This window comes from Ursus arctos, unplaced genomic scaffold (assembly GCF_023065955.2).
Source record: "Ursus arctos isolate Adak ecotype North America unplaced genomic scaffold, UrsArc2.0 scaffold_16, whole genome shotgun sequence".
Classification (NCBI taxonomy): Eukaryota; Metazoa; Chordata; class Mammalia; order Carnivora; family Ursidae; genus Ursus; species Ursus arctos.
In genome coordinates, this window is record NW_026622830.1 from 27,330,056 (window position 1) to 27,613,612 (window position 283,557).

Below are 283,557 nucleotides of genomic sequence, written 5' to 3' on the forward strand. Positions count from 1 at the left end.
CTAAAGATGTAATACATATGAATAGCATTAGAAGTAAGACTAGAGTTAGGTTAATAAATAATTACTACTGTTTGCCGAATGCTCTCTGTACGCTGGCTTCCTGCTAGGCATTTAGCGGCCTTCTCGCTAACCACCGGCAACAAGTGGAAGTAGGCCCATTTTACAGATAAAGACTAAGGCTCAGAGAAGTCAAGTCCTGCTGTCATAGAGATAGTGGGTGGTGGAGTTTGGGATCCAAATCCAGCTGTATTTGAGGCCAAAACCATGGTTCCTTTCTTTTAGATTAAGCCTCCTAACCTCATTCAGAGGATTTTCGAAATAGCACAGATGTTGGCAGAATCTACCTTTTAAAGCATTTTTAAATGCTCATTTTCCATAAATGAAGGGGTGGGGCAGCTCCTGCAGAGAGGGAAGACTTCTTGAGAGAAGTGTTTATAATTACCCACCCTCCCATAGCAAGTGTGAGCCGTAGCGGGCCCTGCCAGAGCCCCCAGACCTTAGTGAAGGTGAAAGAATTGGGCCTGACGTGGGAAATGCCCGCTGGAGGTCAGCCAGACAGGGACCAGCTGCTGAGGATGTCAGGGAAGCCGGCAGCTGGGAAGGAAAGGGAACCTGGGAGGAGGGATGAAGCATGCTGACATGGGCGGGGGGCACGGCTCCTGGGCTCAAGCAGGAACGGTTGGGCGAGCGGGACTAGTATCCCCCCCACAGCCCCCAGGAGCTTCAAGGAGATGGGTGAGACTTAGCTCCCAGCAGGAGGGGCGTGCACAGGATGGCTGGTGGGATGGGAACCAGCTGGCCTACCTTCACTCTCACGTCCCCGCTCCCACAGCTCACACTGTGGCCTTTGGCAAGTCTGTGGTTTTCTGCTTAGGAAAGTGTGGCAGTCAGACTAGACTGTCAAGCAATGCTGAGAGAGAGTGAGAGAGGGAGGGAGGAGAGCCAGAGGCAGCAGGAGTTGATGTGGTTCCCAGGAAGATGGAAGCCGTCTGATCTTAGATCGGGAGGGGGCCGTCTCCATGGAGAGGGGCTGAGGTCCCAGGCAGAGGGGATGACAGGCCCACATCCCTTTGGTCCTTGTGTCCCACGTGTCCATGTGTCTTGCAGCCTCCCATCAGTGGAGCACTGGCACACACAGGGCGCCCTGGGTAGACTCAGAGGGCACTGTGTCTCCTTGAACTTGGAGGTTCCCGGTGGGCAGTCCTCCTTCCCTACCACAAACCCCATGCAGAAGTGTCTTTTGTAGCATTCATTTCAAGATCCTTATGTCTCCTGAAGAACTGGTCTGCTTCTGCTTTCCTGTAACCATGAGAACGAGAAGACTGGGCATAATTGCTTGTTTTGCATTGGTGGCTAGGAAGCTCAGAGCTGCATCTGAGCCCTGTCCGCAGTGTGTCGTCATCAGGCTGTGCCACTCCCTTCTGCCCTGGCCCCGGTTTCCATGTATGTTTTACCACGTGCCATCGTGAGCTGCCCTAAAGTGGGTGGGACATACGCTGTCTTAACTCTAGGCCTCCCTTCCATGACTATTTTACCCAAAAAGCTACCCTTTGTTTTTATTTTCTAGAACTTCTGCCTAGACTCAAATAACGGCGAGGGGTGAGGGCTCATCACTGGTGTCAGGAGTGGGGCTCCCAGCCTGGGGTGGGCAAACCTCAGACAGATCACAGGTTCTCTCCGGGTTTCATTTTCTCGCTGTATGATGATAGGTCATGACAAAGTCTACCAGGATCCCTTCCATTCTGCAGTTCTGAGAGTGTGTTCACTGTGTTGGTACTTGGGGGTAAATGTGGGAGCAGGGAAGGCGGCCAGGCGGAGACGTGGACCAACGGGAGAGTTCCTAGATGTGGAGGCCCTGCCATCTTCCCCTTCCTCTGATGCTTTAGAGCTGGAAGTTTGGGAGGAGGGGGTAGGGAGAGGAGCCAGGCTCAGGCTTGACAGCTCTATCAGCCAGGAAGCCCAGGAGAGCATATGCTGTGGCCAAGGTCGCTGAGGGCCTCCATCTGCCAGAGTCACTTGCCAGGCGGCCACCAAGCTGGGGCCAGCACCAGAGCCCCTTGGTTCACCTGCCTCCCTATGGGTGTCTGCAGACAGGCAGCCCTGGAGCAACTGGGGGAGGGGACAGAAACCAGTGTTCCCCTGCCGTCCCCTCCCCACACAGGAGACCACCCCAGGGCAGCTGGGCTGGGAGAGGGTGCCAGGAATTTCACAGTTGCTCCTGGGCCTGCTCTGACGCGCCCAAGGTGGTGATAGAGCAAAGACCGTCTCTGAGGAAGGGAAAAGAGAGAACCCCCTTCAGGAGGCCGTGGTAGGAATAGCCGGAAACGCTCAGCCCTCTGATGGTCCAGGATTTCCCCAGCCCTCCATCTGTCTGTCTGTCTACTCCCTTGGCTGGGTCCTGAAGAGATGGGTGGAGTCAGAAGGGTGACTCCCACCAAATGCTCGGTGGCTGAGACTCAGGGTCACCAAGAGGGCCCAGGTGAGGTGACCGGGGGGAGCTGAGGGTCCCTCGGTGGAGGAGGGCTCACTCGGCACCCGGGACAAGGGGCAGGATGCCACTGTTGCTTGAGAGCCGAGAACGGTGGTCTTCACAGAGGGGGCTTCTCCTTTGCCCTCAGCCTGGATTCTGGGGGGTGCAGGGAGAGACGCTGGTCAAGGGAAGAGGCACATGAGAAATTTCTTTTTCAGTGCTGGTCCTCGCTCTGCTTACCTCCTGTTCTGGTGCCGGGCTACCTCGTAGAAGCACCCTGTCACCCCCACTCCTCCACCACGGGCTTAGAGTCTTCTGGAAAACCTGAGTTCTCCTCTCTTGTGCAGCATAACAATATGTCTCCCAGTTCCATTGTATTACGGACCTTCTGATGCGGCAGAAATGCGGGCTCCCACGACCTGGAAGTCCAAGGTGCGACCTTGAGCAGTCTCGCCCCCTGTGTGGCTTCAGGTTTCCCGCACGTCAGACAAAACAGTGTCTACCCGGCCTCCCTGCACAGGGGACAGGCGAGGATCAGAAGGGCTGGTGGAGACACAAAGCTTCGAAAGGGGCAGCCCCCGTCTCCTGTCTCCTCCGGGCTGACCCAGAGTCAGGAGCCCCAGGGAAGCAGCCCAGGGCCCAGCTGCCTGGAGTCGGACAGAGGGCGGAGGGGCTGCTTCTCATTTCCACCCCATGGCACCTGGTGGAGCCGTCCTGGGTGATTCCCTTCCCCTTTTTGGACCAGGCCTGCCCTTGTACAACTGTTCATTTAAAATATATATCATGTAGATTTTAAAATTACCTTACGTAAATTTGTTTTTTATTGTGATAAAAATTCACACACCATAAAATCTCTCCCTCTAAAATGTACAATTCAGACAATGGAATATTACCGAGCCACCAAAAAAATGAAATCTTGCCATTTGCAGCTATGTGGATGGAACTAGAGGGTATTATGCTAAATGAAATAAAGCAATCAGAGAAGGACAGTGATCATATGATCTCACTCATATGTAGAATTTAAGAAACAAAACAAGGATCATAGGGGAAAGGAAGGAAAAGTAAAACAAGATGAAATCAGAGGAGGAGACAAACCATAAGAGACTCTTGACTATAGGGAACAAACTGAGGGTTGCTGGAGGGGCAGGGGGCAGGGGGCTAGGATAACTGGGTGACGGGCATTAAGGAGCCCACGTGATGTAATGAGCACTGGGTGTTTTATGCAACTGATGAATCACTAAACTCAACCTCTGAAACTAATAATACTCTATATGTTAATTAACTGAATTTAAATTAATTAAAAAAGGAATGCCTCCAAAAAAAAATGTACGATTCGGGGGGGTTTAGTATATTCACAGAGCTGTGATCCATCATCACTATCTAATTCCAGAACATTTTCGTCTTCCCCAAAGAGAGTCCCGCTAGCCGTCATGCCCTCTGCCTCCTCCTCCCACCTCTTGGCAACAACTGATCTGCTTTGGGTCTCCACAGATTTGCGTGTGACGGACATGTCATATAAATGGGATCAGACAGTGTGTGGCCTTTTGTGTCTGGCTTCTTTCATTTGGCATATTTCACGGGTCACCCATGTTGTGGCAGATGTCCGTCCGTCGTGCGTTGTTATGACAGATAATGCCATTCTCCATACGTACCATGTCCGGTTCCTCCATTCACTGGACGCAGGCAGACTCCCGGGTGGGTTTCCTCCTTCCGGCTACTGTGAATAGCGCTGTTATTCCTAAACAAGTTTTTGTGCGAGCTCCTGTCTTCCATCCTTCGGCGTATCTACCTCCCCGGGAAGTTGCTAGGTCGTGCGGTAACCCTACAGTTCATGTTTTGGGGAACCGCCACACTGTTTTCCTGCGGCTGCCCCGCATTCCCACCAGTAGGGAACAAGGACTCCAGCTTCACCCCTCCCGCCCCCACATTTGTCATTGTCCCTTTTTTGATAATAGCCATCCTTCTGGATGTGCAGTGGCTTACTGGAAAATACACAGGACGTCAGTTTTAAGCTGCAAAACCGTTGTAGCTAGAACAGTCTGACTGTAGACCTTCACGCGTGGAACAGGTGAAGAGGGGAAGGAGGCCTGAGCCTGTCCCCCGCAGCCCTAGAGGCAGATTCTCCAGGTGGTTTGCAGACTGAGGGGCTCGAGGCTCACCAAGGTCTGGAATCTGGGTCTAATCCTTGGAGGCCACCTGTGGAGTGGCCGTCGCGGCCCTCAGCCCTGTCCCGCTGGCCTCGGGCAGCCCCCATGGCATCTGTCCAGGTCGTGGGTCCGTCTGTCCGGCTGCCTTGCTGGGGTGGCCACGGTGAGAAGGAGCCCAGCGGCTCCAGTCTCTGGGTCCAGTGCCAAGGGCAGCTTGTGCGGGGCACAGGCAGCGAGCCGGGGAAATGCCACCGCTGCCGCTTCCCAAGTTCAGGAAGAAAGGTCCTCAGTTTCTCGGAGAGTGTGGACAACTGCAGGGACCGGAGAGGTTACGAAGCCGGTGGAAGGTTTACTGAGCTCCTCGGCCATGGCGAGCCCGGTGGCACTAATCCTCTGAGATGCAGAGCACGGCTGCTGGCACGAACCCAGGCCAGCCTTCCACCTCCTGCTTCTCCCGGCTTTGGCATTCGAGGAGCACCAGGCGCTTTGCTGCTTGACAGGAGGAATGTTCTGCCTTCTCGTGTTGCCTTGGCAGAGAGAGGACCCCTCCCAGGTTCTGTTCTGTTGATCGCGAGGTGCTGCTTTCCACAGCTGTCAGAGGCTTGAGTCATGAGACATAGACTGTTCCGTTCCCTTGGGTTTCAGGATAGCTTTCTTCTTTTATCGATGGCTGAGCCTTTGCAAAAAAAAAAAAAAAATCGTTTCTAGTACATGGGGGGACTTTCACTTAGCTAGAATATTAGATTAATGCGAGTGCCTGGTTTCTCCCCCATGACATGCTGATGGAGTAAAATGCCACAGTGTCTCTCTGAAGAATGCAGCTTTCTCATGTTGCAGAGGGGAAGCTGAAACCCAGGAGCCCTAGTAATGGAAGGAGAAGAATGCATTCACTGGAAGTCCATCATTTCATGAACAGCCCAGAATCAGAGAAGTTTGGATCCGGAAGTGTCCTAGAGACCATCTAATCCAACTCCTGGCCTGCCAGACGTGCCTGCTTGATCCATGGTGTCACTAACAGTTGTGTGTTGATTGTGTTTATTTTTATGAACTCCCCCAGAGGGAGGTGTTCCCTGAGATTCGACCTAAGGCATGGCATGCTGAGCGGTCACGACCGTGAGTGATGGGAGAAGTCCAGGGGAAAAGACACGGGGCAGAGCCTCACAGAAGGCGCGTGCATGAGGGCAGGGCAGGAAGTGGGCTGCACGCTGGACCGACAGCCCGTGCAGAGCTGCAAGACTGACTGACAGGGCCTTCCTGGGGGTCGGCAGGCTGCTGAGAGCACGGGGGCAGGGGTATAGAGGAGCGGGTCTTGAACGCCAGAATCAAGAGTGTGCCCGATTTTTACGTAACTGGGGGCCCCCGATGCATCTGGAGGTTCCATGGCCTCTCCTCCGTTGCTTCCGCTGCCACCCTGACCCAGGCTCTTCTCGTGTCTCACCTGGGGGGTCTCGATAACCTACCTGGTCTCTCTGCCCGTATTCTGCCCAACCACATTCCACAAAGACCCCCTACCCAGGGGCTTTTTAAACTGCAAGTCTGATCGTGTCCCTCCCCCTTCCAAGGCCCTTCCTTGGCTTCCTATTGCCCAAAGGACAAGATCCTAGCTTAGGTGGCTCTGTGCGGCCTGGCGCTGCCTTGCCCTGCAGCCTCACCCCACTGTGCCTCTGACCTCACCAGGCGCCCTGGTTTCCTCGGCTGCCATGCTGTTGAACTACTCCCTGCCTTTGCCCAGCCTTCTCCTTCCTTCCCACTTCCTTTCTCTGCCTGACGAACTCCTATTCATCCTTCAAGACCCAGTGTAAATTTCTTTTTGGAGAAGCTTTCTCTGACCCTCGAGAGGCCACCTGATACCTTGAACGTGTTTCCGTTTTGAAGCTCACCTCGTATTGCAATGGTCTACTTCCAGGACACTGGCAATTCCCACTCTGAGTATGTGTGGTGTTGTGTCATGGGTCCCAGCTGAGCGCTGGGCCCGCCTTACCCAACTACGGTAGCCCACGAGGTGCCTCTGTCACAGATGAGGAAGCTGAGACGCAGAGAAGCAGCACGGCTTGCCCGAGGCACGCAGCTGGAGGGTGACAGAGCTGGGATTTGAGCCCAGATCCGTTTGACTCTATTTCTGCATCCTTCTGTCTCCTGTTCCCTGGAGCCCGCTGTGTCCCCTGGACCCCCTCTGTAGACCTTCGGGAACCTGCTGGGTGTGTGAGGGATCAAAGGGGGCGTGCAGCAACATTGTCGTGGTGCCGCTGGCAGGGTGGGGAAGTGGAGGGAGGCTAAGGGGAGGGGCTGGCTTTACGCTGGTGTTGAGGTGATAAGAGACTCTCAGCCCAGCTCCCCACGGTAAAGGGTTGGTTCCCTTGCACCTTCCCTTCCGAGCAGCAGGCTCTGGCGGCCTGGGCTCAGGGCCGCAGGACTCCAAGGGAGCAGGCAGGTGGCATGGCGGCATGGTGACATATGCCATGGCAACCTGCCTCCTCTCTGGGGCCCGGAGGGGGAGGGAGGACGGGAGAGAGCAGCCCAGACTTCTGAGTAGGATCCTGGAGAGGTGGCTCCCTTGGGGCCTGGGTGGCTTTTGCCCTCCCATGAGGGACCACCGCCTGCAAGGTCCCGTCCCAGAAGGGGAAATGCCACTTCCCCCTCTGTTCCAGAGGCATGGCCGGCTCTGGCCTCCCAGGAGACCATTGGGTCCATCCAGGTACAAACAGTCCCCTTCCCACCCCCTGGGCCAGGGAGGAAGGAAGAGGGAGCGCAAGAGGAGGGAGGTGTGGGGTTGCCAAGCGAGGTGGGAGCAGGGACAGCTGAGACAAAGGCCTCATTGTACTGAGGCCACACTCGGCTCCAAGGCAAACCGGGCATGTTGCCTGCCTCCCCGGACAGAGGCCTGGGACTCCACCTGGAGTCTCCGAGCTCCGTAGCAACTCTGGCCCAAGCTGGTCCTCTGACCTGAGCCCTGCCTCTGCCAGGAAGTCTTCCTGGAGGCACCACCCCCTCAGTGCATTCTCCCAAAAGCAAGAAGGGAAGGGGTGAGGCTGCCAGGGAAGCTGGGCTGCCTGGGACTAGAAGCCCGAGTCTGTCTGGCCCTGCAGCTCAGCCACCTCGGGCCCAAAATGATAACAAATCGCGCCCCTCCCCGGGCCCCCAAGCCATGCCAGGAGGCACAGAGCCCTTGGTGGCCTTCCTGACAAGTGGGGATCACTGTGGTCCCATGGTTCCTCCTCCAGGGGCTGGCCCTACTGTGCCAGGAGGCCTTGCCTGAGTGACCGGGGCATGACGTGTGGGACACCTCCCCGCACTGGGGCGAGGAGCTCCGGTCACAGGCCTGGTGTCGGCAGCTCCTGCACTGGGCACCCGACACCTCCAGGCGGACAATGCCGGCTGTGTGCGGGCCTCCAGGGGAACAGGCTCCATTCTGTGTCACAGCCAGGAAACAGGCCACCTGAGCGGTGCCTTTGTCCCCTCAGGAGGCAGCCCCGCCACTGGACAGGACGGGCAGGCTCCCCGGAGGCCCCGACGTGGGAGGGGTGGTGCCCGCCAGGGGACTCCGGAGTTCGAGCACCAGCGCCTGGGCGTCTGGTGTTGGCCTGGTTCCCCTGTTGGCCCTGCCACACACTGGGGTGTGACTGGGGCGCGTCCCTCCCTCTCGGAGGCTCAGATTCCTCATCTGTAAGGGGACTAATCACAGCACTTCCTCATAGGGTTTTTGGGAGGAGCCAATGGCGCACTGTACGTAATGTGCTTGGCCCGGGGTCTGCGCGCAGTGGGGCTCGGTGAATGCTTCTCTGCATCATGGGGGGAGGTCAGGGCACGGTGTCCTTGGCCACGTCTCCAGGAACCCAGGCTTCTGTCCTCAGTCCCTGCTCCGAGCATGGAAAGAGGGAACAGGGGTCTCTGGAGCTGGCACAGGACTCGTGGCTGCCAAGAGCCCAGGCCCTTCCGTCTCTGGGATGATGCCCAGGGCAGGACTCCTTCCTACAACGGCCAAACACCTAGCCCAACAGGGGGCTTCTCCCTTCCTTAAACCCCCGTAGGGCTGCCCTTGGAGCCGAGCCTCTACCCGCTTGTCAAGAGTGCCAAGGATGGGTCTTTACAGGCCTGGTCACTTCCTACTCATTCCAGCCCACCAAGACCCCCCACCCCCAGAGGAGGGCTTCTGTACCCATGTGCCCCCTTCCTCATCTGCTTTGCGCCTGTGCTCTGGGGTCCTGCATGCCGGAGCTAGCGTGCATGTGTGCATGATGGGTGCGGGCATGCCTGTGGGCCACACGCACGTGGGAGGGCGCGGCTGCATGTCCCGCGTCATGGGCAGGCCCCAAGCATGCTCCCTGGGACGTGCACGGCCTGTCTTGGAATGGCCGGGACGTCATACCTTTTCACATTCGTGTGTATCCATATGTCTTTCTACACGTGTGCTGGTATGTTGGTCTGTCTTGTCTCCCCTATAGACAGGAAGCCCCAAGCCACACGCCGATGGGCGCCCTGGGAAGGTGACGTCGAGACTAGCCCAGCCTAATTTGGGGTTCCTGGTGCTGCTCCAGGAGTCCTCCAGCCTGCAGCCCCCGCCGAGGAGGGAGGATCGTCCAGCGCGGGGTGGGGTCCGAGTCAGGGATCGGGGGGCCTGGCTTGTAGCGTAGAGGACTCAGTGCTGCGCTGGGGGTCAGGAAGCCCTGCCCCGATGCCCGTGTGACCTTGGGCAAGGCCTTCGAGCTCTCTCTCCACATTCAATCATCTGGAGAACACAGGGTTGGAGCTATGATTTCTGGCTGCCCTTGAGGCCCTGACGATCGAGATTTTAAGTCAGGGGCCAGGAGTGTGCTAACTTCATTGGCGGAGGCAGCTGTGGCTAGCACCTGGCCTAGCAGCCCTCGCTCAGTCCTGGGGTGTCCGGCTGAAGGGTAAGAGAAGGAGCCATGCCAGGCAGCGGCCCCAACGAGAGGATGACGTGGCCTGGTCCGGCCCTCCCCGCAGCACCCCCAACGCGCCCTCTCTCCTCAGCCCCGGGGACAGCACCCATCCTGCCCCTCACCCGGACCCGCAGCCTCATGGCCATGTCCCTGCCGGGCAGTAGACGGGCCTCTGCTGGATCCCGCAGGTGAGTGTCCCCTTGGCCTCGGAGGATGGGAGGAGGGAGGGTCTCTGTCCCCACCCTCACCCCTGCCACCAACATACAGTGTATCCTTGAGCAAGTCATTTCCCCAGCTTTCCCAGCTTTAGAATGGGTTTGCTAACTAACACTCACATTCTCCGGGAACTGGTGAAGGGACACAGTGGATAGAACGTTCTCGGAAGCATGGACCCACTGGATCCCTGCTATCCTCGGGATTGTTGCTGAGCTTCACAGTGACCAGAGGGGACTCGTGCCGTCCTCTTCTCTGGCTCACTTGGCCCCCCTTTGACCTGTGTGTGCCTCTCCCCCTGTCCCTTCCCCTGCCTGCCCCTTCTACCCTGCCCCTTGTGCCAGTCCCTGCAGGGCCCTCCTCTGGGCTTGGGGGACCCTGGAAGTTGGGGACCCCTGGCAAGGGCAGATGAGACCCCACCCTTGGGCCTGCCCAGCCTCCATTCCCGTCCTGGGGAGCCAGGAAGACCGGCCTCCTCCTGGTTTTCCATCTTGACTTGCGCTGTCTGTTCTGTCACCCCTGTCTGTGCGTCCCCTTCTCCCCTCTGCTTCTCTCCCCGGCCCGTGACCCTGCAGCGGGGGCCCTTTGGGCCGCAGCGGCCTGGCGGTGTTCGCCCAGTGTCCGCAGCTGCCCGCCAGCCAGAACGAGCACCTGCCTCTTCTTCCTGCCTCCAGGCGCACCTCTCCCCCTGTGAGCGTGCGGGACGCCTACGCCTACGGCACCTCCTCTCTCAGCAGCAGCAGCAACTCGGGCTCCTGCAAGGGCAGCGACAGCAGCCCCACACCCAGGTAACCCCCTCCCCTGTGCCCGGCCAGCCTCGTCGGCTATGCACCTGTACCCCGTGCCCTGGGGGGTCAGGTGGGGCCCGGCTGACTCTGGCGTTCACTGGCTGTGTGACCTCCAGCAGCTCATGTCCCAGAGCCTCAGTTCCTATCTGAGAGAGGGAAGGGTAATGCCTGGCTTCCACGACCAAAGACAGGGGCTCACACGAGCCAGGGGTGATGCTTTCAGAGCCAGGGCCCAGTGGCCGGCAGCTCCCTGAAGTGTCGGGGACCTGTCCCATCTTCCTGCTCCACCATCCTTCGGGTAAAACTTTTGTCCTCGCCCTTACCAGGGTTCCTACACCTCGAGGCATCAGGTCAGCATCGGGGCCAGGAAGGAGGAAGGTAGAAAGGCCACCCTCCCGACATGAAGCTCATGTTCTCTGAGAAGGGACTCCTTGCCCAGGAATTCTGTCTACACCTTGGCGGCGGGCGGGATGATGGCACTGGGTGATGGGACTGGCTGCAGCTGCAGGCCAGGTGGTGCAGGGAGCGCCAACGTTGTCCCCGGTACCCTGCCACCACACACAGAATTGGGGGAAAGGCAAGAATGGAGAGGGGCAGGCCACTCGGGTGTCTGCCATCGGGCTCTCCTCAGGGGCGGCCTGTGCGGGGGCAGAGGGCACCTGGTCGGGAAGCAGCGTGTGTTACGACGTGAAACATGCTGTGTTGTACGCTCAGGAAAGCCGGAATGGAACCGGAAAGGGGAGGCAGGTGAAGGGAAGCTGAGCGTTCTCTAAAACCAGGGAGTGGCAGCCCATCCTGATTCCCCAGCGGAGCCTGGGGAGCACGGGCTGGGCATTCGTACTTCCCGTCCCCGAGCCTCCGTTCCCTTATCTGTCGAGTGGGGCTGACATCACACAGGCTTCAGTAAGTTGCTGTCTGCAGGTGGCCCGAACTGGTAGCTGCCGTCATGATGACTTGGGTCCCATATGAGCAACCCCGGGCCACCAAGGCTGGCCTGTGGCTCCCGCGGCCAGAACCCCTCGTGGGAAGTCTGGTCTTGCCTTTCTAGCGGAGAGGACATCATTGGTGGGAAGTGAAGTTCAGATCACGCTAAGGCAGCCGTTCTGTTTCCCCCAACACACAGGACGGGTGACGCACGCGTGCAGGGCCCACGCCCCAGCCTCGTGGCCGGGACCCCACCCCGAGCGCAGGCGGTGTGAGTGGCATGATGTGCTCACAGTTTGGAAACTATACGATGGGCAACTTGAATGCTTTCTCATTAGGAGCAGATTTTGCAGTGCACGTTATGACTGCAGTGCATGGGGACGGTCCCCGCCCTGAGACTGAGCCCTGCCCCCTGGGAGGGTCTTCTTGCCCACGTGGACAGGGGCGGCTCTGGGCGAGCTGTGGGGCCTCGGCTGTGGCCTCAGTGCACACAGGTGTTCCAAGGCGGGAACAGCAGAGAGCCACGGATTATAGTATATTCTTCTTCTCAGTTATTTATATATATTTTCCACAAAAATAGAGCTAATGACTAAAAACGTATGAGTGTGAAATATTCTATTAGAAAAAAACCACTCACGAAAGCAAATGGGAAGCGTGAGAACAGCTTCTTCTCTAATTCTCAACTGTACTAGTTCAACGAGTTGGCCCGGGGCCCGGGAAGGAGCCCTCACCGCAGCTCCGCGCCCCTCTAGCCCGAGTCCTGGCACGGCGGCCCACAGACAGGGCGTCCCCAGCTCCGACCCACGCCACCCCTCTGCCCCTTGTCACGCGGAAAACAGGCCGGCATGTGGTATGACCAGAGTTAAACCCAGGGAGCACGAGGTGAGTCAGTAGGAGAGAATCATCCCCTTTCTCTCCGCCCTCCAGCCGCACGTTCTCGCCAGGGCCTGGACTTTACGAACCTTCTTCCTCAGTACACATTAGAAAGCTGCCGCGGAACCTTCCCAACGGCCTCCAACGCGGCCGCTTCAGCAAACCCGGGCCTGTCTTCTTCAGACCTGTGGATGTCCTTGCCCCTCCCTGAACCCCGGGGTCCCCGTCCCCTGAAGGGGCGGCGTTGGACAGGCACGGGGCCTCTGCCAGGCTGCGTGAGAACCTGCCTGGGCTGTTAGGCCGAGGTCCTAGCCGGTTTCCCAGAACAAGCAGCAGGCAGCGAGCTGTGGCGGGAGGTGGCTGGGCTGGAGGATGGTGGGACTGGGTGGGACTGGGCGCTGCTGTCCTTCTCTAGGTGTGAGGCCTGGCCCTCCCTCCTCCTGCGCTGGGTGGGAATTCCTCCACCTTGCAGTGCTGAGGCCAGGGTGTGCTCACGTGTGCACGTGCGTGCACACACACACATGCACACACACCCGTCTGGGCCACCCCAGGCTGGGCAGCACGTGGAGCCAGCTTGCTGCCACTTCGGGGCACAGCTGTGAACAAGTGGGTGCCCAGAGCCAGTGGGTGTTCACACGTGGAAAGCGTCTGCGTTTGTGTGACCCCGTGTGCGGGCTGCCGTGCTAGTCTGTGCGAGGGCCCCTGCCGCGGCTGCGGGCCGGTGGGGAAGCACGGGCACGGCGTGTGCGCCCGGAGGTGGGCGTGCAGGCACACGTGGACCAGGGTCGTCGTATTCAGCCGTGCATGCCAAGGATATGTGTGTGCGTGGCCATGCAAGCCCGCGTGTGTGTGAGGACGGGGAGGAGGCACCAGAGTGTTTGGAGACAGCCATGCCCGTGCGCGTCTGCACTCCGGTCCCCCCCGGGGTCCTGCAGGCCGGGTGGTAAACGCTGTCAGCTCTGGGGGTGTGTCCTCCTACACGGGGGTACCCCCCCACAAGCCCTGCGAGAATTACACAGGGGAGGCGCACCCGCCCCAGCCTCCGGCCCCCACCTCGTTCTCCGGGTTCGGAGACCGGACACCGGCGTTCTGGGATCCCCCGGGACTGAGATGGCAGCATCCGTAGGGTGCCCCCCACAGTGCCTGGCCGTGTGCCTGCTCTGTCGTGTGTCCCACCCCTAACTAGGGGAGCCCCGGGCCCCCCACTGTGGTCTTCACTCAGAAGAGCTTTACTAAAACCTGCCTTCCAGAAGGCCTGGGTGTTCTCAGGCCCACACAAGCCACTGGGGAGGCCTAGCCTGGAGCCATCTGGTGGCGGTGGGACCAGGACAGTGAGGCATGCCTTCCCACTCCCCGCTGACACGTGTCCCCTTGCAGGCGCTCCATGAAATACACGCTCTGCAGCGACAACCATGGCGTCAAGCCCCCCACCCCCGAGCAGTACCTGACCCCCCTGCAGCAGAAGGAGGTGTGCATCCGGCACCTGAAGGCCCGACTGAAGGACACCCAGGATCGGCTGCAGGACCGGTGAGCCGCTGGCCAGGGGCGGCCCTGCAGCCACGCTGCCCTCCCCACACTCAGAGGACCCAGGGCCCCAGGCACTTCTGCGAGGAGGCTGAGGCCTTCCCGGCACCTTTCCCTTCCAGCAAAGCCCCGTAGGAGCCCCTTTCTAGAGCCCCCAGCCATCTCCATCCTCCCCTCAGCTGCTCTCCCGCCGGCCCGCTGGTCCTCCCCACCCCTGTGGCGGTGCTCTCTCCGTTTGAGCCTAGCGGCCTCTTTGGGCCATTTCTTATTCCCCGGCTCCTTTCCACCTGGGGAGCAGGAGCACAGGGCATTCTTCCTGGAGTAACTTCCCTGGGTGGGGGACAACCCCCCGGCCCCCCTTTGCTTCCGCCCAGGGAGTCGCCAGGGGGCTCTTGGCCCACCAGTTCAGGCCCAGAGGCCTTTCTGCTCCTCTGCTTGCAGATGATGGGAGAATCACGAGCAACCTTTCTCAAGCTCCCCTCCAGCCCAGGGGTCCCCCAGGAGTCCCCACGGTCCCCTCTGTTCTCAGTCTCCAGACCGGAGGGCCAATCCTGACCCTCTCGGCTGCGGCCTTTCTGGGCCACCGGCTTCATCTTTACCCTGAAAGTTTCAGTGTCGCCCTCTGACTCTCCGTCACCTTCATCTTCTTCTCTGAAAGGTGTCCGTTCAAACACGAAGCCGCCTTGGAGCTGCCCCGGGCACTGGGGGCCAGGGCAGGCCTCCACGACCATGGCTTCTTTCCTTTCAGTATCCCATTCAGCTCCCCTCTCTCACGTATACCGCTCAGCCATGTTTAGTATAGGCACAGAGTCGTGCAACGCTCGCCGCTCTCCAGCCCCAGAACCGTCTCATCACCCCCGAAGGAAAGGCCGTTCCCAGGAGCAGTCATGGCCCAGGCCCCTGGTAACCACTCGTCTTTCTGTCTTTATGGATCCATCTGTCCTGGACATCACATAGCAACAGAAGCATATAATATGCATGAGGGCGTCTTCTGCGGCCCAAGCTCTGCCAAGCAGCCGAGGCGGTTTGGATCTGTTGTGGTTTTGAACTACGGGAGGTTACAGGTGGCATTCTGTGGCCTCCTTCTCCGTCGAGTTGGGATTTCTATTTTTATTTCCCTTCGTCTTCTCAGTGACGCCGTGGGTCTGCCTGGCCACTTGCACTCCCGTGTTCAGGAAGCAGACAGCCCGTCTCCCCGCGTCCTTTCTGGGGCTGGCCCAGCGGCTCGGGCAGACTGTCTGCCCTGTGTGGTTTGGGCACGACGCCCTGGCGTGGACGCGCCTCCCCCTCAGATCTCTGACCACTCTCTGCCTGTTAGTCTTGCAGGGACCTGTGGCAGTTCGGCCGCACGCGCTCTGTGTGTTCACTGTGACACCCGTCTCCTCCCGCGACCTCCCTTCTCCGTAAAGAAGCTTTTACACCCTGTGCTTTTGTTTGCTGTGTCCCCACTTCCTGAGATGGCCTTGCCCCCATCTTGCTTCCTGGGCAAACTCATCCTTCAAGGCTCAGTTCAAATGTAATGTCCTAGACTGGGTGGGGAAGCCAGCGCTCCTGGGCCTGGAGTCCCCCCAGCTGCAAGGAGAGAGGGCCTGGGTCCAGTCCCACTGAGCATGCCCAATCCCTTCCTCCAAGCTCACTGTCCCTTCCAGGGCTTGGTGTCAGTGTGGCGGGTTTCCCTAGAATGAACCCCAATAAGGGCCCCCCATGGCCGGTGGTCCATCTGTCATGGCCACTCTGAGCAGCCCCGGTTCCCCGGCTGCCATCACCGGGCTGTGTGCTGGTGGGCGGTCAAGTCCGCCCCTTTCCAGATAATGCTTTTGCTGACCTTGCCAGCCACCATGGCCCCTCAGCCCAGACCCCTCAACATATCGCAGAGCACGCCTCCGGGCCTCATTTCCTGAACTGACCATCCCATCCGACTCTGCAAAGTGCACGGTGCCTGATCGGGGAGGGTCACTCTGCTGGGCTCCTCGCCCTCAGAGTGACGGTCATGCCCCGCGTGGATCGCGTTTCCGTGAACGTGGGGCGCGTGGGCCGCGTGGCTGGGGGGCTGATGTTGCTGGGGTGGGTGTGCCACCCCCAGGAACTGCCGGCTCAGGAGTAGCTTTCCTGCACCCTCGCGGCCTCCACCGCATCCTGCCCCGCTTTGCGCTGCTTTTTCTGCCAGACTTGATAGGGGGCTCTTCTAACTTGCCTGCCTCCCCTGCACCCCGGATTCGTCTGTGACTCGGGATGCCAGTGTCCAGTTTGCCTGGCACTGGCATCTTCTCTCGGGGGCGACCTGTGCCTTCTTGTCCATCCTTTTGGCCCATCCCCTTCACAGTAGATACAAAGCAGAGATGACCAGTGTGGATAAAAGAGAGCCACCTGCGGTCACCGTGGTCCTCTGTCGCACCCACCACGTTTCATCCCCCGCACTGAGGGGAGGTGTGAGGCCAGCACCCCGCACACACATGGTGGCAATAAGTTCCCCAAGCAAAGCAGGGCACCCGCTGCCTCTCTCCCCAGGGGCTCTGGCCAGGGACCCCCGTGGACAGTCTTCAGCACCGGCTTTCCTGGGAGGCCACATCCCTTCCCACAGAGCAGAGGTTTTACGTTTAGTTCTTTTTGTCTTAGGTTAAGATTTTTAAGTGGATGTGTTTGGTTTTTAGAGCAGTGGGCATTTATTTATACGCTGAGTGTCTCTTGTCTCATGTCTCCTATAGGTAATGGGTGTAAGCGGGACAGTCGTCTGCGTTTCGGCCTCCAGGGCTGGGGATGCAGAGGGGCCTGCACGTTTCTCCCCACTCCCCGCCCCCGGGGGTGGAGGAGGCCCCTGGGCCGCCCCCTCGCCCCCTCTGGAGTGAGAAGGAGGCACTGAGTCGGGCCTTTTCTGTCTAGCTCTGGGCAGGAGGCACAGGCCCTCTGTCCTTGGTGACAGCCCTTGCCTGCTCGTCCTTGGTGGTGGTGACAGGCCAGGCAGCGAGCACGTGTGTCTCCTCTGCTCCCAGGGACACCGAGATCGATGACCTGAAGATGCAGCTGTCGCGCATGCAGGAGGACTGGATCGAGGAGGAGTGCCACCGCGTGGAGGCCCAGCTGGCCCTGAAGGAGGCACGCAAGGAGATCAAGCAGCTCAAGCAGGTCATTGACACGGTCAAGAACAACCTGATCGATAAGGACAAGGGGCTGCAGAAGTACTTCGTGGACATCAACATCCAGAACAAGAAGCTGGAGACGCTGCTGCACAACATGGAGGTGGCCCAGAACGGCGCGGCCAAGGACGACGGCGCCGGCGAATCGGCTGGCGGGTCCCCGGCGCGCTCCCTCACCCGCAGCTCCACCTACACCAAGCTGAGCGACCCCGCCGTGTGCGGCGACCGGCCCCCCGGCGACCCCCCCGGGGCCTCGGCCGACGACGGGGCGGACAGCGGCTTCGCGGTGACCGAGGACACGCTGAGCCGGACGGACGCGCTGGAGGCCAGCAGCCTGCTGTCATCAGGGGTGGACTGCGGCCCCGAGGAGGGCTCGCTGCACAACAGCTTCGGCCTGGGCCCCCGCTTCCCCGCCAGCAACACCTACGAGAAGCTGCTGTGCGGCCTGGAGGCCGGCGTGCAGGCCAGCTGCCTGCAGGAGCGCGCCATCCAGACGGACTTCGCGCAGTACCAGCCAGACCTGGACGCCATCCTGGAGAAAGTGACCCAGGCCCAGGTCTGCGGGGCGCTCCCCGAGTCGGGGGACAGGGGCCCGGAGCTGGATCCCCAGCCCCCGGGGCCCAAAGACCCCGACTCTGCCGTGGTGGTGACGGTGGGTGACGAGCCGGAGGCCCCGGAGCCCATCACCCGAGGGCCGAGCCCACAGCGGCCCGGCGCCAACCCCAGCCCCGGGCCGTCGGTGAGCGTGGTGTGCCCCCTGGAAGAGGAGGAGGAGGCGGCCGCCGCCGAGAAGGAGCCCAAGAGCTACTGGAGCCGCCACTACATCGTGGATCTGCTGGCCGTGGTGGTGCCGGCCGTGCCCACGGTGGCCTGGCTCTGCCGCTCGCAGCGCCGCCAGGGCCAGCCCATTTACAACATCAGCTCCCTGCTGCGGGGCTGCTGCACGGTGGCCTTGCACTCCATCCGCCGCATCAGCTGCCGCTCGCTGAGCCCCGGCCAGGCAGCCGGCAGCTCCCAGCTGTGAGCGGCGCGCCAGCCCGCGGCGCCCGCAGCCCGACCACTGATTGTAGGGTGCCGCTCTCCCTCCCGCTCCTTCCCCGGGGGCCTCATCCTATTTTAGTTTCGGGCGTGGGAGTGGCTTTTTCCAGACGAGAACAGTGTCAGGGGGCTGGGAGCCGGGGTTGGGGGAAGGCACCCCGAAACTGTGACAGGAGACAAGGGAAGAGAGACCAGAGGCAGGGGGGCACACCGAAAGGACACACTGCAGAGAGAGGAGGTGGGGAGGTCCCCCAACCTGGCCCTGCCCATCTGGACCTTCGCACGGGGCCGCCGCTGCCCAGAAAGCCTCGGGCGTGTTAATGTGGGGAGGTCGGGCCTGAGGCGCCCAGGCGAGCCTCCCTCCCCGCACGCCCGTGTCCCGTCCCGTTGCCTGCCCACCCACGCCTCCTCTCCAGCCGCCCTCCTGCCCTCAGTCCAGCCTTCTGGGCCAGTATTATCTCCTCGTGTGGAGGCAGCTGCCGCCCAGAGTACAGGCCACCGGCCCGGGACTCTGAGCAGGGTCTGCAACCCCCGGGGCCCGGCTGAAGTTCCAGCATCTTCCAGCTGCTCCTTGCTTTGGGATTCGGAAGTGTAGTCAGGCCGTAGGCTCGGGCCGGAGGCGAGACAGAGATGGGCAAGAGCGCAGCGGGGCTTCTGTGTCTGTTCGTCCTCGACCTTCCCCAGACTCCGTTTCCCTCTCGGCGCTTCAGGCTGTGTCAGACCCTTCTTCCTGTGAGAGCTGAGCCAGACGGGCTAGTGCTGGGGCTGGAACGCTTGCCCGAGCCCCAGCTCCCAGCTCCCAGCTGGAGCCTCCGGCAGCACAGCACGAGAGGAGGAGGCAGGGGCTGGCAGCTCAGGGGGGGCTCCTCCAGCTTTCTGAGACGAGGGCGTGCTGTCTGGAAGGCATGGGGCTAGGCTCGGCCATCCTCCGCGGGTTGAGAGGCCAGAGGTCACGACGCCCCTGGAGCTCACCCCAACTTTCTCTGGGGGGCCTCGGGCCTGACTTCTGCTTTGCACTATGTTCACTTTGGGGCTTGGCTCTCATGCACCCCAACATTCCACTGAGGGGCTGCTTGCATTGTAGGGTGAGGGCTCCGAAACTTAGACCTATCTGCCTCTGGAGAGAATGGATGGCAAGATGGGATATTGAAGCCATGATGTTCGTCCAGGCCAAAGCAGGGGGCCCAGGGTCGTCTCCCAGGCAGGGGAGCTTCACTGTCCCCCCTCCTTCCCCGGGACCACATCTGGTCCCCCAGCAAAGCTGCTGACCTTTAACCACCACTATTATTTGACAAAGTAAACCCACTCCTTCTCCCTTGTGGGGCTTACACCCGTCTGGTGGCCCCTCCCACTCTTCAGAGGTTAGGCCCCACCTCTGGGCGGGTTGGTGGGACCCTGTGTCTTACTCATCCCCCTGGCCCCAGGGCCACTCTTGTTCTCTGCCAAGGTTGCTCGCCCACCCCCCGCTGCTCCAACAGACAGCCGCTGCCTGACTTAGGGGCTCCGCCTTTCCCCTCCGCGCCCTCCACTCAAGGGGGAGGCACCTGCATGCACTGGGAGTGGGCAGCCAGCTCAGCCATGGGGGCGACGGCCCCCTCTGCCACACGCTTTGTGCCTCCAAAGCTCCCCCCACCGGTTGGGGCCTCAGACCAGCCATCCTTTGTGGAGCACCCCCACCCCAGCCGAACCACACCCGAACTCCTGGGGCCTGCCCGGGGCTGCCCCACGGACGCTGGGGTCGTGACATGGAGGGGCAGTGGACACACCCAATCCAAAGCCAAGCCGGGCCTGGAGCCAGCCTCCTGCACCGTGCTCACCAAGCTGCGTTGCGTCTCCTTAGAAATAGTCCAAGCTTTGCCGAGAAAATAAACGTATGACTATATTTGACAACACGAAATCTATATATTTTTCACACTGGAATTCAGTCGAGCCATGTAGCCCCTCTGCTCCTGTCTGTGTTTCGCTGTCTGTGGCCTTCCTGTCGTGTCTTGTGTCTTGGTGGACGAGGTTGGGGCCGTAGCCGGCGGAGGCCCTGGTGAAGGGCCGCGCCCAAGGTGAGTGGGGCCGCTGCTCTGGGTTGCCAGGCCCTCGCCCACAGTGTTGAGAGCCTTCTCTCTTGGGGCCTTCGACAGGCTTTTCTTCCTCGTGTCAGTGGAGGCGGCGGCTCTGCGCCCGGCCCTGGGATGGACCCTGGGAGCACGCTGGCCGGCAGCCCTGGCCCGGCCCTTCGTGTGCGCGCGTGTGCGCCCAGTGTCCGCATCTATGCAAAGGGCAGCGCCGAGAGGGCAGCTCCGAGCAGTGGGGGCACAGCGGCCTGCTGGCTCGGGCTTCCCAGGCCGGCGCTGCGGGGCACAGAGCATGGGGGGAGGGCAAGGCCAGGGCCCGGGCGCCGCCTACCCAGTGCTCCTCCTCCAAAGCTCCGCTTTTTCCCTCTTGTTTAATACCTCCTCCTGCTGGGCTATGGCCTTGCCCTCCTGCCCTCGGCTGTCTGGAGCAGAAATCGATCTTGGGCCTCCCCTCCCCCCAGCCTCTGGCTGGAGCGGATTCAATCCTAAAGGACATTTCCCCAGGAACCACCTACTGAACTGCTGGTCCCTTGGAGCCCAGCGGCCAGAAGTGGCTTCTGCTTAGTTGGAGGGCCTGGGTCTGGGTCTCCCTGCGGCTCCTCTGGTCCAGGCGCAGGCAGGAGTCAGAGCCGGGGCTGGGACTCTGCACAGAGAGCTGGCCTCCAGCGGAGTTTATTCCGAGCATCTCCCAAGGGGATAACTTAGCTTTTCACTGAACAGCCTTCCCAGGCGTCGCTAGCACCGGGGTGTCCGGACAGCGCACAGGGAGGGGCGGGCACCGACGAAGTTCCGTGGCTAGGGTCTACCGAGGGCCTCAGCCCGGGGATCTCATGACCCCCTTCTCTGACCTAGGGGGACAGTACCAACAAGTCACAGCATACTCTCCCGTTCAGCCATCCCCTTGATGGAGAATTCAGGGGATACGGGAAGAGGGGAGGTGGGGAGGGTCTTCATTTTGTCTCCTTTGTCCTGTTCAGACAGAGTTGTGCCCACAGCAGACAGCTCTGAATTAAAGCATGAAAACACAGCAAGACCCTCGGCCTGTTTTCTTTTTATCGTGTCCCCCCCCCCCCCCCCCCCGCCCAGGAGGGATGCAGAGGGGCTCAAACCATCCCTGCCAAGCTGGGAGGCACAGTGGACACACAGGGAAGGGCTGAGGGGAACGAGATCCTTTCTGAGGTCGAGGGAACCAGAGAGCTGCATGCTGGGTCAGCACTGCCACGCGCCTGTCCCAGCAGCTGAGGGTCACTCCCCTCCTGGGTCACACAAAGGCTCTAGGATCCAGAAAGGGCCTCCCCCAGCCCCCTGCCAAGGGTCAGCCCTGCTGGGGCCTGTAAGTGCACCGCGTCCCCTCCGGCACCCCTGAAGCGGACCTCACATCTGCTCTCCAGATGCAGAAGCAGGCTGAGCAGGGGTGCTCCGAAGTCAGTGTCCCTCCACCAGAGTCCCACATGCACCCCCCGCCCCCGTCACCCCTGCCTCAGACTGGCAGGCAGTACATGATGGTGGCAGAGTCAAATCCCTGCTCTCAGAGCCCCTGTGTCACCACTGCTTAGGAGAAAACAGGCCCAGCCTGCCATGGGACCAAGGATTCCAGAATTTTCAATTACTTTTGAAGAAAGGTTTTTCTTTAAAATCAAATCTTTATTCAAAAGAAGTGAGGGACTGTAACTACGTATGGTTTGTGACACACAGCCGGCCAAGGGGAAAGAAAAAATTCTCACGAAGAACGTAGTTGTGTTCTCTCAAAGCGTGAAACTGTTTTTCTGGCAGAGGCAGCAAAAATCTTACAAGGGACCCAGCTGCAACTTTAAGAAGTGTGTGGCCGGCCTGCCTACGTGCCCCGCATTTCAACGGGCACAGAGTCCCTGCCTGTGGAGTCTGAGGCTCCCAGGAGGCCGGTGTGTCTCGGTGGCAGTGGCCGCCCCACCCGGAAGGCGCCCCCTCAGGACAGCCCCGCCCCAGGCAGCAGGCCTCCCACACTGTCCTGGGAGGACTCCGCCCTTTCCTGCAGGAGGGGGGAGGGTGGGACGGCTGGGCGGCCCTCCCCGGCTTCAGATGTCTGGGATCGAGCGGTCCATGGTGTGGTGGAGCAGGGTCGGGGACAACCTAGATGCAGCAAGGAGGATGAGGATGGTCGCCCAAACTGGCAGCGGGTTCCCCTCCCCACTGGCCGGCGCCTCCCCCAGGGGGGCCTTCATTTGCATGTCTAAGACTTTCAAATCATGGGGAGCCACCAGCCACAGGGCAGGGAGGGCAGGGAGGGCTGTGCCCTGTGCGAGCCCAGAGGAGGCTGGAGGGGAGGGAGGCAGGGAGGTGAGGGCAAAGGTGGGAGGGGAGCAGCCTTACTTTCTGACCATGTGCTCGTAGATCACGGTGGGGATGATGGTCAAGGTGACAACGTTCCCAGCCATGGCCAGAATCTCTGTGACCTCTTTGTCCTGGGGAGGAGGTCAGTGAGCAGTCACCCTGGGGCCAGGGGCGACTCTGCAGGCACCTCTGGGGGGGGGTCAGCGTGGCCCCTGCTAGAGGACCCTGCTGCCAGCAGGAGAGGGTCCCAGGCAGACACCCAGGTGAAGCCTTGCTTGAGCAAAAACGTGAGGCCCTTGACCCGAGCATCTCTGCGGTAAAACTGAGCACACCCCTCCCCACCGGCCTTCGTGGGAGTCAGTCAAACTCAGGCTCTGGCCCCAAAGCACAAGGAAAATGACCAGGCAGTGGGGGCCATCAGGTGCACCCCCCACCCACTGGGCTCCTGGTGGCCGGCCAGCCGAGCAGAGCCCTCACGGGCCCTCTTCGTCTCACCTTGTTGCCCAGTAAAGAGAGGAAGGTCTGCAGATGCCATTCAGACCGCTGGGAGAACAAGAAAGGACAAGGCTCTACAAGAAGGGGGCCAAAGAGACCAAACTCTGAAGCATGGCCGCAGAAGGGCTTCCGGCCCTGACTCAGAGCCGAGTGGCTGTTCACATACATCTAACTCGGTTACGCGCTCAGCTGTTGGGGGACAAGTGGCGGAGACATGCTAGAGGGGACTAGTGACAGCCACAGGGCAGAAACAGATGGGCTTTCAGGAGACAAACCATCTCACAAAGCATCGCTCCGTGGGGCCATTCAGGAAAAGGGGGCGCCCCGGGCCTCCGAGCACCAGGGTTTGCCAGGATCATGGACACATTGGTCCTAATGCCTCGAGCCCTCGGGGAGGGAGAGAGAACCTGCAGCACATTGTCCTGCTCTCAGGGAGGGTGACAATCAGAGAGCCGGGCTGCCCTGAAAGGAGTGGATTTGCTGGTATCCGAGAGAGACAGCGACTCAGCATCGGTGTCCGCGGAGTCAACGTTTTAGGGAGACAGTCTTCCCTTTGGGTGGTGTGCCTGAGCCCTGAGGGAGGAGACCCGCAGCGGGAGGGATCTTAGACACACATCAGGAAGGACTTCCTGGACACCATGCTCAGGAGCCAGCGGAACAAGCCTCCGAAGAAGGCGGGGAGGCTGTCGGGCGCGGGGAGCAGATACGGACAGGAACGGCCTGGCGCTGGCCCTTGAGAGGCTGGGGAACTGGCTTAGGTCTGTGCCAGCGTGGAGTAAGAGGCCACGGCCTGGGCCGTTTCTGCCGGGGGCGCCCTGCAGCCCGGTGGCCCGAGGGGACCGAAGCCTCACTCTCACTCACGCTCCCGGAGGAGGACCCTCTCTCGGGGGGCAGCGAGTCAGGGTCAAATGTCACTTTCACTTGTTCGGGACCAGCAGCCACATGACTCCTCATCCTCCACGGCCTGGTCCCTGAAGGCGCCCACCCCTCGGTCAGCGTCCACTAGACCCTGGACCCCTTGCTCCTTCTTGCTTTTTAAAGATAAAACTCAGCACACACCCCCTCAAAAGACGAACAGAGGTCAGAAGTGTGTTTCTGAACAGCAATTTTCTAACCTACTCCTCTTACGGACTGTGAGCCAGTATACAGACGCCGGGGAGGGAGGCGTCCACGCAGCCGGCAGCCCCCTCCCCGGCGCCCTGGCCTGACGCACGCCCTCCGGCCTCCGTGCGGTGGTGACAAGAGCTCATATTTACTGAGCACTTACCACGGGCTTGGCACGTGCTCAGAGCTCGACCCCCCTCACCGCAGGGAACCCTCACAGCAACTGGAGGATGAGGGACCTGAGGCTCGGAGGGGGCAGCAGCCCGCCGCAGACATGAACCTTCCCTCCGCGCAGCAAGCTCTCAGCCCCTGAAGCCCCAGGGCCAGAGCACAGCCGCCGGCCTACCTTCAGCCCGATGACGTTCTGCCCGTTCACCTCGCACACGGCGTGCTTGGTGAGGAGCCCGTTGCGGGCCGCAGAGCTCCCTCTGACCACAGAGATGACCTTCCCCTTCTTGATGACAAAGCCGACGTGGCCCGTGCTGTCCTTGTGCATGGTGACGGTCCGCTGGAAGGGCCTGGCAGGGAGAGACAGTGAGCCGGGCCTGGGACCCGGGCCTGGGCAGACAGGGAGGCTCTGGGGGCCTGGCTACCCACCTGTCCCGAACAACCATGACGATCTTCTCGGCCGATGCCCTCTTCAGCACCCGGTGGGCTCTGTCCGTGTTCCATCCGGCACAGTCACGGCCGTCGATCTGCAGGATCTGATCCCCGAAGCGCAGCCCCACGAGAGACGCAGGGCTGTTGGCCTTCACCAGCTGCACGAAGAGCCCCTGGAGCAGGCAGGGCCCTGCTGTCAGCTCCGAAGCCCACTCTGAGCCCACGTCCCTCCTGCTGCTGTTCTCCCAATCATCTAGGAGCTACAGCTCTGTGTGGGCAGGACAGAGGTTACCCCATTTTCCTGGGGAGGAAGCACTCCAGGCCACATAGCCGGGGAGCAGTTGGGTCAGGCTCCTGGCTGGAGGCTGCACCCGCAACCCCTGGACTGCCTAGCTTTTAACGATGGCATCAGCACCCCTGGCTTCCACTGTCTCCAGACAGCTGCCTGCAAGCCAGACCCCTCTGATGGAGGGGGGAGGAAGCGAGGTCTGAGTGGTAGGAGCCCAGGAGGGGTAGGTGGAGGGTCCCGGTTGTTGGAACCCAGCACCAGCCCTGAGGCCTTGGTGGGGGGAGATTGAGAGGAAGAGCCTGGGCTTGAGGTTGGGTAGGCCTCGGCTCCCCTGCCTGCTCTGCACCTTCCTTACTGCGGACAAGGCCCGCACTGCCCCCTCCCAGGTGGTGGGCGATGCGTGTGGGGGATGCCCCCTACTCTCCTGCACAGCCCCCAGCCCTACCTGGTCAATGGCCTTTAGCCGCAGCCCCGTCTTGCCATACTCATCCTTGCACAGGTGGATCTCATGCACCCCGGGCTTAATCTCCGCACGCCGCGCGCCAAGGCTGTTCCCAGACAGTGGTGCCACCAACTGGCGCGGCAAGGAGCCAGAGCCCGCCACCTGCAGACACCAGGGTGGGGTCAGCTGGTCTCTGGGGCCTCATAAGGATGAGAAAAGAAAGATGCAGTGGTCCCTGGGCCCTATCCCATCCCCAGACCACGCTCTTCTCTGCGGGGGCTGCTAGGGGACGTGGCTCCATGAAGCCACTAGGGGGCATCAAAGTCTACGCCCCTGAAAAACAGCCAGGAAAATGAGGTGAGACAGAGGATGGGTATACAGAAAAGGGACCCTCATTTTGCAAGGCACGCTGGTATCAGGAGAAGACCCCTTTGAAGTCCAACTAAAAATAAAAAGAATTCACAGCAATAAGGGAGCAACTAGGGGAAAAAAGGACTCACTTTGATTTTTGTCTTGAAAAAAATGTAAGCAAAAAGTATAAAAGTGAATGCTTTCCCCCTAAAGCCCAGAACAAGTCAGGATGCCACTCTCACCAGTACTATTAAATATGATACTGGAAAAACTAGCCAGAGCGATAAGGCAAGAAAAGGAAATAAAAGGCATACAGATTAGAAAAGAAATATTTGCAAATGATATGACGATCTACTAGGAAATTCCCAGGAATCTACAAATAAACTCCTAAAACTAATAAGTGAGTTCAGCAAGGTCACAGGATACAAGATCAACACACAAAAATCAACTGTATTTTTTATACACTAACAGAATGCACATGGAACATGAAATTAAAAGTATACTACCAACTATAATCAGTCAAAAAAAGCAGGAGATCTAACGAACCATATGTAGAAATTATATACTGAAAACAAAACAAAAAAATGACTGATAAAATATATCACAGAAGATCTAAATAAATGGAAAGGTATTTTCCATTCATGGATTAGAAGAACGTAGTAAAGCTGTCAATTGTCCCCAAATTGATGTGAAGATTTAATGCAGTTTCTATCGAAACCTTTACAAGGCGTTCTGTAGACGCAGGCAAGGTTAATCTAAACTTTACGTGAAAAGACAAAGGAAGTGAATAGCTAAAGCTATTTTGACAAAAAGAGTAAAGCAGGAGGAATCACTCCACCAAATTCCCAGACTTATTATTCAGCTACAGTTTGATAACTGTGGAGAGACAGACACATGGATCAACGACACAGGACAAAGACTCCAAAAATAGCCTCACACAAGTAGGGCCAAGTGCTTTTTAACAGAGGTGCCAGAGCAGTTCGAGGGACCAGAAATAGTCTTTTCAGCAAAGGGCCTGGGAGCAGTTGAGCATCCACAGACAAAGATATGAACCTTGACCTAAGCTTCATACCTTATACAAAAATTAACTCAAATTTCCTCATAAATTTAAATGTAAAACATGGGGAGCCTGCGTGGCTCCGTAAGTTAGGCATTTGACTCTTGGTTTTGGCTCAGGTCATGATGTCAGGGTCCTGGGATCGAGCCCCATGATGGGCTCTGTGCTCACGGCTGGAAATTATCTCCCTCCCCTCTGATCCATCCCCTGTTTGTTTTCTCTCTCTCTCTCTCAAATAAATAATTAAAATCTTTTTTAAATATGTAAAACATAGAACTATAATGTATTTATAGATGAAACTAAGGGAGAAAATCTTCAGGATCTAGGGCTTGGTGTAAATGTCTTCAGACAGGCCAGCAAAGCCTGATCCGCAAAAGAAAAAGATCCATAAATTGAACCTCATCAAAATTAAAAACTTGTACTCTACCAAAGGTCCTTTTAGAAAGGTGAAAAGAGAAGCCACACTTGGAAGAAAGTTTTTACAACCTATCTGACAAAAGACTCTAGAATAAAGAACTCTCAAAACTTGGCTTAAAAAAACAAACTATCCACTGAGAAAATGAACAAAACATCTGAAGAGCATTTTACTGAAAAGAATTTACAGCTGGTAAACAGCACGTGACAAGACGTTGGACAGCACTAGCCATGGCAATAGGGAAATGCAAACGGAGACCGTGAAGAGACATCACTACACACCTAACAGAACGGCTAACGTTAGTGAGGGTGGAGAAACTGGAGCGGCACATGTTACCGCGAGGAGAGTAAAATGGTAGAGCCACTCTTAAAATAGTTTGGCAGTTTCTTTTAAAAATTTGAACATGCATTTATCATACAACCTAGCAACTGCACTCCTGGACATTTATTCCAGAGAAATGAAAACTTACGTTGGTATAAAAAAAAACTGTACACAAATAGCCATAATAACTTAGTTTGTAATAGCCCCAAACTGGAAACGACGAAAACGACCCCCAATGGGTTAAACAAACCTCGGTACTGTACGTTCATAGCATGGAATACTACTCAGCAACACAACGGGATGAACCAGGGGATGGGGTGTGAGGTGGGGGTAACCGGTGATGGGGATTAAACATACACCTGTTGCAATGAGCACCAGGTGATGTATGGAAGTGCCGAGTCACTATGTTGTACACCTGCAACTAACAGAACACCGTAGGTAACTATACTGGAATTAAAGTAAACTGAAATAAAAATTAACAAATAAATAAATAAAATGGATGAGCAATTAATACAGTGAACAACCTGGAAAAATTTCAAGGGCATTATGCTGAGTGGAAAAAGCCAATCCGTAAACACTATATGATTCCATCTAGGTACCATTCTGAAACAAAATCATCGAGGCAGAAAACAGACTAGTGGTGGCCAGGGGGTTGGGGAAGGGCAGGGGGAGAAGTCGGGCATGATCACGAAGGGCCAGCCCGAGGGAGACCTTTGTGGTGACGAAACCGTCTGTGCCTTGGTTGCACTGGTACCTCCGTGGGTCTATCTATGCAGGTGACAAAGTGACCCAGAACTAGACACTCACTGGACCGACGTAAAATGCCTGCTTTCCTTACCCTACGGTTATGCAGCCCCTTCCCACAAAACAACTGCGAAAACCGGGTGGAGGGTACAATCTTCCGTACGCTTCTCTGTACTATCTTAGTGACCCATGAATCTGTGATTATTTAAAAATAAAACGTTAAACATTAAATTTTTTTACTTATAAAAATGAATTCATCTGTCATATTTTTATCAATATTTAGGTGAAATGCACTCATGTCCTCATTACTGGAACAAAGAGGAAGTCAGTCAAAGGCTCACAAGCGAGGTATATACCACACGAGTTTCTCGGCTTCCCGTCTGTATTTCACGGCATGACTATGGGGGGGGGTCACCGTGGAGCAACACCCCAGGGCCCCACGCGCCCCCATCCTGGCCGACTTTCTCCTGTCAGACTCACCCCCCTGCAGCCTCGGCAAGACCAGCAGCTGGGCTCTGCCACCAGTTTTCACCCACGCGGGGACAGGATAGCAGACCAGCCCACTGACCAGTGGCCTGCGGGGATGCTGGAACCCACTGGCAGGGGGTCTGAGTGGGGACTGGGTCTCTAAATGAACGTATTTTCAGGAGGGAACATTTCTATGTCACAATTTCTCTTGCTCCCCCAAACCTTGGAGAGCAGGAATCAAGCAAGCATTGTCCCTTCATCTGGGGACCAGAGCTGGGTGACAAGCTGCTCCCTGTCTCGGCTCTGCTGTCCAAGCAACAGCTCTCAAGGCACAGGCAGCTCCTTCATTAGAAGCCTCCAGGCTCAGACTGGGTTTACTGCCTTCCCTTCTCATCCAGCAGCCTGAAGCCAAAGGTCAAAGGGCAGGCAGTGGCCCTCCAACCCCCAAGTCTGCAGGAAACCCCACAGCACTTTTAACGATGGCTCAAAATGAAAAGTGCCTTCAAGAAACAGAGCCCAGGCATGCTGGGCATGAGGAGCTTCCAGTCTGTTCGAATGGCAAGACCAAGAGGGAGGGAGAGTTGGCACATGCTGTGCCCATAGCACGCAAGAGACAAATACCTACACTAGCACCTTCTGGAATCTGAAGCAGGTTCTGCTGGACTTCTTGGCTGGAGAGGGAAAGACCCATATAATTTTCCAGTTCTGCCAGACTTGGGTACAAAACTGACGGGAAGGGAACGGAAGGAAGAGGAGAGGTGTTACTCAGGGGGGTGAGGTTGGCCACACCTGCCTGGCTCCTATGTGGTCACTCATTTGTATTAGGAAACAGGGCCTGGGGATGTTACTCCCGAGAACGCAAGGGAACACTCGCTGGTGATGTGGGTTCTCCCCTCAGAAGGGCTGAGGGGCAGGGTCTCCCCAGGAGCAGGCTGGGACACAGAGTCCCTCATGGACTGCTTGGGTGTTCAACTCAACCGACTTCGTTTGGCACCAGCCAGCCAGACACCTGACACCAAACAGGCCTGCTGCTGGTCACGAGGCCCTGGTTCCTGGGAAATGCACAGGCTGGGGGGCTGCAGGGGCTGCAGGAGGCAAGCGTCTGACCCCAGGGCAGTTCCCAGGAAACTGCCCAGCAAGGAGGGAAAGAACGGCCCTGAGGTCCAGTTAGCTGTCACAGGACCCGAATCCAGACTGCCACCAACAACTCGAAGGGCCAACACAGACACCTTGGTCTCCTCACTCAGCCACAGAAGGTAGCCCCAAATCAGGGGAGTTAGTGCTCTCACTAAGCCAGAGTTTTCTCGGGGTTCAAAAGGTTCTGGTGGGGATAAAATGTTCTGGAAGCCCACAGCACAGGGGCAGGCAAGAGGCAGTGCCTGGAAGTGGCCACAAGAGGTCACTGTCAGTCAGGAGCACCCCCACCCTGGCCGGCTCACTCACCTGGACGCTGGGAGACTGGCAGGGAGGGCATCCGGGGTGCAGCTCTGGCTTGGGCCTGGGGAGAGGTGGGGAGCACTGGTCAGCTGTGGCCAGGACCCCCAGAACCCTTGGAGCCTGGGGCTCCCTGAGGCTGAGGGTCAGGGCATTAGTTATGCTGGCGGGCCTAAGGTGGGGCGTCCATGAACCTTGGGGGTGTGCAAATGTGTTCTCTTCAGATGTCCATGTTTCTGGGGAAGGCTCTCCCCGTAGCCTGCAACCCACCAAACGCCATGAACTGCTTACCACCCGAGCCAGCCAGAATGAGCCAGAACTGAGGCCCTCCTCCTAATGAACTTCTCAGTCGAGAAGTCCGGAATTCTCAAAACCCACTTCAACCACAGGTGGATGGAAGGAAGACGGGGCTTCTGGGGATGAGCAGCCCAAAGGCCGTGCCCATGGCGTGACTCTGGAAGCCTGTCTACAGCGGAGGCTACCTGAACTGGGATGGAGGAAGCACCTGGACGCACAGAAGAGGCCTGTCTGCAGCTGTTTGGTCTTTTCCATTGCTGCTGTAACTCCGCAGCCTTAGCCTCTGGACACCTGTCCACCAGCAGGCCCTGCAGTGGTGGCCTGCATGCCCAGGGACCCAAGAGCCAGCACCTTCCAAGACAAGCTTCCCTCATCTACCCGGGGCAATCCCAAAGGCCCCGTGAGGGGGCCTAGGCCAACACATGCCTAGCGGCTTACCTGAATGGCTTGGTCCATCTTCAGGTCCTCCAGAGACGGGTACAGGGTGGACATGGCTGCTCCGTGGAACGCCCTACAGGGCACAGAGGATGAGGAGGGGTGAGGGGTGAGAGGAAGCATGGATGTCTACCTCCAGCCCATGTGTGCCACTCAGGACTTTCAGGATGAGAAAGAGAGCAGGAAGGTATCACCCCCACGTCTCCATGCTTACAAAATCCCATCCCACCTGTTCAACTGACTCTGGGCTTTAAGCCCTGGACCCAGGGGACCACCCAGGACACGCTGGCCAGGAAGAGCAGGACTAGGGATCAAGTCCCTCCCTGCCATGTTTCAAAGGTCAGACAGGCTTATAAGATCTGGTCACTCAAGACCCCAGCTCAATCCAGCAGGTTCATAGTGAGTACCTGCTGCATACCTGGCCTTTGTTGGGGGGGGGGGTGGCTACAGTGTCCTCCCCCAACTACACAGAACTCAGTCCAGTGTTAAGTAGGTGGGGTCTTAATTATAAGAGAAAGGCCTTGGGGCATTTAGAATCCCTCCCACACCCTTCACCTCTGGGTATTTGAGCTCCTACTGTATACCACCCATTTCCAGCCTTGATCTTAGCCTAGGCTTCCACTCTTCTCCTTGTAAAGGAAAGCTCTGATCTTATTGAATGCAGTGTCTTGGGTTTCGCATTTAGGCCACAAATTTGAATATATGAAGTACTCTGCAAGGTCAACTAAAATCTGTTGGCATCTGGCCTGTGAGCCATGAGTTCCAGTCTCTGGAGGAATGAGAAGTTTGTGTGGGCCACTGTAGTGAGTGTGGGTAGATACTGAGACCAGCGGGAGCCAGCAGGGGGCTTTAAGCAGGGGTAAGACATCCCAAGCTAAAGGGCCTATTGGCTGCCATCTGGAGAACAAGAGAGGAGGCAAGACCCATTGGAGAATGTTGTAGTGCGTGGGGAGGGGCGGGAAGATGATGGAGGTCTGCACACAGCATGGGGACTAGGGGTGGGATGTGAGAGAGAAGGAATTTGATGGCAGGTTAGAAGGAATGGGGGGGGGGGGTGAAGGCAGCAGATGCAGAGGAAGGAGAAGGAACAATGCTGGATGAGGATGACCTTAGCCCCTGTGGGTCACTCAGGGGAGATGCCCAGAGGATCTGGACCCAGGCAGGGCTGGAGTCCCATCACCCCTGGCATACCCCGCTCAGTTCCCTGTGACCACCCCAGGCACCCCTTTATTATGTATACCTGTGCTGATGTCCTTCCACCTTTCTAGGACGGAAACGAGGACCAGAGGTCCCGAATGTATTTCATTCACCTCTCAGGCTTGTGGTTTTTTTTTTTTGTTTTGTTTTTTCAAATTTGAATTAGTGCCAACATTTTAAAGTGTGGGAAAACAAAAATTCCTCACTTCTAATTTGTATTGAAAAAAAGTCAAACTATTGAGCAATGCAAGAGCAGGAATCATGTGCAGCAACACCCAGACCAGGCTGAGTTGCAGCCAGCCTCTCAGATGGGCTGCCTGTGCTTTCTCGGTTCCCAAAGTACCCGGCCAGCAATTTACATCCCCTGCTTGGCTCCTGGAAGCAGGCAGCTCCAGATCTTTGCCCTAGTCTGGTCTTGGTGGCAGAAATGATCACCTCAAGAGGACAGAGATTGTGCCAGGGGGAGAGGGAGACCGGCTCTGACCTCCTTTAGACCAGCTGGGGGAAGAGACCCTTTGCCTGCGGCCTCCCCCAGTGTGCACACACTCCGGGAGACTGTTCTCTTGGGACAGTCCTCAAGCAGGTACCATCCACCAAGAACAGGCCTGTTACCAGGATCATGCATGAAGCGCATATGTGAAGGTGAGAGGGCACCCCTGCCCTGCTTTTTCTAACAACGAAGCATCACAGCACTTCTATTTTTAGTGGCTGCCCTCTGGGAGAGTAGCACCAGAGATCCCTTCCAAGAAATCACTCCCAGGCCAGGACCCCACAACACTTTCTCTGTATCTGGGACCTTCAGCACCTCCACCTTCTGTGAGTCCCCACTCAGTTTCAGGCTCTGCGAAGAATTAGGAAGCTGGTATTCCCCTGCCGTTTAACATTTCTGATCTAGTGGGGAATGGCTCCCAGCCAGCAAATATGCTGTGCCTCGTTCAATCATCCGTCTATCCACTCACAGCATGTGAGTATCCACTGTGCACCAGGGACCCTGGGCCTGTTTTAGTCATCCTGGGCCGTCTGCTTCTGGCACACCACCCTTCCCTGTGTGGTGCTCTTTGAAGGTTTTGCTCAAATGCTATTTTTTTTTTAAAGATTTTATTTATTTATGTGACAGAGAGAGCCAGCGAGAGAGGGAACACAGCAGGGGGAGTGGGAGAGGAAGAAGCAGGCTCCCAGCGGAGGAGCCCGATGTGGGACTTGATCCCATAACGCCGGGATCACGCCCTGAGCCGAAGGCAGACGCTTAACGACTGCGCTACCCAGGCGCCCCTCAAATGCTATTTCTTGCGTTGCCTTTTTCAGGCCGTGGGACCCCCTGCTAGTTAGTTGGGTCTTCTTGTGTTCCTAACCCTGACTTGTGCTCTCTACTGTCAAGCTCTTTATCGTATTTCATGATTGACATCTGGGTATTTATTCGTACTGGACCCCACCTCACAAGGGCAGGGGCTGTGTCCCGTTCACCACACGCTACGCCTCCCTACCACAACAAGGGCAAACACGCACAGTGACAAATTGTCATTTGAATAGAACAGTAGTTTACAAGCAGACTGGAAATTTCTGTGGGCATTTTTGGGTGTCACAAGACTGAGGGGACATTACTAACATTTACGAAGCAGCCAACAGAGATCTGGACCTCTTGGAACGCGTAGAACGTTCACCAAACTGTCCTCCCAAACCTTCACGTGGGCATAAAGCCTGCTTGTAACCTGCTTTATATACAAATACAGTACTTCCTGGTTTTACTATGCAATATGTTATCCAGACATGCATATACCAGGTTAATCAAGGTTGGTTATACTTTGTTTTGTTCACCATTTTGGAAAATCAGGGCCAATCCTTCTCATCACAGGTGAGTCACCAGAACACGCCCATGTGTCTGACAGCACTGCGACTGTCATACTAATCCCACACCTGTACACAAATACCCAGCCTTTGATTCGAGACGTCAAATACAAACTGCGGCAAAATTCAGTTGAGAACTGTCTTCTCCTAAATCCAAACTTACTCATTTCGAGTTAGGGACAGACACGATCTGCTGCAATCCAGTTTCAGCTTTTGCAAAGTGAAGGGCATATTCTTCTACTATAAATTACTTTCATTGCCCGTGTTTCGCCTTTACGATAACGACAGGGCATCATGCTGGTTCACCCGCCGGGAACCACCGTTCGGGACGAGCCCGCCTCCTCCATCACTCTCAATTTTCTCGCTTTGCGCAACCAGGCACAAAGTCCACGCATGGGGGGCGGGAGAAAGCCCCACGGGTCGTTAAGGGCCTGTTCTTCATCCCAGGTCTCAGTTTCCCCATTCGTCGCACCGCTCAAAGGTCTCTAAACTACTCCCACTCTGACGCACCCTCCGCTGCGAACCCGGCCGGAAGCGACGTCTCCCGGTTGCTCTGGGCTACCGCACCTGCGCAGAGTCCCCGCCAGGCCGCTAGGGCGCGCTGTGGCGTTTAGAACGCAGGCGTCCCACCCACCCAGGCCTGCGCGCAGCTAAGGATGGCTCCCAGGTTGCCCCGCGGTAGTAGGGTGAAAAATGGCGGCCTCCTCGCCGGGCGGGTAGGTAGCTGGCTGGGTCACTAGAATCCACCCGGCGTCTCGCTTTCTCCAGGTGCCCATGGCTGGCGCCGGCACCCACACACACACACACAAAAAAAATCAGGTAAAGCAGCAGCGTAAGGGACGGGAAGACTCGATCGGGCCCCTTGTCCCTTCTTTACCGGACTGGAGGCCGCGCGGAGCAAATCGAGCTTTAAAGGGGCGAATGTCTCCCCCCCCCCCCCCCCCCACGCCGCTGATCCCAGAGAACCATTTACGGATTCCAGAGGAGGGTAGGTGCCGGTCATCCGCTCCCTGCTGGCTAAGATTTTGTTTCTAAGGCAGCTGTGGGAGGGAAGGAGCGTATAGACGCGCCTGCGCTCCTCGCTGCTTTTGCTGGAATAGAAGCCCCCTCGCCCGCTAAGGCTTCCGAAGCGCTTTCAGTTCCCGAGTATTTCCTACCCGTTGTGACATCACTGACCTCCCACCAGGTTTTTTTGTCTGGCCTGGACTTCTGACCCGGTGCTTAGCTGCAAGTGCCCCGCCCCCACTCTACCCAGATTCACCCTGGGATCCCACCGGAGAGAGCTGAGTGATTGAGGCCCACTACTCAGAGTAGGGGTTTTGTGCTTGGCCGCGCATTCACTTCCCACAGCAGAATCGGACCCACTGCTCCTTGTAATAAGGATTCAGGCAGTTTGGCTTACGGGGTACAGGACAAAAGGCTAGGGCAACCAGGAAAGCCTTCTGTAGAAAGGAAGGAGGGTTCAAGAGAGCGGGTGTGGAGTGTGCTGCTCCAGGGATAGGGAGGCCCAGACCCAAGAGTCCAGCTGCCTTCCAGATCTTTACTACCTCCTGCAGGTTATTCAAACTGAACCCCTTTTTTCCTAACATTGCTGCCCCTCTATCGCTACCCTACCAAGTCCACCCCCTGGTCTGAGCCAGAAATTGGGAGTCAACCTCAGCTCCTTCTCTTGAAGCCCTGGGCAGCACTTGCCCTCAGGATAAATCTCTAAACTTCAACTTGGCATTCAGATCTCCATGACCTGACTCCTGGTACCATCTGCAATCCCACCTCCTCACTGTTCCACACTCACCCTGCATTTCATTCATTTCAGACTGCCTCCTGACACTAGAACTCACACTCCTAGTTCATGCCTCCCTGCCTTTTCAGGTGCCTGTCCTTCTGTCTTGAATGCCATTCAGGCCTTCTCCCTCCCCCTTGTCCATCTGGTGAGCTCCTGTTTTTTCAGTTCTAAGCTTTCCCCCAAATCCCACACCCACACACACTCACAGAATTAGGCAGCCCTCCCTTCTCTAGACCCAGAACCTCATATTCACCCATTCATCATTCATTCCGCTAATGTTTATTAAGCACCTCTTGTGAGCAAGGTCGTCTACATTCCCTAGGATTGGATTTCCTCTGTGTGGTTTTTGTTTGCCCGTCTCCCTCCCCAGTGCTGAGCCCAGTGCCCGGCGCAAGGCAGGCGTCCAGTTACTCTTTCTTAAAGGAATGGGAAATCAAGACACAGGGAAGAGAAAGCCCTAAAAAAGTCCTTTGAGGAGAACCTCTGGGCCTAGAAAGGGGAAAAACCACAACAACAAAAAACCATTGCCCTAACGAAGTAGATTAAAAGGCTGCTTCCTACAGTCTGACAATGGAAGAGTTGCCTCAGCTCAGTGCTGGCTTCCTGCAATTAATTGGCTCCTGTGAAAGGAAAATAACCCATCTCTCAAAGGAATTTTCCTTTCCCCTGCACTTTACAGAATTTCCATCCCTGAACTTCTGTACTTTCTGATATAAGCAGTAATACCACCCACAACAATCCAGCAATCAGGTCCTTGGAGATCAGGGCTGAAAGGGGTCGTCAGCTCCCATCTTTGGCTTTTGGAATGAGAACACTCCTTTGGAACACCTTGTTCCAAAGAGCTGCAACTATGGGACTCCTACTTGTTCCTGTGGACAGCTCATCTGCATCCTGCAGAAGACAGTGTGTGCGGGAGGGAAGCGTGGGTTAGAGTGTCAGAGGAATAGCTCCTGGAAGGCCAGATTAGCCCAGGAATGTGGTGAGTTAGAAAGGAAGAGGCTGTTGCTAGGCCACCGGCATGTACCCCCTCCTCCTATCAGGGCCGTCCTGCCCGCTGGAGAAAAGCTCTGAACGTCTTCGGGGAGTGCAGGTGCTCCCAAGTGCAGGCCCCTGAGAGGCAAAGCAGGAGCGAGACCTGGGAGGGAGGCAGGACTGGGTTCAGACTGTTGCCTCTGATCTGTGAGAGCAAGCATGACAAGTGCCTTTTGAGTGCCATTTCTTCCTTTGTGATAGGGGTGACTACTTGCATCACAGAATTATGGGGAAGACTTAAAGATCCTTAAAAAGAGAAGATATGTATGGAACACGCTCAGCACAGTACCTAGCACATACAGGGCATGCAGTCGTTGCTAGCTGTTCACTCAGGACGTTTACTGAGCCCCTAAGTCCCTGTGCTGTTCTAGGTACTGAGGCAGTGAGCAAGAGGAATATCTGTCCTTGAGTGTTTCTAGCTGGATAGAGAAGTGTGTTAGGTGGTAGGCAGTCATGGGGAGAGAGATAAAGCAGGATGGAGGGTAGAGTGTCGAGAGGTCCATAAGGGCCTCACTGTGGGACGGGAGTGACGGGTGACTTGTGTAAAAGCCTACAGGGGTAGGGAAGAGCATCAAGGCTGAGGGCATGGCCACTGCAGCGGCCCCGAGGTGGGGGTGCCTCTTGTTTAGAGACCATCTGGCCGGTGAGACTGGGGGAGCAGTGGTGAGGAGCTAGGAGGGGATGTGAGCGGGCAGGTCCCCAGGGGCCGTGGCCAGGATCTGGCATTTACTCTGCGGAGGTGGGAGCCACTGGAGAACGTGGAGCAGCAGAGTGGACATGGTCCAACTCACATTTTCACGTGCCCCCCTTTGGCTGACTTTGGGAGAACAGACCAGAGGGGCAAGGGTGGATACAGGGAGCCCTGGGGAGCAGTGATGGTGGTGTGAGAATTGTTATTAGTTTGGAATTCGAAAATGCAAAACAACAAAAAACTATTTAAAAACAAAAACGATTGTTCTGGTTAGTTTGGGCCGCCCTATGTAACGAGCCAGTGCGGTGTCTTCCCAGCGCACAGCAGCCTCGTCCGAAGCTCTATTTTCCAAGGCTCTGCTGTGTGAGGGGCACAGACTGTCCCCCTTAGTCCCATTAGCTTGTTCAGTGCTCCCGACTGTGTGGGGATGTTTCCAGTGTCCACATGAGGAAACCAGTTATGGGAGAGGTCGAGCCATTGGCCCTGTTCTCCAGCAGATTTTTCCTCGCCTGCTTCGGGTAGTTGGTAGAAACAGCTTCAGGCGGAGACATAAGTAACAGAAACTGAGGCATATACTCTCTGTTCCCTGTGGAAATCCACTCTGCCCGGCCTTCCAAAGGCCCTCTTCCAGGAGCAGGGTGGGGGCCGCATCTCCTGAGCCCCGTCACAGGAGGTCACAAGGAGCCTGCAGCCCTCACGTCGTCTGGGTCAAGATCACTCAGCCCTCAAACCTGACCCAGGGCAGGGGTCCGAGAAGGAGACCCCCGTTCACACTATGCCCCCAGAGGGAGGCACCTTGAAAGAAAACTGCCTGGTAGGTTCCAGAAGGTCAGGACCCAACAGACAGGGTGAGAGCAAGCCTCACTGACCTCAGTCCCGATCCACACGGGCCCCAGCTCTTACCTGCAGGCCAGGTGCTGCCGAGCGCGCTTTGCCAGCCACTGCCGAGAGTCTGTTCCCCTCCCTGGAAGCGGGTGGCCCTTGTCCCAGCCAGGTTCCTGCTCTGGGAAGGGTGGTGCCCGCCCCCCAGTCAGCTGACTCACCCCAATGGACGTAGGTAAATGCCCTGTGAGTATAAACAAAGCAAGTCACCGGGTCCAGAAGAGGTTTCGGGCCTTAGTCAAGAGGTGGAAGTGGGGTTAGGGGTACACAGCGGCAGCTGGCGAGAGAAGTAGGAACCAAGACTTCTTGACTTTGAGGAAATCAAATTTGGATTGGCCATCCAGTCCTGCTGAATGTGAAGACAGTTTGAGGGCCATCCAGGCCCTTAAAAAATGGCCAGAACTTGTGAACCCAGCATTTCCCTTCTAGTAATTTATTACAGTACACAAGTAGTCATTGAGGTCCCAGAGCCCATCACCACGTTGCCCATAATAGGGAAATCTAGAAATCCCAAATGCCCATCGCTGGGGTCTGGTTAAACAAATCCATGTTCGTGGACGATCACAAAGCTATTGATGTCATTTAAGGAAAAACCACAAGGAAAGGTTCCCGAGACATTGGCAAGATATTGAAAAATCAGTATTGTGATTCTGATCTGTTTGGTTTTCATTTTTCGAAAAGTGGATGTGTGTTGCAAACGGCCTGGGAGGACACAGATTAAAGTGCTGGAAGTCTGGGGGCGCCTGGGTGGCTCAGTCGGCTAAGTGTCCGACTTGATTTCGGCTCAGGTTGTCATCTCAGGGTCATGAGATCAAGCCCCGCGTTGGGCTCCGCACTGGGTGTGGAGCCTCCTTAAGATTCTCTCTCCCTCGGCCGCTCCCCCTCTCAAAAAATAAATAAATAAAATGTTGAAAGTCTGGATGTGTGTTCCAAGGTGGTGGGGGTTGGGTTGGGTTTGAAGTTTTTGCTTTGAGTGCTTACAGTTTTTCTAAGGGGGGGAGCAAATTTTTAAAAAGGAGTTTAGATGGGTTGTCTCCAGGAAGAGGAACGAAGGGGCTGCGTACCAGGCCGGGAGGGGATTTGGTTATAGTACACTTTTTGGTACCTCTTCAATTTTGGAGAATTTGAATGTATTACCTATCCCCCAAAATAATCAAATAAAAGTAAACAGAAAAAGGGGGGATTTAGTTTAGGTCCTGGTGGGTTTGGTTGGACAGAGGTGCCTGTCACACTCCATGCCTGGGGAGGGACTGGGGACCTGTGTGCCGGGCAGCCCCATGAGCAGTGACGCGGGGCCCCCACCCAGGGCGGGGTGAGTATCGGGACTGCTCACCGGCCGGGCAGGTCCACGTCACAGTCCCCATGACGAGCCCGGACAGAGTTGCGCTAGCCTTGGGCATCCCGTCCTGCCCCGGGGCCCGGCCGGTGTGCAGCCCCCCAGAGGAGACACTGCCAGCCTCCGAGGAGCTCACAGCCGGGAGTCCTACCCACGGACCCTGACAGGAACAGCAGCAAGGAAGGCTGTGGCCACTGATTGGGCTTTAAGGGCCTCATCTCAATGGCCCCTTCAAGGCCTAAGACAAGTAGAAAATAGTGATGCTAACAGAACCACGTGATCCCCCCCCCCACACACATACACAATCACACACACCTTAGTTCACTCACTCATGGTCTGAAAGGGCCTTTGAGGGGAGGTGGAGAAGGAAACGGGCCAGAAGGGTGAGGGACTTGCCTGTGGTCACAGGGCACGTCAGCAGACACCCACGTGCAGGGGCGTCTTTCCATTCCGTGGTGTCTAGCACCTCCCCTCTCTCACTTTTCCTCCCACATCCCCGCCACCCAGGAGGGTCTTTTGTGGGTGTGCCCCCACTCAAGAGTGTTCAGTGGCTTCCTATGGAAGGGTCAGGACTAAGCTCCCAGGCCTGACACGGGGCTTCCGGGGCCTCCCCCATTACTGCCCTTCCAGGCGGAGTCTCTACCCTCACCTCCCACCCACGTCACACTTCCATCTCCGTGCCTGCCTGCTATTTCAGGAATGCCTCCCTTACCCCACCAGACCCCTGAGTTCCTCTTCCAGGAAGGCCCCTGGTCATCCCCACCCATCTGGCTTCCCCAGCCTCTGACCTCCGGATCGGACTGTCCTGTGTAGGTCAGGCTGCCAGTTAGACCCAGAGCTCCGTGAGGACAGGGCCCAGTTATTAGAACAACAGCGGCTGTTTTCAAAATAGAAATTGGAACTTGTGCTATGACCGGGTTATATTTCTGCTGCGTTCCATGTTCCTTTGAACAATCTCCAGAAGTCTAAGACAGGTATCCACTAGGCAGTGTACGTACGCTGAGAAACTCCCTAGGAGCGCCCCGGTGGCCCTGAGTCACCAGCCACTACCACCTTCGTGCTGAGCCCACAGATGGCTCGGGATCCTCTCACAATAATGTTGCCGACAGCTGCTGCCACCTGGATTTGGCCCGTGGGGGGGACATCTCTGTGCCATCTGGGATGGGCAGTCCCTGAGGGCAGAGAATTGGCTGCGGGGTCCTTGTCCCTAGGGCCTAGCACCGTGCTTGGCCCAGAGTAGGCTCTCGTAAGTGTTTGCTAAATGAATGAATGAATGAATGAATGAATGAATGCCCCCTCTGGCAAAGTGGTCCAGTTACAAACACAGTGGCTTACTCTTACTTAAAAGATGGGCTGCTCGATTGTTCACAATAGCTAAATCGTGGAAGGAACCGAGATGCCCTTCAACAGATGACTGGATTAAGAAGATGTGGTCCATATATACAATGGAATATTACTCAGCTATCAGAAAGAACGAATTCTCAACATTTGCTGCAACATGGACGGCACTGGAGGAGATAATGCTAAGTGAAATAAGTCAAGCAGAGAAAGACAATTATCATATGATTTCTCTCATCTATGGAACATAAGAACTAGAATGATCAGTAGGGGAAGAAAGGGATAAAGAAGGGGGGTAATCAGAAGGGGGAATGAAACACGAGAGACTATGGACTATGAGAAACAAACTGAGGGCCTCAGAGGGGAGGGGGTGGGGGAATGGGATAGGCCGGTGATGGGTAGTAAGGAGGGCACGTACTGCATGGTGCACTGGGTGTTATACGCAACTAATGAGTCATCGAACTTTAATCGGAAACCGGGGATGTACTGTATGGTGACTAACATAATATAATAAAAAATCAATTAAAAAAAAAAAAAGATGGGCTGCCCGGGGCGCCTGGGCTCAGGCAGTTAAGCATCTGCCTTCGGCCAGGGTCATGATCCCAAGGTCCTAGGTTCAAGCCCTGTGTGGGGCTCCCTGCTAGCGGGGAACCTGCTTCTGCCTCCCCCCTCCTCTTGTTTCCGTGTGCTCTGTCAAATAAATAAAATCTTTAAAAAAGAAGTAAAAGATGGGCTGTTCTGGGGCATCAGGTCCAAGGCCCAGGGCTGTGACGTAGCACGCGTTGTACTCCTCTCTGAGCTTCGGTCTGCCCGTCTCCAGATGGGAGTAGCGGTACCTGCTTCGATGCGAGTGAGGGCGAATGGAGCATGGGCAGAGCCGCGGGCACAGCTCACACGCAGCAAATGCCAGTGTCTGACGTCCTCATGGAGTCAGTCTGGCCGCAAGTTGCAGAAACACAAGTCATCTGGTTCCAGTGAAAACACAAGTGCTCTTTCTGGGAGTGGGTGCCAGGCAGAGAGAAGCACCAGCTGTGTGCTCGTACTCGGCATGGACTCGGGGGCTGCAGCGCCCGCCGGGAGAGGTGCCGCGGCTGCATCCGTACCACTCACTGTATGAGGACTGCTGGGCGCAGGGCATGACCCGATTTCATATTCTTCCCAGCGGCCCCCAGGTTTAGAGAGCAAAGAACCTTGCCCAAGGCCACCCAGCCTGAGTGGTAAGGCCAGGCCTTGGCCGTGAGCTGAACAAAGCTGCCTGGGCTCAGAGTCATTCCCATCCCTGAGCAGCTGAGTCAGAGATATTCCAGGTGGTACAGCGGCCCTTGTGAGTCAGAGGTCCAGGGGCCTGACATCCCCCACTCCCCACTTAGTCCCGCCCAACACTTCAGCCCTGTTCCTGGAAGCCGAACACCTGCCTGAGGCCCCACCCCCTAACCCCCTCATGATACCCCAACGTGAGATGTTGAAGGGGCACAGCTTTTCGTATGGGCTGTGGAATCCCAGCCTGCCTGCCTTCAAATCCCTCCTTGGGCCATGTGGCCTCGTGCAAGTGACTTTACCTCCCTGGGCCTCAGTGTCCCACCTGAGAGATGGGGAGAATAATTTCCCGTTGTATTAATTAGCACAGACAAAAGTACTTGCATAATGCCTGGCTCATGGGAAGTGCTAACGAAATTTGGACTTACAATATCCACGTTATTGGATTACTGCTTTATCCAAGTGAGAAAAAATGTATCCATTATCTTTGTAAATGTGATCAAAGACCAAACTTACAGAAATTAGCTGCATCCTTTCCGGAACATAAATCCATGTTGGACTGTTACTGTAGAAGCTTCTAGTAAGCGTGAAGCTAATGTCAGGGACCCCATACCCCACTACTGTGTCGGCCCAGCCATCTGGGCCCTCACCATCTCTACTCTGCCCCCCATTGGATCCTACATTGTTCCAAGAGCAGTGGCCCCAGCCATCGCAGCACAGACCTCTAGTGGGGATGCGTGTTAAAAATACAGATCAGAGGGTCACTCAGCTGGCTCAGTTGGTGAGGGGGCAATTCTTAATCTTGGGGTCGTGAGTTTGAGCCCCACGTTGGGCATAAAGATTACTTTAAAAATAAAATATTAAAAAAATACAGATCCCAGGGGCCCCCTCATCCAACTCTGGGAGTGGGGCCTGGGGTCTGCATTTCACGTACGTTTCAGGCGATTTCTGACAAACTACGTGAGCACTGCTGCTTTGTTCCTTTTTCCTGACCCAGTTTCTTCTCAATCTCATGCCAAAAATATGCTGGGTATGGGATACACGGCATGGGGCTTCCCATCCCTGATCTCCTTTAAACCCCCAAATAGATCAAAAAAGAACTGCTGGAGTGTTGTAATAGAAAAGGAAACTGAGGCCCAGAGGGATGCTGTGGGCCCGAGGTCGCACATGCGGTAAGTCCTAGGACAGGGATTTGAACCCAGAACCTGCTTGCTTTCCCCTCGCAAGTGTGTACTCCCATAAATGCACCACCCTGCATCTGGGCCTGGGTCTAATTCTATAATTTCCTGGCAAAAGCTGGTCACTGCAGCCAGGCTTCTCAGCCAAAGGCACAGAAAAAGCAACTAAATACACAAGCAACTTGGGGTAGGGGAAGGTCAGCAGTTCAGAGGACAGCCTTAAAGGGAGAGTCAGCATTCCCGCTGGGGAGGGGAGTCATCTGGGGTTTGTGGTTGCAGTCAACACAAACCGGCTGTGGGTTACGTAAGCAGGAAAGGAACTTACTGAACACCCCTGGGGAGCCAACGGGCTTTACGAGTCAGAGAACCCAGCTGGGAGTTCTCCTGGCTTCAGCCCCTGCGTGGGACACTGACATGGCAGCCTGTCCCGCTGACACCCAGACTTGGTCAGTCCCTGTAGACCTCTGTCCCGGATGACTCCTGAAACTGGATGTAGGCACCACCAGAATGGGTCTGGGGGGGCCCCGCCTCCTTGGGTGATGGATTCCTTCAAAGGTCTGTGCAGGGGGCTGTGACTGGGAGAGCCTCACTGCACTGCAAAGCATGCTAGTACACTGGGGCTCCTCTATTGGAAGCATCATTAGGTGGGGGTGTTCACCTGATGTGGGAAAGGGGTTTGAACACAGGGAAGCCAAAGAAAATGGCAGAGGTCCACACAGACCAGGGGGCAGGGAAGACCCAGTGGTTCTTGAGGGCACAGCATTAAGTGGTTCACATCCTTCAGCTTCAGTCCCTATCTACAGTTTACAGATGAGAAATCTCAGGCTCATGTGAGTGGGGGGCTGCACTATTGAGTCCAGGTCCACCAGACACGTGAGCCAGGGCTCCTGATCGCCACGACCTACATTATTGCTTTGTGCTTCCGGGGACGGAGACTAGCCCACAAAGCCGACTGCAAGCTCACCTCTTCCCTGCCTCCTGCATGCCTCCTAGCTCAGACGAGGATAGTCCCTCTGCACCCCAAGAGGGGAGTAGGGCCAGTATTATTGCCCCATTTTATAGATGGGAAAACTGAGTGTGGTTGGGGTGCCTGTCTGGCTCACAGTGCAGTCAGGGGTCTCTCCCCACTGGGCTTCTCTCACTCTCTGCCCCGCATCCTGGCTGCATGGAAAGCCAGGTGAGAAAACCCCTCCCTCGAATTACATTTGCCTGGCAGAGAGGTAGCCCTGGGGAAGGCTGTAGGGTGGGGGTATATGCGTTCCGGTGGGACTGGGGCAGAATGAAGGTGAAGAAAGCTCTAGAATGTATGTTCAGAGCCCCGTTTCCCCACTTGTCTAGTTGCTCTCCTTCGTGGCTGGAGAAAACATCCCGGTCCCCTCAACCTACCCAGAGACACCCTCTTTCAGGGTCCCTGCAACTTAGCTGATACTGCAGGGCTTCTCTGGCTGGGCACAAAACCACATGAGACCCATGGCGCATCCTCGTGGAGAGTCCACTTATTACAGGATAGTTTATGAGGCATTCATTGTATGTGACATCTTCCCACTCTTCACAGTTTTCACACTCACTGTGTACTCCCTATGCCCCCCCCCCCCGCCGAGATGGCTGTCAGCGGACATGACAGCTACAGTCCAGACAGCAGGAAGGAGGGAGGGGAACAAAAACCATACCTCCAGCTGAGTCGGCCTCCTACAGGAAGCCCACCTACTTAGGTGGTGAGGATTTAATTGCATAGCCACACAGCTGCATGGGGATCTGGGAAATGCAGTCTGTTGGCTGGACACACTGCCAGGTAATATTGGGGTTCTGTTAGGATGGAACCAGGGGAACGTGGATATGGGGTGGGCAACCAGCAGTCTCGGCCACTCAGGTCAAATGTGCTAAGATCCAACAAAGGGCCAACCCAGCATCCCCCGGGGCCCTGCTGGTCCCGAGGCTCCACATATAGTTGGTTTGGGCATTTGGTATTCTAGATCCGGGGCCAGACTTCCTCTATCAGGCCCGTGAGCCCCAGGAAGCAATAGTCCTCTCCTTAATCATCCCAGGGCCAGCTATCAGGCAACTAGAGACCACCCGCAGAGCCCAGAGCCCACTGAAGTCATTCAAACTAGCCAATCCTGAACTGCTCACCTTGCCCTGTCTCGCCTTTCCCACGGAAACCCCAATGAAGGCCATGGGGCCCAATCACCCACCCCCCATCTTCTATCTCCCGACTACCCCAGTGTTTTTCCACGAGGAGAGGGTCTCTAAGACCCTTGAGTATAAGAAACTCTCCTCTGGGCACCTGGCCGGCTCAATCAGTAGACCATGCGACTCTTTGATCTCGGGGTGGTGACTTCGAGCCCCACCCTGGGTGTAGAGATTCCTTAAACCAAAGCTCTTCTGTGGCTGCACTGGACTGACCGTCTCATGAAAGAACACGAAACGGGTCCTCAGAGACAGAACGTCCACGCCATCTCTCACTTGCACCCCGGCTTTGCTAGTCAAGGGAGGGTGGGTCATGCTGCGATAACAAGCGACCCCCAATGCTGGTGGCTCTGACATAACTTCGTTATTTCTCATGCAGGTGGCGTGTCCATGCAGGGCTGGGGGGCTCCCCACCGCTTCTCGCTCCAGGACCCAGGGCCACGGAGCAGCCACCACCTCACAGCAGGGGGAGAGGGTCTCCACCTGGTAATAGTGCTCCAGCATGAGGTGACTGATGTCACTTTGCACACATCCATGGCCGTGGCTGGTCACATGACCCCACCCAATCTCAAAGGGATAGAGAAGTGTCATCCCGCCACACGCATGTCTGGAGGGCAGAGGGTGGGACAGAATACAGAGACTGACACAAACAAGGACCCCAGGCCTATGTTCGGGGAGGCTGCCAGGCAGCTGTGATCCCCTGAGCATGGGCGGGGGGGAGCAGCGGCACCCTGGGGTGCTGCCCTCAGCCCAGCCCTACCTAGGGCGAGAGGAGCTGGAGAGAAGGCAAGACGGGACATCCCAGAGCCGGGGGCTGTGAGGCCAGACACTCATACCTTCCAATCCCAGCCAGGAGGCTTGCATTCCACTTCTGTGAAATGGGAAGAGCATTTCCCAGCCAGCAGAATTTTGGTGACGATTATGCAGGGAAACATGCCTTTATACTCCCGGCAGCTTTCCCTGGAAGGCAGTACTTTTTGGTGGAAGACCGCTTGACGTACTAAGCCCCTCGATGAATTTGAGTGGGCAAATTTGAGTGCAGGAGCTTGCCTGAGAGAGGCTTGGGGGAGGCAGCTGTGTGTGGGGGGGTGCTTACAAAAGCACAATATATTGCTAAGATTTCTTTGGGACTGACTTTATTTGAGATGGCTTGGAAGCAGTTGATGGAGATTATGGGGGTATCCAAGTCCCCCCAGCCCCACCAAAACTGGGAACAGATCAATTATTCTGTGCAACAGAGAAGATTTGGGGTTTCCTGTGGCAGTCCACAAGACCGGCGACAAAAAGAGAGGGGCACAGGGCAAGGAAGGCAGTGGGACAGAGGTTACCAGGTGGAGTACCACCAGAGGAAGCCCTGGGAACGGGAAGGCCGCAAGAAGGTACTGTAAGAATAGGGCTAGGTTTTGTAAGCCCCAATTCCTTTCCACTCCTTAAATCTTGAGTAAACTCCCTCTGTTGACAGGAGTCTCACTCCTGCACCAGGGGCACTCAAAGTGTAGCTGCGGCCTCAGAGGCCCCTCTCCTTCCCAGGGTGGAGGTGGGAATAACCCATATCAAAAGCCGGTCCTGCCCAGCGCAGAGGGACAACGCTGAGGCTGAATTTCCTCCTTGGAAGACTCAAATAGCCAGCCCCGGTGGCATGCTTCCCCTTCTGAGCAGAGAAATGGGGCAGAGGGTGGCAGAAAGACAAGAAAGAGGCCTCCTGAGACCAGGTGTTATCTGCTGAATCTATGTGGGCATAACAGTTTTGCAGACAAGATAAACTGAGCCCAGGGGATCGAACACCTTCCATGGTACCCCAGCCAGTCAGCGGCGCAGCCAGGGCGAGGGGCTGCACCTGCCTTCCCGGCCATTAGAGGAGGGAGGCTGGGGCTTGGAGGAGGAAGGCCTGGCTCGAGGTCACACGGCAATTCAGCAGCAGAGCCAGGAGGCAAGCACTCTAGATCCTGGCTCTGGCTGCTGCCAGCCTGGGAAAGCTGCCCAGCCCTTTCACCCACTTTTTGCCTTGTACTGGGGAAAGGTTGAGCCGGGTAGCAGAGGCGGCATGATCTGAGACATTCACCCAGGCCCAGACGCTAGCGGATGCATCGGTCCCCCTTGGACCCCGGCGGCGGCGAGCAGCATTCTGAAAGCCCACCGGCGCAAGACAGGAACTGAGGACAGACGTGCTCAAGGTGGGGAGCTCGGCCTGATGCGCCCGTGATCTCACTTAACCCGTACGCGGCCCCAGGGGGTGGGCTTCTCCGCGGGCTCTCCTGTTGCCAGAGAGGACACTGCGCCGAGTAAGACCGAGGTCCCAGGACTCGCAGTCCAGTGCTCGCGTCCCCTGGCGGGCCCTCGCGGCGGGAGGGGCCTGGCGGGGCTCCCAGAACGGTGGGGGAGGGCGCCTGCGGCCCGGATGCCCTCCCCGCCCGGGCCGGCGCTGCCCCGGCGGATTCCCAGGCGGGCCAGAGCAGGAAGGCGCAACAATGGGCAGCCGACAGCGGCGGGGAGCCCGGTTCCGGAGGCAGGTCGCAGCCCGCCCCTCCACCGCCACCGTGGGAAGGAGGCCCCTGCGCGGGGGACCAACGAGATTAACGGCTGCCACCGTTTGGACCCTTACTGTCTGCCGGGGCCTGCCTCACCGCCTTCCGTGGCTTATCTCCTGGGATCTTCGCCTCACCCTATTATTTAGTCCTATTTTACAGATGAAGCAATGGAGGCCTAGAGTTTAATACGCACAAGGTAAGGAAGACGTGAAAGCGAGATTTGATCCTAGGCAGTCTGGCTCCAGATCCTAAGCTCTTAACGACCGTAGTTAGCCCCCCACACACACACACTCGTGCTGTATATACTTTCTCATATTTTTTCCTTTTCACTTATATCATTGGCAGCTTTCTAAGTCATGAATACATCCCACGGTTGTCAAGTCCTGCCATGCTGGGAAGACCTTGTCCGTGCCCCCCGCCCCACCCCGTCTTCCCCACCAGCTAAGGGGCCTGCATTCCCACCACGGGCGCCCTGTCATTGAGTTAAGGTAGGCTTCCTCTAATTTAAATTGATGATGACAGTGGGGTGGACGACGGGTGCTTAAACCCCTCCTCATCTTGATCAGAGGCCCTTCTCCCCACCAAATCGCACCTTGTAGATAAAATGTGATTATGCCCTCAAAGCTGAAAGACAGGCCCCCTCCTGCATCCAATCAGATTGCGGCACCCAAGCCCCTCCCACAGAGAAGATCTGGGACAGCCTGGCTGCCAGGTTCCTGCTCTGCAGATTTCCTGCTTTGAACACGAGATGCTGAGATGCGGAGACACTTCTTAGAATCGGGTCCAATGAAGATCTGGAGCCCAGGGCCACGGAAAACCCGGAAAGGCCCAGCATGGCTGGGCGGTTGGTGGCTCCAAAATCTTCAGAAAGGATGGGGGGCAGCAGGAGCTGGTAGAGGGACAAACCTGGGGGTGCGCTTACTGCGTTTTATGTAAGATCAAGGCCTTAGATGGAGGCCATAGATGACTGGAAATGCCCGTGGGACTCGAGGGCACTTCTCACCTGTCTCCCTTCCACCTGAGAGACTGGGAGACCGCAGGGCCGTGGGGGCGAGAGAGCGGTTGTGGGGAGACTTGTCCAAGCCACTACACTAAGGCTGCTGGGAGAAAGTCCAGGAGAAGCGGAGAGACTTCTCATTTGAGAGTAACAAACCAGCTAGAGGCCCCCTTCCAGGGCCCGCTTTGGCCCTCACAGGCCGGCTGGGAGCTCTGGATGGAGAACCCAGGTTTGGGAGATTGGTGTTCTGGTTTCATTCCCACCTGCGGGCTGTTTTATAGCCTTGACCCAGTCACTCCCCCTCTCTGGGCCTCTAGCTTCCCAGTCCTGCCACACCAGGGCCCTCCAAGGACTCTTCTGCCTGACAGGTGGTCCATCAGAGGTGCTTTTCCTTCTGAGATCCCCTGAGCTGTCAGGGGGGTGACCCGGTGGAAGTCAGCTCTCTGAAGCTTCCTATTGCCAGCAATTAGAGTCTTCCAAGTACAGCTGCTACTTGGGGGTCACCCGGCATCCACTTCCCCTGTTTCCTTGGGGGAAGCCTCCCTGCTCCACCTCAGCCAGGGCGGTGAGCGGAACGGACTCCATCCCTGAGGCCATGGGGAGGAGGGTGACCAGACAGGGAAATGCCTGCGTTCTGGTCCCTGAGCTGTCCGGCGTAGTCATGCGACCCGATTCCAGTCGACGGCAGTCAGGCTCAGGATCTGTCCCAAATGCTGAGAAGTCTGGAAGCGTAGAACTTGGGCTGGTGGCTGGAATTGCCGGCAGCCATCCTGCCTCCGCTGGGAGTGGAGCTGTGGCAGAGAAGGGGGGGTGGAGGTGGAGAGGTCCGGCTCAGTCCATCCAGTCCAGCTGTGCCTGAAGCCAGCCGCCCTGGGATTTTCAGGTCCCGGAGCCAACACACGCCTTTGTCCCTTACAGCCAGTTTGAAGCGGGCTCCCCGTTGCTTACAACCAGAAGAATCGGGACTGGTTTGTTGGATTTACTTGATTCTACGGCACCATCAACAGTAAGATAATCTTTTAAAGGAAAATATTATATCCATTTAAATAACAGCTTTTTTGATGAAAAAAGCAGCATATCAGGTATGCCGTTAAAAGACTGAGAATAGTATGTTTTTATTTCTAAAATTGTCCCCTTCGGTTATTTGATCAAAATTCTTCACATTTAGAGTCTAAATTTTCTTTGGATGGATTTGGCAATTTTTACTTCTAATTGCATTGCCTGGCTGGCGACAGCCTTCTGGACACTTACGTTTCCATGTGGCGTCATTTTAGAAGTCTTGCGAAGTGATAATTAGGGATCTGGTCAGGTAGAATTCCACCAGGCTCGACTGCAGCCACCTGAGCAACCAGAGGGCAGACATGAAGACACGTAATCACCCTCCGCCTGCTGACTGGCATGTTTCTTGGACGTCGACCGTGGGGCACACCCTCATTCCAGAAACGTTAAGATGCCAGCGTGGGGCCCGTGCGTCAGAACTAGTTCTGATGGTGTTACCATTTCCTGCGGGACAGGCACCAACCCACGCAGAACGGGGTTACGACCTTGGGCAAGGAACATCACCACTCTGTTTCTGTGTTGCCCCGCCTGTAAATGAAAATAAGAGCTTCACAGGGGTGTTGGGAAGATTTCATGAAAAAATCAGTGTGTAATACTCTTAGAACAGCGTTGGCATATAAGGATTGCCCAGTACGTATCCGTTATTGCTGTTTTAATTCTCACAACCCCCCTTGGAGGTCAATGGGATGATCCTACTTTGTGGTTTAGGATCCTGAGATCAGAGACAAGAAGGGACGTGTTCCAGGTCACTCATCGGGGAAGGAGATGGTGGATCTGGGACTCAAAGCCAGGCGTGTCCAGTACCCAGGTCTTATGTTCTTAACCATAATGCCACGTGGACCTCCAAGGGTGCAGGCTGGAGCAGTCCAGTTCTTAGACACGGAGCAGGGAAAAGTCAGACTCACTCACCAGCCGAGCTCACTGTCTTCATCTGATATGTGGAACCCTGGGTCTTTGAAAACTCCAGAGAGGGGCGCCTGCCTTCGGCTCAGGGCGTGATCCTGGCGTTGTGGGATCGAGCCCCACATCAGGCTCCTCTGCTATGAGCCTGCTTCTTCCTCTCCCACTCCCCCTGCTTGTGTTCCCTCTCTCGCTGGCTGTCTCTATCTCTGTCGAATAAATAAATAAAATCTTTAAAAAAAAAAAAAAAGAAAACTCCAGAGAGAGAAAACACCAAGGCCTCGGGAGAGATGGGACTTGTCCAAGGCCATACAGCCAGGGAGTGACAGAGGCTGGAACTCCCCATTCCCTGACTCCTCACATATCCTCATGCTTCAATACCCTCCCCTGTAGGCATCTGTCCCAGCACCCCCTCCTCCAAGAAGCTCTCCCTGACCGCCACAGCCCACGTCCCCGTGTCTTGCTCCTTGCAGGGTCTTAACATTTTCACTGGCATTTCAAACATGCGCTTTGGAGTCAGACTGATCTTGGATTTGAATCCTCCTTCTGCCACTTATTAACTGTGTAATCCTGGGTTCATTTTCCCTGTCGCTGAGGCTTAGTGTCCTCACCTGTAAAATGGGCTACAAAAGCCTATCTCATGCGGTCAGCATCAAGTTTCAGGGGAGGTCGGGGCTGAGCACAAACCGGCACGGAGCCCACATGCAGCAGCCTTTCCCTCCCTCCCCTCCTCTATGCAGCATAACTACTAACGTTAATAATCGAAATAAAATAAATAATAAGGATAATGGACAGGAAAAGAAAAGCCGATAGTGCAAGTTTTATTGAACTACACACACACACACACACACACACACACACACACACATATATATTTGTGGCAGTGAAAGCTAATTAACTAAACAAATAATACAAAATTATACTTTTGAAAATAGGAAAACAGTAATGAATTAATACTTTTAAGTCACATTATTATTATTATTATTATTATTAAAAGGAAAAGAGCACATTAAGACACACTTGCAGAGAGTGGACCCAGGAGGCTCAGAGTGTGTGATGTGCACAGGCCAGTGTGAGGCTCCTTGAGCCTGGCTTCTGGCTCTCGCGGTCACATAGCGGGAGCTGCCTGTCCCGCACCTGCTGTTAAATGCAGGGCCTGGGGAGCACTGGATGGAGCACCGGTGGCCAAAGTTGAGTTTAACCATTCTGAACAGTTACCAAACGTGAAGCCAATGCCTGTAGTGGGGTCTGGCCGTGCTGGGAGCCAAGCATACAATGAGGTTTTCTGGACTAACTTCCATGTGGAACCCAGTGTTTACCATAGTGAACATCGTCTTCCACTGGGCTAGTCTCATATTAAACCTAACGGTAACCACAGTGATTGTTTAGAACGTGGACTAATGAAAGATTTTGATGGGGAGGAGTCATTTTCTCACCAGCTTTGGTAAGAACTGCCAGTGCAGAGTGATAATAAAAAGGAGACCGACTTGTAGAGGTTTCATTATTGCTTTTAAACTCGGTGCAGACGATGCTGCTCTCGCTGCTTGCACAGGGCAGACCTCCCTCTGCTCCCCCCTCAGGCCTCCATTGTGCTTCTCTCGTGGTAAGTGTTGTTTTGTGATCATAACACGATTCAACCACTGGGCATCCCCAGGAAGGGGTGAAGGAGGGAGGGAGGGAGGGAGGCAGCCCGGAACAGGGAGCCATGGCTTCTGAGTCCTAGGCCTAACTCAGTTATAACCTGCTGTGTGTCTTAGGGAAGTCACCCCCTCTCTGGGCTTCGGATGGTATGGGACATCCTCCCCCAGCTTCCCTCAGCCCGGACGATCGAGATGTCAGGCCCAGGGACGGAAGTATGCGACAAATGCACGCCTGGCTCTAACCCTGGGCACCTCTTTAGGAGTCAGACCTAAGCTAGTGCTGGGCCAGGTCCCCCTCCCCCACTGTTAGCTCTCCTGCCCCGGCTGCCTCGCTACCCGCTACCCTCAGGCCAGGACTGCACCGGAGCGGCCCCTCACGTGAAGGGGGCTGAGCTCCAGTGTTCTGCCAGCCCCCAACTCCCAGTGACCTCTGTCATTGGAGTTACCTTATGGTTCCCACCGTGGCCACCCCGTTTCCAGCCTGTAAGAAATGCCTCCCCTGTGTCCAGCTGCGGCAGAGCCCCCACCGCCCCAGGCTGGGGCCCTAAGTGCCATCTCTCGATCCTGTCGCTCAGCCGTCTCCTTTCTGGTGGGCTGTGCTACAGCAGGGCTTGGTTAGAAAGCAGCCTCATTCCCTACCTGGAACCTCTGCTCCCTTCCCACTTTTCATCTGATGGCTCCCTGACCTGCTGCAGGGCCGTGGGAACACCAGACTGCCTGGAAGAGTGCACACTCAAACGTACACCCTGATTCCACATCGATGTGGCCAAGGGTCGATCTCATGGCAGCAAGGTGGCCACGGCAAGAGCAGACGCGGCAGGTGGTGGCCCAGCTTCTCCCTGTCCTTCGGCTTCTCTGTAGTGTTGCTACTTTCTCTGAGTAGGTAGCTCCTTCCAGAGCAGAGAAAGAGGCTGGGTTCTTACGATGCCACCAAGCCTTTTATACTCGGGTTTCATCACAGTCCGGGAGAACATTCATAACCATGTAAGCAGGTCCTCAAAAGGAATGTTTACCAAGCTCGAATTCCCTGGTTTCTGAGGCTTCAGTACCTCCATTTTCAGCCCTCCGGTGACCTACATAACTGTGTCCCCAAGCTCACCTGGCATTGAGGGATCCTCCACGTCTTTCTGTGGCTTGATAGCTTATTTCTTTTCATGGCTGAATAATACTCCATTGTCCGGATATAACGAAGTTTGTTTACCCACTCACCGATTGAAGAACATTTTGGTTGTTTCCAGGTGTTGGAGATTATGAATAAAGCTACTATAAACTTTCAAATAGATGCAACTTTTCTTTTTTTAAGATTTTATTTATTATTTATTATTTGAGAGAGAGCACGTGCAAGTGCGTGGAGGGAGGAGCAGAGGGAGAAGGAGAGAGGGATTCCCAAGCAGATTGTGCACTGAGCGCAGAGCCTGACATGGGACTCGATCTCACGACCCTGAGATCATGACCTGAGCCAAAACCAAAAGATGGACGCTTAACCACCCGAGCCACCCAGGCGCCCCTAGACATAACTTTTCAATGTAATTGGGTAGGTGGGAGCGCAATTGCTGGATTGTGTGGTAAGAATGTTTACTTTTGTAAGAAAATTGTCCTCCAAGGTGGCTGTACTATTTTGCATTCCCATCAGCAATGAATGAGAATTTCTGTTGCTTTTTATCTTCGCCACGTTTGGTATTATCAGTTTTGTGGATATTAGCCATTCAAAAAGTATGAAGTGACATCTCATTTTAATTTGTCATCCCCTAATGACATATGATGTTGAGCATCTTTGATATGCTTATTTGCAACCGGTTTGGGGTTTTTTTTGGTGAGGTGTCTGTTCAGATCTTTTGCTCACTTTCGAATTAGGTTGTTTGTTTCCTTATTGTTGATTTTTAAATACTCTGTATATTTGGTGGTACCAGTCCTTTACCAGATATGTTTTGCAAATATCCTCAGTCTGGAGAAGTGGCTTAAATTTTCAATGTAGCATTTTTTCACAAAGCTGAAGTTTTTACTTTTAATAAAGTCCAATGGGATCCTTTTTCTTCTATGGGTTGTGCTCTTAGTGTTAAATTAAAAAATTCATTGCCAAAACCAAGGTCACTCAGATTTGCTCTTATGTTAGCTTCTACAAGTTTTACGGTTTTACGTTTTACATTTAAGTCTAAGATCTACTTTGAGTTCACTTTTGTAACACGTGTAAGGGCTGAATCTAGCTTCACTGCTTTGTACAGGGATGCCCAATTGTTCTAGCACCATTTGTTGAAAAGATTATGCTTTCTCCATTGAACTGCCTTTGCTCTTCTGTCAAAGATCAGTTGACTACATTTGTGTGGGCCTATTTGTGGGCTCTTTGTTCTGTTCCACTGATCAACCTGTGTATTCTTTTCACCAACGTCACACTGTCTCAATTACTGTAGGTCTATGGTAAGTCTTAAAGTCAGGTAGTGTGAATCCTCAGACTTCACTCTTCTTCAGTATTGTGTTGGCCATTCTGGTCCCTTTGCCTTTTCGTATATAAAGTCAGCTGGGTAATATTTAAAAAATTTGCTGGGGTTTGATTGGGATTATGTTGAATTTATAGATGGAATTAGGGAGAATTGACATCTTAAAAATATTTAGTCTTCCTATCCACACACATGAACTCTCTCTCCATTTATTTATATCTTCTTTGATTCCCTTCATTGGAGTTTTATAATTTTCTTCATATAAAGCCTGTGCCTATTATGCCTCCATATTTCATTATTTCTTGCTGCTAATGTAAATGGTATTGGGTTTCCAACTATTCATTGCTAGCAGTGGGAAGCAATTGATTTTTACATACCAACTTTGTATCCCGTGAGCTTCCTATAATCACTTATTAGTTCCAAGAGCTTTTTTGGTCAAGTCTTTGGGATCTTATCCATAGACAGCCACGTCCTCTATGCACAAAGACAGCTTAATTTATCTCTCTCCCTACCATATATATATCTTTCCTTTTCTTATCGCATTAGCTAGGACTTCCAGTCCAACGTTGAATAGGAGTGGTGAGAGGGGATATCTTCGCATGTTTCTAATTTAAGGGGGAAATTATCCAGTGTCTCTCCATTAAGTATGATGCTAACCATATTATGGTAAACACCCTTTATCAATAAGTTTGAGAATGTTGCCTATTATTCCTAAGTTGTTCAGAGTTATTATCATGAATGGGTGTTGGATTTTGTCAAGTGCTTTTTCTGCATCTACTGATATGATCATGATTTTTCTCCTTCAGCCTGTTAATGTGATGGATTACATTAATTGGCTTTTGAATGCTGAATCAGATTTCCATACCTAGAATAAGTCTCATTTGGTCATGGTGTATAAGTCTTTTTAAACATTGTTGGATTTGATTTGCTAATATTTTTTGAGTATTTTTGCATCTACATTCATGAAAGATATTGGTCTGTAATATTCCTTTCTTATAAATGTCTTCACCTGGTTTCTATTTCTTTAATAAATATCAGCCTATTCAAATTATCTATTTCTCCTTTTGTGAGTTTTAGTGGTTTGTGTCTTTCAAGGAATTGGCTCACTTCATCTAAGTTAACAAATTTATGGGCATAAAGCTGTTCATAATATTCCTTTATTATCCTTTCAGTGACCCCTCCTTCATGTTCGATATTTGTAATTTGTGTTTCTTTCTTTCTTTTTTTTTTTTTTTTTTGGTTAGCTTGGGAGGCTTATGAATTTTAATGGTTTTCCCCCCTAAGGAACTAGTTTCAGTTTTGTTGATCTTTATTGATCTCTTTTCAATTTCACTGATTTCTGATTTAATTTTTTATTACTTTTTTTCTTCTGCTTAAATTGCTCTTCCTTCTCTATTTTATTTTTTATTTAAATTCAAGTTAGTTAACATATAGTATAGTACTGGTTTCAGGAGTAGAATTTAGTGATTCATCACTTACATATAACACCCAGTGTTCATCACAACAAATGCCCTCCTAACACCCAACCCCCATGTAGACCATCCCCGCCCACCTCCTCTCCAGCAACTCTCAGTTTGTTCTCTAAAGTTAAGAGCCTCTTTTGGTTTGCCTCCCCCTCTGTTTTTATCCTATTTTATTTTTCCTTCACTTCCCTTATGTTCATCTGTTTTGTTTCTTAAGCTCCACTTATGAGTGAAATCATATGATATTTGTCTTTCTCTGACTCATTCTTATTTTGCTTAGCATAATACGTTCTAGTTCCACCCATGTTGTTGCAAATGGCAAGATTTCATTCTTTTTGATCACTGGGTAATAGTCTATTGTATATATACACCACATCTTCTTTAGTCATCAGTCAATGGACACTTCTAGTTTCTTAAGGTGGAAGCTTAGATAACTGATTTCATATCTTCTTTTCTGATATATATATTTAATGCAATAAATTTCCCTCTAACCATGGCTTTTCATACATTTTGATAAGTTGTATTTTCTTTTTTTTTTTTTAAGATTTTATTTATTTATGTGATAGAGAGACAGCCAGCGAGAGAGGGAACACAGCAGGGGGAGTGGGAGAGGAAGAAGCAGGCTCCCAGCGGAGGAGCCCGATGTGGGACTCGATCCCGGAATGCCGGGATCACGCCCTGAGCCGAAGGCAGACGCTTTAACGACTGCGCTACCCAGGCGCCCCTGATAAGTTGTATTTTCATTTAACTCTGGATATTTCTACATTTCTTGAGACTTCTTTGATCCATGCATTATTTAGAAGTTACTTAATCTCCAAATATGTTGAGATTTTCCAGCTATCTTTCTGTTACTGATTTCCACTGTGGTCTAACAGCAAACCTTGTTTGATTTCTATTCTTTCAAATTTGTTCTGGTGGGTTTTATGGTCCAGAATGTGGTCTATTTTGATGAATGTTCCACATGAGCTTTCTAAGAATGTCTATTCTGCTGCTGTCAAGTATTCCATAAATGTCCATTAGATCTAAGGATCTTTGGTGCTCTTCAGTTCAACTACAGATCCTTACTGATTTTCTGCCTGCTGGATGTGTGAATCACTGATTGAGGGGTGTTGGTAACAGTTAATTCATCTATTTCTCCTTGCAGTTCTAGCAGTCTTTGCCTTGCATATTTTGTCAGTCTGCTGTTAAGCGCATACAAATGAAGGATTTTTCATTTTCATCCTTCATTATTATGTAATGCCCCTCTTTACCCCTGATAATTTTCCTCGATCTGAAGTCGGCTTTGTCTGAAATCAATATAGCTACCCCAGCTTTACTCTGATTAACGTTAGCGATGGAATATCCTTCTCCAGCCCTTCACTTTGTATCTGTGTCTTTACAGTTAAAGTGGGCTTCTTGTGGACATGTCATTGAGTCTTGTTTTTATCCACCGTGACGAGGGATTTCAATTGATCCTTTAATTGCTGTATTTAGACCATTCAACATTTGAAGTAATTATTGATATATTTGGATTAATTTAATTTCTATGTCTGTAACTGTTTTGTATTCATTCCACTTTTTCTTTGTTCTTTGATTTTTTAAAACTTGCCCTCTGACTTCTCAAGTTTTCATTTTATATGTTTCCAGTTTCTCTCCTTTTAGCATATCAATTACTTCTTTAAGAAAATCGTTAGTGGTTTCCCTAAAGTGTGCGATGTATGTTTACAACTAATGTAAGTCCACTTTTTAAAAATTGGATGTATAATTGACATATTAGTTTCAGGTATGTAACATAATGATTTGATTATCTGCATGTAAGTACACTTCAAATAACACTACACCATTTCCTGGGTAGTGCAGGTGTCTTGTAACAGAGTAGCTCCAATTCCTCCCCCCCACCATCCCTTAAAACATTGCTGCCACTCCCTTCACTTACCCATATGCTATAATCACCCAGTTCGTTGTTGCTATCATTACTTTGAACAAAGAGTTATCTATAAGATTAGGTAAGTATACAAATACCAAAGATTTTTTTTTTTTTTAATTAGGCTCCATGCCCAACATGCGGCTTAAACTCAGGACCTGGAGATCAAGAGTCGCATGCTCTATTGACTGAGCCAGCCAGGCACCCCCAAACAACAATTTTATTTTACCTTCATTTATATAGATCTGAGTTTCCAACCTATTATCATTTTACTTCTCTCTGAAGAACTTTTTTTTTTTATAAATTTTTTTTGAAGATTTTATTTATTTGACAGGGAGCCAGTGAGAGAGGGAACACAAGTAGGGGAGTGGGAGAGGAAGAAGCAGGCTCCCAGCGGAGGAGCCTGACGTGGGGCTCGATCCCAGGAACCTGGGATCATGCCCTGAGCCGAAGGCAGATGCGTAACGACTGAGCCACCCAGGCGCCCCTGAAGAACTTTTAATATCTCTTGCAAGCCAGGTTTACTGGCCACAAATTCCTTCAGTTTTGTTCGTCTAAGACTATTACTCCTACACTTTTGAATGATAATTTTGCTGGATACAGAATTCTCAGCTGGTGTTTTTCTTTCAACACTTGAAATATTTCACTCCACTCTGTTCTTGCTTGCATGGTTTCTAAGGAGAAGTCTCATGTAGTTCTCATCCTTGTTCCTCAATAGGTAAGGTGCATTTTGTTCCCCTTTGGCTTCTTTCAAGATTTTCCCTTTGTTTTCCTGCAATTTGACTTTTCTTTCTTTTTTTTTTAAGTTTATTTACTTTTTTAAGTAATCTCTACACGCAACATGGAGCTCCAACTGGCAACACTGAGATCGAGAGTTGCATGCTCTTCTGAGCCAACCAGACACTGGTTTTCCTATAATTTGAATATGATACGCTTAGGTGTAGATTTTTGGTATTTACTCTGCTTGGTATTTTCTGAGCTTCCTGAATTTGTGGTCTGGTGTCGATCATTGATTTTAGAAAACTGCCATTACCACTACTTCTGCTTTCTCTGTCTTCTCCTTCTAGTTTTTCTGTTTTGTGTACTTTACACTTTTTTTTTTACTATATATTATCTTTATAAAGATTTTATTTATTTATTTGAGAGAAAGGGAGCACAAGCAGAGAGAGTGGCAGAGGGAGAAGGAGAAGTGAGCTCCCCGCTGAGTAGGGAGCCTGACGTGGGGGCTCAATCTCAGGACCCCGGGATCATACCAGAGCCGAAGGCAGTCACTTAACTGACTGAGCCACCCAGGCGTCCCTATATAATTATTTTTAACTTCTAGCGTTTACGATAGGAGGGCCAGAACTTTCTCCCCAACTCAAGTTTATAAATATTCGGTTGGCTTGTGAGGCCAATAGGGATACTTCTTCTTGTCTAACTTGGTTTCTGGGAAGACTGCATCAGGTCCTCAATGGTCATCTGATCACATGGAATTACATTCTTCATCTTCTCTAGCTCTTTTTCATTTTCCTCAATCCTGGCCTTTGAGAGAGACAAAAACTCAGCACAACTTTTCACATCTTCCTTTCCTTCACCATCCACCTGAACAGTATATTTATCCTCTGGCAGAAAACTTCAGGGCATTAAACTTCTTCTCAAAGTTATCTACCAAGACAGCCTTTGCCACATTGGCCTTGTAGTAAGCCCAGTCAGTAGCAGGTTGCTTCTCAGGGACAGTAGCCAACCTGGAGGTAAGGGTCTCATTCCAGAATTTCAGAAGTTAGCAATGGCCTTCTGGTTTGGGGGTATGATCTCCCCAAAAGCTACCCAGTCAATGGCTTTTAGAGCAAGTTTCTCCCACCCATCTTGAGATCCTTCACCAACCCCAGCAGCCCATGCCCACAGTTCCTAGACATTGTTCTAGTTTTTTTTTCATTATTTTTTCACTTTTTATTTTTTCCAGCTTTATTGAGATATAACATATAACACTGTGTAACCTTAGGGTGTACAATGTGATGATCTGACATACTTATATATTGCAAAGTGATGACCACAATAGGGTTAGTTAACACCTCCATCATTTTGCATGATTACTATTTCTTCTTTTTTTTTTTTCTGGTGAGACCATTTAAGATCTACTCTCTTAGCAACTTCCAGGTACATAATACAGTATTGTTAACTATAGTCACCTTGCTGTATGTTAGATCCCCAAAACTTATTCAACTTCTAACTGAAAGTTTGTTAACATTTGACCAAATATCTCCAGGTTTCTTTCATCCCTCACTCTTGGAAACCACTATTCTATTCTCTGTCTCTATGAATTTGGCTGTTAGTGTATACTGTCTTAGGATTTTTATGATTTCTTGGTTTGGGGTTCTCGCAGCTTCTTTAATCTGTAGGTTTATGTCTTTTGCCAAATTTGGGAAGCTTTCAGCTATTATTTAAGTATATTTTCTGCACTGCACTCCTTCTCTGCTTCTTGTGGTATTCCAGTGACATACATGTATTTTGGTACTTTCCCATAGTCCCCTGAAGTTCTGTTCATTTTGTTCTTTTGTTGTTTCTTTGTTCAAGTTGTAGAATTTTTAGTGGTCTATCTTCAAGGTCACTGCTTTCCTCTGTCATCTCCGATGGGCCATAGTGACCACCCAGTTAAGTTTGTTGTTACTGTATTTTTCAGATTTAGAATTTCCATCTGGCTTTTCTTTATATTTTCTTTGCTGAAATCTTCTCTTTTTCTGTTTCAGGACTATTCATGGTTGCCCACTGAAGCTTTTCTCTTTCTTCCTTTCTTTCTTCTCCTTTTTTGGGGATAGCTACTTTAAAATCCTTGTCAGATAATCCCAACATCTGTCCCATCTTGATGTTAGCATCGGTTTTTTTGTTTTTTTAAATTAAGGTAAGCTCTATGCCCAATGTGGGGCTCGAGTTCATGGCCCTAAGATCAAGAGTCACTCACTGTCCTGACTGAGCCAGCCGGGCACCAGATGTTAGCCATCTGTTGATTGCCCTTTCTCATTCCAGTTCAGCCTTCTTCTGGCTTTTAGTATGACACATAAGATTTGATTTTATCCTGGACTTTTGGGGTATTATATTACGAGTCACTGGTTCCTTTTAAAAACTATGTTAGTATGTATTCAACCTGTTCAAGTTCAGAATGAACATCATGGCTCACTTTTGGGGTCTGTGAGCTTGAATGTCAGCTTAGTTTTTACGCCAGTACTATTTTGGTCTGTCCTGCTGTGCGCTGCCCAGAGGCCAATCTGAAACAGTACAGTAGTCCACATCATGGTTCAGTTCTCAAAGCTTTCACTCTGTTAATTCCGGTGGGTTTCACACATAGGTCACTTGGGGGTGGGGGTGCCCTGGACTTCATACACAAATTGAAACAATCTCTTTTTGCAGCTCCCTCTTCTCTGTAACTCTCCCCACACATTCCAGCTGTGAGAGGGTGGGTGCTGTCTCTTTTGTTACCTTTGCTTAGCACAGTGCAAGGAGAGCAGCAGGGCTCCACCCTGCTGTCACAACACTCCCATGAGGTTGGGAGAGGGAGGAGGATTCTCACTGATCATTTGTGCAGAGTGGGGCTGACAGAGCTCGACATCACAGTTGTCACTGGTAAGGAGAGAGAGGATTACCCACACAGTAGTGCATAGCAGGGATGGTGGACAAGCTCCCCACCACAGTCTCCCCAAAGTCTTCTGCAGAGGGAGGGCTGTGGCTTATTTCATGGTGTTTGCCCGGAGAAGAGCAAGCATTGTCAAAAGGTCTATCTTTCATTGCTGTCCCTCCCAGCCCTTTGACCCCAGAAGGTGGGCTTTCATTGGGACTTTGTGCTTTGGTGATAGTTTTGGGTTTGGCCTTCTCTGGTGCCCAGGCTGGGATCTAGTAAGTAGTAAAGCCTATGAAGACTCCCAGCTACGTCATCCCTTGAGACCCAGGTTGTCTAGCCAGTTCACCTTTTTTCCACCATCAGGAGTCTGATAGTTGCTTTAGATATTTTTGTCAAGTTTTTAGTTGTAGTAAGTGGAAGGAATAGGGTGGAATCCACTTATTCATCTTGTCTGGAAGTGGAAACCCCATGTATTTTTTTTAAAGTCAACTTTTTGAGGTATAATTTACATGCAATAAAACATATCCACTTAAAGTGTACATTTCCATGAGTTTCAACAAAGGTATATACCCATGTAACCACAGTCAAAATATAGAACATTCCCATCTCCCCAAAAGTTTCCCTTGTGCCCCTTCCCAAGCAATTCCCCTCCCCCATCCCAGGCCTCAGACCAGTGCTGACCTATGCCACCATGGATTAGACTTGCCTTTTCTAGAGTTTCAGATAAAATCACATAGAATATATTATCTTTTTAAGATATTTTATTTATTTATTTGAGAGCGAGCAACATAGCAAGAGAGAGTACAAGCGGAGAGGAGAGGGAGAAGCGGGCTTCCCTCTGAGTAGGGAGCCCAATGTGGGGCTCAATCCCAGGACCCTGGGACTATGACCTGAGCCGAAGGCAGATGCTTAACTGATTGAGCCACCCAGGGGCCCCCAGAACGTACTTTTTGATAGAAGTCTGCCTTCTTTTGTTCAGTGTGTCTGTGGGATTCATCTGTATCACCAATGTATCAGCAGTTCATTCTTTTTCACTGCTAAGTAGGATTCCATTATATTTTTGTGTATGCTTCTGTTTGGACTGTCGCCATTCTCTGCTCTTACCTGGCAAGTTCCAAGAGCCAATGGACCACAGTAACTCCTGCCACAGCCATGTTCTGCTCTCAGAGCTCCTTCTCTGTGATCCAAGGGAGAAAAACCTTGATGCCTCACTTAGTACTTACTTCAAGGCATGGGTAGGATACAATTTCAGAATAAAAAGAAGGTTTCTTCTGGATTTACCTGCATTGATCTGCTCTGTCAATATACTTACTAACCACAGGTTCAGACCAAAGTATTCAAAAGCAGTCATTCTCTTAGCAGGGAGTTTTAGGGGTTTGCAGCTTTGGTCTTATATTGCTGTGTCCTCTGCATCAGTAACAGGAGTATGGACATGCTTTTCATTTTATGCAAGCATAACTATCAGATCGCAGTGACGCGTAACTAACGCCATCCCTCCATGTTGAATTCCTGGTGGCTTGTGATGAATTGCATACCTCACCAAACACTCTTATCCACATCCTCAGGTTCTGTTTTCTGTCCAACCCATGCACTCACATCCACAGTAGAAGAAATTTGGTACTCTGGGTGGCTGATTCACTTTGTGATGGCAAGTGACACACTAGCTACAGGGTGACCTGACCTTGTAGATTCTCTCCTGTCTAGTTACATGTACAAAGTGGATACATGATTTCTCTGACTGCTGTCCTCACAAAATTCTGCACTCAGACTCAAAAATGAAGTGCTAAGTGGTTTTTATACAGAAAAACAAAGCCAGTTTTGTTTTCTACCAGTGCAAGTTTGGATATATTCTTTTTAAAAAGACGAATGAGGGGCGCCTGGGTGGCGCAGTTGTTAAAGCGTCTGCCTTTGGCTCAGGGCGTGATCCTGGCGATCCGGGATCGAGTCCCACATCAGGCTCTTCCGCTGTGAGCCTGCTTCTTCCTCTCCCACTCCCCCTGCTGTGTTCCCTCTCTCGCTGGCTGTCTCTCTGTCACATAAATAAATAAAATCTTTAAAAAATAAAAAAATAAAAAAAAATAAAAAGACGAATGAATATTTCCCATTTAGCAAAGTCCTAAGGTAAATAGATGGTTGCCAGGTTTCTAGTTATATTGGTTTCTGTATTATCTATCTGTTCAGACACAAGCTCCTTTTAAAATGTGCCTAGTCAGAATTTCTTCATATACTGCAACCAAAACAACATATTGCAACAGATGGAATACAGAAGTAGATGTGAGAATTCAGCTGTCTTCTATTAAGCCAGGCATTAAAGAGATTTGCAAAAAAATGTAAAATAATGACACTCTTTTTTATTTTTTCAGAGAGAGAGAGAAGTGTGTGAGCATGGTGGAGGGGGCAGAAGGGGAGAGAGAATCTTAAGCAGGCTCCACGCTCAGCGTGGAGCCCGACACAGGACTCAATCTCACAACCCTGAGATCATGACCTGAGCTGAAATCAAGAGTTGGACACTTAACTGAGTCACTCAGGCACCCTAATGCCACTCTTTTAATATGTTTTGTGAGAAAACGTATTTGTAGAAAATTTAGCTATCAAAAAAATTATACATGAAAAACTTTCAAACTAAAGAACACATTTCCAGATTAAAGTGACCTTCTAAATGCCCAAGATAGTAAGTGCAAAACAGCAGAAGATAAAGAAAAGAAAAAAAAAGAAGACCCACACAAGGCCGTATTATGAAATTTCATCATACCACAGATAAGCAGAAGATTCTGGAAGATTTCAGAGGAATAAAAGCAATCGCATATAAAGAAATAAATCAAAATGGCGTCACCCTTCTCAACAACACTGGAAACTAGAAGACAATGCAGCAATGCCTTCATTCTTAGGGAAAATAACTAGAAATCTACAATCATATTCTCAACTAAACTATCACTCAATTGTGAGGGTAGACGAAAGACATTTTTGGATATCACGTGGTAGAGTATTAAAGTAATGGTCCCCAGTGAATCACAACTCCCTTCTACCATTCCCCTTTGTGATGTGACTTCGCTGTTCCTCCCAGTGACAGGAGTCTATTTCTTCATCCCCTTCAGTCTGGGCTGGCCGCGTGACTTGTTCTAACCAACAGAACATGGCAGAAGTGATACTGTGTGAGTTCCACCGCCAAGGCTTTTAAGAAGCCTTGAAGTATCTCCCTTGACCTTCTGGATCAGAGACCACTATGGAACTCACAGCATGTTGTGAAGGTGGGGCACATCTACTGGAGGATGAGGCCACATGAGAAGATACCTAAAAGTGAGGTATCAAGACAAAGCAATGTAATGTGAAATTCTTAGAGTGGCTTAATTGTGTCACCTATTAGATTGTCATTTTCTTTATAATTGTTTATTATTTATTTTATATATTTATTTTGTATTTTTATAATTGTTTATATGTTACTATATGTTTAGGGTATGAGATTTTAATATTTTACAAATGTTTTCTCTTCATTATGCCTTATCTTTTGGTTATGGTGTCTTTCAGGATATAGTTTTTTTTTTTATGGTCACATCTATTAATCATTTCCTTTGTCTTTATGTCTTTGAGATTTTTTTTTTAAACTTTATTTATTTGACAGAAAGAGAGCACAAGTAGGGAGAGCAGCAGACAGGGGGAGATGGAGAAGCAGGCTCCTCGCTGAGTCCCCACTCAGCCCCGATGCAGGGCTCGATCCCAAGACCCTGGGATCATGACCTGAGCCAAAGGCAGACGTTTAACTGACTGAGCCACCCAGGTGGCCTGTCTTTGAGATTTTTAAAAAAGATTTATTTATTTATTTGACAGGGGTGGGGTGGGGAGAGGCAGAGGGAGAGGGAGAGAATCCTCAAGCAGACTCCCCACTAAGCATAGAGCCTGACACAGGACTTGATCCCAGGACCCCGAGACCATACCTAAGCTGAAATCAAGAGTCTGCTGCTTAACCGACTGAGCCACCCAGCTGCCCCTTCTTTTATTTTTTTAAGATTTATTTATTTATTTTAGAGAGAGAGAGAGAGAAAGAGAGAATAGGGGAGGGGCAGAGGGAGAATCTTTGAGCAGACTCCCCACTGAGCACAGAGTCCCAATGCAGGGTTCAATCCCACAACCCATGAGACCATGACCTGAGCCAAAACTAAGAGTCAGATGCTTAACCAACTGAGCCACCCAGGCACCCCTTTGTTTTGTTTCTTAATCCTCACCACCACCACCAAACCAGTACAAGCAATTGGTGCAAAATGGCAGTCACTATCAAAGAGAGAACTTAGAGTTTTAAACAGTTGTTTCTAAGGAGTGGTCTGGAGTTAGGAGAGTCAGGCAAGGAGCTGCTTATTTTCTACTGACGTTTCCCTCAGTCCTGGCTAAAAGTTACATTGATAAAGTGTACCCTGAATCTGACTACTTACTATCCTCACTTCTACCAGTCTGGTCAAGGCCTCTGTTATCTCGGACCTAAATGACCCCAACAGCTGGCTCACTGGTGTCCTGCTTCCACCCTTGCCCCCATTTCAGTTTTCCATTGCTATGAAATAAACTACTTCAAGACCAATTTGTGAAATCTCTTAATTCTTTGGTTCTCCTGAGCTGAGGGAGGTGGTTCCTCTATTCATGTGATGTTGCTGGGGCTGTAGGCATTTGTGGGCAGAATGTCCAAGTGGCTCACTCATCTTCTCTGGCAGTTGGTACTGGCAGTTAGCTGGGTTCTCAGCTGGGACTCTGGGCTGTGGTGTGGGTCTCAATTCTCTTCCATGGGGCCTCTCTGTATAGCTTGGACCCAAGAGCTAGCGTTCCAAGAAGAAGGGAATTCTCTTAAGGCCTGAGCTTGGAAGTCCCAGAACATTCCTTCTACTATCTTCTACAGGTCAAAGCAGCCACAAGGCCAGCCCAGACTCAAGGGGAGTGGAGGAATCACTGGGGGCCATTTTTGGAGACTGGCTACCATAAGCCCCTTCAGTCTATTTTCCACTTTCCAGAGACATCTTTTTTTTTTTTTTTTTTTTGAGATTTATTTATTTGAGAGAGGGAGAATGAGAGAGAGAGAGAGTGCACTCATGCTGGAGGGGGAAGGGCAGAGAGAGAGAGAACCTCAAGCAGACTCCCCTCAGAGTGTAGAACCCAACACAGGGCTTGATCCCATGACCCATGAGATCAGGACCTGAGCCAAAACCAAGAGTCAGAAACCCAACCAATGAGCCATTCCAGAGCCCCTCCAGAGACATCTTTTAAAAACAACTAGGGGCGCCTGGGTAGCACAGCGGTTAAGCGTCTGCCTTCAGCTCAGGGCGTGATCCCGGCGTTCTGGGATCGAGCCTCACATCAGGCTCCTCCGCGATGAGCCTGCTTCTTCCTCTCCCACTCCCCCTGCTTGTGTTCCCTCTCTCACTGGCTGTCTCTATCTCTGTCAAATAAATAAATAAAAATCTTTTAAAAAATTAAAAAAATAATAAAAACAACTAGACCTCAGTCCTCTGCTGAAATCCACCAATGACATCCTCATGCTCACGATACCTGTCACATTAATGCCTTACCTGGCTCCTGCCCAATCCTGTCCTTCATACTTCTGCTCTCCCCATATTGGTCCTTATCGTCTTCCCAACACTCTTAACTCACCACCCTGAACCTTTATACTTGCTGTTCCATCAGCCTGGAACAGTTTCCCTCCAAGCCTCACTTGGCTACTTCACTTCATACTTTGGATACCTGACATTATTTATTTTTGGGGTCTCTGTTAGAATTTTAAGTCCTTGCCAGCAGTGCCTTTCTTGGTCCTATCCTGTATTTACTCCTGACACCTAGAAAATCATTAATCATGAGGCTGGCATACCATAAATACACCCTGTGGTTAACTGAATTTATTTCCCTAAATCTTGGGCATGTACTGCCTTCAGAAATGTATGAATTAATTTTAAAATAGGCAAACTACAGTGGTAATTAGCACACGGATCCAATACTGTACCCGTTCTACATACCCACTGGCAAATACTTCTACCTTCCTAATAAAGCTGACAGCTGCTTTCCTGTGTGCCCTGCGGGGCAGCTGCTGCAGCAAGCCCAGCCTCTGATGGGTCCGTCATCAATCTGCCCTGTGCATTCATGGAACTCAGGGAACTCAGAGGAACTCATCAGACACACTCTGGGCAGACGCCAGGGGAGTGCTGCCCTTGGCATTTTTATTTTAATCCATTTTGGTGTCAGCTGTCCCTCATTAATTCACTGAATTTAATTAGAGGGTTGAATGAGAACCCCTAACCTATGGCATCTAAGAGACCACTGCAGTCCAACACGGTCAATCAGAGTGAACCCACATATATCCAGGAAGCAGGCACGCGTTCAGGGCAGTATGCTTATAGACACACATCCCACGTGTCAAAGACAAATCTAGGTCCAAAACAATATTAACAAAACTTGTTTATTCATAAACTTGCAGCAAGAGAACCCTTCTGCCATCACCCTGCAGGGGTTCAAAGGTGTCAGGGAGTACATTTCATTGAGCAAAAAGGAAACGCTGTCTCAGTGAAAACCATTCCACAAGGTTAGGATTAGTGGAGTGAGGGAGACTCGTGGGTCTTCCAATACATTTGGCCATCCTTGGTTAGCGGCAAGGGGGCAAGTGAGCAGTTTGGGGACATTTCAAAAGAGGAAAGGGCGGAGGGTTTTCTCTGGCCAGCCATTTCCTGGAACAAGTCGGGGGTCGACAGGATGCTTACTTGTAGTCAAACGGTCATCATGGTTAATGGTTAATGGGGGGGGGTGGCTGCTTTCCTACAGAAAGTTTCTCATATGATCATTACATTTAAAATAATTATAATTTTAGAGTTGAACTTTGACCCACCACCCATGGTCCCCACCCCAAGTCCATTCAATGAATGGAAAACCATAGAAACCGTGTCATTTGGTGTTTAAGCCTTAGTCAGCAATGGTCAGAAGCAGAATCAGAAGTTTTCCTGAATCCTACGACTGTGAATACAACCACCATGCTTCTCAAAAATAAAACAAGGAGAACAATGAAAATACAGTCAGTAGAAACATAAACCAGTTCTAGCCAGGCCCAAGGATACCCTTGCTTCTTTAATAGAACCTGACCCTGTTATGGGGCTCAAGGGCTCTGGGCTTCAGGGGTGCCTAAGCCCCTCCCCAGTACTGGGAGAGTCCTCGATTGGTTCAAACCAGTCAGTTCTCCACAGATTCAGTCTCGCTAGTGAACATAAGGGAAAAGTGGGTGGGTGGGGGGGCATCTGGAAAAGAAAGTTTGAGGTTTTTTTTAGTAGCCCATAGAAGTGGTATTTTCTGCGGCAGGACATGGGTCGGGTTTGTTTTCCATGTGTGAGAAAAAGGTTCATACAACTTGGCAATGTGAATTGAAAGTCAAAATCTCTTTTGACCCTACAATCCCGCTTCTAGTATGTTATCCTATAGAATCAGGGTATTTAGGAAAGAAAAAAATTAACACATGCAAAGACGTATTGGCTTTTTGTTCTAATAAAAGCAAAGAATTGGCATTCCCCAAGTATCCAACTACAGGGCATCAGGAAACACTGTGAAAGACTTTGAAACAGGTCCCCCTGTCCCACTGGGACTGTTTTATCTAGCCCCCACACACTTTAAGCTACTTTATAATGATGTAAACTGAGGGAAACACATCATGTAGGTGATTCGTGTCCATACATATGCAAACTGCACCCTGTAAAGTCCTAAATGTAACTGATTATTACTCTGTGGATATTGGCTAATTTTGCCAGTTATATATCTACCAAGCAAATTTTTCAGCATTCTTACTGAGCTAATTATATTTTTATTTGTTCTTTGGATTCTCCTTTGAACCAATTAAAACATCTTACTTGTTCTCTCATTAATGAACAAGTTAAATAAAATCTTTAACGTGTTCGCTTTGTATTTGAGTCACGATTTTACTTTCTAAAAAAAGAAAAATTATCCTTTAGCAAGGTGGTTAAGTAAATTTCGTACATTCATTTGATCTTACTTATAGCCCTCTTCAACATAGTTATAAAGACCATCCAGCAGGGCGCCTGCGTGGCGCAGTCAGTTAAGCAGTGGACTCTTCGTTTTGGCTCAGGTTGTGATCTCGAGGTTGTGGGATCGAGCCCTGTGTCAGGCTCCAGGCTCAGTGTGCAGTCTGCTGGGTATTCTCTCTGCTCTCCCTCTGCCCCTCCCGCTTGTGCTCTCTCTCTAAAATGAATAAATAAACCTTAAAAAACAAACAAAAAACTGTTACACATTAAAACTAAGAGAGGGGCTCCTGGCTGGCTCAGGAGGTAGGGCATGTAACTCTTGATCTCATGGTTGTGAGTTTGAGCCCCATGATGGATGTAAAGATCATCCCCAGTACTAAAATCTTTTTTTTGAAGATTTTATTTATTTATTTGAGTGACAGAGACAGAGTGTGTGCACGAGCGAGCAGGGGGAGGGGCAGGGGGAGAATCTTAAGTGGGCTCTGCGCTCTGCGTGGAGCCCGATGCAGGGCTCGATCCCAGGACCCTGAGCTGAAATCAAGAGTCAGATGCTTAGGGGCGCCTGGATGGCTCAGTCATTGTAAGCGTCTGCCTTCGGTTCAGGTCATGGTCCCAGGGTCCTGGGATCAAGCCCCACATCGGGCTTCCTGCTCAGCAGGAAGCCCGCTTCTCCCTCTCCCACTCCCCCTGCTGGTGTTCCCTCTCTCACTGTGTCTCTCTCTGTCCAATAAATAAATAAAATCTTAAAAAAAAAAAAAAAGGGTCAGATGCTTAGCCAACTGAGCCATCCAGGTGCCCCTTAAAAATATTTAAAAAAAAATTTTTTTTTTAATTAAAGAGAAACAAAGGCTCCCTATTAGTTTCCTCTTCTTGCTGTAACAAACTACCACAAAGTTAGTGGCTTAAAAACAATACACATTTATCATCTTAGTTCTGGAGGTTAGAAGTCCAAAATGGGTCTCGTCGGGCTAAAACCAAAGTGTTAGCCAGGCTGGTTCCTTCCAGAGGCCCCAGAGGAGAAATATTTCCTTGTGTTTTCCAGCTTCTAGAGGCCACGACAGCTCTTGGCTTCTAGTCCCTTCTTCCATCCTCAAAGCCAGCAAGCAAGGCATCTTCAGATGTTTTTCCCCTGACTCCTAAGGACTCTCGTGATTATACTGGACCTACCTACCCATATAATTCATGGTAATCTCCCCACTTCAGGGTCCATAGCATAATCACATCTGCAAAGTCCCTTCACCTTGTAACCTAGTCACAGTCCTGCCTAACTTGAAGTTCAGTGAGAACGGCATCCCTGTGTTTCTGCGTGAAGGTATCACACTGAGTGCTGAATGCAAGAGCACCCAGTACAGGGTCTCATTTAGATTTAATTCAGAAGTAACAGGCAATACACAGGAGGAAAATAAAACGATTGCTGCCTGTGGGGGTAGAGTGGGGACTGAGAAAGGGCATAAAGGAATTTTCTGAGATGGTGGTCATAGTCTGTATCTTGACAGTGTTGTCGGGTACAAGAGTATAAACAAATACGAAATTGTAATATGTATTTAGAGGGAATGGTAGTGATGTCTGCCATTCTGAAATGTGGTATAAAAGGATGGATTCATAGAGGGATGGATAAATATGTGATAAATAGGTACAGAAACATGTTATGGTAGAATCTAGGTGTTGGGTATACAAGCGTTCACTATAAAAATCTTTCATTCACTGACAATTTTTATAAGGGAATTTTGGAAAAAACAAGCTATGACCCTGAAATATTGCTCCAGTGACTTAAAGTAATACATAGGGATGGACTGTGTTCCGACAGGTACAGGAGTATTACTGATAGTCTCCATCCCAAGGGAGGAGGGGAGTATTGCTAGCACACACACAGGGTGGGGACCAGAGAAGCTACTGGAATCAACTAGCCTGCCCACATGACAAAGAAATTCTACACCAATGTCACCAAGGAACACCGATTTAAAACCCCAATCTTCCCTTCGTAACCCTCCACCAATTTGCTGCAGCACATCTCCAACTGGGTGGTGACTCATTTCCTGAGAGCTGGTTGCATCTCCCACCTCTTGGTAACTCCAGAGAACCCAGCAGAACGCTCTACCCAGAACACATATTCAAAAAAACTCTGACGATGGGCGAGGAGGGGAGGGAGGGGCTCCCTGATGATTCCTTCACCAGTGAAGATGCAAACCGACCAGCCCCCAACCCCCCAGAGGGGCCAACAGGGAAGGGTGCTCCTGCTGCAGTTCTTTTGCCAAGACACAGTCTCCAATACGAGAGCCTCCCTGGCACAGCCCCGACCCCACCCCCCTGTACCGAATGGCCCGGGAGGCACCTGAAAGTAATCACTATCACACAGAGCTGAGAAAAGCCAGCATAAAGCACTTTTATTGCAATAATAAAACTTGAAACTCATACGTAGTGCAGGGAGGTCAGGGTCGGGGGGGTAGGCGGCAATAATTTCTCTCACCAAATCACTACACAGGACAGCAAAGGGGTGAGAGGGGTAGGAGGAAAAGCCAGGAAACTCTGATATCAGCAGGGGGAGCCGAACATCAAAAACCAGGAGACGCTGTAGCTGTGACGACCAGCATCGTTTTCTCAAGACAACACTCAAGGGTTTGTCGTGATGGCTGGGCTCTCATCGGGTGTTCAGTGTCTACAAACAGCACCTTCGATTTAAACTTTTGATTAAAGTTCTTAAAATTTGGGAAGTGGAGCTTGGATAGCTATGAGATTACAAAAGTCCTGAAGAACCGTTAGAAAAACCACAGGATGGGGGGGTGGGGGGGAAGCCAGGCCACGAAGAAGGCTTCGGAGGTCCCTGCTGGCCTGGGGACGGATACCTGTAGTGTCCAACGTCGCAGTGAGAACGATCTGCTTTCAAAAGGCAGAGGGTTTAAGGGGAGGCTGGGGCGGGGGCAGTGGAGGCAAAGGCTCTCCCCCTCCCCACTTCAGTTTTAGGTAGGGCTTTTAATTCAACCCAAGGGCATCTCTCACCTGGGAGAGTAATTCGGCCCTCGACAGCGCCTCGAATCTGCTATGGCTTTGCAGCGCAGCAGCAAGAATGTTTAATATATAATAGATAAAAATTTCATCCAAAAAAAATAAAATAAAATAAAGATTCTTGCATCCCCTCCCCCCCCACACCAATTCCTATTCTAAGGTTAGCCCCTTACTTGTGCTGTTAATACTTGACTAATACTTAAGTGGAAACCTAGATCCAAAAGACTGAAACTGAACCTTCACCCCAAAACAAAAACGAAATAAAATGAGTAACTTGAGGTTTATGGCATATAGTTCAGGTCAACACACATCCGAGGAGAAAGGGAAAGAGCAAAGCCAGGTGACAGAACACATTCAGTCGGGGTCGATGTTTATACAAAGAGTGTAGTGGAACATCAGGAAAAGCTCCATACGGACTCGCGCGGGCACGTCTGGAGGCGCCACACCCCTCCATGGCGCATCTGTCGGGAACAGAAAGTCCATCAGTTCCAGCAACACGGCGCTCCACGTGCGCGGCGGGGACAGACACGGGCTGTCTGCCACACCACGCCCCTTCCCCAGGAGCTGCAAGGTCCCACCTGGAAGAAGCCACTTCTGCTCCTGCTGGGGAGAGCCTGCTGGGCTCGAGCTGGCTTCCCAGGCGAGCAGTTTCCTTCTTGCCTAAATTGGTAGTGGGTTTTTTTCACCTAAGGTTACATCTACCTTGCTGAGGAGAGCAGTGACGGCACAGTTCCCCATTATCAGTGGGTCTCCCAACTTGGCTGCGTAAAGCAATCACTTGGGGGCTTTAAAAACTTGCCATACTTGGGCTCCCACTCCCAGTAATTGTGGTTAACTGTCCAAGGTGTGACCGGGGCATCAGGAGAGTCTTCGAATAGGCTTCCTACGTGACTTTCGTGTGCGCGGCACTAAGTTGGTACAAACCTCAGGTTGAAGAGATTTAGAAAGTGTCTGTGGTCTTTACTCATTTACTCAAACCCTCAACTTTCTAGGTCTGCCCTTGGGCTTTCCTTTAAGACCTGTGCGAGGAGTTTTGAGGTGTTCTTCAGCGGCGTGGTGGGAGGCTTAGGCCAGGGTGACTCGTAGCCCTCTCTCCCTTCCTTTTTACAGAACGCCTGTACCCAAATCAGGATAATTCCAAGGCTCCCTTCAAATACTTTTATGTCCAGAGGCTTCAGATCTTAAAGAACAGGAAAGAGGGTTTGGACTAGGTGTAGACCTTTCAGCAAAGAGGCTCTGTAAAATGTCAAGAGTTCCCTCCTGGTGAGAATGACAAGTAGAGAAGCAAGGGTCATCAAACCTGACCTACGCATGTAGAGCTCAAACCACAGAGAATGAAAATAGCTAAGAATTTAAAAAGCCCTTGTACTTAAAGAAGCCCACAGCAGGACAGGGTTAGACCAGAAGCAACAGGCTGGCAGCCACTTGTGACGGCTTTCAAACAAAAGCATTCTCATCCAGCCCCTGGTTGTGGTCCTCTGGTTCCAGGGCCAGAAGGCAGGCAAACCTAGAGGTCTGGGGCCAAGTGGAAAGAAGATGGCAGCATTTGTGTGTTTTATGATTCTGATACCCACATGAAAAGTTATGAGCCATTAAAGACACTGAGTTTGGTTTCCTAGAGATGAGGGTAAAAGGAAGGAAAGCGAGTCCAGGAAGGGGAAGCAGGAGAGAGGTTCTGGTCTTTGTCTGCCACTGCCTGGAAGTGACCTCAATCTTTCTCTCCAGACCTCAGTTCCCTTACCTGTTACACAGCAAGGCTGATCAACCCCTCAGATCCCTTCTTAGGACTGACAGCACCTCTACACTTCACAAGCACCCCCTGGCCTCACCTTTCCAGCCACGGAAAGTAAGCGGGCCTGTGTGCTCCAGTGTCCCGGGCTTGACCCTAAGGCAGCCGGCCCAGGTGACAGTGCCTCTCTTACACCCTCTAACAGGCAGTGGCCTCACTCTACGTGGCAAGGGGGCTGCATGCACTAGGACGGGGTGAGCAGTCCTCAACAGTCTTGCTTCTGAAGAACTAAAATGCTGGCATTCTAAATGTGGCCACATTTCCGGTTCCCAACTCAGTTTTAGTTTCTAAGTTAAATATAAAAACATCTTTCATTTAAGCAGCTACTATCAGCTGCCCCATCCCAAAGAGTTTGTTGGAGAACATATGCCATCCCTTTCCACAGGGTAACCAACTTCCGCATTCAAGATGTACACTAATAATTAAAACCGAAATGTTACCCAATAGAGCAAGAATGTAGGGGGAAAAAAACCCGTGGCATTTTTGGTTCTGTTACCCACCAAGCACTGGGTGTAACATGGGAAGTACAAAGGTAGGAAAAGGCCCTTCAGCATTCAATTCCTTACCCAAGAATGGGGAGCTCAGGGAGGAGGCCATTCCTGTCATTCCAGTTTCAGAAGCTCCACGTCAAAGACGAGAGTGGCATTTGGCGGGATGATGCCTGGGTGCCCAGTAGCACCGTAGGCATAGTCTGGGGAGATGGTCAGTTTGGCTCTCTGACCCACACTCATCTGTGAAAAGAACAAAAAGAAAGACTCAAGCAAACACACTCCCCAACTGTCTCTGTTAAGAAGCAGGGCTGTTTATCGGGGTGTCCCTTAGCCAGCATCACGGAACTCGAACATGCCAGTGACCGTGTGGCTGCCTGGGGGCCAGGACCTCCCGGTGCAGAACATGGAGGCTGGCCGTCAGGCTGCACGATCCCTGCATCTGGCTCTGAGAGGCCCAATGGCAGACGACATGCACCTCTCAGTGCAGGCCTCACTGACCTGACTCTGGGCAGCCAGCACTGTGCCCGTGCCGCCCCTTGGGCCTTCGGTGGCCGGTCACTCAAAGCACTTGTTAAGTGGCATCTACGTTCTTAAAAAAGGAGCATTTTGACCAAAACTCTGTTTTAAGAGAAAACACACAAAGTAATATTTGGGGTAGTCTACTTTTCTGTACTTTCTATATTTTATACTTAACACTCATATAGAAAAACTTCAAAAAGGACATGATTTTACAAAGTAGCATGTATAGTAGGCTACCATTTGTGTGGAAAAGAAAAGGAAATATTTATATATTTGCACCTTGCCTAGATAAACAGAAAATACCTTTGGAAGGACACAAATAATACCAGCATTCTCCCACCGGAAGAACAGAGTACGGTGGCCAGGGTGGAGGCAAGTTTTTCACTTTGTAATACACGTTTGCACTTTTCCATTTCCAAGTCAAATACAGAAATAAGTGTCAATATATATTTTCTGAACGGCGAGCAGGCTCTCCGCTGTCTGTGGTCCTGTCAGCATTCTGCTCAGCCTCCCGGTGTGCGCTCCTGGCTCCCTGACCCAGCCCCAGAGACAGCGACTGAGATGGAGCCGCAGGCTGCGCTCACACTCCAACACGACTCCCAACCCGTGCTCCTCACATCTCCTTTCAGAAACCGGGACGTGCTGGCCCAGGGTGGTAAAGGGCAGTTAAAAGCATATGGCTTAATCTCATGAAATTCAAAACAGTCACATCCTTTTACTCAGCAATTCCACTTCCAGAATCTTCTGCTAACAACCCAAATGCCCGTTTCAAGGAGGGGTTTCACAGGCACACTGGCCCCGTGCGTCAGCCACTAAAAGGACACAGTGGCCTTAAATGCACTAACACGGAAAGACGGCCGAGACACAGAGGGGAAAAAAGCAAGCGGCCCAAACAGTACCTGTGGCAGGACTGCGGACTTATAAACAGGTAAGAGCAAGACAACAACAATATCAAAAGAAAGGGAAAGGGGGCGCAAGACAACCCCTCCCTTCTTCCTGTGCTTCTAACCCACTCAAAGAAATACCCTGTGGAGTTTCAAAGATGCGCTGTGCAGGTCTCAAACCACCCAGACTTTTCACAAGTGACAGGCCTGTGACTGACCCCCAAGCACACTGGGTCCAGGGGGAGACTCGGCATCTCCTGAACACTGGTCAGGCCTCGCCAAGCCTGGGATGTAAAATAGGCTGATAACACGATCTCGGTGGCAGCCACGGCTCTTGGAACACAACACAGTTATTTTCCCACTGCCGGAACAGCCACAGAAGATGGTTGTGGTGTGGACAGTGGTTGGCATGGTCGTGGGAGATGAGCTACAGACCCAGAGCCAGCCAGACGCAGGCAGTGGGGACCGAGGTCTCCAAAGGGAAGCGAACCAAAAGATCCTCTCGTTCTTGCACTGCCAACCCTCTACCCTGCAGGGACAGAAATCGAGACACTTGGGAGTGGGATGGCTTCAAGTTTCTGCAAGTTGAGCAGCTCACTTGGAGATAAATCGGTGATGGTTTATAGAGGAAGTAGAGCAACATGTATTCTGGAAAAGGGAAAGACACTCCACTTTCTCTCCACTTTGGTTATATCTCAATTCTCTTCGGTGAGAGAGAAACAGACTAATTACCCATCACGCAAGGCTGACTATAAAGCTCCCTGTGTCTCAGGACGCTGGAACCTGGTTAGGGCTGGGAAAAAAACCTGCTGGGCTTGATGGAAGGCTAGAAGCCAACTGAAATCTGGCACCCCTGGGGTCCCCTGTTGTCCACTGGGAATTCTGTCGGGTTGGCAGAACAAAAGCTGTTTACACAAATGGGGAGGGAGGGCTGAGGAAACAGACTCAAGACAAACAAAATGACCCTCTCCATGACTATGACCTCTCAGAAGGGGTCTGACACAACATGGCCAATAATAAGACAAATGCAAATTAAAACCACACCAAGATAACATTTTTCACTCATTGTATGGTCCTGAATCCAAAAGCTGAACGACATACTGCTGGCGGGGCTGGGAGAAGACAGGCACCCTCACACAGCCCGCTGGTGGCGACTCAGTGTAATCCCTACGGATGGCGACTTGGCAATATGTCAAAATACAGTGCGCACAGCCAGTGAACTACTCACCCCTCCTGAGAATCTGCCTGTGGCAACACGGACACAAATGTAAAATTAAGTCCACACGAGATTAATCACTGTAGCAATGTTCATAATAGAAAATACTGGAAATGACCATCAACAGGGTACTGCACTGATCAAATAAATAAAATACACCTCACCTAAGGGAATGTGGGAAGAGAGTTTCCTCTTCTTTTATGTCCGGATAAATAAAGTGTGAAAGATTAAATGAAAAAGCAAAGTGCAGAACACTGTGTGTGTCTACAGCAAAAAAAAAAAAAAAAAAAAAAAAAAAAAAAAAAAAAAAAAGAAGAAGAGAGAAAAAGTATGTTTTCGTATAATGCTTAAGAAAACTCTACCCCCCCCCCCAAAAAAATTACCATGAGTTGCTAGGGGTGAGGGGACTGGCAAGATGGGGTGGGATGGAAGTGAAATTTTCCACTCACACCTTTTTTTGATTTTTGAACCATACGAATGTCCTACCCATAAGCATCATTTAAAAGGTAGACACTAGGAAACGAAACAAAACAAACGAGAGCATACCTGGGCAACCCCTTCTTCCCAGCCTCGGATCACCTCCTGCTTGCCTAGCATAAACTTAAAGGGCTTGTTTCTGTCCCGGGAGGAATCAAATTTCTTTCCATCTTCAAGCATCCCTGTGAAAAAGGGCAGTTGTAACATGAGCAACAAGGAGTGATGACATGAGGCGAGTCAGAAGCCGGCAGTAGAGTGCCCATCCCGGACGCCGGCGCTGAAGGGCCTGGCGGGGCTGCCGGAGGCCTGAGGAAGTGCGGTGTCCAGGGAGGATTTCCTGTGTCCTCAGTGGGCCTCTACAGAGTTGGGATAGTCCCTCTGCCCTGGGGCTGTGAATGTTCTTCCCGACTCCAAGCAGTGAGCTGACCACCAGCGGCAGGCAGCTGTTACCCTGGTCTGAGAATGGGGAGGTGTCCACGCTCCCGACATCAATTTCCAGCATGCTCCCAGACTAACAGTAACTGTGGGCCCTTCAGGCATATGCTAGGGCTGGCAGTCATATGCAGTCCAGAAGCAAGAGGCCTTCCTCAGTTCACCCATCCCCTTTTACAGAAACGTGGTAGTGTCAGAACCGAACTGAACTGGAGGACACTAGTTGGTGTCAGAGACTTGGAGAAGTGGCGACAGAGAAGACACTGAGAACCTCTCAGCGGGGAACTCCTGACAACGCCAGCAGAACTGTGGGGCAGGGCTCCCACTCGGAGTCAGGGACTTTCCTACATAAATCTACTCCCTCCTCCCCCAGCACTGTCCCCATTTCACAGAGGAAGGAAGTGACGCAGAGGGAAGTGAAGCAACCTGCCGAAGTAGTAAAGCTAGACGATAAATCCAAAAGTCATGTTCGAATGACTCCAGTGTCCCAGAAGCCAGACAAACCACAGTGGCAGCCTCTACCAAAAGGGGGACTTGCGGAGATGGAGATGCCAGAGGGTGAGCGGCACACGAACAGACACCTGCCACTCCTCGTTCACAAAGGACCATCGCAGTGGTTTCTCTGGCAGCCAGAGTCAGCCAATGAGATAGCCGTCACTGCAGTCCTGAACTTCAAGCCACCATCCCAGACTGGAAGGGGTTAGCCAATTTTCGACATAGAACTAACACAGAGCGGATTTCACGGGAGTCCGCGGGTGGGTGCCCACTATGGCTCTAGGTATCACTTGGAAGACCCAGCAAAACACAGAATTCTGTTGGGTTCGGATGTTTGTAGAGGAGGAGGGAAATCCTAACATAAACCCCAATGTAAAAAACAATGTCAACGCTTGTAAGTGGGATGGGGAAGCAGAGATCAATTGAGAGCTTTATCAGAGCCACCAGACTAGCCGAATTTTGACGAAATAGGAAATGGGCAGTGGCAGGGACCGGAACTGCTGTCCTAACAGAGCAGGAAGGCAGACAGATGTCCTGACAGAGTGGGTGCTGACGCCGCCTGAAGTCTGGAGCCGGGGGCTGAGGACCGAGAGGCAGACAGGAGGGTGGCAATCCATCCCTGCGCCAAGTCAGTGCAGAGCCAGGAACTGGTGCCCCAGAACTAGCAAGCTGGGGTGTACTTGGACCCCATCTCTTCACCAGAATACAATCATGGCCTGATAAAAGAAATGACAAATGGCAGGACTTGAGTAGCTTCCTATAAATGATCAGCTGGGAGAAAAACAGGTGTCCGCCCTCCACAACTCTCATGGTAGTCCATCCCCTACGAGCTGTACTGCATACACTGAACCCAACCTACTTGAACCCTGCATTAAGGGTGAGAGTAGGCAATGAGCAGTCCGGATTCTCAGAACCCTTTCTTGTACCACGCAGAGAGCCTTTCCATCCACCCACCCGGGGCCTGCTTAAAACAAAAATATGGAAACCAACTCTAAGGCTTAGTTAACCTACGAATGGTCAGAGTCAGTGGGTAGTGGGGCCTGGCTCTAGCAAAAGGCAAAAACAAAAAAGCACCAAATAAAACACAAAACAAAACCCCTACCATAAAAAGAGAGTAGAGACAGAGAAGCAACACAGACAATAGCTAAAATGTAGTTTTTAAGACACTGGACACAGCAATAAGGGAGAGTGATCCCTGAGGGGAAACTAACAAGGCAAGCCCAACGCCTGCCCAGCTTACACCCTTGGTCGTTTCCAGGGAGAGGGACCTGGATGGAGCTCAAGGCAGCTGAGTCCAAAGGACATAAACCAGGAAGGAGAGAGGTGTAGAGTGAAATCCTGGAGATTTGCAGAGGGTCCCTCTTGAGTATTCAGCAGAATACTAATCAGCGCGTGTGTTTGAGGAAACTACTTAAGGCAAGGAAAAGAACTCTCCAAAATTAGAAGGAACAGTGCCCAGCGCTTACACAGAGCTGGGATCAGTGACTGTTCCACTATGCCTAGAGAAAATCCTGGTTTATGAGGGCACTGGGTAGGATACCCAGATCTCATCTCAGTAGTGGGGAATAATCAGCCCTAAACTGAACACTGCTCCAGACCCACCTAACAAATCATAAAAGCAAGACCCAAAAGGATCAAACTGTTTCCAAATAACTTAAGTGCTTCCCAGGACAAAGCTCAAGAAGATTTATAGGAATAAAAATATCCAGCACCCCAAAAGGTAAAATTCACCATGTCAAGCACCCAAAATTACCAAGCATGCAAGCAGGAGGGAAGACACGACCCATAATGAGGAGACTAATCAATCAACTGAAACTACCCCAAAACTGACAGAGACGTAAGGACGGTAAAATTCAAACCAAACTTCCAGACACGAAAACCACATTGGGCTGGAACAACTGGACGCCCACAGACAAAAAGTAAAAACTTGGACCTATACTTTACATCATAATCAAGTATCAACCCAGAATGGATAACAGACCTAAATGCAAACAAACCTATAAAACTTCTAGAAGACAACACAGGGAAATAATCTCTGTGCCCGTGGGTTAGTCACAATCTCTGTGCCTGTGGGTTAGGCAAAGATTTCTTAGATATGAGGCCAAAAAGCACAATCCATAAAAGGATAAACTGAACTTCATCAAAACTAAAAACTTCTGCACTTTGAAAAATACTTTTAAGAGAATGAAAACTCAAGCCATAGACTGGGAGAAAATCTTTGCAAAGCACATATCTGAAAAAGAACTTGCGACCAGAATATATAAAGAGCTCTCAAAACTCAACAGTAAGAAAACAAACAGCTCAATTAAAAAAGGGCAAAAGATCTGAACAGATACTTCACTGAAAAAAAATACACAAGTGGCAAGTAAGCACGTGAAAAGATGCTTACCGTGATTAGTCATTATAAGAACGCATATTAAAAGCACTAGGAGATACAACTACTACTTACTAGGATGAGTACCACTAAGAAGACTGATCATATCACGCACTGGTAAGGGTGTGGAGGAACTGGAATTCTTACATACTGCTGACGGGAATATAAAATGGAACGACCACTCTGGAAAGAGAACAGGTTGGCCATCTAAGTTAAACATATACCTCCCATATGACCTGACCATTCTACTTATCCTGGATAAATACCCAGGAGAAACGACAGCCACGCAAAAGACTAACACACTGATGTTCACAGCAGGCTCACTTGGAAAAGCCAAAAACTGGAACAACCCAAACATCTGCCAACTGGTGAATGGATACACAAGTACATCCATACAACAGGAAACTACTCAGCAATAAAAAAGAATGAAACTCTGATAACACGGAACAACATAATGATCTCGAAATAACTATGCTGAGCAAAAGAAGCCAGACACGGGTCTATACACGGTACAACTCAACGTATATGCAATTTTAGAAAACACAAACTCTGCTGACAGAAAAGCAGGCCATAGGTTGCTGGGGATAGAAACAGGAGGTTTCAAAGGATAACAAAGAGACATATCAAAACTTACGAAATTGGACCCATTAAACATGAGCGGTGTACTGGATGTGGGTTATGCCTCTACAAAACTGGGGTTTTTTTTAAAGTGAAAAAAGTGAGATTCACTAAAATCCTACATGCATTTCCCTCCTACAGCCAACCTGGCAGTGGGTGGTGAGGAACCTCCTGTCAAGGGAGGGGGCAAGTAAAGCAGGCGGCCCAGCACGTCTCAGCCGCGGCTCCCGTCTGAACTCTGGACATCTGTGTGCCAGGACCTGGAGCCCTTGAACAGCAAAACCACCTGGCCAAGCCAGTGCCATCATTTCCTAGAGAAAGCACACTCTGATCAGAGAAGGCAACTGAGGTTAAGCTCAGACACGACAGCTGATACTCGACGCTCCAGAGGCCACTCTTAGCAAAACCCATCACCAGCATGGCCCTCTATTTGCAGCACTGACGGTGCCTCACGACCTGCAGACAGCCTGGGACAGCTCCGTATTCTCCATTTCGAGAATGACTGTTTTGTCTCTCCTGACTGAACACAGCTTGAGGTCACAGACCTGGCCTCAGAGTCCTATGTCCCTGCGGCAGTCAGCTCAACCCCTGGCACCTGCCATGCTGGCCGCCCGCATGCCTGCTGTTAAGACTGGTTTCGCCTGCACGATTCTTAAGAACCAGCAGGACAAGCATGAGGCTTCCATATTTAGACCTCTTCCCTGGATGGTAGGGAAGAATCTGGGGGCTAATCCCAGAATGACAGTTTTTACTTCTGGCACCTTTAAATTACTCATCAGTGAGAAAAAAATGTGAAAACTTGGGGGTCTCTGGCTAAAAGCACAAGGACCATGAAAGGAGCAAAAGCTATGGTTGCATGAGGGACCGTGAAGCAGCCTCTGGCTGCGAGACTGCTGATGTCACCTTCATCTGAGCTGCCTCCCAAAACGATTCAGCTGTTCTTTTGGGGAAGAACCAGACTCAAATCCTTGGAGAGGGAGGAGGGCTTGAAAAAAAAAAAAGATGTGGAGAAGAATCTCAAGTTCACCTCCCCCACAGCAGCGTGCTCGTTCCTGCCGCTTGCCTGTGTCAGGGTGTGCTCGCTCAGAAGGAACCAGCAAAGGCAGACCTGGCCAGCGGCTGCTGAGCAAAGTGCCCTTCGACTACGCTCCTGGTACTTGGCCCAAGTCGCAGAAGGATGGTGAAGACCCAAGGCCACGATCTGGAGACTCAATAATAACCACGGGGTTATTATTTCACTAATAACGCAACAGTGTGTCATGGAAGGTAGAGCCCCCCGGGACCCTCTCCAGGGTGGGGAGGGTGACCGCAGAAGGACCTGTAGTGAGGGCTTCACACCTGTGGCACTTAAAGCTCATGACTCACAGTGTGGTTTTCAGTTGCTGACGGAATCTTTGCAGGTGGTTTTCACAGGCAGCATTTTATAGGGTTCAAACTACAGAGAGTCTTAAAATTAAAAACAAAAAGCCCAAACCTAAACCCAACAACGACGACAACAAAACAGAACATCCCACACTCCAAAACTGCCAAACAAAATAAAGCTCTTTCCATTTACAGATGGCAGAGGGAGAAAGGACTTCTGCTTTCAACTCAACAGGGATTTTCTTAAGTACAAAAGTACAATGGTTGATGGGGCGCCCGGGTGGCTCAGTCAGTTGGGCGTCTGCCTTCAGCTCAGGTCATGATCCCAGGGTCCTGGGATCGAGCCCTGCACTGGGCTCCCTGCTCAGCGGGGGGGGGGGGGGGGGGGATAAATATATATAAAATATATATTGTCAAATAAATATATAAAAAACTTTTTAAAAAGTACAACGGTTGAATGGAAGAGGGGGAACAAAAGTGAAAGCCGCCAATTTTTCTGCAGATTTGCATTTGAAGTCGCTTGGAACATTCCCACATGGGTGTACTGATCCAGGTGCAAATGGGCATACTGACCCAGGCTTGGCTGTTGCCCTTCCTCCTCACTGTATACAGAAGCTCCCTCAACCGCCTGTTACCTAACTGCCTCGCCAAAGACTCCCACAGCCTGCACAGCCTCAGCACAGCAAAGGAGCCTTCAGTCCCCAGTCTCTAGTCACCCCCAATTCTTCTTCCCCACATGCATTTTATGCTTACCAAGGGCCGGTCAGCTATGTTTACTCTCAGACTCATTGATGTCAGTTACATTTACTGAGTACAGAAAACATAAATAGTATGTAAAGAAATGAAAAATGAGTGTGACAGAAAAAGTGGTCCTAGCTGACCCTTTGGAAAGACAACAAAGGCAAGTCACAAAAAATACTGCTAGTGAGTAAGTGTGTGTGTTGAGACTAATGTATGTTTGAAGAAAGAAATCTTAAAAATCTAGAAAGCTTTCTGGGGTGCCTGGGTAGCTCAGCTGGTTGAGGTTGGACTCAATTTCGGCTCAGGTCATGGTCTTAAGAGTCCTGGGATTGAGTCCCACGTTGGGCTCCATGCTCAGCAGGGAGTCTACTTGCGGATTTTCTCTCTTTCTCCCTCTGCCTCTCCCTCCTCTCTCTCTCTCTCTCTCAAATAAACAAATCTTTAAAAAAAAATCTAGAAAGGTTTGGCACTGATATGACCTCACAATAGTCTTTACTGTTTTGACTTTAAAAGAATACAAAATTAGATTTTTGCAAGAACTTTCATGGGAAACTCTACCAAAAGAGCCCTCCTAAAAGAAAGACATGAGCCTTCAGCAAATGATTTATGTTTGGATTTGAAATAAAATGAAATCAAATGTTTAGAGAAGCCATGTCACTTTCATGATCAGCTATCCACTTGTCCCCATCCTGTGGTAGCTAAGATGTATGAATCCAAAGCTTATGTCTTCACTCCATTTCCAGGCCTCTGTGGTTGCACTCCCTGGGCAACCTTCCTGAATTGGGAGTTCTGAGAACCCCATGCATGTGGTATGATCAAAGGTCAAGTGCCTACCCAAAGAGGGAGCCAGCTTCCTCCTCCCCATCACACAAACCCAGTGCAAGAACATATCCCGTCTCTTATCTGGAAATGCTCCCAACCTTTTGCTAAATCTTTTTCGATTCTACGACCAAAAGTGTATTTTCTTTCTTTCTTTTTTTTTTTTTTTTTAAGATTTTATTTACTCGTTTGACAGAGACAGCCAGCGAGAGAGGGAACACAAGCAGGGGGAGTGGGAGAGGAAGAAGCAGGCTCCCAGCAGAGCGGGAACACAAGCAGGGGGAGTGGGAGAGGAAGAAGCAGGCTCCCAGCAGAGCAGCAAGCCCGATGCGGGGCTCAATCCCAGGACCCTGGAATCACGCCTTGAGCTGAAGGCAGATGCTTAACGACTGAGCCACCCAGGCGCCCCACAAAAGTGTATTTTCACAGGAGGTCCCATGACGGGAAGAACACACAGGATCCCAGACCACGAACCAAAATGCATGACCTTGTGGGCATGCCTTTCCATTTCCCACTTTATCACAATACAAATAGGAGGACTGGCACATTGTATGTCATGGGGCTGGGGCAGGGCGGGGGGGAGACGCACAGAAGGAAAACAATACTTAACAGTGGCTATTTGGTAATGGTAGAAATATGCGTGATCTTTAGCTTTTCTTTTTTTTCTGTTTTCCAGAAAACACAGAGGCGGGAAGCTGTGGGGTATAACGGGTAAAGGCATGAGTTCTGGGGCATGGCTCCAGATGATTATAATAATCCCCTCCCTGGTGTCCCTGCTTCTGCCCTCTTTCTCCTCCGGTTTAAACCTGGCGTGGCAGCTAGAAGGACATTCTTCTAAAATACAAGTCAGACCCTATTACTCCTCTGCTCCAGACGCTCGCGTGGCTCCCCATCTTACTCAGAACAGAATCCAAAGTCCTACAAATGGCCTACGACGTCCTGCCACCCCACGCTGGCATCCGGCTGACTTCATCTCTGATGACTCTCACACTTCTCCACTCCAAGAACAGTTTCCTTCTGTTCTCTATAGACACCAGGGACACTCCCACCCCAGAGCCTTTGTCCCTATTGTTCCCTCTGCCCGAAATGCTCTTACCAGACAGTCACATGGACTACTCCCTTACCTCCTTCAGGTCTTGTCTCAAATGCTAATTTCTCACTGAAGTCATCCTGGGTCTATCTAAAATCTCAACCTTCTCCTGTCCCCTCCTTCGCACTTACTAGCTAATGTACAATGTATTTTTGCTTATCAATCGTATTTGTTATCTGTCTTTCCTACTACAGTGTAAGATCTACAAGGACAGGGACTGTCCTCTTATGTCTTCTTCATTCCTATATTCTTAGTGCTTAGAACTGTGCCTTGCACAAAACAGATGGTAAGTACTTGTAGAAAAAGCAAAGGCACCCTTTCCCCCTCCAGGCCTTTGCACACACTTGGCCAGCTCCTTCCTCCTGCCAACCTGAGCCATACACGTCCAAGACCACGTACACTTCTACTGCAGGTGTGGACTGCTCAAGGCACTTCTCTTGTAAAAGTAGGCACAGGAGAAGGCACTCCCTTAAGGTAAGCACCTCAAGGGCAAGGCCAAGGCTTTCCTCAGCTCCTAACACATTTGTTGAATGACTAAAGGAAGGGCCTGGAGTGCTGACCTGTGTGTAGCAGGTGTGAGAGGAAGTAACCACAATTTTATTTATCCACAGGGATGGGGCAAAGTCCAAAATGTCATTTTCTCATTCTTATTCTAACTTAAAGGAAACAGAAATATTATACCAAACATAACAGGAATGTGGGCCCTGTCCACCTCTGCTGGAGTCCTAAATGACCTGAGTGACTCCATGCCAGGAACTGATGGGGAGAGACCCTGGAGACTACCACCAGCGTGGGTCTGGTCTCCTGAGGCCTGCAGTCCGCTGGGGAAAGAGTGGGGGCAACTGTACACAGCCTGACTGTGAGGCAGGCCACAAAGGACATGGACTGGCCCTCTGCTGGAGAATCAGAGGTGCATGTCATCTGCACGTGTGAAGAACCACTTTAGCCAAGGGTCAGTCAGGGGAGACTCACTGAGGGGTGCCCTGTAAGCTGTGATGGATAAGAGCCTGCCTGTGGGGGGGAGGGGTGGCAGTGGTGGCACCTAAGCGCAGGGCCAGAGAGCTCCCTGGGAGGGACGGGCTTGGGGGTCAGGAACTGAAGGCAGGCCAGGGTGGTCTGAGCTCCTGGGAGGGGAGAAATAAAGGCAATGGGAGCAGAGACGGCAGCACCCAGGAGCGGGATTATTTCCCTCCCCCTTCCTCCTCCTCAGTATCTTTGCACTGCTAGAATTTATCTGGCCAAAGTTAAAGGGAACCGAGGGAAGGAATACAAGGACTCAGGTGAGTTCTTCAGTACGTAAAAGGACAGGAGAGGAAAAAGAGAAATAAAAATAAACAAACATCACCCTGAGCACCAACGGGAGAACCCGATAGTACACGCTTGAGTTATCCAAAATACCCCTGGCCTTTTCCAGGAGAAATAGCAGGTGACAATACTATTTTTAGAGAAAATCCCAAGGCAGACAAGTGATCCCTACTTTCAGATACAATGAACCCATGAGCGCTTCATAAAATCAGTTTGTTTTTAAGTAGGTTCCATACTCAACATGGGACTTGAACTCACGACCCCCAAGATTAAGAGTCGCACGCTCTACTGCCAGGAGCCCCACAGAATCAGGTTTTAACCACCAAAAACATTCAAGTTAAAAAGCCTAGGGATGAACGGGTAAATTTTATGGTACACAAATTATACCCAATAAAGCTGTTAATGGGGAAAAAACAGTCTATGAGACCCACTGAAAGGAATCAGAACTCTCTGGAGAGATGACTGCGGCCAGGACCAGAGTAGGGGAACCAAGGGAAGTGATTAAGGAACAAGGGGAGCAAGCATATCAAAAAGGTACTGGAGGAAGCCCAAAGGGGCTCCGACTGGCCAAATCTGGGACAATGTGAATATCAAAAAGAATAATGAGTATCAATGATTTTAAACCCTGAAGAAATTTGAGTCCACAGTATACTAAGAACAACAAAAAAATTAGTCGATGGGGGCGGGGGAGTCATTCGTCGCCACTGGGGAAGATGACAAAACCAATTCCTCACTTTAAAATTTGATAATTAAAGGAAAAGAATTAAGCTTTACCCTATTTTATAGAACGGCAGCTGACAAATGTAGAAGGGAGAAAGGAATTCTAAAACTGCCACTCCGTAAATGCCAATGAAATGGTGTCTTCCGGCAAGAATTATCAGTGGTGTCAATGCCAGAGGTGGAGGGCGGATGAGGACCAGGCACGGGCAGGAGGCCCAAGAACCCCACAGATTGCTTGCTTACCGCAAAGGGGAAAGTGTCCCTTCACAGAAAAGATCAAATTCGGCATCACAAACAGGGACGGTCCCCAAGATCTGAAGCACACGTCATCACGTAGGAAGCGCTGGAAGACGGCCCCGGGCGGGAGCGGGAGTCCAACACCCCTGGGAGCAAGCCAGGGGACAGGCGGAGGGGACTCAGAAAGCTAACAAGCCTGCTGTCTTGGAAAACCCGGGGTCATTAAGGAAAAAACCAGTGTGAGGACTCTTAGAGGTTGATAGTAGACACAATACCCAACTGCATGAGTAAACCTTAAAAGAATTCTGGTTTCCAAAAAATAACCACTTTAATGACATCTGGGGTGGTTTCGAGATGAATTGGACTTCAAGTACTACTAAATTATTTTAAGTTTTCTTAGACGTGACCAGCAGGAGGATAAGGAGATCATGCTCACTCTTAAGAGTACGCTCGCGTATTCCGAGGTGAAGCGTCATGCTGTCTACAGCCGAAGTGACTCAGGAGCAGCCCAGAGACCATGCACACATCCGCGTCTATTCCGTGCCAACCATCATAGAATCTAGGTCGTGGGCACAGGGCTATCTGACTTTTCTCTATGTCCGAAAACTTCACAAGTAAGAGTTACACACACACACTGAGGGCTCCGGGGCCCTCAGTGCATTTAAGCCAAGCGAGCCTTCTGCTCTTACCCGTGCAAGGAGAGAGCAGGGCACCTGTGAGACGGTGTAAGTTGGTAATCACAATCCCAGAGGAAAGAAAAGAATGATTCCACAGCGAGGTCTATTTCCAAAACGTTAAAACCCCATGATGGTCAGGAAACTTGAGGAGAAAAAGAACTGACACCCTCGACGGCAGTTACCCTGGTGGGGGCACAGTGTAATGCGCAGGCTTGCGGAGTCGCTGTGTTGCACACCCGAAACCAATGAAATGTCCGTCAGCTATACTTCAACTAACAACAAAAAAAAAGGACTGGCACCTCGACTTACACAGCCAGGCTGGTATAGCCCAACCCTGCCTCTCCCGTGCCCACCAAGAAACAAGGGAAGGGAAACAAACGCTAACAACCTCCCTCAGTACGTACAATTAGCAGATCGGCTGCAACTTTCTTAGCCAATATGTTCTATTCTGTGGGTAATGTGTAGGCCTGCTTGAACGTGAACCCTCACTCAGACCCGTCTCTCTTATCAGTGCTTACTTCTCTACGAGTAAAGGAGTGGAGGCTGGAGTCTTGGCCCCAACCCTGTCCTGCATGAGTCTGGACCACTCCAGAAGCTGAGTGCTGACACCTCTCTTCCACTCCAGGCATCTCAGGCGGTGCTGGCTGGCCGAAGGACGGGCGGGGATACATCACCCAGTACCTGGGACACAGGCAGCCCCGTGAACGTACTCACCCCCAGCAGGCGGTTACTCCCATTTACAGATGGCACACAGAAGCCGCCTCACTCAGAGAGAAAGCCAATGCTTTTCTAGCAACCTACAAGGCTCCACCATCGCCTCCTTCTCCCACTGCTTTCCTCTCCCACCATCCAGTCCAGCCACACTGGTCTCCTTGATGTTCCCCAAACACAGCAAGCATGCCCCAGCCTCAGGTCCTCTGCCTGGAAGACTCTTCCCCTGGGCAGCCACACTGCTGGCTCCCCAACCTCCTTTGGATAAGTATTAAAATGACATTTTGTCACAGGCCTTTGCCAACCACCCTCACCAAAAGCAGCAACCTCCTCCCCATGCCTGCACTCTGCGGTCACCTCTCCACAGTGCTTCTTGCCACCTGACGTTTACACCTGCAAGCCACAGGCCTCGTCACCCCGGGGAAGCCCCGCCAGATCAAGTCTTTGCCCGTGTAGTTCACTGGCCGTGTCCCTAGTGCCTGGCTTGCTGCTGCTGCTCGATAAACACCTGCTGTAGGAAGGAAAAGGGTCCTGGTGCAGCACTGCCTGAACAGTGACAGCCTCTCTGACTGAAGGCACCGCAGGGCGGGCGTGGGACCGGACCCATCTAAGGAGCCTCTGCTGGGGGTGAGCCTTCCTCCCACCATCAGATCAGCCAAGAAACACTCAGCCGGGGGTTGGATGGAATAAAGCAGACAGGAGAGGGGAAGCAGAAGTTAAAGAAAAGCAAAAGGCTGGAGACGGGCCTGTAGAAGAACGGCCACCTCAGCTGCCCTCCAAGCGGACCTTCTGAGGAGGTAGGGCTGAGGGACCTCTGGTTTTTCTCATTTAGAAGCCAGGCTACTGACAACTTAAACCCAATCCCAAGGATGAGATGTCAACTACTTTTTAAGAGGATAAAAAAAAGAATTCCTTCAATCCACTTGAAGTTGCTCTGACAATGGCAGGCATGTAGCCTGCTGATATGAGCAAAAGGGACATAAGCCTAGCTGTGTGTCAGGACAAGCTCAACAGTAAAGAAGACGAAGCTACCGGACGCAAGAAGGGAGCTGTGAGAATCCACTTGATCCTGAAGGCACATACTTGGCAGGTTATCCTTCCACCTCCTTCCTCCCACCTCAATGCCTGTCATGCTACTAGGAGGTGCTTGGCTGGTGACAGCAAAGTTTTCATTTTCCCTTCTGGCACCACAAACAGGTGATGCAGGCCTTTCATTGAAGCCATGAGCGTGCCGTGCTCTGCTAGAGGCCACAGAAGGCACCAGAGGGAGCCTTGAGAGTGGCCTCAAGGCTATGACTGGCAGCCACCAGCAGCACTTAAAATGTCCATGTGGTCAAAGTCAGTCTGTGCTATGCATATCTCCAGTGGCTGAGAGGGGATTTTGGCTACCCTCCTTCCACGGCTGTTTCTTTGGACCTGCCCCCAGAATCAGCAGCAGCCGACACCAGGCCAGAGCAGGCTGCATCAACAGTGTCTGCCTGACCCGAACCTGGGTCAATCACATTCTCCCTCCTAGGAAGTGTAATCATTGGAGTCACACAGCCAAGCAATGTGAGAAACTGGGCATGGGGGTGGAAGGGCACGCAGGGGACTTCCAACATCCACCACTTGGGAAAGGCAGAGAAAAAGAAATCTGACAAGGGAACACTGACGCAGCCAGGCAGAGAAAAACAGGGACGAAAACTAGGAGTGTTATGAGAATTTCTTCTCCCTTCTTGAGGTCCAGTGGGCTTCTTGCCTTTGAAGACCCTCAAGTCCTTATGGTACTCCCCCACCCCCATCACGTTCCCTCAAGATGAATTCTGTTCCCACAGGCTTGAAAGCCTTTGCTGCTACAGATGAAATCTCAAAGCGCCTACCCATTCCTCTCACGCCCCCACAGGTCTCAAACAGGTTCTTCCTGGGAGGCTGGTGGCAAAGACCCACAGGAACAAAGCCGCCTGCCCAAGAACAGCCTATTCTGTGAGCAAGAGGCAGAGCTGGCTTCTCACTAAGGCGCCTTTGTAGAGCTTATCAAAAATGAAATGAAAAAGAGAGCTTTTGTCCCAATGCACGCCAGGGTCCTGCTGCTGTTCTGGGAACGTGTGGGTGGGTGCCACCCTCAAGGAAAACACAGACTTGGAGAAGAGGCACTGGGAGCCCTGATGGTGTTCTGGGTCCCACGACCATCTGTTCTCTTAGGAAAGGCTCCAGACATGCTGTGTGGGGACGTTTCACCAAAAGGCACAGCGAAACACGGTTCTGCCTACATGCTGTGGATCCAATCCTGCCATCAGCACCAGAAGACGGGTGAGCCGAGCATGAGGGGCACAGACTTGGGAGTCAGACAGAGCCAATTATCGTAACGTGGCTACTTATCAAATGGGGGTGAGAAAAGTCACCTCATCACCTGGGTCCCAGTGTCTGCCCCAGTTGGCTGTGGGAACTGAATGAACTGCCCACTCACCCCAGCACTGTAAAAGGCTATGCTTACTCTTTTCACTCCCCTGATCAAAAGCAACCTAACGGACAAGTTTTCCTCCATTAGAGCCCCTAGGCTCAGGTGCTGACCATCGCCTACAGAGACAGCCATTTAAAATGTCAGAAGCACTTTCCAGTTTCATTTCACAGGCACGAGAAAGTTCCCTATGAAGATGGGTTTCAATACTTCCTCCTTGGGTAGCCTTTTAAAAGGTTCTAGTTCTTCACTCCCTCCACCCCCTGCCCCCATTTCTGCCCCTGGAGAAGGGCCAGAGAAACAAAACAGCCAAGTAAGTAAAAGGGCATGGGAAGGGAGATGTTAGGTGCCTTTCTCCTCTTTCCCTATGAAAATCATTTCCCTTAACAGGGGGCTCCCCCCATAATCTGGGAGAGAAGGGCAGAGCTCATCCCTGAGCAGCTTAGTCCTAACTGCCTACAGCCTACTACCCAGGAGGAGGAGGAGAAAGAGGAAAAGGGAGGGAAGGAGAAGAAACAGAGGAAGGGGGAGGAGGAACAGAGGAAAGGGTGGGAAGGGGGAGAAAGGGGAAGGAGGAGGGGGAGGGAAGGTTATTCATATCAACAACTGTGGCTACACCAATCACCGCCCCCCCTCCAGCGCACAGCCACGGAGTCTCCGCCTGCTCAGCCTCCACCCCCTCCCCAATACAACCCAGGAGGACCTTGTAAGGGCATGGAGTAAAAGATGGTCTCAAGGCATCCACTCTGAAGTCTGAATTCTGGCAGAAGGTCTACAATCTCCTTTGGCTTGCATTACTGTTCGTTACTCAAACTGGGCCTCAGTTTCTTTCTCTTTAAAATGGGGAGGAGAAAGTCTCTACTCCTAGGAGGGTTGGGGGTGGGGGGCTAAATTACATGTTCAGTCAGCCTGGGCCGTCGCTGCCACTGAGGCTTGGATTTTTAAGTGGCTCAAAAGTAACAAGAGGAAAAAGAACTGCGGACCTAGCTCCTCCAAGACCAGGCTGAGCCAAAGCAGCACCTTAGGAACCCGGCCGTTTCTCCAGCCGCGACGGAGGGACGAATCCCGACTTCGGAAGAGGAAGCTCCGAAGACTGGAAATTACCTCGCCCTGCTTATCTCCATCCAAGGGAGGGCCGGAAGGGGACGCAGGGTGTCACCCGGGACACAGAAATGGTATAAATTCTTTCTGATGGTCCCTGGCCAGGGCGCTGCCCGTTCCGGAACCTGTGACCTTGCGCCAGCAACTTCACCTCCCCAAGCCTCAGTTTCCCCATCTGTGAATTGGGCATAGGACTGCTCTGGAAGCGCGAAAGCGCCGGCTCAGACCGTCCCGGGTTTGGCAGGCCAGAGGTCGCCCCCTCGGGGGCGCTGCCACCGCCCAGGCCTCCGCCTTGGGCCACGCGGGCTCCACCGCCGCCACGCCCCGGGCCTTTGCCCCCAGGCCGCCGTGGCCCGCCGCCCCGAGCCGAGACCCCCACCCCCACCCCGCAAGCCCGCCGACTCACCCGTGTAGTGCACCACGCAGGTCTGGCCGCGCTTCGGGAAGGTGCGCCCTGAGGAGACAGACAGACAGACAGACAGACGGGAGCGGTGAGCGGATGCGCGCGGCGGCGGGGGTACTTCGGGCCCGCCAAGCGCGCCTACTTACCGTCTCCGGGAGAGATGGTCTCCACCTGCACTCCCATGGCGGCGGCGGCGGCGGCGGCGGCGGGGGACGCTGGGCGCGCGGGCGGGCGGGCGGCGCGGCAGGCGGCGTGGACCGACAGCAAACCTGGCGGCGCTTCCCCGGCTCTGCCTCGGCCCTTGGAGCCTCGCCTGCGCACGCGCGCGCCCCCGCACGCCCCGCCCTGCGTGCGCGCCCCACACGGCGCGCACGTCCCCGCAGCCCGGGCCGCGGGCTGGAGGACCGGAAGCCCGGCGGCCCCGAGGCCTCCGGATGCAGCCGTCTGGAGCGCCGTCCTGCTTCCCCCACCCTTCCTTTCCCGGCCGGGCCGGCGTCTCTTTCTCCAAGTTCCCGCATCTGGGAAATGGGAGTAATGACTGGGGGTCGGCCGCTTACTGGCTGGGTGACTTTGAGCAGGTTCACGCTTTGAAGTACACACTTGCGTAAAAAGGATGGTTGTGGGAGGTCAGCGCATGTGTGCGTTCACGTTAGCGTTCACCAAATGGTTCAAGATTCTGAGCTCTGCTTTTCTTCGTTGGAAGAGGAGGAGTCGGTATTTACACTGCCCTGCATGAAACCTGTCATGTCATGTCGGGATTTCACCCGTTCGTTCGTTCGTTCGTTCGTTCGTTCATTCATTCATTCATTCATTGCTTACATACTTGGGTTCTTATTGAGCGCCTACCATATGCGGTGCACTGTGCTAGGTGCTGGGGAAGCAACAGTGAAGGAGACAGAGTCAGTCCCTGACCTCTCAGAATTTACAGTCTGGTGCGGGAGACACCATCAAATTACCGCAGAGATAAATGTGAAGTTTCAAATTGGTTAGAACTGAGTGGTACATGGCGTTATGCTCTGAGGCGCGTGTAACAGAGATGCCTAACTTAGTCGGGTGTGTGGAATGCTTCCCTGAGGTAGCCAGGTTTAGCCAAGGTCTGAAGGAGTTGACGCGCTGTGTGTATGTCGGGGTAGAAGGAGCACGCAGAGGTACTGTGGCCCCAGGGACAGGGAACATTGTGACACAGCGCACGATCGGAGGGAGGCAGCTGTGGATAACCCTTCTCTGGGGCTTCCTGTATGTGCTCCTGAGATATTTTAAACATCACCGCAAAGTTCTTTGACACTCTTCCCATCATGTATGTCCCCTTCCCTAGAATCTCAGGAAGAGGGACGCCTGGGTGGCTCAGTGGGTTCAGCGCCTGCCTTTGGCTCGGGTCATGATCCCAGGGTCGTGGGATCGAGTCCTGCATCAGAGCCTGCTTCTCCTTCTGCCTGCTGCTCCCCTTGCTTGTGTGCTCTTTCTCTCTCTGAAAAAAAAGAAGAAAAAGAAGAATCATCTCCGGAAACTTGTGACAGCTTTCGCGACTTTTGTATTATTTCGGATACGGGCTATAACAGAAACCAAAGTAACAGTGGCTGAAAGGAGACCAAAGTTGTCTCTCGTAACAGTCCAGAGGCAGGTAGGGCAGGCTGTTCGGCTTGGCAGGCTGATCCTTCTACTTGGGCCTCTCCATCCCTGGGATCCTACTCTCATATGCATGACCCAAACTGGCTCTCCAGAATGTTTGCATCCCAACCAGTGGAAAGGGGGAAAGGTGGAATGTGAGGGCATATCCCCCCTCCTTGTAAGTGCATGAGCTAGAAGTTGCATGCATCTCTTCCCCTCACACCCATTGGCTGTTACTTAGTTGTGTGGCCAAATTGAGCTGCATAGGAAGCTGGGATATATAGTCTTCATTCTGGATGTCCCTGTGCCCAACTAAAAATAGGGTTTCTGTGCCTACAGAAGAAGGGAAGAATGGATATTAAGATACAAAATTAGGGGCACCTGGGTGGCTCAGTCGGTTAAGCACCAACTCTTGATCTCAGCTCAGATCTTGATCTCAGGGTCATGAGTTCAAGTCCCGTGTTGGGTTCCACCTACATAAAAAAAAAAAAAAGACAAAATTAAAAGGGGAGAGCTCACCAGTGGCCAGGACTGCCCCTCTACCCCACCCTGCCACCTCTACCACCTCCTGGAGAAAGTCAGACTGCAGAGTTCCTGGCCCAGCCTGCCCTGAAGCCCAGCAGCCTGTGGCTTCCCTCATTTTCATTCTGTGATCCAGTAGTTCTCTCATGGCTCTGGACTGGGCATCAGTTCAAAACATAGACCTGTCTTTGAGACAACATCCATCCCAATCCATAGATATAAGACTTTGTTTACCGTTTTGTTGGGGGATTCGCCAAGAACCTCAGGTGTGTGCCCACTCTTCTTCACTGCTTTGGGGAATGGAAACGTGACTGCATTTCAGCTATCAGTAGTGAGCTGTAGGACAGGCCTGAGATGAACTGGCCCCAGGAGAGATGTGTGCTATGTAACACGAGGGGCACGTATTAAATACTTGTAAGCCTTTTTAAGTAACTGGGAGAGTTCCTTTCCAACCTGGCTTTTTTTTTTTTCTTTTTTATTGAAGTATAGTTTACACACAACGTTACTTGAGTTTCAGGCATATGACATAGTGATTCGACCAGTCTATACATTATGCTGTGCTCACCACAAGTGTAGCGGCCACAGGTCACCATATAATGCTATGACAATACTGTTGTCTATATTCCCTATGCTGTACCTTTCTTTTTTTTTTTTTTTTAAAGATTTTATTTATTTATACGACAGAGATAGAGACAGCCAGCGAGGAGGGAACACAAGCAGGGGGAGTGGGAGAGGAAGAAGCAGGCTCATAGCAGAGGAGCCTGATGTGGGGCTCGATCCCATAACGCCGGGATCACGCCCTGAGCCGAAGGCAGACGCTTAACCGCTGTGCCACCCAGGCGCCCCACTATGCTGTACCTTTCATCCCCTAACCGGAAACCTGTACTTCCCACTCCCCTTCGCCCATTTTCCCATTCTCCTGCCCCCCTCCCCAATGGCAACAATCAGTATGTTCTCTGTATGGGACTGTTTTTGCTGCTTTTTGTTTATTCATTTGTCTTGTTTTTCAGGTTTCACATAGAAGTGAAATCATGTGGTACTTGTCTTTCTCAGTCTGACTGACTTCACTCATCATCAGACCGTCTAGGTCCATCCATGTTGTCGCAAATGGCAAGATCTCATCCTTTTTTTATGGCTGATATTCCACTATGTACATTGCATCTTCTTTACCCATTCATCTGCCAGCAGACACTTGCTTCCATATCTTGACTATTGCAAATACTGCTGCAATAAACATAAGCATGCATATATATTTTCAAATTAGTTTCTTTTGGTTTTCTTTGGGTAAAAAAATACCCAGTAGTGGAATTACTGGATGGTATGGTATTTCTATTTTTAATTTTTGAGGAACCTCCATATTGTTTTCCACAGTGGCTGCACCAATTTACCTTCCCACCAACAGTGCAAGCTGGTGCCTTTCTCTCCACATTTTTGTCAATACTTGTTGTTTCTTTTTTTTTTTAAAGATTTTATTTATTTATTTGACAGAGAGAGACAGCGAGAGAGCGAACACAAGCAGGGGAGTGGGAAAGGAAGAAGCAGGCTCCCAGCAGAGCAGGGAGCCCGATGCCGGACTTGATCCCAGGACCCTGAGCTGAAGGCAGACGCCTAACGACTGAGCCGCCCAGGTGCCCCAATACGTTATTTCTTGTCTTTTTTATTCTAGCCATCCTGACAGGTAAAAGGTAATACCTCATTATGGTTTTATTTACAACTCCCTGATGATTACTGATGTTGAGCATCTTTTCATGTGTCTGTTGGCCATTTGGGTGTCTTCTTTGGAAAAATGTCTGTTCATGTCATCTGCCCATTTTTAATTGGATTTTTTTGGTGTTGAATTCCAAGTTGGTTTTTTGTTCTATGTTCATACACAGCCTCGTTTTTAATTTTTTTACAAAATTATGATTTATATTCTTGTAAGACTTAATTGGTTAGCTTAAGCCTAGTTATCCATTGATAAAGATGTTGTGTTTAAATCTTTTATTTTTTATTTTTTTGAAAGATTTACTTATATATTTTATTTTATTATTTATTTATTTATTTATTTATTTACTTATATATTTTAGAGAGAGAGTGGGGGGAGGAGCAGAGGGAGGGGGAGAGAGAGAGAATCCCAAGCAGACTTCCTGCTGAGCCCAACACAGGGCTTGATCCCACAACCCTGAGATCATGACCCAAGCCAAAATCAAGAGTCAAATGCTTAACTAACTGAACCACCCAGGCGCCCCCAGTGTTCAAATCTTTTAAAATCAAACTTTAGCAACCGGAAGAACTTAAAATAGAAATAATGAGTGACTCTAAGAGGTAGGACTAGGAGAAAGGCTGAGCAGGGAGCCTGATGGGGCTCGATCCCAAGAACCCAGGTTCATGGACCTGAATGGAAGACAGATGTTTAACTGACTGAGCCACCCAGGCAGGTGCCCCTATAGTAGCTGCTTTAAAGACTGTCAGATAATTCCAACAGCTGTGCTATCTCAACACTGGCATCTGTTGAATGTCTTCTCCCATGTGAGCTGAGATTTTCATGTTTCTTCATATGTCAGGTCATTTGGGAATGTATCTGGACATTCTGAATGTCATGTTATTAATACTCAGAGTCTTTTAAAAATCCTACGGAGAATGTTGGTATTTTCTTCTAGCAGGCAATTGACCAGATTGGCTCAGGCTGTGAGTTCCAACCAGCCTTCTGTGGGTTATGATTTCGAGGTCATTTCTACTTTCAAAGCCTCTCCCATACCATTGGAATCCATCCTGTATGTGCACACTTAGGGGTCTGTCTAGGACCTGGGCAGTCAATCCTATAGTAAATTCTCAAAGTCTATGCCAACTGTTCAGTGTTTAATTCACATATACGAAACAGGGGGACGGGCCCAGATGCTTATAAACAACTTTTTAGGTTGCTTTCCTGGGCTCTTCCCTCTCTGTGATTGCCTCAATACATTTTTGCTTTGCTGGGGCTCCTCTTTTTGGTCCTCCAATCAGAAATCCAGGACCTTGTTTGCTTAGTTTATACTTATAAGTGGCCTCTCCGAAGGCTCTTTGGCTTCCTTACAGCGTGGGGGGTGGATTCCAATAGGGAGTGTCCCGAGAGAACCAGGTGGAAGCTGTATCACATTTTAGGATATAATCTCGTATAAGTCACATCACATTACTTATTTCATAAGTTAGCCTCACCCCCACCCTAGATTGAAGGAAAGGAAACCTAGACCTCACTTCTCAATGGGAGGAGGGTAAAAGTCACATCATTAAGAAGAGCAGGTGGGATGGGAGATGTTGTTACAGCCATTTCTGGGACATACAATCCACCACAAAGATCTCAGTGATTATTAAAATACTAAAATACCTGCAAAACTGTTACTAGATAGCAGTGCCCCCTGTCCCCTATTGCCCTCCTCCCTCCTCCTCCCTAGGGCACCGCCTTCTCAGACCTCTCTGTGATCCAGCAATTGAAGAGGTGGTAATCTGGCACAGCAGGGACCCCAGGAACCTGTTCCAACCAAGGGACGGTCTTGTGACCTGCATCGTCCTGCTGGTTGTTAACTCTTTTGAGTATCACTTCTGGCACTGAGGTCCCCCACTGGCAGCTTCCCCAGCCTGATCTAGAAGTATGGGCAACTTCAGGGAACTTTGTAAGCCTCACCTAAGATGTGGGGCTTTACCTTCAGGAGTGACCTTCTTAAGTGCTTTTGACTTTCCCCTTATCCTAGCTGACTCTGCTTTTTGCAGGATCTGTGCCCTCAGTGGGAAGCCAGAGCACGTAGACTTCTACCACCCGCCTCCCACCCTTTGTGACCCCATCCTTCTCCCACGGTGGAATCTTTCCTTCCATCTAGCAAGGCAACAGGTGGCTGACCTGAGTATATGAAATGCAGTGACAGGTGTTTTGTATATAGTGGTTTATAGAATCCTCATCCTGACATCACTGTTACTAACCCCCTTTTACAGAAGACAAAGCTGAGGTGTAGTGACGTGGGGTAAGTTACCTATGGCTATACGTGGTGGCCTGAAAAATGGTCTCCCGAAGAAGTCAGGTCCTAATCCCTGGCCCCTGTAAATGTTACTTTACATGGATATAAGACCTTTTACAGATACTATTAAGGTAAGGATCTTGTGACGGGGAGATTATCTGGGATTATCAGGGTGGCCCTAAATGCAATTGCATGTATATAAGAGGAAAGTAGAAGGAGATTTCTGTCTGTCTCTCCTTCTCCCTCTCCCTTACCCTCCCCCCAGCTCCCACCCCCGCCAAAAGAAGGTGATGTGACCACAGAGCTGGGACATTTGAAGATGCTGGCGTTAAAAACCAGAATGATGTAGCCACAAACCAAGAAAAAAGAGCCGACACCAGAAGCTGGAAGAGTCAGGGAACAGTTTCTCCCCTAGAGCCCCCAGAAGGAGTGTGGTCCTGTCGACACCTTGGTGTGCCAAGGTGATACCGATTTTGGACTTCTGGCCTCGAGAACGGAGAGAAAACATTCTGTTGTTTTAAGCCACCAAGTCCATGGTAATTTGCCACAAGAGCCTTAGGAAACAAGAATCACATAAAACCAGAAACGTGCCCAGGTCCGTCTGACACAGGTAGGCAGCCCTGGATTGAAGGGAGCCTCCCCGCCAATATCTGGTGAGCCCAACACCACTAAGAGTAAGTATGTGGGAGAAGCGCTCACTTTCCCCACAGGGTGACCCGGGGGTGAGCAGGTGGAACAGCGGGACGGACTCTGCCAAGACAAGCCGCCACAGTAAGTCTGACGCTTCCCTCCCTACCAAGAGACACAGGGCAGCCAGGCCTGGGGAAACCCCTTCTACCCTCCTCGGAGCATGAGCGGAAGCCAGTAGAAGACCCGATAATACCAGATAAACCAAACTGACCAAAATCACTACTGTCATTGGAACCGCAGCCCACAAAAATGGTCCAGGACCTGGATGTCAGACCTAAACAGGGTGCCTGCCTGCTAAAATAAAGGGTTTAGATAGCACCTGGTGTTTCCAGACATAATAGGCAAAATGCCCAGGATACCACTGAAAATCACCCATCCTAATAAGAACCAAGAAAAGCACAACTTGAACGAGAAAAACAATCAACAGACTCCAGCGTTGAGATGAATCTGAAGTTAGAATTATCCGAGAAGGTGTGAAAGCAGCCATCATAAAAATGCTTCAACAATCAATTACAAATTCCCATGAAATGAAGGAAAAAAATAGATAATCTCAGCAACGAAATTGACATTATAAAAAAGAGCTGTAAAAAGAGCCGTCAGTAAGAACTATGTTAAATTTACTATAGATACAGATGGTTACATACAGAAATATTTATGGATACGTGTATATTACAGATTAGTATACACACGTATATTTCTTTGCTCTGTTGGCTGTCAGGGCCTAAAAGAAGGACATGCAAAGAGCAAGGAGCCCACTTAGCACTCAGACCTCGGTTTCTTTTTTTTTTTTTTAAAGATTTATTTATTTATTTGACAGAGAGAGACAGCCAGCGAGAGAGGGAGGGAACACAAGCAGGGGGAGTGGGAGAGGAAGAAGCAGGCTCCTAGTGGAGAAGCTTGATGTGGGGCTCGATCCCGGAATGCCAGGATCACGCCCTGAGCTGAAGGCAGACGCTTAACTGCTGTGCCACCCAGGCGCCCCCGAGATCTCGGTTTTTAATACTATTCTCCAATAAAAGGAACCAGGGCTCCTTGAAGAAATACCCAATCTAGGATCAGGGTAGGAAATATACAAGATGAGCCTGGAGCATCTTGTAGTGGTAGGAAGTAAGAAAGTGCTCAAAACCAACCAACCGGCTGGCTGACCTACCGACCAACTGACCGATTGACCAACCAACCAACCAACCAACTGACCGACCAAGGATCCTGCCAAGGAGGCTGGGAAGGCAGGTGAGTGAGAGCAGGACCTCTGGAAGCCCTGAGGGGCCGGTGGACACTATATGGAGGCTACGGGGAGGACAAGGGGCCAGAGTAGTGGCCATTTGACTTGGCGATGTGGAGATGTTGGTGGCCTTGACAGAGCAAAAAGGCAGGAGAAAAACAATTGTCATCCCTGGACTGCTCCATCCACAGCAGGGCAAAGTGGTTCTGGCCAGGCTGGTCTCCATTCTGCCAACCCTTTTGGGGTTTGGCCAAGTTCAGGTTAGGATTGAGCCTCACTTAAGTGTCCTGATGACATTTCTTCTTTATCTGGGTGTCCCCACAGTCTCGTGCTTCCAGTCCCTGGGGCATGAGACCACTCCCACCCTCTTAAACCCATTAGGTGCCTGCTTCCTGCTTCCTTAAGGGGCTGTCCCTTCACCCCCAGAACCAGCACCAGGCATGAGAGGCAGACGAGGGCGTCCAGCCAGCATGTGCGTTTTCCGAGGGGCAACAAAAAGAGAGAAGCACACTTGGGCCCCTGTGCTCAGTCCCGCCTCCCTGCGTCCATGCAGTGAGAGCTGCCTGGAGAGCCTTCTCTCCCCAACTCCCACCTCTCCAAATCCCACCCCCTCTTTGAGTCCTGGCTCAAGGCCTGTTTCCTCTCTCATGCCTCCTCTGCCCCCACTGATCTCTGTCTGCTCTGAGAAACTTTGGGGCCCTGGGGTCCTCTGTGGAAAGAGTGACCACTTCTGCTTCCCTACAGAGCCTAATAATGATAATCACAACCATAATAATAAGTGCTAATAATTACTGAACAGTTGCTATTAGATTAGCTCATTTCCTTTTTAAAAAATGAATCTCTACACTCAACATCGGGTTCAAACTCGAACCCGAGATCAAGCGTCCAATGCTGTACCGACTGAGCCAGCCAGGCCCTCTAGCTCATTTCATTTGTGCAACAGCCCGCGTGCTGGGCTCTATGATTGGCCCAGTTTTACAGATGGGAGGAGGACTGAGGCTCAGAAAGGTTAAGGATGGAGCCACATGGCTCATAAAGGGAGCCAGGATAGAGGCCCGCTGTTAGGAGGCAATGGAATAAAGCCTGTTTCCCCGAGGGTGTCAGTTCCTTGAGGGTGGAGCTTGCGTCTGTCTTTTCCTTGCTGCAGCCCCCGTACTCAGAACAGTACCTGGCTCACCTGAGGGTCTTGTTAAATACGTGTTGAGTGGGAGAATGAATATGGCTGGTAGTAAAAAACGTTATGAAGCAAAACAAAGCTGGTTGAAGGGGGTGGGGGTAAGGGGAGGCCTTCCAGGAGGTGGCATTTGATCACACACCTGCATTTAGTGTGTGTGTGTGTGTGTGTGTGTGTGTGTGCATGTGGCTGGACCACGTAAAGATCTGGAAGTGTGTTCCAGGCAGACAGAAAAGCAGATGCAAAGGCCAGGAGGTGGGGCGTGCCAGGCAGGGCCGAGAAACAGCAAGGAGCCCAGTGTGAGGAGAAGGGTAGGAGATGAGGAAACAGGACAATTCCTCTTCCCCTCCGTGCCTCAGTTTCTTCACCTGTAAAACAGAGGAAAAATGGTGCACGCTTCATAAGGTTGTTTTGAGAATGACATTTAGAAATATGTCATGGAAAGTTTTCACTTGAAGCGCTCAGAACCGTGTTTGGCAGGAAGTAAGCACTCAGTTATTAACTGTCATCCTAGAAGAGGAGTCGGGAAGGATGGGCATTGAATGATGATGTCCTGTTCCGGGGTGGTGATGCTGGATCACGGAGAACAGAAACTTCTATTGTTTGAGATGTTTCAAATCATCAGGTCTAATCAGAAAAAATTACTGTTAATATCTTTCCTTTAAATTTTTTCCCCCCTGTGCACTGTGGGCCTTCTCAGATAGCTTGAGTTTGGAAGAAACAGGGGTGAAGGTCCTGGAGCTGGAGAGAGAGGAGGGGGAGGGGAGGGGAGAGGAGAGGCAAGGAAGCGCATGCTGCTGGAATTGGTGGCAGTGGTGGGCGTGGAAGGGCAGGAGGGGGAGGGTGGGTAACTGGGCACGGCAGAGGGGCAGGAGGTGAAGCAGTGGACGCTAGGGAGGCAGGGGGTAGAGCACCGTGGAGATGGTGGAGGAGAGGGTGTGCGGGCAGTCCGGTGCATGGTTAGGAGCATTGCTTCTCGTGCCCCCCACCTTGTCATGGGATCCTCTGACTCTCTAAGAAGGGGCATGTTTGAGGCTCTGTAGTAAGAATACATGGTAAGAATACATGAAGTTCTTTGTTTTCATTTCCGTTTCTTTGGGGCCACTGCCTTGAGTGCGGCACAGACCAGCCCCGGCGACCTTCCCTGGGACCACCTGGCAGTGTCCGGGTGGACTTACTGTTAACTCAGCCCTTGACCTATCTCCCGCTCAGGCTCAGGCCTTGGGGAACACTTACTCCACCCCTTCTCATTCACTGAGCTTCCTGAGCGCTTGGCCCCTGAGCCCTGGCTACTGAGAAGGGCAGGAATGGTCTCCCCTCGGAGCCCACCAGTTAGACCTGCCAGTTTCCATCAGGCCCCCAGGGCTCCGGGCATAAAGCATAGAGGGAAAAAGGCTGTTTTGCCTGACCGGTGAGTCTTTCCTCTTGGAAAGAGCTCCAAGTTGGACTTTGCAAAATCAAAGATTCTAGATCTTTCTTCTGAACTCAGACACAGCCAACCATTTCTTGGAATGACATCTGTCCTGCCATCCCCCAGGCATCACAAAAGCCGCGCTCCTCATACTCCTGCCAGCCTGTGCCTGCTACCAGCCTCTCTCTGGCTGCACCATAAGCAGCTGGCCAGACGCTGGGTGCCCTCCTGGCTTCTCGGGCTCCCCCCCGCCCCACCCCTCTCCGCAGCCCCCTCTCCATCCCACCGTCAGGGCTCCAGGCAGGCCTGGCTCTTACCTTGACAGTTGCAAACGCCTCCCGGCTACTTTTTCATTCTTGAAGCCTTTTATTCTTGGGTGACATACATACAGATACTTCCACGTCAGAAGTGTGATCTCGATGAGTTCTCACAGACTGAACACATTTGAGCAACCATCATCCAATTCAACGGACACCACACGACCAGCCCCCAACAAGTCCCACTGAGCCTTTCCATTTGCTCCTTTTCCCTCTCCCGAGGGTGCCCTTGATCCTGACTTCTGACCCCACAGATTCGTTTCATGTATGTGTTCTTTTGGGTCCGGATTCTTTGGATGAACGTTATGTCCATGAAATTCATCGGCGTGTTTGGGCAGGGGTCCCCTGGTCACTTGCCCCGCGGTGTGGTAGTCCGTCGTGTACTAGACACGTCAATTTGTATGTTCTACCATTCAGGGGACTCCTGCTGTTTCTCGTTTAGGGCTGTTGAAATGCCTTTTTTGGACACAGGCCCTCATTTCTCTTGGATTCACATCTAGGAAAATTCACTTTCCGAGGTGGTCCGAGCAAGTTGCACTCCTATACAAAGCATACGTGTTGTGAATCCATCCTCTTCCCCGAGCCAGCAGGATCTTTAATAGGAACTAAAAGTGCATGATACAAAATTCTAAAGCAAGAAGCAAAAAAAAAAAAAAAAAAAAAAGCAGTGCAAAATAATCCCCCTCCCACGCCATCCCTCCGCCCCCCAGGTGCCCCAGCTCCCGGCACGCACAATTACTCTTTGGTGTATCTTTCCAGAGTGGAGGGGTCTCTATAGATACAATCAAATACGTATTTATGACCATTTTATTTTATATGGATGGAAGTGAAGGAAACCAGAATACGTCATCTCAAAATATGCCTCTTTGACATAAGAATTATTTTGAGCTGAAGGCAATTAAGAAGCAGCAAGCTCAGAAAAAGCTCCCTCTTTTCTGCCTCAAGGCAGGATATAAATTCTCCTTTTATTGGAGACAGATATAAATCTGGACATGACACCAGAGGAATTTGCAAACAAACCTTCCTCCAGTCGTCCCCTCCCCTATATTTACCTTTCCACAGTCTGCTACCTTCAGAAGCCTTAAGTCATTTCCGTTTGTCCTGTCATTTCGCTGCAAATGTATTGTTCTTTGTAGAAGACGCTTTCTAGGTTGGAATTCTAAGCTGCCATTTTGAGTTGCTTTTCATTAGGTTTCTCTGAGTAAGGTGTGCTGCAGGAATCAGTACAAGTTTTTTTCTCTTGTTAATCTACTTTTTGTTGAGTCCCAGCTGAAAACCTAAGCTGGGTAGCGGTGAAGTTTTGCCTCCTGCAGAAGCAAACTACTGCGGAAGGAGGGAGGGAAAAACCATCCAGCAGAGATGCTGGATGCAGGCCCCAAGTTCAAATCCTGCCTCCTCCACCTACTGGTGAGTGACTTGGAACAAGTTACCCACTTTCCATGTTTCTCTTTTCTTTCTCCCCAGCGCGGTTGGTGAGGATCACGAGTTAATTTTCATCAAGTGCTTGGAACAGTGTCTGGCACACGGCGAGCCCTATTCCTGGAAATGACTTACCAGGTATCTTGGAGAACATCCATTTTCATGCATGGAGAACTCATTCTTTACAAATGGCTGCACTGTATTTACTATGTGACTGTATCCAGAATTTACTTAACCGTCTGGGTGGATGGACATTTAGATTCATTTGGAAACGTCTTATATTACAAAGACTGATCCACAGCTATTCATTCATTCATGTGCGCAGGTCTCACTCCCAGGATGCACTACACGCTCTTGAGCTAACGGGCCTTTGTGCCTTCTGTCCCTCCTCCCAGAACATTCTCCCCCTACTCTCTGACCACCTGGTTGATATCTGTGCAACATCCAGTTCTCGGCTCCAAAGTCCCCTCCTTGGAGAAGGCTCCCTGGCCCCCTGACAGGTCACATCCGCCTGTGAGAAGCTCCTGGGGTCAGTCTCTCCCCCACCATCTTTGCTGTCCTTTATTTACCGTCCTTCTCTGCAGACTGTACACGGGGTGGGACCCTGGACGAACCTGGTGGCTCACCATGAACCCTGGGGCCTGGCACCAAGCACGTGCTCACCAACCCTTGTTGGCTGATGGGTACTATGGGCTACATTTCTTTCACTTGTTTGAATTTTTTATTTTTAAAGAAGATTTTATCTATTTTTTAAAAGATTTTATTTATTTGATAGAACACAAGCAGGCAGAGTAGCAGGCAGGAGAGGGAGAGGGAGAAGCAGACTTCCCGCTGAGCAAGGAGCCCGATGCAGGGCTCGATCCCAGGACCCTGGGATCATGACCTGAGCCGAAGGCAGACGCTTAACCGACTGAGCCACCCAGCTGCCCCTTTCTCACTTGTTTTAATATTCTGAATCTTCGAGAGACCTGGATTTTAGAAAGTGCGCTTTCTTATGCTTCAAGATCTCAGCTGCCCCTGTGAAAACAGAGGGCTGTTAGCAAGCTCACTGGTCTACCTCTTGCCCTGACCAAGTAACACTGGATGCTCGAGTGTGAGCCTCTACGGGTTATTTCACTTACTTCTCACAGGAACCATCTGAGGAAGTTAAAATCACTGTCTTCTTTTAGAAGTGAGGGCATTAAGGCTCAGAGAGGGAAGCAGCTGGTCCAAGGACACACAGCCAGTTAAGGGGTGGGGTGAAATTCAAATCCAGGTCCAGCTCAGGGGCCTGGGAAAATTATCTCTTGGTTACTTCTACCCAAGCCTTTGGGGCTTCAAGGACTTGGTTCAGATAATTGTCAGGCCTTCGTGACAACTCTTGTCCCCTAGGACTTCCCCCTCCCCCACCATAGATCTCTGTCATCTGGCTGGAGAGCTGAGAGTGTTCAGAGTTCAAAGTCTCTCTTGAAATCTGGCCACCACTGGGGATTTCGGCACCTGTCTGGTCTGCCTGGAGGGGAAGCTGTCTCATCATCTTGGGATAGACGATCATTGATAAGCCACCTGGTCAGAGCCTTCTGGGTCTCAGCTGATTGGGACCTTGACTTTCAGGTTCTTGGCTGAAAATCAAGCCAGAAAGGACAGACCCTGGACCCAGGAAGAGACGGTGCAAGGGTCACTCAAGCTGACCAGCCACCTTATCAGTCTGAAATCTTGATAAACTCTGTCACCTGTGGGGAGTTAGTTGTCCTAAATCTGCCCTGGAGGCTGGAGCGTGGTTTTCAAAATCAACAGTACTGGCTGATCTGGGGACACAGGAACTCAGAGGTTTGGGAAATAGTGTTACTGACAACTCAGGTCACTAGGCTAAGAGCATTAGGTGTTTTGATTCCCTTAATTCTGCAGACAAACCACTTTGCAAATGGGAAAACTGCAGGGCAGAGAGAGGGGAGTTGAGGAGGAAGGGCTTGGGCCCCAGCTTCTGGGGTCCATTCTTGGTTTCATCAGTTTGCTCTCATCTCCCAAGTCTGACGGGGGACTTACTCTTGTCCCTCAGTAGGGGACCAGATGCTGTCCCTGGCACTGGCTCCCTCTCAGAGCCCAGAGGTCAGCCAGATCGGCCTGCCCCACACCTTCACACATCCTTTGGGTTTGTCTCTTAAGGAAGGGAAATCTTTTTGTCTCTTTGTCAAAGAACCAACCCTTGATCATCCTTCATAGTTCAGCTCAAGGGTGCCCTCTTTTAAGAAGCCCTCCCTGATTTCCCCCTGCCCCAGTCATCTGTCCTGCCTCTGTCCTTGGACCTGCCTTTTTCAGAGCAGTAGTTTGGTGGTAAGGGCTATGGCTTTGGTCAGGCGGTTGGGATTCAAATCTTGGTTCTGCTTTTTTCGCAGTGTGGGACTTCAGGTTAGTCCTTTAGCATGCTAAGACTCTGTCTTTCTCCATTAAATGAGCTAACCACAGTACCTCTGGTTGCTGTCAGACTACACGAAGTGAGGTACATACAGGGCCTGGCACAAAGTATTGGATGCTGCTATTATCATCAGTTACAGCTGAAGACCTGGTCTTGACATTGAAGGTCTCAGGTGCTCAATATGGAGGGTAATTCGCTCTTAATAAACATCCTAGTCCAGCTCAGGCAGGGCAGGGAAAGGGCTAGGGGGCATTCCCTTCACACTCTGCTCCCCCTTCCTAATACACAACAATTTTTAGCTCCACCTTCTTAGTTCCTTTGCTGGAATCAACAGGTGCCTCTGGGATGATGCCCCCCTGTGGCTGAATAAGAACCTGCTTTGGGGAGAAGGGAGGGACTGTAGTTACCTAGAGACGACCACATGGGGCCTGCGGGGGCAGTACAGTCGTCACCCTTGAGTTGAGAGAGGGAGGCCCTATCTCTTTCACAGGTTCATCCAACCAGTTATTTGTTGAGGACCCGCCATGAGTCAGACACTGTGCCGGGGGCTCAGGGTACAAAAGTGAAGAACACAAACCCTGGTTTCATGGAGCTTATAACCTAGTGGAGGGATGAAGGAAACGAACATAGAATATATAATGCACCAGAGGGAGGTCAGAGAAGGAAAGTAAAGCAGGACGGAGGGCTATTGAGTGATGATGGGCAGGGGCCAGAGCTCTCCAGGAGCAGTTTCCAAGGGTAAGGGGGAGGGCGCCTGAGCACTTTAAAGGAAGTGATGGGTGTGGTGCCTGTTTAAGAACAGACTGTTGGGGCAAAGGCAGAAGCAGGGATCAGCGAGGTCAGTGCGGTTGTCGCCGGCAGAGATGATGGAGACTGGGCTAGGAGACCGCAGGGGAGGGACAAGTGGCTTGATCTGGGATGCATGTGCAGATGAGCCCAGAGGACTCAGCTCTTAGCCCTCCAAGGTCTCCCAGAGGACTGGACATGGGGTGTGGCTTGGGGCCATGGAGAGAGAGAGAGAGAGAGAGAGGGAGAGAGAGAGAGAAGTCACAGGTACAAAAGCTGCTCAGCCTGGGAACAGGTTGGACAGTAGACAGCATGGTATCTGCTCTGCTTCCCAGTTCCGGCCTGAGAAGAATGGACCCAGAAAAGGCGGTGGGGGGGGGGGGGCCGGGAGAGGCCACAGCTACCGCCCAGGAACAGGAGCAAAACCCATTTAAAGAAGAAAGACCTTCTTTCGCCCTGGGAGGGCGAGGTCTTGAAGCAGTCCCCTCTGAACATACTGGTGGCTAGGGCAGAGGGTGCAAAGCAGCAAACCTACTTTTCCGCACCAGCTGTTTCCCCGAGTGAGCTCCAAGTCAGCTTTAAGGAGCTCCTGGTGGGCATGGAAAGGGGCGCACTGCCATCCGAAGCCATGGAGCTTTGCCCTGCTGCCGCCCCACATGCTTGCTTCCTCCCAAGGAAGTGACCAGATGTGTCCCAAACTGCACCTACAGGGTTTGGCATGGTGTAGTTTTCAAGACCGAACAAGAACAATACACGGCGCATGGTAGAGAACAGCTTGAACTGAACTTGGTGAGGCATCATCATCAGTTAACTTGTGTTTTTCACTCAGTGCTGAATTTTAAATATCGTTCCATCAGGACAGGTCCCATGTTTTCCAATATATCCTTGGCCCATGCAATGCCAGGAGGTTCCCTTACCAACCAACCAATTTGGGGGATGACTCAAATCCTCCCCGCAGATGAGCGGAACGTCTAGTTGAGAACAACTGCCCTGAATCCAGAAGCCCCAGAACCAGTGGTTTTAATTTTTTTAAAAAACCTGTGATGGACCTTTCCATCTGAGCCACCCAGAACAGAAAGCTGGGGCTGAAAACATCCTTGCCTGGCCTGGATCCAGACCAGTGTGATCTCTGGCTTGGTGGCTGGCAATCCCTCTGACCCTGGGCTAGACACCCAGTCTGTCTGAACAGTGGTGGCTGCAACAATTAGGTCGGCTGCCTCACCCGCTTTCCAGGGCTAGGTGAGAATATGAAGAGCCCTTTGTAAATTCTTCCAGATGATGAGGGTTCTAAGTGGTGTTTTTACGATCTCTTTGGGTACGTACTAATTCAGGTAAGCAGAATGAACGTAAGCAGAGTGCGTGCATACAGGGCCGGAGTTGGGGGATGAAGTGTATACAGATATAGGGCCCAGCGGTTAAGGGCACGAGCTTTGGAAGCAGACAGACAGCACCTTGCCACTTACCAGCTGTGAGCTGGCTCTAGGTTTTGCACTGTAGTAGCTGCTGTGCCACTTACCAGCTGTGAGCCGGCTCTAGGTTTTGCACTGTAGTAGCTGCTGTTATCACACTCCTTCAGAGCAACCCATTAAAAAGTACAAAACTCTGTTGTCCTCATTCTGGTTTTTAATGGTCAAGGTGACAACAATTTACAAAGTTTTTCCAGACCCGCGTTTGGTGTCCATGGTCACCTCTGCCTGCCAGACTCGCCATGGACCCTGCTGCCCTGGCAGGCCCCCGCCAGTTTGGCATCAGACACACCAAGCCACATCCCATTCTCGGGATGGGTACCGAGTGAAACCCCCAGCCCTTCCCTAGCTCTGGCGGGGGTGTGTGTGGGGGTATGGAGCAGTGTTCCTGTCTCGCCACAGGGGTGAAGCAGGAAAGAGAAAGTGTGTGGTGAGGAGCGCCTGGGAAGAGGGCTGAGGCACATTATGATTCAAAACCAGGAGACTCTGAGTCAGTGCTGATTCGGAGTCTGTGGTTCAGCGGACAGGCTGGTGGAAGGACTTCTGTCCGAGACCCCGTGATCCTCCTCTGCCAAACCTGCACAGGAAGCATGCTTCGGGGGGGAGGGGGGCTTTATCAGGGGGAGTCCTGCCCGGACTGCCGCCAGTAGGAAGGCAGCAGGGCAGAGAACTGCGCACAGGATCTGCACACTGGAGCCGTGGACGCGGCACTTGCCCTCAACATGGACTCAGCAGGAGCCTCTCGCAAACGCTCGCACAGCAGAAGGGGCCTGGGGCACAGGGAACGCGCCCCTTCATCACCACTGATTTGCCCCGCACCGTGAGTGAATAGCTAGGACATTTTGATTCCGTTCCTCTTCTAGGTCAAGATGCCCTACTCCGCACGCGTTTGGGTTGGCAGGAGCTGCTTCCCAACGAGAAGACCCCCTATCTGTGTCCCAGGTACGGATCTCTGCATGTGGAGTAAATAAGGCAATGGCAGAGCGGCTGAGATCAGGGGGCGAGTAGCCCAGATGAGGGAGGGAAGGGCTGGGGCAGGCAGGAGGCAGCAGAATCCCACTGGCCCAGGCCCAGGGAGCTTGAAATTCCCCGGGTTTGAGTGAAAGGAGCACAGGGAAGGATTTATTTTTGCCCGAAGGGCTCGAGTGCATCTAGATCTGACCTCGCACTTCAGGCACTTCTGTGGCTGCCCAGTGTGGTCCGGGCAAGAACTTTGTTCTTGTGGGAGCAAGTGGCTACAAAGCCTCTTCCACCGGTGCCTGACTCCCTTCCCAACAGACGGGGAAACGCTCCACTAGTCATCTCAGGGATGGTAGGCGGACACTAGCGGATGGGTATTGTGGGCCACAAACAATTTTTAAGCAGAGATGATGGAAGGGAGGCCCCCCCCCACATACCCTGGAAAGCAACGTGATTTTAAAGCAATCGAAGCTGGCCTCAGTGGGAGAGGTTCCGTACAACATGCTGGTGATAGTCCTTCAATTTTTTTGGCTATTTTTATTTTTTTCTTTAAAGTCCATTGATCGTCACAAAAACCCAGGAAACGCAACTAAGGAGAAAACAAATGTCCAACCGAGATCTAAGAACCCAGAGCTACGGAGGAGACGTGGCACTGGACTGCTGGGTGTGTGGGAAGGGGCAGGAAGGGTGGTCCCCGCGGGGCAGCCAGCCGTGGAGACACAGGAGGGAGATGAGGCTGCCGGCCAGGTGGGTGGTTATGTTAACCGCTGCACGATGACGGCGTTGAGCAGGTTGGCTTCCTTCAGGGTCTGGCTCTCGTCAGCCAGCTCTTTGTTCGGGAAGGTAGTCATGAGGACAAAGCTGGTGGCAGCCATGGCCGGCCGGGCGTCCACGATGAAGAGTCGGATGTCGCTGATCCTGGTGGAGCGGGGGCGAGTGGGGAGGTGGGTGAGCAGGGCCCTTCTCTGCTGTCCACAACCCCTGGCCATCCTTCTCCACAGGGCAGCCAAAACACTCACTTGGAAGCACATCAGATCACGTCACTCCCTTGCCTAAAAGCCTTCATGGCCGCTCCCCGTTTCCTTGGGATAAACACCAACCGCCTTACCGAGATCCCAAACTACCTACTTTGACACCACCGCCCTCCTCCCCTTGTTCTCTGTCTTCCTCCTCCTAGACTTTCATTATGTCGGGCTTCCTGCCCACACTGGGGCCCCTCATCCTAGAGGCTCCTCTGCCTGGCCCATCTCCTGTAGTCCTAATCACACTCATTTCACAACTTAGCCCACATGAGAACCCTGTCAGCACTCAAGGACTCTTAAGCCATTCCCTGGGCCCCACATGTGCTTCCCGTTTAGTTGGCCTATGACTGATGAAATTTAGCTACTGCTACTCTAGAAAAAAGTGGCCAAATACCTATAATACCGGTAACAGTCCTCCCCTGCTAATCTCTTCAATCTCTGTGCCTCGGTTTCCCCATCTTTAAAATGGGGTTGGCACAATGTGCTTTAATCCAGCCCAGATGAATTAAACAGTACAGCAGGTATTCTAGTATTCTCAAAGGGCAGATCTATAGGAGACTTTCACAGCCCAGCGGTTTTCAGAGATCCTCTGGAACGGGGTGGGTAGAGGAAGCCAGTTTGAAGGGATGCTGGCACCGTGTCCCCTCCTGCCCTCCATCAACCACGGCAGTTCAGATTTTATTCTTCTGCACTTGGGCTTTACGATGAAATTTCCTGTCAACAAATACTGTGGGCACTAAAAAGATCTGGAGAATTCCAATCCCTTAATTTTACAGGTGAGGAATGAGACCGATAGAAAGGAAGTAAGCAGTTACTGGCCACAATCAATGCAAGAGCAGGGACTAGAACCAAAGGCCTTATTAGACCTTCAAGACCTTCCCATCCCACTGCCCCTTCGGGGACAGCATGGAGTGGCTGGTGGTGTTCGGACGACCCTCCCAGAAAAAGCAAGGCCAGACGGCGCAAGGCACCTGTGGCTGTGGTTAAACTTCTGCACCAGCCTCCCGCCGTCAGCGAGCCGTATTTGGATGTTTGTGGTGGGCTGTGACTCGTCGATTGAGACGGAAGAGCTGGCTTTGGCTTCGTTTTCTGCCTGTTGGGCTGGAGAGCCGGTATTTAACACCTGGGGGGCCGTGCTGAGGAGAGAGGAGCATGTCAGGCTGCACACAGAAAACAGTGACCCGCAGGAGGGCAATCCCGCCTTGGAGTCGGCCTGAGCACTCGCTGTGTCCGGGGACTAGGCTTGCCGCTGCCGCCACAGGGAGTGACCGAGACAAGCCCTGCCCTTGTGGAACCTACTTACAGGCCCAGAAGAATGTGCTCAGGCCCTGAGCTGCTGCTAGCTTCCTCACTCCTGAATAACCTGGGGCGAACGTCTCACTCCCTTCTCCCTTGGTGTCCTCCCCTGAACAAAAGCTTTAAACAGAAGAAAGCAGTATGCGTGACAACCTGCAGTGGGACCAGACCAGGCTGAGTTTTAGCCTTAACGAGAGAGGGCAGTCCAAGTCTGCAGCACAGGAGGGCCTGACACAGCCTGGCAGGTGACTGCTGCTACGCAGGGACCAGTCCAGACTCGTTCCGTCACAGAATTTTCAGGCCTGCACTCCCTAGTGCAATCTTACTTGTGTGCACGTTTATTCTCCTGTGTCAACTATCAGAAGGGGGCAGAGATTTCCCACAGGCCAGCCAAGTACCCCGCACCATAGGGATTACTGACACAGTATGAACAGGACATGGTGTCTGCTGCGGTGTTTAGAACTCAGATCTTAGATCAGATGGACCGGGGTCTGAATTCACCCACTATCTGTGTGGTGCTGGGCAAGTTACTCAAATGCCCTTAGTTTCAACAAGGGTAGTAATGAGGATCTTGAACAAGGGTTAAAGCTACATGCCTTACTCACTTTTTGTGAGGGATAAAGGGGAGAATTATATACAGCACTGACATATACAAAATGCACACAGAACTCCCAATTCTCGGGGCACCTGGGTGGCTCCGTCAGTTCAGTGTCCAACTCCTGATTTCTGCTCAGGTCATGATCTCAGGGTAGTGGGATTGGGCCCCACGTTGGGCTCCACGCTCAGCGTGGAGTCTGCTTGTCCCTCTCCCTCTGTTCCTCCCTGCTCGTGCACATACTCACTCTCGAAATATATAAATCTTAAAAAACAAAACACAACTCCCAATTCTCAACTCTAGGGAGGTTCCACTCCTCTCCTGTAAACACCCGTGCACCTCACTCCCAGCCTTTCTCTTAGCAGACACCCTAGCGCAGACCCATGCAGAGAAAAGCTCATGAGATGCCAACTTGATTGCTTCCCCATGCCTCTAATTACATCAGTTCTTACACCTCTCCCCTCCCTCTGGATCTTTACAAGCTAAAAAATGGTACCTCTAACAAATCCAACAGAAAGTGCTTTCCCAGGTGTGTTTTCTGGGACCCTAGTCCCTCCACAACCCAGGAAGGTTGTGGAAATGCCACACAACCAACTGGCAGCATCGGAAGCCACATGCACATTAAACGTCTTGAGACTGTGCACTCAAGGCAACTTCTTTTGGCCACCACATCCTTTTCTCATGCAACACTTGTAAAGCTCCTGCACACAGCGCGTATCATGCGAAACGCTGCCCCAGAGCACATCACTAGCAAAGAACTGAAAAGTGAACTTATTCTGTCCTGTGAATGTGAAAATGAGGGCTCCCACAGTCACCAAGTAGAGTTCAGGAGAGAAGCGTGGCCTCACCTACCAGCTGGGAGGGGAGCTGCTTCTATGCATCAGCCTCCCAGCACATGGGCCTCAAATGTGGGCCAGAGCACACAGAGAAATCACACCACCACAGACTTCAACAGATGCTCAGGAACAGTGGAAAGTTCAACGTCACTCCTGTAAATGTCTGACTCTACTTTGTTCAGTAGTTTCATGGGCGTTAGCTCAACTGTCTAATTAGACTGTAGGTGGCCTGTCCCTCAACTGTTTATGTAACACCTCCAAGGACAGAACAGGTGCTCAGTAAAGCTACTGCCTGCCATAAAAGGAACTCTCACATCTTCAGTCAGGCCTACAATGAGAAAGAAGCTATTCCAAGAGAGCCCAGAGTATCCACTCGGGCGAGGGTGGGGGTGGGGAAGGCAGGGAGACGGGAATGGCGTTTGCTTTTTGCACATGCACTGTCTGGGGGGTTTTGACAGCCACAGCCTCATGACTCATCATAGCCATCCTTTGAGATGGGTACGGTCTCCACTTTATGGATGGGAAAACAGAAGTGGATGTCATAGGGAGGTTTTTCAATTTTTAAAAACATACGTAACGAACAAGCTTTCTTCCTCTATGTTCTGAGTGTTCTTATCAGCCAAGACTTGGTCAAACTTCACATTCTATGGTTTACTTTTAGAAACAAATATTTATATTAAAAATCCTTTCTCAAACTTGTCCCTTGCTTCCAGAGAATCTGATACACCCCTCACCCATGAGCTGGGTGACCCTAAGCAAGTTAGTGAACATCTGGGCTTCTCAATTTCCTTTTCTATAAAAGGGGAATACTATCCCTATCCCACCTCTATACTTCTTAGGGCAGGCAGTCCACTACATGGCAGCCGTTCCTATGAAGGAGAGTCAGTGTGATGCTGGAGAAACAGCACAGGACCGGTCATCCAGTCCCAGCTCTACCAAAGAACTACACAAGAGGTGTGGCCTTGACCAAGTTACTCAACTTGCCAGGCTCCAGTGTCTGCATGGGTAACACAAGGGGTCAAGGAAAGCCTGATGCAGACTTGGCTGTGTTGCTTCTGACTGTTTTTCTTGCACATCCGACAGATAAGGTGAGTTAGGGAGGCTTAACGGACATGCTGTATATTTATGATGCATCCACCACCAAGATGGGCCCCAGGCTGAGTGTTTCATGCACAGTAGTTCACTTAATCCTCAATGGCGTGTGAGGTAGGAATTCATCATTTCTACTTTAAAGGTGAGGAAACTGAGGCACAATGACATTAAGCAACGTAGCTAAGATCCCAGTGTTTGCTTGAGGTGAAGCCAGGACACAAACCAAGCTGCCTGGCTCTTGTCCTGTGCTCTAACACCTGTCATACTCTCCTGCCAAGCCTTGGGAGTCAGGGAGACCTAGACCTGGACTTATGGAAAACTGCCCCAAGACACAGTTTGCTCATCGATAAAATGGGGTAAAATGAAATTTCTGGTTGAGATAATAGCTAAAAATAATGCACCATATCCAGCATATACTAGAAACACAAACAAATGCTTATGTGGCTATGTAAGAACATCCCAGATGCAATGCAGCATGGCAGGTAAGAGCAGAGACTGGAGGGAACCCATCTCTGCACTGCCAAGCAGTGTGACCTTGGGTGCAACCTGACCTCTTCAAGGCTCAGTCTTTATTTGTAGACTAGGGATTTAAACAGCATTAGAGGTGATAACACATATGAAATGCTTACTCCAGTACTTCGTTAACGGCAGCAAAACACTCTAAAAGCTGATTAGTAGCATTCTTCACGGTCCTGCCCCACTTATATTTGTCTGCATTCTGGACCCAAATCAGCTGGAGATGCCTAGCCATGGGCTGTAACTGGAAGGTCACCTAAGGGGCACTCCCAACCTACACAGCCTTCAAGGAGGGTGAAGACTGGAGTAGGAAGACCCTCTATACCAGATCTTAGGTTCTTATTTGTAGCGAGGCACTCAAAAAGTAGTAGGTCGAAACTGCTCTAGTTGTGTACGACAGCCACGTGCATTTGTTCAAGGGAACTCAGCCTTGGGTCTGGTGTTTCTGGAAAACTGCTAATACTTGAGCCATTCCCTGCAGGGAGCGGCTGGGTCATGTGAGGCAGTGAAAGCACTTCACCCAGGGACGGGAATGGTCAGATCAGACATCCAAAAGTTTCTTTACTATCTCCCTACAAATACCATACAACTCACAGGGCAACAGAGCCTCACCCAGATCAAGAGCCTGAATCACCCAATTGCTCATTTCCTTTGTAGTCGGGAATTAACTGGGCATTAAGGTGCTTTGTTGTCACAATTGTAAGTGCTGACACCTTGCCATCTCTTTATAAAATGACCACTGCAGAAAGCATGGTGAGCAGCTGAAACTCAATCTGGCTAGCAGCAACCCCACACCCCCCAGGGGCATTCTTGGTGTTTGCAACTCATAATCAAATTAATGCAGTCTTTCTTGGACCTTCAGATTAGTTCCCATCCAAACCTAAAACAACAAAGTTTAATACAACTCTAAGAATTTTCTCAAATTTTTGAACTGAGAACGATTTATTCATTCAGATAATTGGAGGAAAAAACCCAGGACTGATTTTTGAGGCAAAAACCGAGAACATTTTCTTAAGCTTTTGGCTCTTGATCATTTTAGTTGACAAGATGACAATGGAAAATGTTGCAAAATTTATGGGAAAAACTAGAAAAAGCTGTCCATCTGGTTTAGACTGAAAAGCTAAAACCTTACTTAGCTTTTTGTCTCAACTTGTTGGATTCATCCTCCACACCAATAAAACTATTTATTCCCCTCTTGCTAAAATAGACTTCTTTAAAAACATTTTAATTTTGGGGGGCCCCTGGGTGGCTAGGCTGGTTAAGTGTCTGTCTGCCTTCAGCTCAGGTCATGATTCCAGGGTCCTGGGATCGAGCCCCACATCGGGCTCCCTGCTCAGTGGGGAGTCTGCTTCTCCCTCTCCTTCTGCCCCTCACCCTGCTTGTGCTCTCTCTCTCTCAAATAAACAAATAAAATCTTAAAGAAAAAAAATTTTTAAATTTTTTGAGATGTGGTCTTGCACAAATAATATAGACTTTCTAGTAGTAGCATTTCCCATTAGTACCATTAAACAAAACAAGCCCAACTGCACAGTGTTCTGAGTTCTGAGCCCCTCCTTATAATAGCTAGTGGGTAAAAATGGATACATCCTTTTTGGAGGGCAATTTGACACCATCTTAAAAATATGAAGACCTTTTGAGCCAGCAATTTTACTTCTGGGCCAAGATTAGGGGGTATTGTTCTTAATATTGGCAACTGCCTAAATGGTTCACAGTGGGGACTGCTTAAACTATAGCACACACATAAGATCGAAAGTTATGTTAGCATTAGAAATAAGATTGTAGAAATACATTTCCTGGTATGGACAACCATACTACTTCATTAGGCAAAACAGCAAGTGATAAATCAGCGTACCGTTTACACACACAGAGGACTAGAACGATACTAACTGGATATATCTGGGCGTTAGGTTGTTTTTATTCTTGATCTATATTTTCTATTATTTTTTAAAAGATAAATGTTTCCTTTTAATAATTAAAAAAGAATTATCTAGTGCTCTACAAAGTTTACCACAGCTGTCAGGGAAGCCACAGGCAGGACCACTCTGAGGACAGCTGTTTTGGGACCAACCCACAGGCCCAATGTGGTGGATGAAACGAGAGCAGGGTAGGTAGACTTACTATTTTGGTCCTGGGAAATCACTCTATTGGTCTCTAATGTCCTAGCCTATTACCTTTGCTCCTGATAAGGATGAAAGGCCAACAGGGAGGTACGGGATTCCAGGAGGGCCCAGCTGGAGTTCAAAGGGCACAGGTGCTGGCAAACCACACTCTGATCCCTGCAGATGGTGATGAGGTGAGCATGGGCAGTGCCTAGCTCAAGAGATGCCAGATCTAGGTCAGAGAGAGTGCTTGCTGTGCAGGTGTGGGAAGGAATGCCAGTCAGAAGGCCTGGGTTTCAATCCTGGTTCCACCACATACCAGTCATGCACCCAAGGGTAACCCTTAGAGTTCAAGAATCTCAGCTTTCCTTCTGTAAAGTAATGATTGTATAGCAGGGAGGGTCACTATTCCCTGAGTGCCCACACAGTTCTCTCTGAAGAAAACTGACCAAGTGACCCCATTGGCAGAGCTGAGTGGGACTCTGAGGGAAGGCAGCCTGAGTATGGGTTGGCCAAGGTCTGGTGGGAGAACTCTGCCTATCAAAGGCAAGGGTGACTTCTACCAATCCGATCCTATCAGAGGTTTGAATGCATGAGGGAGACAGTGGCAGAGAACACAAGGCAGGAAAAGTCACAGGAAGTGATAGTGTCAGGCAGGGCCAAAGGAGGAGAGATAAGAGCTGCCAAAATGGTGGAGCAGCAGCCTCCACAGGGCAATAAAGTCCCCGAGCTCCCTTGGCTCCTGAAAGATGCTGCTGTAAGGCTGGCTGGGTGGGAGAGTCCAGGATTTCTCATCCCTCCAAACGCCATCTCAGGTGACCCAAGAACATGTGTGTCTGTTTCAGCCAAAACCATGAAGAATGTCACTGCTGCCACGAGCACTCTAGATTACTGAATCAAAGCAGCAACACATGACCCTTCCTGCTTACACTGACTAACTGCTCACTGTGGAGCAGCGCTCTGTGCTCCTCACAGTAACTAGGGAGGTAAGAAGTCTCATCAGTCACACTTTATACTTGAGCAAACTGAGGTTATACAGCCGAAGGTCATATGGCTAGAAAGAGAAGAGATTTTAAACTCAGGTCTTTTAACACCAAAGTCCATATTCTCCACACTCTTCCTCCCACAAATGAAATACGCAGTACTCTGAAACGGTGAAGAGCTATGTGTTAAGCGAGTGAGATATAGGGTCTGCGGGGGCTGATAGAGTGACCGGCACGTCCTGCTTCCGCCTGCGCGGCTCTTACCTGCCCAGCTTCTGACCCTCACCAGTGAAGGCTTTGAAGGTTCCCTTAGGCTTCACAAAATCCTCATCCCGATGGTCTTCCATGTCCAAATTCACCTGCCCACCGTGAGCTAACCTCCGAAGCTCTGCTGGCACTTCCCTGCAGGAGAAAAGGCAATGCTGGGGTCCACGTGGAGCAGCATGTGGACAGAATGGCAGTGATGGGTGCAAAGGGAGGAGAAACATCCCAGTTCCAAATGTGAAAATCACTGGGCCTCCACAGGGAGCGGCTACTTTAGGAGCTTCCGTCTGCCTCCCACTTGTCTCTCGCCTGCTCAAAGTCACAGTTGAGACCTCTATCTTATTTGGTCACTTGGTTCTGTCCCAGACCCAGAAGGGAAAAACAGACACACAAGGTTTTAGATCTGTGAATCTATATTTCAACTGTGTTAAATCTGCTTCAAAGTTTTTACTTCTTGGGGCACCTGGGTGGCTCAGTCCAACTCTTGATTTTGGCTCAGATCATGATCTCAGGGTCCTGAAATCGAACCCTGCGTTGGGCTCTGCGCTGAGTGTGAACCTGCTTAACATTCTCTCTCTCTCTCCCTCTGCCCTTCCCCATGCTCATGTATGTGCACATGTGTGCTCTCTTAAATAAAAATAAAATTTAAAAAAAAATGGGGAAGGCGCCTGGGTGGCATAGCCAGTTAAGCACCCAACTCTTGGTTTCGGCTTGGGTCATGATCTAAGGGTCACTGGATTGAGCGCTGTGTCAGGTTTTGCGCTCAGCACAGAGTCAGCTTGAGATTCTCTCTCTCTGCCCCTCCCCGCTTACTCTCCCCCTCTAAAATAAATAAACATTAATTTTTTTAACTTTTTAAATAATAAACATTTCCATCAGCCTCTTCTTTTCCATTTGCCATTCCACTCACTGACATGGAACCCAGAGGAGGGCTTCTCTGCTCACCCTCTGCGGATAGACTCCAGAAACTGGGCATTGGATGGGTCTTGGTAGCTTCTGAGTTCACCATTGTCCAGGCTGAACCCACTCTTCCAGAGCTTCAACACTACATGAACCTGTGACAACAGGAGGGAACAGTCCATACACTGTCAGGCACACCAATGCGACCCTGCAAATTAGCAGGTTACTATTTTCCTGTGTCATTATCAAAACACAGACAGACACCACACACACGCATGCACGAGGAAATCCATCAACCACCAAGTATTAACCTAAAATAAGGTGATACGGCAACAGGTTAAGAGCATGGACTTTGGGGCGCCTGGGTGGCTCAGTAGTTAAGCGTCTGCCTTCGGCTCAGGGCCTGATCCCAGGGTCCTGGGATTGAGCCCCGCATCGGGCTCTTCTGCTGGGAGCCTGCTTCTTCCTCTCCCCCTCCCCCTGCTTGTGTTCCCTCTCTCACTGGCTGTCTCTCTGTCAAATAAATAAAATCTTAAAAAAAAAAAAAAAGAGCATGGACTTTGATTTAAGCAGACCTGGGTCTGCATCTTGATTTTGCACTCACTAGTTAAGTGGCTCTGAGCAAGTGACTAAGTCAAAGCTGTGGCTTATCTGTAGGGTTGCCAGTGTGCTTGGCACATAGATCGTGCTCAACTCAACTACCATGGCAAATGTGCTCACGGGACTATTTTGTAGTCATTACCAAGCCATCTACAATCTCTGTTAACTCCCCATACATATTCACAGGAAACGGTCGAGGCTACAAACCAACACATTAGTAGCTGCTGCCTCATGTGCATATGGTTTTTATTTTCTTCTTGCTTGACTTTATTTTGGAATAAAACCCACAATGATGAAAAACAAATGCATTATAGAAACTAATGGCCATAAGGCCAAACATTTGTTTATGGCATATTAAATTCACAAACCTCACGACTATCGATATAGTTTGAGATACTTATTGGAGAGGGGACCCTATACACAGAGAAAAAAGGACTGAATAATAGTAAGGAAAATTTTTCAAAGTTGTGTGTTAGGCCTCCTTGGGTGGACTGAAGACCAAGTTCTTTAGCCATGTCCACACCACCAGAAAACCCCAGAATCATGATCCCTCTGCCCAAGGTTTGCGGAATGCTCAGAAAACTCCTTATTTGTCCATCTCCTCTGCTTACCCCTTTTCACGAGTGCCCCTGCCCAGTCAGGTAATCCTCTCCATTCAAGGACCACGATAAGGGCACTGCCTCTTCCCTTTCAGAGGCTGCTGGTGCACACAGAACACGTGACCAATCGCCTCTGAAAAACGGCAGAATAGTCTACAAGCTTCCCAAAGAATGTAGATGCACACTCACATCCTGGCCAGAATGCCGCCTCCGTTCTCCTGCCACGTAGGCAGACTCTTCCTCCGGTGCTGCACCAAGGCGATAGCCACCCCCTGCAAATGGCTATGAAACACAAGATCGTCAACACTTAAGGAGAGCGGCAATGGTGGTGGGTCACTGAGATACAATGACACGCCTCAAGCTCGTTACCTACTAGGTACACTTGTTCGAGTACTGAACTCAGAGCCACAGGACCAGGCAGTATGGCAGATGAATGAAGTAACCAGGACTGGTGAGCACTGCTTGGCTACTAAGCTCTAGTTAATTATGGTCATGCAGGAATCTGGGTGCAAGATAATACCAAAGACTTTGACTTTCCCAAGACTTTTCCCAAAGACGACAGAAATCTAGAATTTATGTAACACAGGTGGCTACTAATTTAATTAAAACAAAATTAAGTAAAACACTGAATAAATCAAGTCGGCCAAATAAAACGTGTATTGGACCTATTCCAGCCCACAGGCCAAGAGTTGAAATTGGCCTCAAATCTTGCTTTCTCGTTAAAAGGTGAGAGAAACTGCATTGCTCTTGTGCATATAAGAGCAAGTGAGCAATGAAAGACAAAACAAAACAAATTCAGTCACTATGGGGTCAAAAAGGGCTCCCCCCCGGCCCCCAAAACCAGAGTCCTATGGCCACGAACAACCCCCTATGCTCACTCTTGGTTTACTGGTTTCTCCAGGGCTCTTGGTCACTCGCTCCACAGCTACAGCTCCGTGTTCCTTGGCACCTTTAAAGAGATCATCCACCAGCTCGTTGGGACTTTTCTTCCTGGGAGGGCCGACAATCTGCTGTCCACTTCTCTCTGAGCCCCCGGCATAAAACCTGTGCAGAAAACACATGTCCACACTAAACATACTTGGAAAACATCAACAGAGCATGTGCCAGGCTCTGGGCTAGGTGCCAGGCACACTGAGGTAAAAGATGCAATGCCCATCTTTAAGGAATTTACTGTCTAGTTGGGGAAACAGGTAAGTAGGCAGGCAGGCATAATGCAGTGTGAACAGCACTGGAGTCAGTAAGGGGTGCTCTGGAGCACTGAGCTGGGGAGGATAATCAAGGCTTCCTAGAATATCTTCTGGGCTGAGTCTTGAGGGTGAGGATATGTTTATCATGTGAAGAAACCAGGGAAGGGCATTCCAGGCATGCATGACAACATGCCAGCTCCAGAAAGAGTCCCAACTGGGAATTATCCATCCGGTGGCCAGCACCTTCCTAGGAGACAGCAACTATGGTCACAGTCAGAAGCAGCTACCACTAGCAGCTCTAGGTTAACGGTGGCAGCAGTGTGGTTAGTACAAGCAACTAGGCTCCGGTGTTGGCTCTGCCGCTGAGTGACCCTGGGAAAATCGGTGCATTGCCCTGTACCTCATTTTCCTTATCTCTGAAATGGGAGGGAAGGACCACATGCCCTACCTACCTGCTCCTTAAGTCAGGGCCATGAGGTTCAAATCAGCGGATGTATGCAAAAGAACAAGCACAGAGTAATGCACACATGTAAGGTGGTGTGATAATAGCACTGAGAGCTCACCCAAGCTTCACCTCACCTTGCTATTCTGGTGATATCCACTGGGGGCAATGAGAAGAGGGTACTGAAGGAAGTCAGGGAAAGCCAAATACAAGCCCCAAGATACCCACACCAGGCTCTACAATGGGCCAAGCACGGCTTGAGATTAAGTTAGCAATTTTTAATCTGGTTCTGAAAACCAGTACTCTGAAAACTTGGCTAGCCACCTGCTTGTCGTTCCTATTCACTGCTAGGTCAATAGCATGTCTCCCAGTGGGGAGAGCTGAGAACCTATAAAATTAGTCTCAGCCTTCTATTCCTGACATTCCCCACTGAATGCAAGGCAAGCCACAGGCCTTGACAAGGACAATAGTACCAATGTCATCAGGTCTGAAATGCTCAGGGCCTGAGGATATAATCAGGATGTGAAATAAAGGAAGGTCATCACCTGGAGGATGTGACAGGACAGGAAAAGGAGGCAGCGGCCATTTAGAAGTTGGGCATTCACATACTTGATGGCATTGCCTTTCACTCAAGGAGTGTAAAACTCTGAACCTTGAATGTATCTAAAAAGAAGGCTGTGAGGCAGTGTAAAGGTCACTATATGGATGAAAACAGAGAATAGAACACATGTAATTTCTCAGCCCGCTTCCCAAAGAGTGACCATGATGAGATAATTATATTTCTGTAAGGGTTACTATAATGATCGTTAAGAACATCTGACCCACCGAGGCAGGGCCCATGGGGAACCAAAACCCGTGAAATAAGGCTGCAGATGAAGTTCTGCTCAGTGGACTGAAAGGTCTTTACTATGGAACCTCAAAGCCTTGGCTTGTGAACTAAGAGCCTGTGATCAAGTGCTTAAAAATGTTCATTCCCTTGACCTGCACTTTCATTTCTAGAAACTATCGTAAGAAAATAATCTGAAATGTAGCTAAAGATTAATATACAGAGATGTTCATAGCACTGATATTTACAGTGGTAAAAAAACCACCAAAAACCTAAATGCTGGACAACCCACAAGAACTATTATTACAGTTGTTGAAAACACTAATCAATCTTAATGGCACGGAGAAGTACTGAAGAAATAGGATTAATCCAATAAAAACAAGAAACAAAATTATCTGACCTTCACCATGTAAAATATAATACCGAAGTACATTTATATATAGAGCAAAGACTGAATACAAATATGCCACAGCATTAACTCTAGTTACCAAAGGGTACATGAGTGTTATATTTTTTAGTACACTATTCTGTATCTTCCACAAAGGACATTATTTTTATTACAGCATTCCTAACGGTTAGAAACAAACAAAATGTGTATGTGTCTATATTGAGGGAATACACACTGATAAGCTTTTTATTCTGTTTATTATGTAATATATTGCCTTTTTAATTAAAAAGACAAACCTGGAAATGTGTACACCCAAAATACTGATACCTGATGACCACTGGGTGACCAGGTATTATGAATAACTTTTTTTCCTTCTTATTGATTTGTTTCTCTTCCCCTAATACTTCTCAACAAATACATATTATTTTAATAATTAAAAAAAGAAAAACCCAGAATGCCCCAGAAGAAAAAAATAGTGAACAGGGGAAAGAGATGACTTCTAAGCTACAGGGAGTGGGAGACTGTTTCTAGAATATAACCCACCCAGACTAGCCCACAGTAGTAATGGCTAATGATAATCGAGCATGTTATCATTCTAGGTCCTTCTGCCTGGTTTACACATTATCATGGACTTTTTCTTATGGACTGTGCACCCCCCAACAAAGACTTACCTCTGGCCCTCTTCCTCCTCCTCCTCCTCGTCTTGGTCATGAATGAGGTCTCTGAAGGATGTCACCCTATTATCGCTGGAACACAGAAAGGAGCAAAATGTATTAGGGAGATTTAAACAAAAGTAACCCCCATTATCAGCTGCTAAGGAGTTGAGGACACAGGGGTTAGATTTTATGTGAAGAGGGTTAGCCTTTCTAAGTTTATCAAAATAACGAGGCATTTTTCTTCAAGGTAACGCAGGACTGCAAAAAATTACAAAGGGCTATCGTGAAATAAGATGAAGTCCAATTTAAGCTCTCCTATAGGGAGGAGAAGGGAACAGCATGGGGTATGTACTACTTTAAAAACTTACAATTGGACAGCTAATACCATTTAATTCTTATTACTTTTTTTTTTTTTTAAAGATTTTATTTATTTATTTGACAGAGATAGAGACAGCCAGCGAGAGAGGGAACACAAGCAGGGGGAGTGGGAGAAGCAGCAGCAGGCTCCCAGCAGAAGATCCTGACGTGGGGCTCGATCTCAGAACTCCGGGATCACGCCCTGAGCCGAAGGCAGATGCTTAACGACTGAGCCACCCAGGCGCCCCATCTTATTACTTTTTTTTAAAACAGATTTTTATTATTTTTAAATAATCTCCACACCCAACGTGGGGCTTGAACCCACAACCCCGAGATCAAGAGTCGCATGCACCACTGACTGAGCCAGTCAGGTACCTGTCATCATTTAATTTTTAAATACTGAACTGGATACTAGGTCTATAAAAATGGTCGACGCAGGGGCGCCTGGGTGGCACAGCGGTTAAGCGTCTGCCTTCGGCTCAGGGCGTGATCCCAGCGTTCTGGGATTGAGTCCCACATCAGGCTCTTCCGCTATGAACCTGCTTCTTCCTCTCCCACTCCCCCTGCTTGTGTTCCCTCTCTCTCTGGCTGTCTCTATCTCTGTCGAATAAATAAATAAAATCTTAAAAAAAAAAAAAATGGTTGACGCAGTTCTTATTCTTCAGTTGCTTATAGGATCATGGCCCCTAGGCCAGGAAACCATCTGTTAAATACTGTGTGGTATGGGCTGTGACAGAGGGAAGCACACGGGACGTGTGGATACAGAATGTCTTGTCCCTCGTGGGGTGGGGATGGGGGAACGTCAAGAAAGGTTTTCCAGGAAAATGCCACATTTGGACTGTGTGCCAAAGAACGAATGGACCATCAGTCAGGTGGATAAAGGGCGAGAGGCTGGTGGGGGAAGGGGAGCAGCAGGGCACTGTAGGAAAGTGGTATGTGCACATACACGAAGTAACACACTCCAGAGAAGGACAAGCTATCAAGAAGTGAAAAGGAAATGAGTACGTGTTGAGGACGCCTCTGCTTCTGCAGGTTAGTCAAGTCTTTATTGTGGTTTAGGAAAAAAGTACAGCTGTGTGTGGGGCTGGAGAGGGCACGCTAAAAGTGGGTGTGAAAAGAGTCACCTTCCTCCTCTGACACTGTTTTACACCGTCACTTTTTTTCTAGTTTAGATTGTCCTCAAGGAACTTAGGAATCATGAGACACATTTTAGAAAAACATTTTCTCTATTTCTTAGGGGAACAGGCATAAGTTCTCTATAATACATGGTGGGGAGGATAATAAAGGTTTACTGAGGTGAGACCAAGAAGCCTCAAGGAATTATTTTCTAGGGAGAAAGCTCCAGTTCAATCTTGAAGAAAGATTTATATCAAGGAGACAATCAGAGGACAGAACAGGCTTTGAAGTGCCATCGACTAGAAAGGAGAAAACAAAGACCAATTAATGTAGCAAATGCATTCCCTGCTTGAGTTGGCGGAGAGCAACCTCCCGGGCATTCCTGGATGCTCTGTATGACATAGTTCAAAAGGCTCCAAGTGATAGATGTGCACTGTGGCCCTGAAAGGCTAACTCCACTCATTAATCTTCCCAGGGGGAGTCTTCCACAGATGTTCAGCCTAGCATCCATGGGAAAAAAGCCCTCCCTGTTGTTAAACACCTTCAAATACCATGTGTACACGTGCTTGAGCAAACCACTTGCTCTGGCCGCAGGTTTGATTCTTTCTCCAAACGTTCTCACATCCAGACTCTGGTGTCCATATACCTGGTTCTAATCCCAAGTGAGCCCACCTCGGCATCTGGGGCATGCTAATGAAGTTCTCGAAGTCTTGTGTTCTCATGTGCCCATGGGCCAATGACGGCACCAACCCCTCGGGCTTTCTGTGAGCTGTCGGGGCACTGACGCCTGGTGTAGCACATTGCAAGTGCTACTCTCAAGCAGTGGTTCTCAAAGAGCTGGTCCTTAGACAGCATCAGCAGTATCTGTGAGACTGTGAGAAATGCCAGTCCCCAGGCCTGCCTGAGAAACTCTGGGAGGAGTATCCAGCACCCTGCATTTGAGAAGCTCTCCAAGTAATTCTGATGCATGCTCAGATCTGAGAGCTGCTCTGGGGTAGCACTCTGAGAGGTACCTTATGGCACAGACGTCCAGGGGACACCACCAACTTTAGAACACTTTGTCCTTTGTCCTCCACAAAGTGGCAAAATGTCTCAGAAATTTCAATTTTTCAGCATCAAAACTCTATCTCCCAGGTACCCTGAAGTGCACAAAAGTCCTTTGTCAGATCCGTTTTTCATAGTGATGGAAATGTTGTACCTATGCTGTCCAGTACGGAAGTCATAGTCACATGTGACTACTGAGTAACTGAAACGTGATTAGTATGAATAACTGAATGTTTGTTTTATTTAATTTTAACTAATTTAAACAGCCACATGAGGCTATAGGCTCCTACACTGGATAGTAGAATTTTAGAGAATCAGAAAATGGCAGTCCCTGACATCCTAAGAAAGTATAGTTAAGATGCATGAAAGAAGAAAAAAGGGAGAAACTCACCGCTACCTCTTGCTCTACCCTGTGCTAGGTACAGGGGTGGGAGGTGCTGGACAGGGAGGCAGTATGTGGCAGAATCAGCTCTGTATATACACAGACTTGGGCTTGAATCTGCCATAACAGCAGCTGTGAGTTACTCAATCTTTCTAAGACCTAGCACCCTACCTACTTCCAAAGTTGAGGCATAACAACATAAGTAAGAGTATCTGGCAGAGCTAGACAGAGATGGTGGGTGCTCCTGAAATCCTAGTCCCCCCCCTTCCAGGACCTTGTAATTTATTGAGGGAGAAAAAGTGAAGTTAAATATCAGGAGAAGAGTTCAAGATGACCCACAGAGATGTCACCAAGTAGTACATGGATATGGGTCAAGAAGTGAATGAATTATAGGTGGCTGGATTTCTGAGTAACAAGACCATGGCACTCTGCCTATGGGTGGGGGATAACACATTCGAAGGAGAAGGTAGGGACTGAGCTAAACCTGGAAGGACCCATGGGAGCTGGACAGGAAAGAGAGCAGGCATGTCCAGTTAGGTGAGAGGTTCAAACAAAAGCCGGAGAACCAAAAATGAGGCAAAACTGAGATACCAATGAAATCAGTTTGGCTGGAATAAAGATTCGAGAAACAAGAAAAAAGGGTAAGATTAGGATGGTAGGTTCAGGGCCAGCTCTGGAGGACCCCGAATGTCCATGAAGGGAGGCTGGACGTCACTCTGGCTGAGAGATGAACGCTGCAAACAGAAACAGATCTGCATTTAAATCCCTGTTTTACTAGCGGTGCATCTTGGGAAGACGCCCAACTTCAGCATCTTCATCTGTAAAATGGGTAGAGTAACAGCACCCATACATAGGGTTGTAGTGAGGACTAAAGAGATGTACATGTAAAGGCTTAACCCAGGGCCTGGCACCTGGCAAGTGCTCAATAAATGACAGCTGTTATTACTGAGGAGTTCAGACAATCTCATGGCAACGGTTAACCTTTTTATGTCCCAAAGACCTTGGAAAATCTGATAAAAGCTATGGATTTTCTTGCCAGAAAAGATAAAACATACGCACAAAATTCCGCCTGCAACTTCAGGTCATTTATAAACCTTCTCAAATCCATTCCAGATTCTAGAATCAAAGGAGGCCCTCACTCACGGAGTGCTGCTCCATAGCAACAGTGAGTTCATTAAAGAGTGGTCGAGGAGGGGGTGGTGGGGGCAGGGCGAGCCGGCGGCAGGCTAAGTGTCCTGCAGCAGTCCAATCCCTGGCACACGCAATCCTCTGAGGTGCTAGTACAAGCGTGGCTTCTCCTGAGAATGCATGTGTTTTCCTTCGGGACAAGGACAATGCTGTAACACACTGTGTCCTCTCTCTCCGTTTTTCTTGGCCTCACCCAAGCCGAGTACCATGTTTGAGGCTTACCTGAAGAAACAAAGCAAGCCCTTTAGGCCTGCACATGTATTCAGTCCCCCGTGGTCTTAACATTAAACTCTATTTCCTCGATTCTTTTATTTACAGGTCTATTTTTCACCTATGTCTTTGTTGTGGAAAGAGACGGGACACAGAGAAAAAGAATGGGGATGATGAAAACTGGATGCTGATAATGATAATAATAAAAGGACAACAGCTAACATGTGCTGTGTTCCACATGCTTCGTAAATTACAAACTCATTTAATCTTCCACGTGGTAGGCACTGCTATCATGCCCATCTGACAGGCGAGGGAAGCCGAGGCACTGAGATGTTCCGTAAACCGTGCAAGGTCACAAAGCTCCCAAGTAGCAGAGATGGGATTTGAATATAGGCAGTCGGGCTTGTAGGCCTCTGCTCCGATAAACCACCTCCTGGATAGGACTTTAAGGCAACTAGAGGAGAGAGGTGTGAACTTGTGACTGATATCAGAGGCTACATTTCAACTTCTCCCCCTCTGTATGCCTGACACGCCAACATCCCAACAGTAACCTGGGGTACCTGTGAAAGACTCACAACCCAGGAAGTCAGCTGTCTCCCTAATGACCATGTTCCAAGTAGTAACATTCAGATGAGCCATCACCCATACCTCCTAGGTCAGTCCCTGTGAATAATGAAAAGATCAACTGCCTACTACCTCTTTTCTCTGGACATGGGAGATAGGGAAAGAAGTTAAGGAAGAACAAAATCTGGGGTTAGAGCTCCTTCTTCAAAGGGAGGAAATGTAATTTAAAGCTTGGATGCCCTTAGACAGAAACACAATTTACCACTCCACTGACAAAGAAACACTCTATCTTCATTCTGGGGTTGATTTAAAAACCAAACAAATTTCTGTGGCAAAAACATATACCAGAGAGTAGAAACAAGGCAGGCTAGAGCAGAGAGGGGAGCTGGAGTTCAGAGACCTTTGTAGGAAGAGGCCCTGCCTGTCTCCTGGAGGACCAGCACTGTCTTGCTCTGCAGATCACAGCAGTGATCTGTCACAGGAACCTCGGAGTTAGGTGGCTGGGACAGGGGATGCAAATGGGATCATAAAGGTTAACTCTGTTTCACCTAATCAATCTGGGAAAGAGTGGGTTATACAGGTTTATTTTCTCTAAGACTTCTTAATAGGGTAATGGGCACCCTAAACTATCAAAAAAGCCTTTCTAAAGTCATCTAGTCTAATATTTTACATCTACAGCCTCCAGAAAGAAAGTCCTTTGGTTTTTACTTAAAAACTTCCAGAGATGGAGCAATCACTCCTCACATTCATAAATAAAAGACCCTCAAACATCTTAAAAGTAGGTTCTGTGGCTTCCCCCAGGACTGGGCCATAAACCACACAGGTAAGAGTCTCCACCTGAGTGTGCTGTGCCTCTCTCTACAGAAAAGGAACAAGTCATGTGAGGAACTAGTATCTACCAGTTAATCTAACTTTCTCACTCCAACCCACTGATCCATATCCCCAGGCCTGAATCCCCCATTAAGTCAGGAAATTGCTCCTCATCACTGTTGGAAGCACACCCAAGCAGCAATAATTGAAGTTGGCCCTTACCTGGGGGCTGTGCCTCTGGACACTGAACTGGGGGTTGCCTGCGAAATGGTCACAATGTCTTCGTCCCCTCCATCCTCATAAAAGCTCGCTAGGGCGATCTGAAACAGAGACGTAGTAACTTGGGATTCTTAAACAGGCCTTCATCTAACACATTATTTCCTTTGAGTGTAAAAAAGCAAAGTCACAAAGATATGGCCCACACTTACAATGTGGTCTGTATCTGGGGACCACAGAAAATGAGATCAAAAGATAGCAAGCAGCCCAGCATCTCTCTTCATATCGCCTGAGACAAATTCCACCCACTAAGGGGAATAGAAGGCAAGAAGGAAGACGGATGGAGACACTCCTCATTCTCATTTTACCAGGAAACGTGACCCAGCAAAAGCAGCGTACATTTATTGAGCATTTATTTATGTGCCACGTTGTTCTGAGCGTAACTCTACATGTGTTAACTCATTTAATCCTCAAAGAATCGTATGTAATTGGTGTTATTATTGTCTCATTCTATAGTTGATACAGAAACACTGAGAAATTAAGAAAACTGCCCAAAGTTAAGCAGTTGGTAAGGAGTAGAGCCAGGTTCCATCCCAGGCAGTCTGCTCCGGCCCTTACTCTCAGCTTTCATGGGACAGCCAGGAGTCAGGAACAGGGAGATTGGTCCAGACTGCTATGTTCACTTTCTCACTAAGGCCTGGTTTCCTCATCTATGCACTGTAGACGCCTGTCCCACCAACCCTGCACAATGAATGAGAGGATCCATTAACACTCCTGCACAGTCATGCCTTAGCTCTCTACATACAGAAGGTATATGGGAGTCTTCTGGCCATTTGTGTTTGGTTGTTTCTCTCACTGACTTAACGGTTAGGTATTTACTAATCACTTACTCCGTACAAAGAAATAAGAAAGAGTACTGAGGTCTACAGAGATGAAAATGATATAGTTCCTGTCCTCAAGATCAACAGCCTTATAGTAGGCAGTGAGCCCTTGTGGGACATCATCAGCCAGTTAGGAGTGTGCCTTCATGGGATATAACCAGTCGGCTGGAGGCAATGTGCTGTCATAGCACACACACTGAACTGGTATTGAGGGAGGCCTGCAGTCAAGTCCTGGCCCTGTCAGGCAAGTCATGTCACATGCACGAGCCTCAATTTCCCTACCCGTAGTGTGAGAAAGACTGGGACTGATGACCTGGCAACTGTGTAACATCATGAGCTTCTAGGTTTTCCAGGCCGCAGCCACATTTAGTATTTCTGCCCTGCACAGGGGCTTCACACTGTGTGTGTACAGACGTGATGCTATACCTAACTCTTTTACTCCGTGGAAGCAATTTAAATGGTGGAGTCAAGCAGACCTAGCTCAAAGCCCAACCTCACTACTTACTGGCTGGGGGGTCCTGGGCATATCACTTGCCTTCTGACCTTCCAACTCCTCACCTACACAGCAGAGCTAGTCTTCTTTACCTCAGTGTTGCTAGGATTAAACAAATCATCCCCTGTAAAGTGCCTGGCACTTGGTGGTTCAGAGCCTGGACTCTGGAATCAGAACTGCGTTCTAAAGCTATCTTTTCCACTTGGTAACTAGTGATGCCTTGAGCAAGTTACTTCACCTCAGCTGCAAAATGCTAAAGATTAAGTAATTTAGGACACGTAAAGCAGATAGAACAGCACCTGACTCATGGTAGGGAATCAAGAAATACTCATCATCGTCATCCACCTAAGACGCAGGCTGACCAAGACCATTTACGCCATTCTTTCTACAATTAATTACTGAGTGCCCATTATGAGCCAGGAGCTGTTCTAGGCAAGGGGGATTCAACAATTTACAAAAATCCCTCCCTCGTGTAGCTCATCTTAATGCCTTAATTAACAAATACTTAAATAATACGTAACACGTGCCAGTACACTAGACGATACATTCCACGAGACTCCCGTTTTACAGATGACTTAACTAGACTAGGAAAGCCGAATAGGCTCCAAGGTTGCGCCACCACCCCTGAGGTAGTTTCACCCAGGAACTGAGTAGGAGGGGGCGTGGGCCGACTCCCAGGCCGGGCTTCTCCCACCACCCGCGGCGGGGGCGGTATAAAGGGAAATAAACGATCACCTCGTCCCCGGCGCAGCTCCACCCCGGACCTGGTCATTCCCGCCGGCCTGGACCCAACCGAGCCTCGGCGCGGCCGCCACGCCCCCAGGCTCCGCTCTCCACGCGGGTTGCCGCACTGCCCGAAGTCTCGCTGACCCCCCGAGCGGGCGAGGCGGAGGGGGAAACCGAGGCCCAGCAGAGCAGGTCCCGGTCGGGGCCGGCCCGCGTTTTCCCACGCCCAACCGAGCTGGCGACGCGTGGCAAGCGGCCTCGAGACCCTGAGGCCTGGGTCAGGCCGCAGCCCGGCGGGATGACTGTGCGCTTCGGCCACCGCGGGCTTGCTGCGCCAGACACCCGCCTCCCGCAGCCCCCCGCCGGCCCGACGCAGCCGGCCCCGCGCCGCTACCTGCAGGTCCCAGCCGGCCGACTCGAGGAAGAAGCGGGCCCGGTCCTCCTCGGCCCCAGTCACCGCCACGAACTCCCTCAGCGCGTCCTGTCGCTCCGCCGCCATCTTCGCTCTGTGCGCCGCCCGAACCGCTCCGGCCGCCGTCGCACAGCCTCAGCCCCGCAGCCGCGTTCCGCCCGCCGGTCAACCTGGCCCAGCCGAGCGGCGCCTGCCCGCAGGCCCCGCCCCATGCGGTGCCTCACGCAAAGCCCTCCGTGCGGGAAACGCCCCCTGCTCCGCGCCCTCTGGCGGCCGCGGCGCGGACCCGCAGCCTAAGGGCTGGAGTAGAAGCCGGGCGGAGTAGGAGAGGCGGGGCGGGTCTGCCCGGCAGCTGTGTGATGAAGGATCTCTGAAGGAGTCAGATCCACAATTATTCACTGACTCATTCCTTCATTTCGTTCATTCATTTCTTCATTCATTCACCTCCTTGTTCACATAGTTACTGAATGCGATCGAAGTGTCTTCCAGGGACGGGCACAGGCAAAGAGCAAAACAAAGTCCCTGCCCTCTTGTTCATATTCTAGGGGAAAAAATAGACCTGGAACAACAGGTCTCTCCTCTGCTCCAACACTAACGTGTCCCCGGGTCTCACAGCGCGTAGCAGACAGAATCTCCTGGCCTGCAAGAGTGCTGTGAAATACGCCAGCCCCTCCATGTCACCTCCTAGGCTTCCCAGTAAATTGCTCTGCTCCAGATACCTTCCCTTCTTGCTGCCAGGCATGCATTTGCATCAAAGCCTTGCCAGCGGGGCGATTCCCTTTTCCTTTGCCGGTGGGCAAGGTGTTCCCCCACTTTCTTCAGAGACCCAATCCCGTCTTTTAGCCTCCCCCCCCCACTTCTTTGCCCTCTTTGTCTCTTGCCATCCTGCCTGGGATTCTCTTCTCTTCCTCTTTCTTTTGTCAGCTTCTGCACATTCCCTCCCCTCAGTTTAGGTATTCTCTCTTCAAGGAGGCCTTTCTACATCCCTAGGCTCTCCACCAGACATCCTTGTGCATGCCCTGTGACGCCATGTTAAGTGTCAGCCTTCCCCAAGGGCCACCATCCCTGTGACAGCAGAGGCTGTGGCTGTCTCCGGCACAGTATGGCTTACTGGCACTCACTCAGGACTCGGCCTGGGGTTGAAGCCCAGCCATCACTGCTTGTAGGATCTTGAGCCAATTTCCTTTAGCTTCAGCGTCTTGATGGGTAAATGGAGTTCCTTACAGTACTTCAGGGGGATTGTGTGAGGATGCAGCGTGAACTGCTCAGAGTTATGCTTGACACTTACCAAGCCCTCTGCAAATGTTAGCTGTCATTTTATCTCCTGGGACCTGCAGTCACTGGTATTAAATAGCCACTTAATGATCCTTTGCTGAATTAATGAAGGAGTGAATGAATGAAACCAAGCATCTGAGCGTCCAGATGAGAAATTCAAGGTCAGAATCTGAGGACAGGGTTGCAGGGCAGGTACCTGGACCCGTGATGAGTGGTGAGCTGACTCTAGGAGATGATCTAATTTCAATAAATAAAACTTTTCCTTTGCCATAAACCAGATGCCTTCGTGGTGGGGAGAAATGGCCTGACCCCTCTGACCCATAAGAGTGCATTCCCCAAGTGAGGTGGCTGCAAAGACATTGCCTTCAGTATTCATCATGGTTGTGGGCTGGGCTCACAGCCGGGCGGGAAGGCAGGCTTCTGCCAGCCCCCTCAGGGACTGCTTTTAAGCAAGGTGGGGGATGGGAGTTGGGCCAGCCCAGTATTCACAGCCTTCTCAGATCCACACCCCCTTTTTCATAAAAAAAAAAAAAAAAAAAAAAAAAATTTGTCACCCTTTTACTGCCTTAAATGGCATTCAGAGATAATAAAACTGACCTACACATGTTGAAAAAATCGGCATCATGCCCTAACTGGAGAAATAAAGGAGAAATAATTTGGAATAAAATGATCCATGTTTCAATTCTCAGGGGTAAATATAGTAGACAAAATAAGCCAGTTAGGGACTTGCTTCTATGTACAGGGCTGTTTTTTTGTTTGTTTGTTTGTTTTTAAGTAGGCTCCATGTCCAGCTTGGAGCCCAACGTGGGACTTGAACTCACAAACCCTGAGATTAAGACCTGAGCCAAGATCAAGACCAGAGCTGAGATCAAGATTCAGACACTTAACTGACTGAACCACCCAGGCACCCCTGTACAGGGCTGTTTTATGCGTGATTAAAATATTGAAAGTGTGTCGCTGTGGGTGACATAATTTTCCAAAATGGTAAGGAAAAAAAACACCTTAATAAAGTTTTGAACAACACAAAGTTCAGTCTTCCCTTGAGTGACATGGTAGTTGCATTCCTGGGAAATTTGGTGTATCTTTAAAACTGTGCAAAAAAAATAAGTTTATATGTCAAATGAGTTAGGGTCGAAGTTCAGGTTATTAAAAGCCAGTTTGCAGCTGTGTGAGGCCCTGGAAGGACGTGTGGGTGGAGGGACCTTCCTTTGTGGTGCTCAAAGCCATTGGAATACAACTTGGCAAACCCAGTGGAGTTGAAGAAACACGAAACCTAGATCCCCTGCCAGCTCTACTTGTGGGTGTTCACCCCACGTAAGTGCTGGCATACGCACACCAGGAGACGCAACGACATCATTTCTGTGGGCGATAGTGAGACTGGAACAACTCAGGTCTCTTACATCAAGAGGACCACAAAGGTAATGTATTGCTACACTGGAATACCGTATAGCCGTGAAGACGCAGGAATTAGAGCTACAGATAACCAACCTGGATAAATCTCGAATGTTGAGCCAAAAAAGCAAGGTTGGGACTGATGTGTGGAGTCAAGTGCCATTATATAGCACCATCTAGATGGTTTAGAAATGTGTAACACCATGCTTGACTAGGTCTGGCACCCCCCGGCCCCCCCCCCCCCACTGCCCCACTCCCAGGCCAGTGAACCAGAGATGCACTCTGGGCTATGTGTGTGTTTCTTATGGGTGGTAGTGGGGTATCCTTGACCAGGCCTGGCACCCCCTCTTGACCCACTGCAGCACAGAACCCTCAAGGCTGCCATCCTCAGGGTGGCAAGATGCAGGAAACTTCTGTCTCTCCCTCCTCTTCCTCTAGCTCTGGGCCTTCTCTGCAGGAGCAAGTGGGGGCCCCTGGAGGCCCGAGGAGAGCAATGTAAACAGACCCATCTCTCTCATTGGGGGGTGCCATGGAGGCCAGGCCTGGGCAGGTTTGATAGGGGTTTTCTGGGGAAGACAGAGGAGAGGCCAAGAACCATCAGTGGGGAAGGAAGGAGAGAAAGAAGAGGAGCAGGAAAGGAGAAAACAGAAGACTAGGGGGGGAAGAAACAGACACTCTGATTTAGGGAGACCTGGAGTACAGCCACTAACCTCCAGAGGTCCAGATCCTGAGGCTCAAGCAGGATGAGCCTGTGGTGGGAGCTCTGGCCTGGGGCTTACCCCCCTTCTCTGTCTTTGGTCGGGCATCTTGCCTGTGCAGGGCTCCAGGCCTCAAAGCAGGGGAGGGATTGGACCGAGCAGCTCTGACTGCAGTTCCTTTCTCACTCTTTCAATCTGTCACCAGCAGGTTGTCCTGAGTGCCCACCAAGGGCCCTGAGTTACCCATGGTTTGTTTTATTTGCCGGCACCCTCTCCACCTCTTTTGGAGACTGCTCCCCCCCGCACATCCACTGGGCCTGATACAGTTAATGCCTTACAAGCACCCATGCATTTCAACTACAAAACGACCTATGAAGGGAGATGCTAATGTCATTACTAGTTTATGGATAAGGAAACCAAGACACTCTGAGAGAACTCACCCAAGACATGAATAGGAGAACTGGAATTTGAATCTGAGTAGATTCCCAAGACTGTTGCTTTTACCTCTACCCTCTACACCCTCTCAGATGTTACAGGGGTCTAACATGTTCCAAGCACCTGCTTGGTGCTTATGCTTCCTGTGCCATGTCAACCACACTCCTGCCTCAGGGCCTTTGCACTTGCTGTTCCATATGTCTATTATGCTCCCCCCCTCCCCCGATATCTACGAGTCTCTCTACTCCCTCCCTTCAGGTCTCTGCTCAAATGTCACTTTACCTGTAAGGACCCTTCTGACCACCCTAAATAAAATGTATGTCCTCTCCCTTGCTCTGGCACACCTCCCTATCCCCGCTCCCTGCCCCCCGCCTGTATTATTCCTTAGCACTCACCACCATGTGACATGTTGCTTATCTACATTTACTTGCTCATTGTCTGTCTTCCCACAGTAGTAGGTATGCTCTGAGAGAACAGACTTTTCTCTTTAATTCTCTGCACACTGATTAGTACCTGGCTCGGTGTTGGGGTGGAGTCAGTTTAGGGGGTGGTGTTGGGAGATGCGATTGGGGAGGGCGGTGGTTTGCAGGGACCGTATCCCGCAGGGCCCAGCAAGTCCAGGAGGTTGAGGGGGGGACAGAGAAGTTCTTGCAGAGGCCCGGTTCCATGCTTCCTTCCTGCTGTTCATTTCCTGGGGCTGCTGTGAAAAATGACCACAAAACGGAGTGCTTTAGAACAACAGAAATTTATTGTCTCATCATTCTGAAGGCCAGAAGTTTGAAATCAGCATCACTGCGCAGGAGACAAGGTGTCAGTGGGCCCTGCTCCCTCTGGGGGAGGGAGGCTCTGGGGGAGAAGCTGTCATGGTTTCCTCCAGTTTCTGCATGCTCCCGGCGCGCTTTAACTTGTGGCCACATCACTCCCATCTCAGCCTCTGTGGTCACGTTGCTGCCTTATCCTCGGTGTCAAATCTCCCTCTGTCTCCTTCATCAGAACACTCGTGATTGCATTCAGGGCCCACCTGGATAATCCAGGATAAACTCCCGTCTCAAGATCTTTAATTACAGCTGCCAAGTCCTTTTTGCCATGTGAGGTCGTAGTCACAAGTTCCAGAGATTAGGACGTGGATATCTTCTGGCACGGGGCTATTATTCTGATGTCTGGCTATTCAGTGATTTATGCAATTCTCAGACTATACTAAGGTCCCCTTTGGCTTAGGTTTGGCAAGCTGTGTTTCTGTTGTCATAATGAAAAACAGCCAGGCAAATGCACTTCCCCACAGAGTAGGTGCTATTAAACGTTCACGTGGAAAACAAAAACAGGAGCTCGCAGGTACTGAGTGTACGGCACACACAGCACATACGAAGCCCTCAGTAAATGAACCGAATTCGTTCTTTGACAATGCAGAGAAGTCCACGTTATGATCTGTGTCCGCATTATTATTCATGAGGGTCCAAGAGGTGAAGCGACTGATTAGTCACTAAGGGCACACCGGAAGGGAGTGGGGGCTTCGGGATTGCAAGGCAGGCGTGTCACACTTTCCCCTACCTCGGGCTTCTCCTCCCCAGCACTACTGATGCTTCGGACCAGACAACTCTTTGCTGTGGGCACTGCCCTGTGCCTTATAGGGTGTTTACCGGCATCCCTGACCTCCACGCACTAGACGGTGATAGCCAGTTGTGACAACCCCCAAGTTGTGACAACCCCCAAATTGTGACAACCAAAAGTGTCTCTAGACATTGCCAAATGTACACTGGGGAAAAAACCTCCTCTTTTGGAGAACTACTGCTCTGGATTATACTCCCTAGTGGAGGTGGTGGTACAAAGAGGTGTTGTGTCAGCTGGGAATTGAACTCAAGTGTCACACAGAGCAAGGAAGCAGCTGCCTCTATGCCACGGATGTACACATTACTGGTTATCTAATGACATTTGCCCTCTGGTTTTTTTAGTGAAAAATTACAGCTGGGCACACCGCTGCCAGAATAAAGACTACATTTCCCAGGCTTCCTTGCAGCTAGCTGTGACCATGTGACCATATTCCAGGCTATTAGCGGTGATGTGGGCAAGTTCTCAGCTGTGCCCTTGAAGGGGAGGGTCATACTCTCCTTCACTGCCTTCTTCCCTCGTATTGCTGCCCGGGATGTGGATCTGGTAGCAGCAATATCAAGGAATCCCAGGTCTTAGTACCAAGGAGTTCCCTATTGCCTGGCCTGCTTATGCCTGATTATTACTAGACAAATCAGTTTTCTTCTGGCTTAAGCCACTGTGATTTAAGACCTCCGTTGAAGTTGCCAAACCTGCGTTTAACTATTACAGCCATCTGAGCCAGCCATAGTGGGGAAGGAAAGAAGGCAGGAAACGGGGAGAGAAGGATGTAAAGGGAGGGGCCTGGGCAGTCTGGCTCTGCAAGCTCAGAGATGCTTAGGAAAACCTTCCAGAAAGGACTCTGAGTTGGATCTTGAAGGATGAGAAAATGTGGAGAGGGGAGGAAGGGAGCAGCCACTCCAGATGGGGCTGTAACAGGAACCAGGGCCCTGAGAAGACAGCCGGGCAAAGCCGTCAAGGACCAGGGGGGCCTGCATGGGCTGTGAAGGGAGGCACACACGGCACACCAGAAGGGAGCCCGGTCACTGCCCAGTGGGGAACTTAACCAGGTGAGTGGAAACCAGGTATGGGGATCCACGAAGCCTGGGGAACATCTGGAGGTTGAGATCGGAGTCAGAGAAATGGTTGGGGAGCGCTGGCCTCTCTCTGACTTAGAGGACCCACTCTGGGGCTGACCCCTCACCCTTGCCCCATGCTAAAGTGGGCCCAGTCCTGCTGGGCCTGGGGTCTTGACGTCTTCTTGCCGAAACCTCCTCTGGCAGGCAGCCAGGGCCAGCAGGAGTGCAGCCAAGGTCGTTGTCTTCAGCCCCAGGACCACAAGTGTGAACACAGACAGGAGGTCTGGAGGACACAGGGGAGAGCTCAGGATGGACCCTGGGTGATCCCCCAACAGTCCAGACCTCAGTGCCCCCACAGGGAAGTCTGGCCCAGCTGCTGTAAACCTCTGGGGCCACATTCTTTCTACATTGAGAAAGGAGATCTCAGACCTCCCCTCCCTCTGTCCTGGGCCTGAAGAGGCTTTGCCCAATATCCTACCTGTACGTGTACTCATCTTGGCAGCATTCCTGACCTCTGACAGTAATAGAAAACTGTGTTCAGTTATTGGCTGCTCAGCTCCTCTGCCCCAGACCTGGAGCTAAGCACTTCCTAATTGCCTAATATAGTCCTTAAACTTAACTTGCAAGGTAGGATATGATTTGCTCAGGGACATATATGTCAGAGAAGTGATGGGACCAGGTGGCTCCCAAGAATGGCAGGAACAGGGCTGAGCAACAGGGAGTATCTGGGGCTGCTACCCCAAGTCTCACCCCCAACCCCACCCCAGTCCCAAGCGCCCCTGAGTGTTAAGAGGTGATGTGACATGCACGCTTCTGGGCACTTGGCATGTGTAAATCTCATCAGATCTATATACGACCTCGTGACGTAGGCTTTCCGATTCTTATCCCTTCTCCCCACTGTTCACAGAGCAGGACAATAGCCATTTAAGGAGCAAAGCAACCTGCCCACAATCACACAGTTAGAAAGCGGCTCAATCCAGGACGCCTGGTGACAAAGCCATGTTCTCCAGCTCTGTGACGGATAGTTTCACATTGTATCCTTGCATTGGCTCACAGGGAGCTCACTCTCTCTCAAGCAAGACTGCCCACTGAACTGTCAGCACTGGCTGTTAGAGAGTCCTTTCTTTGATTGAGCTTCAACGTGGTTCTCTGGCTTCCTGGTTCTGCAGTTGAGATGAAGTCCTGGGGACTTTCTTGGTGGCAGGTGATGGCCCTAGAAGTCAGGACTTGCTCCCTTCCCACGGCCAAGACATGTGTGGCCGCCCTTGTCTGTGGGGACTGGTTACCTTCACAGGAGGTAGGTACACTCACCTGATGGAAGTATCCTGTCTACATGTTCACTGGTGAATTCTGTCTCTTGGGGAGAAGTGGGGTTTGCTGCAAGGAAGAGAGACAGTCTCACATTCCCCTTTTCTTTCTGTCCTGCCACTTCCCGAGCCCCTGTGCTAGGACCTGGGGTCATCGAGATGAGTCTGCCTGGGTTGGGGGCTAGAAGTCAAACCCTGCAACTGTGAGGGACTAGGTAGACCTGTGGGACATCTTTGGGGTAGGGACAATGTCTGATTCATTGCAGTAACCGAAGCACCTGGTACAGTGTAAAGTAGTAAACAGACACTCAACAGATGCTGTTAAATCACTGTTGGCCTTTACAAAGTTTTGTGGAGCCCAAAATGGGGAGAAATTAACTCTGCCTGGGAGAAACAGAAGGTTTCACAGAGGAGGAACTATTTGTGCTGGGCCTTGAAGAATGAGTAGGAGTTCTCCAGAGGGAAGGAGAAAGAATTCCAGGCATAGGGAATGGCTTGTGGAAAGGCTGGAGGCTGAGGACAGCTGGCTTATTTGGGACAGGATGGAAAGTTCCTTGTGGACTGCCTCCCCCTCACCCCCAAGGCCTCCTAGACCACCTGTCTCACCTCTTACTCTCAGCCTGGTGCCTGGTCCGGACAGGTACTGTCTGTTGAATTTCCTCTGAAACTTGACACAGTAGTAGGTGCCTGTGCGCTCGGCAGAGGCGTCTTGCAGAAGAATGCTAAAATCCCTGCTGGAGGCCTGGACAGCTGTCACGTTGGGTTGGGAGATGCCTTCAAAGTTGTAAATGGCTTCCCGGCTTGGACCAGCCCCCCGAAACCACCTGATGGGTCCTGGGGGACCATCTCCAAGCACTGTGCAGTTCAGAAATACAGTGTCTCCGGTGGTTGCCAATACCAGCTCCTGGGGCTGGATGATCCAGAGGTCTGGCTCTGGGTCCCCGGCTCCTGAAGCCAAAGAGAGGGGCCTTGTTGGATTCCGTTTCTTCCTCCACTGTTCGCTCATGACCTCCCTCATATCTTCCCTCCCTCCCCTCTTCCCTGGTTTCTCTACTCAGCAACTCCCTCTGCATCCCCGCATTACTCTCAAGTTGATTCACTCAGTAGAGAAGTTCTCAGGACCTACTATGTGTTGATGTTAGGATGGGAAAAACGGAGCTCAGCAAGACACACAGATGTCCTGCTGGGAGGAAGTTCTCAGTCTGGTGGTGGAGATGACCCAGAAAATCCCTCTGCGGTTGGAAACCCAGAGGACTGTAGGACCAAGAGAAGGCCCCTGTCACAGCTTGGAAGGAGCCCAAGAAGCCTTTCAGACATGCTTGTGTCAAGTGAAAATGAACCCTTCCCCCTGCCCCCAGCCACCTGCTGCAGATATTTTGCCTGTCAGCAGTCTACAGGGGGGTTCCACAAACATCCATTCTTCTATTTCATCACCCGACCCACAAAGTAGGAATTATGTCACTTACTCTACAAGGTAAGCACTTGAACCATATAGAACTGAAGGGACCGATTTAAGAACACGCTCTGCTCTTATTGAATGGTAGACCCAGGATTTGAGTACTGCCCCCGGACTTACAGATAGCATGACTGATGACGTGGGGAGTGCGGTAGATGAAATTATCAGCCCTCCTTCTTGACTCTCCTCGTAGTATGGTACACCCCTACTCTTGCCATGGCCTTGTGGGGGGAGGGTACACATCACAGTGTCTCGACTTTGAGCTTAGCCACATGACTTGCTTTAGCCAATCGGGGTGTTAGCGGGCATTATGTGACTAGAAGCTAGAAATGTGCTAGGGGGCATTGGGACTTGTCCTCTTCGCTTCTGCCGTCTCCACAACACAGATGTACTCTGGGTAGCTGCAATAAGATATGGCCCTGGGACGAGGCACGTGGGGCAGAACCACTCCAGCTGCCTGTGCATGTGTGAGTGAGACATACTTATTTTGTGTGCCATTGGGATTTATGTGCCCAGCACAGCTGTGGGTAAAGGCGGCTGCCGCAGGGACACAGATCGGAGACAAGCGCTAAGCCCCACAGGGCCTGATACTCACCCTTCACAAGCACGGAGGTGCCCTTCTCCAGTGTCTTTTCTGATTTCTCACTCAAGTCACTAAATCCCACACAGTGGTAGGTTCCAGCATGCTTGCTGGTGACATTGTGGATATAGATGGAGTAGTCACAATTAAGCGGCTCCCGTGTCCCCTGGATCATTGGCGTCACCCCAGGAAAGTAGCCGTGTTTGAAGTTATAAATCTCCTGCTGGTGCTGGTGGCTCACCTTGACCCATTTCATCATGTCATCCGTGCAGGAGCCGTCCACCGTACATTGCAGTAGGAGCGTGTTACCTTCTGCCACCCGCATGGGGCCCTCGGGCTGTAGCACCTGCCACTCAGTCCCATTGCTTGGCTCAGAGGCTCCTACGACAGAGGAGGAAAGGCTTTGTGCTGAGCAGGAAGGACCTGGAGCCCTCAGAGGCGAGCTTGACCCAATCTAGTCATTAGCCGGCCAAGAACAATTGGCTTGTTCAAACAGCCGGCTCAGGACATTGGAGGGACGTTGTTGGGGGAGGGAAGTGCAAAAGATGGGGAAGTTGGCTGGAGAGGCAGAACAGAACTATTGGATGGAGAACTTACAAATAATAGAGGGCATTTAAGAGGCCCACGTGGAGGCACAGGGAGAAGACGACCATCTGCAAGCCAAGGAGAGAGGCCTCAGAAGAAACCAACCCCGCTGATACCTTCACCTAGACTTCTAGCCTCCAGAAGTAAGAGAAAATACATTTCTGTTGTTTAAACCACCAGTCTTTGGCACTTTGTTGTGGCCACCCAAACTAAGACCTCATCCAATAAGAATGTGACAATCTGTTTCTGGAGCCCCTGCTCTCAGCCCTCAAATGTATCACCCAAAGTGTGTGTGCTATGGTGTTTAGGGTAAACATCCTCCCTGCTTCCTGTGAATTGTTTATAAAATTAAAAAAAAATTTTTAAAAGTGATCTCTATGCCCAACATGGGGCTTGAACTCACAACCCTGAGATCAAGAGTCACATGCTGTACCAACTGAGTCAGCCAAGTGCCCCCCGTGAATTCTTTTTTAAAAAAAAAACTATGTTATTGAGGCATTATTTACATACAGTAAATACCAGAAATTTTATGTACCATATACAGTTGTATAACTTTAAAAACATTTTTAAATTTGAAGTAAAGTTGACATATAATATTATATTATTTTTAGGTGTCTAGTGTGAATTCTTCGCCAAACTGCAATGCTCATTGGTGTGTTGGGAAGCGGGTCTATTTTGGGGATTGAACTGCTGAGGTTAGCCTCAAAATGGGCATCGAGAAAGAGGGTTGAGGCCTCCCATGCAAGTTCTTTCACACCTGGGTTATGAACATCATCTCAGGTGCTCCCCTCAAGAACTCCCTGAGGTAGGTATTGTTGTTACATCCATTTTTCAGATGAGAAAACTGAAAGAGGAAGAAACGTGAGGGGGACCATATATTCAGTTGGCATCATGACCAGGATTTGGACTCAGATTAGGTAGACTTAAGGTTCTGCTCAACATAAGTCATCAGCTTTGTGCCCCGACTTTCCCCTGGTGTATGGGACCATCAGGCCTGGTGGATGACTCCATCTCACTCCAAGACGTAAGTTTGCAGGATATCATGGTGTATCTCAGTTGCAAGGGAGGTGGGGGAGTAGGGAGGTGAGATAGACGTTCCCTTCTCAGAGGATCTGGGGAGGGGACATGGAATTTTAAATTCCTTTTCCTCCTGTCCTTGGCTAGGCATGTGCTAGTAGCCTCTCTAAGAATCACCTCACAGTTGGGACTGAGGGATACCTCATGTTCAGTCCTAGGGATTGCTTTTGTCCTTGGTGTCCTTAGTTCTGAGAACTTTAGCAGCGTCCACCCTCAAACACCATGATGTGAGCCAGTTAGAGCTGTTCTCTCTAATCCTTTCTGGTGCTTTGTTCCCTGGCCTCAGGTAGTTTCCTTGCACCTCGCACACATGCCCTGAAAGATGCCCTCCACTCAGCACAGAGCTGAGAATAGTGGCTGTTACCACCGACCAAACTGGGAAACCTCATGATTGACAGAGCAATGGGTAGAACACACAGGCAAGAGCACTCAGAGAGAAGTGCTCTGGTCCCATCTAGCAAATCTGAACAGCAAAGCCCTGAAATGATAACAGCAAATACCATTCTATTGTGAGGCTTTCACACATGTTTAAGGAAAGTTCTGACAACAACAGAATAAAGATTGGGAGTGGGGGAAAGACAGGATACCTTTGAAAGTTTCCTATATTGTATGTTAAAGGGTATGGTGTCATTTAAAGGTAGATGGTGATAAATTACAGATGTATACTATAAACCTTAAAGCAACCACTAAACAACAAAATGAAGAGTTATAGCAAATAAGCCAATGAAGGAGACAAAATAACATTATAAAAATATTCGATAACCAAAAGAAGACAGAAAAAGAGAAAAAAAGGAACAAAGAACAAGTAGGACAAATAGGAAGGTAATAAGAACTTAACCTAATCCTATAAAAAGTCACTTTGAATGTAAATGGTCTAACCCCATGTAAAAATCAGACATTGTTGGATTGGATAAAAAAGTAAGACCTGACTACCTGTTGCCTACAAGAAAGCACTTTATTTATTTATTTATTTATTTATTTATTTATTTATTTATTTTTAAAGATTTTATTTATTCATTCGACAGAGACAGAGACAGCCAGCGAGAGAGGGAACACAAGCAGGGGGAGTGGGAGAGGAAGAAGCAGGCTCATAGCGGAAGAGCCTGATGTGGGGCTCAATCCCATAACGCCAGGATCACGCCCTGAGCCGAAGGCAGGCGCTTAACCGCTGTGCCACCCAGGCGCCCCAAGAAAGCACTTTAAATATTAAAGGTGCACCTATGTTAAAAGGAAGAAGAGGGTTACGAACACAAATCCAAAGAAAGCCAGAGTGGCTATATTAATATCAAGTAAAGCAGATTTCAGAACAAAGAAGATCTCTAGGAAGAAAGAATGTTACTTCATAGTGATAAAGGAGCAAATTAATCAAGAAGACATACAAATCCCAAACATTTGTGCACCAGATAACAGGTCTTCAAAATATATGAAGCAAAACCCAGTAGAATGGCAGGGGGAAACAGACAAATCTACAGTTATGCTTTGAGATTTCAATATCCTTTTTTTCATAGTTGATAAAATGTGTAGGCAGAAAGTCAGAAAGAATACAGAAGACTTGAAAAGCACTATCAACTAACTTAGCCTAATTGACATTTATAGAATTCTATGACCCCCCAAATAGCAGGATACACAGTTCTTTTCCAGTGCACAAAGAACATTTGCCAAGATAGAGCATATTCTGAGTCATAAAAATAGTCTCAATAAGTTAAGAAGAATTCAAGCATAATCTTTGACCCCCGTGGTATTAAATTAGAATCAATAACAGACAGATGCCTAGGAAACCCTGAGATACTTACCAGCTGAATAACATGCTTTCGAAAAACACATGAATTAAAGGCAAAAATGAAAGGGAAATTAGGAAGTATTTTGATCCAAATAAAAACAAAAACACAACATTAAAATTTGTGGGACACGTAGGAAAATTTATAGCATTAAATGACTATGTTAGGAAAGAAGAGAGGACTTAAATGAATGACCTTAGTTACTACCTTAAGAAATAGGAAGGGGCAACTAGTTGGCTCATTTGGTTGGGCGTCCAACTCTTGATTTGGGCCTGGGTTGTGATCTCAGGGTCCCAGGGTCGAGCCCTGTGTCAGACTCTGCTCTCATTGTGGGGCCTGCTTGGGATTCTCTCTGTCCCTCTCGCTCCATCCCTCCACCACTGCTCGTGCTCTCTTTGTCTCTTAAAAAAAATAAATAAATAAAAAATAAAAAAAGGAAGAACAAACAAAGAAGAGCAAATTAAACTCAAAGTAAGTAGAAGAAAGGAAACCACAAATATCTGAGTGAAAATCAACAAAGTAAAAACCAGAAAACAATAAAGTCAAGAAGAATGAAATCTTTAAGAAGATCATTATTGATCTTTGATCATTGATAAACCTATAGCCATACTGAAGAAAAAGAGAGAGAGGGAGAGAGAGACAGACTCAGATTACTACTCAGGAATGAGAGAGGTGACACCAGTACAGACTTGACAGATAAAACCACAATGAGCTATTTCTAGACACCTGTAACAGTGACTAAAATGAAAAAGATTGGCATGCCAAGTGTTGGCGAGCATGTAGAGGAAATATCATCTTCATACTTGGCAGATGAGAATGCAAAAAGGTCCAACCTCCTTGGAAAACAGTTTAGAAGTGTCTTAAAAGTTAAATACACATCTATCATATGATCCACTCATTTTCTTCTTAGGTATTTTCCCAAGAGAAACGAAAGCATAAGTCCATACAAAGACTTGTACGTGAATGTCTATAAATGCTTTATTTGTGACAGTCCTGGACTGCACACCAGCCAAAGGTTTGTCAACCAGTGAATGGAAAAACAAAGCTGCGGCTTATCCATACAGAGGGTAGAAGTAAAAAGACGCGCATGAACTCTTGATATGTGCAACAACATGAACGAAGCTTGAAATAATTACGCTGAGGAGAAAAAGTTGGACAAAAAGGAGTACATACTGCATGATCTTGTAAAAAGTTTCAGGAAAGGCAAACCAATCTATAATGACAGAAAACAGAGGAGCGGTTGCCTGGGGAAGAGGAGAAGTGGCAAGGATGAATCACAAGGACACTTTTGTTGGTGTTAGTTATGTTCGATACATTGATTTTGGTGATGAGTTCACGGGAGGGAAGTAATATCCAACGCCCAAAAAACTTATCAAAGTAAACATGTTAAATATGTGTTATTCGTTATATGTTCATTGTACCTCAATGAAAGAAGGCCCATGCCCTTCACCTCTTCCTGCTATCGCCTTCTTGGTTCTCCTTCCATGTCATTGCATGGACTTTGGGAGATGTCCTGGGTACGTGTCTGCAGGGCTGGAGCAGCTCACTATCCACAGCTCTGGGATTCCTTCCTACCTATTTTCAACCAGCCTTTCACAGTCGGTGGTGAAGGGTTCCCTTTTGGAAGCCTGGTATAAAACCCGTATTTTTCAAAAATATTTGATTCTGGGTAGTTTAGACATCTGACTTTCTAGCCTAGTTCCTAACATGTAGTGGATTCTCAGAGGTATTTGTGGAATGAGTATCTAGGAATTACAATTCACATTTTACAGTGGGGAAAACCAGCTCAGAGAAGCGAAGTGGTGCCCCAAATTACAGCTGGAGGGTGAGGGAGCAGCCAGGTCTGGCCCCAGATCTGAGCCCACCAGGGCCTCTCCAGGGGTGACCGTCTTGGAGGACCCAAGGTGAGATGAATAGGATCTGGGTCTTAGCAGGGACTGGGACAGGGGCCCAGATGGACAGGAGATGGAGTGAGCCTACTGAGAGCAAGCATCTTGCCTGCTGGATCAGAGGGTTCTGGGCTCGGAGGCTGGGCTGGACCCAGGAGCCCGAGGACTCAGGAGCTAAATCAGCCTGATCCTGACTTAGAGGACATGAGCGTATGATAATAACAGCCAACAGTTACTAAATCTTAACATTGTGCCAGGTACTAACTTAGAGGTATTATCGAGTTGGATCCTCCAAACGAAGTCGTGGGGTGGGTCCCATGATTAGCCCCATTTCATGGAGGGGGAAACTGAGGCTCGGAGAGATGTAACTTAAAGCAATCAGCGGTGAGGTCTGAGCCCAGATTTCTGAGGCTGAGCCCGTGCTGGCTCATGGGTGCTCAGTTTGTGTGGTCACACAGGGCCCCGTGTTTGGAAGGGCCCCACACTCGTGCTGATGCTCTGCTGTTGCTATTAGAAAGTTCTCAACACTTTTTGAACCTGTGTTTACATTTGAACTTACATTTACATTTTGCAAACTATGTCACTGATCCCGGGCTGAGCCTCATCATTTCTATACTTACTACTCACAGCACCCCATTAGCAGCCCTGTTTGCAGAAGAGGATAGCAAAGTGGCGTATGACATGGGCGCATGGGTGTCCGAGCCAGAGCCCAGCCAGCGAGCGCCCAGAGCCTGGGAGCTTCACCTCACTGGGCTGACTCCCAGGAAGTTCTGCTTCCTGGGGCCCTGGATCTGCACTCTGCTGGGATCTCTCAGCTACCCACTCCCATTCCTTCTTGGCGGGGTCAAGCCCCGCCCCCCCACCGGCCTGCCAGAGCACCTGGTGCCCCTCTCTGGGACCAGCCAGGTCCTGTTCTGTCCCAGATTCCACTCACCAAAGAGGACCAGGAACAGCACCAGCGGCCAGGAGCACGGAGGTGAGTGGGCCAGGTGTGTAGGGGCCATCATTGCAAGGGGCACACGTGCCTCCTGCGGTTCCCAAGACTGGCCGCCGTTCTTCAATCTGGTGGGTGTTGGAGATTGAAATGGGGCCCGTGGGCAAGGCTGTTTCTGCTTCTGGTAACCAAGGCTGCTGGGGGAAGTGTTTTTACTATGGCATGATTAGGCTGCTGGTGCAAGAGGAAGGAGCTGTTTGGAGGGGTTTCCGGGTTGCGTGTTTGGACAGTGAGTGGTTCCTGTAATTGCTCTGTCAAAACCCTAATGACCTCTTGTCAGAGGCTCTGTGCTGGGCACCCTGGAAGGAAAATGAGCATGCCCGTACTAGTGTGCGTCCGAGTCGGCCAGTCTTGGGGTCAAGTATTGGGGTCTGCCTTTTCCGGGCTGTGTGACCTTTCAAACTCACTTGCCACTTCTGAGCCTTTGTTTCTTCATCTGCAAAATGGGGATTGTAGTAATCCCCTCCTCAGAAAAGTGTTACGGGGATTATAAAATATGTGGGTGAGGGCTCAGTGCAATGGAAATGCTGAACACACCAGCCATCATTATTCATGAAAGGCAGGAAATAGAGGAGGTGGCATTTGCTTAAGAAGAAGGATTTATTTTAAAGTAAGCCCCATGAGGCCTCCTTTTGGCAGTGTGGGGAAGGCACAGACCCCCTTCCTAAATGAATAAGAGTGGGCAACTCTCGAAAACTCCATATCCTGGGGTCCAAATGTAACACACCAGGTCATATAAAAATTCGTGTTTGTGGCATCTTAATGTTCCGTAACTTCCTCGGGAGCCTCTATCATCCTGGCTGTCAGAAAGGAAAAGCTTACTTACGTTGGCCAATTAAAGCAATCCTAGGCTCTTCCGGGCTCTGTCAGTCTCTTTAGCGGCACCACCTGGGCTCAAATCTTGGCTTTATCCAATCATGACTATCATTTGGGCACTTTGTGCCTCAGTTTCCTGATCTATAAAACAGGAATGAAAATATGGTTGTACGTATGAGGTGGAATGAGCATTTATATGGGGTGCCATCATTCTCTATTAGTTTAACTCAGTTTTCTTTAAAAAAAAAAAACAAAACCCAAAACAAAAACCAAAAATGTTCAAGCTTTCAATGCTTCCCTCCCTCCTTCCTACTTCAGGTGGTCCTGGGTGCAGAGGAGGCTGGGGTTTCTTTCCGGGCAGGATGGTGGGCCTTGGGTCTGAGTCCTGTCTCAGGGCCTGGTGTCTGCCATGGGGAGGTTGGTCTGGCCTGGTCCCTGAGCACTTTGTACTCGGCCTGCTGAGGTGTGGCTGGTCCTGTCTTCTAAATCTCATTGCTCCTTCTACTTGTTCTCCTGTTTCGGAAACCTGTATATTGGAGCCTCTTTGAACTGACCACAGGCCTAGAAAATTCTGCTGGACACCCAGCCCCTCCCTGTCATCCTCCCAGGGGACCATCTTAATTGCCTGCACATTTGCCTGGAATCCTTTCTCAGGTCTTTCTTTTCTTCTCGAGAGCTAATTAAAATTAATTTTATTTATTTGAATAGGTAAGGTATTGTATTGTTAGCTATTGCTGTGTAACAAACACGCCCCCCCCCCCAATGCAAGGGCTTAAAACAATCACCATTCATTTGACTGGTGATTTTGTGGGTTGACAGTTCTGCCTGGACTCAGCTCCGTGGTTCTTCTCATCTCAGCTGGTTTTGACTGGGATTGCTCCTGCATTTGAGATCAGCAGCAGGCTGGCTAGCAGACTGTCACCCGGACCCCCTCGGCTCTCCTCCACGTGGTCTCTCATTCTCCAGGAGGCTAGTCTGGCTTGTTCACAGGACGGGGCAGTGCTGAGAGAGAGCAGACGTTGCAAGGTCACAGAAGTGTCACTCTGCCACAGTCTTTCAGCCGAAGAAAGCCACAGACCAGACCAGATTGAAGGGATGGAAAATGGATTGTATCTTTTTTTTTTTTTTAAGATTTTATTTATTTATTTATTTGACAGAAAGAGAGAGAGACAGCCAGCGAGAGAGGGAACACAAGCAGGGGGAGTGGGAGAGGAAGAAGCAGGCTCCCAGCGGAAGAGCCTGATGTGGGACTCGATCCCACAACGCCGGGATCACGCCCTGAGCCGAAGGCAGACACTTAACGACTGAGCCACCCAGGCGCCCTGGATTGTACCTCTTGATGGGAGGAGCCGCAAAATCATATTGCCATAGGTGTAGATGTAGGGAGGGGGTAAAGAATCGTGGACATTCTGGCAATTTATCTCTCACGGGCATCCACAGGGAGCAGAATTGACAGGGTTCAAAATCTCCTCTATAGGGCTCCCAGATACCACCTTCCTTAGGGTCGACTGTTGTCACCACTTTTGGAGATAGCCAATTACTGTACTCTTGTTGATTCGTTTCTCAGAAGCCAGGTTGGACAAAGCCCCTGTGGCCCCCTGCAAACCCTAGGAGGCCAAGCCATGGTCCTTTCTGCTCTAGACATACCTGGGGTGTCTATACTCCATGCCCACCCTAGCCTAGAGTTCTGACTTCAGGGCATGGGGGTGCCGGGCCCCTGGCATCTCAACTCCTGCCCTTCTCCCTCTTTTTCTTGTCACCTTTCACTCAAGTCATAAGGAGAGGCATTCCCCTTCTTTTCTTCTGCAGGGACTTTCCTACCCTCAGTCCTCTCCTGAACACATGATCCGTGTTCTAGCTGGATTCCCTCCAGCCCCCTGCCCGAGGCAGCAAATCTCAGGCTGCAGCTTTGGTAAGGGACGGCTGCACTAGACCTAGACTACTGGGAGAGGGAAAAATGCACAAGAAAGTGCTTCAAAAATATTAGCCCCCGGGGGCGCCTGGGTGGCTCAGTCGTTAAGCATCTGCCTTTGGCCCAGGGCCTGATCCCAGCATCCTGGGATTAAGCCTCACGTGGGGCTCCCTGCTCTGCTGGGAGCCTGCTTCTTCCTCTCGCACTCTGCCTGCTTGTGTTCCCTCTCTTGCTGGCTGTCTCTCTCTCTGTCAAATAAATAAAATCTTAAGGAACCCCCCCAAAAACCAAAAAACACAAAAATATTAGCCCTGTCCCCACGTATGTGTAACATGGACCCATGCATAGCAGGTGGGGCACTGGCTCCCAGGAAGGGCTCAGGAAGGGTCAGTGTGCTGGGTTGTCGCAGGCTGTGACTGTAACTAGCTGCAGGAGTTAGCCCAACATATTTTCATAAGCGTCTCCTGACGTATGAGCAAAACATGTCTACACTTACATTGGCTTTGATATTTCTCCCTACCCAAGAAAATGAAACTTCGTTAAAACAACAGCTTCTTCATTGTTTACTGCAAAATGGAAAACACAGTAAGGAAGTCTAGGGAAAACATTCAATCTCATCGGCAATCAAATAAACGCCAATTAAAAAATATAGCAATACTGGTGTTTATGCAATCAGGCTTTAGCTCCGTTCCTTTCTCTCTTCTCCTCTTTATCGGAGGGCTGGAAGCCTGGGAACCACATTTTCCAGAGCTCCTTGCCGGTGTTGCTCTGGATTAGGCTCTGACAAGGAGAGGTGCTTGCACTAGATTTGGAAGGTGGACAGGGAAAGGCATGGTTTCTCCTCTAGAAATGGAGAGAGGCAGATGCGGGAGCATTAGCAGATGGTGAACGTGAGCGTTGCAGGGGTCCCCAGGCTCGCCTCCGTAAACCACCTGCAAACCGCAGGCAGCTGTCATACTGATGGCGCTTCCTGTGTGTCTTGCAGATTCCTGATTCTCCAGGAGCTAGCAGTGAACTTGGGAGCTAAGGCAGTGAGGATTTCCAGCGGTCTGTGAACACCAATTCCCACAGTTGCCCAGGGAACAAAGCAGGGATGCATGGCTTTTTACAGCCTAACCTCGGAAGTCAACTAGCGTCATTTTTGCCATTCTCTTCATTTGGGAGGATTTGGTATCTCATTAATACCTCGAAGCCTCTGAGGTCCTTGAACCTGACTTTCTGCTATTTGCAATGTGTCCTGTTCTGTGGCTTGGTTGGCCTTTCTCGTTTCCTTTTCCTGTTTTATGTCAAATCCTGTGACGTGCTTGTTGGTGTCGCCTGAAGGTTTTATTGAGGTATGACACGCACGTAGTGTATGCAAGTGCACAAGCATTTCACGGGCCTCACTGAGGCCTTTTTATATCTGTATACGCCTGTGTAATCACCACCTTGAGACATAGAAGGATCCTTCTTGTTCCTTCCCATTCAATCTCTGGGGAAGGCCCTGAAAGTTTTGTAAGGGAAGCAAACCGTGTCCTGCCTCTTCTTACAGGGCACTAATCCCATTCCTGAGGACTCCCCCCTCATGACCTCGTCACCTCCCAAAGGCCCTGCCTCCTCACACCATCACACTAGGGGGTAGGCTTCAACATAAAAATTTGAGGGGGACAACAAACATTCTCTGCAGGGCCAATGGCAGTGCGGTGGGGGTGTGAGCCACCCAAGCAGACAGCAGGTGTGTGTTTCCAGGATGTGGGGGAAGGTCATAGAAAAGATGTGACTGCCCGTTGACCCATGAGCTGAACCTGGGCCCTGGGAAGCTCCACACATCCTCCCGTCCTTGGAGTATGGGCTCCACTTGCCTTTCCCGCTCCCCGAGGCTGCTCCAAGGACGTGGCCTGGAGATCGTGATATGGTGTTAACATTTGTACGGTGTATGGGACTGAACCCAGTTAAGGCCACTATAGAAATGTTTAAGATTTGGCAGTGGGGGCGGGCAGATCCCCACTGTGTCTGGCTGCCAGCCAAGAAAAGCCTTGTACGTAAGTTCCTTTTGCTGGGCATGGAGCCTGCTTAAGTTTCTCTCTCCCTCTGCCCCCCCCCCCCCCGCCTTTGTGCTCTCTCTCTATAAATAAATAAGTAAGTAAATAAATAAATACACAAATAAAACTGCTGTCTATCAGACTGGAGTGGCCCGTTTCTTTGGTCTCTCCCAGCCCTCAGCCCTCAGTGCATTTGGGGGCCAGTTTCAGATTACACCCAGGAAGTTCCCCCAGAGGGTTGTAAACTGACAGTTTTTGCTTTTTTTCTTTTTTGTAATGCAAGTCCCTGACTTTAGCTTTGATTGCCAAGGCATCCATTTCAAGGAGGCATCCACGTCTCAAACACTATGTTGCTGGATAAGAGCCAGGCGGCCTCCCCTCCCACAACCTCCTTTGTTTTAGAGATCTTGGTTAATTTCCGTAACTGACCATTTGGTCCTCTTGCCTATTCCTCTTCCCACGCTTGAAATTCCTGCTATCCTGTTTTAAATTCAGCAATAAAGAGTGAGCCCAGGAAACCCTAGCCCCCCTCCCTTTGAGTCCAGTGAAAACAGAACCCCATGCCCGTGCACACTTGCTCTCTTCCTGCGACCTTGCTGTGTGGTACCAGGTTTCCTGTGTAATTTCCAGGTCTCGTAAGTAATAAATCTTTATGTCTTTTCAAAGTCTCTTGATGGTTGTTGCTGAAGGGCATCTTGCAATCATAAGAAGAACCACACCGGCCGGTCCAACCACAACAGTGGTTATCAATAGGCCAAGACTGGCACTCAACACTCTGGCCTCGTAGGTAACCACCAATCTGATTTCTACTACTGTAGAAATTTTTGCTCGTTCTTGAATTTCATACAAATAGAGTCATACAGTGACTGGTGGTGTCTGGCTTCTTTCACTCATCTCAAAGTTTTGCATGTGTATCTGTGTTCTTTTTTCTTTATTGTGGTTAAAAAAACCCCCCATAACATTAAATTTACTTTCTTAACCATTTTTAAGCATATAGTTCAGTAGTGTTAAGCGTGTTTACGATGTTGTGCAATAGATGACTAGAACTTTTTTATCTTGCAAAACTGAAATTCTATACCCACTAAACACTGATTCCCCTTCCCTTCTCCCCTCAGCCCTTGGCAACCATCTTTTCAGTGTCTCTATGATTTTGACTACTGTAGATACTTAATATGAGTGGAGTCATACAGCATTTGTCTGTTTGTGGCTGGTTTATTTTGCTTAGCATGATTTCCTTGAGGTTCATGCAATTGTAGCATCTGATGGGATTTCCCTCTTTTTAAAGACTGAATGGGGCACCAGGGTGGATCAGTTGGTTAAGCTTCCGACTCTTTTTTTTTTTTTTTAAGATTTTATTTATTTCTTTGACAGAGAGACAGCACAAGCACGGGGAGCGGCAGTCTCCCCACTGAGCAAGGAGTCTGAGGTGGGACTTGATCCGAGAATGCTGGGATCATGACCTGAGCTGAAGGCAGACGCTTAACCAGCTGAGCCACCCAGGCGCCCCTCCTTTTTTTTTTTTTTTTTTTTTTTTTTAAGAGAGAGAGCACGCTCACCGAGCAGGGGGGAGGTGCAGAGGGAGAGAATTTTAAGCAGGCTTGACGCTCAGTGCGGCACCCTATTCAGGGCTCCATCTCAGGACCCTGAGATCATGACCTGAGCTGAAATCAAAAGTCAGAAACTTAATTGACTGAGCCACGCAGGCGCCCCAGCATCTGACTCTTGATTTTGCGTTTGTGCTTAGAGAGGCTGACTGTCTATTTTCATATGCTTGCTGGCTATTTATAAGTCTTCTTTAGGGAGGTGTTGGTTTATTCAAATCCTTGCCCATTTTTGATCAGGTTATTTTTTGTTGTTGTTGATTTGTGGAAGTTTCTTATATGTTCTAGATATTAACCCCTTCTAGATCCATGATTCCAAATATTTTCTCCCATTCCATAGCCTGCTTTTTCTTCATGTTCATGTTTTCTTTGATGCATGGAAGTTTTTTTTTTAATTAAAAAAATTTTAAAAAGTAATCTCTACACCTAACATGGGGCTTGAACTCATGATGATGCAGTTGTGGGATATAGGTGAGGTTCAGTGGGGTGGAATCCGGAGCCGACGACCGAGAAAGAATTCTTGAGATGTCTTTGGTGCAAAATGGTGGTTTATTAAAGCACAGGGACAGGACCCGTGGGCAGAAAGAGCTGCTGCCCCGGGTTGTGAGGGGTGGCCGATTATATACTATGGGGTTGGGGGAAGTAAGGAAAAAGGGAGGTTTCAAGAGAGTACTTTCATATGTTAAAGACGACTCACAGGATACCAGAGGCCTTGCCATTGTCAAGTTAAAGTTGTTTACCCCTCTAGTAAGGCATTCACATGAAGATAGGAACTTCCTGGAGGCTGCAGATTGTAAGGATGTTTAATTGTATTTACATTTCCTTCTGGAAGCTAGGTTATTGATAGAAATGCTTTGTTTTTGTAGATGGCCAAGACATTTTAAAACTGAGGGAGACTCAAGTCTTGGAGGATTTTGGACTCTATAGGTTAACTATTTCTTTTTCCTTTAGGGTAGCCAGGAGTGCCTGAGGAATGTCACATACATCCCATGGGTGGGGGGGGTTGCGGGGTGTCAGTTTCTGCTTTGTCCTCAGCTTGCCTTCTTTTCCCTCATCAATGACCCTGAGATCAAGAGACGAATGCTCCACTGACTGAGCCCTCCAGGCGCCCTGATGCACCAGAAGTCTTAACGCTTGGTTTAGTCCCATTTGCCTATTTTTGCCTTGTTGCCTTGGCTTTGGTGTCATCCAAAATATCATAGCCAAACCTCATGGAGCTCTTCCCCTATGTTTTTCTCTAGAAGTTTCTAGTTTTAGGTCATATAGTTAGGTCTTAAATCTATTTTTTTGGTGAATTTTTGTCATATCTGCCTGATGATTTGATTCTTTTATCACTATATAATGGCCTTTGTTCTTGCGGCTTATTTTCTGAAAGTCTATTTTATCTGATATAATATGCCATCCTTACTCTCTTTAGGTTCCCATTTGCATGGGATATCTTTTCCACCCTTTCACTTTCAGCCTACCTATATCTTTAGAATTTCAGTGAGGCTTTTTTAGACAACATATAGTTGGAGGGGGTGTGTGGGGGGACAGAGGCAATATGTAATAAATAAAGTAAATGAGTAAATCATGCAGTATGTTAGGAAGGTGATCATTCTTATGGAAAAAACACAGAGTGACGAAAGGGAGATGAGGAGAGGGGGTGGTGAGAAGCCATGGGGGCCAAGGTAAGGACTTTGACGTTTACTATCAGTGATATGAGCAGCTATTGCAAGTTTTGGAGCAGAGGAAGGACAAGATCTAACTATTGTTTTAGAGGGATCCTCTGCTGGCTATATTGAAAATGGGTAAGAGAAGCAAGGGCAGAAGCAGGAAGAACAGTGAAGAGCTAATTGCAGCAATCCACGAAAGAGGATGGTGGGTGAATTCAGGCAGTGGAGATGGAGAGATGTGGTCGGTTTCTGGATACATTTTAAGGAGGCGTTAACACGGTTTCCTGATAGAAAGGATGTGAGATGAGAGAGAGAGTCAAGGATGCGTCCTAGATTTTTGGCTCAAACACTTGGAGGAATGAAGTTGCCGTGAGCTGAAATGGGGACGTCTGTGGGTGGAGCGGGTTTTGGGGGGTTGAGTAGAAGGTCAGATTTTGAAACTGTAAGTGTGACATGTTATTGTGCATCCAAGTGGAGCTACTGAGGAAGCAGTTAGATGTAATATCTAAGGGAGAGGTCCCAGTTGGAGAACAAAATTTAGGAGTTGTTGGGCTGTCAGTGTTACTTAAGGTCCCTGGACTGAACAAGAGCCTCCAAGGAGACTACGTGGTGGTTAAAAGCAAGAGCGCTTGAACCAGAATGACTGGGTTCAAATTCCAGCCAGCCACTTACCAGCTGTGTGACCTTGGGCAAGTTACTGAACCTTTCTGTGCCCCAATTTCCTCATTGTCTATATCTCACGTGGTTGTTACGAGTTTATACACGTAAAGTGCTCAGAACAGAGATCTCAGGGTCGTGAGCTTGAGCCCCAGGAGGGGTAGGGCTCCTGCTCAGCAGGAGTAGGCTTGGGATTCTCTCTCTCTCTCTCTGCCCCTCCTCCTGCTCACGCTCTCTGTCTCCTAAACAAACAAACAAATAAATATAATATCGTTAAAAAAAAAAAAGGACTCTGGTTCTTGGAGCCAAATCTTATCTGGCATGTACCCTGCCCCTGGCCCCCCAGGTCCCCACACCTCCAGGGTGCATTTTTCCACTGCTCACTGGATTCCCCACCTGCTCTGTGGAAGAGTCCCTTGTTTGGACCTCTCCAGAGCCACGTCTTCTTCCCGCTTTGCTAACAGAACCCCCAATTCTGCCCTGCAGTGGGTTTCGCGATACCTAGGTAGGTCCTTCCCCAGCCCCAGGAGCTGGGTCTTCATTGGACCGTGTCAGTTACGGAGCCCCACCTCCTGGCCAGTGATTGGTTGAATAATTGTCAAGCTGGGGCAGACGTTGAGATTTTGACCAATCGGATGTGAAGGGAAGAGCATGGCTGCCTTCAGGGGGAAAGAAAATTCTGCTAGATGTCTCTGTGCACGGATAGTGGATTTTTTTTTTTTAAAGATTTTATTTATTTATTCGACAGAGATAGAGACAGCCAGCAAGAGAGGGAACACAAGCAGGGGGAGTGGGAGAGGAAGAAGCAGGCTCATAGTGGAGGAGCCTGATGTGGGGCTCAATCCCATAACGCCAGGATCACACCCTGAGCCGAAGGCAGACGCTTAACCGCTGTGCCACCCAGGTGCCCCTCTGGATAGTGGATTTGGTAAGAAACTTATATGGAGGAATCTAATACTTACCATTATTAATGCATCATAGAAACTATCGGCAGAAGATTCAGAGCTTTAGGTTCTCAGAACGAGTTAATACATCCCACTGTCTGAATTTGCCCTCTACATGACTTTTTTTTGTTGTTCTTTTTCTTTCTTTCTTTTTCTTTCTTTCTTTCTTTCTTTCTTTCTTTCTTTCTTTTCTTTCTTTCTTTCTCTTTCTTTCTTCTTTCTTTCTTTCTTTCTTTCTTTCTTTCTTTTCTTTCTTTCTTTTCTTTCTTTTCTTTCTTTCTTCTTTCTGCCAAGCCTGAGATCAGTTCTATCCGGGAATCTGGGTGAAAATGAGATTGCCAAATGGTTTTCATGAAACTCATTATTTTCTCTCTTCCCACATTTTAATAATGGAAGAGTGTTGGAAATTTGTAGGAAGGAGACACATAGAGATTTGGTGTTACGTGTTTTTGAGAGAATCAGTGTTTTATGTGGCTGCATGCATTAGATATTTCCCCCCAAAGTTAAATTGAAGTTTACTAAGACAAAAAAAAAAAAAAAAAAAGAAGCGAGATAATTTTATACAATATCCCCACGTTGTTGTAGCTTTTTCATCTTTTTTATAGATCTATTGAGACATAACTCACCCAGCATAAAATTCACCCGTTTAAAATGTACAATTCAATGGTATGTTCAGAGTTGAGATGTGTTGGACTTCAGAAAGTATAGACTTCTGACATGTAGTTATAAAATATGCCTGTTGGTGTCATTGCAGAGCTCCGCAGCCCAGTTTTTACCAATGTCTTTCTCTCAGTGTCCTGTGCTTTATCGTGGCCAAGTTAGGGAGCAGAGAAATGTAATGCATCTGTCTCAAGGGAGATTGTCATCGCAGAGCTAGAGTATAAATGCATCTTCGAGTTTCACAGGCTGAGTTCCAGATGAAAGATGCGAAAGTTTGGAAAAACACAGTCCCCTGTAGAGGCAATCTCTCCCTCCCACTTCCCTCCCACCCCCTTACACTCACTTCTGAGACTAGGCAACGTTGCCCCATCTGTGGAGGAGAGGAGGGGAGCTGGAGGGAACCAACACTGGTGGGGCCCTGAGAAGGGTCCTGCAACTTGCTCCTTCTGCAAATCCCAGCTCCAGTTTGGTGGAATTGGAGAGTTAGGACCAGAACCTGCCTTCTTGGTGACATGGCTTGTGGAGTTCCTGCCCCCAGTCTGGCCTGGCAATAGAACAGATCAGAGAGGACCCGAGACCACCCTGCAGAGTTTCCTGGGGTCCCAGAGTAGCCAGATTTTCCAATGTGCTTAGGAGGATTGTGGGCAAAGCTGAAAGTGAGCGGATGTAGGGAAGCCCCGAGATCAGGAAGAAGTTAATTCTAGCACCACTTGTGTGGATCTGTGGTTAAAGGCAGCACAGGGTGATGGATGAGGTAGCACGTGCCTGCAGAGGCTGATGTCACAGAGGCAACTTAGACACTACTGGGGATGGAGAGACTGGGGGAGCCCTGATTTGACTGAGGATGACCTGAATGTCAGGATTAAGTCCCTGGAAAGGGTGCTTAAAATAAAAATTATGTTCAATCATGGAAAAGTTAAAAAAGGTAATACTTTTTTAAAAAAAGATATTATTTATTTGAGAATGAGACAGATCACAAGAGGGAGAGTGGCAAGCAGATTCCCTGCAGAGTGCGGAGCCTGATGTGGGGCTCAGTCCCAGGACCCTGAGATCATGACCTGAGCCAAAGTCAGATGCTTAACTGGCTGAGCCATCCAGGTCCCCCCCCCCCCAATGTAATACTTTTTGCACACTTGGAACGGTGACCTCAGAGTTGTATCACAGGTTGGTTGCATTAGTTTAATCATGTCACCTAATTTCTCCAAGACACAACTTCCCCATTCATCAGCAGGGGCTGGGGTGGAAGGGTTGAACTAGGTGTATGAGAAGCTTTTCCAGGTCAGCTTGACCACGATGTGAAAGTGTCAGCATCTTTCAGATGTTTCACTGCCCACTTGTGAATATTTTTCTTATAAGTCACTCTCTTTGCTGTCCTCTCCCCAGTGTCCAGTGAGATTACTGAGAATCACCAGGTTAGCCCAGGGTGACAGGGGAGAAGGGGGACATTCTCAGCCCCTGCAGAGATCATATGAAAATGCAAGAGAAAATATATATACACTCATGCCATCATGATAGATGGAAACATTTTGTTCTTCTGCTTCCCTTTCCAAGTCATGCCTACAGAAGTACCCCTTTTGTACCAGAGCCTGGAGGCTGTATTGTGTCCAGGGGCTTTTGGGAGGCAAGAAGGATGGAGAAGGAAAAACTGCCCCAACAACCAGCTTTACAGATCCTGTGGCTCTAAAAATCTCTCTCCAGCTCCGACCCTTCTCCTGAGCTCCAGACCTATATGTTTATCTGCCTACTCGACATCAGCCCTTGGATGATGAACAAACATTATATGTAACATGTTCAGAACTGAGCCCTAAGTTCCCACCACCAAACCTTCCACCTGTCTTCCGCATCTCATCCATCGCTCAGCCTAGCCAGGAAGCCATTCCTAATGACTTCCTCTCCATTACGTTCCACATTCAGTCTTCAAACACGTACCGCTCACATTAGTCAATTTCCCTTCCTTCCGTTGGCATCGCCATAACCCAGCCACCCTCCTCCTTGCCCCCAGTTTGCTGCAATAACCTCACATCTGAATTTTCTGATTACTTGCTTTCCTCTAATCTGCTTACCTCCCAGGAGTCACAGTGATTTCTAAAAAGTGTATATCTGATTTTGTAATTTATTCTGTGGATTAAAACTCTAATGTCTTTCCATTCTTCCTTGAGCGAAATCCAAACTCCCCACCATGGTCAACAGCCCTCTGTGATTGTCTCCCACCCATCTCTTCAGCATTGTTCCGTGTCCCACTACTCTCCAATGCCTGCCCCACTAGCCCCCTTCCTCTTCCTTGAAGGTTCCCAATTCCTTCATACCTTAGGTCTTGGTGCAGTGGGTTCCCGTAACAGGAGCGTCTTTCCCCGGGCTCTTATAACTTTCAGATAGCAGCTCAAATAGTCCCTTTTCAGAAAGGCTTTCTCCACTGTTTTTTCTAGACAGCTGCCATTTAATTCCTGATTCCGTGGAGCTCTCTGTCATTGCAATCTGCAGTATCTTGTGCACCCTTTTATTTTCTTCAGGACACGTATCACTTTCTTCTTTCTTCCTTCCTGCTTTCTCCCTTCCTCCCTGCCTCCCTGTCTCCTTCCCTCTCTTCTTTCTTTTGTATCTGTCTTCATCAGACTGTAAACTCCATAAGGGTAAGGACCATCCCTACCAGTGTTTACCAGTGTTTCCTCAGCAATATTTGCGGAATAAATGAAGGCATCACCTTCTTTGCAATGAGCCATTATTTGTGTGGAAGCTACAGGCTTGCTCAGGACATGAGCTCCCTCCTAAAGGGGTGAGGCATCATCCTGTCCAAACTGGGACTCTTTTGACTGCTTCATTTTCCCTCTGGTGACAAGGTATGGGACACCTGGGGTAGTTGCTGTCACCTTCTTGAGGTATGACTTAGGGACTAAGGAACTATTTGAAGGTTTTTTTAATGTATTTTTTAAAAAATTGAAGTATAGATGAGCAAATGTTTGGAAAAGACCATTCTGAGGTCTTTGTAGTGTATGGCTTAGAAACTCCAGAGTGAGAATTGTAAGGAGGCTATTAGTGTGATCGAGGTATATGCTGATCAGGGTCTGAGCAACCGTGAAGATGAACAGGAGGGGGCAGAAGTCATGGGACTTCGACATCTAGGGCGTCTAGGACCCAAAATAGGACGTGGCAAGTCCTTGCTCAACCCAGAGAGAGTGTCCTCTAAATTTTGCTCCCTAGGCACTTTGCTGGCCTCATCCTTCTCCTGGCCCGCTTCTGGGGGGAGGTGTGTGTGGGGAGGGAGGCCAGGGCATCCCAAGGCTCCCAGCATGGGAGGCTGAGGATAGGGATGTTCAAGTGGATGCCTCTCTACTGCGAGTAGAAAACGTTGAAGAGGAGATTCATGTCTAAGGGGGTAATGGAGGTTGGGCTCAGCACCCCTATTTTTGTGACTACGGAGGTTCAAGACCACAGTGAAACAAACACAGTAGGATGCCTGTTCTTCCTTCTACAGAGAGCCTTTCTCCAGAACTTGGCCTACACTACCTCCCCCAGATATTTACTGGGGCTATTTTGGGGCTCAGGACTAACCCTAGATCTACTCCATGACTGGCAAAGTGCATGTGTTCTTCCCTTCTGCTCCCTACTTGGAGGCACGGAATGGGCTTTCGTGTAGAACAGCAGGCCTGGGACATCGGGAAGCAGTAGAATGAGGATGGATCAGGGTCTCCCCATCTGTCCATAGACAGTAGGCAGTGTGGCTCCCTGGAAAGCACTGAGCAGAGCTGAGTTTGACTCCGGGTTTTTTGGTTCCACCACTTGTCATCTGAGTAACACTGAGTAGGTTCCTTCAGATTCTTCACCTGCAGGGTGGGGAATGGTGCCTACCTTGTGGGACTGGCATGAGGATGAAATAAGATACTGCTTGAGAAGTGCTAGACCCCTGGTGACACCCATTAACTATGCTTTCCTCTTAAGGTGGATTTGTAAATGTGATAATAGAAAGGGAACTTGGAGGTTCCTTAGGGATTGTCCTTCTATTTATTTCTCCCTTGGATCTTAAGTACGTGGAATTGTACCTATCACAATTCTTGCTTCATCACACCCTCATCATTGATCCATGCATGACCTTCTTTTATTAATCTGCTTATCCATTCATCCATCCACCCCCCATCCCTCCCTCCTTTCCTTCCAATAATCTGCCCATCTCTCTACCTATCTATTGATATACCTACTTATCAATCTTATATTGTTATTCTTTCTATCTTAAATGTATGATGATAAAAACATTCATGAAGCCACCATCCAGCATGGAAGCTAGAATCCTGATATTAACTTCCATCTACCTGTACATACCCACCCTTCTCATCCTCTTCCCTTCCCCCACCTCAGGTAACTACTATTTAAAATCTTGAGTTCATCCTTTTGGAAAAAATATGGGTTTATCACATTTATATGTATCCCTAAAAACCATCTGTTAGCTGTTTTTAGCTTTATAAACATAATATCATGCTGTATGAAACCTTTTGGGGCTTACTCACTCCTTAACTTTTTTTGCTAAGATTTATCCGTATTATTGTGTTCCTTCATTTTTATTGCTGTATAACGTTCCATTCTGGGATTGTACTGAATTATTCACCCATCATCCTGTGGATGCGCGTTTGGATCGTTCTCTCAGGTTTTGCTAGTTTGAAACCATGCTACCATGTATATACTTGAATGTACCCCCTGGAGCACATGTGAAGAGCTTCTCTGGGGAATATAGATAACTTAAAAGCGGAAATAGCAGGTTATGGAGTATGTGAATGTTCAAGTTCAAATTTTCCAAACTGTTTTCCAAAGTACCAGTGCCAATTTTTACATACCTATCAGCAACATAAGACGGAGCCAGGCGCCTCTTTATCTTTTCTTTCGGAGTAGGGGCAAAGTGGGATCTCGGTGTGGTTTTGCTCTGGCTTTTCCTGATTACTAATGAGATTGGACATCTCTTCATATGTTTTTTGGCCATAAATGTTTCTTTTAATCCCATTTTAATGATGGAGCTGTGAAGGTGTCATACCAGTTTGGGTGCCCACCATGGGCTTTCCTTGAGGAGTCGGGAAGGGGCCTTCAGAATCACGCGTTTGTGTTTCTCCCTGGGTAGGAACTTGTTTTGTCTCTACTGGGTTTCTTGCTCATGAACTTCATGCCCAGAATCCCCAGAGAAGCTTCTTTCCTTCATACCTCTCACTACTGACCCTCCTGGTCCAGGCTCTCCCTTTCTCTGGGGGCTGCAGGAGACAGCGAGGGACAGCCGGTGCAGGCCAGGTCTCAGAAGGCTGGTGAGGCGGGAGAAGCTTTGGTAGTGGCTGCAGACTTCATGGCCAGGGCCTCTCCTGGATCAGTCCTCCTAAATAAAACAGGAGGGGACTGAGGGTCCTGTGTCACTGAGGAGGGCCTTGCCGTGTCCGTGACCTGCAGGGGAAGCAGGAAGCTGGGACAAAGCCCTTGTTCTCAGACTTCTCCTCACAAGACCACCTCAGGAGTGTTGTCTCCATATTAACTCTCCCTCCTTCAGTGCTCCCCCTGCCCAGACCCGGGGAGCCTGCATGTTTGTGTGCCTTCAGCCTGGAGCTGTGAGGGGCAGAGGAGCAGGCTGAAGGGATGGGGGTGCGGCTCTTAGGGACACTCTGGATTCCATGTGCCTTCAAGGTCAGTGTGAAATGGGAACGCTGCGTGGCTTCTCCTCATAGGGCCGCCTGTTGGCCTGGAGTCTCCCCACCCCCCGGAGGGAAGCCCAACCCCTATCTGAGGTCCCCCTTACTTGGAAGGGACTCTTCTCTTGAGGACATAGATGATGCCGAGTGCCATCAGGGGAAACAATTTCCAGCCAAGCAGGATGAGGATTCCAGACAGGGAGCTGGATGCTCTGGCATCTGGAAAGATACCAGGATGAACGTGGCTTCCGGCTCCCACCATGCAACCCCTGGGCAGGCCCAGCCTTACCCCAGACTCAGGTACCAAGGCTACACCTTGGACTGAGAGGGAATCCCCGCACCTCTCTAAGCCTCAGTCTCCTCATCTTTAAAATGGGGAAGATAACATACACCTTAGAACGTTTCTGTATCAAATGAGAACACCCATACAGGGTACCTAATAGGCACTCAGTAATTGTTGACTCTGAACGGCTTTTGAGAGGGTGGGTGGCAATGGGGGCAGATAATTCGTGTGAACTTAGTTATTCCCTGGAAGAGCTGGTGCCGTCCGTGGGGGCGTGGTCAGGATCCAGCTGCGTGACGAAGGCCGCGCTTACTGCTCTTTGGTCCCTAACCCAACACACTCTGCAGAGGTTGCTCTAATTGCTGTCCCATTTTACAGATGAAGGAACTGAGGTACAGAAAGGGGAAGTGACTCCCTCCAGGTCACACATGCCAACATGGCAGAGCCAGCATGGGAACCTGGCGTGTCTGTGTCCAGGTCTGCACCTTGAACTGCTTGGTTATTCCTCCCCGCTACTCACCCAAACACGCTGGCTCTTCTCTGAGCTCACTCAGGGGCACGCTGGCCTGGAGCAGGGGCTGGGCCCCTTGCTGCACTTGGCAGGTGAACTGCGTTTTGTCCCCTGAGGTGTTAACCAGGATATGGCCGTCTTCGTTGAACGTGCCGTCTGGGTTCCTGGTGCGGGCGGGAGCCTCACAGGCCTTAGAGCATCCGTTCATCTCTAGCCAGGTGATTTGTATGACTTCGGGGTAGAACCTTTGCACGTGGCAGGTGAGGATGGCCAGCTGGAGGCTTGGGACCCGGTGTGCCAATATAGTCACTGTGGGTATAACTGAAACAATAGCCCTTCCTTTGTTCTTTCCTTCGCTCAAGCAAAGGACGCTCAAGGAGCATCCTTACCTTTCTAGGCACTGCCCTTGGTTATTGGGATAGAGCAGTGAGCAAGACAGAGTCCCTGCCTCACAGAGCTCCTCTTCTGGTGGGGAGGACAGGGAGGAGAAAAGCGGTCACGTGATCCTTGTAGGGGTTCTGGGAACCTACACGGGGGCACATGACCTGGTCTGGAGATGGGGCAGGGTAAGGAAGAGTTTCTGGAAGAAGTGACCCTTCAGCAGAAGTATGGAAGATAAATAGGAGTTAACTATTTGTGGCAGATCGTGTTTTCCCAGAAATGGCCACAGCAAGTCCCCAGATGTCTCCCAGAACCTTGCCACTTCCCACCAGAAGGGGAGTCTACTTCTGCTCTGGAACCTGGGTGGGCCCTGCCTGATGAGGAGGGTATAGCAGAGGTGACAGTGTGACTTCTAAGGTTGGTCGTCAAAGCTGATGTGACTTCTCCTTGGGACTCTTGGGACATTCACTTTTGGGACACAGCCACCAAGCTACAAGGATGCTCAAACTAGCCCATGTGGAAAGACGATCAGGAGAGGCCAATGTCAAGAAGAACTGAAGCCCCAAGCCCAGAGCCAGCACCAAGGGCCAGACATGTTAGTGAGGCAGCTTGGTGACGATCTCAGCCTTGGAATCATTTAGGTGAGGTCCCAGACACCATGGAGCAGAGACCGGCCATCCCTGCCGGGCTGTCTCCAAATTCCTGCCCTACAGAACATGTGAGCATAATAATTTGGGAGATTTGGAGTAAGCTGAGAGCATTGGAATATGTTTGGGGAAAATTTGTTATGTAGTCCTGGTAACTGGAACATCAGGCGAGGGTTTGGTGGAGGGCCAGAGGAAGGAAGGCTCTGGGAGAGCCTGGGTGTAGGGAGGTGCACCTCAGGCAGAGGGAAGGGCATGGGCAGAGGCCCTGAGGCGAAGCCTAGCGTGTCCTAGGACAGAAGGATGATCAGAGTGAGTGAGGGGGAGGGGGGATCACGGGGGAGAGGAAGCCAAATTCACAGCCAGTGGCGGTGAGCGCTGTCTGCCTTTACTGGTGCTGCACTTACTCCTGGGGACGCATAATGACATCCTAAGGCGTCCATTCTTCGGTAGTTTAATACAATCAGTTTCCAGATCCTGAGCCCTCATAGGATTCTTTCCTGAAATTGATCTGCCTGAGAATGCCTACTCCTGTCTCCCGCTCCTCAGTCCTTCTCCCAGCATGACAGAGGGAAGGCCTTCCTCCCACACGTCCCGAATCCAGCTGTGGGGCAGTGCCCTTGCTGTAAAGACTCTGGGACACAAAATAAAAGGACGGTTCAAAATCCTGCTGGCCGGAAAGCCTACTTTAATCAAAGCGTCATAACCTCCCCCATCTAGCTCACTGAGCTGCGTTTCTGGTAACATTTTAGTGGTTATTTTAACAATTGTTTATCAGAATTTTTTGGATATATAGATTGTTTGGATCAATTGTGTAATTCACCAAAAGAATTTTTTTAACACTTAGAGCCTATGGTCATAAGAAAAAGTTTTGAAAATTCAATATATATATATATTATATATAATATTAATCATATTAATATTATATATATGGTTATGTTATAATGTATTATAATACATATATATAAATAAATTATGTTATTTGTTATATATAAAATTCAATATATATATATTTATGGTAGTTCTCTGTTTTCTCATAGTTCTCTATGATATGTGTGATGATGTGGTCAATAAGGACTTTCAAATATAAAATATATTTACAGTAGGATAAAGTTCTCCCCAGGAATTAGAGTGGAAATACAAATTTAGGAAGAAAAAGGAACGTTATAAAATTTCTGATTATTAAAGAAGAGCTTATTTATGTCTGTCGTAATGGATGATGGTGGAAATCAAATCAACATGACTTTACTTTTCCGTTGAACATTTCAGAGAGATGTAACATTTGTAATATTCCAGGGGTTCTGCCCCGTGCAACTATTTAAGTCTGTGATGAACAATTCTGGATGTTAACTTTAAAATATATGGGGAACTACATAGTTCTTCATAATTATCTCAGGGCTATATGAACAAAAATGTTTGAAGATTGCTATCGAATGCCCTGATAAGGATTTTATTTTGTTTTATTTTTATAAGAGCAGTGGTGAGCCACCGAAGGGTTTTAAGGAAAGGAGAGACAAGACTTGGCTTCCTTTATAAAACGTCTTTGACTGCTGGGAATTTGGGGGCTGCACTGTTGAGGGTGATGGTGGATATGAGAGAAGGGGCTGTGGCGTCCAGGTGAGAGATGATGTTGACTTGAACTTGGGGATGAACCTGGGCAGTGACAGTAGGAAGAAATGGATGGGGTCAGAGGGATGTGAGAAGTGAATTTGATAGAACTTGGTGATGGGTTGGATAAAACAGGTCTCTGGCTTGGACAATTGGGTTGGTGGAGTGAGTGTCTGTTCATTGGTATGGGTGCCATGGAGAAGGTGCCAGGGGTTTGGAGAGAATGCAGAGAGCAGCACAATGCCCACCTCTTAGCCGACCATGACCAGAGCACCTTCCTTGGGGGAAGGGGGACCTTGCCTTGCTCTGGTATCTCTGTGTGGGCACTTCTTACAGGAAGGAGGTCTTACATGGTCATCCAAGAGGTGTATTACTGGGTTCAAATTCCAGCTCATGAACTTAAGAGCCGGGTGACCTTGGACAAGTCATTGCACCTCTTTGAGCCTTGATTTCCTCATCTGCATGAAGCACGGACACATAGCTTCTTTGGGATGCTCTAGGTGGAGGCTAGCATTCCATTTCCAAGCTGAAACCCTCTTGTGGTATAAGGGCAGACTACTATTTAGGGAGGGAGGCATTTCCGAGATGAGGAGCTAAACTCTTTACCTTGGTACCACAAATTATCTCCAGTGGGGAGGGGGCTTGTTGTGGGGATTGTGATGCTGTTAATGGGTTTTCCTTTGCTTTGCTCTGGAAGGAGCACTGGGGCTCTGGAGCCCTGGAAGGGAAGTGCCCATCCGCAGGAGGTGAATGGGTCTCTGCCCTCTGAGGTTGCTGGGGGCTGGTGGCTGAGGAGAGTGCAGACCCCTTGGGGACACCCTTGCGAAGGCCAGGCTGTGGACTTTCAGAGCAGGGAGGGTGATTTCCTTCCTTCCCCTGTCCTTCCATATTGAACACTACAGTAACGGCTTCATCTTTATGCAGTCAGAGCAGGGACGGCAGGGGCATAGTCTTGCATTGTCCCCCACGTTGTCCCCTCCCCTGATGTTGGGGTGGGTTTAAGAAGCATGTTTCAAATGCAACGACTGGCAGCAAAGCAACGGCGGCGAGGTGGTTTGCACAACGGTGTTAGGAGTTCACGTGGACTGTGCAAGAGGGAGAAACTTCCTTGTTGTGGCTTGAAGCCCTGTGTGGTCTGGTCCCTGCCCCTCTCTTTCCAGCCTCCTCCTCCATGCACCCTTCTTCTCACTAAGTCCTGAGCACATGGACCTCCTCCTCCCCTCTGCTGCTCAAACATGTCTCGCTCCCTGACCCCGTCACAGGGCCTTTGCATACCCTGTTTCTTCTTACTGGAATATTCCACTTTTTCCTTGGCTGATCCCCTTTCATCTTTCATGCCATGGCTCAAACATCACTTCTCCAAAATGGCATTTCCTCAGTAAACTACATTTCTCCAGTTTTCATCTATTTTAATACTCAGTTCTTTTCTCTTATAGCACATGTTATAAGTTCGAACCATGGGGGGTGCCTGGGTGGCTGAGTGGTTAAGCGTCTGACTCTTGGTTTTGGCTCAGGTCACGATCTCAGGGTCATGAGATTGAGCCCTGCATTGGGCTCCGTGCTCGGCGGGGAGTCTGCTTGGGATCTCTCTCTCTCTCCCTCTCCCTCTGCTCCTCCTCCCCGCACTCTCTCTCTCAAATAAATAAATCCTTTTAAAAAAGTTAGAGCTGCATAGTTTTTGCATCTTGTTGATGGGGCATATGTGACTGAGCTCAGTGGAGCAGAATCAGGTCTGTTCTGTTTACCACGGAATCCCCAGCACCTAGAATAAGCTGCCACGTAGCACTTATTGAATGAATGAATGAATGAACTTCCACTTCCCATATACAAGAGAGTGAAGGGAGCTCTGAAAGAGAAGGACCCGACCATGGCATCTTGTAAGAAGAGGATGGTCGGATAAAATAGGGAACCTCGTACCCATCTCACACGGGGTTTGGTGAAGAATAAATGGGAGGATGCCGGTGAAAGGCTCCAAACAGGGAACCGGTGGTGGTCACCAAGTGTTGGCCATTTGGGTGGGTGGGGGGGCCCCTTACCTTGCAGGAATTTGGAGATGTTCACGTGCCTACTGAGGGGGCTCTGCAACATACTGTGAGCCACTTGGCAGGTGAGCTGGGAGTGGAGTGAGGATAAGTCAAGGGTCACCAGCACTGTGCTGACGATGGTGTAGGATCCAGCGTCTCTAGGCAGGAAGACCAGGGTCTGAAAGGCTGGTAACTCCACGTCATTTTCAAACCATTTCAGGTATATGTTTTTGGGAAAGAAGCCAGTTGCTGTGCAGGTGAGATTCACTCTCTGGCCTGGGCTGGCTCTGTTGGAGGGGCCAGAAATCTCTGGAAGGGAGGGCTTAGCTTTGGTCAAGGCAAAGTTGGGAGAGAAGAGAGAAAAATGAAGATGGCAAGTTACTTTCTAGTGTGATACCTGCCCTTAGGGTTCACCCAGCTAGACGTACCCCAATGTCTCATCTCCAGTTTTCTCCTCTGTGTAATTTTTATTAGGACACTTCTTTCTGTAACAGCTTGCCAGCTGACCTCACTGACTGCTTCTCAACCTTTGCCAGCAGCACTCGACACCAGACCAAGGCGATCATGTTAAAATGTGGGTCAGAATTTGTAATTCCCCCTCCCTCTCCCCCCTCCTTCCTGAGCTACATTGTTTAAGAAGTCATATAAGGTATAGAACTAAAAACATCACATCCCTTGCTTTCTCTTCTAGAAAAAAATGACAGACCAACAACTTTTAACTATTTTAGCAGATTCTTTGGACATTTCTCTCTGTGTTTCTATTTCCTTTTTTTTTTTTTTCCTTTTCTTTCCTTCCTTTCTTTTTTCTTGAGAGAGAGTGCATGAGTGTGAGCAGGGAGGGGTAGAGGGAGAAGGAAAGAGAATCTCAGGCAGGCTCCACACTCAGCGTGGAGGCTGACGTGGGCTTTGATCCCATGACCCGGAGATCATGACCTGAGCTGAGATCAAGAGTTGGATGCTTAACTGACTGGGCTACCTAGGTGCCCCCTCTCTGTGTTTCTAAATAAGATTCATATACAATTATTTATCTTCTTTTCAGTTTTATGTATTATGAAGATACCTCCTACTCTGCCTTAGCTCTTGTACACCTCCCTCCACGTGCCGTTCACGCTTCCTTTCCTTACATCCTCTTTTTTTATTTTTTAAAAGATTTTATTTATTTATTCGACAGAGAGAGAGACAGCCAGCGAGAGAGGGAACACAAGCAGGGGGAGTGGGAGAGGAAGAAGCAGGCTCCTAGCTGAGGAGCCTGATGCGGGGCTCGATCCCAGAACGCCGGGATCACGCCCTGAGCCGAAGGCAGACGCTTAACCGCTGTGCCACCCAGGCGCCCCTTCCTTACATCCTCTTATCATAGACACATCAAAATCTTTTATTTTATCAGTATTTAGCATTTATATTATTATGACCAAAAGAGCATTGTTCATAACTGGGCCATGTAATATATCATGATTACATTTCCTTTCTTGTACAGCTTTTTGTTTTCACAGTTTTTAATTGTCTTTTTTTTTTTTTTAAGTTTTATTTATTTAAGTAATCTCTACACCCAGTGTGGGGCTTGCACTCATGACCCTGAGATCAAGCATCACATGCTCTGTCAACTGAGCCAGCCCGGTGCCCCTAATTGTCTTATTCTTTTTATTTGCTTAGTTTTTATGAACCTATGACAAATTCATTCCTAAACTTTCTGCCAGATAGGTATAACTCCTTCCAGATTGTTTGATACTGCTAAGTACAGTAGTGAACTTCAGTTTAGGGTACATGAACCCCCGGGAGTGCACAAAGACTTTTCAGGGAGTATATGGGCTTGGGTTAAAAAAAAAAACCCTTTATAACACACCTTAAAAATACAAAGTACACGGTTTCCTGGGTGGTTCAGTCAGTTAAGTGTCCAACTCTTGATTTTGGCTCAGGTCATGTTCTCAGGGTCATGAGATCAAGCCCCAAGTCTGGCTCCATGCTGGGCTTGGAGCCTGTTTTCCGATTCTCTCTTCTCCCTTCCCCCACCGTCCCCCACTGCTCACACATGTTTGCTCTCTCAAAAGAAAAATACAAAGTACTCATCCTGGGACTCCACCAATTATCAACAAGTGTTTCATTTATACTTCTGCCCTCCACTTGTATTTTAAAGCAAAGCTAGACACTGTCATTTTGTTCACAAGTACCGTAGCTTGTATACCGAATAGTTAAGAATTATTTTTTAAACATAACTAGGGGACGCCTGGGTGGCTCAGTTGGTTAAGTGTCCAACTCTTGATTTCGGCTCAGGTCATGATCTCAGGGTTCTGAGATCCAGCCCCATGTTGGGTTCCATGCTAGGCATGGCGCCTGCTTAAGATTCTCTCTCTCCCTCTCCCTCTCTCCACCACCCCCTCTTGTGTTCTCTCCCTCTCCTCTCTTAAAAAAATTATTTTTAAACATAATCAAAATCCCATTATCACACTTAAAATTTAACAGTAATTCTTTTAATATTATCCAATACCTGTCAGTATTGAAATTTTCTTGCTTGTCTCACAAATATCATTTTATAATTGGTTTGTCTGAATCAGGATGCAAACAAGATCCAAATGTTACATTTTTTGCTATGTCTTTTTTTTTTTTTTTTTGAGTAGGCTCCATGCCCAATGTGGGGTTTGAACTCAGGGCCCTGAGATCAAGAGTGGAATGCGGTACTGACTGAGCCAGCCAGGCACCCCTTGCTATGTCTTTTACATCTCCTTTTCTAAAAGAGTTTCCCTTCCCTCTTATTTTTCTTAACATCTATTTATTGAAAAAACCCAAGTCTGCTGGAAAAACCTGCAGCATTTTCCATATTCTTGCTTATATTCCTGTTGTATCATTTGAAATAATCCTCTTTCCCTTGCAGTTAAATCTAAAGCATCTAGTTGGTTAGAACCAGGTTCATCATTTTGGCAAGAATGCTTCATAGGTGTTGCCAACAGCTTCCTAATGCATTACGTTAGGAGGCGTGTAGTATCTGGCTCTTTCCTTTCATGGTGTTCAGATTGACTAGTGGCTTTGGGTGTTGTCAGCTTAATCTATCTGCTGTGAAGTTCTCTACCAGCCTTTAGCCCAATGTCTTTAACGAATGTAGATAATAATGTCTAGACCCATCATTCCACCAGGGGTTGTACACTGGTGACTGACTAATGCTACCATTCCTTCTGACTCTATCAGTTGAAATTATTTTTTCCTTCCAACTATTTTTGGTTATTCTGACATATAGTTCGTATAGGAAAGGCAGGGTAAAAATGTCTTTGCTTCCTATTCTTTGGATTTCAGAACAATGAGTTCGTGCCTTAGTAGCCCCCAGAGGTGACCAATGAGGTTTCTTTTATTTTCGTATCATTATAAAATCATGGGTTTTTAACATGGATTGATAGATGTCAATCTATTTCAATTTTAATTTTATTAAAAAAATTTTTTTTATTATCTTAGTCACCATACCATACATCATTAGTTTTTGATGTTGTGTTCCATGATTTCATTGTTTGCTTGTAACACTCAGGGCTCCATGCAATACATGCCCTCTTTAATACCCTTCACCAGGCTAGCCCATCCTCTCACTCCCTCTCCCCTCTAAAACCCTCAGTTTGTTTCCCAGAGTCCATACTCTCCTCATCTCCCCATCTGACCCCCCCCACTTCATTTTTCCCTTCCTTCTCCTAATGATCTCCCTGCTATTCCTTATGTTCCACATATAAGTGAAACCATATGATAAATTGTCTTTCTCTGCTTGGCTTATTTTACTTAGCGTAATCCCTTCCAGTTCCATCCATGTTGATGCAAATGTTGGGTAATCATCCTTTCTGATGGCTGAGTAATATTCCATGTATATATGGACCACATCATCTTTATCCATTCATCTGTTGAAGGGCATCTCAGCTCCTTCCACAGTTTGGCTATTGTGGACATTGCTGCTATGAACATTGGGGTGCATATGGCCCTTCTTTTCACTACATCTGTGTCTTTGGGGTAAATACCCAGTAGTGCAATGGCTGGGTCATAGAGTAGCTCTATTTTTAACTTTTTGAGGAACCTCCACACTGTTTTCCGAAGTGGCTGTACCAACTTGATTTCCCACCAACGGTGTAAGAAGGTTCCTCTTTCTCCACATCCTCTCCAACATTTGTTGTTTCTTGCCTTGTCAATTTTAGCCATTCTGCCTGGTGTAAGGTGGTATCTCAATGTGGTTTTGATTTGAATTTCCCTGATGGCTAATGATGTTGAACATTTTTTCATGTGTCTATTAGTCATTCTTATGTCTTCATTGGAAAAGTGTCTGTTCATGTCTTCTGCCCATTTTTGGACTTGATTATTTGTTTTTTGGGTGTTGAGTTTGAGAAGTTCTTTATAGATCTTGGATACCAGCCCTTTATCTGTAGTGTCATTTGCAAATATCTTCTCCCATTCCGTGGGTTGCCTCTTGGTTTTGTTGACTGTTTCCTTTGTACTTTCTAATGCTCAAATCATCTCATCTTTGGCCAGTGGACGCCTCCTTGAAATTAGTTCCTGAGTCTTTTTATATAATTTCAGTAGACATCGATAGCTTCCTTGCTTTTCACACAACAAAATATTCATGCCCATTTTGCACATTTCCTGTCCAAGATCTGGAATCAGTCATTACCCTATGCAGCCCTGGTTGTTTTTTTGTGGAAGTGCTATTAATAGACCATAATCTATGTAGTAGTGGTGCTCATTACTACTAGCTTGTCACTGCTTCCAGGTCCTTTTGGGGACAGGGCTATGAAGTAAGTATTTTTTAAGGAGGGAGACAATGAAACAGGTTAATACTGATAGTTATAATCCAATTTTAAGAATGCAGTTTTTAGAGCCCCTGGGTGGCTCAGTTGGTTAAGTGTCTGCCTTCAGCTCAGGTCATGATCCCAGGGTCCTGGGATTGAGTCCTGCATCAGGCTCCCTGCTCGGCTGGGAGTCTGTTTCCATCTCTACCCCCTCCACCCTGCTTGTGTGCTCTCTCACGTGCTCTCTCTCTCTCAAATAAATAAGTAAAATCTTTTTTAAAAATGCAGTTTTTTTTAAAGATTTTATTTATTTATTCGACAGAGATAGAGACAGCCAGCAAGAGAGGGAACACAAGCAGGGGGAGTGGGAGAGGAAGAAGCAGGCTCATAGCAGAGGAGCCTGTGTAGGGCTCGATCCCATAACACCGGGATCACACCCTGAGCCAAAGGCAGACGCTTAACCGCTGTGCCACCCAGGCGCCCCCAAAAATGCAGCTTTTAAACCTAACTTCTTTGTTTCTTCTCTGTATCAGTCTCTCATCCTGCAAATTCCAGTTTCTGAGGACATCAAAACAATTATTTATTTGCTTTATCCTACAACACATACAATACTTATAAACACCAACACCAAATATTATTACCAAATTATTGAATAGAGTTTTGAGTTTCTTCATGGTTCTCCTTGTTCTTAGGATATGTTTCACTCAGGATATAGATACATATTATTATTTGTAACATGCATTCTCCAGTGCACATCCAGATTCCTTGAGTTTGACCACTCCAGTGCACTCAGGACTACTTCCAAATGCCCGTACATGCATGTTTTCTCCTGAATGCTTTTTCAGAAGGTTGCTTTTATGGCAGGTTGCCTGTGCACATGGAACGCTGGAAATACGGGGCATCTAACACCCTCTGAGAACAGTTGTCAATCCATGAGTGAGAGGGAGTTGGTATATAATTAGCCCAAACTCCTTTCCTTTCAAGAGGGCCACATCTGAGACACGTTCTGTATCATTTCCCATAGTTTCTCATCTGATTGAGCTCCATTTGCCCACAGTGGTGGTGGGCTTGATGACACACCCTTCACTAACTGTCTGACTTCACCACTTCCCTCCTGGGGTTCCTTGCACTCAAATAATTTGTCTCAGGATCTGCTTGGTGAATCTAAGCTAAAACCCTATGTTTCAAAGTCTCTTGAAATAATTTCTCGGGGCGCCTGGGTAGCGCAGTCGTTAAGCGTCTGCCTTCGGCTCAGGGCGTGATCCCAGCGTTCCGGGATCGAGTCCCACATCTGGCTCCTCCACTGGGAGCCTGCTTCTTCCTCTCCCTCTCCCCTGCTGTGTTCCCTCTCTCGCTGGCTGTCTCTCTATCACATAAATAAATAAAAAATCTTAAAAAAAAAAAAAAAAAAAGAAAGAATTTCTCATTATCTGGGTAAACCATCAATATATAGTTAGGCTAATTAGTTAAATTTTAGATGTAACAATCTAGATATTAGGAATTTTATACTTTTTAATTTTGTTTATTGATTATTTAAAATGTGCATATGTTTATAAAATGAAAACCTCAGGCAAAGGACAGTCCGAGAAGTCTAACTTTCATCCCTGTCCCTTCTACCCTGTTGCCTTTTTCCCCATAGGTAAATTTTTTTTCCTATTTATTTAAATTCAATTAGCCAACGTATAGTACATCATTATTTTTTTGTTGTGTGTTCAGTGATTCATTAGTTGCATATAACACCCAGTGCTCATCACATCACAGGCCTTGCTTAATGCCCATCACCCAGTTATCCCCATCCCCCAACCCACCTCCCCTTCCGCAACCTTCAGTTTGTTTCCCAGAGTCAGGAGTCTCCCATGGTTTGTCTCCCTCTCTGATTTCTTCCCATTCAGTTTTCCCTCCCTTCCCCTGTGGTCCTCTGCACTTTTATTCCTCTTTTAAAAGAATATAACCAAATGTGGATATGCTTGTATTTCCCACTCTTCTTAACTAAAAGATAGTGTGCTCCACACATTCTTCCTCACATTACTTTTCTTGTTTAATGATATCCTGTGGGTCATGCTGAAGCAAAGTGCTGACTTCTTCTCATGCCTTTTTAAAGTTACAGTACTCCAATGTGTGACTCTACCATAATTTATTTAGCAGCTTGTCTTTTATTCTTACACACAGTGTTGTAACCAAGAGCCTAACCATGAATCATCTTGCACTTATGTTAGCATATCTTTGAGATAAGTTTCTAGAAGTAAGATCGTTAGGTCACAGGGTAATGTATGTATGTATATTTAATATGTAATTTTGCTAAGTATTGCCAAATCCACTTCCTTATGACTTACATGATTTTGAATTTCTACATACAAAATATGGAAGTATCAGTTTCCCCACAGCTCCTCCAATACAGTATATTGTCAAATTTTTGGATTTTTGGCCAAGTAGATAGGTGAGAAGTTGTGTTCCAATGTAGTTTTAAATTGCATGTCCTTTTATGTGAGGGTGATTGAACATAGTCTTAGATATCTAGGAGATGTTTCTATTTCACTTTCTGTAAATCGTCTTTTCATATTTATTGCTCATAATTCTATAAAGTTGCTTGTTGTAAAATTTTAGAAGCTCTCTATATACATTAGGGGTGATTCTTCGTATTACAAGTTGCAAAATAGTGTATGCACGCACACTTCCATGCACAAGTTTCTTTTGTACAATATGATCAAATTGTCATTTTTTTCTCTTTTTGTTTCTGAATTATAGTTGGGAAGGTTTCCCCCATTTCTGGATTACAAAAGAATCCAGACATGATTGCTTCTCATACTTGCACAGTTTCATTATTTAAATATCTGATCCATGTGGAATTAATTTTGGTGTATGGTGGGAGGAACTGTTCTGGAGTTTTTATTCTGTTCCATTGGTTTGCTTAATAATGTTCCAATCGATCCACCACTATAGTGGAAGACTTCTTTCATCATGAAATTGCCTTTACTTTTTTTTTTCTTTTAGGAAATCAATTGACTATATATATGGTATTATTTCTGGAATCTGTTCTTTTTCATTGATCTATTTGTCTGTCTTTTGCTTATTTATTTTTAGTAATCTGTACACCCAGTGTGGGGTTCAAACTCATGACCCCAAAAGCCAAGAGTTGTATGCTCTTCTGACTGAGCTAGTGAGGCACCCCTCTCTACTTGTCTATCTTGATGCCAATACTACACTGTAGGATTTTTGTAGCTTTATGATAATTCTATGTTCATGAGGGATATTGGCCTCAAGTTTTTTTTTTTTTATTTTATCTGGTTTTAGTATCACAGTAATGCTGGTTTTGAGGATTGGTGGGGAAGCATCACTCTCTCTCCAATCTTCTGGAAGAATTTGTATGTAATTGTTAGCATTTCTTAAATGTTTGGTAGAGCTCCTCAGTGAAGTCATCTGAGCTTGGACTGCTTGTGGGAGGTTTTTTAAACTACAAATCCAACTTCTTTAATAAATATAGAAATAATCAGGCTATTGAGTTCTTCTGGAGTGAGCTTTGGCAGCCTGTGTCTTCCAAGGAATTTGTGCATTTCATCTAAGTTGTTGAGTTTATAGGTATAAAATTTTTCATAAAGTTTCCTTATAATCTTTTTAATATCTGTGGCAGCTGTAGGGATGTTACCTCCCTCACTCTTTCTTTCTTTTTTTTTTTAAAGATTTTATTTATTTATTTGACAGAGATAGAGACAGCCGGCGAGAGAGGGAACACAAGCAGGGGGAGCGGGAGAGGAAGAAGCAGGCTCATAGCTGAAGAGCCTGATGTGGGGCTCGATCCCATAACACCGGGATCACGCCCTGAGCTGAAGGCAGGCGCTTAACTGCTGTGCCACCCAGGCGCCCCTCACTCTTTCTTTTTAAGTTTATTTATTTATTTATTTTTAGTAATCTCCACACCCAGGGTGGGGCTCAAACTCATGGCCCTGAGATCAACGGTCACATGCTTTTTTTTTTTTTTAATATTTTATTTATTTATTAATTTTGACAGAGAGAGAGACAGCCAGCGAGAGAGGGAACACAGCAGGGGAGTGGGAGAGGAAGAAGCAGGCTCCCAGCGGAGGAGCCCGATGTGGGGCTCGATCCCAGAACGCCGGGATCACGCCCTGAGCCGAAGGCAGACGCTTAACGACTGCACCACCCAGGCACCCCCCTTACATCTTCTTCTGACTGAGCCAGCCTAGCACCCCATCTCTCAGTCTTGATATTGGCAATTTGTATACTCTTTCTTTTTTCTTGGCTGACTGTGTGGCTAGAGTTTATAAATTTTACTGATTTTCTCAAAGAACCAGCTTTTTAGTTTTATTGGTTTTCTCCTAGTTTTCCATTTTCTATTTCTGATTTCTGCTCTGTTCTTTATTATTTCCTTTCTTCTGGTTACTTTGGGCTTCACTCATTTTTCTTGTTCTAATTTTTAAGGTCACAAGTTGAAACTTTTCTTCTGTCCTAATACACGCATTTAGTGCCAAAAATTTCCCCTTCAGCCCTGTTTTGGCTGCATCCGCAAATTTGGTATGTTGTGCTTTCATGTTCATTCAGTTTAGAATATACTCTCATTTTCCTTATACTTCTTTGATAACGTGTTATTCAGAAGTGTATCATTTTGTTTCCAAATATCTGGGGATTTTCCAGAGATCATTTTGTTATTATCAATATAATTCGGATGAGAACACATCTTGTATGACTTGACTCATTTTAAATAGTCATTTAAATAGAGACAATTTATAGCCCAGGATATGATGCATCTTGGTAAATGTTCCCTTTGCATTTGAAAAGAATGTGTATTCTGCTGTTTTGGGGTGATGTGTTCTATCAATGTCAGTTAATTCAGATTGTCTAATGATGCTGTTCAGTCTTCTACATACTTAGTGATGCTCTGCCTACTTGTCTTACCGGTTATTGAAAGAGGAGTGTTGAAATCTGAAACCAGAGGTGTGGATTTGTCTCTCCGTCCTTGCTATTCTATGAGTTTTGTGTCATGTATTTTAAAGCTCTCTTCTTGGGTGAATAAACATCTAGGATTGTTATATTATCTCATTTAAAAATGCTTTAAAGATGTTTCTCCGCTATCTTTTGGCTTACATCATTTTTCAATGAGAAATTTGCTGTCAGATTTATCTTTGTTCCTTTGTATCTAATATTTCCCTTTTCTTCTGGTAGTTTTTAAGATCTTTTCTATATTACTGATTTTATGCAATTGGAGTATGATGCACTTTTTGTAGTTTTCTTCAGGTTTCTTGGGCTTGGGGTTCACTGAGATTTTTGGATCCATGGGTTCATAGTTTTCATCGTATTTGGAAAAATGCAACCATTATTTCTTCAAACACTCTTTCTGTCCCCTTCTTCCTTTCGAGTCTCTAATACATATTTAGTAGGCCTCTTATGGTTTTCCCATAACTGATTGATGCTCTATTTATCTTTTCTTAGTTTTCTACCTTTTTGTGTATACTTTTGGATAGTTTCTGTTGCTGTATTTTAAGTTCATTAATTTTTTTCAGTGTCTTATCTGCCACGAATCGCATCCAGTCTATATTTTTCATCCTAGGTGCTGCAGTTTTCATCTCTAAAAGTTCAATACAGATCTTTGAAAATATTTTTCCTGCCTCTACTTCACATATTCAGTCTTTCCTCTATCTATTTGACTATACGTAGTGTAGTTATACTAACTTTAATGTCTTTGTGTACTAATCCTGTCATCTATCTTTTCTGGCTAGGTGTCAAATGACTGATTCACATTATAAATTGTATTTTCCTGTTTCTTTCATGCTTGGTAATTTTAAACATTTTACTGCAGTATAGTTGATATACAGTGTTATATTAGTTTCAGGTGTATAACACAGTGATGCCACAATTCTATGTATTATTCTGTGCTCACCATGATACCTGTAGTCACCGTCTGTCAGCTTGGTAATTTCTTATTGCAGGCCAGAAGTTGTGAATTTTACTTTGCTTGGTGGTGGATATTTTGTAATCCTATAAATATGCTTGAACTTGTTTTGGGGCCTGGTTAAATTACCTGGAAACAGTTTGATGTTTTCGTGTGTCGTATTTAAGCTTTGCGATGCCGGACCAGAACATCATTTGGTCTAGGGCTCATTTTTTTTTTCTTTTTTCTCTTACTGAGGCAGAATCCTTCTGCATACTCTACCAGATGCCCCGTGAATTATGAGGTTTTTCACTCAGGTTGGTGGGAACAGGCACTGTTCTTGGCCTTATGTGAGCTCCAGGGATATTCTCCCTTGAGGCCATGTACAAATACTCATGTGCATGTATGTTCTCATGAACATACTCTTCAGTACTCAGCCAAATACTCAAGATCTTTGGAGTTCTCTCTCTGTCTAGCTTTCTCATATTTGGTGCTTTCCTCTGAAAACTCCAGCCACTTTGCCCTCTTTGGACTTCTAGCTCCTTCTTTCAACTGGAGGAGACCTCCGTGCTCCATCTGAGTTCTCTCCTATTGCATGGTGGCATGGAAGCTTTCTCACAGAGTAAGCTGGAGGCAACCTTGGGTTCCATGTCATTTGTCTCTCATCTCTCAGGGATCACTGTCCTTTGAACACTGTTGTGCAATGTCTTGTCAATCATTGTTTCATGTAATTTGCCCAGATTTTTTGCGGGAAAGTAAATAGAGTCCCTATCACTGTTTTGATAGAAGGTGCCCAAAGTGTTAAATTTGCTATTGTGAATGTGGTCATCTATTCCATTATATCTACTAACTGGTTTTCGTTTGCTTATATGAAAGTTATTGATTTCTGTTTATTGATTGTATAACTTGCTACATTACTAAAGTATCTTATAGTTTGTAATAGCTTAGTGTTGAGTCCATTAGGTTTTCCAGATACCATATCCTCTACAAAAAGAGATAGTTTTTCCACTTCCTTTATAATTTGTATTCTTTCTATTATTTTCTCCTTTCTGAAAGCATTGGCTAACACTTCAATATAATCTTAAAAAATACTAGAAATGGGCATGAGTTTGAAGACTAATGTTCTAGCAATTCAGTCTTTTTGAGATGTCCCTCTTAAAGCCCTCAGTGCTGTTCTGGAATGGCCTAGTGGCTATTTCTATGCCTCCTGCACAGCTCTTATCTTGGAATCTCCTGTTCCCTTTTCTGGTTCCCATTCTTACTTTTCTTTGTTTAACTTTTATCTTGCTAAAACAGAAACGGTATATTGAAAGGTAGCTCTTGGTGATGTCATGAATTCAACAGATTGGCTGGGTCTAGAATTTTAAGTTGGACATCATTTTCCTTAAGAATTTTGAAGGTACCACTCCTTGTCTTCTAGCATCTAATGCTGCCTATATGGATCTCGTGCTGATCTCATTCAAATGGTTCACATCCCACTTGCTTTTTATTTTCAATTCTTGAAAATCAGATGACCTTCTCTTTGTCTCAGAAGACTGCCTACCAGTTCCCTTTGCTTCTCCGTGGCCCTGAGTGCTAAAATTTTAATTCAAAAATTCTGTTGATGTATGTTGCCATTCTGTTCTGTTAGAGTGAGTTATCACACTCATTTTTTTTTTTTTCAGAGAAAACAACATGATCATTAAGTCATAAGTATGAGCCGGCCTGAACTAACTGCTCTGCTTCCCAGGCTTCCCTGTAGGGATGCTGTTTAGAGTCTTGTGGGCTTTGTCTTCAGCCATGATTCTATCAGCCAGGACCAAATCCAAAAATATACAGGTTTTAAAGACTCCAGGGCAAATTTTAAGAAATATATGGATTACATAGTCCACATCCCCAAATGTGATTATTATAATTTTCTGCTTCAATAATTCTTTCATTCTTTGTTTCTGTGACTCTATCGTTCCATGCCTTTAAGATTGTGTTTTTAAGTCTGATTGGTTTTTTAAAAATTATGTTATGTTAGTCACCATACAGTTCATCATTAGCTTTTGATGTAGTGTTCTATGATTCATTGCTTGCGTATAACACCCAGTGCTCCATGCAATATGTGCCCTTCTTAATACCTGATTGTTTTTAATATCCTGAATAGTGACGATATACACTAATTCAATAATTATGTTATGGGTGCGCTTCTATAAATGTAAGATGTAAATGTAAAACAAGTGTTTTTACATTAATAAACTCATTTACGTTTGTACTCCTCACAACAAATCTATGAGGCGAGTACTGTTATTATCCCTATCTTACAGATGAGGAAAGGGAGGCACAGAGAATTTAAGAAAGTCACTGAAGTCACACAGCTTGAAAATGGCAGAATTAGAAGTTGAATCCAGGCCATGTGGCCTGGTGTCTGTAATTTTACTGTGCTTTCCGGTCTGTTTTGTGGCTTTTGAAAATGTGAGATTCTAAAGGGTAGGACTCTGTTGCTAGGGGCCCTGGGATTATATTTCACTCCGCTCCTGTGCTGTGATTTCCCACTATCCCCATCTTCTATCCTCAACTTTAACACAAGCGCTGACAAAGGGGGAGCCTTGGGCTGAGAGCCTGGAGCTTGTGGTTTGTCTTAGAACAACAGGCTGGGTTTTCAGGGATCTGGACTTACCAGGTACAAACATCCTGGTGCCTGGTCCAGACTTCAACTCCACATCAGGGCTGCCTCTCTGGAACTTCACACAGTAGTAGGTACCGGCGTCTGCTGGGGTGATGTTACTGATGCGGATGGAGAAGTCCATGTTGTTTCTCTTTGTGGCGTCTGAAACATTTGTTACTCGAGGGTAGTGGCCTCCTCTGAAATTGTAGACTGACTCCCGGGCTGGCCCTGTGCCCCGGAACCACGCAACCGGCCCAATGGGGAGCAGAGAGGTCATGGTGCAGCGCAGAGTGGCTGTCTGTCCGGCTGCGACAGACACTGACTTGTCAGGCTGGACCACCTGCAGCTCCTGCTCTCCTGCCGCACCTGGAGGGAAACGCAAGTCAGCACCAGGTGTCCCCTGCCTGGCCCCGGGGACCTCTCTTACGGCTTTGTTGTGAGACTGAAACTGGAAACCGTTGAAAAACACTCAGGACTGTGCCTGAAGGGCCTGGAGTGTGTGGACTGGGAGTCAGGCTGCTGTGGGCTCAAGGCCCAACTCCTGCTCGGACAAGCCTGCTGCTCTTTGGGGGATGCCCCTCCGTCCTTTGCTTTCGGTGGTTTCCTCTGTCAAGCAGGATGGATCAAAACTTTCCCCATCAGTGCCGTGAATTTTCAAGGAAGACGTGGGTTGTCAAGGACATGGAGTGAGTGCTGTAATGGCCAGAATCAGCAGGACCATTTTTATGTGTTCGTATCTGCATTCACTAAACCCTAGAAGGATTTGACAGCGAGTTTCCATAGGCACTTCCGTGTACCAGGCATCACTCTAAGCACTTAAATACATTAACTGACTCATTCAGTTCCCACCACTGCTCTGTGAGAAAGGCATTATTAGTCATCCCTGCTTCCAGACAAGAAAATGGAGGCACAGAGAAACTCATAACTTGTTCCAAGCCAAATATAGGGTATAAGTGATGAACTTGGATTTGAACTCTGGCAGATCCGTTTCAAAAAATATCTGTGCCTTTAACCACTTTCCTGGTTAGCCTCTCAACTGAGAGGGTGCTGGGGAGGAGGAGGGGCACTTCACCTGTCTGCGGGGTCTGGGGTCAGCCTGGGGAGAAAGGAGCCGGATTAACCCCCAATCAAGAATATAATTTTAGAATGCTGAGATTTGGGGAGACTTAAGAGTCTACATAGTACCACTTAGCAGTTTTCTAATCGCTCAGCATGGCATATGGAGTATGTGATCTATCTACCTATCTACCTACCTGTCATCATCTCCACCTTAATTAGGGCAGCTCTGACTCCCAGGTCCTAGGGTTTTCAGCAGGACTCAGAGGCTGCACCCCCACCTCCTCCCTCAACGTGGCCCCAGGTCCTGCAAGTCAAGCCACACGGATCATGGAGGCTTCACAGGTGACAGAAGTGTGGGAAATGAGGTGGGACTGGGACCCCCCCCCCCCCCCCCCGCCTGCACTGAGAAATGCCTGGTGGGGTAAATCCTGTCTGGACCTGAGTGGGCGAGGAAGGGACCCCTCCGAGTAATAAGCATTCTGGGGGGATTTGTTGTAAAAGAAAACATTTAGAGACATGTCTTCAAGAGGAAGCCGCAGTGGAGAAAGAGAGCCTGGGACCGAGATCCATCCACCCCGCTGCCAATGGGGAAGCGGTACCTCGGCCGCAGCACTCGCGTGAGCATCCTCGCACAGTGCTCCCCGAGGGCAGCACTCACCTGTGAGGCCCAGCAGCAGAGGCAGCAGCAGGGAGGGCCGAGGCAGGCGGGGTGCGGTGGCAGGTGCGGGCATCGTGGTGGCCCGGAGCCCGCTCTGTCTGAATGTCGTCCTGGAGAGGCCTCGGGACGCCACTCTGCGACGAGAGGGGAAGCCTTGTGTCCCTCGCGGAAGAGGAAGTGACAGTGATGGGTGGAATGAGCTGTGGGGTTTTCACAGTTTCTACTTCTAGATTGTGAAATAAGAGTCAGACTCCGCTACGAAATTATCGAGAGAAGGCTCCCAAGATGCTTGGACAGTTGCAGCAGACCCCCTCCCCCCTTTAGGGCCAGGGCTGTGTCCCTTGGCCCCCCTGGTCCATGTCAGAGGCCCTGCTGGCCCTTCCTCTTAGAGCAGAGGGTGTTTTCCGTCTTTGGGAACAGGGCAACACCGTGGGCTCCGATGCACTGCCCAGCTGTCCGGGAGGAAGGCTCCTGGGAAGCGGGCCTCCAGGGAAGGGGGGCCCTGTTTTCCCCACCCCGGAGGGGTCAGTGGTAAACATGAGCCGTGTCGGATGGGCGCCCTGGCTTTGAGAGTACACTTGCAGGGGAAGGGGCTTCAGGTGAGCCAAGAGCTAGGTCTTCGGAGGGCGAGGATGGCTTCTGGTGTAGAGGGCGGAGAAGGGACGTTAGCATGCTTATCCTTCAGGGACAACAACACACCCCAGGCCCAGGAGGAGGAGGGGTGCCTCTTCTGTTTCCCCGGCCCTGGGCCCAGCTCTGGGCAGAGGGAGTGCATGAGGAGAAACCCCACATCAAAAATGCACCCCCTCTTTTCTCGTGAGCAGCAACGGCCAGCACTCAGGATTGTGTCCAGAGCCTGAGAAGCTGTGAGCTCTTCACTTCTGTAGGACCCTGCCTTCTGTGACTTAGTTTCCCCACTGCTCCCAGCCCTTGCCTCCATCCCAGCAGCTGACTGTATGTTGGTGATGTGAAGTGGCAGAACCAAAGCGGGGGGGTCAGAGATGGGATTAGATTGTTCTTTCATAAAACACATCCTCTTACCCTGAGGTGCCGTTAGTATTCTAGTTTTTTATTTTGTCCTCCCTGAGAGAGCTTGACTGTAGGACCCTTGACAAGGCACCGGCCAGAGTGTTCCTTTTGGCTCCATTATTCCAACCCACTTCCTCTTTTCAGTGGTGACAGACTGTATTTTGCAGAGCTGACTGCAGCAATACTCTTCCTCATGCCGCTTGACATGCCTCCCATTGAGAAGTGGGTAAATATTCCCTCCCCCTGGGCGGGCTTGTGAGAACACATGGTATGAGGTAACTTCCAAGGCTAGACCATAGAACTTCCCTGTACTTCTACCCTGCTCTCCTGGGATGCTCCTTTTTGGCATCTTGTTGCCAGGCTAGGAGGAAGCCCAAACTGGCACAAACACAGACCACACCGTAGGGATGCATGTAGGAATTCTACTGAAAGCCTAGCTAAGGGTCCAGCCAGGTGCCAGCATCAATCATTAGACATGTAAATAAAAAAAGCTTCTGGATGGTTCCAGACCCTACAAGTTGTCACCCCTAGCTGAGCACCCAGACATCATACAGAGGCGACGAGCCATTCTTGTGCCCTGTCTGAATTTCTGACCCCGGTATCACTGATCATAATGAAGTGGCTGTTGGGGCACCTGGGTGGCTCAGTCGGTTAAGCATCTACTTTCAGCTTTGGTCATGATTCCAGGGTCCTGGGATCAAGCCCCACATTGGGCTTTCTGCTCAGTGGAGAGCCTGCTTCTCCCTCTCTCTCTCCTTCTGTGTCTTTCCCCGCTCGTGCTCACTCTCTCTCTCAAATAAATAAATAAAATCTTCAAAAAAATAATGAAATGGTTGTTTGCTACCCTAAGTTTTGGAGTGTTTTGTTACACAGCAGTAGTTGCTCTAACGCTGCCCTTGGCAACCTTGTTCCCCATCCCCACTCACTAGTGTCTACCTCCTTCACTGGGCCTGGGGCTCCTTGCTGGCAGGGCCCATTGAACGTGGCCTTAGGAGACAGACTGAGGGGCCAATAGGACCTGGGTTGGAATCCTGCGCCCACATGGGCCCTGCATGACCATGGCCAAGTCATCTACATGCCTGTACTGTACTGTCTGCTCAGCACCTGCAAACTCTTCTCATCATTCACCTCCCATCAGGCTCTCCATCTGTGTCCCCATTTCAGGGTCTGACACCCCCAGTGAGCCACTTAGTCCAGCTGGAGACATTGGTGTCATTTTACATGACACCCCTCCCCCCCCCACATCCTTTCATCTAAACACATCTTAAAGATTTTATTTTTTTTATTTGTTCGACAGAGAGAGAGACAGCCAGCGAGAGAGGGAACACAAGCAGGGGGAGTGGGAGAGGAAGAAGCAGGCTCGTAGCGGAGGAGCCTGATGTGGGGCTCGATCCCAGAACGCCGAGCCGAAGGCAGACGCCCAACCACTGTGCCACCGAGGCGCCCCTCTAAACACATCTTAAATCCTCCGGTGTCTGTCTCTCCACTGTCACATCTGCTTGGCTAGCCTGTCAGTTCGCCTCCCCCTCTGTTCCCCTTTTGCATGCGGTCTTCTCATCACACTGGAGCCAGAGTGCTACTTTTAAATGAGACATCTGATCTCGTCGCTCTCTTTCAATGGCTTCTCAGGGCTCTTATGGTCACATGGGGTTCTCCTCATGCGCCTGAGTGATCTGACTGCTCTGCCAGCCTCACCTCCTCGCTCTTCCCTCATGTTTGGGCTCAGCTGCACCGGCCTTTCACCCTGACTCAGGCCCCATATTCCTCCCTCTGTTCCGCGAACTGGGCATGTCCACCCACTTCTCTTCTTCATTATAGATAGACCCAGAGCACCCTTCATTACCTATCAGAATTTGTAATCATGTAGTTATTTTCACTGTCTGGCTTGCCCACTAGAGTATATGCCTCAGCGAGAGCAGGGGTTGGGTCTGCTCTGTCTCGCACTGAGAATACTCAACAGGTGTTTTTAAACTCAGGAGGGGATGGTGGATCATGGTAAGCGTGTGTGCGGTGACCCCAGGTGTCGGCCTCTGGTCTGGTTCTTCCCAGAAGCACTAGAGCCACAGGATGCTGACCTTCTCTGGCATCTTACCGCTGTTTTCTCCTCCCTTTGCTCCTTCTTGGGCTCCTCCATCCCTGGAAACCCTTGGAGCCTGACACTTACTGAGTAAAGCGCAGTGGTGGCTCCACAGCTACTTCATTCGGGATCCCACTTGGTCAGGGCTGGGCTGTCCTCTTAGTGTCGGAAGCTCCACTGAGCGGATGTTATCAGGGAATAAAAAGGCGGACTTCTTGGGTCTCTAGTTTGGTGCCTAGCTCTCCTGGTAGGTATCACAGAAAGGAAAGGGGGTAAGCCTTATGCCTGTGGGGTGGGATAAATCTTGGGATATTAACACAGAAGACCCCCGCCCAAAATTTCCGTGCAACATATATACAGACCATTCCCCCGAGCTCCCATTAGGATTAGCCTGTGAGACTCAGGCACCATTAGTAAGGGTGAGGGTGGCACAGGTAAGAACACAGAGGTGGTTGAGTTCCTGGCTGGGTCTTTTAAGCTCAAAGCCAAGGCAATAGAATGTAGACCTAAGGCTTTTGAATGTGAGAAACAGGCGACTTGTGGAGAACAGTTTTTGATTTTCAACAATTTTACATTGAAAAAAGTAACCAAGGTCTTTGAAAAAAATGGTTTTAAGTAAACACTACCCCCAACGTGGGGCTCGAACTCATGACCCAGAGACCAAGTGTCACATTCTCCATTGACCGAACTAGGCAGGCATCCCCTAGTTCTTAAGGAAGCACCCAGTCGTTCACGCAAGTCTTTGTTGAGCATCTTGCTGGGTCTAGCCATGGCTCTAGGCACTGGGGATAGAACAGTGAGAAAGAACAAAGGCAATACCCTTGTCCCCAAGGAGCGCACATGCGTGTAAGTGGGTCATGTAGTAACCACCAGGTGAACGCACCGACCGTCTGATGGTAAGAGTGCTACACGAAGTATATGACTGTGTGTTGGGGAGGGGATGCTCCGCTTGCAAGAATATGGTTTATATAGGGCAGGGTCTTTTGTTTATTTTTTAATTTTTAAAGTATTATTATTTTTAAGATGAAGTAACCTCTACACCTAACGTAGGGCTCGAGCTCACAACCCCAAGTCCAAGGGTTGCACGCTCCACCCGCTGTGCCAGCCAGGCATGCCTAGGTCAGTCAGAATCTTTTAAAAATAACGTGATGTTTGGGAGAGATTTGAAAGAAGTGAAGGAGGGGCTGTGAAGATATCTGGAGAAGAGTGTTCCATGATGAGAGGAGAGCGAATGCAAGTTTCCTGAGGAGGACTGTGAAGGTCAATGGTCCACTGGGGCGAGAGCCCAGTGTGTAGGTGGGAACGTGACAGGAGGTGGGTGGGGCAGCTGGGACAGGGGCTGGTAGGCCATCACGGACTCCCCTTGGCTTTTCTTGAGATTGGCAGGCACTGACGGGTTTGAAGACTGACAGGATCTGTCGCTGCTCTGAGGGGAGGAGGCTGAGGTGTGCATGGGTAGGAGCAGGGAGACCAGAGTTAGGAGACTACAGCAATAATCCAGGTGAGTAGACACTGACATGGACCAAGGCGGTACCTTGGAGGTGGTGGGGAGTGACTGGATTCCGGGTCTGTTTTGAATGTAGAGATGATAAGACGTGGAGTGTTACTTGGACATGAGGTATGAGGGAAAAGAAGATCAAGAATCTTTCCAAGATTTTTGACGTATGTGGTGGACAGTTTCAAAATGGCTCCCAATGATCCCTGCCTCCTGGAATTCATAAGTAAGTGCAGTCTCTTCCCCTTGAGTGCAGGCTGCACCTAGCGACTCAGTTCTCAATGAATAGAAGACAGCAAAAGTGATGGGATGTCACTTCCCAAATTAGGTCTCAAACGGACTGTGACTCCTGTCTTGCTTATCCTCTCTCTCTCACTACTCTAAGGAAAATCAGCTGTCATGTTGTAAGCTGCCCTAGGGGAGATCCATGAGGCAATGGACCAGTCTTCAGTCAGTGTCTTTAGACAGTGCCCGGCAAGAGTGTGAGTCCTGTCAACAGGAAGTGAGCTTGGAAGCACATTCCCAGCCCCCAGTCAAGCCTTGAGTTGACAGCAGCTGTGGCTGACACCTGACCTCACCTGAGCCAGAGGACCCAGTTAGGCTGCACTCAGATTCCTGACCCAGATAAACCGTGAGAAAATGTTTGTTGTTTTAAGCCGTGAATTGTGGAGTAGTTTTTTAATGCAGCAATGGAAAACTAGTACAGCATGTTAGAGCATTTATACTTTAAAAGCAGGGATAGAAAGAATGCAGCATGCTGTAAAATGTTTCTTCCCTTTGTAACCCCCCTGCCCACCAAGGTGGAGAAGGTGGAGCTGGGCTGAGAAGGAAAGGAGCAGAGCTCAGGAGAACTTAGGAGAGTGGGACGCAGGACCCCTCATTCTCCCCCTCTAGGGAGGTGGGATGAGTGCCCCCCCAAGGTCTCCTATTCAGCTGCCCCAGCTCTTGTCCTGAGACCCCTCCCTGGGGGCTGTGGTGTGGACGGTTGTGTGCAGGGCAGGTGCCCAGGGAGCGGAGGCATGTGGAGCTCCTCAGACCTCCACGGCTCCTCTCAGGCCGAGTTCCTCCAGAGGGGAGGGGCCGACAGAGACTGAAGTTCCCACAGTGCCAGGTAGGGAGCAGCTGTCCATGTGTCTGTTCAGTCAGTCAGTGCAGGTTTTCCGAGTGTCTACTCGTGCCAGCACCTGTGCTCTGCCTGGGGAGGAGGGGAGGGGGGATCGATGTTCAGCTCTGTGAGATCAGACACTGCCCTCTCCCTGGGCCCTAATCCCCTGTACTGTTCCTCAGACATCTTTTGCAAACCCTTGATCCAGTCCCGTTTCCCCCCTTATCACACCTGAGATGGAGCTTCTAAGAGGGTTCCAGGAAATTCCTGGGGAGGTGAGAGGTGTGTGTCTTTCTCTTACCTCCAGATGCACCTTGGCCCCACTTGACCTAGTGGGCCCTTCTTTGACTGACTCCTCCTGACCTTCGCCTGCACCTGGGCCAGGCTGTGGCCACCACCTTGTCTTCCTTCCCTGAGCCTCCTCTCAACTTTCAGTCAGGCCCTCTGCTTCCTGCAGAATGGAGGGTCGAGACCTCCGTCACCAGCAGCACCTTGTGGCATAGGAGGAGGGCCACAAAAGGAAGGGTGGGCAACAGAAGCCATCAGAGGGCATGGGAGTCCATACTCCAGGGTCTTCACTTTCCCATCGTTAGTGACAACTGTTCGTTCGTCCTGCACTGTGCTCTGCCTGGCACAGAAGCCCGAGGCAGCCACTCAGCCAGGCAAGCACACATCATCTCACCCCGCTGGGCTGGGCCTTATCTAGAAGAGAGGAGAGCAGCCTTAGTCATTTAATTATCTTGTACTATCTTGTTTGCTCCCCAGCGTAGTCCTATGACATGGGTATTATTATCTCCAGGTTGGTGAGAAAATTCAGGCTCAGAAATGTTAGGAAACTTTCCAGGCTCACAAAGCAGTAAGAGGTCCAAACCATGTCTGCGAAATACGATGCTGATCACTGCTGCCCTCTAGATCAAGAAAGGACAGGATATCCAGACATCCGGGGGAAATAGGAGCATAACGCCACATCAGGCACAGTAGTGTTTGTCTACACTGGTGGTAAGTGGAGTATAGACGTGTTTCTGTTGAGAGAGTTTCAAAGCTGCACTGCTCAGCATGGGATTTGGGTTCAACAGAATCTGAGGAAATACTAAAACACCCCCTGGCAAGAAGCCATTCTTAAAGAACGAAGAGGTCATTCAAGGGAACATAGACCCCCTGGCTTAGGGATCTCAGACATTACCTCATCCTCCCACCGCCCAGGTCCTGAAATCCACTGTGTGGGTAGATGAGACCTAAAAGGAAGTGTGGCACACCCTAAGTAGGAGATCTCTCTGGGGGGTTGGATCGGGTGTACTTCATTTCTAATAGATATTTAGCTTCTAATATATGTATTTATATAATTTTTGGATTGTGTGTGTGTGTATGTGAGAGAGAGAGGGGGAGAGAAGGAGCAGGTTTTACTTTCATAATTTAAAATTTCATGACTTAGGGAAGAAAGTTTTAAGGAAAGATGATGGTGCCTTCTTCAGTAAGTCATGGAGGTCTTGCCATTGGCTACTTCTCAGACTTATCCAGATAAGAAACCAAGAATGTCATTTTTGCAGTGGCCTCCTGCCACCCATCTTGTTCTACCCGACAGGTGAGCACAGTGTCCTCTTGGTTAGCTCTGTCCACCAGGATCGAGCTCTGCACAGTGTACAGTCCATCATGGCTCCTGGTGGGGGTCAGGGTCTTGTCTACCTGGGAGACATTTCCATTCTTCAGCCAGGTCAGTTGTATGTCCTGGGGGTAGAACTTCTTTGCCTTGCAGGTGACACTTATCTTGTTCTTTGGGGTGGGGTGTTCAAAAATCCCACCTGGGCGGTGGGAGGATGAGGTAATAGGACAAAGGCTCAGACTCCATGAAACAATCAGATCCACCTTGCTTATTACTCGGGGGCCATTTAGTTAGCACCTACTTAGCATGGGGCAATCCCTTGCACATAGTAGGTGCTTAATAGCTGGAAGATCCTATTATTATTTAGGCCTGTTCACCAAAGTAAATCTGGGGATAACTGTTCTCCAAAGCTAGGTCAAAGCTTGACCACGTGTGGTGTCACCTACCTAGTATAGTCTTAGATAAATCAGCATTCTTTTGAAGAGGATAATGTAGGTTTAGGTGATTCACATCACGGGTGACATAAGAGGAGAAGTCCTGTAGAGTCAGGACCATCTCAGTGGTACTGGAGATTTTGTAGGCATTGCTGTTCTTCATCTGGACAATGTGGGTCTGGAGGGATGAGATTTCCTTCCCATTTTTGAACCACTGCAGGGTGATATCTTTGGGAAAGAAGCCATAGGACATGCAGCTGAAATTCACGGTTTGCCCAGTTAGGGCCCTCTCCAAGGGGCCTAATACCACAGGCAGAGAGGGTGGGGCTACAAAAAGGAAGAATAATATACAGTTAATGTTGGTAAGCCAGGCAGTATTACATGTGCTTTATATAATTTTAATTCTGACAACTCTGTGATTAGGTATGATAATGTTCATTCTATGCACAAGGAAATGGAGGCTGATAGAGTCAAGGAACATACTAACAATGGGCAGAGCTAGAATGCAGGTTTCTCTGATCACATAGCTTATACTCTTTTCTTAGGCCACATTGTTTCTCTGTTCAGAAACCATATTTCTATATCTTTCTCACTTTTGGTATTGATTAGTCCTGCAACTCATTCTCATTTAATAAAATTTAGACAACTATGAATAGAGGGGAACTTTCTTAACTGATAAGTATCTACGAAAATCTTAAAACAGCATGTCATCTCTAATGTGCAACTTTAGAAAAATATCCTTTAGATTGAGCAACAGGACCCCTGCTCTGACTGCATCTGTTCAACAACGTACTGGCGATCCTGGCCAATGCAATGAGACAAGAAACAATAATGAATAAGTAGTAATTGGGAATGAAGAAAAAATGTAATGTAAACAGAGAATACGAGTCAATTTGTTAACGTAAAGACTAATGGATTGGAAAACCCACATATACACAGGAATTTGGAGATCAGTGAAAAAAGTGAACCAGGCAACATGTAGTGTTGAGGAAGTTATCTTTTTATAATTCTCATTAAGCACAGAAATAAATTCCAAACAGATTATATTCTTACATCTAAAACTTGATAAAATTATTAGAGGAAAAAATAAAAGAATGTCTTTGAGATGAGAAAGAACTTTAAGATCCTAAAAAAGCCCCACAGATTTGTAAAGTCAATTTTAAAGGTTTGTAAAGGTGACTGTAACAATGATGAAAATTATATATGATGAGAAACACCATAAGCAAAATTTAAAGACAAACAATAAATAGGGAAGAGAAAGGAAATAATAAATTTAAGAGTAGATGTTAATGTAACAGAAAACAAGCATGAAAGAGAGATGTTTGACAAAACCAAAAGTTAATTCTTTGAAAATTGTAATCTTCTGGTGAAGATAAGAAAGGGAGAGAGAGGAATGAGGTAAGGAAGAGGGAGGAATGAAGAGAGAGAGGGAGGGAGAGGAATGCAGTCAATACCAGAGTGAAAAGGGGGCATTACTATAGATCACGCAGATATTAAAATGATGAAAAGAGAGTATCATGAACAGCTTTGCCAATATAAAATGTAAAATTTAGAAGAAATGGAAACTACCTGGAAAATGTAATTTATCAAAACTGAATAAAGGGCACCTGGGTGGCTCAGTCGGTTAAGTCTGACTCTTCTTTTTTCTTCTTTTTTTAAGATTTTATTTATTTATTTGACAGAGATAGAGACAGCCAGTGAGAGAGGGAGCACAAGCAGGGGGAGTGGGAGAGGAAGAAGCAGGCTCCCAGCAGCTCCCAGCAGAGCAGGGAGCCTGATGTGGGGCTCGATCCCAGGACCCTGGGGTCATGCCCTGGGCCAAAGGCAGACGCTTAACGACTGAGCCACCCAAGTCTGACTCTTGATTTCGGCTCAAGTCGTGATCTCAGGGTCCTGGAGTCAAGCCCTGCATTGGGCTTCACACTCAGTGGGGAGTCTGCTTGGGGATTTTCTCTCTCCCTCTGCCCTTTCCCCAGCTTGTGTACTCTCTCTCTCCAAAATAAATAAATGAAATCTTTAAAAAAACTGAATAAAAATAGGATATGAGGAGTCCCCAAACCATTAAAGATACTGAATTAGTAATTTAAAAAACCCCCCTATAGTGAAAACTTTAGATCTAGATGCTTTCATAGTCAATATCTGCCAAACACTCAACTGGTATGATTTCAATCTTACGCAAGCTGTTCTAGAGAATAGGAAAAGAAGGTACTCTTTCCAACTAATTTTTTGAAGCTAGCATAACCTCAATAGCAAAACTCCAGCAAGGATAATATAAAGAAGGAAAATCCTAGATCATTCTCACTTACGAATATAGATATAAAAATCCCAAACAGAACTTTGGCAAATGAGGGGCGCCTGGGTGGCACAGCGGTTAAAGCGTCTGCCTTCGGCTCAGGGCGTGATCCCGGCGTTATGGGATCGAGCCCCACATCAGGCTCCTCCGCTGTGAGCCTGCTTCTTCCTCTCCCACTCCCCCTGCTTGTGTTCCCTCTCTCGCTGGCTGTCTCTATCTCTGTCGAATAAATAAATAAAATCTTAAAAAAAAAAAAACAACTTTGGCAAATGAAATAGTGCACTATCACCAAGTTAGTTTTATTCCAGGAATGGAGAATTAAATTAATATTAGAAAATCAAATCATACAATTCATTGCATTTACAAATTGAAAGAAAGACAAAAGAAACCATATGATCCTCTTAATCGATACAGGAAAAACATTAAAATATCAATATTCATCTTTAAAAATTCTTAGCAAACTGAAAATAGAAGCAAATTATTTAATCTGATAATCTATTAGATTGAACCGTATGCAATTATTATTTTTGTCCCATGCAAAATGGTGGGATATTGGCAATATCATGTGGTTCATCCTAGTTTAAAAAATATAATGAGCATCATATTTAGTGTGAAACACTGGAAGCTTTGCATCAACATAATCATGCTTGCTACCACAACTTCAATTTAATGTTTTGTCAGAGATTCTGGATTGCTAATTAAGTCACAAGGATATATAAAAGGCATAAGGTTAGGATGGAATACACTAAATTGTTACCATGGTACTGTAGTCCATCATTATGCATCGAGAAAGTAAAAAAGAATCTATAAGGCATTTTTAGAAATAATATGAAAATTTAGCAAGCTTGCTAGATACAAAATCAATACACACAAAATAATTATAACAAACATTAGAAAATGAAAGAAATTTCAAATGATACCATTTTGTAATAGCATCCCATATATTATACAGGAATCAATCTAACAGGAAATGTGGGTGTCCTGCAATGAGACCCCTAGGGCTGGGGAGGCACCAGCTGTGTAGGGAGGAGAGCAAGGTCTCTCTACACCTGTGTCTGGCAGAACTGGCATGAGACAAGAGACAGTCCTTGCCTGCTGCTGGGATAATCAAGTTTTGGCTGAACCTTTGAGCACACACCCACTGAGAGAGCGATGGGCCAGAACACACAGATTATAGTGTTTGGATAGATGAATAAGGAACTGTGTTTTGGCCCCTGACCAGCACAATGTTCTGTAGCTCCGGCTGGGGGTATGTTTCATTGGCAAGCCACAATTACGGGACCTAATGACAGCCCATGTCAAGGCGGTATGTTCTTTTAAAATTTAATTTAGTTTATTTATTTGAGAGAGAGAGAGAGAGCACAAGTGGAGGAGGGTGAGGGGCAGAGGGAGAGGGAGAAGCAGACTCCCTGCTGAGCAGGGAGCCTATTGAGGCTCCATCCCTGGACCCCGAGCCGAAGGCAGACATTTCTGATTGAACCTCCCAGGTCCCCAAAGTCGTATGTTCTTTTGACAGTTCATTGTCCTACACACTACCGCTTCAAACCACCTAACATTGCATTTACAAGAATTTATCATCTGAATAATAATAGTAATGATAGCATTTGTCTCGATACTCTAAGATCAATATTCTTACTTTTACCCATCTGTTCACTGTTATGTGACTGGTCCAAACCCAGATGACCCCCTAGTGCCAGAGATCGCACGGATCTATAACACGGACAGAGAGAAGTACAACAACAGAGTATTTCCTATCTCGGGAGTGGACTCAGGTGTATGCCATGTGACACTACCTGCTTTATAGCCGGAGTGAACTTTAAATCACTGTCCCTTTTTTGCTTTTCTTATCTGGCTGCTTCTCCATCAGACCTCACTTAAAAAAAATTTTTTTTATTATGATATGTTAGTTACCATACAGTACATCATTGGTTTTTGATGCAGAGTTCCATGATCCATTGTTTGCGTATAACGCCCAGTGCTCCGTGTAATACGTGTTTTTGTTTACCTCCCTCTGTTCATTCACATGCTCATCTGAGAAGACTTAGGTTCTCCCAGCCTCTGACAATAACTGCTTTAGGAAACCATGAAGTAGTGACAAGAGCACAGGATTCAGAATTGTTTTAAACATGGAGCATGTGTATTATGTGGCACTAACTTGGTTATGAGACTCAAACCATTCTTCGGGACTCTCACATGCTGAAGGAACCATCCGAGGGAGAGGGAGGGGCTTACTCGGTTGTCAGATCAAAGGGAGCCGCATTTTTCTTTTCTTTTCTTTTTTTTTTTAAAGATTTTTTATTTATTTATTTGACAGAGATAGAGACAGCCAGCGAGAGAGGGAACACAAGCAGGGGGAGTGGGAGAGGAAGAAGCAGGCTCATAGCGGAGGAGCCTGATGTGGGGCTCGATCCCGGAACGCCGGGAAGCCGCATTTTTCTAGCATCGGTTCTTGTTTAAGCCTTCCACTGTTAGGGATTTGAAGCTGCATGATGTACTTTATGCCCATAACTGATGTGGCTGGAGAACTGGTATTGAATTTATAGCATCAGCAGAACAGAAAGTGTGATGTATTCTAAGCATGTGTGAAGGAATGATCTGTTGTTGTTCTACAGAGAATAGAAATTGGAAGTCAGACACCCGTTGCAAAATAGGGTCTCAAACATTTCGTAATTTTCATGTGAATTGTTAAAAGGCTTGGAGCTATGAGTTTATCTTCCGGTACACTGTTTAATATAGCACTAAGTGACACCAGCTGTCAGTGGGTTTAGTGGTTGACTAATAGCTCTGCTAGTAACTGACTTTTCTTCAATAAAGTTGCGCCCCCTGTGCCACCCCCCACCCAGAAAAGAATGCCAACAACCAAGCTTTACTCAATAACATAGAAGACCTAAATGAATGAAAAGGTGTATCTTGCTCATTGATGGAAAGATGATATTGTCCAGATATGTATGATGTTGCCAAGAGATATATATTTAGACATCTATCAAGATATAAACATTTCAGTTCCTAATTGATAGTGCAATTCCAGTGAAAAGTCTAGAAAGTGTGTGTGTGCTGAACTTAGCAAAGCTATTCTAAACTTTTCATGTCAATGAAAAAGGCCAAGCATAGCCAAGAAGAGAATAGGGTGGGATCACTTGTTTTATCATGCAGAACTTATAATAGAGCTGTAGTTCTTAAGATAATGGTTATTAGTGGAGAGATGAACAAAAAACCCCCAAAACATTGGAACAAATTACAAAGCCTCTAATCAGACCTACTCATATATGGAAGCTTGATTTTTTTTCTTTTTTTAGTAAATGTTTAATAAAAGGATCATGGGCCTATCATCATGTGTTGGTTAGAACAAACAGTAAATTATTTTGGCAGCTTTTTTCCATAATAATATTTTTATTGTATTACGTTATTCACCATGCAGTACATCCCTGGTTTTTGATGTAAAGTTCGGTGATTCATTAGTTGCGTATAACACCCAGTGCACCATGCGATACATGCCCTCCTTACTACCCATCACCAGTCTATCCCATTCCCCCACCCCCCTTCCCCTCTGAAGCCCTCAGTTTGTTTCTCAGAGTCCATAGTCTCTCATGTTTCATTCCCCCTTCTGATTACCCCCCCTTTCTTTATCCCTTTCTTCCCCTACCGATCTTCCTAGTTCTTATGTTCCATAGATGAGAAAAACCATATGATGATTGTCTTTCTCTGCTTGACTTATTTCACTTAGCATTATCTTCTCCAATGCCGTCCATGTTGCAGCAAATGTTGAGAAATCGTTCTTTTTGATAGCTGAGTAATATTCCATTGTATATATTTTTGTTTTTCTAATTCTTTGAGGTGAAAAGTTAGGCTTTTGATTTGAGATCTTTCTTCTTTTTTTGATGTACACATTTACCACCATAAACTTCCCTTTTAGCACTGCTCTCACTGTATCCCCTATGTTTTGATACGTTGTGTTTTTGTTTTTATTTGTTTTATTTATTTATTTATTTATTTATTTATTTATTTATTTATTTATGAGAGAATGAGCATGAGTGGAGGGAGGGGGCAGAGGGAGAGGGAGAGAGAATCCTTAAGCAGAGTCCCTGCTGGGCAAGGAGCCTGATGGAGGGCTCAATCCCAAGACCCTGAGATCATGACCTGAACCAAAGTCAGTTGTGGGTACCAACTGAGTTGATGGTTCAACCAACTGAGCCACCCAGGTGCCCCTGTTTTTATTTTTCTTAAGGCATTTTCTAATTTACCTTGTGATTTCTTCTTTGGCCCTTGGTTGTTTAAGATTGTGTTGTTTGATTTCTACATATTTTTTATTTTCCTATTTTTCTTCTATTGATTTCTAACTACATCCCACTGTAATCAGAAAATATACTTTCTATAATTTCCATCTTTTAAAATTTGTTAAGACTTATTCTGTGGCCTAATATATGGTCTGTCTTGGAGAATGTTCCATGTGCGCTTGAGAAGAATGTATATTCTGTTGTTGTTGGGTGGAATGTTCTGTATATGTCTGTTAAGTTCAGTTGGTCTGTAGTGTTATTCAGTTCCTCTATTTCCTCATTAATCTTCTGATTGTTCATCCATTATTGAAAGTGAGGTATTGAAATCTCCTTCTATTATTGTGTTTCTGTCTATTTCTCCCTTCAATTCTGCCAATATTTGCTTCAAAAATTTAAAGATCTGATGTGTGGTGCATAAATATTTTTATATAGTTTTGGTTGAATCAACCCTTTTATTATTATGTAATGTCCTTTTTGTCAGTTGTATCAGGTTTTTATTTAAAGTCCATTTTATCTGATATTAGAATAGCCACAACTGCTCTCTTTTGGTTGCCATTTACATGGAACATTGTTTTCCCCTTCTTTCACTTTCAGCCTATGGATGTTCTTAGATGTAAAGCGAGTATCTCATAATTAGCATATAGTTGGATTCTCCCTTTTCTTTTACTTTTTTTTTTTTTTTTTAAAGTAGGCTCCCTAGTGCAGGGCTTGAACACAAAATCCTGAGATCAAGACCTGAGCTGAGATCAAGAGTCAGACACTCAACTCAGTAAGGCAACCGAGCCACCTAGACACCCCCTTTTTAAATCAGTTTAGCCAATCTGTATCTTTTTATTGGGGGAACTTAATCCATTTACATTCACAGTGATTACTAATGGGGAAGGACTTACTGTAGATATTTTGTTGTTTCCTGTATGTCTTGTACCTGCTTTACTCTTTCTTTCCTCTCTTACTGCCTTCTTTTGCTTTTCATTGATTTTTTTTGTAGTGGCATGCTTTGATTCTTTTCTCATGTTGCTTTGTCTGTGTTTATAGATTTTTTTCTTTGTGGTTACCATTGTAAAAATACCTTAAAGTTATAACAGCCCATTCAAAACTGATAACAACTGAATTTCAGTTGCATACAGAAATGCCACTACTTACATCTCCACCACCCCAACTTTGTTATTGACGTCATAAATTACAAGAATTAAAAGTGCACTTATGCACCAACATTACAACAATACGGGTTACTATATTTGTGCATGTATTTCCCTTTACTGGAGAACTTTACATTTTTTGTACAGCTTAATTTTTCTGTCCAGCATCCTTTCATTTAACCTTGAAGGATACCCTTTAGTATTCTTGTAGGGCAGCTGTAGTGGTAATGAACTCTTTCTACTTTGGTTTAACTGGGAAAGTCTTAATTTCTCTTTCAATTTTGAGGGACAGTTTTGTCGGATAGACTATTCTTGTTTGACAGTTTTTCTTTTGCCAATTTGACTATATCATTCCAGTGCCTTCCGGGCTGCATGGATTTGGCCAAGAAATTCACTAATAATCTTATAGAAGCTTCCTTGTATGTAATGAGTTGTTTTTTCTCTCGATGCTTTCAAGTTCCTCTCTTTGTCTTTGCCTTTCAATTGTTTAGTTATAATGTGTTTCCGTGTGGGTATTTTTGAATTTATCCTGGTTGGAATTATTTGACTTTGTATATCCATTTCTTTCCTCAGATTTGAAAAAAAAAAATTTTCCCCAAGTAAGTTCTCAGCTCCTTCTCTCTCTCTTCTTCTGGGATCCCCATAATACGTATATTGGTCGGTTTGGTGATGCCTTGTAAGTCCCTTAGGTTGTCTTCATTTCCTTATTCTTTTTTCTTTTTGCTCCTCTGACTCAATAATTTCAAATGAATCGTGTTCAAGTTCTCTGATTTTTTCTCCTACCCGATCAAGTCTGCTGTTTAACCCCTCTGATAAATATTAAATCCACTATGGTATTTTTCAGCTCCAGAATTTCTGTTAGATTCTTTCTTACAGTTTCTTTTTGTTGATAGTCTCATTTCGTTCATGTGTTGTTTTCCTGATTTCATTTTGTAGCTATCCGTGTTCTCTTTTAGTACTTCGAGTAGCTTTAACATAGTTGTTTTGAATTATTTGGCAGGAAGTACAGTGATCTGAGTTTCTTTAGGGTTGACTTCTGGAGTTTTATATTTTTCATTTCATTGAGCCATGTTTTTCTGATTCTTTTTTTTTTCTTTTTTGTTTTGTTTTGTTAGATTTGGGCATTTGGAAAAAACCATGTTTGCATCCTACCCCAGATTCATTTGTTGAATTCCCCAAAGGTGATGGTGTTAGTAGGTGGAGACTTTATTATTATTTTTTTAAAGATTTTATTTATTTATTTGACAGAGAGAGACAGCCAGCGAGAGAGGGAACACAAGCAGGGGGAGTGGGAGAGGAAGAAGCAGGCTCCTAGCGGAGGAGCCTGATGTGGGGCTCGATCCCAGAACGCTGGGATCACGCCCTGAGCCAAAGGCAGACGCTTAACGACTGTGCCACCCAGGTGCCCCAGTAGGTGGAGACTTTAGGATGTACTTAGGTCATGAGAGTGGATCCGTTATGAATGAGATTAATGCCTTATAAAAGAGACCCAGGGAGCTCTGCAGACCCTTTGCCATGTGAAGATAAAATGAGAAGTTTGTGATCCAGAAGAGAGCCCTCACTTGATCATGCTGGTGCCATGATCTTGAACTTCCAGACTCTGAAACTATGAGAAATAAACTTCTGTTATTTATAAGCTACTCAGTTTGTGTTTTTGTTATAGCAGCCTGAATGGACTAAGATAACTACCTTTTAATGAACTGGCTTAGTGCAGGGGAATACCTTCCTCAGTCAGCCTGGCTAACAGTTCTGGGACCTTTCAAGCCTTTTCTGGGGATGTGACTTCTCTGGGTGTGTGTGTGTGTGTGTTTTACAGAATTTTTAAAAAATGTAATGTAACTATCCATGAAGATGTATGGGGTAGGAGCTTATGTTTTTTTATTATTATTATATGTTAGCTTTTGATGTAGTGTTCCATGATTCATTGTTTGCGCATAACACCCAGTGCTCCATGCAATATGTGCCCTCTATAATACCCTTCACCAGGCTAGCCCATCCCCCCCACCTCCCTCCTCTCTAAAACCCTCAGTTTGTTTCCTGGACTCCATAATTGCTCATGGTTCATCTCCTCCTCTGTTATCCACCCCCCCTTCATTTTTCCCTTCCTTCTCCTAATGATCTCCCTGTTATTCCTTGTTTCCACAAATAAGTGAAACCATATGAAAATTCTTTCTTTGCTTGACTTATTTCACTTAGCATAATCTCCTCCAGTTCCATCCATGTGATGCAAATGTTGTGTGATCATCCTTTCTGATGGAGCTTATGTGTTTTATCCTAATGCTATAATCTTCTAAAAATCAATTTTTAAAAATTTATTTATATATATATTTTTAAGCTCAATTAACCAACATATAGTACATCATTAGTTTTTGATGTAGTGTTCAGTGATTCATTAGTTGCATATAACACAGTGCTCATCACATCACATGTCGTCCTTAATACCCATTACCCCGTTACCCCATCCCCCTACCCCCCTTCTACAACCCTCAGTTTTTTCCTGAGTCCAGAGTCTCTCATGGTTTGTCTCCCTCTCTGATTTCTTCCCATTCAGTTTTCCACCCCTTCCCTTATGGTCCTCTGTGCTATTCCTTAAATTCCACATATAAGTGAAACCATATGATAATTGTCTTTCTCTGCTTGACTTAGTTCACTTAGCATAATCCCTCCAGTTCCATCCATATCACTACAAATGTTACGTATTCGTCCTTTCTCATGGCTGAGTAATATTCCATTGTATATATGGACCACATCTTTATCCATTCATCTGTTGAAGGACATCTCAGCTCCTTCCACAGTTTAGCTATTGTGGACATTGCTGCTCTGAACATTGGGGTGGATATGTCCCTTCTTTTCACTACATCTGTATCTTTGGGGTGAATACCTAGTAGTGCAATTGCTGGTTCATAGGGTAGCTCTATTTTTAACTTTTTGAGGAACCTCCATACTGTTTTCCAGATTGGCTGTACCAGCTTACATTCCTACCAACAGTGCAAGAGGGTTCCCCTTTCTCCACATCCTTGGCGACATTTGTTGTTCCCCATCTTGCTAATTTTAGCCATTCTGACTGGTGTGAGGTGGTTTCTCAACGTGGTTTTGATTTGTATATCCCTGATGGCTAGTAATGTGGAGTATTTTTTCATGTGTCTGTTAGCCAGTTGTATGCCTTCCTTGGAGAAGTGTCTGTTCGTGTCTTCTGCCCATTTCCTGACTGGATTATAATTTTTTTGGGTGTTGAGTATGGGAATTTCTTTATAGGTCTTGGATACCAGCCCTTTATCTGTTATGTCATTTGCAAATATCTTCTCCCATTCCATGGGTTGCCTTTTAGTTTTGACTGTTTCCTAAAATTCAAGTTAGTTAGCATATAGTCTAGTATTGGTTTTAGAAGTAGAATTTAGTGATTCATCACTTATTTATAACAGCCCCTGCTCCTCCCAACAAGCGCCCTCCTTAATAGCCATCGTCCATTTTAGCCCGTCCTCCCACCCATCTCCCCTCCAGCAACGCTCAGTTTGTGCTCCATAGTTAAGAGTCTCTTATTGTTTGCCTCCCTCTCTGTTTTTATCTTATTTTATTTTCCCTTCCCTGTGTTCATCTGTTTTGTTTCTCAAATTCCACATATGAGTGAAATCATAGGATACTTGTCTTTCTCTGACTGACTTTTTTCGCTTATCATAATACCTTCTAGTTTCATCCACGTTGTTGCCAATGACAAGATATCATTCTTTTTGATGGCTGAATAATATTTTTAAAAAATATGTATATATACATATCACATCTTCTTTATCCATGCATCAGCCAATGGACTTTTGAGATTTTTCCATAATTCGGCCATTGTTGATAATGCTGCTGTAAACATTGGGGTGCATCTGCCCCTTCGAATCAGCATTTTCGATCTATTGGATGAATACCTAGGAGTGCAACTGCTGGATCACAGGGTAGCTCTATTTTTACGTCTTGAGGAACCTCCATACTGTTTTCCAGAGTGGCTGCACTAGTTTGCATTCCCAACAGTTCAAAAGGGTTCCCCTTTCTCTGCGTCCTCACCAACATGTTGTTTCCTGAGTTAATTTTAGCCATTCTGACTGGTGTGGGGTGGTATCTCATTGTGGTTTCGATTTGTATTTCTCTGATAATGAATGATGTTGAGCATTTTTCATGTGTCTGTTGGCCATTTGTACGTCTTCTTTGGAGAAATGTCTGTTCATGTCTTCTGCCCATTTCTTAACTGGATTATATGGTTTTTAGGTGTTGATTTTGATGAGTTCTTTATAGATTCTGGATACTAGTCCTTTATCTGATATGTCTTTTGCAGATATCTTCTCCCATTCTATTGGTTGCTTTTTAGTTTTGTTGATTGTTTCCTTCACTGTGCAGAAGGCTTTTATCTTAATAAGATCCCAATAATTCATTTTTGCTTTCATTTTCCTTGCCTCCAGAGACATGTCTAGTAAGAAGTTGCCGCAGCTGAGGTCAAAGAGGCTGCTGCCTGTTTTCTCCACTAGGATTTTGATGGCTTCCTGACTTACATTTAGGTCTTTCATCCATTTTGAATTTATTTTTTGTGTATGGTGTAAGAAAGTGGTCCCGTTTCATTCTTCTGCATGTTGCTGTCCAGTTTTCCCAACACCATTTGTTGAAGATACTGTCTTTGTGTGTGTGTTTTAATTTTTTTAATTTAAATTCAGTTAGCCAAGGTATAGTACATCATTAGTTTTTGAAATAATGTTCAATATGTGTGTGTTTTTTTAGCTGTCCCAAATTCCCTGAGCAGCTTGCTTTTTCTTCTGAGATCACTAGCTCTTATTCCCCCTGGTGTCGTCTTGTGGAACTGCATAATGTCTGTAGCTCTGAGCCACTTCGGTGGTCTGTTTTCAGCACCTCTTTTTTTTTTTTTTAATAGGTTAGTCACCATACAGTACATCGTTAGCTTTAGATGTACTGTTCCATGATTCATTGTTTGCATATAACACTCAGTGCTCCATGCAATATGTGCCCTCCTTAATACCCATCACTGGACTAGCCCATCCTCCCACCCCTTCCCCTCTAAAACCCTCAGTTTGTTTCCTGGAATCCATAGTCTCTCATGGTTCCTCTCCTCCTCTCCCCCTTCATTCTTCCCTTCCTTCTCCTAATGACCTCCCTGCCATCCCTTATGTTCTACTTCTAAACTGCTCTGCTGTTCCTACTGGCGCTCAGAAACTAATGACGTACTGTATGGTGACTAACATAACGTTAAAAAAAAAAAAAAAAGAAAAGAAAAGAAACCATCTCCTCAGGTAGCCCCCAGAAAACCCAGATTGTTTAATGCATGGTCTTCTCTGTTTCCATCTTCAGGGTGGAGCGGGTATGGGAGGTTTCCTCCTAATTGTGCCAGTACACCAGGTTGGGGGTGATGTATGAGTGTACAAAACTCTGCAAACTTTCCTACAGTTTTCACTGGAATCCCTTCCTGGTTTTCCATTGGCCTGGGTGCTGCTGCTTCTCCTGTGGTTTCTAGCATTCTTACAAAGGTATTCTGGTCCATAGTTTGTTGTTATTTGGTTGTCTCCATGGGAGAAGGGCTGGGAACTTCTTAGTCTGTCATTTTACTGCTGTCACTACCTGAAATGATTTAAAAACAATAATTTTCACCAGTATCTGGGATTGGATGCATGGAGCTTCTCACACTGTCATACCATCTGCATAGGACTATTCCTGTTTTAAACCCCGAGGTTTGTGACAATTCGTTACAGCAAACATACTTAGCTCAGTATTTGAAACTGTATGTATATATGCCTTTTATTTATCATGTAGAAATGGCATGAATTTAATACATTTCTTACTCTTTGGCTTTTAACAGGGAGATCGAACTTACAATATTTTTCCTCTGAATCATCTTCATGCACATCCACACCTCCTACTCTACCCACCTAGAGTCTTCTTATTAAGAAGAAGACAAAGCCATAGACCCAAGGATTATGGGAGTAAGAGATCTGAGTTCTATTCTCCATTCCCTGTGTAACTTTAGACAAGCCCAATCTCTGGGTCTCAGCTTCCTCATATGTTACATGAAAGGTTGGACCTTGGGGTGTGGACATGATGTTGTTTTCAGTCTGTTGCACATTTATACCATTGGGTTGCTGGATTTCCTACCTAGCACTTCCTCTCTCTTGTAATAATGAGTAAGTGAAAGGCATAGGAAAGGCGATTTCAAATGACTGCCATTTGTGGAGTCTGGGAGTAAGAAACTCTCTTTCTATCCTGGCTGCTAAGATGAGGTAATGAACGTCAACATTTTCTACACTTATCTCTTCCATATATGGATAAGGCCTCTGTGCAGCAAAAGCCAGACAGAGATGAATAGAGATGAGAGAATTTCAAAGCATAAGAGTCTTGGTGGCACGGAGTCCTTAGTCCTAAAGCTCTGCATTGGATGCTGTGAGGAACCTAGAGCCTCAGTTACAGAATCACGTTAAACTAGGATCCCTTGTAAGGAAAGGTTCTTCACTAACATGTAGAGTGTGCTGGAGAGAGCCCAGACCAACCTCACCTCTCTCCCCTACTATCTGTACCCCTGAAGTCCCTTGAGCCTCAGTTTCTCCATTCATACAAGGAGGATGATCATTCTTATACTCAAGGTGCTATGCAGGTAAATACAATAAGATGGGAAAAGTACATGCTTGGTGTACAGTGGATGCCCAACAAAGAGTAGTATTGTAGTATCACCAATTTAATCATTTCTCAAGCTGGGTGTTGCTCAGAGTTCAGGGGCTATAACAAAATCGAAAAATAAAATAAGTAAGGCTTTAGGAACAGAAAAAAAATGGTTTGAAATTGTACTTTGGTGCTCTGTGGGTGTGGGAACTTTATCGCCTGGCATCCCTTAGGACAGTGCTGACTTTAAGCAAACTGGCTCAACAAGGAGATGTTTTCTCTCCCATTATTGCAGGTCCAGAAGTGGGGTTGGAACCAGAAACAGTATGACCGTGCAATGTTGTCAGCCCACATTCTTTACATCTGTGCACTTCTCTAGAGCAGATTTTTCCTCAACTTGGTTCCCCTCATGGTCATAAGATGTCTGTCTGGAGCACCTGGGGCAAGCTGATTGCTTGTTCCTAGCCAACAGGAGAGAGAATCGCATTAATTTCCCAGGTTTCTCTGCAAGTGTGTCCTTTTCACTTATGGACCCAAATTGCCTTAAGCCAGTCTCATATTTGGGTTAACCACTAGTAGGGAGTCATGAAATTGCCTTCATTGGTTTAGTCTAGCTATTGGGGTGGGTTATTGATTATTGGGATGTCAATCAAAATATCCCTCATCATTCAATTGACCTTTCTGAGTCTGTTTCTCCTCCTGTAAAATACTTAACTCACAGGTTGCTGAGAGAATGACGGATCAAATGTATAACGCACCTTCAGTAATATTTAGCGTAATCTAGTAATTCATGAATAGAGGATTGGTTAACTGAGATGATAGCCCATTAGTAGGGGGTGGAGGAGACAAACTCACTAGTCACAAACACCTCGGTGCCCGGACCTGACTGGAACTCCATGTTAGGTTTCCCCTCCTTGAACTTCACGCAGTAGTAGGTGCCGGCGTCTGCAAGAGAGATTTCACTGATGCGGATGGAAAAGTCTGTGTTGCCAGGCTTGGTGGTGTGTCCAATTTCTTTTACTCTGGGAAAGAAACCTTCTTTGAAATTGTAGATTAATTCCCGGTTTGGCTCATTGCCCTTGAACCATAAGACGGGTCCTTTTGGGAAGGAGTCTGGTACACTGCAACTCAAGGTGATTGTCTCTCCAACTGATGCAGTCTGCGTCATCTCAGCCTGTTGCACCTGGAATATCTCATGTGTGGATCCTGCAAAGAAATGCAAAATCATTTCCCATCCCCCACGCTGTAGCCCAGGCAGGACGGAAGGGCTTGGATCCAGATCATGGGTGGCCTCATCCATGACTTCTTTTAATGACGTGTGCGAGCACACACACACCGAGTTCAGAGAGGCCTCTGCAGGTGGTGAAAGCTCCTGACCCGACTGACAGAGGGGAGTCCGCACAGGGGAGCAGGTGTATCACCTCCCCAGTGCCACGTCTCAGCCCCTAACCAAGAGGCGAGGAGGACAGGGAGGGAGAGGACTGGGGTTGTGAATTGCTAGTGTTCACGGAGAGAGACGAGTCCCTCTGCCATCTAAATGCCAAAAATCACTCAGTACATTTAGAGGTGGGTCCAAGTGTCCTCATCCCTATAGGGAGTTTGGGATTGACTGTCATCTCTCTCCTGAAGGGAGAGTAGCCACTGAATTTGTGGAGATGTTAGTGCTGAGAGGTAGAGAAAGGGTAAGTCAAGAGATAGGAAACCTGAGGAATCGGGAGCCATTTAGGACAAGTGTGTTCGTGCAGGCAGAGCATGGTTCCTCTGCTTATCTGTCAAGGGGGAAGAGAGAGACAGTTTCCTCTTCTCAAGAAAAGAGAGTAGAACCTCAAGAGACCTTGTCAATTTTGGAGGGCCCAAAACTGACCCCCAGCACCCACTACCACCACCATCACTACCCCATATTAGTCAGGTCCTGGTCATCTCTCCCCTTTTAGGTTGGCAAAGGTGTGGGTTAGAGAGACAAGGGAACTCTTGGCTGGTGAGGCTGGGAGAGAATGGCGGGTAAGCTGCCTACACTCACACTTTTTAGTTTGAGGGAAATATGTAAATTTTCCATGGCCCGTTGGGTATCATGGGATGTGGCTAACCTTAAAGAGAACATTACTGAGGAAGACTAGTTTTCCCAGCCGAACAGATGGACACACCAATCTCACTGTATTTAATGTCATTAATTCAGAGAGGGGCAAGAAGTAGGAAACACTGGTTGTCGTCAGAGAAGAGAACAGCAGAGCTGATGGTAGACTAGGGTAGACCAGGGAAAGATCAAGTGCCAGGAGAGTGACTCAACGCCTCCAGGACAGCTTTTCCAAACAAGATGTGGAGATGGGTGATACCCAAGCCCCATCCTTCCGGTCTCCTGGCTCCCCAGAAGCCATAGTAGGAGACCATGCCCATTCATTGACCTCGTGTATGGGGAATGGGGTCCCTGATCACACTGTGGTGGCCCCTCAGACACCTGCCACCAGGCCCCAATCACATTCCAGTTAAAAATTCGTGAGTGGATTTGTCCAGGCTTGTAGAGATCCTGCCTGCCTGTGGATCCCTTTGCTTTGGCTCAGGAGGTATTGGGCTTAGGGGGCAAACTGTACCCTGGGTTAAGATTTCATCCTGAATTTGGAAGATAAGATGTGGCTACAAGGGTCAGTGAATGGAAATTGGGTCTCAGAATAGATTAGAAGATACTCGATGGATAGCTCTCATCCCAGGACTGTCCCCCAGACCTTAGAAAAGTCAGCTGGCCATTTAGGTCTCAGTTTTCCCACTTTTTAGGTCATGCAGTACACATTTGTAGTTGCGTTCTGTTTACCTGGTGTCTTTTTATGTGAGAGTTTCCCTTGCCATGTGTCACTGGTTTGGTGGAGTTGGCTATCAGGGAAGGGCATGGCCTGTCAACATGGCTTGATTCAATATCAGGCACGGGACTGCAGAATGGTTAATTAGTAGGGCCGTCTGCAGTCTCCTAGCCTACAGGGTTGTTTGTGATTGAAGGGCCCAGAATCTAGTGTGTGATGATGGTTTGGTACGTGTTTCAGATTTTAAAAAATTCATTTTTACAAACCAAGGGGATGGAGTCAGACTGTACTCACCATTCACAGAGACAACGGTGCCTGAACCAGATACATAGGCCATGTCAGGGTGCGCTATTGTTAGTTTCACACAGTAATAGGTGCCCACATCTTTGGGCGACACATCACTGATGCGGATGGAATAGTCTGTTTGGTTGAACTCTGAGTTTTCCACTTGGGTTACTCGGGGGAATTGGCTTCCATTGAAACTGTAAATTAATTGTCGTTCTTGCCCATTCTCCCTGAACCACAAGACAGGCCCTGCTGGGGAGCGAGCAGACACGTTGCAGCCCAGTGTCAGGATCTCTCCAGCTCTGACTGAAACTGAACTTTCAGGCTGGATCACCTGGAAGTCTTCATCCGAAGTTCCTGGAAAGAAAATTTGCATCATTTCTCATGTTCTTTGTCTTGGCCCAAGATGTTCTGAGGGTCTAGTGTTAGGTCAAGGTGGGGACTCATAACACACTCTTTTAGCAACATATACTGGCTCCAAAGTATGAAAATTACAAACTGGGTTGCCCATTGGGACCAACGTACAGAAAGGGGGAGGGTACCTTCCTTCTGCATCACGATAGGAGAATGGCCTGGAGAATAATAGGTGCTGTATAAACAGGGGAGTTTGCTGACTAACAAATTACTACAAACTTAGTTTAAGGAAACACGTATTATTTCATAGTTCCTGTGGACCAGGAGTGCAGGCACGGCTTAGCTCAGCTCTCATGCACAGAGGGATGATGATGTGAAGACACAGGGGGAAGTGCCACGTACAATCCGGGGATGGTCTGAGGCTACCAGGAGCTAGGAGAGAGGCCTGGAACAGATTCCTCCTCACAGTTTATAGCAGTTTTAGTTACAATTGCCAAGCTTGAAAGCAACCAAGATGACCTTCAGTAGGTGAGTGGGTAAAGAAATCGTGGTACATCCAGACAGTGGAATGTTATCCAGTGCGAAAAGAAATGAGCTAGCAAGTTCTGAAAGGATACGGAAGAACCTTAATCAAAAGGAGAAGCCTGCATACTGCATGGTTCCAACTATATGATATTCTGGAATAGGCAAAAGTACGGAGACAGGGAATATATCAGCGATTGCCAGGGGTTAGGGTGGAAAGAGATAAATAAGCAGAGCACAGAGGATTTTGAGGGCAGTGAAACTACTCTGTATAATACCATAAAAGTGGATATCACTATCCATTTGTCCAAACCCATAGACTATACAATACCAAGGGTGAAACATAATGTGAATTATGGACTTTGGGTGTTAATGACATGCCAGCGTAGGTTCATCATTTCTAGTAAATGTACCACTCTGGTGGAGGATATTGGTAATGGGAGAGACTGATGTGTGGGGACAGGGAGTGGTATGGCAAATCTCTGCATCTTCTGCTCCATTCTGGTATAAATCTAAAACTTCTTTAAAATACAAGGTCTATTTTTAAAAAAAATTCATTTCCATATCAAAGGTCATCTAGATTTTCTTCTATGATATCTTGTAGGAATTTTATACTTTTGTGTTTTACACTTGGGTTATTTTTATGAAGGTTGTTAGGTCTGTGTCTAGAATCTTTTTTTTTTTTTTTTTTTGGCACATGGATGTCCAGATGTCCAATTGCTCCAGCAACATTTGTTGAAAAGACTGTTATGCTCCTTTCCCAAAGATCAGTTGGCTGTATATATGTGGGTCTACTTCTGGACTTTCTATTCTGTAGCATTGATCTGTGTGTCTGTTTCACCAATGCCACTGTTTCAATTACTGTAGCTTTCTAGTAAGTCTTGTATTGAATGGTGTCATTCCTCTGACTTTGTTCTTCTCCAACATTGAGTTGACTATTCTGGATCTTTAACTTCTCCATGTGAATTTAAAATCAGTTTGTCGGGGCGCCTGGGTGGCACAGCGGTTAAGCGTCTGCCTTCGGCTCAGGGTGTGATCCCGGCGTTACGGGATCGAGCCCCACATCAGGCTCCTCTGCTATGAGCCTGCTTCTTCCTCTCCCACTCCCCCTGCTTGTGTTCCCTCTCTCGCTGGCTGTCTCTATCTCTGTCGAATAAATAAATAAAATCTTTAAAAAAAAATCTAAAATCAGTTTGTCAATATCCATCAAATAGTTTGCTCTTATATTGATTGGGATTGCAATCAATCCTTAGATCAAGTTGGGAAGAACGGATATCCTGATAATATTGAGTCTTCCTGTCCATGAACATGGGATGTATCTCTATTTGTTTAATTCTTCTTTGATTTAAAACTGATTGCTTTAATCAGTTTTCTAGCTTTCTTTATATAGATCTTGTACATATAATATGAGATTTATACCTATTTCTTTTTTTTTAGGGGGTGATAATGTAAATGGTCACATGTGTTTTTAGTATATAGAAACATAATTGATTTTTGTATGTCGATCTTGTATCCTTGCTGAACATGCTTATTAACCCCAACAGTTTTTTTTTTTAAGTAGATTCTTTGTAATTTTCTATGTAGACAATCACATCATCTGCAAATAAGGGGTTTTTTCTTCCTTTTTAACTTCCTTCCCTTCCTTTCCCTTCCCTTTCCCCTTCTGTCCCTTCCCTTCTATTCCTTTCTTCCTGTCCCTCTCTCCCCTACAATTTCTAGTACTATGTTGAATAAGAGTTGTAAGTAGGGACATCCTCCCTCAGTCTTTATCTTACAAAAAAAAATTAAGTCTTTCACCATTAAGTATAATGATAGCTGCAGGGTTTTTGTAAATGTTCTTCATCAAATTGAGGAAGTTCCCTCCTATTGCTAGTTTGCCCTGAGTTTGCATCATGGGTAGGTGTTAGAAATGATTTTTCTGCATCAGTTGATATGATCAAGCAATTTTTCTTCTTTAACTTGATGTGATGGATTACAATGATTGATTTTCAAATGTTGAAACAGCTTTGCATGCCTGGAATAAATCCTTCTTAGTCATGGTATACAACTTTACACATTCAAAATTCTATTTGCCAAATTTTACTCAGGATTCTTTTTCTTTTTTTTAAAGATTTTATTTATTTATTCGACAGAGATAGAGACAGCCAGCGAGAGAGGGAACACAAGCAGGGGGAGTGGGAGAGGAAGAAGCAGGCTCATAGCGGAGGAGCCTGATATGGGGCTCGATCCCATAACGCCGGGATCACGCCCTGAGCCGAAGGCAGACGCTTAACCGCTGTGCCACCCAGGCGCCCCCTTTACTCAGGATTCTTGCATTTAGATTCATGAGTGATACTGGTCTGTAGTTATTTTTTTATGTACAGTCTATCTGGTTTTGCTATCAAGGTAATAATGGCCTCATCAAATGAGTAGGGAAGTGTTTCCTCCTCTTCTATTTTCTGGAAGAGAGTTTATGAACTTGGTATTCCCATTTAAATGTTTGCTAACATTCTTCAGTGGGGGTGTGTGTCTCATATATTGTACTCTTTCCTAAAACATCCAAGCTTTCTTCCTCCTTGCTTATACTCAGGTAAAGGTCTTGGGTTCCTCTTGCATCTGATCTAAATTCATCAAGCCATCTGCTGTGGCATTTGGGACTCAAAGCCTCTGCCAACATGAACCAATGGCCTTGGGAAAGAGACTCCGCATGCTTCTTTAGCTCTTTCAGCAAGCAGAGGCAGAACTGCTTAGTTCTCTTGGAGACCCTGCAGGGTTCATCTTCCATCACTGACCCGGAGAGACCTCCAGTGACCACTTCTGGCTAATGTTCCATGAGCACACAAACCTCTGCAAATGTTTAACAGTGATTATCTTAGGATGGAAGCACTGTGAATTCTTTTCTCGCTTTATAATTTCATGTTCTCCAACATGCTTTTCTTCGTTGAGAAGTTGCAGCTGTGTGGTGGTAATAAATTTGAAAGACAGGTTCTTTGTTCCTTGGGGATGGGGGAACGAGAGCTCTAATGTGTGCTGTATTCAGCCCTGTGACTATTAACATGTGTCCATTCCCTGAACAAAAGGGTGTGGAGCAGGCTTGGCCACTGGGAGATTTTGTGAACCGGGAGCCATTCCAATCTAGTTCTATAAATTCTGGATGAGATAGAGAAAACCCTCCCCCAGGACATTCTAGGTAAACAGGTGAGGAGAACACAGTAAACAAGCATAGGGGCGTCCTCATCACACATACTTGAGCCACAACTCACCTGTGAATCTCAGCAGCAGAGTCAGCAGCAGGGATGGCAGAGGTGGGCAGGGTCGGGAGGCAGGGACAGGCATCATGGTGGCCCTGGAGCCTTCTCTGTCTGAGTGTTGTCCTGGAGAGGCCCAGGACTTCTGCCCTGAGGAGAGAAGACACTCCCTGCCTCCATGATGTCAGAGGAAGGGAATTGTGATGAGAGGAAAGACCATGGGACTCTAACAGCTTTTCTTTGAGATTACCAAATGGACAGGCAGGGTGGCCACAAGCTGAGAAGTTGCTGCTAGAAATGATTGGTTTTCCATAGTTAAGGGCATATCATAGACTTGTGCTCATTCCTGTGCCTCGTCCCAACTGAGGTCTCACCAACCCACACCCCTGCTGATGTAGAGGCCTAGAGACATGGTGTGGCAAAGAGGTTAGAGTTTTGGAGATGGTGATGGTTTGTGTCTTAGAGGATGGTTGGGGCGACAGGGAAGGTGGGGCTGGGGGAACATTTTGCCCACTGAGGGAAAGCAATACACCTAGAAACACACCTGGAATGTGAGGGCCACCTCTGCTGTCTGTGCTGGGTCTGGGGTTAGCTCTGAGGGAAGGGAGTAGAGGGACAGAAGAAACACTCTTAGAAAGAGAAGGAACCAGCATGCTGGCTTCTTTATTTCTCACCTCTGCAACGGGCTCTACCCAAGCACAAAGGTTGTGTTGGGACTCTCAGTCCACACTCAGCTGGTGACCCTTTAGTGTCCACGAGTCCATAGTCAGGCACTGACTGCTAGGGTGATTTCCCTGTTGCCTCCTTGTGAGCTGTGCCTCCTCAGGAATCAATAGGATGTTATGGCCAGGAGAGGTGTTAGAACAAGAGGAGAGTCCACGGCAGGCCCAAACTGCATAGAGGAGATGAGAAGACTCCTCTCCCCTTGTGATGTCACCATCCTATCACATTGTTCTGGAATGATGAACTCCATGCTGGGACGCCATCCGTGGCCCCTGCTGAGGGCTGTACAGGATCTTTCCTCGAGGTCCAGCATCCTACATTTCCTCCCACCTCCAGCAGACTTCACACCTCCCATCAGACTCTCAACTCTACAGAGCCTGGGATTTTTAGTGCCTTGATGGTCAAGAGCATTGGCTTTGCAACCAGATGTAGTTTAGATTCTAATCCTGAATCACTTCTTGGTGGCTGACCTATATGTCCTTTGACCACGAAATTTTCATTTGTATAGCTGAAATATTCAAAAGTGAGTTCATAGTCTGCACTTGAACATTTTCTTCTCCCCTTTAGTATGTGGCACATCCTCTACCCATTTGGTCAATCCAAGAAGGGGCCCATGTTCTATATCCTCACTTGTCCATTCATGTCTACACATTACCAGACCCTGTTAGTTTTACCTCCTAAACACTTCTTGAATCTATTTCTCCATCTCCATGGTCATCTCTTGTGTGAATGAAAACTATTACTTCCTAATAGGCTATCCCCAAATCTTTCGCTCCCCGTAAGCTCTACCTTCTACTTTATCCAGGGTCTTCTACAATTCAGATCTGAGTAAACTCCTCTTTTGTATAAACAATTCTCGTTGCTCTTGTATATTAAGACTGTTGCTGTATGGTATATGGTCTATGGCATATAGTATATGGTATATGTAATATATATAATATATAATATGGCATATATAATATGGTATGTGGTATATGGTATATGGTATGTGGAATTTGGTAATGGTATATTGTATGTGCCATGTGGTATGTGATATGTGGTATATGGTATATTGTATATGGCATATGGTGTGGTACATGGTGTGTGGTATATGGTATATATGGCATATGTGTTTGGTATGTGGTATATGATATGTGGTTAGTGGAAGTATAAACAATTCACCCTTCCATGACTTGCTTGGACCTTAGAGACAAAAGAATCCCCACCTTGTCTGGTACCCACCACAGCCTCTCCCCTCCACATCAGGTTCCCTGGGAAACAGGAGCTGAGATGAATATTAATAAGTAGGTCATTTTCAGGAAGTACGTTAGGATCCAAGAGTGGCTAGGAGGAGAAGGGAGCAGAATTGTTTAGAAGAAGTTGAGCTGCAGTAAAGTCCCAAAGAAGACCTCACTTGATCTCCCGTGGAGCTCTGGTGCCAGGATGTTGCTTCAGAGTTGTCCTGAGCTGGGTTGAGAGGCTGGACCTTTACATCTCCATGTTGACTAGCCCCTGGATGTGGCAAGGTCCCGGGCATGACCTTGGGCATGGTGGCTCTCAGCTGAGGCCATCCCAAAGAGGGCTGAGAGCTGAGGGCCATCTCCTCAGGCCTGGTGCATCACAGCCTCCACCACCCTCTGCAAAGACCCTTCGACCTCAATTCCTCGGGCTCAGCACATGGATTAACTGCATGCCCACTGAGGTCTTAAAGCCACCCCACCTCATCCAGAGCTCTCTGACCCCACTTGGTCTAACCTGGGCTTTGCTAGTTGGAAACATTTAGGATGAATATCATGGGGGACTGAGAAGCAGGTTCTTCTGGGATCTCTGAGCGCCTGGCTCTGGGGTGAGCTCTAGCAGAGGACAGAGGAAGGAAGACAAGGAACCTCAGAGCTGTGAAGTCAGATAAAACTTGGGTATAAAAACACAGAAGTCTCTCCACCGCACATTTCCTTTCCTTGTCCCCCAACAGGGTGCAAGAGGCAGAGATCCATCTGCGGACAAGATGTTGACATATGTTTTAATAGACTTAATTTTTGAAACAGTTTTACATTTAGAGTAAAATTGTGACAATAGTACAGAGTTCCAATATACAGCTGCACACGGTTTCCCCTCTTATTAGCATCTGACAGTAGTGTGGTGTGTCTGTGATAATTAATGAACCAATATTGGTGCATTGTTTTTAACCAAAGTCCATAATATATTTAGATTTTGTCTTAGCTTGGGCCTCTCTAAGAAAGCAGCATACACTGGATGCCTTGAAACAACAGGAACTTACTTCTTACGGTCCTGGAGGCTGGAAGTCTGAGATCAGGGGGTCCGTGTAGTTGGGTTGTGATGAGACCCCTCTTTGCAGTTGCAGACTGCCAACCACTTGTCATCTCACCTGGGGAATGGGGTGAGCTGGCTGTCTGGTCCCTTTTCCCGAGGGCATTGATCCCATTCATGAGGACTCCACCCTCAAGACCTCATTACCTGTCAAAGACCCCACCTCCAAATCCCACCACACTGGATGTTAGATTTCAACACATGAACGTTGGAGAGACACAGATATTCAGTCCAGAAGAGATTTCCTTAGTTTTTACCCCATGTCCCTTTCTGTTCCAGAATTCCCCGCAGGATACCGCATCACATTTTCTCGTCATGTCTCTTTAGGCTCCTCTCAGCTGTGAGAGCTTCTTGGACTTTCCTTGAGGGTGGCGGCCTGACAGTGTTGAGGAGTGCTGTTCAGGTCTATGGTGGAATGTTCCTCTTTGTAATTTATGGATGCTTTTCTCATAAGCAGACTGGAGGGATGGGTTTGGGGAGGAAGGCCACAGAGGAAAAGTGTCGTTTTCATCACATTGTATCATGGACCACACTGTGGCCGTGGGGTATGACTGCTGGTGCACCCGTGATCACCTAGCTGACCTGATTTGTCAGGCGTCCCCTCTGTAGTTACTCCTTTTTCCTCCTTTCCATTCTGTCCTCTTTGGAAGGGAGTCACAACAAGCAGCCTGCCCCTCCTGAGTGGGCACTTAGGCTGCCCCTCCTGAGAGTGACGTATCTACATACATCATTTGGGACTTTTCTGCACAGGACATTTTTTTTTTCTCCTCGGCTTATGAATTTATTCAGTTATTTACTTATATCAGTATGGCTCAAAGATATTTATTTTATATGTGGGGTTATAATCAGTCTTAGTCAATTCAGGCAGCTATAACAAAATATCCCAGACTGGGTGGCTCAGAACAAAAGAAAGTTCTTGCTCACAGTCGAGGAGGCTGGAGTCTGAGATCAGGGAGCCACTCTGGTCCCCAGACTGTGGGTATGCAGCCAGAGGAGCAGAGTGAAGGCAAACCGACCATGTCAGCGAAGAAGGTGGTGGGGAAGGAGGGTGAAAACGTCCCGGAGGATGTGACACAGAAATATTCATATTAATATTGTAAGGATTTCACAACATTGAACGTGCAAGGGATGGAATGTTGGAAGCTGATCCCAGTTGAGAATGGAGTGAGGTTACTCAGATGCTGGCTCTATTTGGTCAACTATGCAATCGGAAGAGGCCAAGCACTGTGCAAACTATTCTTGATGAGTCTTTACAAAAAAATAAAACGCTTCCCTTTTCAGTGTTTCTAATATTTGAAATGACAGAACACCAAATAAATAATGGTTCTATTGTTTTTTCACTTCCCTATACATTCATAATGGACAGTTGGAGACTTCCTGTGTTTTGAAAAAGGTTTTTAAAGGTCTCAGAAAAATCGTTTTTCTCCGCTGATTATTGAGATCACTTTGCATGGTTTCAGCTGCACCATCGTTGTTCTGTCCTGCACTGTCGTGCAAAGTGAGCACTGGCTCCACGTGTCATGTCAGCTAATCATAAGTTCTACGGAAACAATTTAAGTAGGTGATGAGCTGTGAGAACACGGAGTGAGAGAGAGGAGCTGATAGTTTATATAGGGTGGTTTATGGAAAGGCTTTGATAACGTGACATGTCAGCAGAGTTTGAAATAGGGAGAGAGTGTCATGCAGACCATAGGGGGAGAAACAGAGGAGAGGTACAGTTTGACTTCCATTTCCGTGGAATCACTATGGCTGAAACTGGAGAGCCTGTTAGAGTCAAAGCAATGGTCCAGGAAGGGATGCTGGTGGCTGAGACCAGGGAGCAGCCCTGGGAGTGAGCAGTGTGCAGATTCTGGGTGGAGCTCACTGGGGAGTGGCAGGAGGCTTACACTCACTCCTCAGAGCTTTGCAGGAATTTTGCAAGCTAGCTGTTAAACACAGTTAGTTTGTAATTGGTCACCATGGAAGTATCGACACCACAGAAGTCCACAAGCACCACAAATCAGGCTTCTTTTCCTCTCTGAGAGTGGACTGTTTCACGTTTACCATCCCAACACTGGACACAGCATTCTGAAGGCAGAATTGAACGTGGGATATAAAGTAAGAAAATCAAGGCTGGCTCCAGGCTTCTGGACTGCCAGCTTGAGTACATGAGCTGTGGGGTTCGGAAGGATGAAGGTGATGCAAGAGCTAGTGTTCGCATCACAGGGAGGAGGGAATCTTGTCTCTGGGATTGAGGAGTACAGCATGTAGGCAAAGAGGAAGGAGAATCATTTCCCTTCTGCAAACCAGCATGGGATTCATTTGTATTTAAGACCCAATGGAGAATCTCACCAAGGCTGGGGAGGCTGGGGCTTGGCAGGAATAACTCCTGAGAGCATGGACATGAGAGTGTAGTTCATGGCCACGGTCCCCAGGAGATGGATGAGAGATACCTGGGATGTGTAGATGTGACTTGTTTCTAACATTCCAGGCAGATATTCATGTGTTAGTCCCCAGAGTAAGTTCCCATGGCCCCTGCTAAGGACCACGTATGAAGACCCAGCTCTGGGGCATCAAGGACCCTGAGAAGGAGCAGCAGGAACTGTGGGCTGGTGGGTCTCTGGGGGAAGCAAGGCATTTGGGGTAGAGTTGTGGATGCTTCTAGTTGTTCCTTCTGTTAGGCCGGGTCCCTCAGGGAAGGAAGCAGGCAGCAGAGTCTGAAGGTAGATTGTAGCAGGGGAGGAAGGAAGGTGCTGTGGGACCCATGTTCACAGTTAATTGTCTTCTCATCATTCCAGAAATGTTCCCCATGTGTCTTCTATGTCCTCCATGTTATTTTCTTCCTGGGACACCTGTTGTGAGAGGACCGGCAGCCCTGACATAGGACTCTGCCACCTCAGCCTCCCTCCCTAGATCCTGATGCCCCTTCCCCATTCCCTCTGTCTGTCCCACAGAGGGCCAGGCAGGAGCTGTCCTCAGAACAGCCATCTAGCCCCTGTCAGCATTCTCCTAGATGTGGACTCCTTGTGCCCGAATGAGCCCCAGTGCTCAAATAATTTAGAGATGGTCTCCAATGGTTCCTCTCACCCAGCTGCCTCTCCTTCAGCCCCTCTACCCACTTCCTTCCCAGAAGCCCTAGGACTTTGTGCACATCCCTTGACAGCCTTTGACTCCACCCACTTTCTACAGCCCCCCACATACTTCTTGGGAGTTGGGAACTTCTCAGAGGGATCCCGAGATTCCTGAGGGTGTGGAGATAGGTGTGTCACCTGCTCTTTACTCCAGGTGCGTGTTGACCCTGTGTGACCTGTGGGCTGCCCATCTTCCTGACCTGGCTCCTTCTGGGACTGAACTTTGCGTGCCATCCCTTTCCCACAACTTACAGTCAGGCGCTCACTTCCTGTGGGCATAGGTGACAGAGACAGCGATGAGCAGCAGCAGCTTTGGGCCCAGGGTGAGAGCCACCAGGAGTAGAGTAGACAGCTCTGGGTCTGGAAATGAAGGGATTGGAGGCACCATCAGAGGGGGCACCTAGGTTCTATTCCCAGGGGCCTCGATTTACTCCATCCGAGGTGACTCAAGCTTATTAATGCTCTGGAGGTCATCAATATCCTCCCCTGTGATCAGGCTCAAGGCAGAATTTGGGGTAAGAAGTTCATCTCACTCACCCCTTTCTTACTGCCAGGTGTCCTTTTGAGGGAAGAGGTGGGGCGAATGAGCACTCAATAATGTGTAGGTTTGGTTTACTGAAGGTCCTCATATCCAATGGGACAGGTCGTATATCCTCTTTCTGATGAGGGAAGAGGCTCAGAGTTTACAGAGGATCAAAAGATGAGGTGGTTCAGACCCAGAGAAATCCCTCAGTGCTGTCCTGAAGGATGACTCTGAGACCTTGTCTCTGGACCAGGACAATTCCAAACTCTCAGGGTCGTAGGAATGAATGTCAGCCTGTCCATGAGTGGTGTGAAGACAGATGTCCTGGTGAATGAGGTGCAAGACTGCCTTGCTTAGCTCCACGCACAGGCCCAAAGACTCTATGAGATTCTCAGATCCTCAGGGGAGCCTCAGGTTGTCCTGATTTCAGGAGACCTGGTTGCTCGACAATACCCTGGGGAGTCAAGGAAGTGGGGTCTAATGCTTGGAAGGGGCTGCACATACCATCCAGCCCACCTGGACCCCACTGCCTATATCAGCTGACATCTTTCTGTTGGGCATAGAGGTTGGATCTGGAAGCACAGCTTCAGAATTTTTGCCTTTTCACAATGACTCATTTTTATTTTTATATTTATGTAAAGAAATTGAAATAGTTTTTGACATATATGGAATAATTTTAAAGTAAGGAGCAGAGAGCTCACCATATTTGCCCCTGGCGTATTAGAGGATGGTGAGTCTCTGCTGGGTGGCCCTCTGGACTTTTTCTCAGTTGAAAGAGCTGTATTGCCCATGTTTGCACCTACTTCTAGAAGGCAGCCTGCAGCAGAGGGCTGGAGGAAGTGGGGGATACAGAGGCTTATCCCCTCTGCTGCATTTAATACACTCAAAAGAGCATCCAGCGTGCCAGCTCTCTGTCTGAGGCTGAGTCTTGCTGTGCTGCATTGTTTTTAATATCTTTAAAATACCTTTGCCAGTCCTGCCTCCTTCCCTTTCTCACAAACATGGACTGACAGCACTCCACAGTGAGCTTTCTCTCTTCTCATATCATCTTAGAGTCTGCTTCCCAGGTCAGCTGACACGTAGAGTTTGTCTGGGAGGGATCTGGATTGCCAGCTCTAATGGGCACAGTTGGACATGGGTTTCTATCAGCAGGCTGGGCAAGAAGTCCCTAGCCCTGAGGAAAGGTAGAGCAGGGTGGGCGCCAGTTTGCTCTGCTACTGTCATTGCTGAAACCTCACTGTGGTGACCTGGGCTGGTGTAAGCAGAGGACGGGACTACCCTGACATTTTGGTAATGAGTTGATCATTATAAGAACTACAGGTTGGGTGGCTATTGATGGGCATCAGTCCTTCACAGAAAGACAATACAATGTGAAGACCAATTGATCACACATGAAAAGCTCTTTGTGAATGTCAGAGGACTTCCAGGCAACATTGTAGACTGTCACCTCTTAGAGCGAAGGGCAGAAAAAGCTTGAGGACATAATTGAGTCCAGTATAATCATCAGAGCATCAGCTCTACAGAGAGGTTTGAATTCTTAGCTACAGGGCATCTTTTCTGCCAAAATAGGGTTGTGATGGGAAATATGGGAGATAGATACTGAGGTGTGGGATCGGGACACTGGAGCCAAGGCATTCAAAGCCCACAGGTGCTAGTTGGCTGGTGAGGACAAGGCAACAGCTTAGCTACTCATCTCCAAAAACGGCCTCTCAACCCAAAGGAAAAAAACAATAAAAATACAGCATATTCTATGGAACACTGGCTCTCAGTAGTCCTTGAAGAGCAATGCCCAAACTGCAAAGTCTCTGGGAGACAAAAGAGAAAAATCATGAAATTCAAATGCACAATTTTCTATGTCATTGCCCTCCCACCTTCGTCCAACACAGGAAAGGGCAGGAGAAACAGACAAGGGCAGGTAGCCAAGGAGCCTGAGAACTATTTGGAAATCTCACCAGCAATATTAAATCCAGCTTAAATTAGAAAATATTGGAAATGTGTCCTGTGGTCAGGACACAGATCATAGGAAGGGATTTCAAAGTATGCCTGACCTAAGAGGGTTGACCCAGAACCCCCAGGTCTGTGAATATGGTATCTTACACTTCAAGAGCAACTGCATGGTAATTAGCTAGGGTCTTGAGCAGGTCATTATCTTGGACTATGGGAATTGGAGCCAACTTAATCATAGAGACCCTTACAAGTGAGGGAGGGAGCAGGAGAGTGGGAGCAAAAGGTGTGACTGCAGCAGAGGTCAGTGCACGCAGGGGCCTTGGCAGAGGAGTGGGGTTCCTTCTAGGAATTGGAACAGCAAGGACACAGACTCTCCACCAGAGCCCCCAGAAGGAACGTTGTCCTGCCACCCTATTTTAGACTTTCGGCCTCTAGAAATTGGAGATAATGAATGTGTGTTGTTTTAAGCTATTAAGTGTGTGCTAATTATTACAGCAGCAATAAAAACCTCATACAGGGAGGCATGGACATTTTGAAAGGACAGATGTGAATAAAAGGGTCAGGCACAATTTAAAATGCATAACTTCAGGGGAAAATGTAAAAAAAGAAGGAAGAGGTGCTGTTTCAAAATTGGTGAAGAGAAGAAGGAAAAATGGGGGAGGCAAACTTCGGGTCCTGGAAGAAGAACCAGGAAGATCAGAGGACTCTGAACCTCTTTCCCACTGTCCAACCAATCAACCAGCCCCAAGCCTCAGTAACATACCAAGTTATGCTATACTGAGAGAAGGGAGGTCCATTAAGCTAGAAGTATTGTGAAATACCTCAATACCATAAACATGAACAAAAAGATGTACATTATTAAACCACACCCATTGGACCCAGGATGGCAGTGGCTGGAGTCTTGGGACGTCCAGGGCAGGTGGCATCCTGGTACAGCAGTTATCACATAGACATCTTACTCTTGGCTCCAGCCTTCCAACCCAGACAACCCTAATACCCATTTTCAGCCTTAAGGCACTAGCAAGCTTACTAGTACAGGCACACTGGAAGCACCAGAAGTAATAGCCATAGTTTGAGCCCTAGTGCAAGACCAAAGACTAAAAACCAAACCCTAGGTGATCCAGATGAGATGGTGTGGACTCATCTCTCTCTGCTCTCCTAATTCAGTATGACCCTGATCCCTGGAAATCACATAAGGTCCAAGCATAGGAGGACTCTGAAACATGGAAGAGGAAGCCAGGTGGGCTAGGTGCTTGTGAACTGGAGGAAGAACACAGCACCAGGAAGCCTGACTCCATACTCCTGTGTTCCCAGGCACAGATGGAGGCCCAGGTGTGTCATTCAAACAGAGAAAAATCTAGTATCAGTAATCTTAGCTCTCATTTCAAAAAGTGTGGAGGAGCAAAATAAACAGAAATCAAGCAGAAGGGGGGAAAAAGAGGAGAAAAGGCAATAAAATAGAAAAAAGAAACTGGAGAAAATTGCCAAAACAAAAGTGGATTCTTTGAAAAGATGGATAAAACTGAAATAATTTTAGTATTTCTGACAACAAACACTATGAGAAATGACACATTTCCATTATGAAGAACGAAACAGGATATCACTACAGACCCTACAGACATCAAGGATAACAAGGTAATAGTATGAGCAGCTCTATGGGCAGAAATTTGACAACTTAGAGAAAATGGACCAAATTCCTCAAAAGCACAGCTTGCCATGAGCATCCAATATGAAATGAAGAATTTGAGTAGCCCCAGCTATTCAGATTCTTTTCAAATCAACAAAAGAATTGTGGAGGCCCAGGTGTTTCACAGGAAAATTCTTTCAAGCATTTACAGATTAATTAAAATGAAGTTAGGTGCACAAAATAAAGTTATAGTAGAAGTTTTGGGAAATCTGAATATATATTCCATTTTAGATGATATGAGGGAATAGTTGTTAATTTTATGAAGTGTGTAATTATATTGGTTTTGTAGAAAAATCAATGTCATTAATCACATGACCACAGAATTATGGACTCCATTTGCAACTGGATGTGCATCCATGACTAAGTCGTTAGTGGACACATTGATGCAACTTCTGCATACTTCTAGTTTTAAGAGATATTTGCTGGGAGGATGATGAAAAGATCTACAAGGGATAAAGACCACACCCAGGTGAGAAAGAACAAGAAGAGGGGTTGGCTGGTCTAGCATGGTGACGTGATCACTGTCAGGTGAAGAAGCCGGAGACAGGACCCTAACAACAAGATTATCTCCCTCCTTTTTTCTCTCTCTTTCTTTCTTTCTTTCTTTCTTTCTTTCTTTCTTTCTTTCTTTCTTTCTTTCTTTCTCTAATGCATATTTATGTCAAAAGATCTATAAATATAAATACTGAATCTTACCATGATCATGTTGGAGTGTGGGTTTTGGGAGAAGGGAAATTAGAAACTTCTAGAAATTAGAAAATTCTAGTTTATATCTTTAGACTTCTGGATTATTCTGTTATAAGCGTGAATTACTACTTTCCACATAAAAAAAAGAAAAGATAAAATTTAAATGCCAGATCATGTGGCACAAGCCTCACCAGAGTTTCCACCTGTGCACTGGTCTTTTTGGTGGGCAGAGGTCTCCAGTATATGGCTTTTGGTGACCACCCGCTGGCCATCATGCTTCACCTTGCAGGTGAGCACCATCTCTTCTGTGTGGGCAGATAAATTCACCAGGAGCCAGCTCATCCAGTTAAAGGTCCCATCCTTGTTCTCCATGATGCTTGAGGCTGTTTCTGTTCGGGACATGTTTCCATTCTCCAACCACATCAGCTGCAGGTGCTGGGGGTAGAACTTCTTTGCGTGGCAAGTGACCTTCACCTGGTCTTCTGCAATGCATTGCTGGGAAACCACCAAGGTGGGCGGAACTGAAAGAGCATGGAGGAGAAGCCCTAACTTTATGGAACAGACAGATCACAGGGGAGGGGCTCGAGAACCTAGCTCCCACCACACAGCAAGGGAATCACCCAAAACAGTGCTAGGTATGCAGCTGGTGCTCAAACACTGAGGGTAGTCTTTGCATATGAATGAAATCCCTAAGCACAGTGCCCAGCACACAGTAGGTGCTCAAGGACTGGTAGCTCCTATTAGGCTAAGAATGAGTGAAATCAAGATACTCAGTCCATGGCATGCAGTTGGAATAGAATAACTGTAGCAAAATAAATGACATCACCAAGCACACGGTGGCTTGGATTACAGCAGGTGCTCAATAATTGGGATTGCTATGGTAAAGTAAATGAACCACCCAGCGCAGTGCTGGCACACGGTAGGTGTTCACCCCGCAGCTGCCATGAAAACAGTAGGGGATGACGGTGCACCTAGGTCAGGGGTGACTGGGAGGGTCTGTCAGATGTCAACCCCGGGCAGTGGAAGGCCTGGGGCAGGGAGTGGGGGAGGGGCAGGCCCAGAGACTTGGGGGCAGACCTGGGCTTGAGCTGGGGTGAGGGACATCTACCTCGGAGGACCGCAGACAAGTTGGCAGTCCCACGGAGAGGAGGGCCCCCCTGCAGGGTCATGTGGGTCACCTCGCAGATGACCTGGGAGCGAACGTCCCCCGGGGCCAGCGCCAGCCTGGTCGTGCTGGAGATGTTGTAGGAAGTGCCGTGTCCCTCTGCGTCCACGGTGGTCTGGGAGGCTGCGAGCTCATTCCCGTTTTTGAACCATCTCAGGGTGATGTTTCTGGGGGAGAAGCCGTGGGACTCGCAGGTGAAGCTCACTGTCTGCTCAGGCGAGGCCCTGGCCGCGGGGCCCGACACCACGGGGGGAGAGGGTTTGGCTACAAGAGGAGCATTTGTGATCAGTAAGCATGACTGTGGTCATCAACAGTAAGGATACGTGTGTGACACTGTGGAGAAACCTCGGCCTTTCTGATAGTGTGGGGAGGGCGGTGTCATCTCCTCATCGCACAGAGGAGGACCCCAGGTTCCAGAGCTGAACTCTGAGTCGGGGACAGGGCCCAGGGGCAGTTCCAGGCCTGAGTTCAAGGTCCCCCTTCTCTTCTCTGCCAGGTGACTTGCCACCAATCTGGGCACAGGAATGACATTTCTGACGGGTCTGACTCTTGGCATCAACCATCCTAGCCGCCTCCCTGCAAACCTCACCGAGGTCAGAGAGCGTGTGCAGCAGTCCGTGCAGGGGAAGCAGGGGCTGAGCGGGACCCCCATGGAAGCCAGAACGAGGCTGGCCAGCCCACAGGAGGTGTGGCCGTGGCACAGTGTGGCTCCTCCTGTGTGAAATGGGCATGTCTCCTTCCTGGGGTCACAGTGAGGGGCGAGTGAGGGAATACAAGCAGTTCTGCTTGGCATTTATCACTGAAAATGCACATGGAAAGGAGGGGATAACTCAGTGGTTGACAGTAACTTCAGTCTCATTATAATGTTAAGATCTCCCTCTGAATATTCATCCAAAGCCCTCATAAATGGAGCTTGCTTGCCCCTGTTTGGGGTCACGCTTTGGAAATTATTCCCCGAGATCTCTTTATCTGTACAAATAAAGACAACGTTGTGAGGGAACTCCCCCTGCGTAGTCTCTGTCTATACCTCGCCAAGGAGCCGACCTCCTCTGGTCCAGTTACAAAGGGGCTGTTCCTCACCCCTCATTGTATCCTAGAGGGACTTTTGTGGCCTCCAGCTGTTTCATCCACAACAGAGCAACGGTCCCGCTTTCTCCAGCCCGACAGTGACCACTGCCCTCCTTCTCCCTCAGAGATTCTCCACTGCAAGCAGTTAGGGGGAGGGGTCCCTCTGGTTGCCCAGACCTGCTGGCCCTGTAGCAACAGAGGGAAGATGCGGGGTCCCAACAGCTGAGTCTAGAATATGAACTCCGGTTCACGGAGCTGAGACACAATCCAGGAAGTGCCTCCCTAGCATCCTCAGTCTGCAGAGCCAGGAATGGGGTGCCCCGTGATGCTGGGCTTGCGGGGGCCCCTCTGCTCTGTCCAGGTCATTGCCCCAGGCTGCTCAGTGAAGGAGAACATTGCACAGAAGGGAAAGACTCTTGATGCTCTTATGTGTGCAGCCATGTCCTCCAGGAGCAGGCTCAACACTTCGTGAGATGACTGTGTATCTGTCAGATCTGGGGGTGCAAAACAGCACCACCTTCTCTCATAACTTTTTAAAATGCTTACTGCTGAAAAAGAGAACAATGCAAGATTTTCAAGGAGAAAGTCGGCACTTTCTTCATTTTGACCAGCGCAGTGAGTATGCAGGGAGCAGGGCTGTAAGTCCAGAGGCTTGGGGTCATCTTGGCTCCTCTGCCTGCTTAGGTCAGGTCCCCTGAGCCTCAGTGTCCTCATCTGTAAAAGGGCAGCGGCGGCTCCTCCTTGCTACCTCTGGTAAGAGAAGCGCCTGCCACAATGAAGACGCAGGGTCTGGCCTGCTCCCTGCCCCGGCCCCTCCGTCTCTGTCCATTCCCATCCAGGGCATCACCTGGGTAGGCAGCTTGGGGAAGAGGAAGGAGCGGTCTCCTAGGAGGCCACGTACCAGCTGTGGCTCCAGGCAAGGGAAACACCACGGGAACTTCTGTAATATCTGCACAATCAGGATAAAGCCACCTTCATGCCTATGTCCAGGCGCTGTGGGGAGACTCAGTCGCTATTACATGAGCCAGGCCTGAATTTCATGAAGCTTTTCTGGATGGACCCACAACAAATGCCCAACTTCTGGCATCTTCTCCTGCCTGGGTTGTCAGAGTAAACAGTAAGCCTATGCCTCTTCCCACTGTGATTTTTCTGAAGCTGAAAGAAAGAAAGACCTTGTCCCACCTCCCTGCCCTAAGTGTATTCCTACATGGCAAGGGAAGGGAATGTCAGCTTCACGAAAGAGGAGACTTTGCCTGTTTTGTTCCCTGCTGCTCCACAGCATCTGAAACAAAGCCTGCATACAGCAGGTGCTCAGTAAGTGCTGAGTCAAGAGAGGACTGGCCACATGGAAGACAGTGTTCTCAGGAGGCAAGGGTGAGGTCTGGCCTTAAGACTGGGAAAGCCACTCAGACTTCAATCTCTCATCCCTGGACCAGAGGGCTGGTCAGGACTGGAAAAGGCAAGAGCAATGGAGTCTGCAGACAGGAGTTCTAGATTTTCCCACCGTTTTACAGCCATGGAGCCTTGAGCAAATAGCATGACCTCTCCAAGCCTCAACTTCCCTGATCTGTGGAAGGGGCTGAAGTCAGGGACACCCACCACCACAACACCTGATTCCAAGCTGTCAGACAATGGAGGGCATTCTTATTGACCGATTGTCACAACCAAGGGACAGCAGAGGCCCACATCATACTCACCACTCACAGTGACCTGGGTGCCTGGTCCAGACCTAATCTCTACATCAGGGAACCCTTTCTGGAACTTCACACAGTAGTAGGTTCCCGTGTCGGCTGGGATGATGTTACTGATGCGGATGGAAAAGTCTGTGTTGTTTCTCCTTCTGGCGTCTGAAATATTTGTTACTCGGGGGAAGTGGCCTCCTCTGAAACTGAAGATTAACTCCCGGGCTGGCCCTGCTCCCCGGAACCACACAACCGGCCCAATGGGGAGCATGGAGGTCAGGGTGCAGTGCAGAGTGGCTGTCTGTCCGGTTGCGACAGACACTGACTTGTCAGGCTGGATCACCTGCAGCTCCGGCTCTCCTGCCGCACCTGGAGGGAAACAGCCGGCATTTATTGCTCCTGACGTGATCCCATACGTCCCCTCAAGTGTTTATCCACAACAGCTCATTGACTGAGTGCGCACCGTGAGCGGGCCTGGAGCTCAGCATGTCACATGGACTCGCCATGCAGCCCTCCCCACGAGCCTGTAACGTGAGACCCCATCACCAATGAGGAAACTGAGACACAGAGAGACTCCGTGATGTGTCACACAGCAGGTGTGAGTGCCTCAGCCTCTCTGAAGTGTCGTGTTTCACCCAGTGTTTCTGGTTGTCCACTTTCTGGCCTCATGGCGTGTTGCACTCTCTAGACCCTTGCATCCAGGGGGACCCTGAGACTTCTTTAGACCACTGTGTGTGAGCTGAAGGGAGGACGTGTTTTCTGGGCTCTGCATTTAATTTCAAGAACCTCTGTGGATCCACTTCCCTCCTCCACACGCACGTGCACGTGCTGGGTCTGCTGATCAGTCTGGACACGTGAGTGACGGTGATGACGGAGCTTCCGACACATGAAAAGGTAGTTGAAATGAGAAGTAAAACATTGTTTCAAATCTCTAGGATTCTTTTCCCCCCATATTGCAATCATATCGTATCAGTTTCTAAATGCTGCTGTAACAAATCATTTAAAATGTAGTGCTTGAAACCTGCATAAATGTACTATTTTATAATTCTGGATCAGGAGTCCAAAGTTGCTGTCACTGTGCTAAGACTAAGGGTCAGCCAAGCTGCATTTCTTCTGGAGGTCTGTTCCTTGCCTTTCCAAATTCTAGAAACTACTGACATTCCTTTTCTCATGGTTTGTATCTTTGTATCACTCCAAATTCTCACCTCTATTGTCACTTATTCTTTTCTTTTTTTTTAATAATATTTTTTATTATATTATGTTAGTCACCATACAGTACATCCCTAGTTTTTGATGTAAAGTTCCAGGATTCATTACTTGCGTATAACACCCAGTGCACCATGCAATACATGCCCTCCTTAATACCCATCACTGGCCTATCCCAATCTCCCACCCCCCTCCCCTCTGAAGCCCTCAGTTTGTTTCCCAGAGTCTATAGTCTCTCATGGTTCATTCCCCCTTCTGTTTACCCCCCCTTTCTTCTTCCCTTTCTTCTCCTACCGATCTTCCTACTTCTTATGTTCCATAAATGAGTGAAACCATATGATAATTGTCTTTCTCTGCTTGACTTATTTTGCTTAGCATTATCTCCTCCAGTCCCGTCCATGTTGCAACAAACTTTGACTTTCCTGCTCCTTCTTGTAAGGATTCTTGTGACTATATTGAGACCACTTTGATAATCTAGGATAATCTCCTCAGATAAGAGACTTAAGTTAATCATTTTTACAAAATGCCTTTTGCTATATAAAAGAAAACTGTTCACAGGTTCTGGGTATTAGGATATGGACCGCTTTTGGGGGGGGGGCATTGTTCTGTCGACCACATGTCTCCCTGGACTGTTACAGAAACCAGTCACTGTAAAACAAACAAACAAACAAACCAATAAATAAACAAACAAACCCTTTGTATGGGCCATCGTCACAGAGGCTGATTGAGCAGGCAACTTACTGGAATCTGGAAGAAGAAATATTGAAGAAGTGAACTAGTGAAGGAGCTTGTGAAATTAAACTAGAAATCAATAACAGAAGAAGAAATCAAATGTTCTCAAATATATTGATATAAAACAACACACTCTTAAAAAATCAAAAGGGCCAAGAAAGAATCACAGGGGAAATTAGAGAACACCTTGACTTGAATGAAAATGGAAACACAACATGCCCAGATCTACAACCTGGAGTGAAAGCAGTGCTAGAGTTAAATTTATAGCTGTAATGCCTACATTAAAGAAAGGTCACAAATGTATTAATAACTATACACATTAAGAAATCAGAAAAAGAAGAGAAAAATAAACCGCAATCTCAAAGCTAGCAGAATGAAGGAAATAAAAAGGACTAGTATAGAGTTAAATAAAATGTTAATAAACAATGAATCACGGAACACACATCAAAAACTAATGACGTACTGTATGGTGACTAACATAACAATAATTAAAAAAATAAAAGAAAATGTTAATAGAAAAACAAGGGAGAAAATAAAAAAGCCCAAGAGTAGTTCTTCAAAAACAACAGCAACAACAGCAATATAGTTGACAAAACTTTAGCTAAATTGACTAACAGAAAAAAGAGAGAGAGAGAGACTTGATTAAAATCCGAAATAAGAGAAAGATATTACTAACCATTTTATAGCAATAAAGGGGATTCTAAAAGTGTACCTCAAACAATTACACACCAATAAATTGAATGACCTAGATTAAAAGGACAAATTTCTAGACACACACAATTTACCAAGACTGAATCAGGAAGACATAGAAAATCTGAATAGAATATCACTAGTAAGGTAATTGAATCAATAATCAGAAATTTCTCAACAAAGAAAAGTCCAGGACCATGTAGCTTCACTGGTGAATTCTTAAAACTTCTTTTTTTCTAAAGATTTCATTTATTTGTTTTAGAGAGAGACCGAGACAGAGAGAGGGAGGGAGAGAGAGTGGGGGGGAAAGCAGAGGAAGAGGGACAAACCAACTCTGCGCTGAGCATGGAGCCTGACTTGGGGTTCTATCCCACAACCCTAAGATCAGCCAAAATCAAGAGTCGGATGCCAACTGAGCCACCCAGGTACTATCTTCCCAAACTTTTTTTTTTTTTACGATTTATTTGACAGAGAGACAGCAAAAGAGCACAAGCTGGGGGAGCAGGAGAGGGAGAGGGAGAAGCAGGCTCCCCACTGAGCAGGGAGCCCAATGTGGGGCTTGATCCCAGGACCCTGGGATCATGATCTGAGCCCAAGGCAGACGCTTAACGACTGAGCCACCCAGGCGCCCCTCCTTCCAAACTTTCAAAGAAAAACTAACACTAATCCTCTTCAAACAATTCCAAAAAATTAAAGAGTACGGAAGACTCCTGAGTCATTTTGAGTCATTCTGAGACTCATCCTAGGGCAGCATTATTCTGATACCAAAGCCAACAAAGACACTACAAGAAAACTACACACCAGTATCTTGTCTGGATACTGATGCAACAACGCTCAACAAAACATCAGCAAAGCAAACTCCACAGCGTATTAAAAGAATTATACACAACGACCAAGGGGGTTTCTTCCTGGAATGCAAGAATGATTCACCATATGAAAATCAGGCAGTGTAATAGGCCACATTTATAGAATGAAGAAGAAAATTACCAAGATCATCTAATTTGATGTAGAAAAGTCACTTGACAAAAGTCAATGTTTTTCATGATAAAAATGATCATTAAACTAGGAATAGATGGAAACTTACACAAAATGAGAAAGTCATATACGAAAAACCTATAGCTAACATCATCCTTGATGATGAAAGTTTGAGAGTTTTTTCCCTAAGATCAGGAATAAGGCAAGGAAGTCCACTTCCACCACTTCTATTCAACGCAATACTGGAAATTCTAGAAAATGCAATTAGTCAAGAAACAATACATAAATAGCACTCACGTTGCAAAGGAATAAGTAAAACTACCTCTCTTTGCACATGACATGATTTCATGGGTAGCAATCCTAAAGATTTCATACATAAACGTAAACTGTTGGAGTTAGTTATAAATTCAGTTAATTTATGTTCTACAAATTCAACAGTCAAAATCAGGTGCATTTCTTTTCTTTTTTTTTTTTTTTAAAGATTTTATTTATTTATTTGACAGAGAGAGAGACAGCCAGCGAGAGAGGGAACACAAGCAGGGGGAGGGGGACAGGAAGAAGCAGGCTCATAGTAGAGGAGCCTGACGTGGGGCTCGATCCCGTAACGCCGGGATCACGCCCTGAGCCGAAGGCAGGCGCTTAACCGCTGTGCCACCCAGGCGCCCCAAAAATCAGGTGCATTTCTACACAGTTGTGATGAATAGCTCAAAAAGGAAATTCAGCAAAGAATTCCACTTACACTAATATAAAAAAGTATAAAATACTTAGGAGTAAATTTTTGCATGGAAATGAAAGACTTGTACACTGGAAAGTGCAAAACATTGCTGAAAGAAATGAAAGAAGACATAAATAAATGGGAAAACATCCCCCATTCATGGATTGGAAGATTTCATATTGTTGAGTTGTCAATACTACCTAAAGTGATCTAGAAATTCAATGCAAGCACTTCCAAAATCCCCAGGGCATTTTTTTTTTTTTAAAGAAATAGAAAAGCCGGGGCGTCGGGTGGCTCAGTCATTAAGCGTTTGCCTTCGGCTCAGGGCATGATCCTGGCGCTCTGAGATCGAGCCCCGCATCAGGCTCCTCTGCTGGGAGCCTGCTTCTTCCTCTCCCACTCCCCCCGCTTGTGTTCCCTCTCTTGCTGGCTGTCTCTCTCTGTCAAATAAATAAATAAAATCTTAAAAAAAAAAAAAAAAGAAATAGAAAAGCCCATTTAAAAATTCATATGCAAACCCCAAATCACCAAATAATCTTGAAAAGAACATAGTTGGAGAGTTCACACTTCTTGATTTGAAAACCTACTACCAAGTATAATACTTAGAGTACTGTGGTACTGACAATAGAACAGAGATATAGAGCAAGAGAATAGAGAGCCTAGCAATAAAGCCTCACATATAAGGTCAAAGGATTTTCAACAAAAGTGCTAACACCTTTCAATGGGGGGGAAGAACAGTCTTTTCAACATAAGATGCTGGGAAAACCGGATATCTACATGCAAAGAATGAAGTTGAACTCTCACTCTATATAGAAAAATGAACTCAGATTGGATGAAGGGACCTAAATGTCAAAGTCAAACTATAAAATTCTGAGAAAAAAAAAAAACTGTAGGCAAAGCTCATGATATTGGATTGGGCAATGATTTCTTGGACGTCACACCAAGAGCACACATAACAAAATAAAAAAATATAGAAATTGGACTTCATCAAAATTAAAGACTTCTGTGCAGCAGAGGGCAATATCAAAAGTGAAAAGACAACTTATAGAATGGGAGAAAATATTTGCAAAGCATATCTCTCAGAAAGGATTATTAACAGCATATATAAAGAACTCCTACAATTCGACAAGAAAATAACAAAAAGCCGGGTTAAAAAATGGACCAAGGGGGTGCCTGGGTGGCACAGTGGTTAAGCGTCTGCCTTCGGCTCAGGGCGTGATCCCGGCGTTGTGGGATCGAGCCCCACATCAGGCTCTTCCGCTATGAGCCTGCTTCTCCCTCTTCCACTCCCCCTGCTTGTGTTCCCTCTCTCGCTGGCTGTCTCTATCTCTGTCGAATAAATAAATAAAATCTTTAAAAAAAATGGACCAAGGACTAGAATAGACATTTGTCCAAAGAAAATATCCAAATAGTGAGAAAGTACATGAAAAGATGTTGAACATCACTAGTTATTAGAAAAATGAAAATCAAAATCACAACGAGATACCCCTTCATCCCTTAGAATGGCTTTTATCAAAAACAAAACAAAACAAAATGAAATACAATACAAAAAAATCAGAAAATAAGTGTTGAGTAAGTTGTGGATAAATTGAAGTTCTTGGACATTGTTGGTAAGAATATAAAATGATGCAGCCACTGTGGAAACAGTGGTATTTTCTTTAAAGTTTAATTATGTATAATTTGCCATATGACTCAACAATTCTATTCTTAGGTAAATACCCCTCAAATTAGAGGAAGGTACTGAGATAATTGTACATCAGTGTTCATAGCAGCATTATTCATGATAACTGAAAGGTAACAGAAAAAGAAATAATTTCCATCAATAGATGAATGGATAAACAAATGTATGTATGATATATGCAATGGAATATTATTCAGCCTTAATAAGCCATGACAATCTGATATGTTCTATAATGTGAATGAAACTAAAAAAAAAAAATCCTAAGCGAAATAATCCAGATACAAAAGGACGGATATGTGATTTCACTTACATGAAGTAGCTAGAAGAGACAAATTCACAGATAGAACAAAGTAGAATAGGGAGCCTGGCTGACTCTGTTGGTTAAGCATCTGCCTTCCACTCAGGTCATGATCCCAGCGTCCTGGGATTGAGCCCCACGTTGGGCTCCCTGCTCAGGGGGGAAACTGCTTATCCCTCTCCCTTTGCCTGTCCCCCCTGCTCATGCTCTTTCTCTCTCAAATAAAGAAATAAAATCTTAAAAAAAAAACTGGAATAGAGATTACCAGTGGCCTTGGGGGAAGAAGGAATGGGGAATTCTTATTTAATGGGTGCAGAGTGTCTGCTTAGGATGTCAAAAACGTCCCTGAAATGTACGGTGGTGTTGGTTTCACAACATTGTGAATGTACTTAAGGCCACTGTATTGTATCCTTAGAAATGATTGATTTTATGTTACGTATATTTTAGCACAGTAAGAATTATGTACTCAAAGAAGGTAATGGCCCCATGTAGAGCCTTTGATTGGACTAAATGGATCGAGGGAAAAGAGAAAATGTATTGTTCCAGGGGCTGGGAGATTTGAGAAACCTGTCCTTGAATGGGAAGATAGAACCACGGGAGTAACCAAGTAAGGGTACCAGGAGGCTCCAGACTTGTGTTCTGAAAAGAATTGTGGGTGGTTCTATGTCTGGACAGTGAGTTATGCATTGAAGGGACACGAGTTACCTTCAGGATATCATTTAACCACAGGTGCAAGACTTTGCAGTTGGATTTCCCTGCCTCAGTGACTAGCCAGTCCCTGGAGACACCGAGAAATACAGAATCATTCCTTCTTACTTGAAGTGTCCTACAAACCAGGCAGGGATATAAATCAGAGGAGCAGGCTGCTGGTGCAGCACACATGGGCTCAGGGTTCTTTTCTATTTCTCTTAGCTGCCCCTCGGGGAGAAAATCTGTGGTTCATTCTTGCAGCGTGTGAGCTGGGAAAACCCATGCACATAGCAGTATTTGCAACCAAACATGCCTCTTAAGGAGGGCACGTGCTGTTACGGACAGGGCTTGCGTGTGCCAAGAACATCAGGAACTTCGGTGTGTGTCTGGAGAAGATTGGGGTTGGGAAGCTGAACTGCTAAGACAATAATGGGAAGAAATAGGAATGCATCTTGGAGGGAGACATGGAGGGAATATGGGATGGAAGAGGGAACAGGGATTAGAGGGTCAAGAGGAGCCAGGGGGGGAAAAAAAAAAAAAGAGGAGCCAGGGAAAGATGAAAACTCTGCCATGTGTGTATCTGTAATTCTCATAGTTCATCTCTGGCCCAGGCCTTGCCGCTAAACTCCACAATTTTTGTGTACAACCAGCCACTCAACATTTTTCGTAAATAGAAATCTCTCAAAACAAAACAAAATAAAACAAAACCTCTCACAGTTAACATGTCTCAAACTGAACTCCCCAGTTTCCCATACATCCTTGTACGTCTCTTATTCTCCCAGATGCTCTGGTCCCAAGCCCTTAGAGCCTTTTTAAAAAAATTTTATATGTTATGTTAGTCACCATACAGTACATCATGAGGTTTTGATGTAGAGTTCCATGATTCATTATGGCTTATAACACCCAGTGCTCCATGCAATACGTGCCCTCCTTAATACCCACCACCAGGCTACCCCATCCCCCCACCTGCCTCCCCTCTGAAACCCTCAGATTGTTTCCCCGGAGTCCGGAGTCCGAGTCTGTAGTCTGTCATGGAGCCTTTCTTTCCCACCCCAATCCTATGCATTGGGAAATCCTGTTGGCTCCCCTCTGCATGCACCCACAATCTGACCTCTTTCCCCTTTCTCTCCTGGCTGCTATCTTGGTTAAAAGTGCTTTTCGCTGTTTGCATGAAGGCAGTGAGCTCTTGAGGCTCCGATTGCTTCTGTTTATGCCCTGTGGTCGTCTGTTCTCAACCAAACGCTAGAATAATTTAAAATTCATGTCACATCATGTGACTTCTGTCTTCAAAACCTTGCAAGGGCAACCATTTCACTCAGAGTAAAAGCCCAAATCCTTGGGGGCACCTGGGTGGCTCAGTTGGTTAAGCATCTGCCTTCAGCTCAGGTCATGATCTCAGGGTCCTGGGATCAAGTCCCATGTCACTCTCCCTGCTCAGTGGGGAGTCTGCTTCTCCCTCTGCCCCTCCCCCTCCCACTTGTCCTCTCTCTTGTTGTCTCAAACAAATAAAATCTTTTTTTTTTTTAGAAAAGTCCAAATACTAGAACAGAGCAGGAGAATTCTGCTCTCATGCTGTTCCCATGCTGTTCAGGAAGGCTCTTCCCCCAGAAAATCACATGGCTCACTCTCCCACTTTCTTACAGTCTTTGCTCAAATCTCCATTTCCAGGGATGCCTTCCCTGAAGGTTTAAATGCGTCCTACCCTGGAAGTTCTCTCATCGTCGTATCCGGCTGTGCTGTCATGTTTTTTTCTTTTTTTTTTTTAAAGATTTTATTTTATTTATTTGACAGAGATAGAGACAGCCAGCGAGAGAGGGAACACAAGCAGGGGGAGTGGGAGAGGAAGAAGCAGGCTCATAGTGGAGGAGCCTGATGTGGAGCTCGATCCCATAACACTGGGATCACGCCCTGAGCCGAAAGCAGGCGCTTAACCGCTGTGCCACCCAGGCGCCCCTGTCATGTTTTTTTCTTAACACTCATCCCTTTCTGTGTTCTATGTTATGTTCTGATTTATTATGCCCACTGTTTCCTGTCCTTTCCTCCACTCTGATATAACTTCCCTAAGGGCAACTACTTTGTCTCATCTATACAGAGGTAGGCATGTCCGGGTGTGTGTGGGACATGGCGAGTGTTGAAGGAATTGGCAAGTTACTACTTATGAGATTTCCCGAGGTATGGAGGGGTCAGCTGGTACTAGATACTGGGATCAGGGTATACAAATGTGGATGGAATTATAGATGCGGATCGTACAGGCAGGAGTCGCCACATCTTTGATCCCCTTCTGCCCTCCCCATCCCGACCCAGCATGGAGGGGGATCTCCAGGGTAGTAATGCACAAAGCTCTACTCATTTTACCAAGAGAGAAGTTGGCTTGTCTTAAGAGCGTGGTGGGGGGTGAGCAATAAGTTTAGAGAATTAAAAAAGAGGGTGAGTAGCTGAGAGACAGGGAATCAGATATCTGTTCAGTGTGCATCTCGGGTAGACGGGACCTGATGTGAAGAGAACAATATGAAAATCATTTTCAATGATCGCGTGTGTGTGCATGCCTGGGGTGTGTACCCTTCCTCACGCCCACTCATATGCATACACACACACACACACAAGTGCATTCACAAGTCTATATAAAGTGTGGCTTGTCATGCTAGTATACAAATAGTTTTGAGGATTAAATGAAATTATAATACATGTTAAAGTTCAGTAAAAAATTTGGCACATGGGAACCATCATTAACAAGAGTTTGGGAGTACAGCCAGCACAAGTGGAGTCCTGGCGACCTCGGAGTGTGATTAGTGATGGCTCTTCTTCTGTTTGCCTCTCTGTGTTTTCTGATGTTTCTGCAATTAGCCTCCACGGAGGAGCCAAGCAGCATAACAGGGTTAACAGGGTGAACTGTGGAGCTGAGTGGCCTGGACATGAATCCCAGCTTCTCCATTGACTTAGGTAAGTGACTCTAGGCTGGGTGCACTCTCTGCCTCAGTTTCCCCATCTGCAATCAGGAGTCCAGTCATAGCTAATAGGCGGGTGTTGTGAGGATTAGATTAATTAATTCGCATAAAGTTGTCGTTGTTACTAATCGGAACATTGTCTGTTTGGACACCCCTGGTAACTAGCTGCAGGTGATGGATTCATAGAGGAAATGCTCAGATCCCTGATTTCACGCTCTCAGATGAGACCCTGTCCTTGGCCTTCTGTGGCAAGTCTGGGTAGCACACCTGTGTTTATGTCCAGGGGCAGGGAGAGGGTGAGGAGGCAGGGAATGGGGAGTCCCCCCCCCCACAAGGCATTGCTCACCTGTGAGTCCCAACAGCAGAGCCAGCAGCAGGTAAGGATGAGGGCGGGGTCCGGAGGCAGCAGGTGACATTGTGGAGGCCTGAGGACCCTGCTCTGTGCAGATGTGTGTGCTGGGGAGATGGGCGTCTGTTCTGTGGGGGAGGAACAGCCCGCCCCTCCTGTGATAGAAGAGGAAGCGTCTATGATGCAGTGACATGGCTGTGAGGCAGTAATCTGCTTCGGGATTGTGAAACAGAAGTCAGGCAGAGAAGGCCTCATGGCGGGGAGGGCCTCTTCCTAGGTTTCAGAGAGTGGACATACCCAGCAGGAATGATGCTTCCTGCCCACTGGGGGCCTCTGCTCTCTGCTCTGGGTCCCTTCCCCCATCTGGAGGTTCATGGTGATTCTCCACTTTGGGGCTGTGTCCCAAACTCCTGAGCCCAGGATACTCGGGGGTGGCTGGCTTGTGGCCTCATTCTGCACCAGCCTCCACGGAGAGCTACTCAGCTGGAAGAAAGAACAGGTACGCCAGGGCCTGCAAAACCTTGGGACTGAATGAGGTCTGCTCCAGAAATGACTCCCTTTTCTAACCCTTTATTGATGGAAAGGGTAAAACTTTGCCCCAATGCGCAGTGCAGCGTGGACCTCAGAAGTAGTATGTGTCTGGGGTGCCTGGCTGGCTCAGCCAGTGGATTGTGCGACTCTTTAGATTGGGGTTGTGGGTTCAAGCCCCAAATTCAGTGTAGAGATTACTTAAAAAAGAAATAAAATCTTAAAAAAAAGAAGTTGTTTATGTGCTTGCCTCCAACAAAAAGCATCATTTCCTCCATTCTTTCAGGAGAGGAAGTGGGTTCTATGTCCCCCAAATCACACTCCCAGACATTCATCTGAGTGTAATGAAGGCTACAGCCTCACAAAAACCTGGGTGTGAATGTGTAAATGAGCTCTCTTTGCTGTGCCAACACCCCGGAAGCACCCAAAATGCCCAGTGATAGGTGAATGGTTGAACAAACTGTGGTGCGTTCGTACCGGGAAATACTACTCAGTAAGGAAAAGGAGTAACTTACCTACGTGTGCACAGCTTGTCAGTTTCCAAAGGCCTTATGTGGAGTGAACAAAATCAATCTCAGAATGTGTCATACCGCGTGACTCCACTTGCACAACATTCTCGAAGTTGTAGAGAACAGATCGGCATGGGCCAGCGGTTTGGGTGCGGGGCCGGCCGTCACTACGAGAGGCGAGCAGAAGGGAAGCTCTGCGGCCGTGATACTGTTCTGTACCCTGAATATGGTGGTGGTTACCCAAACTACACGCCAGCAGATGGACGCAAACAAAAGCTGGGAATGTTACAGATTGAGCTAGAAAACACAATGTCCTTGTCATTGTAATGTGGACACTGACTATGACATTAGTTAAAATGAAAATATTAAGGTGGTGGGGTAGAAGTGTGCACACGTAATGTGGGGTCTGGAGTGACAGAGCGTTGTATCCCCACCATCCGGAGGGAGAAGTCAGTGAATAACGCCTATGGACGTGTTCAAGAAGTGATAGTATAAGATGCTAGATGAGATCTGGCTGGAACATTTAGAGGATGCAGTTAAAAATCAATTAAGTGTGGCAAATGGTTGCCTCTGGGAGGTGGAAAATAGTGGGAGGTCGGGAGACTCCAGTTTTCATATACAGAAGGTATAGAACTCTTTGCCCATTGAAGCTGGTGCATGTGTAGCTTTAATGTGGGTAAAAACTAACGTAGGTGAGTCGATTGATGTTGTAAGAGTTACGCAGAAGAGAATGTCCATGCGATGAGCACTAGTCCGAGTGGGATAAGCTTGCTGGAGTAAGAGTGATGTTCAAAACTCAATTACATTCGTATACAGCAGTCCCAAACCCACGGCAAACAGTAATAATAGTATTTAAAGATTCCATAAACTAGAAAGTATGAAAGATAGCTCTCAGTAGGGATGTATGAGACTATCATGGGACCCAAAAGCCCTGTGAACTGGTGAGCTGAAAGTCATCAAAGAAAACCCAAGGGACGCCTGGGTGGCTCCGTTGGTTAAGTGTCTGCCTTCGGCTCAGGTCATGATCCTGGGGTCTGGGGATCGAGTCCTGCATTGGGCTCCCTGCTCAGCGGGGAGCCTGCTTCTCCCTCTACCTTCTGTTCTCTCTCTCTCTCTGACAAATAAATAAAATCTAAAAAAAAAAAAAAGAAAAAGAAAGAAAGAAAACCTAAAACATCTCATATCTGTGAGTGTCAAAACTCATATCGGAAAGATGTCCATTCGCCCACATGAATATATAACCAATGCAGTCAAATTATAATTGTAAAAGGGTTTTTAATGAAAGTTGACAAAGTGATTCTAAAATGCATCTGGGCCAAGGAGAGCCATAGCAGTTTTGAGCAACAGGTCCGAGGTGGGAAGTTTAGCCCAAAAGAGGTATCGAAACTTATTATAAAGCTGTTCTAATTAAGACAGAGCAGTTTAAAAAAACAAATACATTTTGCATCAGCAAAACTCTCGTTGCTGCTGGTATATGTTCTTCAATGGAGTTCTGGTAAAATCTTCTATGCACATAAAAAATATGATTCTCATATGTGGAATTTAAGAACTAAAACAGATGAATGTAGGGAAAGGGAAGAAAAAATAAAATAGGATGAAAACAGAGAGGGAGACTCTAAACTCTAGGAAACAAACTGAGGGTTGCTGGAGGGGAGGTGGGTGGGGGGATGGGGTAACTGGGTGATGGGCATTAAGGAGGGCCCTTGATATAATCAGCATCGGGTGTTATATGCAACTGATGAATCACTAAATCCTGCCTCTGAAACTAATAATACAGTATATGTTAATAAAAAATAAAAAATTAATAATAATAAAAAATAAAAAGTCTCTATGAACCAAAGAATATAAAGATTTTATTTTGTTTTTTTCCTATGGTCTCTTCTAGAAGCTTTACAGCTTAAGGTCCTAAATTTAGGTCTGTGATCCATCTGATCATACAATTTTTTTTGATATTTTGGTGTAAAATGTACAATAATATTGCTATAAGCTAACATTATTTTAAGACAATATTCAACTTCGTGTATGTTATAAGGAAACAGTCAAGATTCTTCTTCTCGTTTTGGTTCTGCTTCTTCTTCTTCTTCTTTTACATATGAGTATGTAATTGTTTCAACACCATTTGTTGAGAATCCGATCCTTTCCACATTGAATTACTCTGGGAACTTTTTCACAAATCACTTGGCCAAATACATATTATGTATGGGTCTATTTCTTTTTTTTTTTCATGCTTTAAAATAAAAAAAAATTTATTATTAAAGTTGACATACGGTGCTATATTAGTTTTACGTCCACAACATAGTAATTTAAAAATTATATGCATTCTGCAGTACTCAGACCACAGTAGGTGTAATCACCCTTTGTCACCATACAACGTGATTCCAATTCTGTTGACTGTAGTCCCCTGTGCTGTACTCTCATCCCCATGACTTACAGGATAGGGTAGTTTTGACAGACAGACAAGTAGCTACGTGGCAATAAGACCCCATAAAAAGAATCACACATTAATGGAGTGGTTTGCTATATGGCAAAGGCGGCTGTCCAGATCAGTGGGAACTTGATAATTCTTCCCAATGGGAGAAAAAATATAAGATCCCTACCATTTATAACACACACACACACACACACACACACACACACACAGAGCTCAGAAAAATAAAGCTAGGTCAAAGGTATATGGAAAGAGCAAAACTTCATGAAAAATTAAAAGCTTTTTTTTTTTCATATTACAAAAGCTCCCAAATGATACTACACTCCTGCTCTGTGGACCATGGCAGAGGAGCTAGAAGGAGTCTACCATGTGTGCCCAAGGAAACAGAGAAAAGTGCTCATTGCAAAGCTGTATTACCCAAACAGCAGATAGAGCTTTCCTACCATCCTGAGAAAAATACTTAAGTTGTAGGATATGCTTATAATGGAAAGCTGTAGAACTGTGGAAAACTGATAAAATTGAACTATGTATATCAGCATGAGCAAATACCATGCACTGTGTTGAGCATACAAAATAAAAGTTCCAGAACGCTGTATACAGGACAACAGCATTTATATAAAATATAAATTGGTTAAGGATTTATAATACATTATTAAGTTATAAAATCAAATTTAAGAATGATAAACTCCAAATTGAGGATAGTGTTTTTAAAAGAAACAGAAGAGCATAAGGGCAAAATTATTATTAATATTTTGCAAAGATGGGATGGTAGGACCAAGGATTTTTTATATATTTCAGAACCAAAAAATGCTTATTTCATGTAGTGACTTCAAAATGTGTAGGTGTTAAAATAAAATCATACTTGGGGAAGGTCTGTATAAGAGTAAAATGTGCTCTTCCAGACTATGGAAGCAGCCCAGGAGTCCATCAACAGGTGAATGGATAAAGGAGATGCGGTATATATATAATGGAATATATTCAGCCATAAAAACGAATGAAATCTTGCCATTTGCAACAACATGGGTAGAACTAGAGAGTATAATGCTAAGCAAAATAAATCACTCAGAGAAAGACAAATACCATCGGATTTCACTTATATGCGGAATTGAAGAAACGAAATAAATGAACAAAGGGGAAAAAAGGAGTCAAACCAAAAAACAGACTCTTAACTATAGAGAACAAACTGATGGTCACCAGAGGAAGGTGGGGGTGAGGACCGGGGGTTGGTGAAGGGGATTAAGAGCACACCTGTCAGGTGAGCACTGAATAATGTATACAGTTGTTGCATTATTATATTCTACGCCTGAAACTAATGTAACACTGTATCTTAACTATACTAGAATTAACTTGCAAAAAATAAAAAATAAAATACAAGTAAAATGTGCTCTGAAAAGTAAGGGTTGTTCCTGATCAGGAGCAGAATGGAAACCTTGTTTTTTTTTTTTTTTAATTTAAAGATTTTATTTATTTATCTGACAGAAAGAGAGAGCACAAGCAGGGGGAACAGCAGAGGGAGAGGGAGAAGCAGGTTCTCCGCTGAGAAAGGAGCCTGATACGGGGCTCCATCCCAGGCCCTGGGATCATGACCTGAGCCAAAGGCAGACATTTAACTGACTGAGCCACCCAGGCACCACAACCACCAACTGGGTTTTCTTGACCCACTTGATTCTCTTTTGGGCAGAGGCAGGGCCAGGTTGAAGCTCAGTGCATTCAGGGTCCAGACATCCCTGGGTCCCTCAGACCAAAGTCCATCCCTTGACTCAGCTCTGAAGCTCAGAGAGAAGGAACATCAGGAGTGTGAGGAAGAGAGGATATTCAGGGTAGAAGTGGGGGCGGTAGCTTCTCCCCCCATGTGAGCCTCTTGGACAGGGCGGGAGGTAATGTATTACAGAGCATGTAGGAGCACTCGGGGAAAAATTCATTCATTCATTCATTCATTCATTCACTCACTCATTCTTGTATTAATTCCCCAAATACTTCTTGAACACCTACTATGTGGCAGGCACTCTCAAGATTAGATTCATGGTGCAAATCAGAAAAAAGACCCCCTACTAACTACAGCCCAGCCCCTCTGTCTGTGTTCTGAACTCTCCTACACCCACGATCATCTTTGCCACTAGTTAAAGCCTTCCAGTCCCTCGTTGGCTCCGTTAGTAGAGTTTAGCTTTACTTTTCTCATTTATTCCAAAAATAAGTCCTATGATATTTGACATATATAATAGTATATGGGGACACTCTTTGGAGTTTGGAGCTCAAAGCTTTGAACTTCATCCCACCTCTACACCTTGGACCCCCACCCAGGATTCCAAGGGACTTCACTGAAAAACCTCCAAACCCCAGGGCACTGCAGGATGCATGAGAGCTGGAAGCCTCTGAGATCTCCATCAGACATTTACAGAAAACAAGACTGCTTTCAGCCTTTTCTTGAGGCTGGATCTGCCTGGTATGTGCTGTGTGAAATAGCGGGCTCACCTTGGACTCCAGTGGTCAGCCTATGATGGTGACCATGACCTCTCTCCCTATGTACTAAGGCCTGCCCACAACTCATCTGTTACAGTTCTACCACCTGCAGATGTAGGTGACTACGGAACTCTTCACCAGCAGCACCTTGAAGCCCAGAAGGAAAGCCACAAAGATAAGGACAGGCATCTCTGGACCTACCAATAGGTAGAAGGAGACAGCAGATGGGACTCTGTGAGTTTAAATACTTCACTCCACTCAGGAGACAAGGCTGACCCAGTAGCTCAGAGCAGTAGAGATGAGCTTACCTGAGCTTCCAATGGGCTTATATGTGCCATGGGCTTCTGTGGACAGTATGAAGTTGGCCTGGATGGGAGGTTGTGCCTCATGCTGCACCTTACAGGTGAGGACCTGCTCAGGAGCAGAATGGAAACCTTGCCCCAACACATTCACCAAATGCAAGCTTTCCAAGGTGTAGGTCCCATCGCTATTCTGCTTGGATGTGACTTGCTTGACTCCCTTGAACGTAGGACACTTCTCTCTCCAGGTGGGATGCACACTCTGTGGATGGAATCTCTGCATGTGGCAGGTAATGGCCACCAAGTCCAAGCAGGGTGATGACTGGGACACTGTCACTGTAGGGGGACTGACACATTCCAGAGAAAGCACAGAATTACTATAGGAAATCCACTGTGGGAGCCGAGACCTCCTGAAGATGGGTCATCTGCTCAGCCACCTCCCCGCCCCCAGAGGAGGATTCAGGTACCCACTGGCAGATGTACGCATAAGAAAATGCACGGCTGAATGAGAGAGTGGATTGAGTGAGTTCATGCTTGATGCATGGGTGGGTGGAGGAATGCATGGGTGAGAGAATGATGGGATTGAGGAAAGCCATCCAAATCTCTCTCTCTGGTTTTTTTTCCCCTCTACTTTGGCTATGAAAGATGCAAAGATGAATATTCCATTCCATTTAAGAACCTATAAGTCAGAACATTCCTTTTAAGAAACTATCACTCACTCTGTGACTTGATAATTCTAAAGTTTGAAGATTCACTGACTCTACATGGTTATATGAGTCTAGATAGTGAGATTTTACATAGGAAGGAACTAGGGTTTGGAGAAGTTCAATTAGTAGCCCAAGGTCACGAGGGGCGAAGCTAGGATAACGCCAGCCAGAGCATGTTTTACCATCATGCTGGTCTTACAACTTTAAGGCTATATGCATTTGTGATCCTAGCTTCTGAAATTATGACCTGATGTCTTCTAGAAGTCTTTTCGACCAGATTTTTCAGCTGTGCAGTAGAATGTATTCATAATGAGGAAACCCTGCAAGATGTTTAGATGCTATAAAATGTTACGTATTTCAGTAGAATTCATGTGAACACACAGCTTGGTGCAGTCTACCAGTAAACCAAGGGCAGGGAGATCCAGATTGTGTCCCTGCACTAACACCACAGTCAAATGCAAGAGAATGGCAGGTAAGCCACCTAGACTATATTTTTCAGCTTGAGGCAAATATGTACATTTTCCATGGCCAGTTGGATGGCATAGAATGTGGCTGGACTTGAAGAGAACATTCCTGAGGAAGACTAGTTTTCCCAGCAGAACAGATGGATACACCAATCTCACTGTATTTAATGTCATCAATTCAGAGAGTGGCAAGAAGCAGGAAATGCTGGTGATCTGAGAGACTGAGAGAACAGCAGCGCAGGGGTAGACCAGGGCAGACCAGGGAAAGATTAAGTGCCAGGAGAGTGACTCAACCCTTCCAGGAAAACTATCCCAAGCAAGACCTGGGAGTGGATGACACACAAGACCCCTCCTTCTAGTCTCCTGCCTCCCCGGAAGCCATAGTAGGAGACCACATCCACTCATTGACTTCCTGTGTGGGGAACAGTTCCCTGACTACATGGTGGTGGCCCTTCAGGGACCTGCCACCAGGCCTCAATCACATTCCAGGTAGAAAAGGGTGAGTGGAATTATGCAGGCTTGCAGAGCTTCTGCCTGCCTGTGTTTCCCTTTGTTTTGATTCAGAAGATACTAGGCTTGGGGGCTAACGACACCCATGTTGAGATTTGATCCAAATCCGGAAGCTAACATGTGGCTACAGGGGTCTGTGACTGACATGTAGGGAGCCAGGAAATGGGCTACAGTAGACACAATGCAGACTCTTGAGCTCAGGTTTGTCCCTAAACCTCACAAAGGCCAGTCAGACTTCTATGCTCCGTTTACCAACTTTTTGGACCATGCAGTGCACACTTGTGGTTGCACTTTACCTACTGAGTATCTTTTTATTTGTGAGTTTCTCTTGCACTATGTTCAGGTTCTGGTGGTTGGGCCATCAGAGAAGGACATGGTCTGTCAGTACGGCCTGATGCAACATGGGGCACAGGGCCCTGGACCGACAGAAGGGACATCTGTACACTCCCATCCTGCAGGGTTGTTTGTATCCGGATTCAGGGGCACAGTATCCATTGTATAGTGATGATTTGGTACATGTTTCAGATTTTGAATAATTTTTATTTTTACAAACCAAGAGAATGGAGTTTCTCAGAGTGTACTCAGCATTCATAGACACATAGGTGCCTGAACCAGAAACACGAGCCATGTCAAGATGCCCTATTGCTTTTTTAAACATAGATTTATTTATGTATTTATGTATGTATGTATGTATGTATGTATGTATTCATTTTAGGGGGAGAGACTGATCTGGGACTCATTCTCATGGCCCTGAGATCTTGAGCTGAACCAAAACCAAGAGTCAGATGCTAAACTGACAGAGCCACCAGTCCCTCCCAGATGCCCTCTTGTTCACTTCACGCAGCAACAGGTGCCCGCGTCTTTGGTCGACACATCCCTGATGCAGATGGACTAGGCTGTTTGGTTGACCTCTGTGTTTTCTACTTGGTTTGTTCAGGGGCAGTGGCTTCCATTGAAACTGTAGATTAATTGCTGTTCTGGCCCAATTTCCCAGAACCACAAGACAGGCCCTGCCGTGGAGCGAGCATACACTTTGCGGCCCAGAGTTAAGACCTCTCCAGCTCTGAGTGAAACTGAACTCTTAGGCTGGGTCACCTGGAACTCTTCATCCGAAGTTCCTGGAAAGAAAACTTGTGTCATTTCTCATGTTCTTATCTTGGGCCCAAGATGATCTGAAGGTCTGGTTCTAGGTCAAGGTGAGGAGTCTTACACACTCTTTTAGCAACACATACTGGCTCCAAAGTATGAACATTACAAATTGGGTTGCTACGTCGAATGAGGGGAAAGGAACCGATGTATAGAAAGGGGGCGGGTACCTTCCTTCTGCATCATGACAGGAGGAGGGCCTGGAGAATAGTTGGTTCTATAAGAACAATGGAACTTGGTGAAGAATAAATTACCACAAACTTAGTGGTTTAAAAAACATATTCTTTCATAGTTCCTGTGGACCAGGAGTTCAGGCACGGCTTAGTTCAGCTGTCATACACAGAGGGATGATGATGTGAAGACACAGGGGGAAGTGCCACGTACAATCCGGGGATGGTCTGAGGCTGCCGGAAGCTAGGAGAGGCCTGGAACAGATTCCTCCTCACAGTTTGTAGCAGCTTTAGTTATAATTGCCAAGCTTGAAAGCAACCAAGATGACCTTCAGTAGGTGAATGGGTAAAGAAATTGTGGTACATCCAGACAGTGGAATGTTATCCAGTGCGAAAAGAAATGAGCTAGCAAGTCCTGAAAAGATATGGAAGAAACTTAAATGCTTAGTATTAATTGAAAGGAAGAGGCTGCATACTACCTGATTCCAACTACATGACATTCTGGAAAAGGCAAAACTATGGTGAAGGTAAATATATCAGTGATTGCCAGGGGTTAGGGGGAAGGAGCTAAAAGGAGGATTTTTAGGGCAATGAAACTATTCTGTATAATATTATAAAATATTAAATACTGTACAAAATATAGTATACTATATATAAAATATAAATTCTATAAAAGTATAAAAATACTATAGATCTGTCCAAACCCACAGACTATGCAATACTGAGTGAACCACAATGTGAACTTTGTACTTTGGATGTTAATGACATATCAGTGTAGGTTCATAATTTGTCATAAATGTACCACTCTGGTGGAGGATATTGATAATGGCAGCAGCTGTGATGTGTGGGGACAGGGCATAATATGGGAAATCTCTGCACCTTCTGCTGAATTCTGGTGTGAACCTAAAACTGCTTTAAAATAGGAAGTCAATCTATAAAACAAAGTAATCCATATCAAAGGTCATCTAGATTTTCTTCTATGATATCTTCTATGAATTTTATAGTTTCATGTTTTATATATGAGTTATTTTTATGAAGGCTGTTGGTCTGTATGTGGAAGCAACTTTTTTTTTTGCATATGGATATGCAGATGTCCAATTGCTCCTGCAACATCTGTTGAAAAGACTATCTTGGTCCTTCCCAAAGATCAGTTGGTTGTATTTATGGGGGTCTATTTCTGGAGTTTCTATTCTGTTGCATCGATCTGTGTGTCTCGTCTCTCACCAATGCCACTGTATCAATTACTGTAGTTTCTAGAAAGTCCTGTAGCCCAATGGTGTCAATCTTCTAGGATGTTATTCTCCAACATTGACTTGACTCTTCTGGTTATTTGGACTGATGGCCTTGGGGAAAAGACTCCACATGCTTGTTCAGCTTTTTCAGCAAAGAGGGGCAGAAATGCTTAGTTATTTGGAGAGCCTGCAGGATTCAGCTTCCATCACTGACAAGAGAGCCCTCTAATGACCACTTCCAGCCAATATTCCATGAGCTTGCAAAGTTCTGCAAATTTTTAAGTGATTGTCTTTGGATGGAAGCATTGTAGATTCTTTTCTTGCTTTACAATTTCATGTTTTCCAACATTTGCTGTCCACTGAGAGGTAGCATCTGTGTGCTGGTAATAAATTGAAAAGACAGATTCTTTGTTCCTAGGGGCTGGGAGGATGAGAGTTCTGATGTGTGTGCTGTACTCAGCTCTGTGAGCATTAGCATGTGCCCATTCCCTGAACAAAATGGTGTGGAACAGACACAGCCACTGAGAGTTTCTGTGAGCTGGGAGCCCTTCCAATCTAGTTGGATAAATTCTGGCTAGGACAGAGAAATTCTGCCCCAAGAAAATCTAGGTAAACAGGTGAAAAGAACGCAGTAAACAGGCATAGTGGAATCCCCACCACACCTGCGAATCCTAAAGGCAGAGTCAGCAGCAGGGATGGCAGAGGTGGTCATAGTGGGAGGCAGGGACAGGCATCGTGGTGGCCCTGGAGCCTTCTCTGTCTGAGTGTTGTCTTGGAGAGGCCCAGGACTCTGTGCTCTGAGGAGTGAAGACACTCTCAGCCTCCATGATGTCAGAGGAAGGGGATTGTGATGAGAGGAAAGGCCATGGGACATTAGCACTTTTTAAAAAGATTATCAAATGGACAGGCAAGGTGGCCAGAAGCTGAGAAGCTGCTGCTCCAATTGCTTGGAATTTCCAGAGTTAAGGGCATGACATCCACAGGCTTATGCTCATTCCTGAGCCTCATCCCATCTGAGGGCTCACCAACCTGCACCCCTGCTGATGTAGAAGCCCAGAGACATGGTATGGGAAAGAGATTAGAGTTTTGGAGATGGTGATGATTTGCAATTTAGAGGATGGAGGGTGCTAAAGGAAAGGTGGGGCTGGGGGAACACTCTACAGGAGGGAAAGCAACACACCTAGAAACACACCTGGAATGTGAGGGTTGCCTCTGCTGTTTGTGCTGGGTCTGGGGCCAGCTCCGGAGGAAGGGAACAGAGGGACAAATGAAATGTTCTCAGAATGGGAGTGGAAACAGTATGTTGGAATCCTCCTCTCACCTCTGGAATGAGGTCTACCAAAGCACAAAGGTTATGTCCAGTACTCTCAGCCCACACTCAGCAAGTGACTCTCTAATGTCCACCGGTCCATGCTCAGGCACTGTTAAGGCTATTTTGCTCGTGCTTCCTTGTTAGCCCCATATCCTCTTAGGGATCAACAAGATGTGAAGGCCAGGAGAGGTGTTGGAACAAGAGGAGAATGCAGAGCAGGCCCAAACTGTTTATAGGAGATGACGATACTGCCATCCCCTCCCCAGTGATGTCACCATCTTACCACATTGTCCTCAAGGAGGAATACCATGCTGGGAAGTCATCCATGACCCCTGCTGAGAGCTAGAGAGGATCTTTCCTCCAATCTCCAGCATCCTACCCTTCGAGGCACCTCCAGCGTACTTCACACCTTGCAGTCCAGTCTACACTCTTCAGAGCCTGGGATTTTTAGTGCCTTGATTGTCAAGAGCACTGTCATCACTAACAAATGCAACCTAGGTTCCTATCTTGAATCCACTTCTGGTGACTGAGCTGTATAAACTTTTACCTTGAAATATTCATTTGTATAGTTCAGATATTCAAAACTGAGTTCATAGTCTGCAGTCCGGACCTTCTCTTCTCCCCTTACACACTGTTCCATAGGTTGCACATCCACTACCCATGGTGAGACTAAGAAGGGATCCATGTTTACACCCTCACTTGTCCAGTCGTGTCTGTCCCCAGCAGCCTCTATTAGTTTTACCTCCTAAACTAACCTCTCGAATCTATGTCTCCATCTCCATCATCTTCTCCTGCCTGAATAAAAACTGTTACTTCCTAGTAAGCATACTCAATTCTAATGCCCATTGAAAGCTCTTCCTTCTCCTTCATCAAGGTGGTCTTCTACAACACTGATCTGAGTACACCCCTCTCTTGCATACATCGTTTTGTGGATTCTCATTGCTCTCGTATGGTCAGACTGTTTGGTATGTGGCATATGGTATATGGTATGTGGTACATGGTGTGTGGTATGTAGTATACAATACGTTGTATATCAAATGTATTTGATATGTGGTATATGGCATATGATATACAGTAGCTCGTATGTGCTAGTGTAAACAACCCATGATTCCATGACTGGCATGACCCTAGAGACCATGGATCCCCATCTTTTCTGGTACTGACCACAGCCTCTCTCTTCCACATCAGGTTCCCTGGGAAACAGGGGCTGACACGAATATTGACAAGCAGGTCATTTTTCAGGGAGTACGTTAGGATCCAAAAGTGGGAGGAGGTGAAGGGAACAGAATTGTTTAGAATAAGTTGAGCTGCAGTAAAGTCCCAATGAAGACCTCAGCTGATCTCCTATGGAGCTCTGGTGCTAGGATTTTCCTTCAGAGCTGTCCTGAGCTGGGTTGAGAGGCTGGACCTTTACATCCCCATGTTGACGAACCACTGGATGTGGCAAGGTCCCAGGCATGATCTTGGGTGTGGTGGCTCTCCTCAGCTGAGGCCATCCCAAAGAGGGCTGACAGCTGAGGGCCATCTCCTCAGGCCCAGAGCATCACAGCCTCCACCACCCTCTGCAGAGCCCCTTCCACCTTAATCCCTTGGGCTCAAGACATGGATTAACTGTATCCCCCACTGAGGTCTTAAAGCTACCCCACCTCATCCAGAGCTCTCTGACCCCACTTGGTCTAACCTGGGCTTTGCTAGTTGGAAACATTCAGGATGAATATCATGGGGGACTGAGAAGCAGGTTCTTCTGGGATCTCTGAGCGCCTGGGTCTGGAGTGAGCTCTGGCAGAGGACAGAGGAAGGAGGAGGAACGTCAGAGCTGTGAAGTCAGATAAAACTTGGGTATAAAAACACAGACGTCTCCCCACCACACATTTCCTTGACTTGTCCTCCAAGGTGGTGCAAGAGGCAGACATGCAGCTGAGGACAAGATGTTGACTTTTTTTTAAAAAATGGAGTTCGCCTTTTGGAGCAGTTTTACATTTAGAGAAAAACTGCGATAATCATACAGCGTTCCAATATACGGCTGTACATAGTTTCCCCTCTCTATAGCTTTTTACAGTAATTTGTTGCATCTATTACAATTAGTGAACCAATATTGGTGCATTATTATTAACCAAAAATCATAGTTTATTTAGATTTTGTCTTAGCTTGGGCCTCTCTAAGAAAGCAGCATACACTGGATGCCTTGAAACAACAGGAACTTACTTCTCACGGTCCTGGAGGCTGGAAGTCTGAGATCAGGGGGTCAGCGTAGTTGGGCTGTGATGAGATCCCTCTTTGCAGTTGCAGACCGCCAACCACTTGTCACCTCACCTGGGGGATGGGGTGAGCTGGCTGGCCCCTTTTCCTGAGGGCGTTGATCCCATTCATGAGAACTCCACCTTCATGACTATATTATTTGCAAAGACTGCACCTCCAAATCCCATCACACTGGATGTTAGATTTCAACACATGAACATTGGAGAGACACAAACATTCAGTCCAGAAGAGATTTCATAGTTTTTACCCCATGTCCCTTTCTGTTCCAGAATTCCCCGCAGGATACCGCATCACATTTTCTCGTCATGTCTCTTTAGGCTCCTCTCAGCTGTGAGAGCTTCTTGGACTTTCCTTGAGGGTGGCGGCCTGACAGTGTTGAGGAGTGCTGTTCAGGTCTATGGTGGAATGTCCCTCTTTGTAATTTATGGATGCTTTTCTCATAAGCAGACTGGAGGGATGGGTTTGGGGAGGAAGGCCACAGAGGAAAAGTGTCGTTTTCATCACATTGTATCATGGACCACACTGTGGCCGTGAGGTATGACTGCTGGTGCACCCGTGATCACCTAGCTGACCTGATTTGTCAGGCGTCCCCTCTGTAGTTACTCCTTTTTCCTCCTTTCCATTCTGTCCTCTTTGGAAGGGAGTCACAACAAGCAGCCTGCCCCTCCTGAGTGGGCACTTAGGCTGCCCCTCCTGAGAGTGACGTATCTACATACATCATTTGGGACTTTTCTGCACAGGACATTTTTTTCTTCTCCTTGGCTTATGAATTTATTCAGTTATTTACTTATATCAGTATGGCTCAAAGATATTTATTTTATATGTGGGGTTATAATCAGTCTTAGTCAATTCAGGCAGCTATAACAAAATATCCCAGACTGGGTGGCTCAGAACAAAAGAAAGTTCTTGCTCACAGTCGAGGAGGCTGGAGTCTGAGATCAGGGAGCCACTCTGGTCCCCAGACTGTGGATATGCAGCCAGAGGAGCAGAGTGAAGGCAAACCGACCATGTCAGTGAAGAAGGTGATGGGGAAGGGGGGTGAAAACGTCCCGGAGGATGTGACACAGAAATATTCATATTAATATTGTAAGGATTTCACAACATTGAACGTGCAAGGGATGGAATGTTGGAAGCTGATCCTAGTTGAGAATGGAGTGAGGTTACTCAGATGCTGGCACTATATGGTCAACAGTGCAATCAGAAGAGGCCAAGCACTGTGCAAACTATTCTTGATGAGTCTTTTAAAAAAAATAAATGCTTCCCTTTTCAGTGTTTCTAATATTTGAAATGACAGAACACCAAATAAATAATGGTTCTGTTGTTTTTTTACTTCCCTATACATTCATAATGGACAGTTGGAGACTTTCTGTGTTTTGAAAAAGGTTTTTAAAGGTCTCAGAAAAATCGTTTTTCTCCGCTGATTATTGAGATCACTTTGCATGGTTTCAGCTGCACCATCGTTGTTCTGTCCTGCACTGTCGTGCAAAGTGAGCACTGGCTCCACGTGTCATGTCAGCTAATCATAAGTTCTACGGAAACAATTTAAGTAGGTGATGAGCTGTGAGAACACGGAGTGAGAGAGAGGAGCTGATAGTTTATATAGGGTGGTTTATGGAAAGGCTTTGATAACGTGACATGTCAGCAGAGTTTGAAACAGGGAGAGAGTGTCATGCAGATCATAGGGGGAGAAACAGAGGAGAGACACAATTTGACTTCCATTTCCATGGAATCACTGTGGCTGAAACTGGAGAGCCTGTTAGAGTCAAAGCAATGGTCCAGGAAGGGATGCTGGTGGCTGAGACCAAGGAGCAGCCCTGGGAGTGAGCAGTGTGCAGATTCTGGGTGGAGCTCACTGGCGAGTGGCAGGATGCTTGCACTCACTCCTCAGAGCTTTGCAGGAATTTTGCAAGCTAGCTGTTAAATACTGTTAGCTTGTAGTTGGTCACACTGGGAGTGTTGACACCACAAAAGTCCAAAAGCACTACAAGTCAGGCTTTTTTTTTTTTTCAGGGTTATTCATCTTTATTATTTTTTTATTTTATTTTTAAATTTATTTATTTATATTTTTAAAGTTCTATGATTTATTACTTGCTTGTAACACCCAGTGCACCAAGCAACACATGCCCTCCTTAATACCCATCACCGGCCTATCCTATTTCCCCCTCCTCCCCTCTGAAGCCCTCAGTTTGTTTCCCAGAGTCCATAGTCTTTCATGGTTCCTTCCCCTTTCTGTTTACCCCCCCTTTCTTCTTCCCTTTCTTCTCCTACCTATCTTCCAACATGGATGGGATTGGAGGAGATAATGCTAAGCGAAATAAGTCAAGCAGAGAAAGACAATTATCATATGGTTTCACTCATTTATGGAATACAAGTCAGGCTTCTTTTCCTCTCTGTGAGTGGACTGTTGCACATTTACCATCCCACCACTGGAGACAGAATTGAACGTGGGATATAAAGTAAGAAAATCAAGGCTGGCTCCAGGCTTCTGGATTGCCAGCTCGTGTACATGAGCAGTGGCGTCAGGAAGGATGAAGGTGACGGAAGAGCGAGTGTTCCCATCACAGGGAGGAGGGAATCTTGTCTCTTGGATTGAGGAGTACGACATGTAGGCAAAGAGGAAGGAGAATCATTTCCCTTCTGCAAACCAGCATGGGATTCATTTGTATTTAAGACCCAATGGAGAATCTCACCAAGGCTGGGGAGGCTGGGGCTTGGCAGGAATAACTTCTGAGAGCGTGGACATGAGAGTGTAGTTCATGGCCACGGTCCCCAGGAGATGGATGAGAGATACCTGGGATGTGTAGATGTGACTTGTTTCTAACATTCCAGGCAGATATTCATGTGTTAGTCCCCAGAGCAAGTTCCCATGGCCCCTGCTAAGGACCATGTATGAAGACCCAGCTCTGGGGGCATCAAGGACTCTGAGAAGGAGCAGCAGGAACTGTGGGCAGGTGGGTCTCAGGGGGAAGCAAGGCATTTGGGGCAGAGTTGTGGATGCTTCTAGTTGTTCCTTCTTTTAGGTTGGGACCCTCAGGGAAGGAAGCAGGCAGCGGAGACTGAGGGCGTCATGTAGCAGGGGAGGAAGGAAGGAGCTGTGGGATCCATGTTTATAGTTAATTATCTGCTCTTCATTCCAGAAATGTTCCCCATGTGTCTCCTATGTCCTCGGTGCTATTTTCCTCCTGGGACACCTGTTGTGAGAGGAAAGGCAGCCCCTGACATTGGACTCTGCCACCTCAGCTTCCTCCCTTAGGGCCTGATCCCCCTTCCCCATCCCCTCCAATGTATCCCAAAGAGGGTCAGAAGGGACGCCGTCTTCAGAGCAGCCCTCTGGCACCTGTCAGCATTTGTTTAAATGCAGATGTCTTGTGCCCAAAGGACACCAGTGCTCAATCATCTAGTGACGATCTCCAAGGGATCCTCCCACCCAGCTGCCTCTCATTCAGCCACTCTACCCACTTCATTCCCAGAAGCCCTAGGACTCTGTGCACATCCCTTGACAGCCTTTGACCCCACCCACCTCATACAAGCTAAAGCCCCACCCCCCACCTCAGGGAGTTAGGATCCCTGAGATCCTCAGGGTATCAGGGGAGGTGTGTCACGTGCTCTCTACTCCAGGTGGGCACTGACCCCTTGTGAATGTGGGCTGCCCCTCCTCTTGACCTGGCCCCTCTGGGGCTGCCCTTGGCCTGCCCTTCTTGACCCACAACTTACAGTCAGGCCCACACTTCCTGTGGGCATAGATGGCAGAGAGAGCGATGAGCAGCAGCAGCTTTGGGCTCAGGGTGACAGCCACCAGGAGTAGAGTAGACAGCTCTGGGTCTGGAAAAGAAGGGATAGGAGGCACCATCAGAGGGGGCACCTTGGGTCCTCCACTTACTCTCTCTGGGGCAACTCAGGCTTATCAATGCTCTGAAACATGAATCTCTTCCCTTGCCCTCAAGGTCAAGGCAGATTTGGGGTAAGAACTTCTTCATCTCACTCACCATTTCTGACTGCTGAAAGTGTCCCTTTGAGGGAAGAGGTAGGAAGACTGAGCACCCAGTGACGTGTAAGTTTGGTTTAATGAACTGGTCCTCACACCCAATGGGGCAATTCATATATCGTCTTTCTGATGAGGGACCAGGCTCAGAGTTTACAGAGGAAAAGACGAGGTGGTTCAGACCCAGGGAAATCCCTCGCTGCCGTCATGCAGGATGACTCTGAGACCTTATCTTTGGACCAGGACAAGTTCAAACTCCCTGGGTCATAGGGACAAATGTCAGCCTGGCCTCAAGTGGAGTGAAAACAGGTTTCATGGTCAGTGAGGGGCAAGGCAAGGCTGCCCTGCATTGCTCCACGCACGGGGCTTGAAGACTCCATGTACAGAAGTGAGGAAGGAGGCCTCAGGATGACCTGATCTCAGGAGACCTGCTGGCTGGACAACACCCTTGGGAGTCAAGGAAGTGGGGTGTAATGCTCAGGAGGGTTTCAAACACCATGCAGCCCACCTTGACCCTAATGCCAATATCAGTGACATTTTTCTGTTGGAAGTAGAGTTTGAACGGCCCATTTTTGATTTATGTTTGAATAAAGAAAATCAAATAATTTTTTGAAATATATGATATGATCTTAAAGGAAGGAGCAGAGAGCTCACCATGTTTGCTCCTGGAGTGTTGGAAGATGGCAGGTTTCAGCTGGGTGGGCCCCTGGACTTTCTCTCAGTGGAAAGAGCTGCACTGCCCACGTTTGCACCTGCTTCTAGAAGACAGCCTGAAGCAGAGGGCTGGAGGAAGTGGGGGTACAAAGGCTTAGCCAATCCACTCCATGTAAAACAGCTCACAAGGAACATTCAGTTCGCCAGCTCTCTTTCTGAGGCTGAGTCTTGTTCTGCTGTCTTGGGTCAACATCTCCCTTTGCCAGTTCTGCCTCCTTCCCTCTCTCATGCATGTGGATTGGGCAGCACTCTACAGTGAGCTTTCCCCATATCATCTGAGAGTATCCTTCCTGGGTCACGGGATGTGTGGAGTTTGTCTGGGCAGGGTCTGGATCGCAAGCCCTGACGTGCACATTTGGAGCAGGGTGTCTATCCGTTGGCTGGTCGAGAGGCCCCCAGCCCTGCTAGGCAGCAGAGCCGGGTAGGTGTCAGCTTGCCCCACTATTTTCACTGCTGAAACCTCAACGTGGTGTCCTGGAATGGTGTAAGCAGAGGAGGGGAGTACCCAGCATTGTCGAAAGGAGTCCATAAGTATAAGAACTGCGGGTTGGGTGGCTGTGGCTGGGCATCAGTCCTACAGGGAAAGACAATGCAAAACGAAGACCGACTGATCACACATGATGAAAGTCAGAGGACTTGTGGGCAACAGTGCAGACTCGTACTTCCCAGAGCAGGGGGAGGAAAAGCTGAGGATATAATTGGGTTCAACATAATCATAGGAGCATCAGTGCCTCATAGAGGATTGAATTCTCAGCTATACTGCACCTGCTGTGCCAGAATAGGGCCTTGATGGGGAAATACGGGAGATAGACACTGAGATGTGGGATAGGGACATTGAGGCCAAGTCATTCAAAGCCCTCTGGGCGCTAGTGGGCTGCTGAGTACAAGGCAGCAACTTAGCTACTCATCTCCAAATATACGGCCTCTCAACCCAAAGGATAACAATGAAAGGACAGTAAACTCCATGGAAAATTGGCTGTCAGTGGTCCTTGAAGAGCAATGCCCAAACTGCAGAATCTCCAGGAGACAAAGGAGTATAATCTCCAAATCCAAATGCACTACCTTATGCCATTCCCCTTCCACCTTCCCAACCACAGGGAAGGGCAGGGGCAGTAGTTAAGTCCAGCTAGCCAAAGAGAATGACAGTTATTTGGAAGTCCTACCTAAAGCTATATTAGAAAATATTGGAAATGTGGGGCGCCTGGGTAGCACAGCGGTTAAGCGTCTGCCTTCGGCTCAGGGCGTGATCCCAGCGATCTGGGATCGAGCCCCACATCAGGCTCCTCCGCTGGGAGCCTGCTTCTTCCTCTCCCACTCCCCCTGCTTGTGTTCCCTCTCTCGCTGGCTGTCTCTCTGTCACATAAATAAATAAAATCTTAAAAAAAAAAAAAAAAAGAAAATATTGGAAATGTGTCCTGCAGATCAGGACACAGATCTTAGAAAGGGGTTTCAAAGTATGCCTGACTTAAGAGGGTTTTCCCAGAATCCCCAGAGTCTGTGAATATGTGGTACCTTACATGGCAAGAGAGACTGCATGGTAATTAGCAAGGGTCTTGAGTGGGTCATTATCTGGGACTATGCAAGTGGAGCCAGCTTAATCACAGAGACCCTTACAAGTGAAGGAGGGAGCAGAAGAGTGGGAGCAGGAGGCATGAGGACTGCAGCAGAGGTCAGAGCATGCAGGGCCTTTGGCTGAGGACTGGGGCTACCTCTAGGAGCTGGATCAACAAGGACACAGACTCTTCCCCGGTACCCCGGAAGGATTGCAGTCCTGCCACCCCACTTTAGACTTTGCTGTCTAGAAATGGAAGAAATGAATGTGTATTGTTTTAAGCCGCTAAGTATGTGCTAATTATTACCACAATAGGAAGCTAACACAAGGAGACAGGGATATTTCAAAAGGACAGATATGAATAAAAGGGGTAGGCACAATTTCAAATGCATGACTTCAGGGGTAAAAGGGAAAAGGAAAGGTGCTATTTCAAAATGTGGTGAGGGGAAAAAGGAAAACTGGGGGAGGCCAACTTGGGGCCCTGAAAGAAGAACCAGAAAGATCAGGAGACTCAGAACCTCTCCCCCACTGTCCAAACCAGACAACCCACCCCAAGTCCCAGTAACATGTGTGGTCATGCTATCCTGAGGGAGGGGAGGGCCATTAAGCCAGAAGTATTGTAAAACACTTCAATTCCATAAACATGAACAAAAATATGTGCATCATTATATCAGACCCATTGGATCCAGAACCGATGGCCGTGGTTGGAGCCCTGGGATGCCCAGGGGAGGCTGTGGCATCCTGGCTCAGCAGGGTCACAGAGGCATCCTGCACATGGCTCCAGCCTGCCCACCCGGACAACCCTAAAATTTAATTCCAGCCTTAGCACGCTGGAAGATTGCTAGTTCAGGCACACCTGAAGCAGCAGAAGGAAGAGCTATGGTCTGAGCCCCAGTGAAAGACCAAAGACTAAACACCAAACCCAAACTGGTCCATAGGAGATGGTGTGGCCTCATCTCTCCCTGCCCTCCTGGCTCAGTACAAGCCTGCCGCCTGGAAATCACATGGGGTCCAATTTGGAGGACTCTGAAAGGTGGAAGAGGAAGGCAGTTGGGCTAGGCGCTTCCACATTGGAGGAAGAACACGTATCAGGCATCCTGGCTCCACACTCCTCCTGGCTCCACACTCCTGACTCCCCAAGCACAGAAGGAGGCCCAGATGTGGCATTTGAACAAAAGAAAATCCAGATTCAATAACATTTGTTTCCATTTCAAAAAATGAGGCCGGCAAGAGAAACAAACAAAAAAAATGATCTTGTGGGACTTCATCAAGATAAAAAGCTTCTGCACAGCCAAGCAAACAGTCAAAAAAACTAAGAGGCAGCCCATGGAATGGGAGAGGATATTTGCAAATGACACTACAGATAAAAGACTGGTATCCAAGATCTATAAAGAACTTCTCAAACTCAATACACAAGAAACAAATAAACAAATCAAAAAATGGGCAGAAGATATGAACAGACACTTTTCCAATGAAGACATACAAATGGCTAACAGACACATGAATAAATGTTCAAAATCATTAGCCATCAGGGAAATTCAAATCAAAACCACACTGAGATACCACCTTATGCCAGTTAGAATGGCAAAAATTGACAAGGCAGGAAACAACAAATGTTGGAGAGGATGTGGAGAAAGGGGATCCCTCCTACATTGCTGGTGGGAATGCAAGTTGGTACAGCCACTTTGGAAAACAGTGTGAAGGTCCCTTAAAAAGTTAAAAATAGAGCTACCCTATGATCCAGCCATTGTACTACTGGGTATTAACCCCAAAGATACAGACGTAGTGAAGAGAAGGGCCATATGCACCCCAATGTTCATAGCAGCATTATTCACAATAGCTAAATCGTGGAAGGAGCCAAGATGCCCTTCAACAGATGACTGGATTAAGAAGATGTGGTCCATATATACAATGCAATATTACTCAGCCATCAAAAAGAACGATTTCTCAACATTTGCTGCAACATGGATGGCACTGGAGGAGATAATGCTAAGTGAAATAAGTCAAGCAGAGAAAGACAATTATCATGTGGTTTCACTCATTTATGGAACATAAGGAGTAGGAAGATCGGTAGGAGAAGAAAGGGAAGAAGAAAGGGGGGGGTAAACAGAAGGGGGAATGAACCATGGGAGATTATGGACTCTGGGAAACAAACTGAGGGCTTTAGAGGGGAGAGGGGTGGGGGATCGGGATAGGCCGGTGATGGGTAGTAAGGAGGGCACGTATTGCATGGTGCACTGGGTGTTATACGCAAGTAATGAATCATGGAACTTTACATCAAAAACTAGGAATATGCTGTATGGTGACTAACATAATATAATAAAAAATATTATTAAAAGAACAAAAAAAATAAAAGAAAGTTTGTGGATTACAAGAAAAAAATGAGGCGGAGCCAAATAAAACCGAAACAAGCAGAAAGAATTAAAAAAGAGGTGAAAAAGCAAAGAAATTAAAAACAAAGAGAAAATCACGGAAACAAAGTGGGTTCTTTGAAGAGGTTGATAAATTTGAAAAACTTCTAGCAGCACTGAGAATGGAAAAAATGAGAATTGACACATTTCCAACATCAAGAGTGAAATGGGATATCACTGAAGTCCCTACAGACATGCAAGGATAACTAGGTAATATTATGAGCAGCTCTACAGGCAGATATTTGACAACGCACAGAAAAAGGCGCAAATTTCTCAAAAGCACAGCCTACCACAAGCATCCAATCTGAAATGAAGAGTTTGACGTATTCACATTCTTTTCACATCAAAAAAAGAACGGTGAAGTCACAGGTGTTTCACAGGGAAATTCTTTTCAGCATTTACAGATGAATTAAAACCAAGTTAGGTCCACAAAATTAAGTTAATAGAAGCAGCTTTGGAAAATCAGCTTTGGAAAATACTCCATTTTAGATGATATGAGGAATCACTGTTAAATTTACTAAGCGTGTAATAAATGTCATTAATCACATGACCACACAATTGTGGACTCCATTTGCAACTGGATGTACATCCATGACTAAGTTATTAGTGGACACAATTATGAAACTTCTGCATACCTCTAGCTATAAGGGAAATCGTTCATTTTCCCCTTCCCATCTCTATTCTACCAGCTGGCAGGGACATGAACGCTGGGTGACCGAGTGTTGACCAAGCCATGAGAACAATGTCGTAGGGCATGTTAGAAGGAACATGGGCCTTTGAAAGGTCTTCTGTAGCAAAGACTCCGGCAAACCTGGTTCGATCTCCTCCTGATGTTACATGAGAGAGCAATAAGGAATGTTTTGTTGTAGAAAGGGGACTCTGTAGTTCTTTGGGACAATGCGCTGCTGCTAAAATTAACACATGCTTTTTTTTTTTTTTTTGGTATGTGTCGTTGGTCTGTCTTCAGGGACTCAGGTTTCCCTAGTCTAGCATAGCTCATCAGCTGGTCTAAGGGCAGGGAATCTTCACCATCTGTCCCTCACTGCTCCCTGAGTCCCTTCAGTAAAATTCCAGGTCACAGGGTTGGTTGAAGCAGGAAAGGAGACTAGAAATGAACTGGAATTGGCATAAAGTAAATGTGTTGTGAGCGATCGTGAATATTGCTGGTCTGCTGACACAAACAAGGGGATGAAGGAGACCCCAGGTATAAGCACACACGGTCACCTGGGAGCCTGGTCAAGACTCAAATCTCCAGGTCCTCAGGATCCCTTCCAGAATTTCAGAGTGGCAGGTGCAGACATTTCCTGGGGTGGTGATGGAAAGGTCTAGAAGGGATAAGAGAGCAGGCCCAGGTGAGAAAGAGCAGGAGCAGGGGGTGGCTCGAGGGGACAGGGACTTAATCACTGTCAGGTGAAGGACACAGGGGGCAGGCCACTAGGAAGAGGATCACTGAGGTCTCACCCTGGTCCTTCTGGTGGGCAGAGGCCACAAAGGTACGGTTTTTGGTGATCGCGGGCTGCCCGTCATGCCGCACCTGGCACGTGAGCACCACATCTTCCCTGTGGGTGGATGATTTCACCAGGAGCCAGCTTGTCCGGTTAAACGTCCCATCCTTGTTCTCTATGAGGTCCGAGGCTGTTGAGGCCGTTTCTGTTCGGGACCCGTTTCGGATCTCCCACCAGGTCAGCTGGAGGCGCTGGGGATAGAACTTCGTCACTTGGCAAGTGACCAGCACCAGGTCCCCTGCCACGGGCTGCTGGGAAACCTCCAAGTTGGGCGGAACTGAAAGAGCACAGAGCAGAAGCTCTGACCTTATGGAACAGACAGATCACAGGGGAGGGCTCGAGAACTTAGCTCCCCCCACACAACGAGGGAATCACCCAGAACAGTGGTAGGTATGCAGCTGGTGCTCAAACACTGAGGGTAGTGTCTGCATATGAATGAAATCCCTAAGCACAGTGCCCAGCACACAGTAGGTGCTCAAGGACTGGTAGCTCCTACTGAGGTAAGAATGAGTGAAATCAAGTTACTCAGCCCGTGGTATGCAGTTGGAATAGAATAACTAGCAAAATAAATGACATCAGCAAGCACACGGTGGCTTGGATTACAGCAGGTGCTCAATATTGGGATTGCTATGGTAAAGTAAATGAACCACCCAGCACAGTGCTGGCACACGGTAAGTGTTTACCCTGCAGCTGCCATGAAAACAGTAGGGGATGACGGTGCATCTAGGTGCAGGGTGACTGGGAGGGTCTGTCAGATGTCAACCCCGGGCAGTGGAAGGCCTGGGGCAGAGTGGGGGAGGGGCAGGCCCAGAGACTTGGGGGCCAGACCCGGGCTTGGGCTGGGGTGAGGGACATCTACCTCGGAGGACCGCAGACAAGTTGGCAGTCCCACGGAGAGGAGGGCCCCCCTGCAGGGTCACGTGGGTCACCTCGCAGATGACCTGGGAGCGAACGTCCCCCGGGGCCAGTGCCAGCCTGGTCATGCTGGAGATGTTGTAGGAAGTGCCGTGTCCCTCTGCGTCCACGGTGGTCTGGGAGGCTGCGAGCTCATTCCCGTTTTTGAACCATCTCAGGGTGATGTTTCTGGGGGAGAAGCCGTGGGACTCGCAGGTGAAGCTCACTGTCTGCTCAGGCGAGGCCCTGGCCGCGGGGCCCGACACCACAGGGGGAGAGGGTTTGGCTACAAGAGGAGCATTTATGATCAGTAAGCATGACTGTGGTCATCAGCAGTAAGGACACGTGTGTGACACCTTGGAGAACCCTCGGCCCTTCGGATAGTGTGGGGAGGGCGGTGTCATCTCCTCATCGCACAGAGGAGGACCCCAGGTTCCATAGCTGAACTCTGAGTCGGGGACAGGGCCCAGGTGTAGCTCCAGGCCTGAGTTCAAGGTCCCCCTTCTCTTCTCTGCCAGGTGACTTCCCACCAATCTGGGCACAGGAATGACATTTCTGATGGGTGTGACTCTTGGCATCAACCATCCTAGCTGCCTCCCTGCAAACCTCACTGAGGTCAGAGAGTCTGTGCAGGGGAAGCAGGGGCAGAGCGGGACCCCCATTTAAGAAGGAACCAGCCTGGGCAGCCCACAGGAGGTGTGGCCGTGGCACAGCGTGGGCTCCTCCTGTGTGACATGGGACAGCAGGCATGTCTCCTTCCTGGGGTCGCAGTGAGGGGCAAGTGAGGGAATACAGGCAGTTCTGCTTGGAATTTATGACCGAAAATGCACATGGAAAGGAGCAGACGAATCAGAAAGCCTCTGATAGTTAAGTCAGCCTCAGGATGATGTTAAACTCCTGCTCTGAATTTTCTTCCCAAGGCCTAATAAATGGATCCAGCTTGACCCTGTTCGGGGTCAAGGTTTTGGAAATTATTCCCTGTGATCTCCTTACATGTTCAAATAAAGACAACATTGTGAGGGAACTCCCCCTGCGTAGTCTCTGTCTATACCTCGCCATGGAGCCGACATACTTGGGTCCAGGCACAAAGGCGCTGCCCCTCACCCCTCATTGCATCCCAGGTGGGCTTCCCATCGCCTCCAGCTGTTTCATCCACAACAGAGCAAGGGTTCCACATTTTCCATCCCGACAGTGTCCACCACCCTCCTCTCACCCTTTGAGATTCTCCACTGCAAGCACTCATGGGGAGGGGTCCCTCTGGGTGCCCAGACCTGCTGACCTGTAGCAACAGAGGGAGGATGTGGGGTCCCTACAGCTGAGTCTAGAATATGAACTCTTGCCCAGGGGACCCAGACACCCTCCAGGATGTGCCTGCCAGTCACCCTCAGTCTGCAGAGCCAGGAATGGGGTGTCTGGTGTTGCTGGGGTTGCGCGGGCCCCTCTGCTCCGTCCAGGCTGCCGCTTCAGGCTGCTGCATGAAGGAGAGCATCGCACAGAAGGGAAAGCGTCCTGATGCTCTTAGATGTGAGGAACCGTGTCCTCTAGGAACAGGCTCAACTCTTCATGAGTTGTTTTGGGACCTGTGTGATCTGGGCGTGCAAAGCTCTCCTCATGAGTGTTTTAATGCTTATTGCTGACAAAGGGAACAATACAAGATTTTCAAGGACAGGACTGGAAGTTTCTCCGTTTTGACCAGCACAGTGAGTGTGCAAAGAGCAGTGCTGTGAGTCAGGGTGTGGCTCCTGTCCCTGGTCAGGCCAGATCTGCTCAGCCTCAGTGTCCCCATCCATAAAAGGGGCTGAGATGGCCCCTCGACTCCATCCACTGTCACGCAGGGCATCACAGTGTGGGCAGCTTGGGGAAGAGGAAGGCGCGCTCTCCTAGGAGGCACAGGTTCTGCCTGGTGCTGAAGCCACGTACCAGCTGTGGCTCCAGGCAAGGGAAGCACCACGGGAACTTCTGTAATGTCTGCACAGTCAGGATAAAGCCTCCTTCATGCCTATGTCCAGGCGCTGTGGGGAGACTCAGTCACTATTACGGAACCAGGCCCGAATTGCATGAAGCTTTTCTGGACGGACCCACAACAAATGCCTAACCTCTGGCATCTTCTCTGCCCAGGTTGTCAGACTATACAGCGAGCCTGGGCCTCTTGTCGCTGTGATTTTCTGAAGCTGAAAGAAAGAAAGACATTGTCCCCCCTTCCTGCCCTGGGTACATTTGTCCACACTGGAAGGGAAGGGAATGTCAGCCTCATGAGAGAGGAACCCTTGCCTGTTTTGTTCCCTGCTGCTTCCCCCGCACCCAGAGCAGAGCCTGCACACAGCAGGTGCTCAGTAAGTGCTGAGCCAAGAGAAGACTGGCCACATAGAAGGGAGTGCTCTCTGGAGGCAGGGGTGAGGTAGGACTTTGTGACTGGGCAAGTCACTCAGAATGTCAGTCCCTCATCCTGGAACCAGACGGCTGGTCAGGAGTGGAAAAGGCGAGAACTGTGGAGCCCACAGACTGGGGTTCTGGAGTTTCCCACAGTTTTATAGCCGTGTGACCCTGAGCAAATAGTATGACCTCTCCAAGCCTCAACTTCCCTGATCTGTGAAAGGGGCTCAAGTCAGGGGCACCCACCACGACACCTGGTTCTTCACTGTTCCTCAGACAATGGAGCGCATTCTTATTTACTTGTCACCAGCAGGGGATGAAGGAGGCCCAGGCCATACTCACCGCTCACGGTGACCTGGGTGCCGGGTCCAGACTTCAACTCCACATCAGGGCTGCCTCTCTGGAACTTCACACAGTAGTAGGTTCCAGTGTCTGCTGGGGTGATGTTACTGATGCGGACGGAGAAGTCCATGGCATTTCTCTTCGTGGCATCAGAAACATTTGTTACTCGGGGGAAGTGGCCTCCTCTGAAATTGTAGACTGACTCCCGGGCTGGCCCTGTGCCCCGGAACCACGCAACCGGCCCAATGGGGAGCAGGGAGGTCACGGTGCAGCGCAGAGTGGCTGTCTGTCCGGCTGCGACAGACACGGACTTGTCAGGCTGGACCACCTGCAGCTCCTGCTCTCCTGCCGCACCTGGAGGGAAACAGCCGGCATTTATTGCTCCTGACGGGATCCTGTACGTCCCCTCAAGTGTTTATCCACAACAGCTCATTGACTGAGTGCGCACCGTGAGCGGGCCTGGGGCTCAGCACGTCACATGGACGTGCCATGCAGCCCTCCCCATGAGCCTGTAACCTGAGACCCTGTCACAACTGAGGAGACTGAGACACAGACTCCGTGATGTGTCACACAGCAGGTCTGAGTGCCTCAGCCTCTCTGAAGCGTCGTGTTTCTCCCAGTGTTTCTGGTTGTTCATTTTCTGGCCTCATGGTGTGTTGTACTCTCTGGACCCTTGCATTCAGTGGGACCCCGAGACTTCTTCAGATCACTGTGTGTGAGCTGAAGGGAGGGATGTGTTATGTGGGCTGTGCATTTCACTTCCAGATCCTCTGTTGGTCCACTTCCCTCCTCCACACGCACCTGCACGTGCTGGGTTCTGTTGATCAGTCTGGACACGTGAGTGAGGGTGATGACAGAGCTTCCACACAATGAACAGGTAGGTTAAATGAGAAGTAAAGTAGTGTTCAAATCCCTGGGATTTTCCTCCATACTTCAATCATACTATATTAGTTTCCAAATGCTGCTGTAACAAATTATTAAAAATGTAGTGCCTGTAATCTGCAGAAGTGTACTATCTTGTATTCCTGGGATCAGGAATCCAAAGTTGGTGTTGTTGGGCTAAAACCAAGGGTCTGCCAAGCCGGATTTCTTTTTTTTTTTTTTAAGTTTAAATTTTTATTTATTTTTCAAAAAAAATTTTAAATTCTTTTTCAGTTCCTTAGAGAACTCTTTCCTTAATATTTTAATTATTATTATGTTCAATTAGCCCATATATAGTACATCATTAGTTTTTTTTCGTTATGTTCATTAGACAACGTACAGTATATCATTAGTTTTTGATGTAGTGTTCAGTGACATATTAGTTGTGTATAACACCCAGGGCTCATCACCACACGTGCCCTCCTTAATACCCATCACCTGGTTTCCCCATCCCCCCACCCTTTCCCTTCTGTAACCCTCAGTTATTTCCCGGAGTCCAGAGTCCCTCGTGGTTTGTCTCCCTGTCTGATTTCTTCCCATTCAGTTTTCCCTCCCTTCCCCTTTGGTCCTCTGCGCTATTCCTTATTTTCCACATTTGAGTGAAACCATATGGTAATTGACTTTCTATGCTTGACTTATTTCACTTAGCATTGTCTCCTCCAGTGCCGTCCATGTCAGTGCAAATAGTGGGTATTTAACCTTTCTGATGGCTGAGCAATATTCCATTGTATAAATGGACCACATCTTCCCTATCCATTTGTCCACAATTTGGTTATTGTGGACATCGCTGCTCTGAACATTGGGGTGCATGTGTCCCTTCTTTTCACTACCTCTGTATCTTTGGCATAAATACCTAGTAGTGCAATTTCTGGGTCATAGGTTAGCTCTATTTTTAACGTCTGGAGGAACCTCCATACTGTTTTCCAGAGTGGCTGTACCAGCTTCCATTCCCACCAACGGTGTAAGAGGGTTCTGCTCTCTCCATGATGTCAAAAACATTTGTTGTTCTCTGTCTTGTTAATTTTGGCCATTCTAACTGTGTAAGCTGTTAAAATGTCTATGCTGCCCCGAGCAATCTACACATTCAATGCAATACCCTCTCAAAATACCATTGGCATTTTTCACAGAGATGGAACAAACACTCCTGAAATTTGTATGGAACCAGAGAAGATCCCGAATTGCCAGGGGAATGTTGAAAAGGATCACCAAAGCTGGGGGCATCACCATTCCTGACTTCAAGCTATATTACAAAGCTGTGATCATCAAGACAGCATGGTAGTGGCACATAAACAGACGCTTGGATCCATGGAACAGAATAGAGACCCCAGAAATGGACCTCAACTCTATGGTCAACTAATCTTCAACAAAGCAAGGAAGAATATCCAATGGAAACAAGACAGTCTCTTCAATAAATGGTGCTGGCAAAATTGGACAGCCACATGTAGAAGAATGAAATTGGATCATTTTCTTACACTATACTAAAAGATAAACTCAAAATGGATGAAACCCAATGGGAGATAGGAATCCATCAAAATCCTAGAGGAGAACATAGGCAGTAAGCTCTTTGATCTTGGCCACAGCAACTTCTTCCAAGACACGTCTCTCAATGCTAGGGAAACAAGAGGAAAAATGAACTCTTGGGACTTCATCAAGATAAAAAGCTTCTGCACAGCAAAGGAAACAGTCAACAAAGCTAAAAGGAAACCTACGGAATGGGAGGAGATACTTGCAAAGGACATAACAGACAAAGGGCTGGTATCCAAGATCTGTATGGAACTTCTCAAACTCACACCCAAAAAACAAATAATCTAGTCAAGAAATGGTCAGAAGACATGAACAGACACTTCTCCAAAGAAGACATACAAATGGCCAACAGACACATGAGAAAATGCTCCACATCACTTGCCATCAGGGAAGCGCAAATCAAAACCACAATGAGATACCACCGCACACCAGTTAGAATGGCCAAAATTAACAATCTGCATTTCTTCTGGAGTTCTGTTCCTTGCTTTTCCAAATTCTAGAAGCTGCCCACATTCCTTTACTCATGGTTCTCATATTCCAATCCCTTCAAATTCTCACCTCTATTGCCTCTTGTCCTTCTGTAAATTTGACTTTCCTGACTCCTTCTTATAAGGACTCTTGTGAATATATTGGGGCCACTCTGATAATCTGGGATAATCTCCTCATATCAAGAGTCTGAAGTTAATCACTTCTGCAAAATCTCTTTTGCTCCAGAAGAGAAAACTATCCACATGTTCTGGGTATTAGGATATGGACCTCTTTTTTTTGGGGGGGGGCATTGTTCTGTCGACCACATGTCTCTCTGGACTGTTACAGAAACCAGTGACCATCAAACAACCTTTGTGTGGGCCATTGTCATGCAGGTTGTGTGAGCAGGCAACTTACTGGAATCTGGAAGAAGAACTATTCAAACAGTGAACTGGTGAAACAGATTGTGAAACCAAAGTAGAAATCAACAAAAGAGAAATAGAATATTCTCAAATGTGTTGAAATGAAACAACACACTCTTAAGAAATCAGAAGGGCAAAGAAGGAATCACAGGGAAATGAGAGAACACCTTGAGATGAATGAAAACGAAAAAACAACATTCCCAAACCTGCCATGTGCAGTGAAAGCAGTGAGAGAGGGAAATTTATAGCTGTAATGCCTAAATTTAAAGAAAGGAAAGATCACAAATCTAGTAACAACTATACACCTTAAGAAATTAGAAAAAGAAGAAAAAAAAAAAACCCAAACTCAAAGCTAGCAGAATGAGGAAGTAAAAAGCAGTGGCATAGAAATATATAAAATGAGAATAGAAAAGCAAGAGAGAAAATCAACATAACCAGGAATAGTACTTCAGAAAGACCAACATAGTTGACAAAGCTTTAGCTAGATTGACTAACAGAGAGAGAAATCAGAAATAAGTGGAAGACAGTACTAAGCATTTTATAGAAATAAAGAGAATTCTAAAAAAGTACATTGAACAGTTGTACACCAATAAATTGGATAATATAGGTTAAGTGGACAAATTTCTAGACACACACAACTTACCAACTGCATCATGAAGACCAGAAAATCTGAATATCAGTACTACGTGACTGAACCCATAATCAAAAATTTCCCAACAACACAATGTCCAGGACCATGCAGCTTCATGGGTGAATTCTTTCAAACATTAGAAACAAGAACAAAACAAACAAACAAACAAACAAACAAACAAAAAACCGTTACGCCAATCTTCTTCAAAGTAAAATTAAAGAGGAAGGAAGACTCCTAAGTCATTTTGGGTTATTCTGAGTCTCACTCTCAGGGCAGCATAATCCTTTACAAAGCCAAAAAGATATTACAAGGAAACGGCACACCAGAATCTTGTCTGAATATTGATCCAACAATGCTCAACAAAACATCAGCAAACTAAAAGTCCATCGTACATTGAAAGAATTATACATAATGACCAAGTGGGATTTCTTGCTGGGATGCAAGGATGTTTCAACAAATGAAAATCAGACAGTGTAATAGGCCACACTTACAGAATGAAGAAAAGAATAATACAGAATTATCTCATTTGAAGCAGAAAATCATTGGTCTAAAGTCAACATTTTTCATGATAAAAACAATCCATGAACTGGAATAGATGGAAACTTACACAAAATGGTAAAGTCATATGTGAAAATCCTATAACGGACATCATCCTTGATGGTGAAAGTTTGAAAGTTTTCCCTCTAAGATCGAAGTTTTTCCTCTACGATTAAGAACAAGGCAGAGATGGGGCGCCTGGGTGGCACAGCGGTTAAGCGTCTGCCTTCGGCTCAGGGCGTGATCCCGGCATTATGGGATCGAGCCCCACATCAGGCTCCTCCTCTATGAGCCTGCTTCTTCCTCTCCCACTCCCCCTGCTTGTGTCCCCTCTCTCGCTGGCTGTCTCTATCTCTGTCGAATAAATAAAATCTTTAAAAAAAAAAAAAAGAACAAGGCAGAGATGTCCACTTCTATCGACACAATATCAGAAATTCAAGAAATGCAATTAGGCAAGAAAAATAAATAAATACCACTCAAGGTGCAAAGGAATAAGTAAAACTATCTCTCTTTGGACATGACATGATTACATGGGTAGCAATCCTATAGATATCACATGTAAAAATAAACTGTTAGTGTTAATAATGAATTCAGCTAATTCGTATTATACAAATTTAACAATCAAAAATCAGGTGCATTCTATACCCTAGTGATGACAATCCAGAAAGGAAATTAGCAAGCAATTCCACTTACACTAGCATCAGAAGTTATATAATACGTAGGTGTAAATTTTTGAATGGGGATGGAAGACTTGTAACCACAAAAGTGTGAAACATTGCTGAAAGAAATGAAGAAGTCATAGATCAATGGGAAACATCCCCCATTGGTGGATTGGAAGACTTCATATTGTTAAGTCAATACTACCTAAGGCGATTCTATAGATTTAATACAATTGTTGTCAAAATCCCCGTGGCATTTTTTATTTTTGTAGAAATAGAAAAGCCCATTTCACATTCATATGCAATCTCAAGGGACCCCAGATCAATAAACAATCCTGAAAACAGGCACAGTTGGAGAACTCACATTTCTTGATTTAAAAGCCCACTACAAAATACGAGAGTATGTACTAAGGTACTCACAAGAGAACAGAAACATAGAGCAATGGAATAGAATAGAGAGCTTACCAATAAAACCTCCACATATGGTCAAATGATTTTCAACAAGAAGGCCAACACCATTCATGGGGGAAAGAACAGTCATCAGACGCTGGGAAAACTGGATATCTACATGCAAAGAAAGAAGTTGAGCCCTCACCTTCCTCTTTATAGATAAATGAGCTCAAATTGGATGAAGGGACCTAAATGTAAGAGCTAAAACTACAAAATTCTGAGAAAAAAAAAAACTGTAGGCAAATCTCATGATGTTTGATTTGGCAATGATTTCTTGGATGTGACCACAAAAGCACACATAACTATATATATATATAGTTCTGACCTCATCAAAATTAAAACTTTTTGTAGCAAGGACAAAAGTGGTAGGACAACTCACAGAATGGAAGAAAATCTTTGCAAAGCATATGTCTCATACAGGATTAATAAACAGCATACATAAAGAACTTTTACAATTCAACAACAAAATAACAAAGAACCCAATTAAAAAATGGACGAAGGACTAGAACAGACTATTTACTAGAGATCTTCTCATTCAAATGGTGAGAAAGCACATGAAAAGACGCTGAAGATCACTAGTCATTAGAAAAATGAAAATCAAAACCACAATGAGATACCCCTTCATCCCTTGGAATGGCTTTGATCAAAAACAAAACAAAGCAAAAAAAAATACGATACAATGAAATAAAAATATCAGAAAATAAATGAGAGGGGTGCCTGGGCGGCTCAGTCAGTTAAGCGTCTGCCTTCAGGTCAGGTCGTGATACAAGGATCCTGGGATCGAGCCCCGGGTCGTGCTCCCTGCTCAGTGGAGAGCCTGCTTCTCCCTCTCCCCTCTGCCTGCTGCTCTGCCTACTTGTGCTCTCTCTCTCTCTGACAAATAAATAAATAAAATCTTAGGGAAAAAAAGAAATAAATGTTGAGTATGTTGTGGAGAAATTGAAACTCTTGTACATTTTTGGTAGGAATACAAAACGATGCATCACTGTCGAAACTGCAGTGTTTTATCTAAAATTAAATATACGATTTATACATATGACCTAACAATTCCACTCTTAGGTAAATACCCCCCGAATTAAAAGTAGGCACTCAGATACTTGTACATCAATATTCATGACACCATTATTCATGATAACCGAAAGGTAACAGAAAAAATTCATTTCTATCCATAGATGAACGGATAAACAAAATCAATATATACAATCAAATACTGTTCAATCTTAAGAAGCAATGATGTTCTGATATGTTTGATAATATGGATGAACCTAAAAAATATTATTCTAAGTGAAATAAGCCAGATAGAAAAGGACCAATATATGATTCCACTTACAGGAAGTATCAGGAAGAGACAAATTTTAGATGCAAAAAAGTAGACTAGAGTTTGCCAGTGGTTTTGGAGGAAGAAGGAATGGGGAATTCTTGCTTAACGGGTGCAGAGTGTCTGCTCGGAATGTTGACAGAGCTCCTGAAACGTACCAGCAGTGCTGGTTTCACAACACTGTGAATGTACTTAATGCCACTGAATGGTATCCTTAAAAAAGGTTGAAACATTAGATTTTATGTTATGCGTATTTTAGCACAATATGATCTATGTACTCAAACAAGGGGATCATCCCAGGTAGAGACTTTCACTGAATTAAATGGCTTGAGGAAAACAATAAAATGCATTGTTCCAGAGGCTGGTAGATTTGACAAACCTGCCCTTCAATGGGGAAATAGAACCATGGGAGCAACCAAGCACAGGAAAGAGCAGGCTTCAATCGTGTTCTGAAAAAAATCATGGGTGATTCTATGTCTGAACAATGAGTTATGAATTAAAGGAACGTGAGTCACCTTCAGGCAATCATTGAACTGCAGGTGCAAGACTTTGCAGTTGGATTTCCCTGCCTTGGTTACTAGCCGGTCCCTGGAGACACCAAGAAATACAGAATCATTCCTTCTTACTTGAAGTGTCCTACAAACCAGGCAGGGATATAAATCAGAGGAGCAGGCTGCTGGTGCAGCACACGTAGGCTCACGGTTCTTTTCGATTTCTCTTAGGTGTCCCCCAGGGAGAAAATCTGTGCTTCACCCTTGCAGCATGTGAGCTGGGAAAACCCATGCACATAGCAGTATTTGCAACCAAACGTGCCTTCTAAGGAAGGCACGTGCTGTTACAGGCTGGTCTTGGGTGTGCCAAGGAGATTGGGTGGTTTGTTTCGTTAGTCTGGAAAAGAAGATTGGGGTCAGCAAGTTGAGGTGCTAGGACAAAAATGGGAAGAACTAGGAATGGGTGTTGGAGAGAGAAATGGAGGGATTATGGGAGGGAAGAGGATCAAGAGGAGCCAGGGAAAGATGAAAACTCTGTCATCTGTCTATCTATAATCCTATATCCATGTCTGGCCCAGGCCTTGCCCCTGAACTCCAGATTTGTGTGTCCAACCAGCCACTCGACATTTTTCTTAAATAGAAATAAACCTGTCCCGGTTAACATGTCCCCAACTGAACTCAATTTCTGCCACATTCTTGCACATCTCAGCTGAGGCACCTTATTTTTCCAGACCCTCAGGTCCAAAACCCTTGGAGTTTTTCTTCCCCACCCCAAATCCTATGCATCAGGGCATCCGAGCTCCCCTTCTGCCTGCACCCCAATCTGACCTCTTTCCCCTTTCTCTCCTGACTACTATCTTGGTTAAAATTTCTTTTCCCTGTTGGCCTGAGTACAATGAGCTCTTGAATGCTCTAGTTGTTTCTATCTATGTGCTGTGGTAGTCTCTTCTCAACCAAGTGCTAGAATAATTTAAAACTCATGTTGGGTCATATCAGTTATATCTTCAAAACCTTGCAATGGTAAACAGTTCACTGAGAATAAAAGCCCAAATCCTTAAACAGAGCAGGAGGATTCTACTCTCATGCTGTTCCTATGCTGTTCAGGAAGACTGTTCCTCCACAAAATACATGGCTCCCTCCCCACCTTCTCATAATCTTTGCTCAACTCTCCATTCTCAGTGATGGCGACTCAGGCTACCTGTTTAAATACATCCCACCCTGAAGATTCTCTCATTGTCCTATCTGGCTATACTGTCATGTTTTTTTCTTAATGCTCATCCCTTTCTGTATTCTATGTTATTTACTGATTTGCTAGGTCTATTGTTTCCTGTCCTTCCCTCCACTATTATATAACTGCCAGGACAGAAACTACTCTGTCACCTTTATACATCAGTGTGCCTTAAGTTCATGTAACAGTTCTTGTCACCTAAAGGTATATGGTAAATATTTATGGAACGTGTGATTTGTGTAATGTCTGAATTTTGAGACCCTGGGGTCTTTTTCTGTGGAGAATTTCTCAGGAAATTATATCAGAAGCTGAGTTTCCCACATAGATGACTTGGAGAAAACAACCATTTGCATATACCCAGAAAGCAGAAGCACCCAAGAGAAGCAAACCACAAATGCTCTTCTCCACACCCCACCCTTCCCCACACTGATCGAAAGATCCACAGAAATTTCTTGGGATAGAAGTGGGCCTCTGGGTTTGAGAAGAACAATGGTTAGACCTGTGAGATCTAGAATCAAGCTGCCTGGGCTCAAATCCTAGCCCTACCATTTACCATGAGAGACCTTGGACCTTTCTGTGCCTCCTTTTCTTATTTGTAAGGTAGGGGTGATGAGAATGTCCAGCTTGAATACAAAGATCACATGACGTAACAGACGTAGGCTTTTCTAGGTGTGTGTGGCACATGGTGAGTGGTCAGGAATTTAGAAAGTTATCACTCGTGAGATTACATGAGGCATGGAGGCATCTGTGGACACTAGACGACTGGGATTGGGATGTACATATAGATATAATTATAGCTGCAGATCATACAGGCAGGAGTCCCCATATTTTTTATCCCCTTCTTTCCTCCTCACTCTGATCCAGCATGGAAGGGAACCCCAAGGCAGTGATGGCCAAATTTCTACTCATTTTACCAAGAGAGAAGTTTGTTTGTTTGGTAGAATGATGTGTGTATTCTAGCAGTGTTAACAAGAGAGGAGCGAGCATCCGAGGAGCACAGAGGAATGCTGCCTATGTAAATGAATATTTACTCAAAGTCCAAATCTTCCTCCCCAGTGCCCAACATGGAGTAATGACAAAGAGCATTTTGACGTTGGATTTTTTGCAGTCTCACACCCCAACAAATGCAGCACCCAAAAAATGTTCGTTAATGGCATTAAGGGCAGACAATGCAGTATCCTATGACAGCGCTTTACAAGTAATGGAGAATGGTGGGGAAATCCAAGTTACAGAGAAAGAATATGGCTAAAGGCCAATCAAGTCAACTGGCTGCTAGCGAGGTCACTGTTTTTCGGAGCCTTTCTTCAGTCCCCTAGCCACAGTCTATACCCCCCATATTACATCTGCTCAACAGGCAATGACTGTGCTACCACGCAGACAGGACAAGAGGAGGAGGGTCACTGGGTGGAAAGTACCACCAGTAATCGACACATTATCATTTACTAATGTGGATCAATAGTATCAATGGTGTTCAAGCATGCTGTGTGTGCTCTCTCCGTCACCTGGTTCTCATCATGGGAAACACCAGGCAAACCACAACTGGGGAACATTCCACAAAATGAAAGGGTCATGGAAGACTGATTGGAAGAGACTAAGAAGCCATGCTAACTACATGCGATGTGGGTTCCTAAGAGCTTGGTGGAGGGTGAGAGGTAGGTTTAGACAAGTAGAAAAAGAGGGTGAGTAGCTGAGAGAAGGAACCAAACACGTGTTCAGAGTGCATTTCATGTAGACTGGACATGATGTGAAGAGAAAAAGGAAAGCCTTTTCAAAATCCTGAGTGTGTGCACGCACGTGTGTACCCTACCTCACACCCAGTCATGTGTGTACAGACACACAGACACACACAAACATAAGTGCGTTCCAAGTGTATATACAGTGTGTGGCCTAGCATGCTGGTATACAAAGAATTTTGAGGATTAAATGAAATTGTAATACATGTTAAATTTCAGTAAACATTTGGCACATAGGAAACACCCAAGACATCATTAACAAGAGTTTGGGAGTACAGCCAGCACAAGTGGAAACCTGGAGACCTCTGAGTGGGATGAGTGATGGCTCTTCTGTTTGCCTCTCTGTGTTTTCTGACGTTTCTGCAATTAGCCTCCACGGAGGAGGAGCCAAGCAGCATAACATGGTTAAGAGGATGAACTGTGGAGCTGAGTGGCCCGGACATGAGTCCCAGCTGCTCCACTGACTTAGGTAGGTGACTCTGAGCTGGTTGGTCTCTCTGCTTCAGCTTCCCCATCTGCAATCAGGAGTCCAGTCATAGCTAATAGGTGGGTGTTGTGAGGATTAGATCAATTAATACACACAAATATGTCATTGTTACTAATTGGAACATTGTCTGTTTGGACACTCCTGGTAACCAGCTGCAGGTGACAGATTCATAGAGGAAATGCTCAGATCCCTGATTTCATGCTCTCAGATGACACCCAGTCCTTGGCCTTCTGTGGCAAGTCTGGGGAGCACACCTGTGTTTATGTCCAGGGGCAGGGAGAGGGTGAGGAGGCAGGGAATGGGGAGTCCCCCCCCCCAAGGCAGTGCTCACCTGTGAGTCCCAACAGCAGACCCAGCAGTAGGTAAGGATGAGGGCGGGGTCCGGAGGCAGCGGCAGACATTGTGGAGGCCTGAGGACCCTGCTCTGTGCAGATGTGTGTGCTGGGGAGATGGGGCCTCTATTCTGTGGGGGAGGAAGAGCCCGCCCCTCCTGGGATAGAAGAGGAAGCATCTATGCTGCAGTGACATGGCTGTGAGGCAGCAATCTGCTTCTGGATTGTGAAACAGAATTCAGGGAGAGAAGGCCTCACATGGCGGGGTGGGCCTCTTCCCACGTTTCAGAGAGTGGACATACCCAGCAGGAATGATGCTTCCTGCCCACTGGGGGCCTCTTCTCTCTGCACTGGGTCCCTCACCTCATCTTTAGGTCTTCTTGGCTGTTTCACACTTGGGAGCCACAGGCCAAGAAGGATGTGCAGTTGGGAGCTGTGTCCCAAACTCCTGAGTCCAGGGCACTTGGGGGTGGCTGGCTTGTGGCCTCATTCTGCACCAGCCTCCACCAAGAGCTACTCAGCTGGAGGAAAGAGCAGACATGCCAGGGTCTGCAAAATTTTGGGATCAAATGAGGTCTGCTCCAGTTATAACTCCCCATTCCCACCCTTTATTGATGGGAATGGTAAAACGTTGCCGAAATGCACAGTGCAGCGTGGCCCTCAGAAGTAGTATGTGCTTGGGGTGCCTGGCTGGCTCAGTCAGTGGATTGTGCGACTCTTTAGATCAGGGTTGTGGGTTCAAGCCCCAAGTTCAGTGTAGAGATTAGTATAAAAGAAAAAAAATCTTAAAAAAAAAGAAGTTGTATGTGCTTGCCTCCAACAAAAAGCATCATTTCCTCCATTCTTTCAGGAGAGGAAGTGGGTTCTATGTCCCAGAGAGCACACTCCCAGGCATTCATCTGAGCGTAATGAAGGCTACAGCGTCACAAAAACCTGTGTGTGTGTGAATGTGGAGATCAACTCTCTTTGCTGTGCCAAAACCCTGGAAATGAGAAAATGCCCAGTGATAAGTGAATGGTTGAACGAACTGGGGTTCATTCCTACCGGGAAATACTACCCAGTAAGGAAAAGGAATAACTTACCTACATGTGCACAACTTGTAAGTTTCCAAAGGCCTTATGTGGAGTGAACAAAGTCAATCTCAAAATGTCTCATACTACGTGACTCCCCTTACACAACATTCTCGAAGTTATAGAGAACAGATTGGCATGTGCCAGAGGTTTGGGTGGTGGGGCCGGCCATCACTACGTGAGGCTGCATGTGGTAGGTAATAGCCACCAAGTCCAAGGAGTGTGAAGACTGGGACACTGTCACTGTAGGGGGAACTGACACATTCCAGAGAAAGCAGAGAATTTCTATAGGAAATCCACTGTGGGAGCCGGGGACCTCCTTGAAGATGGGACATCTGCTCAGGGCCTGCTCCAGAGGAGGATTCAGGTACACATTAGCAGATGTACACGTGAGTAAATGCAAGGCTGAATGAGAGAGTGCCTTGAGTGAGTGCATGCTTGATGCATGGGTGGATGGAGGAATGTATGGGTGAAAGAATGATGGGATTGAGGCGAGCCATCCAAATCTGTTATTTTATCCCCGACTTTGGCTCTGAAAGAAGCAAAGATGAGCATTCCATTCCATTTAAGAACCTGTAAGTCAGAACATTCCAGTTAAGAACCTATCACTCACTCTGTGACTTGATAATTCTCAGATGTGAAGATTCACTGACTCTACATGGTTATATGAGTCCAAGATACTGAGATTTTACATAGGAAGGAACTGGGGTTTGGAGAAGTTCAATTAGTAGCCCAAGGTCACAAGGGGCAAAGCTGGGTAACACCAGCCACAGCATGTTTTACCATCATGCTGGTCTTACAACTTTAAGGCTATATGCATTTGTGATCCTAGCTTCTGAAATTATGACCTAATGACTTCTAGTAATCTTTTCAACTGTATTTTCAGCTGTGCAGTAGAATGTATTCATAATAAGGAAACTCTGCAAGATGTTTAGATACATTTTATAGTATTTCAGTAGAATTCATGTGAACACACAGCTTGGTAGAGTCTACCAGTAAACCAAGGGCAGGGAGATCCAGATTGTGTCCCTGCACTAACACCACAGTCAAATGCAAGAGAATAGCAGGTAAGCCACCTAGACTATATTTTTCAGCTTGAGGCAAATGTGTACATTTTCCATGGCCAGCTGGATGGCATGGAATGTGGCTGGACTTGAAGAGAACATTCCTGAGGAAGACTAGTTTTCCCAGCAGAACAAATGGACAGAGCAATCTCACTTACTTAATGTCATCAATTCAGAGAGTGGCAAGAAGCAGGAAATGCTGGTGATCTGAGAGACTAAGAGAACAGCAGAGCAGGGGGTAGACCAGGGCAGACCAGGGAAAGATTAAGTGCCAGGAGAGTGACTCAACCCTTCCAGGAAAACTATCCCAAGCAAGACCTGGGAGTGGATGACACACAAGACCCCTCCTTCTAGTCTCCTGCCTCCCCGGAAGCCATAGTAGGAGACCACATCCACTCATTGACTTCCTGTGTGGGGAACAGTTCCCTGACTACATGGTGGTGGTCCTTCAGGGACCTGCCACCAGGCCTCAATCACATTCCAGGTAGAAAAGGGTGAGTGGAATTATGCAGGCTTGCAGAGCTTCTGCCTGCCTGTGTTTCCCTTTGTTTCGATTCAGAAGATGCTAGGCTTGGGGGCTAACGACACCCATGTTGAGATTTCATCCAAATCCGGAAGCTAACATGTGGCTATAGGGGTCTGTGACTGGTGTGTAGGGAGCCAGGAAATGGGCTACAGTAGACACAACGCAGACTCTTGAGCTCAGGTTTGTCCCTAAACCTCACAAAGGCCAGTCAGACTTCTATGCTCCGTTTACCAACTTTTTGGACCATGCAGCGCACACTTGTGGTTGCACTTTACCTACTGAGTATCTTTTTATTTGTGAGTTTCTCTTGCACTATGTTCAGGTTCTGGTGGTTGGGCCATCAGAGAAGGACATGGTCTGTCAGTACGG

General features: G+C 47.9%; 10 protein-coding genes, 2 long non-coding RNA genes and 2 pseudogenes across 16 annotated transcripts; 4 read left to right on the forward strand and 10 right to left on the reverse strand.

Moving 5' to 3' along the window:
* Positions 1-8,431: 8,431 nt before the first annotated feature.
* SNPH (syntaphilin) lies at positions 8,432-21,105 on the forward strand. 2 transcript variants are annotated; one of them, XM_057312614.1, is made up of 4 exons: positions 8,432-9,706; positions 10,307-10,519; positions 13,694-13,843; positions 16,831-21,105. In XM_057312614.1, exons 1-4 carry the CDS (start codon positions 9,525-9,527, stop codon positions 17,996-17,998), a joined length of 1,713 nt encoding a protein of 570 aa, XP_057168597.1. In that variant the 5' UTR covers positions 8,432-9,524; the 3' UTR covers positions 17,999-21,105. The 2 variants fall into 2 exon arrangements, with proteins under 2 accessions (XP_057168597.1, XP_026358976.1); XM_026503191.4 differs by having other exon boundaries at positions 10,406-10,519.
* Positions 21,106-21,701: 596 nt separating this feature from the next.
* On the reverse strand, positions 21,702-39,181 carry SDCBP2 (syndecan binding protein 2). Of its 2 annotated transcripts, none has more exons than XM_057312615.1 (9): positions 34,046-39,181; positions 30,844-30,916; positions 30,118-30,172; positions 29,300-29,400; positions 25,322-25,480; positions 24,585-24,760; positions 24,334-24,505; positions 22,428-22,519; positions 21,702-22,187 (listed from the first exon to the last, which is right to left on the reverse strand). In XM_057312615.1, exons 1-9 carry the CDS (start codon positions 34,111-34,113, stop codon positions 22,133-22,135), a joined length of 951 nt encoding a protein of 316 aa, XP_057168598.1. In that variant the 5' UTR covers positions 34,114-39,181; the 3' UTR covers positions 21,702-22,132. The 2 variants fall into 2 exon arrangements, with proteins under 2 accessions (XP_057168598.1, XP_057168599.1); XM_057312616.1 differs by having other exon boundaries at positions 38,292-38,427.
* An 8,295-nt stretch (positions 39,182-47,476) lies between these two features.
* On the forward strand, positions 47,477-53,968 carry LOC113258426 (uncharacterized). Of its 2 annotated transcripts, none has more exons than XR_003317224.4 (3): positions 47,477-47,740; positions 48,440-48,582; positions 50,010-53,968. It is a non-coding gene; the product is annotated as an uncharacterized LOC113258426 (long non-coding RNA). The 2 variants fall into 2 exon arrangements; XR_008959387.1 differs by lacking the exon at positions 47,477-47,740 and adding an exon at positions 47,748-48,290.
* Positions 53,969-59,558: 5,590 nt separating this feature from the next.
* On the reverse strand, positions 59,559-61,018 carry LOC113258256 (ATP synthase subunit d, mitochondrial-like; annotated as a pseudogene).
* An 11,415-nt stretch (positions 61,019-72,433) lies between these two features.
* On the reverse strand, positions 72,434-94,292 carry FKBP1A (FKBP prolyl isomerase 1A). The gene is made up of 5 exons (XM_026503181.4): positions 94,122-94,292; positions 93,979-94,026; positions 78,523-78,635; positions 75,433-75,597; positions 72,434-73,538 (listed from the first exon to the last, which is right to left on the reverse strand). The coding sequence occupies exons 1-4, from the start codon at positions 94,156-94,158 to the stop codon at positions 75,469-75,471; spliced, it is 327 nt and encodes a 108-aa protein (XP_026358966.1). The 5' UTR covers positions 94,159-94,292; the 3' UTR covers positions 72,434-73,538; positions 75,433-75,468.
* A 102-nt stretch (positions 94,293-94,394) lies between these two features.
* On the forward strand, positions 94,395-106,976 carry LOC130543781 (uncharacterized). Of its 2 annotated transcripts, none has more exons than XR_008959389.1 (3): positions 94,395-94,689; positions 97,594-97,733; positions 106,352-106,976. It is a non-coding gene; the product is annotated as an uncharacterized LOC130543781 (long non-coding RNA). The 2 variants fall into 2 exon arrangements; XR_008959388.1 differs by lacking the exon at positions 106,352-106,976 and adding an exon at positions 100,339-101,502.
* A 4,116-nt stretch (positions 106,977-111,092) lies between these two features.
* On the reverse strand, positions 111,093-134,817 carry NSFL1C (NSFL1 cofactor). The gene is made up of 9 exons (XM_026503177.4): positions 134,596-134,817; positions 132,108-132,205; positions 126,230-126,304; positions 123,594-123,759; positions 122,905-122,997; positions 121,562-121,671; positions 120,617-120,754; positions 113,907-114,071; positions 111,093-112,831 (listed from the first exon to the last, which is right to left on the reverse strand). Exons 1-9 carry the CDS (start codon positions 134,698-134,700, stop codon positions 112,669-112,671), a joined length of 1,113 nt encoding a protein of 370 aa, XP_026358962.1. The 5' UTR covers positions 134,701-134,817; the 3' UTR covers positions 111,093-112,668.
* Positions 134,818-139,141: 4,324 nt separating this feature from the next.
* SIRPB2 (signal regulatory protein beta 2) lies at positions 139,142-150,871 on the reverse strand. The gene is made up of 5 exons (XM_026503175.4): positions 150,683-150,871; positions 144,435-144,800; positions 142,990-143,331; positions 142,388-142,453; positions 139,142-141,359 (listed from the first exon to the last, which is right to left on the reverse strand). Exons 1-5 carry the CDS (start codon positions 150,753-150,755, stop codon positions 141,214-141,216), a joined length of 993 nt encoding a protein of 330 aa, XP_026358960.2. The 5' UTR covers positions 150,756-150,871; the 3' UTR covers positions 139,142-141,213.
* Positions 150,872-165,962: 15,091 nt separating this feature from the next.
* Positions 165,963-187,236, reverse strand: LOC113258421 (signal-regulatory protein beta-1-like). Its single transcript, XM_048222108.2, has 6 exons — positions 187,089-187,236; positions 185,384-185,737; positions 172,126-172,440; positions 167,466-167,777; positions 166,770-166,881; positions 165,963-166,355 (listed from the first exon to the last, which is right to left on the reverse strand). The coding sequence occupies exons 1-6, from the start codon at positions 187,159-187,161 to the stop codon at positions 166,277-166,279; spliced, it is 1,245 nt and encodes a 414-aa protein (XP_048078065.2). The 5' UTR covers positions 187,162-187,236; the 3' UTR covers positions 165,963-166,276.
* Positions 187,237-194,291: 7,055 nt separating this feature from the next.
* Positions 194,292-210,470, reverse strand: LOC130543807 (signal-regulatory protein beta-1-like). Its single transcript, XM_057312722.1, has 3 exons — positions 210,026-210,470; positions 194,910-195,155; positions 194,292-194,593 (listed from the first exon to the last, which is right to left on the reverse strand). The coding sequence occupies exons 1-3, from the start codon at positions 210,468-210,470 to the stop codon at positions 194,292-194,294; spliced, it is 993 nt and encodes a 330-aa protein (XP_057168705.1).
* LOC123001259 (ubiquitin-conjugating enzyme E2 D3-like) lies at positions 198,373-198,908 on the forward strand (annotated as a pseudogene).
* Positions 210,471-211,086: 616 nt separating the features above from the next.
* On the reverse strand, positions 211,087-216,438 carry LOC113258255 (signal-regulatory protein beta-1-like). Its single transcript, XM_057312723.1, has 3 exons — positions 216,366-216,438; positions 212,257-212,604; positions 211,087-211,154 (listed from the first exon to the last, which is right to left on the reverse strand). The coding sequence occupies exons 1-3, from the start codon at positions 216,436-216,438 to the stop codon at positions 211,087-211,089; spliced, it is 489 nt and encodes a 162-aa protein (XP_057168706.1).
* Positions 216,439-222,752: 6,314 nt separating this feature from the next.
* LOC113258254 (signal-regulatory protein beta-1-like) lies at positions 222,753-241,597 on the reverse strand. Its single transcript, XM_026502903.4, has 5 exons — positions 241,528-241,597; positions 231,265-231,618; positions 228,443-228,763; positions 227,526-227,855; positions 222,753-222,850 (listed from the first exon to the last, which is right to left on the reverse strand). The coding sequence occupies exons 1-5, from the start codon at positions 241,595-241,597 to the stop codon at positions 222,753-222,755; spliced, it is 1,173 nt and encodes a 390-aa protein (XP_026358688.4).
* A 24,012-nt stretch (positions 241,598-265,609) lies between these two features.
* Positions 265,610-271,233, reverse strand: LOC113249538 (tyrosine-protein phosphatase non-receptor type substrate 1-like). The gene is made up of 4 exons (XM_048222109.2): positions 271,203-271,233; positions 269,328-269,681; positions 266,578-266,898; positions 265,610-265,995 (listed from the first exon to the last, which is right to left on the reverse strand). Exons 1-4 carry the CDS (start codon positions 271,231-271,233, stop codon positions 265,610-265,612), a joined length of 1,092 nt encoding a protein of 363 aa, XP_048078066.2.
* Between the last annotated feature and the right edge of the window lie 12,324 nt (positions 271,234-283,557).

Bases quoted from the DNA above. Each gene is read 5' to 3' on its own strand.
- LOC130543807 (XM_057312722.1), bottom strand. From the start codon at position 210,470: ATGGATGAGGCCACCCATGATCTGGATCCAAGCCCTTCCGTCCTGCCT. The intron at 195,156-210,025 runs GTGAGTTTGTCT...TCCTTTTTGTAG, and splicing joins CACCGAGGTGTTTGTGACTA to CCCCACCCTCTCTGCCTGTG. The intron at 194,594-194,909 runs GTGATGTGAATC...CCCACCGCCCAG, and splicing joins CTTCTCCTCTTATGTCACCC to GTGGGATTTTTGAACACCCC.
- SIRPB2 (XM_026503175.4), bottom strand. From the start codon at position 150,755: ATGATGGCCCCTACACACCTGGCCCACTCACCTCCGTGCTCCTGGCCG. The intron at 144,801-150,682 runs GTGAGTGGAATC...CCTCTGTCGTAG, and splicing joins GCTGTTCCTGGTCCTCTTTG to GAGCCTCTGAGCCAAGCAAT. The intron at 142,454-142,989 runs GTGAGACAGGTG...TCTTCCTTGCAG, and splicing joins CACCAGGCTGAGAGTAAGAG to CAAACCCCACTTCTCCCCAA.
- LOC113258255 (XM_057312723.1), bottom strand. From the start codon at position 216,438: ATGCCTGTCCCTGCCTCCCGACCCTGCCCACCTCTGCCATCCCTGCTG. The intron at 212,605-216,365 runs GTGAGTTGTGGC...TTTTCTTTCCAG, and splicing joins TCTGCTGCTGAGATTCACAG to GAACTTCGGATGAAGACTTC. The intron at 211,155-212,256 runs GTGAGTACAGTC...ATTCTCTCCCAG, and splicing joins CACCGTTGTCTCTGTGAATG to CCTCACCAGCCAAGAGTTCC.
- SNPH (XM_057312614.1), top strand. From the start codon at position 9,525: ATGCCAGGCAGCGGCCCCAACGAGAGGATGACGTGGCCTGGTCCGGCC. The intron at 9,707-10,306 runs GTGAGTGTCCCC...GTGACCCTGCAG, and splicing joins GCCTCTGCTGGATCCCGCAG to CGGGGGCCCTTTGGGCCGCA. The intron at 13,844-16,830 runs GTGAGCCGCTGG...CTCTGCTCCCAG, and splicing joins CAGGATCGGCTGCAGGACCG to GGACACCGAGATCGATGACC.
- FKBP1A (XM_026503181.4), bottom strand. From the start codon at position 94,158: ATGGGAGTGCAGGTGGAGACCATCTCTCCCGGAGACG. The intron at 78,636-93,978 runs GTGAGTCGGCGG...CCTTTTTCACAG, and splicing joins CTGCGTGGTGCACTACACGG to GGATGCTTGAAGATGGAAAG. The intron at 75,598-78,522 runs GTATGCTCTCGT...TTCTTTTCACAG, and splicing joins GGGAAGAAGGGGTTGCCCAG to ATGAGTGTGGGTCAGAGAGC.
- SDCBP2 (XM_057312615.1), bottom strand. From the start codon at position 34,113: ATGCCCTTCACTTTGCAAAAGCTGAAACTGGATTGCAGCAGATCGTGT. The intron at 29,401-30,117 runs GTGAGTGAGCCG...CCTTCCCGTCAG, and splicing joins GCCAGTCTCCCAGCGTCCAG to TTTTGTACCCAAGTCTGGCA. The intron at 22,188-22,427 runs GTAAGGCTGCTC...TGCTGCATCTAG, and splicing joins TACGAGCACATGGTCAGAAA to GTTGTCCCCGACCCTGCTCC.
- LOC113249538 (XM_048222109.2), bottom strand. From the start codon at position 271,233: ATGGAGAGAGCAGAACCCTCTTACACCGTTG. The intron at 269,682-271,202 runs GTGGGAATGGAA...GTTTCCCTCCAG, and splicing joins AGAACCCTCTTACACCGTTG to GTGCGGCAGGAGAGCAGGAG. The intron at 266,899-269,327 runs GTGAGTATGGCC...CTCCTCTTGTAG, and splicing joins CACCCAGGTCACCGTGAGCG to CCAAACCCTCTCCCCCTGTG.
- NSFL1C (XM_026503177.4), bottom strand. From the start codon at position 134,700: ATGGCGGCGGAGCGACAGGACGCGCTGAGGGAGTTCGTGGCGGTGACT. The intron at 122,998-123,593 runs GTGAGCATAGGG...TGTGTTTCATAG, and splicing joins GAGAAACCAGTAAACCAAGA to CCATTTGCAGGGGGTGGCTA. The intron at 121,672-122,904 runs GTGAGTGTGCAT...CTGTTGTCACAG, and splicing joins GGCGGCATTCTGGCCAGGAT to GTTCATGTAGTGTTGAAGCT.
- LOC113258254 (XM_026502903.4), bottom strand. From the start codon at position 241,597: ATGTCACCTGCTGCCTCCGGACCCCGCCCTCATCCTTACCTGCTGCTG. The intron at 231,619-241,527 runs GTGAGCAATGCC...GTTTCCCTCCAG, and splicing joins TCTGCTGTTGGGACTCACAG to GTGCGGCAGGAGAGCCGGAG. The intron at 222,851-227,525 runs GTGAGGCTTGTG...CTTCATTTCCAG, and splicing joins GTGCACAGGTGGAAACTCTG to ACCCAGAGCTGTCTACTCTA.
- LOC113258421 (XM_048222108.2), bottom strand. From the start codon at position 187,161: ATGCCCGCACCTGCCACCGCACCCCGCCTGCCTCGGCCCTCCCTGCTG. The intron at 185,738-187,088 runs GTGAGTGCTGCC...GTTTCCCTCCAG, and splicing joins TCTGCTGCTGGGCCTCACAG to GTGCGGCAGGAGAGCAGGAG. The intron at 167,778-172,125 runs GTAAGGGGCCCC...CTATTGTTTCAG, and splicing joins CATCTCCAAATTCCTGCAAG to TTATACCCACAGTGACTATA.